This window comes from Nuphar pumila, chromosome 11 (genome assembly GCF_984573655.1).
Source record: "Nuphar pumila chromosome 11, dmNupPumi1.hap1.1, whole genome shotgun sequence".
In the NCBI taxonomy this organism is placed as follows: domain Eukaryota; kingdom Viridiplantae; phylum Streptophyta; class Magnoliopsida; order Nymphaeales; family Nymphaeaceae; genus Nuphar; species Nuphar pumila.
In genome coordinates, this window is record NC_143259.1 from 24,849,513 (window position 1) to 25,137,870 (window position 288,358).

At 39.2% G+C, this 288,358-nt stretch overlaps 1 protein-coding gene across 4 annotated transcripts; it reads right to left on the bottom strand.

Annotated features, from left to right (window-relative positions):
- Positions 1-5,325: 5,325 nt before the first annotated feature.
- Positions 5,326-200,884, bottom strand: LOC149822199 (Metallo-hydrolase/oxidoreductase superfamily protein). Of its 4 annotated transcripts, XM_089981041.1 has the most exons (10): positions 200,614-200,884; positions 197,164-197,299; positions 173,204-173,331; positions 95,522-95,669; positions 95,322-95,427; positions 95,084-95,142; positions 94,849-94,884; positions 43,888-43,997; positions 43,729-43,789; positions 5,326-5,793 (listed from the first exon to the last, which is right to left on the bottom strand). In XM_089981041.1, exons 1-9 carry the CDS (start codon positions 200,811-200,813, stop codon positions 43,732-43,734), a joined length of 981 nt encoding a protein of 326 aa, XP_089837167.1. In that variant the 5' UTR covers positions 200,814-200,884; the 3' UTR covers positions 5,326-5,793; positions 43,729-43,731. The 4 variants fall into 4 exon arrangements, with proteins under 4 accessions (XP_089837167.1, XP_089837168.1, XP_089837165.1 ...); XM_089981042.1 differs by lacking the exon at positions 94,849-94,884; XM_089981039.1 differs by lacking the exon at positions 43,729-43,789.
- Positions 200,885-288,358: the final 87,474 nt, after the last annotated feature.

Sequence of the window (288,358 nt, forward strand, 5' to 3'; positions counted from 1 at the left end):
CGAACCACCCTCAATTAGGTGGACCAAAGTGTGAATGGGTAACGTGAGCAGCTTCATCTTCATTATGGGTAGTTAGTAGTCATGATCTCGTTTCATGAGGTAGTTAGGCTCATAGCCTCCATACTTACCACAGGGTAGTATGACATGACAAGGTCTTGCCCAACTCAAATCACGTGCTCACAAGTGAGCACCTTGCCTGTGAAGGCGATAACCATGATCTTAAATGTGTAGTTGTTTATATATATAGTAAGACTTTCTCTCACGACATGGGGTTGCACCTCACCCAAGTTCTCATTAGAGCACTAATGCATTTCACAGTTAGTTTATACCACACATAAGTCAAATGATGTTTATCATGCCTTAATGCACCTTGTCATAGCATAACAGTTCAGACACAAATTAAATGTACTTCTTCCAAGTACTATGCATATCATTTTGTAAAGACACCATAGCCAATTCTTAGAGGCAATCATTTTATATAAAAATATGAACATCATGATCACAGGCTTTTATGCAACGTATGCTACTTATGCATGAACATGTCATATGCATTTTTCTTTTCGTACAACCTTACCATTTCATAAGAAATGTAGCACTACAACACAAGTGTTATCATATGAAACTCGGCCCATGCATAGACATTATGACTCAATGTATTGATGTCAAGTATAAGTATATTTGTTTTATGTCAAAGTGCAGCCATGAGCATAGATATACATGATTCCCACAAGTGATTGTCATATAATGAATTTCATAAGCATAGTTAGTGCAATGTCGCCTATCCCTTATCATAAAAAGTATTGATCACACATCTTTTCATACGCATAGACCTGAAGTTCTTTCAAGTTGTGTTGTCTCAAGTATATGTATAGACGTGTGTAAGCCTTTCCTATGTGCAACATCATCATGCATTAGTTGGAATCATATACATGTTTGACTTTTGAACCATGCACCATTGATTTAATCACCCAAACATGTATTCAATAAGAATTCCGCTTTTTGTATTGCATTGCTCTTTAAACACTTAATTTCAAAAGTGTGAGCATTTAGTGATGCTATTCTTATGTTTAAAAGACTCAAGCTTTCACAAAGTAATTTGCTGTGTAGAACAATTGATATTGATTTCTCAAAACCGTATTTATAAACCTTCCCCTTTGTTCTTTGCTTTCTTTTCTTTTTCTTTATTCTGATTTTTTAAAGAATGAGTGTTGGCTGCTGGTCTATTCAGTCAGCACTAGGTTGGTCTGGATCAGTCAACACCATGGTGTGAACCATGGTTGGACCAAACCACTCGGTCCAACTGGTTCAAGCCGGCTCGATACAGACTGCCCGAACTCGGTTCGGGTGGGTATGTGCCGACCAAAATGACTCAAGTCTGACCCTTGGCTGGTTCAGACCTGCATGGTCTATGGTGCAGACCTGGTCTGGACCATGTTGGGGTCTGGACTGGGACTGTCCAGCCTCATACATGTAATCCTTTAAGTGTTTGCAAAAATTGTCAATGTATTTAAAACCTAATTGTTGTTTTAATTTCAAAAGTAAAAAACTTTAAACAAGTTTGGAAATAGTATAATAAATATGCATTTCACTTTTTGAAACACTTCATTTCTAATTCAGGCAACTTGTTTTCATCAAAAGGGTTAGGAATTCAAATAGCTATTTTTCAAGAAATCATCTTCCACTTTGTCACACGAATTTTCAAAAACCATTTCCATTTAGTGAACTCTATCACATTCACACTGATTTTCAAGAAATCATTTCCCTTTTCGTGAGTTACTAGAATTTTCAAGAAATCCATTCCAATTCGTGAATCCTATCATATTCACATTGACCTTCAAGAAATCAATTCTCATTTAGTGGATTCTATCACATTCATATGGGTATTTGAGAAACCAATGTTAATTAGTGAATCCTATCTCATTCACACAAATTTTCAAGAAATCAAATTCTCATTTGTGAATCCTTTCATATTTACATGAGTTTTCAACAAATTATTTTCCCCTTTGTGAATTCTATCTCATTTACATGAATATTCAAGACAGCATTTCTTATTTGTGAATCTTATCATCTTCACACAAATTTTTCAAGAAAGTATTTCCCATTTGTGAATCTTATCTTCACACGAATTTTCAAGCAAGTATTTCCCATTTGTGAATCTTGTCACCTTCACATGAATTTTCAAGAGAGTATTTCCCATTTGTGAATCTTGTCACCTTCACATGAATTTTCAAGAGAGTATTTCCCATTTGTGAATCTTATCACCTTCACACAATTTTTCATGAATTCAAGTCCCAATTTTTACATTCATATGGATTTCCAAGAATTGCTTTTACTGAGAAACATAATGATTCCTTAAGTATGCTTAAAGAAAAATTAGAATTCGTGAGATGCTTAAAATTTTTCAAGAATGAAGATTTCGTAGAAACACAAATAATTTTTATGATTCATCATGGTTCTTGAAATGAGAAAACACCATTAGAATTGGTGCTCCTCCATTTCAACAATGAACCTTGCCAAAATTGTGTAGGGTTCAAGAAGTATATGAAGAAAAAGAGATAATCACCATAATATGTAACATGTAAATTTCTTCACCATATCTACATGTATTATGAAGCACATGTTTATATGGTTTGAGGAGAAAAAGAGGATGAGAGAGAAAAGAGTTTAAATAATTATCAACATGCATAAAACATAAATCCGCTTACCTTGACTTTGGTTGCAACTAGAATTGATCTACTTCACCTTGGACCTTCAACTCACTAATGGTGTAGAGTAGAGTTCCTTAGTAGCACCCTACACTAAACTAAAGTGAAAAGGATGAGCAAAATGCAAAAACTGTGGGACAGAAAGAAAACAAGAAAGAGAGAAGAGTTTGAAAACTCTTGGATGTCTCTTCTTCACAATTTGTGGGTGGTATTTATAGGCCTAAGATAATTATAACATTAAAGATGTGTGGCTTAGATTATTTAGAGTGAATAGATGGTTGAGATCTATCCAACTCAATTCTCACAATTTTTCTCCCATGTCCTTGACCTCTATATCACATGAAGACTTTTCCTAATATAAAAACCTACATCAAACTAAGGATTCTAGCTTTTTTCTTCTTTTGAAATACCAAGGATTTTCTTGAGATTTTTCTTTGGATTTAGTGGATCTTATTTAGATTACAAATCCCCATGTAATAATTAGCAAAAATCCCCCCCCCCCCTTGTTTGTCCTTTTGGTTTAGTTCTAATCCAACCATCTTAACTACCTAGTTACCCTTTCTCCTTATTTTATTATTTATTTGTTGATATTCCATTTAGCAACTTCAATTTATGATAATTCCCACATTAGTTCTTATTTTTCTTAAAATTTCATATTGAGTCTTTATTTTTTTGAAATTCCATGAGTCTTTATTTTTCTTAAATTTCTTATTAAATCTTTATTTTTCTGAAATTCCATTTTACTACTTTTTTCTACTTTGGATCTTCTAGTTTGATCTATTCCAATTAGGTCAAAACTCTACATAAATACTTTAATATATTTTTTCTTAAGTGAAATCATTGCTTAAGGCATAATTCAAAAAAAATAATCAGCTACTCTAAGATTAATTAAACCTTGTTTTTAATCAATTAAGGTTTATTTAACAAATAATTATTAGTTTTATTTTTTTGGTTAATTAACACAAAAATTATATATTCTAAAAACATAAACAACATTAATTAGCTAAGTTAAATATAGAAATCAATATTTTCATATTTTGATTTTTTACATTAAAATTCCAGAGAATTTGTGGGTCTTATCAAATCAGTTGGATTATGTTTTTTCGAACCAATATGTCAAGCTTTTCAAGGGTTGAAAAATCAACTAATAAGCTTGTATGAATCTTGGAATTAAAAAATGGTTTCTTGGGGAAAGAAACCCAAATTTTGCCAAAAGTTTTTCATGAAAGAAAGGAAAATATAATGAAAATTAGAAATTAGATGAAATTCAAGAAAGTTGTGAAGTTACCTGGGGTCCCCCTCCTCAAATGATGAAGGTTGTGTAGGTTGCTCTTCAAACTTGTGTGGCACCTTGAAGACGTGTTGATGATCCAAATGATTTCCATCATCAAAACCTTTACATCTGGGAATAGCATCACCTAAACAAAGGATTAGATGTAACTCTAAAGAACAAGCAGCTCATTCTATCTTTTCTTGTTGGATCCCTACAAGAGTACTACAATCCTAGGTCTTGAAGATGGTGCTAAGAGATTGGAAGTACAATTACGAAAAACAAATCCCATGTTATTGACCTGATCATCATTGCTTGGCTGAGCATTTCCATCATCAAAACCTTTACATCGGGGAGTTGCATCACCTCTACAAAGGATTACAAGCAACTCTAAAGAACAAGCAGCTCATTCTGTCTTTTCTTGTTGGACCCCTACAGGAGTACTGCAATTATAGGTCGTGAAGATCGTGCTAAGAGATTGGAAGTACAATTACGAAAAACAAAGCTTTAGTACTAAGCTAAGAAAGATGCAGACCTTTAGCACTACTTGATAACCGTTCTGAAGGAAGCATAGATGGCCACACTTCCTCTAAGCTCAAGTGAAGTTCGGTTGCAATTGACTTAAAGAAGCATTTCCATTACATTCCATAGGATCACGAGTAGCTTAGGCTTTTCATCGAACACTTGCTGCACATCTTTAATTCTTCTAGTTTTTGTGTAAAAATCCAATAAATGATTTTTATTTAACAAATTAGACGAGTCATAGTTGTCATATAGAACATTCTCCACTAGTGCCACTATACTTTTTGCCAAAGGCCTTTCCACAAACACGATCTGGATCTGGATGAGCTTCTAGGAGTTTGGAGCTTTAGTGCTCAGATTTGAAGTTGATTCAGAAGTTTCAAATCTACAGAAATATAAACATACCTTGCAGTTTAAAGGACAACGAGAGAGAGAGGGTCGTTACCCCTTTTTCCGCCTGCTCTCTCTCTCTCTCTCTCTCTCTCTCTCTCTGCTAGGGTTTCGGAAGGAAAAGAAATCGGGAGGGAGGGGGTTTGAGGTTCGGGACTGATGGGTATATTAAGAGCCCATTGGAATGCAATTCCTTAGAATTGCATTCCCTTCTTTAAATAAAGAATCTAATTCTTGAGATTTGAGGGGAATGGGAATCCCATTCCACCTCTATGTTTTGAATCCGAACAGAATGTGGAATCCTGAGGAATTGGATTCCTATTCCTCAGGATTCCACGAATCCAAACATGGACTAAAGATACACTACCCATCCAGATATCTCAATTAACTCTAATTTAAATTGCCAAAAGCTTATGAGAGGAAGAAAACAAGTCTACATTTTACAAACAACTTTTTAAATTATTTAAAATAAACATCAAACATTATGTGATTTTAGTACTTGAGGTCATTGTTCATGATCCACAATAACTTCAGATTTCCAAGGAAAAACAGCATGAATTACTATGACGATTAACAGTAATAAGCTTACTCATACCAAGGCACCACAAATCATATAAAGAGATGAATATTGTACAACAATTGATGAATGACACAATATGTGCCAATATAGATTTTCTGAGATTTAAAGGACCTAATCACAAGAAAAAATTATTACTTTTCAGCAGCATTGGCTACTTTTATCAGTAACACTGTCCTGGGATCACTCAGATGCTGATAATTCCACAATCTAGACCAACTCCCTGGCTAGTCAAATTTTCGGATGAATGAAATGTTGTTGGAAGTACTGGATATATTCGCATTCTTTGTCCTCTTCTATTCCATAAGTTCTCCCAACACACCTCAAGCCTGTGCAAAAGTTAAATTCGGTCAGTTTTGCATAAGCATACAGAATCAAATAACAATAGTGCTCAACACTGATCATAGTGACCTAAAAAAGTGCACCCCCTCATACAGTTCTTGCTAAGGTTGCAAAACTGAGAAGTGAAAACGAAAAGCAAGGCACTTTAAAATTGATAATAAGTTAGAAAAAAAAATGGATTTAGAAGCAAAAAAAAAAATTAAGAAGAAGCAAAATGAGAATCAAAAGGGAAGCAAAAAGAGAATTGAATGGAAAACGACAAAAGAACCAAAGCAAACACAAAATATAAACAGATATGGAAGTAAAAATGAAATCAAATGAGAAACAAATATATATTATGTTTTCTTAACTAATTGGAATACATGATCCACATTATTTTTGTGATATAAAATTTAGAAAGTTAAAATCTAAAAGCTAAAACATAGTCACAAAAGGGTTATGAAAGTAAAAATGAAACCAAATGCAAAACAAATATATATTATGTTTTTCTAACTAATTTAAACACATGCTCCACATTATTCTTGTGATAAAAAATTTTAAAAGTTATAAACTTAAAAAAGTGAAAACCATACTTATAAATCTGTTTTTTATGAAAATATCAACAAGGGAAAATCCCACAATAGTTTGAAAAAATGAGCTTTTTTCAAGAAAAACTAAAGTAAATATTAGTAAAGATCAATATACAAAATATATGATATACAACAACAACAACAACTACGCCTTCATCCCAAAGAAAAACAAAATATATGATATATGAAATAAAAAATAAAAATATGAATGATAAAAAAATTCTATAAAAATGATTTTGAAACTTTGCATTTTGGGGTACAATATCATCCATTGAAAATATCACAATAAGAATGTGATCTACATAACATGAGTATGATTGGAATGCCCAAGTAGCTGTATTAACAAGGGTTGACATGTATACGGGTATGGGTCAGGTCAGATCCATCAAGATCTAACACCTAACTCATTTTTCTTAGTCTTTTTTCTCAAGTCAATCTTTCTCAGTTTCTTATAAATTGTGTTTTTTATGATATAAAATTATATAATATAACATTTTCACTTATTTATTATTTCAATTTTATATATATAGTCATACACGCATTCATAGAAGTTCCTGAGTGGTACTCTTCGTACCTGTACCTGCACCCGCACCCATAGCTGTGGCATAGAATGCAATGTTTTCTAATGGTGATGTCTTTGTCTGGTTAAAACTTAAAACTAAATTAATAGATATGGCTATATTTCTATACAACATCAGCTTTTGACTTTTAAATAAGGAAAAAAGAGCCATTTGATGTTATGTTTCATTTTTCTATTGATGAGTGCATTTTCAATGCTAAAATAATTAGTAATAATAAATTAATAATAATACTAAGTACACCTGTAAAAACCAGTTAAAAAAAATTTTAAGAGATCGGACCCGGGTCGGGTCCAGACCCGACCCGGATCCAACCCGTGCCCAGCCCCTCGAAAACTCCTTTTTCAGAGGGGCTGGCAGCCCACGGCACGAGGCTTCTCCGGCGACACAGGGGGCGGGCCCTGTGTGCGCCCCCTCCCTATTAAAAGGCAAGAGGGGAGAGGGAAAGGCCTACGAGCCTCTCCCGACCCCCGACTCTCTCTCTCATCTCTCGTCTCTCTCCCCTCTGTCTCTGCTCTCTCTTTCTCCCCCTCGTTCCCTCACTCCCCTTCAAGGCATCCACTCGCCGGCGAGCCCCTCCCCGGCGACCTCCTTTCTCCTCGGCAGCCCAGGTAAACCCCCCCCCCCCCTCTCTTGTTCCGTTGGTTCGCCGGAAGGCCGGCAGGTGGCCGACAGCCCATGCCGAGCCTTCCTCCTCCTCTTTTTCGACAGGCAAGGGGCTCCGCCCCCTTGCCTTCCTCTTTTTTTCGACAGGCAAGGGGGCTCCGCCCCCCTTGCCCTCATCTTCTTAGCAGGCAGGGGGTGGAGCCCCCTATCCTTTTTAATTTTCTGGCAGGGGCCATGGCCCCTGCCCTTCCCTTCGTGTAGGGGCCGATGGCCCCTACCCTTTCCTTAAGAAAGGAAGCAGGGGCCTTCGGCCCCTGCCTCACCTCTTGGAAACCCAGCAGGGGCCGATGGCCCCAGCCCCTCCCCCTTGACCGACAGGGGCCTCTGGCCCTTGTCTCTCTTTCCTGTCGAGCAGAGGCTCCACAGGGGCCATTGGCCCCTACCACCTCTCCTGATAAGCCGCAGGGGGGCCCCTTTGGCCCCTGCACTCCCCCTCTTTTCCTTGAAACCCAGCAGGGGCCAATGGCCAACAGGGGCCTCTGGCCCCTGTCCCATTTTCTTGTCGAGCAAAACTCGACAAGGGCCATTTGGCCCCTGCACCCATCTCTTTTAACGGTATGGGTCATTGGACCCTACCCCGTTCTCTTTCGCAACTGTAAGGACCAATGACCCCTGCAGTGGATTGCGGAGAAACTAAGCTTTCTCCCTATCTATTCTTTTTATGCATGCTAAACTACGTATTTTTGCAGTTTACGCAACGGAGCCCGTTCGCGCCCCGCGAACTAAACCGACAATCACCTACGTTCGTAGACGACTCCATTCTCGCAATACCCCAAGGTAGGAGAAGTTGCACAAGGACTTAAATAATTAAATCAAGCTTAAATAATTAATAATCGAAAGGACTTAATGATATATTTATATACTTATACGTATATAAGTACACTTTTAAATCAAGGACGTGGTTTCGTAATCCTTGTCCTTTGCTTTCGCATTTCCTATTTCAGTTTGTCGTCGCGCTTTGCGCCCAGGCTTTTACTTTCGTATTTACTGCTTATTGTCTTTTAATTCAAGGACGCGGTTTCGCGGTCCTTGTCCTTTGCTTGCGCACTTCCTGTTTCTGTTGTCGTCGCGCTTTGCGCCCAGGCTTTTGCTTTCGTATTTACTACTTACTGTCTTTTAATTCAAGGACGCGGTTTCGCGATCCTTGTCCCTTGCTTTCGCAGTTCCTGTTTGCCATCGCGCTTCGCGCCCAGGCACTTCCTTTTTCGCATTATTGTCTTTTGTTTTTGCCTTGCCATAGACTCAGTGTAACGCCCCAAAATCGTGGACTTGAAACCTTTTATGAAAAAGGTTGAAAGCTTTGAAATCAATCATTTATCAGAGTTTAAAACAGAAGTTCAGCGGAAGATCAGGTTCAAAACAACAAGTCCCTAGACCTTGGGCACATTATAACCAAAAGCAGATTCCCCCTTACAAACCTATTTGCAGTTTAAATATATATTTTATTGAAATGAAAAGAAGAACCACATTTTGGTAATACAGTTTTAGAAATGCAGAGTTATAATCAAAAGAGATGCTTTCAAAGAAACCTTATACCGCATCTATCAAAAGTATCCCCAGGAGCGCAACGTCAGGAAAGGGCATTGCCTTGAGTGCATCACGTCATCATGCCATCGCAAGCTGTCTCAACCTGTTCACCACCTGTCCATGAAAATGGGTCAGTCACACAACAGACTAGTAGGGGTGCAAAGGACAAGAAAGAGCAGAAGCTGCAATAAGTAAGATAAACGTTAGCTCAAGCAGGAACAAGCAAGACTAGCAGATCTAACCAAATGTGCTGTGGAGTAAGCAAAGCTCTAGTAAAGCAGACAGCTACGTAAAAGAGCAGGAAGGATCAGAGTGCTTGAACAGACCACTATAGCAATCTCACAAATATAATAGGTGAAGAGTAACTAACTCTATCCACCAGCCAAGCAAAAGCAATTGCAAAAGACAGGTATTCATAACAACATTCGAAATAAATACAAGTACCATTATATGGTTCAGCCTATCGGCCAGCAGCTACATTAATCGTGAGGCACAAGCTATTGCATCACAAGCAATTTGTAAGCTACATAGGATAAGCAATCAACTAGTATGGAAAGCTAGTTATTACCAAGCACAGAACTGCGTAAGCAGTTTAACCAACAAGGGTAACGCCTCGACAGACGTACCTAGCTCAACGAGTAGCATACCTAACTACCGAGCTAACAAGCAAGCAAGCAATGCACGTCACAATATGCATATCTCAAGATCATGTGCATAAGTTATATCTTGTCTCATTACTGAGCAGGCCGTTGTGGGTACGCACAAGGCAAAACGTAGAAACAGCCGAGATCGATTCGGGGGTCCATTATGCTATGTATTTTATTATACCCCGAATGACTGACTGAGTCCGCTTCCTAAGGGGACGGTCTGTGACCAAGAGAGTAAATCCCCAAAGGCAAACAAAGGCCCAATGGATGCGCATCCGTACTTCTGCAGAAGTGGCCCGAAGGATTTCCCCTAACCTCCGATGACTGGGGAAGGTCGGATCTTTGCCCGAGATTGCCATATATGACTGTCAATCGGAGTTTTGTACCATCCATCCTCTCTCTTGATGAACCGTTCCGAATGAGCATGACGGAGGGTTACTTAACCGCCGTCTCATTCTCATGCTCTGGTCTTTCAACCCAATCGAGCATCTTGCCTGTGAAGGCGCATGATTATTATTTAGGTGAGTTATACGCGCCATTGCGCGTTCGAGACAAGCACACAATTCACATCTTACTCACAGCAGTACGCATCGTAACTATTCACATATACAAAAAAAGGGGGTCAATCCTCAGTGAGGGTAGAAACATCACTCTTGTGATCTCAAACACATGCCATTGCATGTTCGAGGCAGACATAGGCCTCTCATCCTACTCATCGTAGTACGCAACGTACCTGTTCAAAAGTACAACCACGATAAGAGGGGTATGGATCTCTCGCAGGAAATCCCAAAGCTTCTACTTTATAGAAACCCGCAGTGAACTCATTCCAGTTCCAACTGATCGTGCTCGGGTCCTTTAGACAATCGCGAGCAATCTGCCTATTAGGCGAAAGCAACATAACAGGATTAGCTTAATGTGTCAATACACGCTTAGAGGTTACTGTAGACCTCTCGTTCTGCTCTCGTAGCCCAAACATATCGTATGTGACTAAGGGTACAACTACAAGAGGAGGAACATGGATCCTTCGTAAGAGATCCAACAATACCTTCACAAAGGAAGGCACTACAATCTCGGTTGAACCAGAAAGGCCTAGAAACTAGGTCTTGTATCAGAGGTGAGGTAACGCCGATCTAGTGATGGCGCAAGTACCTTGCTAGGATTCCCGCCCCTACTCGTGCACAGGCTTCTAAACCAGGCTATCTGAGTCATATCGAATAGGTGAACTAAGGTTGTAACACACCTATCCCGAATGCATCGGTTTGGGAGATCTGACCGCTATCACTTTACAAGCTATACATTCCTGAAAATAGGATCGCACTTAAGACGATGTCTTTTGAGAACTGAAGTGCATAAGTGTGTGTCGTGGCTTGTAAGCCAAGTGAAACGATGTACACTATACATTCGAAGCTGCACGCAGGGAGTGTAAGCTGACAAGAGGCAAACTCATGCACATACTAATACAAAGGCAAAACGAGGGACAAGACTCGGTGGGCGAAGCCGCACCGCGAGGGTAGAACGCTAAAGCTCCATACGAGGTATGAGATCATACCTCGATCATCGTAACGCACAAGCAGGCAAACCCGTAAGCAACTCGTGAGGTAAGAGATCCTATACTGACCACACGAGTGTAAGGGACGACTCACGAGGCATGGGGTTGCACCTCGATAGATCAATAAACGCAAGTAGGAAAAGGAGCGTGCGACAAAGATAGGATACATGCACGAACAAGGCATATGCACGAAGCACAGCAACAAAGTAAAGACGAATACATACAAAAGGTAAGTGCAAGAGCAAGCACGACAGCACAGGAAAGTAAAATACGAAGAGTAAAGCAGAAGCAAAGTCATGGCGCATAAAGCGCGGGGCAACAAGTAAATACAAGAAGTAAAGTGCAAGAACGTAAAGGAGGACCAGGCATCCTGGAGAACAAGGCAAACATAAGCAAGTAAATGCCAAGGCGCAAAGCGCGGGGCAGCAGGAAAGTAAAGTGCGAAAGTAGGGAGGACAAGGATCGTGAAACCGCGTCCTTGAGTTAAAAGACATGGAATGTAAACACAGGAATGAAAAGCCTAGGCACATATAGCGCGGCGGCGACAAAAAGGAAAGTGCAAGAAAGTAAAGAGGACAAGGATCGCGAAACCGCGTCCTTGAAGGTAAAGACATACGTATATATATTATACGTATACATATATCATCATCTTTTAGTTATCTTTCTTATTTTAGCATTTATCAGTTCATTGTCCTTTCACGCAAGAATCCCCTACCTTAAGGGGTTGCAGGTCCTCGTACGCATGCAGCGTAGGCAAGCAAGAGCTCGAGCCACAGAGGGCGAGCTGGATCCACCGTTCAACCTGGAGATCTCAGAACATTAGCATATGCCGAAGGTAAACAAGAAGCAACAAGACAACCAGGCCTCTTGCCTGCAGGAGGCAGAGGCAGGAGCTCTGCATCCTGCAGACAAGGGTGCCAGAGGCAGGGGCCTCAGCCCTGCTTGGCAACAACAGCAGAGGCAGGGAGCAGGAGCTCCCTGTCTACTAGCACAAGGAAAAGCAGGGGAGGGAGCAGAAGCTCCCTGCCACACCTGCCACAACAAGGCAGGGGGGAAGCACCCCCTGTCAGAACACGAGACAGGGGCGCAGCCCCCTGCCGGCAGCAAGAACAAGGCAAGGGGGCAGAGCCCCTTGCCAGAGAACACGGAGATGCAGGGGGCAAGCCCTTGCTCGAAAACCAGAAAGCAGGGGGGGCTTCGCCCCCTGCTGGCACAACGCAGGAGGCAGGGGAGGCCCCGCCCCCTGCCGGCATAATGCAAGAGGCAGGGGGGGGACAGAACCCCCTGCCGAGGAGCAGCAGAAGAGCGGGGGCTCCGCCCACTGCAGGAGAAACAAACAGAAGGCAGGGGGCCCCTGCCCCCCCTGCCGGCAACAAAAGACAGGGGGCAAAGCCCCCTGCCGAGAGGCACCAAAAGAGCAGGGGGACTCAGTCCCCCTACCGACCCACTGCAAAAAGGCAGGGGGGTAACCCCCTGCCGACAAGAGGCAACAGGGGGCTCAGCCCCCCCCCCCCCCCCGTCGACCAAGAGCAAAAGGCAGGGGGGGTAACCCCCTGCCAAAACAAGAAGCGACAGGGGGCTCAGCCCCCCTGTCGTCCAACAGCTAAAAGAAAAGGGTGGCAGGAGGCGGAACCCCCTGCCAAGAAGAGCCAACGACAGGGGCTCAGCCCCCTGTCGACCAAGAACAAAGGGATGCAGTGGGGGGTTTAGCCCCCCCTGCCAACAAGTGGTGATGACTGGGGGCTCAGCCCCCCTGTCGATCCACCCTGCACACAGACGAAAAGAAGCAACGAAGAGGGGAGGGTTTTATACCTCAGAAGACCGTAGCAACGGGACCGCCTGAGGAGAGTCGTGACTGTCGGGGCTGGAAGGTCGACAGCACAGGCTCTAAGGAGAACGAGGAAGGCGGTGGCGATGAACGGTGGCGGCTGCAGCACCCCGAACGGAAGCAGAGGCTGACGGCACGCTCGGGGTCCCTGGCGCAGCCTGTGACGAAGGGGGTGTAGAGAGGGGCGGCCGATGGCAAGGAACCCTCGCTCGAAGGGTGAGAGGCGAAGAGGAGACAGCAAGGGGAAGAGGGGTGGTCGGCAAGGCTCGAAGGTCGCCGGCGATTCGTCGGTGCTCGAGGTCGCTGGGGATGCAAGCGGCGAAAAGCTCCGACGACGGGGGCTCCCACGCAGTCGACTGGGTCACGGGTGGCCACCGAGGAAACCAAGGTCGCAGGCGGCGGCGTCGAGGACCGGGAGTCGTCGACGCCCAGGGATCGCCGATCGTCAGGGAGGCCGGCCGGACGGAATCACTCGCCGGCGTCTCCGATCGCCGGCGGCAGCGTGAGGGGCGGGAGATCGGAGCAGAGGAGAGAGAGAAGGGGCGAGGGTTTTACCCCTCGCCCGAGACACCTGCGTCTTTTTAAAAGACGCAGGTTCTCGAGAGTTTGAGAACCCGGGTCCGGGTTGATCTCGGGTCCGGCCCGGATCCGGCCCCGACACAGGGGTCAGACCCTGACTCGTGTCCGACACGTGTCGGGCACGTGTCTGACACGAGTCGGACGCGATTTTTTTTTTTTTTTTTACGGGCTTTACATCCTACCTCCCTTGAAAGAATTTCGCCCTCGAAATTTTATAGGAAGGTGATCTGCCTAGATCGCAGCCAAAGGGAACTACGTAGATTAGGATGCACGCACGCACACGAACCCCCAGACACATAAGCTTCTGAAGGGATCAGGACAACACATAATGCGTCCCAAAGAGAGGTTCGAAGTCAACCATCTTGGTCGAACCAAACGTATGTGTGAATTCATTATAAATTTGTCTTCGCAAGAGTTCATAAAGAGTCATAAATAGAAAGGGATTTTAGCAGAAGGCTATAAGAATGCTTATTCGCTATCTTTAAGGGTGAAGAGACACGACGAGTCATCAAAGAAAACGAGTCTAGTAAAAGACCAAAAGGAAAGGTTAAACATTAACTTCTACTAGACGCGATAAGGGATGAAGAGACAAAACGAGACATTGCTCTAGCTTGTGTTCCTTGAACGGGGTCTCTAAATCATCATCAAGACGTCGTGTGTCACACTCGCAAACTCTAACAAATTTTGCGTCATGAAAACCACGATCTATACTCTCTCAAGGCCTAATGCGGCCAACTGCCACCTATCAAGACTCACCTAAGGCGACATACATTCTCATAAAAGCTCACCCTTCCAATAGAAGGTCGAAAACATGATATAGACCTAAAAATCAATACAAATCTAATTCTCACATCTGAGTTGGGCATATAATCATGCTAAAACAGAAAGCCAAATCTACAGATTCACAACTGGCTATACTCATCAATATCAGAAAATCAATACAACTCACCATAGCCTTTCATGGCAATCAAAGTCACACAAGTTCCTCGTCGGGCCTCCTGATCTGGGAAACGTACAACCTCACACGGGATTACCGCTCTAGATGGTATACCTGGTCTTGGACAGTGTATATCCTCACAGAGATTCTACCACTCTAGCCGGGTTACCAGATCTTGGTCATACGAACCCTCACAGAAAACCCTTGGGAACCCAAACCTCAACAAATGCCATAATCAAAGAAAATCACTACGATACCCGCATCAACACAAATGACCGCTCACTGGGTCGATAGCCACTAATAATCAACAAGATCCACGCCGAATCACCTGGTCTGGAAAAATGTACGACCTCACAAGGAATTACCGTCCTAGATGGTATACTTGGTCTTGGACCATACACTTCCTCACAGTTCACCGTCTTCGCGGCTACCCGGTCTTGGATAGTGCACGTCCTCACAGAATTCTACCACTCTAGTGGGTCACCTGATCTTGGTCATACACCCCCTTGCAGATAATCCATTGGAGATCAGATCCTCAACAGGCGCCATACACAGTGATACATGCACCAAAACAATCGACTGATCAAAATAATTGACCGCACACAGGGTCAGAAGCCACCAAGATGGGCATAAGCATAAATACCAGCAATATGCATCGTATCACTTCTTATGGCAGAACAAATCACAAAATCACACATTCTTCCAACAATTCTTATCTCGAAGCACACCGCATTCAACCACTTCAACGTGAAACACACGCACATATCTGCAAGACATCCCTAGTCCAATACCCATGATATTCATAAATCATGCTATACAAGGATGATATAATCACACAATCCATTATAATGCGAAACCCTGCAACACAGTTAGGTAGGCGTGATGTATCATCAAACTACTAATCATTTGTAGTCGTGAGGTGTCATATATCTAAGGGATCTAAACTAATGATTTGTAGGCGTACAAGTCAACCACCTAAAAGTTAATCAGTTGTAGGCGTGACACGTCATTCACCTAATAAGCATCACAATCATTAAGATCACAACGACACCAAAGTCACACGAAATTTCATCGATAAGCTTTTACTTAACAAAAATGCGCAACAACACACACAAAAAGCCTTAAACTAAGACTAACAAAAGTGTCTACTCGACGTTTTCTATGTGTTCTGTTGCTACTACTGAGAAGGTTGGGGCGTATTGCTCACTCGCCGAAGGTCATCCACCTTCTTTATGCGACAATCACGGATAAAGTGGCCCACTCTGCCACAATAAAAACAGCCACCAGAGGCTCGAGGACATGCCTGTCCACGGTGAACACGATCGCATCTCAGACACTTTGGGTTTAACGGTCGCTGAGGCTCATTTCCTTCACTTAGTTTCTGTCTTTTAGCAGGTCGACGCTTGTTGTCAGCAGTATCTTCGGCAGACTTTCAGTCGGGACGTTTGCTTAAAGTGGCAAACTTCAGCAGAATGACCCACCTTCCCGCAAAAATAACAACTATCGAGGTCCCCAAAAGCACCTAGGACCGAACAAAACATGAGGGCTGACACCTCGCTCTAGATTGGTGCTCGTGCATACCAGCCTATCAACCTTATGATCCAGGTTCTGGACCATCGCTTTGAGTTGCTCAACTGCTCCGGTTAATGCGTCTATAGATTTGATTAGTCTATTGAACAACATCTAAGCAAAAACATATTCTTTAATTAAAATAACTACAAAATAAGTTAAGAGAAAATAATACTCACAGTGCGATGCAGATGGCGGATGATCAAGGATTACCACTTTCCCAGTTGCTCTGATACCAAAAGTTGTAACGCCCCAAAATCGTGGACTTGAAACCTTTTATGAAAAAGGTTAAAAGCTTTGAAATCAATCATTTATCAGAGTTTAAAACAGAAGTTCAGCGGAAGATCAGGTTCAAAACAACAAGTCCCTAGACCTTGGGCACATTATAACCAAAAGCAGATTCCCCCTTACAAACCTATTTGCAGTTTAAATATATATTTTATTGAAATGAAAAGAAGAACCACATTTTGGTAATACAGTTTTAGAAATGCAGAGTTATAATCAAAAGAGATGCTTTCAAAGAAACCTTATACCGCATCTATCAAAAGTATCCCCAGGAGCGCAACGTCAGGAAAGGGCATTGCCTTGAGTGCATCACGTCATCATGCCATCGCAAGCTGTCTCAACCTGTTCACCACCTGTCCATGAAAATGGGTCAGTCACACAACAGACTAGTAGGGGTGCAAAGGACAAGAAAGAGCAGAAGCTGCAATAAGTAAGATAAACGTTACCTCAAGCAGGAACAAGCAAGACTAGCAGATCTAACCAAATGTGCTGTGGAGTAAGCAAAGCTCTAGTAAAGCAGACAGCTACGTAAAAGAGCAGGAAGGATCAGAGTGCTTGAACAAACCACTATAGCAATCTCACAAATATAATAGGTGAAGAGTAACTAACTCTATCCACCAGCCAAGCAAAAGCAATTGCAAAAGACAGGTATTCATAACAACATTCGAAATAAATACAAGTACCATTATATGGTTCAGCCTATCGGCCAGCAGCTACATTAATCGTGAGGCACAAGCTATTGCATCACAAGCAATTTGTAAGCTACACAGGATAAGCAATCAACTAGTATGAAAAGCTAGTTATTACCAAGCACAGAACTGCGTAAGCAGTTTAACCAACAAGGGTAACGCCTCGACAGGCGTACCTAGCTCAACGAGTAGCATACCTAACTACCGAGCTAACAAGCAAGCAAGCAATGCACGTCACAATATGCATATCTCAAGATCATGTGCATAAGTTATATCTTGTCTCATTACTGAGCAGGCTGTTGTGGGTACGCACAAGGCAAAACGTAGAAACAGCCGAGATCGATTCGGGGGTCCATTATGCTATGTATTTTATTATACCCCGAATGACTGACTGAGTCCGCTTCCTAAGAGGACGGTCTGTGACCAAGAGAGTAAATCCCCAAAGGCAAACAAAGGCCCAATGGATGCGCATCCGTACTTCTGCAGAAGTGGCCCGAAGGATTTCCCCTAACCTCCGATGACTGGGGAAGGTCGGATCTTTGCCCGAGATTGCCATATATGACTGTCAATCGGAGTTTTGTACCATCCATCCTCTCTCTTGATGAACCGTTCCGAATGAGCACGACGGAGGGTTACTTAACCGCCGTCTCATTCTCATGCTCTGGTCTTTCAACCCAATCGAGCATCTTGCCTGTGAAGGCGCATGATTATTATTTAGGTGAGTTATACGCGTCATTGCGCGTTCGAGACAAGCACACAATTCACATCTTACTCACAGCAGTACGCATCGTAACTATTCACATATACAAAAAAAGGGGGTCAATCCTCAGTGAGGGTAGAAACATCACTCTTGTGATCTCAAACACATGCCATTGCATGTTCGAGGCAGACATAGGCCTCTCATCCTACTCATCGTAGTACGCAACGTACCTGTTCAAAAGTACAACCACGATAAGAGGGGTATGGATCTCTCGCAGGAAATCCCAAAGCTTCTACTTTATAGAAACCCGCAGTGAACTCATTCCAGTTCCAACTGATCGTGCTCGGGTCCTTTAGACAATCGCGAGCAATCTGCCTATTAGGCGAAAGCAACATAACAGGATTAGCTTAATGTGTCAATACACGCTTAGAGGTTACTGTAGACCTCTCGTTCTGCTCTCGTAGCCCAAACATATCGTATGTGACTAAGGGTACAACTACAAGAGGAGGAACATGGATCCTTCGTAAGAGATCCAACAATACCTTCACAAAGGAAGGCACTACAATCTCGGTTGAACCAGAAAGGCCTAGAAACTAGGTCTTGTATCAGAGGTGAGGTAACGCCGATCTAGTGATGGCGCAAGTACCTTGCTAGGATTCCCGCCCCTACTCGTGCACAGGCTTCTAAACCAGGCTATCTGAGTCATATCGAATAGGTGAACTAAGGTTGTAACACACCTATCCCGAATGCATCGGTTTGGGAGATCTGGCCGATATCACTTTACAAGCTATACATTCCTGAAAATAGGATCGCACTTAAGACAATGTCTTTTGAGAACTGAAGTGCATAAGTGCGTGTCGTGGCTTGTAAGCCAAGTGAAACGATGTACACTATACATTCGAAGCTGCACGCAGGGAGTGTAAGCTGACAAGAGGCAAACTCATGCACATACTAATACAAAGGCAAAACGAGGGACAAGACTCGGTGGGCGAAGCCGCACCGCGAGGGTAGAACGCTAAAGCTCCATACGACGTATGAGATCATACCTCGATCATCGTAACGCACAAGCAGGCAAACCCGTAAGCAACTCGTGAGGTAAGAGATCCTATACTGACCACGCGAGTGTAAGGGACGACTCACGAGGCATGGGGTTGCACCTCGATAGATCAATAAACGCAAGTAGGAAAAGGAGCGTGCGACAAAGATAGGATACATGCACGAACAAGGCACATGCACGAAGCGCAGCAACAAAGTAAAGACGAATACATACAAAAGGTAAGTGCAAGAGCAAGCACGACAGCACAGGAAAGTAAAATACGAAGAGTAAAGCAGAAGCAAAGCCATAGCGCATAAAGCGCGGGGCAACAAGTAAATACAAGAAGTAAAGTGCAAGAACGTAAAGGAGGACCAGGCATCCTGGAGAACAAGGCAAACATAAGCAAGTAAATGCCAAGGCGCAAAGTGCGGGGCAGCAGGAAAGTAAAATGCGAAAGTAGGGAGGACAAGGATCGCGAAACCGCGTCCTTGAGTTAAAAGACATGGAATGTAAAGACAAGAATGAAAAGCCTAGGCACATATAGCGCGGCGGCGACAGAAAGGAAAGTGCAAGAAAGTAAAGAGGACAAGGATCGCGAAACCGCGTCCTTGAAGGTAAAGACATACGTATATATATTATACGTATACATATATCATCCTCTTTTAGTTATCTTTCTTATTTTAGCATTTATCAGTTCATTGTCCTTTCACGCAAGAATCCCCTACCTTAAGGGGTTGCGGGTCCTCGTACGCATGCAGCGTAGGCAAGCAAGAGCTCGAGCCACAGAGGGCGAGCTGGATCCACCGTTCAACCTGGAGATCTCAGAACATTAGCATATGCCGAAGGTAAACAAGAAGCAAAAAGACAACCAGGCCTCTTGCCTGCAGGAGGCAGAGGCAGGAGCTCTGCATCCTGCAGACAAGGGTGCCAGAGGCAGGGGCCTCAGCCCTGCTTGGCAACAACAGCAGAGGCAGGGAGCAGGAGCTCCCTGTCTACTAGCACAAGGAAAAGCAGGGGAGGGAGCAGAAGCTCCCTGCCACACCAAGGCAGGGGGGAAGCACCCCCTGTCAGAACACGAGACAGGGGCGCAGCCCCCTGCCGGCAGCAAGAACAAGGCAAGGGGGCAGAGCCCCTTGCCAGAGAACACGGAGATGCAGGGGGCAAGCCCTTGCTCGAAAACCAGAAAGCAGGGGGGGCTTCGCCCCCTGCTGGCACAACGCAGGAGCAGGGGAGGCCCCGCCCCCTGTCGGCATAATGCAAGAGGCAGGGGGGGGGGGACAGAACCCCCTGCCGAGGAGCAGCAGAAGAGCAGGGGGGCTCCGCCCCCTGTAGGGGAAACAAACAAAAGGCAGGGGGCCCCTGCCCCCCCTGCCGGCAATAAAAGAAAGGGGGCAAAGCCCCCTGCCGAGAGGCACCAAAAGAGCAGGGGGAATCAGTCCCCCTACCGACCCAGTGCAAAAAGGCAGGGGGGTAACCCCCTGCCGACAAGAGGCGACAGGGGGCTCAGCCCCCCCCCCGTCGACCAAGAGAAAAAGGCAGGCGGGGGTAACCCCCTGCCAAAACAAGAAGCGACAGGGGGCTCAGCCCCCCTGTCGTCCAACAGCAAAAAGAAAAGGGTGGCAGGAGTCGGAACCCCCTGCCAAGAAGAGCCAACGACAGGGGCTCAACCCCCTGTCGACCAAGAACAAAGGGAGGCAGTGGGGGGTTTAGCCCCCCCTGCCAACAAGTGGTGATGACAGGGGGCTCAGCCCCCCTGTCGATCCACCCTGCACACAGACGAAAAGAAGCAACGAAGAGGGGAGGGTTTTATACCTCAGAAGACCGTAGCAACGGGACAGCCTGAGGAGAGTCGTGACTGTCGGGGCTGGAAGGTCGACAGCACAGGCTCCAAGGAGAACGAGGAAGGCGGTGGCGATGAACGGTGGCGGCTGCAGCACCCCGAACGGAAGCAGAGGCTGACGGCACGCTCGGGGTCCCTGGCGCAGCCTCTGACGAAGGGGGAGTAGAGAGGGGTGGCCGATGGCAAGGAACCCTCGCTCGAAGGGTGAGAGGCGAAGAGGAGACAGCAAGGGGAAGAGGGGTGGTCGGCAAGGCTCGAAGGTCGCCGGCGATTCGTCGGTGCTCGAGGTCGCTGGGGATGCAAGCGGCGAAAAGCTCCGACGACGGGGGCTCCCGCGCAGTCGACTGGGTCACGGGTGGCCACCGAGGAAACCAAGGTCGCAGGCGGCGGCGTCGAGGACCGGGAGTCGTCGACGCCCAGGGATCGTCGATCGTCAGGGAGGCCGGCCGGACGGAATCACTCGCCGGCGTCTCCGATCGCCGGCGGCAGCGTGAGGGGCGGGAGATCGGAGCAGAGGAGAGAGAGAAGGGGCGAGGGTTTTACCCCTCGCCCGAGACACCTGCGTCTTTTTAAAAGACGCAGGTTCTCGAGAGTTCGAGAACCCGGGTCCGGGTTGATCTCGGGTCCGGCCCGGATCCGGCCCCGACACAAGGGTCAGACCCTGACTCGTGCCGGGCACGTGTCTGACACGAGTCGGACGCGATTTTTTTTTTTTTTTTTTCACGGGCTTTACACTCAGTGTATTCGGGAGGAATACCTATTCCTCTTTCTACCCGATATGTTTTGGGAAAACCCTTGATCTGGGGCAAGATCAAGTTGTTGGGTGATAGGTTCATTTGTGAAACCCATTTACCAAAACCAGTGTCGTGACTTACATAGCACCCAGACACTGCGTCATCGGATGTCAGATTCGAGAAAATCACATGTCATATGTTGGCAAGTTGTGTGTCGTTTCGAAAGATTTGAAATGTTAAAATAGCTTTTAAAAACATTATATCTTTACGAAACACATTCCCGAGGCTCCTATTAAGGACCTGTATACCATTTCCTCGTAAGTGTACTTCTTGAACATGCGAGACATGTTAGTACTACGACGATTGGATGAAAGAGTCTTATGACCTCGATTGATGCTTAGTGCACATTGTTGAAAACACATATAAAAAAAAATGGGATCGCCTTCATAGGCAAAATGCTCGTTTCGGTCTAATGGACCAGAGCATGAAGAATGAGGCAACGGCTAAGAAACCCCGTCGCGCTCAATTCAACTTGGCTTCGTCAAGAGAGAGGACGAAGGGTACCAACTCCGATGGACAGACCATTTATGGCTTTTTAAAAGGGCAAAAGACCCATTTTTCCCCAGTCATCGGAGGTTAGGGGGAGGGATAGGGGCTACATAAGTTAGCCTAACACTTCTGCAGAAGTTGGATGCATCCCTATCAGGCCTTGGGGACTTACTCTCTCGACCATCGGTCGTCTCCATAGGAATAGGATTCAGTCAGACAACCGAGGTATATTAAAATACTTAACATAATGAACACTCGGCTTGGACTCGACTGTTTCGACTCACGTGCCATGTATGTACCCGCATGGCCGGTTATCAAGTAATAATTAAATTGAGCATGCACACCCTTTTCAGTTTGTTGTACTTAGCTTATTCCTCCAGTCTATCTGCTTAGTTTGCTCGTTACTACCTGCTGCATAAATTATCTATGCCTAATTTAGTTCTTTCTGTCTTTGTACTCTCCTGCTAGTTTTTCGCAAAACTAACCCATTTCATGGGTACAGGTGACGATTAGGTGCATCAGGCGATGGCACGACTGCGAGATGATTTAAGGATCCATTGTTTCTGCTCGTAGTTCTTCTCCTGAACATTTTGGTTTTTGATACGGTTTTCCCTTGAGGAAACCCAAATTTTGTACAAACTTGATACTCTCTTTAAATAGAAGAAATGGTTTTCTAAGTATTATTACAGATCGTCCATGATAAATCTTTTTTTTCTCGCTAACGTGCCCAAGGTTGTCAAACCTGTCCTTTTTCTTTTAAAAGAAATCGTTTCCGTTGATTTTAGAAATAAACTCTGTAAAGAAAAGGAATTTTCCAACTATTTCAAGGAATTTATAAGGTTCAAAATTTTGGGGCGTTACAACTTGGTATCGGAGCAGATCGAAACAGTGATTCTTGGTCATCGAGCATCCGCATCGCACTGTAAGTAAATTAATTTCTCTTTTTTATACTATTAAACTAGAGTATACCTTACATGAGTATTTGGGGTTTTTCTTGTTCAAAGAAAATGAACCCTCCGAATGATGAGAGATTGGAACGTAGAAGAGGCGCAAGAAGAACGCGCTGTCGTTCTGTAAGGGGCAGAAGTTCTGTGGTAGGAAGACTTGAGTGTTCGACTACCGGTTCAGATCATTGGACCAACAGGCCGCCCCCTCCCACTTTTGCGGATTCATGGGGCATTACGCTTCCAGATGCCTACCAAGCACCGCTAGCCGCGACATGGGCAGCAGTGCACTTTCGGGAAGGAAGTCGTATACCGAACCATGTCCTAGTTAATCGACACACTTCTCTGGAATCCTCTGAAGCAGAATCCCCCTGGCAAGCCCAGATAGGGTGCGAATTCTGTGGTGAAGGACATACGATAGATAATTGTCAACTCAGGGAAGCATACGATAGAAGGGCGACTGCAGCACAAGATCTGGAGGACACAACATCCTCAGTCCAGGGTACTTATGACACACCATCGTGTGATGGACAAATATTACCCCTAGAGAGTGCTCAGGACATCGCTCCACCCACTCATATGCCTTCCCCCAACTCACCAATATACACACCAACCCCAGACTCACCGCAGTACATATCAGATACCCCGGTAAACACTCCGGCTTCACCGCTGTACATATCGGATTCTCCGGTATACACTCCAGCTTCACCGCAATACATACCGAATTCTCCGGTGTACACTCCAGCTTCACCGCCCTATGCACCGGATGCCTCGCCACATTACTCCCCCACTACTCCTCTTCACGGGCAAGGAGTTCCGAATGAGGATTTGCATCCTTTTCCCCCTCTGCGCGGGTTAAGGCGCACAGGTATCGCAAGAGAGTACTTGAGGAAATACTCTCAACATCCTTAAAGGATATAAAACTCGTTGGTTTTTGTACCCGTGGACAGCTTTTTGCTTTTGACTTTTTGTAAGTGCCCTCTTATACCAGCACTGCTGGGCTTTTATAATCTCTATTACTCGGAAATACGATAAACTTTTTGATATTATTCTTTTCCTTCAAGTATTGACTTATGTATCATCTGGGTATTTTAAGGATGGTTCGAGGGTCGAACGAGGGTTCGTCTGACGAATGGTCAGATCAACGGGGATTCATCATGGATTCCTTGAGCGCATTGGCTAGCGCCATGCGAAATCAAGCGCACAACCAAGTACCTACCCCAGAACCAAGCCACTCTGCGGCAGTATCATATGAAAAGTTCTTAAAGCTCGATCCTCCAACCTTCACAGGCAAGCCCGACCCCGATGCAGCTGAAAACTGGATTTTGGAAGTAGAGCGAGTTTTCCAAGTTTTGACAGTCCCAGAAGACAAGAAGACTATTTTCAGTACCTTCAGACTTTTGGGTGCCGCCCGCCATTGGTGGGACACGACTCGAAACATCCAGTTCTCAACAGATTCGCTTATTCCTTGGGAGTCCTTCAAAAAGGCTTTCTTAGAGAACTATTTTCCTCCTCATGCTAGGGAGAGGAAAAAGGTGGAGTTCTTGGAACTTTGCCAAGGCACGTCAAGTCTGGTGGACTACATCTCCAGGTTCCAGGAGTTGGAGCGTCATTGCCCCAACTTATTCGTAGATGATCGGGAGCGGGCAGGGAAATTCATCCGCAGATTAAAGGAAGGACTCCGACCAAGGGTCCTAAACAGCATGCCATCAACTCTCTCCGCAGCTGTTGCTGCAGCCACTCTCCTGACCGAGGATTGGGAACGCTCCAAGAGCACCCAAAGCAAGAAGCCACCCGTTGTGGGTAACGATCAAAAGAGATATCCCTCTGGCGGTCAAACCAAGCGACCGCCCTCTTTCGTAAACAAAGAAGGTGGAAGAAAGCCATATCCTCCTTCCAAACGTCAGCGTCCTCAGGGCAACCCTCCCGCCCGGCAGCAGGCGGGCGATGTATGCCGCAAATGCGGACGACCTCACCCCGGGCAAGCATGCCCTCTTCTTATAGGCGGATGCCTGTACTGTAGCAAGATGGGCCACTTTGCACGCGAGTGCCGCAAGAAGGCGGCTGACGACCTCAGACGGAATAGTGGAGCACCTCTGCTCCCCCGACCACCGCCGCAACCGCAACAACAGCAACATTCTTACCAGGCGCAACAACCACAGTCCAGCGGCCAGAAGAAAGCACCGGGACGCGTTTACACTGCCACGGTCGAACAGTTGACCAAGGGCGAGCTTGTGCAAGGTACCCTCTTGATTGCTAACCAAGCAACTTTCGTACTCTTTGATTGCGGTGTCACTCATTCTTTTATTTCTGTAAAATTTGTTGAACTCTTGCACGTACCTGTAAGTTCGTTAGATAATGCTCTCAACGTCTATAACCCGATTGGGAAGAGCACTATTTGTGCGACCTACGTGCTAGCTTTGGACGTAGTCTTGGCAGATCGACATTATCCGGCCTGCACTATCCTTCTAGATATGACCGAATTTGACGTCATCCTAGGCATGGATTGGCTGCACAAGTACCATGCCAAAATCTTTTGCCATGAAAGCAAGATTGTGTTATCTCCACCAGGGATGCCTAAGGTGGAATTCAAGTTCGTGAAGGCAGTCCGTGCAAGCAAGATGATTTCTTCACTAAAGGCACAACATTACCTGAGAAGGGGATGCACTGCCTTTTTAGTCAGTGTCGTCCAGTCTGAGCCGACGCTAGTTTCGATTAGAGATCTGGAGGTGGTTCGGGATTTTCCAGACGTCTTCCCAGAGGAGCTGCCAGGACTTCCCCCACCACGAGAGGTTGAATTCAACATCGAGTTGCTACCGGGTACTGCGTCAATTTCTAAAGCTCCATACCGTATGGCGCCAGCCGAGCTCGAGGAACTCAAGAAGCAGCTACAGGAGTTGATGGATCTAGGATTCATTCGCCCCAGTGTCTCGCCTTGGGGAGCTCCTGTTTTATTCGTTAAAAAGAATGACGGATCATTGCGGTTGTGCATCGACTATCGAATGCTCAACCAGGCCACAATAAAGAATAAATATCCGTTACCGCGTATCGAAGATCTGTTCGATCAACTGCGGAATGCCAAGATTTTCTCAAAGATCGACCTTAGGTCAGGATACCATCAACTCAGAATTAAGGGAGATGATATCTCCAAGACGGCTTTTCGAACCAGGTATGGGCATTTCGAGTTTACTGTCATGCCTTTCGGACTCACCAACGCTCCTGCAGCCTTCATGGACCTCATGAACCGTGTGTTTAAACCCTTTTTAGACACCTTCGTCATCGTGTTCATTGATGACATCCTGGTGTACTCGGAGACCTGGGATGAACATCGCAAACACCTGATCATCATTTTGGAAACCTTGCAGAAGGAGCGTTTGTTCGCTAAATTCTCTAAAAGCGAGTTTTGGCTCAAGGAGGTTATGTTTTTGGGACATGTTATATCCGAGAAAGGCGTATCTGTAGATCCTGCCAAGGTGGAGGCCGTACTAAATTGGCAACAACCGAGGAATGTTCGTGACATCAGAAGTTTCCTTGGATTAGCTGGATATTATCGAAGATTTATCCAAGACTTTTCCAAAATCTCTCTGCCTATGACAAAGCTGCTAAAGGAGGCTAAGTTCGTGTGGGACGATTCGTGCGAAAACAGTTTTCAGTTGCTGAAGGAACGACTTACTACCGCTCCTATCTTGGCCTTGCCTTCAGGACAAGGCGGCTTCGTGATTTATACTGACGCTTCCGGGACAGGCTTGAGTTGCGTCCTAATGCAGAATGGTAATACGCATCGCGTCAACTTAAGATTCATGAGAAGAATTATCCGACTCACGATTTGGAATTAGCGGCTGTGGTGTTCGCATTAAAGATTTGGCGACACTCCTTGTACGGGGAACAATTCGAGGCTTTTACGGATCATAAGAGCCTCAAGTACTTGTTTTCACAGAAAGAGCTTAATATGAGGCAACGACGGTGGCTAGAATTTCTCAAGGATTACGATTTCACCCTTTCCTACCATCCAGGAAAGGCAAACGTGGTAGCTGATGCTCTCAGCCGTAAGGCTTCTAGCATTTCCGTCAACCTATTATACGTAGGTTGGAAGTTGATTGAGGATTTGGTTTCATGGAAACCGTTTGCAGTCTCATCAAATTCTATCAGTCTTTCTAATCAGATAGCTCAACCTGAGCTATTAGCCAAGATCCTTGCTGGGCAAAAGACTGATGCGCAGTACGAGAAGCTGAAGGCTCGTACACAGCAGACCGATACTCCTTTCCGACTTAAGGACGATGGAAGCATTTGGCTCAAAAATCGTCTTTGGGTCCCAAATGATCCCGTTTTGAGAGACGAAATTCTCGAAGAGGCCCATAAATCCAAATATACGATTCACCTGGGAGGCACGAAGATGTTCAAAGACTTGCAGCGCAGATATTGGTGGAGCGGAATGAAGTGAGACGTGGCCGAATACATCCCTAAGTGTTTGACTTGCCAGCAGATTAAGATCGAGCATCAACGACCTGGCGGAGTGATGCAACAAATGGATATCCCACAATGGAAGTGGAAAGACATCACTATGGACTTTATCGTCGGTTTGCCAAGGACACGAAGAAAGAACGATGCGATTTGGGTGATCGTTGACAGACTCACCAAGGCTCATTTCCTTCCTATCCGTATTAGTCAGTCCTTAGACAGTTTGGTGGATCTCTACATTCGTGAGATTGTGAGGTTGCACGGTGTTCCAGTATCTATCATCTCCGATCGTGATCCGAGGTTTACCTCGAGGTTTTGGGGACAACTTCAAATCGCGTTGGGTACGAATTTAAAGTTCAGTACCGCTTTTCACCCTCAGACTGACGGACAGTCTGAACGCACAATTCAGACTTTGGAGGACATGCTGTGTGCGTGCATGATGGACTGGAAGGGAGAATGGTATTCTCATACCAGTCTGGCCGAATTCGCGTACAATAACAGTTATCATGCTAGCATCGGGATGGCCCCTTACGAGGCCTTGTATGGAAAGTCTTGTCGTTCGCCTCTCTACTGGGACGAGGTTGGCGAGCGAAGGATGGAATCTCCTGTAGTGCTACAACACTACACTCAGCAGGTGCAGATGATACGAGAGCGACTCCGTACTGTACAGAGTCGGCAAAAAAGTTACGCGAATCGTCGTCGTCGAGAGCTCACCTTCTCGATAGGAGATATGGTTTTTGTTAAGGTATCTCCCACGAAGAGCGTTTTTCGTTTTGGAAAAAAAGGAAAGTTAAGCCCTAGATTTGTCGGACCGTTCGAGATCCTGGAACGGATTGGTGAAGCAGCTTATCGTGTGGCTTTACCGCCTCAGTACGCTCAGATCCATAATGTTTTTCACGTATCCATGCTTCGAAAATACGTTCACGACCCATCACACATCATCCATTATGATGATGTAGACATTCAGAAGGATTTGTCTTTCGAGGAAAGACCAGTCGAGATCGTTGATCGTCGAGAGCAACTGCTTAGATCTAAGACGATATCTCTTGTAAAAGTGTGTTGGAAGCTCCATGGAATAGAGAAATGTACTTGGGAGCCTGACTCTGCTATTAGGGAGAAATACCCTGACTTGTACTTTGATCGTTAAGTTCAATTTAATTTCGAGGACGAAATTATTTTAAGAAGGATTGGATGTCAAAACCAGTTAAAAAAAAAAAATTTAAAGAGAACGGACCTGGGTCGAGTCCAGACCCGACCCGAATCCAACCCGTGCCCAGCCCCTCGAAAACTCCTTTTTCAGAGGGGCTGGCAGCCCACGGCAAGGGGCTTCTCCGGCGACACAGGGGGCGGGCCCTGTGTGCGCCCCCTCCCTATTAAAAGGCAAGAGGGGAGAGGGGAGGGCCTATGAGCCTCCCCCGACACCCGACTCTCTCTCTCATCTCTCGTCTCTCTCCCTATGTCTCTGCTCTCTCTTTCTCCCCCTCATTCCCTCACTCCCCTTCACGGCATCCACTCGTCGGCGAGCCCCTCCCCGGCGACCTCCTTGCTCCTCGGCAGCCCAGGTAATCACCCCGCCCCCCTCTCTTCTTCTGTTGGTTCGCCGGAAGGCCGGCAGCCCCTGCCGAGCCTTCCTCCTCTTTTTCGGCAGGCAAGGGGCTTCGCCCCCTTGCCTTCATCTTTCTCGACAGGCAAAGGGCTCCGCCCCCTTACCTTCCTCTTTTTTTCGACAGGCAAGGGGGCTCCGCCCCCCTTGCCCTCATCTTCTTAGCAGGCAGGGGGCGGAGCCCCCAGCCCTTTTTAATTTTCTGGCAGGGGCCATGGCCCCTGCCCTTCCCTTCGTGTAGGGGCCGATGGCCCCTACCCTTTCCTTAAGAAAGGAAGCAGGGGCCTTCGGCCCCTGCCTCACCTCTTGGAAACCCAGCAGGGGCCGATGGCCCCAGCCCCTCCCTTGACCGACAGGGGCCTCTGGCCCCTGTCTCTCTTTCCTATCGAGCAGAGGCTCGACAGGGGCCATTGGCCCCTGCCACCTCTCCTAATAAGCCGCAGGGGGGCCCCTTTGGCCCCCACACTCCCCCTCTTTTCCTTGAAACCCAGCAGGGGCCAATGGCCCCTGCCCCTCTTTAGACCGACAGGAGCCTCTGGCCCCTGTCCCATTTTCTTGTCGAGCAAAACTCGACAAGGGCCATTTGGCCCCTGCACCCATCTCTTTTAACGGTATGGGTCATTGGACCCTACCCCGTTCTCTTTCGCAACTATAGGGACCAATGACCCCTGCAGTGGATTGCGGAGAAACTAAGCTTTCTCCCTATCTATTCTTTTTATGCATGCTAAACTACGTATTTTTGCAGTTTACGCAACGGAGCCCGTTCGCGCCCCGCGAACTAAACCGACAATCACCTACGTTCGTAGACGACTCCATTCTCGCAATACCCCAAGGTAGGAGAAGTTGCACAAGGACTTAAATAATTAAATCAAGCTTAAATAATTAATAATCGAAAGGACTTAATGATATATTTATATACTTATACGTATATAAGTACACTTTTAAATCAAGGACGTGGTTTCGTAATCCTTGTCCTTTGCTTTCGCATTTCCTATTTCAGTTTGTCGTCGCGCTTTGCGCCCAGGCTTTTACTTTCGTATTTACTGCTTATTGTCTTTTAATTCAAGGACGCGGTTTCGCGGTCCTTGTCCTTTGCTTGCGCACTTCCTGTTTTTGTTGCCGTCGCGCTTTGCGCCCAGGCTTTTGCTTTCGTATTTACTACTTACTGTCTTTTAATTCAAGGAATCGGTTTCGCGATCCTTGTCCCTTGCTTTCGCAGATCTTGTTTGTCGTCGCGCTTCGCGCCCAGGCACTTCCTTTTTCGCATTATTGTCTTTTGTTTTTGCCTTGCCATAGACTCAGTGTATTCGGGAGGAATACCTATTCCTCTTTCTACCCGATATGTTTTGGGAAAACCCTTGATCTGGGGCAAGATCAAGTTGTTGGGTGATAGGTTCATTTGTGAAACCCATTTACCAAAACCAGTGTCGTGACTTACATAGCACCCAGACACTGCGTCATCGGATGTCAGATTCGAGAAAATCACATGTCATATGTTGGCAAGTTGTGTGTCGTTTCGAAAGATTTGAAATGTTAAAATAGCTTTTAAAAACATTATATCTTTACGAAACACACTCCCGAGGCTCCTATTAAGGACCTGTATCCCCTTTCCTCGTAAGTGTACTTCTTGAACATGCGAGACATGTTAGTACTACGACGATTGGATGAGAGAGTCTTATGACTTCGATTGATGCTTAGTGCACATTGTTGAAAACACATAAAAAAAATGGGATCGCCTTCATAGGCAAGATGCTCGTTTCAGTCTAATGGACCAGAGCATGAAGAATGAGGCAACGGCTAAGAAACCCCGTCGCGCTCAATTCAACTTGGCTTCGTCAAGAGAGAGGACGAAGGGTACCAACTCCGATGGACAGACCATTTATGGCTTTTTAAAAGGGCAAAAGACCCGTTTTTCCCCAGTCATCGGAGGTTAGGGGGAGGGATAGGGGCTACATAAGTTAGCCTAACACTTCTGCAGAAGTTGGATGCATCCCTATCAGGCCTTGGGGACTTACTCTCTCGACCATCGGTCGTCTCCATAGGAATAGGATTCAGTCAGACAACCGAGGTATATTAAAATACTTAACATAATGAACACTCGGCTTGGATTCGACTGTTTCGACTCACGTGCCATGTATGTACCCGCATGGCCGGTTATCAAGTAATAACTAAATTGAGCATGCACACCCTTTTCAGTTTGTTGTACTTGCTTATTCCTCCAGTCCATCTGCTTAGTTTGCTCGTTACTACCTGTTGCATAAATTATCTATGCCTAATTTAATTCTTTCTGTCTTTGTACTCTCCTGCTAGTTTTTCGCAAAACTAACCCATTTCATGGATACAGGTGACGATTAGGTGCATCAGGCGATGGCGCGACTGCGAGATGATTTAAGGATCCATTGTTTCTGCTCGTAGTTCTTCTCCTGGACATTTTGGTTTTTGATACGGTTTTCCCTTGAGGAAACCCAAATTTTGTACAAACTTGATACTCTCTTTAAATAGAAGAAATGGTTTCCTAAGTATTATTGCAGATCGTCCATGGTAAATCTTTGTTTTCTCGCTAACGTGCTCAAGGTTGTCAAACCTGTCCTTTTTCTTTTAAAAGAAATCGTTTCCGTTGATTTTAGAAATAAACTCTGTAAAGAAAAGAAATTTTCCAACTATTTCAAGGAATTTATAAGGTTCGAAATTTTGGGGCGTTACAAGACCATTAGCATTAACGAAGTGGGTAGAGTTGGATGTCCAAATCAGAGAAACGGAAAAAACATAAAACCACAAATAGATTTTATTATAATAATGTAAAAAGGAAACTAAAAACAAAAATGTTCATTATTCAATATCATGATTTTTTGGTGTAGAAATTAAGATGTCAAAATTTAGAGATCATGGCTACTAACTTGGGGAAAGTGCAAAAGAAGTGCATGGAAAGCACACAAGAGTACAAAGAAGTGAAAAAAAACACAAAAATAAGCATGATAAGATGCATATGAGAAGCACAAAAGAAACGACATTCCCATCACATTTGGAAAGTAATAGTTTTGAGCTTTTGAAGCAAACTTCTGAGAAAGCATGCTTCCTATCTATACAAGGCACTCCAGTAATTCTGGTCCTTGAATGAATAACACCAACCTAAGTGATAAAGTATGAACTCTATATTAACCTAAAAATACCAATTTTCTTAGTCGAGCTGAAAACATGTGTTTGACCACTAAGCATGTAATGAAAAAAATGTGATACCTGATCTACTCAAGTTTCATGCTATCTTTAACCAAGAGGCCATGATTCCCACTAGACCCAGCCTCAAAAAACAAAAGAAAAAAGAAAAGGCACATCATTCTATGCTTTCACTTGCAAAGAAGACTTGAATTCTGTTCTGCGAAGAGGCCCATGGATAGTGGCGGGAAGAACTCTACTTATGGAGCAGTGGGATGGTGCCAGTATACCTAAGTTCCATGGCCTCCACACAATGCCTGTGTGGGTGTGTTTTTGGTCTTCCACCAGCAGTATGGTGTAATGATGTCTTTTATCTGATCGTTGAAGCATTTAATGGAAAACTTGTTGCAACTGATGAACGAACCTCTTCCCAGGTGAGGTTTCACTATGAATGCATATCGATTGAAGTGCAGGTTAATTTAGATATGCCTTATTCGATCCCAATCATGTTGGGTAAATCTTTTAGTGGTGACCTGAGATTTGAGTATCAGTCATCAAATAGAATCTGTGGCATTTGCAATGCTAGAACGCATGGATCTGATCAGTGCCTATAAAACGTCCATCTATGCCTTTTAATTCGAATAGCAGCATGGTGAAGGTTGGCAAGAGGTTAAGAAGAAGACATCCCGAAGGTTGTTAATAATGAGAATATCAACAAATTTGTTGTTCTAAATCAACTTGAGGATATTGTAGATGATGAAACGAAATCAATGCATTCTCAGCATGATGATGAATCTATCAATGTTAACCATGAAGATGTGACAAATGATGATGGTGTTATTCAATCAGATTCGGTTGAACGCGATATTCCTGCTGAGGCGGTTGTTACCCAGCCTGTTATGGCTCCTGTCACCTTAATCACGGCCGAAGATGTTGTAGGAGATCTTCCGGGCAATGACTGTGCTGGGAATTTACAGCAGCATAATGTTTCTGCAGAGGAGATTATTGTCCAGCCTGCAATCATGGTACCTAAAATCTTGAGCTCGGCTAGAGATGTGGTTGTTGAGGTTTTTCATGACAGTGATAATGATGGGTTGTTAGTTGTTATAGCTGAATCGAGTGGCTGAGTTGGTGCCTCAAGTGATTGATGGTTCAAGTGTCCTACAGACTCAGCCTACTGGTTCTGGTGCTTTTGAGCCTCAAGGGGTGAAAGGCAGTGTGGCTGGCTCTGTTGTTGGTCTCCAGGAGTCGGAGGGCAAGAGGAAACCAGGTAGACCTAAAAAGAACTCTCAGGATCAGGTCAGTAGTCTTGGAAGGGCTCACAACCTGTTCTAAAGTGACAACTAGGGAGTCTAATGATAAAGCGGGCCAAGGTAACTCATCCAATTTGCAATGAGAATGTTGTCTTGGAATATTAGAGGTTTTGCGAAAAAATTAACACATGCAGAGTTACTGATGTTATGTTTATCATTGAACCTATGATATCTTCAAATAGATTTCAGCCTTTGAGACATAAAAACAAGGATTTTTTGTTTGTGTTCTCAGCCCCTCTGAAAAAATGAGTTTGTCACCTCTCTCGCAGTCATGTTCTCATTTGCATAATTTCATATTTGTTGCTGGTCTTTTCGAAATTGATGATCCTCTTCATAAATTTACTTTGACCAATAACAAAAAAGGTTCTGATAATGTCCAATGCAAGCTTGAAAGGTGCTTTGTCAACTATCAATGGTTTCACAACATCGGAATGGGTAGTTATCTTAAAATCTTACCGAGAACCTATGTCACATGGGTGCGGGTGCGGGGGTGCGGCACTTTCAAAAACCTTGGGTGCGGCAGGGCAAAAAATGTAAAAAAAAAAAAGTATATATATATATATATAATTTTAAAGTTTTAACAGTTAACATTGTCATAATATCATTCATCATGCATGCAATATATCAACCTAACTATCAAATAAGTAAAGCAGAAAAGAACTAAATTACATACCAAAGTATATCCTGATGAAGTAATGGATCTTAATAATTTTCTTCTTCATCATCAAATGCATCATTAGAAGGAATATTAGGCTCAACTAAATGTTAAAATGTATCATTCAAGAATTGTAATATTATATATATTTTATATATATAAAGGATAATACATATTCATATATGGTATATATGCATATGTATTATCCTAATTATATATATAAAATATATATTTATCTATTTATAGGCATAGGGGTAATTTAGACATTTCACAGTTTTTACGCATATTCCATTTGGAATATGTTTGTAATTTTATTTTTTATTTTTCCCTTTTTTGTGGTTTGCGCCACCTAGGGAGGCTCCCCAAAGAGTCGTTGGGGAGCCCCCAACGGTCACAAATGTGACCGCTGGGGGCTCCCAACGACTCCTTTGGGAGCCCCCTAGGTGGCTCCTCTCTTGTGTTATAAATAGAGGTCTCCCCCTTTGTATTTTTCATCGCTTGGAGGAGCTTATGCTCCATTGTATAGGGTTTTTACCCTCTTTCTTCAATAATATTCAACTTATGACTTTATGTCATATTTACCCCTTTTATGGGTTTATGTATTAGCACATGATGTGCTTGTGTTGTTCCCTTGAGTGGGTATATTCGCACTTAATGTGCATGTGTATGGGTTCATTATCGAACCTAAAGTATTCAAAGTCACTTTCTAACATGGTATCAGAGCGTGGTCACGATGGGGTTGTCCTTTGATGCAACGGAAAGTGTGTTGATCAAAGAAATGGTGAAGTATTCATTGTCCTTCTCTTTTTTCTTAAGTTTTTGGTATGTATCTCTTTTCTTAACATATTATGCATTATGAAATTGTTTTTTGCATATGAAGTGTTTATAATAGTTGAATCACCTCTTTTCATATTTCGCATGTTCAAATTTTTTTAAAAATATCTCCTTTTAAATTTAGTAAACTTGTTTTGCTATTCAAATATATAAATTCTTGTTTATATGTTTATCGATTACTCATCACATATAAATAGTAATTTATGTTCTTTCTTAAAATTGTCTTCAATTATGTGGGATTTATGATGATTACATAAGTATTTCATAAATTAACTTTTAAAGATTATATATGATCTCTTGATTAATGATCTTTGTTTAAAAAATCTTTTCTCTCATATAAAGTCTAATTGGTTTTGAGTTTTTCCCTTGTTTATGGATTTTAGTGCATTTTTTTGAAAAATCTTGATATAATTCTTGTATAAGAATCTTTCACATCTAAATCTTTGTTATGAATCCTAAGTAGTTCTTGTCAATGATGTTTCAATGGTTTTGGTTTGGTTAAAGGATTTTGAAAAATTATTTGTGATAAATACGTTGTATGAACCATTGTGTTCATTAGGAAAGATCTTTTAAAATCTTCTCACACTATATAGAATGCATAGTGTATCTATTGCATCCTTTGGTATAAAAGACTTCATTAATTTTTGAGTTTTCTTCTAATGATACAACTTTATAAACATGTTTGTTTGTATTTTTCATATAAAGTTTCAAAACCTCTTAATTGTATCTCTAAGGATGCCTACATTGGCCATAATATGGTCTTCTTTGTCTTAAATTGCATTTATCAAGCATATAATTACATAATTAAAGCTTGAGAGTCTCAAGCATTTGCTTCCATTTTATGAAATACACGCATTATCGCATGTTTATTATTTATATGCTTTTTTTTTGTATTTTGTTCAAGTGTTGTGTGAGTGCTTTCGTGCACTTCTTCTATAAAGTATTTATGCTTGTATGTGTATTGTCTCTTCGTAGACATTTTCACATGATACTCTATTTTCAATAAAGAGATGTTTCTATTGCCTCCTTTAGGGCTTGTGTTTATTTTTTATGAACTTGTAAGATTGTTTCTTTTATCATTATGAATGCTTCCGCAATATCTTGGTACATGTTGTCCTAAATTTACACATTTAAGATTATTGCCATTTTACATCTTGGTATACATATAATTGCAAATTATAAAGGCTTGATTTGTTTCTTGGATGATTCCAATTCCTTTCTCACACATGACATAGCTTAAGTATTTCATGTTGTGTTTATTGAGTCTTTTGATAATGATCATGATGTTGCTTAATATTTCATAAATTGTGTTAGTTGCATAATAAGCCTTTTTGTATAAATGACTTCTTTTGAAGATTAAGCATAATTCGGATTTATGCAAAATTGTTGTTATAAAGCATATTATTGTGATTGATTATATTGGACCTTTGATTCAATTTTTAATCAGTCCTCTTTTCTTTGAAAAATGATTCCTAAAGTGTTTATTGCCTTTTTGTGGCATTTATATTTGCCCATCATATGTTATTTAATGCATCATTTGTTTGGCCTTATTATTGTTTTATTAGAGATGTTTGTTGAGGTGAGTTATGGGCACCTCGTGTTATATCATTCTAGATTGTTCACTTGCCATATTATAGATGGTAATTGAGGTGAGTTATGGGCACTTTAGGACTCTAGAATGATTTGGTATATGATCTCTAATTATGAGTGTGTCACTCATTGTTATGTCTTTTTAGTTTGTCCACTTACCATATTATAGATGGTGGTTGAGGTGAGTTATGGGCACCTTGGGACTCTAGAATGATTTGGTATATGAGTGTGTCACTTGTTTAATGTTAGCCATTGATCTTATGGATGCTCTTATTTATATATAAATGTGATGGATATATGATGTTTAAAACCTTAAATGTTTTAAGGTATATTAAAATCAAGGTTTTGGGGTTATTGCCCAACCTTTTATTGTTTATGAATCATATGAGTGCATTTGCACATTTATGTTTTGTGATTTTGTGCACAAGTGTTCTTGGTGTGTGTATATTCACACATTTTATTTCAAAATGATATTGTTATGGGTATTCTTTTTTGAAGAATATTGTTTCAAGGTTTTATTTATATGTTTGTCATTACAAGTTTTATTTCCTCAAAAGTCTTCTCCTTTTATGCCCCTTATCTAAGTATCATCATATGAAGACAAGAATTTTATTACACCTTCGTGTGTTGGTAGCCCTTTGTTGGCTTTTGCTCTCTTGGTCTAGTAGCTGAACACACTTGTCTTGAGTGTTATTTTATGTAGACAAGGCACGTTGATTCACACCATGGTGTGTGATTTTAGTCCATGTTGGCGTTTGTGTCCTTGTTCTAGTTGTTGAGATGTATGCTCATGGTTGGCTTATTTCACTCATTTCAAGTGTCATCTTATGTAGACAAGAGATGTATTGTGTTTTAGCCCATGGTTGGCTTGTTACTCTTGTTCTAGTAGCTGAACATACTTGGTTTTGAGTGTAGTTTTACGTAGACAAGAGATGCTTTTGGTCCATGTTGGCGTGTATTATCTTGTTCTTGTTGTAGATGCACTCATTTCAAGTATTATTATATGTAGACAAGAGGTTCTTTTGCACACCTTTGTGTGTGTCTTTGGCCTTTAATGGCATTATATTTATATTTTTGATCTAGTAGCTTATACACTTGATTTATGGGTTTTGGAGGACTAATGAGGTAGTTGTTTGTAATGGATGAACTAAGTGCTTATGGTTTTTTGGCCACTTTTGTATGCAAAATGTGTTTTTTGTCAATTGAGTGAGATTTTCCTAAATGGATAAGATTTTCTATTCAAATAACACTCTTCGTTTTGCCTCGTAAATGGATTTAAAACCTTGTGAACTCTTGTGTTTATTTTGTCTAAAGTATGCTTGGAGACTTCGTTTCTCTTGTTTGGCACTTCATTACATGTTTGAAGCATGATTCATTAATGATTCTTTTAAGTATTAATTCATTTCATGATAATATATGCATATGCTCTTTATGGCCTTTTAAGGCCCTCTTTCATTAAAGCATATGTAGCTTATGCCTCTTCGTAGGCTTATTGTGGTGTCCCTTAGTGGACCATTTTGTTATTTCCCATTATGGGGTTGTGATTGTCCATTGATGGACCTTATAAATGCATAATGCATTTGTGCATTCTTGCAATTCATTTCCGCATAATTTGCTTCCGCTCACTCTTTAACATGATGTATGATTTTGAAACTTTGGTTTTCTAAATTTACTTTTCATGCTAAAATAAGTATACTATCATGTGCTTCAAATTTCTATGCATAAGTTATATTTTTGCACAATTGTTTTGCGGATGTGTCATCCGATATGGTTTCAATTAAGCTTGTTAGAAATGTTCCAATTGAATAAAGTGCAAAGATATGTTTTACTTGTTTCTTTGTTGTTGTTCCTCAGGATCTTGAAGATAAGAGGAAAAGAAGTACCTTGGATAGATCATGGAAGGTGCTCATCGTTAAAGACGTTGGAGGAAGACATTTACAATGGCATTCGTACTGAAGGCTCTTGAAGCCTTGAGATTCTTCCTCTTGCTTTCTTCAATCTTTTTGTTCCCCCACGCAAAGCTTGAGAGGGGGTGTTAAAATGTATCATTCAACAATTGTAATATTATATATATTTTATATATATAAAGGATAATACATATTCATATATGGTATATATGCATATGTATTATCCTAATTATATATATAAAATATATATTTATCTATTTATAGGCATAGGGGTAGTTTAGACATTTCACAGTTTTTACACATATTCCATTTGGAATATGTTTGTAATTTTATTTTTAATTTTCTTTTTTATTTTTCCCTTTTTTGTGGTTTGCGCCACCTAGGGAGGCTCCCCAAAGAGTCGTTGGGGAGCCCCCAACGGTCACAAATGTGACCGTTGGGGGCTCCCAACGACTCCTTTGGGAGCCCCCTAGGTGGCTCCTCTCTTGTGTTATAAATAGGGGTCTCCCCCTTTGTATTTTTCATCGCTTGGAGGAGCTTATGCTCCATTGTATAGGGTTTTTACCCTCTTTCTTCAATAATATTCAACTTATGACTTTATGTCATATTTACCCCTTTTATAGGTTTATGTATTAGCACATGATGTGCTTGTGTTGTTCCCTTGAGTGGGTATATTCGCACTTAATGTGCATGTGTATGGGTTCATTATCGAACCTAAAGTATTCAAAGTCACTTTCTAACACTAAATCCATGTTTGTTATGTTGAAATCATGCTCTCCCTCGAAGTCACACTCTTTTGGGTTTACATCCCAAAATTTGGATGTTCCTTGTCTGCGTTACAAACCCAATTTGAAAATGTTAAATACAATACAAGTATATTTAAATGAAAAACTAAGAAATAATCAAATAACTAAGAGAGCAAATTAGTATATGTATTCATCATTGGTTCGCGAAAGTAATCCAAGATTTGAAAGAAAATATACTAAATCCTCTGCACGCTTGCTGGTGAGTTTGTTTCTCTTCATGTTGTGGATTTGAAAATATGTGCTCCAATTTCTTTCACAACAAGATGAACTAGTAGGCTGCGATAGCAATCTTAATGCAAGACGTTGGAGAAAAGGTGTTTCTGATCCAAATGTTGACCACCATGTGATAGAATCTATATTATCCTCTTCTCTTACGAATAACGTCGGTCCATATAATCTCGAAGACGAAAATTTTCCAAACTCTTGTGTGACTTGATGTAGAAGATATGCTTTTGAAAAAAGTTTTGTCATACACATATTTCTATGTCTTGATAGCTCTAGGTCTAAATTTGGAGGGACACAACCAATACCATCAGCCCGCCACTTATTTGCATAATATTTTGGATTAAGACAATGTGCCATGCAATGCAAAGGAGTGTTGCTCTTATCCCATCTTCTGACTAAAATTGAATGAATATGATTAAAAAATTCTGAATCATCTAATGCAGGATTTTTTTCTTCATGCTTGAAAACTATAGCTTGTATTTTTTCAATCATATTATCCCACAATTCATAAACTCTGTGAAGCACGGGCTCATCCTTATCAACTTCTCTTAACATTTCCCAAATAGGTTGCGTAAATTGAAGGAAGTATATCACTCTATCCCAAAACTCATCATCAAGAATGAATGAATTTTTTTATTTCTTGAGCCTTGATATCATCTGCGTGTTTCAGCGACCTTCAACAATTTTAGGTCAGAATGCCTATTAAATATAGCATTAGCATGATGGTGGTTAACAACAAAATTCCTAATGCTTTTGACATTTCTTTCTAAATCTTCAATTCATGAACATAAAACATATGCTTGTGAATTTTCTTCTTCTTTGGGGTTGCAGATGCTCTTTAGGGCTAGATTTAAGTTGTGTGCTACATAGGGAGTCCAAAAAATATGAGGGTACTCACTCTACAAACTCAACGTTGCACTTTTACAAACTAGAGCATTGTCTGTAATGATTTGTACCACTTTCTGATCACCCACTTCTTTTATGACTTCTATAAACAACCCCTTCAAATACTCTGCATTTTTATATTCCCGAGATGCATCAACTGCTTTCAAGAATATTGGGCCACTAAGCGAACAAGCAATGAAATTGATCAGTGGACGCCTTTGAATATTTGTTCATCCATCAGACACAATAGAAACTTCATTTTGCTCTCATGAATATTTTTTAATCTCCAGCAACCTCTCCATATTTGCACTCTCTTCAGCTAGAAGTGTGGTTCATATTTTTTCTGAACTTGGAGGCACATAATCACTCAAATTACAATTTGCCAAGGATGTTACTAAATCCTTCCAATAAGGATTTCTAACCACATTAAATGGGAGTGAACTAGAATAAAAATACCTCCCAACTTTTCTATCCAATTCTTCTCTTTCATATGTATTGAATGTTGCTTGTATCGTTCCTCTACCTCCTACATTGACTTTTCTTTTTTTTCAACATCTTCTTGGTGGCTTGCAAATGCACACTAACTGCACAAGAATCGGCCATTGTCTCTCTTCTCATATTCTTCTTGTATTGTCTTCACATTGCCTCATCAACTTTTCTGCATCCTGAAATGCCATGTCCTGATATCTTCAACAAATGAGTCTTCACTCTTGTGTAAGACCCAACAAAATCTCTTTCGCAGAGCTTGCACCAAAATCTCTTGTTTCCACCATCTCCTTCTCCAGTTTTTGCAAGTTTATCTACATGTACCCATAGTGGCCCCACATCATCAATTTCACTATAACTATCAGCAAAACTAGTAGCAGAACTCACATGTTAGGATGAGGATGACGCAAGTCATTTTCCTTTATCCGTCATTTTTATCCTGAAAACACAAAAAAAAAATACATTCAAAATTTCAAATCAATTATACAAACATTATCTTGATATGAAAATATATAATATATATATATAATAAAATCAAGAGCAAGGAGGGGGGATCTGCCCCTCCCCTGCCAAAAATAGGGAGGGACTCAGCCCCTCCCCTGAAATAAGAGGGAGCAAGGATGGGGGCTCGACCCCCTCCCCTGCCGAAAACAGAGGGAGCAGGGGGGCGCAGCCCCTCCCCTGTCGACCCAACAAGAGAGCGAGAAGGGGGGCTCGGCCCCTCCCTTGCCGAAAACAGAGGGAGCAGTGGGGGCTCAGCCCCTCCCCTGCCGACCCAACAAGAGAGCGAGAGCGGGGAGGGGCCCAGCCCCTCCCCTGCCGAAAACAGAGGGAGCAAGGGGGGCTCAACCCCTCCCCTGCCGACCCAACAAGAGAGCGAGAGGGGGGGGGCTTGGCCCCTCCCCTGCCGACCCAACAAGAGAGCAAGAAGGGAAGGGGGGCTCGACCCCTCCCCTACCGAAATCAGAGGGAGCAAGGGGGGCTCGGCCCCTCCCCTGCCGACCCAACAAGAGAGCGAGAGGTAGCAGGGGGGGCTCAGCCCCTCCTCTGTCGACCCAACAAGAGAGCGAGAGGGAGCAGGGGGGCTCGGCCCCTCCATTGCCGACACAAGAAGAGAGCGAGAGGGAGCCAGAGGGTACGTACCTGCGACGAGGGAGAGGAGCCTTGGAGGTGGCATCGAGAGGAGAGAGCTCGAGATGAGCTGCGCGGGAGAGGAAAGGAGAGATTAGGGCAAAAAAAAAATGCCCTAATCCTCCTTTTCATCGGGTTTTTTTTTAAGTCTGAAACGTGGACGAAAATTCGTGTTGACCCCACCCGGTGCCGCACCTACACGTGCACTCGAGTCGCGTCGCGTTGCATCGATGCAGGTGCGGCACCTGCTTTGCCGAGTCCCTGTGACTTAGCCGAGAACTGATGCGGATCATAGTATTCTTATTTTTTATGTTGATAGTCTTGTGCAGGGTAAGAAGAAATCACCTTTTAAATTTTATTCCATGTGGCTGACAGACACACCTGTCCCCATGTCGACATACGTCGACACTTGGACATGCCATTTTACCCTCTGTACATACAAGTTTGTATTCAATTTATAATAATTTATAATTATATTTTCAGTTTATAACTTTATATTTTTAGTATATAATATATATTTTAGATATAGCACATAGATTTAAATTATATTCAATTTATTCTCAATTTATTTTGTATTTATGTGATATTTAATATATATATAATGTATATATATATGTATAGCCATGTCCCTGTATCCACATTTTTTAGAATTGTCATGTCGTACCCTCCATACCCGTACTCAGGTGACATAGCTGACGGATAAAGAGTGTTTTAGAATTATTGTTGAATGTTGAAATTCTTATCAATCTGGTTGCCCTATGATTCATGTATTAAATAAGTTGGATGAGGTCAGGATGAAACCTATCCAGTGGAACAGGTTCAGCTTTGGGAAGGTTGAGGACAGGGTTGATCACATTCAGGAGCAACTTCAGTCCCTTTAAGATCATTTAGATTCTTCGCAAACCTCTCATGATGACATTAACAGAGAGATTGAGCTTAAACAACAGCTTGAATTAGTGCTCACGCAAGAGGAAATGTATTGGCGGCAGAAGTCTAGAATTCATTGGATGAAGGAAGGGGACCGTAATACATAGTTTTTTATGGTGTCAGTCAAATGTAGGAGGCAATTTAATTCTATCAATAAGCTGTTGGTCAATGGTAATATAGTTACTGAATCACAGAGAATTGAAGATGAATGCTTGAGATATTTTCAGAACTTATTATCCGAGGAGAAAATCAGGCAGGTCTTTTGGTCCAGATGGCTTCCTAGGAATTTTTTTCCAGAAATTCTGGAGTATTGTTGGCCCAAATGTGTGTTTGGCTGTTAGAGACTTCTTTGTGAATGAGATTGAGCACGGATCACAAGTGCCTATTGCATCCAATAATAGAAGATGGTGTGATGTTGTGTGAGGTTATGCCTTATTGTTATTGTGAAATGCATATTCTTTATAATGGAAAGACAAACCACCGGATTGGCTACCCCGGTTGGGTGATGATTGTAAATTTTGTTCTTTATTAATAGATTCAAGAGCATACACTCCAGCATTTCCAGTAAAAAAAAGTGGCATTTTGTCCATGGAAAAGTAATGAAAACATAGTTTCATACTGATCGGTGATCCTTGGTTATTAATGTATAGGCATAGAAAAAAGTAGTCCTCGTCATTTCGAAAGGCATGCAAAACAGAATATTGAATGACACAAATCACTTACTTGTTATAGGTCAATGGGTATCCTTAGGCCATCGTGAGCAAGCTGCACCCAGATTCCTTCCCTATAGATTGAAGATTATTTTAAAAATAGTGCATATATATATATATATATATATGAACAGACACTTCTTTTAGATGGGGAAAACAATAGTTCGTTTACCTTCTTGACCATTCTGCAAGTCTTTTATTGTCCTCCTCATGATCAAATTCATGAGTCATCCCAATCAACAAAGCCCTCTTTGGACAGATCCTTTTTACTGCATCAAGAGTCTGAGAAGGAAATTATACTGACCTCATTTAAATCTTTCAAACAATAACTAGCAAGCAGCACACCACACAAAAGCAAAGATAGTACAAGGAAAAAGTTGGAAAAGTTTAGTGGCAATTTATCACATGAAATTGTAAAGCAGTTGCTACACAAAATGATAAAAGGAAACAATGTAACGTGCTCAAAATAGCAAAAGCAAAACTGTATTTCTGCACACAGCTATAGCGTCCATGACTATCCATAGACGTTCCACAAGCTTATGCCCTTGATGAACTAAATGATGACATGGTTGGTGACAAATAATACATGAAAACCACCATTTCATTCTTAAATGTTTAAGTGTTATATATATATGTATATATATATATATATATCCTGTACAGGTGATCTTCAACGTCAAAACCTAAAAACCAGCTTTTGGATCAAATTTATTTTACGTAGGTAGGATTCTATAACCTAGAAATTTTCTTTTTCTTTAAGTAGGTAGGATTTTGTAACCTAGAAAAATTCAGAATCTCCAGCACTATTGATTTTTAGATTCCTATCAAATCCCATCTACATTTCAAAAAAATTGAATACAAAAGTTAGTTCCTAAGTTTTTAACCATGGAAATCACATCCATATGGTCAGAATTGCTGAAAAAAACTTCTAGATATGATTTTTTATGGTTATAAAAAATGACCTAACCATTTAGTGGGAGGGCCATCTCTCTCTCTCTCTCTCTCTCTCTCTCTCTCTCTCTCTCTCTCTCTCTCTCTCTCTCTCTCTCTCTCCACAAGCTGAGCATGGATTCAAGATAGACCTTTCTTTTGTTAAGATACATTTTTCAAAGAATCTAAAAATCAAGGGTATTTCTTGCATAAAAAACTTTGCAATGAAAAAATTGGGCCTTTTCAAGCATGTCTTTTAGTAAATAAATGCTGATGAACACATTTATATCCTCAGACTTTTGGAAATGGCCCATACTGGGCTATGTCACACAGATACTCCATTTTGACTCCCATTCCATATTCCCTTATTTATTAGTAATAATGAAAAAATCATAAAAAATGATTGTATCTCCATATATGCAGCAGTATGCATGTGATAGATTATGGGCCAAACTCAAATTGGGTAGGACAAACCAGTTACTATATATATACACCACACCATCCAAATGTGCTAGAAAATCATAGGTGTTGGTTGTGTCAACCCAATCAAACATCATACATGGATGCAATTGTAATGAAATAGCGACAAATACAAAAACAATGCCACAAAGGGATTTACAAGATCACGATCACAAAAGTGCATAAGTACAAACCCATGCCACTAAGGGCTTACAAGATCACAATCACAATGTGCACAAGCACAAGTCCACTATAGGACAAAGCAATAGCCAACAAGGGGCAACAACACAAGCACTAAGTGCATATAAAACATTAAGGAATTAAATAGAAAACCACAAAATATAAAAAATATTCATCTTTATTGAGTATAAATGCTTAAGAAAAGCATTGGTTAGAAGAGAGGGGTTCAACCCTTATTTATACACAAAGGGAGAGCATGACACTCTATTAGGGAGCTCTCAATAGAGTCGTTAGAAGCTACCAACAGACACAAATGTGATCGTTGGGGAGCCCCCAAGGACTCTATAGTCTTTTGGCCATAGGGCACATGCTCTTTACAAAAAAGACTTCAAATGAAAAGATAAAGAATAAATAAGAGAAAAATTGTTCCTAATGAACAGTACTGTTACACAAGTAAAATGACAAAAATATCCCTACACGGTATTTACCTATTTTATATATATATATATATATATATATATATATATATATATATATATATGTACAATATGGAACAAATATGTATGTATGACAATACTTAAGTATATATATACATGTACAACTTAACACTCCCCCTCAACTCAGAAAGTTTGAAAATACAACAAAGATTCAATGAGAAGCACATCTTCAAGTGTCTTCAATGGATAGAAATACAACAAAGATTCAATGGGAAGGATCCACGTCAAGTGTCTTCGACGGAAATCTCCATCTTTATAACATATTAGAGAGTTTTGCAAATACTAGTCTTTAAATGTCTTTTGTTGGTAATCATCCTCAATTGCCTTCATCAGCTATGTTCATCTTTATAATGCATCAAAGATAATTCTTTCTCAATACATCGAATCTTTAAGAACCTGTAGAGAAAACAAAATAAAGGTTCCAACTACAAAAAAGAAGGTATTATAACCAAATAGTTATGAAGTTTCAAAACAAATATATATATATATATATATATATATATATTGAACAAGAATAACACTCAAGGCAAAAAATTTAAGCAAAGTAGTGATAATTTTTAGAAATATTAGATAACCATTAAGAAAGATAGGAGGAGCATACCTCAAAAGAGAAATTTTTTTATGAAATCAAATTTAAACAATCATAAACTCAAAATAAACATATTTTTCAAGAAAACATAAATATTTATCATAATGGAACTTAATCACTAAAAAACATATCAAATATCAAGAAGAGATAAACAATGATGTATTAATAATATTCTAAATTTTTAGAAAAAATCTTCAATTAAAATAAATCATCAATTTATACTAAAAACAACATACATATAAAGTATAACACAAAAAAAGAACCCTCAAGAAAAGAGGAGTTAACTAAATTTATGCATGCAACAATGTAAAGAATATAATCAATATGAAACACACATATATATCCAACATGCAATTAAAGCATATTTAATGCACATAACATGACAATAAAAATAACTATTTTTATCAATAAAATGTACATAAAATGCATGATTTTATGTAAAGAATCAAATAGCCTTCAATTACGAATAAAAGTGTCCACCAATATCAAGTGGACAACATACAAGTGTTTTCGTAAGGAACACACTCTCAACACCCACAAAGAGGTAAACGTAAGAAGGCTCACAATATAAAAAACAAGATTTTTATTAAACATCACAAGTATGCAAAATCCATGATTTTTTTATCAATAAACATTTTTCCATATAAGGAAACACAAGTAGAAAACGTTTTGAAATTTCATGGAGAGATTCTAAAAATCTCACATAACAAAGGGAATGATACTTGCAAATTTCAACAATAGTTTGAGCACTACAAGTGGTCACCTCACTAGACCTCCAAACCTCAAAATTCACGTGTATCAACGACTAGAACAAGAATATAACCAATGAGTATACATAATTCACCACATTTAAAACATCTTTTGTTTACATATAATGACACTCAACACAAGTGTATCAACGAGTAGAACAAGAGCATAATCACAATGCCAACGATGGGCTAAAATCACACACGAAGGTGTGAATAAACATTTCTTGTCTACATATAATGACACTCAAAAATCAAGTGTATCAGCGACTAGATCAAGAGTATAATCATAATGTCACTAATGTGCATAAGACACACAAAAGTGTGAATAAACATTTCTTTTCTACATAAAATGACACTTAAATAAGAGACATAATAGGAGGAAACACAAAAGGTAAAAAAGCTTGTAATCAAAACAAATTAATGTCATCAATTTGTACAATCTTTCGAAATACCATGGTTTCAAAAATAGATAGTTATCACAGATAAACATGATTATGAAACAAATGAGTGATACAACACACTCATAAAACAAGAGATCAAGCAATTGTCAGTTAGAGCCAAACTATAAGTTGACAATCTAAACTGACATAAACGAGGTACACACAACTCACCCCACAAAAAAAACTTTGGTTTAACAATAACAAGGCTATGAAAAATGATGTATCATATAAAATTTTGTGATGGACACAAAAAAGGTCATAAGAAGGCAATAAATACTCACGGATCCAAATAAGTGAGTTCAAATATAAGAACCGATTTGAAAAAATAAAGTTTCAAATCAAATCCAACAACAGTAGATGGAAAACTTAGACTGAATATAGTGCAATAATATGCACAACAAGATGTCAATTGATGCAATCATATGCAATGCAATCATAAGCATCATTAATATAAGCAAGCTATATAGAGAGATAGTTCAATCTAGATTACAAGTCTACTATGAGACAATCAATGCCATATAACATTAAAGAGGACCAAAACATATATAGAGATTCTCAAAAAACCATATAGAAAACCAAGTGCATACACAAGTACAACTAATCATGGATACTCACAAAGAGATTAAAAGAACTCTTGTATATGCAATAAACTAAATAACTTAAAGCCATATATCTTATACAAAAGACATGCATAAGAACAAATTTTAAGCACATATGCAAGTGATAAATTTAAGGTACTAAGGGCACAATATAAAAATTTATATTTTATAAATAACAAGTATGCAATGAATCAAGAGTTTTTAATCAAGAACATACATTTCCATCAAAGATCTAAGTGGACAAACACGTCCATCAATAATGGACAAGTACTAAAGTGAACCATAAGGAAATCACTTATAACACCCACAAAGAGAAAACACAAAGAATTTTATCATGATTCTCAACCTAATATTTTATTAAAAACTAAGTGTGGAACATTAACATAATATTTAAATCCCTTGCAGAACATGTAAGATAATGTTCATTAAAGAGCCATGAGACTAAGAAAATAACATAATCATAAGGACTATAAAAAAGACAAACAAGAGAAACACCCAATATCATAACGATTGTCCTACAAAAAGACCACAAAAGGCATTTATTAAAGTGAATGGCTTCCCATCGTACGATATATATATATATAGAGAGAGAGAGAGGCTAATCCATTCGCTAGGACCCAAGCAAAATATCATAGTTGTGGATGCTCTCTGCATAATCTAAACCAGTAAATTTGTTCATCATAGTTTACATAGTACAAATCATGCATTAGATTACACATTTTTCATACTCAAATGTGCTTTTTAGAGAGAAACGCATTAATGTCTTATACTGCATTTGCCACGGGCTTATTTTTTCCAATAAGCCAGTGCGGTGCGACGATCCTTCCTTATCGCCGCAAGCCTATCTATCGCTCTATCACGGGCATAGAATGCTTCACAAACCCGCGACGTGCCAAGCTGCCTAACGGCCAAAGGCCGCGTACTAACACGTTTCTAATGTGCTGAATCATTTTTATTGGCCCTACGCACCACCATGTGCGCAGCTGCTTAGCGGAAGCTGATCAAGCGCATTTCCAAATGTGCATTCCATGTAGTCCATGCCGCTTAGTGCATAGCCGTCCCATACCAGCTATCACTTTTAAAAGAGGCACAAACTTTGCCTTAGCCTTGCGTGTCATGTAGCGTATTGCGGCGCCATGCGCACAACATAGCAACACTCGCCACTGAAGAAACAAGACCTTGCAACCCCCAGTCCGAAGACCAGTTGATGATTGAACACCTATGTCACATGGGTGCGGGTGCGGGTGTGGGTGTGGGTGCGGGTGCGGGTGCAGGGATTCGGCACTTTCAAAAAACCTGGGTGCGGGGGTGTGTCAAGGGCAAAAATGTAAATATATATATAAGGGGGTCGGGGGTTCCCCCGGCACGGGTCGGGGTTCAATTTTTTTTGCTGGTGTGTTTGTTTGAAGACTTGTTACCCACGTTCTGCTTATTGTGTACTTTAGCTCAACGGGACAAAATTGATGAACTGAAAGGATTGGCAATCTGACCGACCCAGCATGCTGCGTTTTGCTGACTGTCATGATTCAATCATGTCTGAAACTCCCTGGTCTTCACGAAAAAAAATATAAGCGAAAGGTTTGACGTGGTTTGTTGGAGAGAGAGTCTTCACGAGGCCTACGGCGCCACTGCCACGCCACTGCCTAGGGTTCTTCAAATTTCATTTTATATACAGTTGCACACAGATGACAGCTAAAAGAAATTTATTGGATTTGACATGTGGAAAAGAGAGGTCTACACAAGGCTACGGCTAGAGCACCCATCTCGTCAGGAGAAAAGTGAATACTAATAGCCACCAAGGCTCTACCACCACCATTATCATTTATTATGGAAAGAGAAAATCCTTGACGAAAAAGGATCTCGTTGGTTGAAGCATAATGACTTCAAAAGGCTCTTGAATTTTGGTTTCAATTTTTGAGAAAGATGGATCATCATTTCCAAGTTAAGAGTATGTTTTCCAACGCTGTGAATTAATTGTTTGGAGGCAGGAACAGCATGGGATGCCAACAAAGCTCGGCAGATGTTGTGGACACAAGTGCCCCTTTATAAAACAAGAACAGCAGCAACAAGCAGTTGTCCAGAATTTTTTTTTTAATTCTGCAGCCCATTTCGTAGGGCAAATTTTTTTTTTAAAAAAAAAAATCCAAACAAAAATGGACCGAAATGACCCTGGGTGCGGTCAACGCACCTAGGATCGGGTTGACCGCACCCGGTGCCGCACCCGCACCCCCGTCGAGTCGCGTCGACGCGGGTGCAACACCCTGCTAGTCGAATCCCTGTGACATAGTTGAACACCATAGCGAAGAGCACCACCCAGACTCATTCGCCGGCATCTAGGGATTCACTCGCCTAGCCCCGAGTCACCATACTCGGTTGGAATCACCTAAGGTGATTCCTGGAGGAATTAGCCCTAACCCACACGCACCTCCGTGCGTCCAACCGCTACGCGTGGGAAACATCTTGCAAGCCGAGAGGTCCTTAACAAAATCTCCAAAGGCAACATCCTCTGATCTGCTGGCACTGCTTAACCGAACAACGCTCCACGCCTATGCCGCCATACAACGATGCATTAACGATGATACTGATGTCTATCGCATGCCATGCTACCACCGCATGTCATCGATCAAGCGAACACATATCGTGCGTTCCCACACTCGATGCATTTTTCACTCAGTAGAGTTCTGCACTACACATGCCCCATTCTGAAATATCAGCTCGGGACATTCTCCTCCACCCAAAACCATTGTCGTCATCGACAATGTTGGTGCAGGTAAGAACACAGTCTTCACTGATATGCCAATTTACCTTTGTACTTATCTTTGATTTACTCTTTTTCTTCAGCCCACTCAACTTGTTCTGGTTTACATCCACCATCATCGCAACCTTTAACACGCCAAGTCACATGCCTTTAACGCATCTTCGATCACTTAGACAGTGGTCTTCTGCTTTATCAACAACGAGCATTCTCTGCTCGTGAGACCCCAGTGCAGTCTCAAACACAAATGGGTCATCCTCGCCCGCACGACAAACTTGTTGTCTTGATGTTCATGGTTGGAGTACCTTCCAACCCCAGCAAGGGCAAGTCCAAGCCCTTTGTGGTCCTCACAGAGAAAGACGACCACCAATGCATGTCGTAGGGATATCTACTCCCTTAAGCACCAACTTGCGGTTTTCCACTAGTCCAAACTAGTTCTCAAGTGGGGGACGCTTGATTACGTATCACTCCAATGCGGTCCTTCAAAGTGTCTTCCTAGGCACTCGTTCTCACAAGGGCACTTTGCCCCAATGCTGCACTTCCCTCCCGAAGTCAGCACGTTGTACTCTCTCTCTCAGAGTCAGGAAAACGTTCCCGCAGGAACCAACGAGCCACAAACAACAACTTTTTTTACATGCGCAATCCGTTGAAAATCTGCCAACTCAGGGAACCAAAACAATGAGCCTTCTGCTCAACGTGGGCACTCCGCTAACGGACAATCTTGGGAGTGTCTAGAAGTATAATTGAGTCTCCCATACCCAAAAGTGCAAATTCATCCAGCTGAATCCAACGTGCATTCTCTGCATGCACAAGGCAAACGTCACGCTCCACCTGTGAGCATAACGCACATCTAGTAGAAATCTTTGGCTTATCTACGTTCCCTTAGCCAACTGAACAACTTTTTCCATAAAAAAGACATGCACTTTTAGAAGTGGTGGTTGACTGCCGCTAAAGCGTTTTCTAAAGTCCTCCATGCACACACGTTGTCAATCGCATGTTCAATGGATGATGCATGAGGTTATTTGGATAGTACTGTATCGTACGATATGCATCGTTACTATGAAGAAAATTGATACGATACGCACTTGTATCGCAATGCGAGTGTGTATCGTATCTACATCGTATGTATCATATGATACAGGGTAGGCGCACTTAAAAAAGGTATGAATCATAATTTTTCAGTTTTAGGTTTTAAAGACTTCGTGAGGGTCGACTCCCTCATTTGTTTAGAAGCAATTAGAGAGGCATCCACGCACCCTAGGACTCGTTAGAGCGATTTGGGGGCCGATTCATGCATAAGAGAAAGGGCTTTTGGATTTGTTCAAGTAATAGTGCATTTCCACCATTTTTTCCCTCAAAGAAGTGGGTTAGAGAAAGGACTTATTGAGCTTTTTTGGGGGAAGATGGCATCAAATGATCCGGCATGGCAATGGGGCACTCGAATAATGAGCGAAAACCAATTGAAAATTGAGTGCAACTATTGCCATACTTTTACTTCGGGTGGTATCTCTCAGTTGAAGCATCATTTAGCTTAGACACATCTAAAAGTTGTGGTCTACATATCAAGGACTTTGTTGGATGTCGTGAAATGGCAATGCCAACAATTACTTACTAGTTTGAGAGAAAAAGCCAAAAAAAAAAAATGAGTGAGGCAGAAATGGGGTATTGCAGCCTTGGGAGGACAAAGATAAACTCCCTACTTCTAATCCTACAGCCCCTAGCATAGCATTAGAAGTAGAAAATTTTGTAGCGAAGGAAAAAGGTGTGGCTAGTGCTAGTAGTAGTGTTGCGGGCACAAAAAAAAAAGATAAGAAAGAGGAGGAGGAGGGAGTTCTTCGAGAGGAGGGAGTTCTTCGAGAGGAGGTAGATATAGAGGCTCTATTAGGAGCTTTTTTCCTCCTAGGACTGCCCCTAGGGCACAGCTTGACATTCATTGTAACGCCCCCAAAATCTCAGACTTGTAACTTTTTACAAAAATCTTGAAAGCTTTGTAATCATTCCTTTTTCAGAGTTTAAAATAGCAGTTTAGCGAAAAATGGTGTTTGAAATAACAAGTCAACGGACCTTGGGCACATTATATGTAACGCCCCAAAATTTCGAACCTTATAATTTCCTTGAAGTAGTTGGAAAATTCTTTTTCTTTACAGAGTTTATTTCTAAAATCAGCGGAAACGATTTCTTTTAAAAGAAAGAGGACAGGTTTGACAACCTTGGGCACGTTAGCGAGAAAAAAAAGATTTACCATGGACGATCTGCAATAATACTTAGGAAACCATTTCTTATATTTAAAGAGAGTATCAAGTTTGTACAAAATTTGGGTTTCCTCAAGGGAAAACCGTATCAAAAACCAAAATGTCCAGGAGAAGAACTACGAGCAGAAACAGTGGATCCTTAAATCATCTCGCAGTCGCGCCATCGCCTGATGCACCTAATCATCACCTGTACCCATGAAATGGGTTAGTTTTGCGAAAAACTAGCAGGAGAGTACAAAGACAGAAAGAACTAAATTAGGCATAGATAATTTATGCAGCAGGTAATAACGAGCAAACTAAGCAGATAGACTGGAGGAATAAGCTAAGTACAACAAACTGAAATGGGTGTGCATGCTCAATTTAGTTATTACTTGATAACCGACCATGCGGGTACATACATGGCACGTGAGTCGAAATAGTCGAGTCCAAGCCGAGTGTTCATTATGTTAAGTATTTTAATATACCTCGGTTGTCTGACTGAATCCTATTCCTATGGAGACGACCGATGGTCGAGAGAGTAAGTCCCCAAGGCCTGATAGGGATGCATCCAACTTCTGCAGAAGTGTTAGGCTAACTTATGTAGCCCCTATCCCTCCCCCTAACCTCCGATGACTGGGGAAAAATGGGTCTTTTGCCCTTTTAAAAAGTCATAAATGGTCTGTCCATCGGAGTTGGTACCCTTCGTCCTCTCTCTTGACGAAGCCAAGTTCAATTGAGCGCGACGGGGTTTCTTAGCCGTTGCCTCATTCTTCATGCTCTGGTCCATTAGACCGAAACGAGCATCTGGCCTATGAAGGCGATCCCATTTTTTTTTATATGTGTTTTCAACAATGTGCACTAAGCATCAATCGAGGTCATAAGACTCTCTCATCCAATCGTCGTAGTACTAACATGTCTCGCATGTTCAAGAAGTACACTTACGAGGAAAGGGTATACAGGTCCTTAATAGGAGCCTCAGGAGTGTGTTTCGTAAAGATATAATGTTTTTAAAAGCTATTTTAACATTTCAAATCTTTCGAAACGACACACAACTTGCCAACATATGACATGTGATTTTCTCGAATCTGACATCCGATGACGCAGTGTCTGGGTGCTATGTAAGTCACGACACTGGTTTTGGTAAATGGGTTTCACAAATGAACCTATCACCCAACAACTTGATCTTGCCCCAGATCAAGGGTTTTCCCAAAACATATCGGGTAGAAAGAGGAATAGGTATTCCTCCCGAATACACTGAGTCTATGGCAAGGCAAAAACAAAAGACAATAATGTGAAAAGGAAGTGTCTGGGCGCGAAGCGCGACGGCAAACAGGAACTGCGAAAGCAAGGGACAAGGATCGCGAAACCGCGTCCTTGAATTAAAAGACAGTAAGTAGTAAATACGAAAGCAAAAGCCTGGGTGCAAAGCGCGACGGCAACAGAAACTGGAAATGCGTAAGCAAAGGACAAGGACCGCGAAACCACGTCCTTGAATTAGAAGACAGTAAGCAGTAAATACGAAAATAAAAGCCTGGGCGCAAAGCGCGACGGCAAACTGGAATGGGCAATGCGAAAACAAAGGACAAGGATCGCGAAACCGCGTCCTTGATTTTAAAAGTGTACTTATATACGTATATGTATATAAATATATCATTAATTCCTTTCGATCATCAATTATTTAAGCTTGATTTAATTATTTAAGTCCTTGTGCAATTTCTCCTACCTTGGGGTATTGCGAGGAAGTCATCTACAAACGTAGGTGATTGTCGGTTTAGTTCGCGGGGCGCGAACGGGCTCTGTTGCGTAAACTGCAAAAATATGTGATTTTTAGAAGGCATAAACGAGCAAAGGTAGAGAGAGTCGGGAGGCCGGGGGAAAAGAGAGTAGAGGGGAGAGAGACGAGAGATGAGAGAGAGAGTCGGGGGTCGGGGGAGGCTCGTAGGCCCTCCCCTCTCCCCTCTCGTCTTTTAATAGGGAGGGGGCGCACACAGGGCCCGCCCCCTATGTCGCCGGAGAAGCCCCCTGCCGTGGGCTGCCAGTCCCCTCGAAAAGGGTTTTCGAGGGGCTGGCACGGGTTGGATCCGGGTCGGGTCTGGACCCGACCCGGGTCCGATCTTAATTTTTTTTTTTTTTTATAACTAGTTTTTATATTATAGGCAAACATTCCTTTACACAACGAGTTTATAACTCCATACATTCATTGAAACCAAATAGATTCAAAACGAAGTTTTAAAGTTTATACGAAAAGTAGAATTTCAAAGAAACCCTTATTCTAAATTACAAAAGATGTCCTCAGGAGCGAAACATCAAGGAAAGAGTCCCATCTTGATATCATCACGTCATCGTGTCATCACTTGTCGTACTAACGTAATCATCACCTATACCCATAAAATAGGTTAGATTGATAAAAAATTCGTAGGTACATAGATATAACAATTCATAACAAGACTAACATATATGTTGTTTCTTTCGTGATGTGCAAGTCAAAGTAAGTAAAATAAACATGATAATCTTGTTTCTGTAACGCCCCGAAATTTAACCCAAATTTTTAGGGATTTTTTTTTTTCAAGCGGAAACAACTAATAATTCTCGGGTTAAGCATTTCAGAACGATACAGGAAGGTAAAAGCAAACCACACCATTTATTTCCACTTCAATAATAATAAAATCCAACATCAGAGTTTTCACATTGAGTCTCAAAACAAAAATCTCAATCTGAAAGTAAGCAGAACCGCCAGGGAACAAATAGATCAAGTCTCGGTCAGCGCCTCATCCCGCATCGCTCATAGAACTACTCTTCTCCTGAAAATAATAGAAATTATAGGAATTAGACTACCACGTCTAAGTAGGAAAATTGTAATTATTCTTGCAAGTAGATCATGTGTCAAGTGTGATGTGGGTGTCGTGTTTGAATTACAGTCTAAACATAACCACATAAGGATTTCGATGCAATAGCAATCATAGACATATATCTGAATAGAAAGGTAGATTATGTAACAATTATACTTAAGCACAAGAAGCATTTTATGCAACTACAACAATTAAGTAAGGTATTAAGCAATTAAAGCAGAACTTACACTAACATGAACAACATCCATAATATGAATTCAATTAACTAATAAATACACAATTTAGGATGTCGTTTCATCATAAGCACCGAATATAAAACATGATGGAAGAGTAAGCAATTGTCTCTTTAATGACTCCCATACAGTGATACCTAACTGTTCTAGTTAGTGTTTATCTTTTCTTATCCCGCGGGTACACACGGGCCAAGGCAACCATCACAGAAGAGAATGTCCGGGGGTATATTATTCAGGGTTGTTTTATTAACCCGAACATTCTAACTGTGACTGAAATCCCAAGGGAGCGGCCAGTGACCGAGAGAAACTCTCAAAGGCCAAAACCAAACCAGGATGCATCCCTAACTTCTGCAGGAGAAACAAAGAACTACCACCTAGGACAAATTGGTAGTCTAGGTCCCCCAACTCCGAGGACTGGGGACCGAGTCACTTTAGCTCGAAACCAAAAATTATGTCCCCGGAGTTTTGTACCACTTACCCTCTCCAAGGTAAACCTGAATCTGAGTGAGTAAAACTTTTCATTTAGTTAACCGTTCAGGGTGTAGGGGCATTTTTTTTTTCAACCCCAATATTATCACTGTAGTAGATTCTCAACCTTAGTCATTTTACCCCAGTGTATGAATTAACCCCATCATTTTCCATATTGTTTTCATAAACTCACTCAGAGTGCTCCGGTGCCTTTAAACCGTTCAAGCACAGAAATTAATATTTAATTTTTCTTACCAGTATAATTAAATCAAATCACGTACATACATTAGGTACCTAACCCGTATCGCCCATTGAGCAAGGTTTTCCAAACAACCCCCCTCCTACTAGAAAGGGATAACCATGACTTACTTAATCATTTACCTATTTAGGTTATCACTAGATTATTTCCTTTCTATCCACAATGCTCCAAGGAAAGATGTAACGCCCCAAAATTTCGACTTGTGATTTCGAAAACCTCATCGAAAAACCTTTCAAAGATTTAAAGTTTAATATTTAAAAAACAACAGCGGAAGACATTTTAGAAAGGGACACAAGTCAACAATCCTGGGTACGTTAGCTGAAAAACCATCATTCACATGTACAACATCTTAAAGGAATTTAAGAAATAAAGCAATCGATTAAAATCTGCAGTTTATTACAAAATGGGTCTTTTATTCCAAAGTTCAATAAATCTAAGAAAAACTCCAAAAAGTCCCAGAGCCAATCCGCCAGCAGAAAGGAAATGAATCTTGATCCACGTTGCACCACGCCATCGGCCGCCAGTGAAGTCCTACTCCTCACCTGCCCATGAAATGGGTCAGTTTCATAACAAACTAGTAGGCGCACGAACAGATAAGTAGAATGAAAATAAAACAGGACATTCATAAGATAAGCAATTATGATATTTAAGCAGTTAAAACAATTGTAGTCTATTCTAACAAATGTAATAAGTGCAAAGAGAAGCAGTGTGAGTCTCAGTCATCTATATCTATTCATGAATATATTATTTAAGTTCTGATATTAACTGGCCTGTGGGTACGCACAGACGCGAAACGTAGAAACAGCCGAGACCAATCCGGGGGTTTATTATGTCAGGTGTTTTCATTAACCCGGATGGCTGACTGAGTCCGCTCCTAAGGGGACGGTCAGTGACCAAGAGAGTAAATCCCCAAAGGCATTCGTGGCCCAAGGATGCATCCAACTTCTGCAGAAGTGCCTGGGAATTACCACCTAGGATAATTTATGGTAATCCCAATTCCCCTAACTCCGATGACTGGGGAAAACTGAGTCTTTTGCTCGTGGGGTGGTTGTTAACAACCTGTTCATCGGAGTCTTTGTACCATCCATCCTCTCCCTTGATGAACCGTGAAGATCAGATGGGTACGACGGGGGTTTCTTAACCGCCGCCCCATCCTATATGCTCTGGTCCATTAGACCCACTCGAGCATCTTGCCTGTGAAGGCGAAATAGTCACCATTTTATGTGATCTCAGCATTTTGCTAATTGCACTCATCGAGGTTGCCACAACCTCATCATCCCACCATCGTAACCCACATGGGACGTACTTGTCCAAAAGTACGATCGTACCTTCCTAGAGGTACAATTACGATGAGAGGCAACATAATGATTTATGATTCTTTTGACATGTTTTGCTTTTCTGAGCAATTGGCCTGTGGAGGCCGATATTACCATATCAAAAATCAGCAAAGTATAGATTTCACCCTTCAATTTCTCTCCATGATCTTACATAAAATTCATACCGTACCTGCCTTAAGGTTTGGTTATAATGGCAATTGCAGTGGTTTTGAGTCTCTTCACAAAATCTATCTTAAGTATGCAGTTTCAAAGGAACAAGCATGCATAATAGACAATTATGAGTTAAGTAATTGTACACGTAAACAGGCATGCCAAGTAAACTACTTGATTTTTTTCTAGAATGAGTCTACCCAAAGAATTTACATTATGCAATTTCAAAAGAATCACACAGAGTAAAACATGGATCAACACATACTTCTTCAGATACGCAAATATGCAAAAATAATTATTCTATCTCAGAAGTCTTATTTTATTTAGTTCATATACACTATTCGTGCGACTTTCCCCTACCTCGGGATGTCTTGCAGCTGTGTGCGCCTACGCGTGTAGATGATACGAGGCTCGGGCCGCGGAGCCAGAGCGAGGGTCCGATGCGAGGTCTGCAACAGTGCTATGTTAATAATAATGCGGAGCAAAAGAAGGACAATCCTGTCTATAGGAAAAAGAGAGGCAACAGAGGTGTGCCCCTGCTGGCCGAAAACAGACAAGCGGTGGGGGAACAAGCCCCAGCCTAAACATAGCGCAGTGGCAGGGGGTCACCCCTGCCGACGGCCACCAAGTGGCAGGGGCTGAGCCCCTGCCAACGGCACACAGTGGCAGGGGCTGAGCCCCTGCCGACAGCAAAGGATGGCAGGGGGCCAGCCCCTGCCGGAAGCATAAGGATGGCAGGGGGCCAGCCCCCTGCCGAAAGCACAGGTCGGCAGGGGCCAACCCCTGCCGCCAGCACGAAGTGGCAGGGGCTGAGCCCCCTGCCGACAACACAGGTCGGCAAGGGCCAACCCCTGCCGCCAGCACGAAGTGGCAGGGGCTGAGCCCCCTGCCGACAACACAGGTCGGCAAGGGCCAGCCCTGCCGACAGCACCAGACGGCAGGGGGCCCAGCCCCTGCCGAAGGCACAGGTCGGCAAGGGCCAACCCCTGCCGACAGCACGAAGTGGCAGGGGCTGAGCCCCTGCCGACAATACAGGTCGGCAAGGGCCACCCCTGCCGACAGCACCAGACGGCAGGGGGCCCAGCCCCTGCCGAAGGCACAGGTCGGCAAGGGCCAACCCCTGCAGCCAGCACGAAGTGGCAGGGGCAGAGCCCCTTGCCGACAACACAGGTCGGCAAGGGCCAGCCCCTGCCGAAGGCACAGGTCGGCAGGGGCCAACCCCTGCCGACAGCACGAAGTGGCAGGGGCTGAGCCCCTGCCGACAATACAGGTCGGCAAGGGCCACCCCTGCCGACAGCACCAGACGGCAGGGGGCCCAGCCCCTGCCGAAGGCACAGGTCGGCAGGGGCCAACCCCTGCCGACAGCACGCAGTGGCAGCAAAAAGGTGTGCCGCAGGGGCCACTGGTCCCCTGCCGGCACTCCGGCGATTCGCAGAGGGAGACGGGGACGACAGGGGCCGCGTAGGCCACCTGTCGGGGCCATGGCGACACAGAGAGGCGGTGGGAGGCCGCGGCAGTGGCTGTGAGCCACCTGCCGGCCTCCCGGCGAGGTGACAGGGAGGGGGGTCGCAGGGGCCTCAGGTCCCCTGCCGGCACCCCGGCGATCCCCAGCGAGAGAAGGGGACGACAGGGGCTGCGCAAGCCACCTATCGAGGCCCCGATGGTACAGGGAGGCAGTGGGAGGCCTGCGGCAGCGGCTGTGAGCCTGCCGGCCTCCCGGCGAGGTGACAAGGAGGGGGGTGAGGAAGAAAAGAGGGAGGAGAAGAGAAGAACGGCGTACCTGGGGGGGGGGGGGGGGGGTGTTCCCGGCGTCGGCGGCAGGCGCAGCAGGGAAGGAGACCGGCGAGGGGGGGAAAGCTCGAGAGGGCTGCGAGAGGGGGGCGAGACTCCCCTCGCCCTCCAACCTCTCTCTTAAAGGCGAAGGGGGGCACCGGAAGGGGAAACCCCTGGTGGGTTTCCCAAATCTTCCCGCAAGAGAAGGGGGAGAAGGGGGGTGGGTAGCGGCGCCCGAATGCTCGGGTTTTTCTTAAAACCCTAACATAAAAAGGGGCCCGGGTCGGGTCCGGACCCGACCCGGCCCGGGTCCAAACAGATTTTTTTTTTTTTTATGGGATTTTACATCCTACCCCTCTTAAAAGAATTTCGTCCGCGAAATATCTATTACCTTGAAGAATCAAAATACAGGTCAGGATATTTTTCCCTGATATCGTTCTCAGGTTCCCAAGTACATTCGTCAATCCCATGATGTTGCCACCGAACCTTTACAAATGATATGGTCTTTGATCTAAGCACTTGGTCACGACGGTCGATGATCTCCACTGGTCTTTCTTCGAAAGTCAAGTCCCCTCTAATGTCCACATCATCATAATGAATGATATGCGATGGATCGTGAACATACTTCCTCAACATGGATACGTGAAAAACATTATGGATCTGAGCATACTGCGGAGGTAACGCCACGCGATAAGCTGCTTCTCCAATTCGCTCCAGGATTTCGAACGGTCCGACGTATCTAGGACTGAGCTTTCCCTTCTTCCCGAACCGAAATACGCTCTTCGTCGGAGATACCTTAACAAAAACCATCTCACCAATATCGAAGGTAAGCTCTCGTCGGCGTCTATCTGCATAGCTCTTCTGCCGACTCTGAGCGGTACGGAGTCGTTCCCGAATCATCTGCACTTGTTGAGTATAGTGCTGCAAGACTATAGGTGCCTCCAATTTTCGCTCGCCAACCTCGTCCCAGTAAACAGGTGATCGACATGGCCTCCCATACAAAGCTTCGTATGGGGCCATCCCGATGCTCGCATGATAGCTGTTGTTATACGCGAACTCCGCCAAACTGATGTGGGAATCCCACTCTCCCTTCCAGTCCATCATACAGGCTCGAAGCATGTCTTCCAAGGTTTGAATCGTACGCTCCGACTGCCCGTCCGTCTGAGGGTGAAATGCAGTACTAAACTTTAACTTTGTGCCCAACGCCAACTGATGTTGTCCCCAAAACCTTGAAGTGAATCTAGGATCACGATCGGAGATAATCGAGACTGGAACACCGTGCAATCTCACAATCTCTCTAACATAGAGATCAGCAAGACTATCTAACGATTGGTTGAGACGGATAGGTAGAAAGTGAGCCGTCTTGGTGAGTCTATCTACGATCACCCAAATCGCGTCATGCTTCCTCCGCGTCCTCGGAAGACCCACTATAAAGTCCATGGTAACATCTTCCCACTTCCAAAGAGGGATCTCTATCTGCTGCATGACCCCACCGGGTCTCTGGTGCTCGATCTTGATTTGCTGACACGTTAAACACTTCGAGACATACTCAGCCACGTCTCGCTTCATACCGTTCCACCAATAACTGCGTTGCAGGTCCTTGAACATCTTCGTGCTACCCGGGTGAATTGTGTACCTAGACTTGTGGGCTTCCGCAAGAACTTCATCTCGAAGAACCGGGTCATCAGGAACCCAAAGGCGCTCCCTCAACCATATACTTCCATCCTCCTTCAGACGAAAAGGTGTATCTGCCAATATCGCTTGAGCCTTCAACTTTTCGTAGCGTGCATCCGTTTTCTGTCCATTGGTGATCCTCGCAAGCAGCTCAGGTTGAGCAACAAGGTGAGATAAGCCGATTAAACCTTGAGTGACCGCGAAAGGTTCCCATGAGGCTAGGTCTTCGACCAACCTCCATCCAGCAAATAAAGCATTAATCGAAACTTCCGGTGCTTTGCGGCTGAGAGCGTCAGCCACAACGTTCGCCTTTCCTGGGTGGTAGGAGAGGGTGAAGTCGTAATCCTTGAGGAATTCAAGCCAACGTCGTTGTCTCATATTCAATTCCTTCTGTGAAAATAGGTACTTAAGGCTCTTATGATCGGTGAATGCTTCAAACTGCTCCCCATACAAGTAATGTCGCCATATCTTTAGTGCGAACACCACCGCAGCTAACTCTAAATCATGAGTTGGGTAGTTCTTCTCGTAAATTTTAAGTTGTCGAGAAGCGTAAGCGATCACCTTCCCATTCTGCATCAGCACGGCCCCTAGGCCTGACCCAGAGGCATCGGTATAAATCACGAACCCGCCCTTACCAGAAGGTAAGGTCAAAATAGGAGCACTGGTAAGTCGCTCCTTCAACAACTGGAAACTTGCCTCGCACTTCTCGTCCCATAAGAATTTAGCCTCTTTCTTCAGTAACTTTGTCAGGGGTAACGCAATTTTAGAAAAATCCTGAATGAATCTTCTGTAGTAACCCGCTAGTCCAAGGAAACTTCTGATATCACGCGCGTTCTTTGGTTGCTGCCAACCAAGTACAGCCTCCACCTTTGCAGGGTCCACGGACACTGCTTCTTTAGAAATAACGTGTCCCAGAAACATGACTTCCTCGAGCCAGAATTCACATTTAGAGAACTTGGCATACAACTGTTCCTTTCGCAAGGTTTCTAACACAACGGTTAGGTGCTCTCGATGTTGCTCTCGACTTTCTGAGTACACCAAGATGTCGTCGATGAACACGATCACGAACGTGTCCAAAAATGGCTTGAACACCCTATTCATCAAGTCCATGAAAGCTGTGGGGGCATTGGTCAGTCCGAACGGCATGACTGTGAACTCGTAATGTCCGTATCTCGTCCGAAAGGCCGTCTTAGGAATATCCTCATTCCTAATTCTGAGCTGATGATATCCGGACCTAAGATCGATTTTCGAGAAAACCTTGGCCTTCTGCAACTGATCGAACAAGTCTTCGATACGCGGCAATGGGTACTTGTTTTTTATTGTGGCCTGGTTGAGCATTCGATAGTCGATACACAACCGCAAGGTCCCGTCCTTCTTCTTCACGAAGAGCACAGGAGCTCCCCAAGGAGAAACGCTGGGGCGAATGAATCCCTGATCCAACAACTCCTGCAACTGCTTCTTCAGCTCCTCAAGCTCAGCTGGCGCCATCCTGTAGGGTGCTTTGGAGATTGGTGTCGTACCTGGTAGCAATTCAATATTGAATTCTACCTCACGAGACGGTGGAAGTCCCGACAGCTCTTTAGGAAAAACGTCGGGGTAATCGCGAACAACATCTAGCTCACTGATGGGAATGGGCATTGGATCTGACTGGATAACACTAACCAAAAAGGCAGTGCATCCCTTCCGCAAAAAGTTCTGCGCCTTAAGCGCCGAGATCCTCCGGCTTTCTCGAACAGGTCTGGGAATTTTGAATTCTACTCTCGAAGAGCCTGGAGGTGATAAAACGATCTTGCCATCACGGCAAAAGATCTTGGCATGATACTTGTGCAACCAATCCATGCCTAGGATGACGTCAAATTCAGTCATCTCCAGCAGGATAGCACAAGCAGGCAAGTGCCGCTCTGCCACAACTACGTCCAATTCAGGTATGAAAGTGGTGCAAACCGTGTTCTTCCCAACGGGGTTATACACGTCTAATGCATTAACAAGCGTTTTTACCGTTATATGCAATTGTTTTACGAATTTTACTGAAACAAACGAATGTGTGGCACCACAATCAAAGAGTGCAAAAGCTGCTTGATCAGCAACAAGAACGGTACCTTGAACGAGATCCCCTTTGGTCAATTGATCGACCGTGGCTGCATAAACTCGACCCGGCTCTCTGCCACTGCTTGGTTGTGCTCGCTGTTGTTGCTGAAGAGGTGGTCGAGGAGGCTGAGATACGTTGCCGGTTCGCTTGAGGTCATCTGCTGCTTTCTTCCGGCAGTCGCGTATGAAATGGCCCATCTTGCCACAGTATAGGCATCCGCCAGTGTCCCGCGGACAAGATTGTCCCACATGAGGCCTCTTGCACCTGGGGCAGTTATCACTCGACGGTTGCCTGGGTGGTGGAGGGCCCTGTTGTCGCTGGCGTTTTGCTGGAGGAAACTGTTTCTTCCCTGCTTCAGTCTTCTCTGGGAAAGGTGGTCGTTGCCTGGGCCGCCGGAAAATGTCTTCTTCTGCTCACCACCTGACGCGGTTGACTTCTTGGCTTGCACACTTTTTGAACGCTCCCAATCCTCGTTCAGTAGGGTGGCTGCTGCTACTGCCGCAGAAAAAGTCGCGGGCATGCTGGTGAGAACCCTATGCCTGAGTCCTTCCTTCAGTCCGCGAATAAACTTCCCGGCACGCTCATGATCATCCTCGAATAGGTGAGGACAATAGCGCTCCAACCGTTGAAATTTGGCGATATAATCGTTCAAACTTAAGCTGCCCTGGCACAGCTCCAGAAATTTCACCTTCTTCTTTTCCCTCGCATGAGGAGGGAAATAGTTTCCGAGGAAAACCCTTCGGAAGGCCTCCCACGGAATCACCTCAGCACCCGGAAACTGCACCTCCCGCGTAGTGTCCCACCATTCTCGAGCGTCGTCCTTCAAACAAAAGGACCCGAACATCGTCTTCTTATCATTAGGAACGGACAACACTTGGAACACCCGTTCCACCTCTTTAACCCAACTCTCCGCCAAGTCAGGATCAACCTTGCCCGAGAAAGTAGGAGGGTCTAGCTTCAGAAATTTCTCATATGTGGCGGTTGGTGCATTCCCAGCAAGGGAACCCGGATCCTGATGGGGACGACCCTGGTTACGAATCGCCTCAGCTAAGGAGTTGAGGGTATCCATCATGAATCCCCTCTGTTCACGCAACTCATCGGCCATGCTGTGGCTTGAGTTTCCCGCCATCCTTAAAAGCAACCAAGATAAAAATCAAAAATACTGAAGACGTACCAGTAGGCATAAGTATAGAAACAAAGGCAATAACATAAATCTTTATTCCGAGAGTCAAATATTTAGAATCCAGCTGTGCTGGTACATAAGCAAAAGTTATATTCCGCAGTTATAAATGAGTTCACAGACTCCAACAAAACTGGGTGCGTGCTACCTCCCCTTAGGGACGACTAGAGTACTTCCTAAAATATTCCCTTCTATTGCCTGTGCGCCTGAATCTGCGCTTAGGGGTGAAGGGAAGTGGCTCATCGTAGGAGGGCTCCTGCCCGTAAAGGGGCGTCGCCGGAGTATATTCCGGTGAGCCAAGGCTATAATCTGAAGAATCCGTCGCAGGTGTATATGTGGGTGATACACCGCCCACTGGGTCTGCCGGAGGTGGCGGTTGCTCCCCGGCAGTCGAAATTGCGATCTTGTCGTCATGCTCAGCCTTGTGGAAGCAAGCATCCATGGTGTGGCCTGTTTCTCCGCAGAAACCACACTCCTCTGCTAACTCAGGGAGAACAAAATCTCCCGATGACTCCTGTGGTGTCTGATGGTGCACCCGAAAGTGTGAAGGCACGAAACCACCTTCTCGAGCATGCACTTCAGCCCATGTTGTTGCCAAGGGTATCTGGTAGGCGATCGGTAGTGAGAAGCCTTGCTCATCCGTAAAAATGGGTAGAGGAGGGCGGTTAGCCCAGTAACCAGCCCCGAACATCTCACATCCGCCCCTCCCCCTTACGGAACGACCACGTACACTACGCGTGCTCCTACCGCGAATATCATTAAAACCAGTAACTGGATCCATATATCCAACGGTACTACGAATAAGACAAGAATATCATTTAGTCTAAACATGCTATGAAATATCAAAGGTTTACTTACAGCGCGATGGGATGCTCAATAGTCAAGATTCACTTCTTTCTGATCTGGCTTTGATACCAAGTTGTAACGCCCCAAAATTTCGACTTGTGATTTCGAAAACCTCATCGAAAAACCTTTCAAAGATTTAAAGTTTAATATTTAAAAAACAACAGCGGAAGACATTTTAGAAAGGGACACAAGTCAACAATCCTGGGTACGTTAGCTGAAAAACCATCATTCACATGTACAACATCTTAAAGGAATTTAAGAAATAAAGCAATCGATTAAAATCTGCAGTTTATTACAAAATGGGTCTTTTATTCCAAAGTTCAATAAATCTAAGAAAAACTCCAAAAAGTCCCAGAGCCAATCCGCCAGCAGAAAGGAAATGAATCTTGATCCACGTTGCACCACGCCATCGGCCGCCAGTGAAGTCCTACTCCTCACCTGCCCATGAAATGGGTCAGTTTCATAACAAACTAGTAGGCGCACGAACAGATAAGTAGAATGAAAATAAAACAGGACATTCATAAGATAAGCAATTATGATATTTAAGCAGTTAAAACAATTGTAGTCTATTCTAACAAATGTAATAAGTGCAAAGAGAAGCAGTGTGAGTCTCAGTCATCTATATCTATTCATGAATATATTATTTAAGTTCTGATATTAACTGGCCTGTGGGTACGCACAGACGCGAAACGTAGAAACAGCCGAGACCAATCCGGGGGTTTATTATGTCAGGTGTTTTCATTAACCCGGATGGCTGACTGAGTCCGCTCCTAAGGGGACGGTCAGTGACCAAGAGAGTAAATCCCCAAAGGCATTCGTGGCCCAAGGATGCATCCAACTTCTGCAGAAGTGCCTGGGAATTACCACCTAGGATAATTTATGGTAATCCCAATTCCCCTAACTCCGATGACTGGTGAAAACCGAGTCTTTTGCTCGTGGGGTGGTTGTTAACAACCTGTTCATCGGAGTCTTTGTACCATCCATCCTCTCCCTTGATGAACCGTGAAGATCAGATGGGTACGACGGGGGTTTCTTAACCGCCGCCCCATCCTATATGCTCTGGTCCATTAGACCCACTCGAGCATCTTGCCTGTGAAGGCGAAATAGTCACCATTTTATGTGATCTCAGCATTTTGCTAATTGCACTCATCGAGGTTGCCACAACCTCATCATCCCACCATCGTAACCCACATGGGACGTACTTGTCCAAAAGTACGATCGTACCTTCCTAGAGGTACAATTACGATGAGAGGCAACATAATGGTTTATGATTCTTTTGACATGTTTTGCTTTTCTGAGCAATTGGCCTGTGGAGGCCGATATTACCATATCAAAAATCAGCAAAGTATAGATTTCACCCTTCAATTTCTCTCCATGATCTTACATAAAATTCATACCGTACCTGCCTTAAGGTTTGGTTATAATGGCAATTGCAGTGGTTTTGAGTCTCTTCACAAAATCTATCTTAAGTATGCAGTTTCAAAGGAACAAGCATGCATAATAGACAATTATGAGTTAAGTAATTGTACACGTAAACAGGCATGCCAAGTAAACTACTTGATTTTTTTCTAGAATGAGTCTACCCAAAGAATTTACATTATGCAATTTCAAAAGAATCACACAGAGTAAAACATGGATCAACACATACTTCTTCAGATACGCAAATATGCAAAAATAATTATTCTATCTCAGAAGTCTTATTTTATTTAGTTCATATACACTATTCGTGCGACTTTCCCCTACCTCGGGATGTCTTGCAGCTGCGTGCGCCTACGCGTGTAGATGATACGAGGCTCGGGCCGCGGAGCCAGAGCGAGGGTCCGATGCGAGGTCTGCAACAGTGCTATGTTAATAATAATGCGGAGCAAAAGAAGGACAATCCTGTCTATAGGAAAAAGAGAGGCAACAGAGGTGTGCCCCTGCTGGCCGAAAACAGACAAGCGGTGGGGGAACAAGCCCTAGCCTAAACATAGCGCAGTGGCAGGGGGTCACCCCTGCCGACGGCCACCAAGTGGCAGGGGCTGAGCCCCTGCCAACGGCACACAGTGGCAGGGGCTGAGCCCCTGCCGACAGCAAAGGATGGCAGGGGGCCAGCCCCTGCCGGAAGCATAAGGATGGCAGGGGGCCAGCCCCCTGCCGAAAGCACAGGTCGGCAGGGGCCAACCCCTGCCGCCAGCACGAAGTGGCAGGGGCTGAGCCCCCTGCCGACAACACAGGTCGGCAAGGGCCAACCCCTGCCGCCAGCACGAAGTGGCAGGGGCTGAGCCCCCTGCCGACAACACAGGTCGGCAAGGGCCAGCCCTGCCGACAGCACCAGACGACAGGGGGCCCAGCCCCTGCCGAAGGCACAGGTCGGCAAGGGCCAACCCCTGCCGACAGCACGAAGTGGCAGGGGCTGAGCCCCTGCCGACAATACAGGTCGGCAAGGGCCACCCCTGCCGACAGCACCAAACGGCAGGGGGCCCAGCCCCTGCCGAAGGCACAGGTCGGCAAGGGCCAACCCCTGTCGCCAGCACGAAGTGGCAGGGGCTGAGCCCCCTGCCGACAACACAGGTCGGCAAGGGCCAGCCCTGCCGACAGCACCAGACGGCAGGGGGCCCAGCCCCTGCCGACAGCACGAAGTGGCAGGGGCTGAGCCCCTGCCGACAATACAGGTCGGCAAGGGCCACCCCTGCCGACAGCACCAGACGGCAGGGGGCCCAGCCCCTGCCGAAGGCACAGGTTGGCAGGGGCCAACCCCTGCCGACAGCACGCAGTGGCAGCAAAAAGGTGTGCCGCAGGGGCCACCGGTCCCCTGCCGGCACTCCGGCGATTCGCAGAGGGAGACGGGGACGACAGGGGCCGCGTAGGCCACCTGTCGGGGCCATGGCGACACAGAGAGGCGGTGGGAGGCCGCGGCAGTGGCTGTGAGCCACCTGCCGGCCTCCCGGCGAGGTGACAGGGAGGGGGGTCGCAGGGGCCTCAGGTCCCCTGCCGGCACCCCGGCGATCCCCAGCGAGAGAAGGGGACGACAGGGGCTGCGCAAGCCACCTATCGGGGCCCCGATGGTACAGGGAGGCAGTGGGAGGCCTGCGGCAGCGGCTGTGAGCATGCCGGCCTCCCGGCGAGGTGACAAGGAGGGGGGTGAGGAAGAAAAGAGGGAGGAGAAGAGAAGAACGGCGTACCTGGGGGGGGGGGGGGGTTCCCGGCGTCGGCGGCAGGCGCAGCAGGGAAGGAGACCGGCGAGGGGGGGAAAGCTCGAGAGGGCTGCGAGAGGGGGGCGAGACTCCCCTCGCCCTCCAACCTCTCTCTTAAAGGCGAAGGGGGGCACCGGAAGGGGAAACCCCTGGTGGGTTTCCCAAATCTTCCCGCAAGAGAAGGGGGAGAAGGGGGGTGGGTAGCGGCGCCCGAATGCTCGGGTTTTTCTTAAAACCCTAACATAAAAAGGGGCCCGGGTCGGGTCCGGACCCGACCCGGCCCGGGTCCAAACAGATTTTTTTTTTTTATGGGATTTTACAAAAGAAATTCACATACTCGGAGTACGGGCAATATACAATATCAATACCTAACATTTCTTTGGTATGTCTTACTCATTTCCTACAGGAAGAGATCAAGGAATTATCTTAAGAATTCACACTATCATTGGTGTACTGCTGCTACTCTAAGGTAGAAGTTGGAATGTAAGAGAACTTGCAGTTTTATGTGGAATCTAATAACAAAGACTGTAAAACCCATTCAACTTATTTCAGTAATACAAACACAAGAAAGTTCGTGCACAAAAGAAGTGACAACTAGATATCATTCAGCTAGCATACTGAAATTCTAAAATCCAACATACCAAAGCATAACCTTTTTATGTGTATCACCATATAGGTCAAAAGAAAAAAAAATAAAACTGTAAGCCCATTCTACCTATCTCAGTTACACATCCCAGGAAATTTCAATGTACTAGATCACCCAATTATTACAATGTATATTTTTTTTTTTTGAATAATTAAGTATAGTATAGCATGCTGAGTTACGCAATAGACCAATAACTCTAACTAGATACTGTTCAGCCATATTAATTTAAGTATCATTTAACATTACAGTTCACTAACACATAACATGTACAATAATTATTAGTTTAGCAAATTACTGTACTAAGTATAGCGCAGCATGGGAAGTTACGCAAGAAACCACTAGATCCAACTAGACACCGTTCAGCCATATTCCTTTAAGTATTATTTAACATTTCTGCTCATTAAATACAATATGTTGTATTATGCTGAACAACAAAAAAAAAAAAAAACTAACAACCAACAGCTAAACATTCCTCCATGGTGTGATTCAGATAACTCGGCTGGACCCAACAACAAAAGCAGCTATCGGTTAGGTTCTTCCACAAGTTAAATTAGAAAAAAATCAATAACTCCTACACATATCTGTACACACAGTAGTAAGATATTAATGCTACCCGTAAAGGAAAGTATTAATAGAAAGCATGCGGTATTCATTATTCAAGTATCCAAAATGATTTCAGCTATGATTTAATGCAATATCAGCCCTAAAATTGAAACAGTCATACACATTTTAGACTTGCACGAATTGCAAAAGACCCATCAGACTCTTAGTTAGAGTTTTCAATACCAAGGTCAAGAAAACCTGATTCAAACTAGGGTTTTCGATTAAAAAGTAGATAAATTTTTTTTTTCCATCTAATTTCGGTCGAAGTAGCAAATCCGAGAATGAAGGGTAAATTTTTAAGCAGCACACCCAATCGGTTCAAAACAAAACAGGCTCCCCCAATCTCCGATCTTATTAACTGTCTGGCAACAAAACCCCCTTTATTTTAAATCAGTTGATTTGGGTTTTAGACAACCCACACCCCACTAACCCATGATTAACCTGAAAAAAATTACAGACCCTACCATTTTCCGGCGAAGTTGTTGCGGCAGCTACGAGAGAGGAGGTCGGTTGCGTCTCCTAACACGGCTTCAACAGCAGGCCGAGCTCGGGGGAGGGGAATCCGAGGGTTAGAGAGAGAAGAGAGAGAGAATGAGACCGCGAGAGAGGGAGAAGAAAGGGTTCGGGTCCCCCTTTGTAGATGGGTGACCTTCCAAAAAGGAAGGAAGCCCGGCGGCTTCGGCTTCTTCCCCCCCCCCTTCCCATTTCCAAAATGTTAGGGTTCAAAAGAACCCTAACCAGCGACTTATCGGGGGGGTTTCCCCCCTTTATTTTTATCGGGCAGCCCCTGTATCCTTTTTACAGGGTGTGGGCCGGGTCCGGGTCCGAACCGCGACCCGCGACGCTGGACCCGGTAGCGATTTGGATCCGGGAAGAAAAAAAAAATGTGGATCTGTGTCGTGTGAACAATAGTGGATCCATGGGTTGGATCCACTTGGGTCCAACGTTGGATTCGACCAGTTTATTTGCTATTATACCCATATTTTTTTTCTTTTTGGATTCGGGTAGCGGATCCTAGGCCCAAATCATGCTAAAAAAAAATATGTATATACACAAATTTTCTAGGTAATTGTATAAAATTTGCGATTATTACAGTTTCGATATTAAATTGTCTTAAGGGTAACTAGCTGAGTCTATTCCTAAGGGGACGGCCAGTGACCGAGAGAGAATTCCCCAGAGGCATTTATGGCAAGGGATGCATCCAACTTCTGCAAAAGTCTATAAGAACTACCACCTAAGATAATTTTTGGTAGCCTCGTCCCCTAACTTCGATGATCGCGGACACCAAGTCAATTGCTACTCGAGGAGTGTAGTTGTTAACAACCTGTCCATCGGAGTTTTTGTACCATTCCATCATCTATCTTGACGGAACCAAGAGACCAATGGGTATGTTAGGTTCTATTTTAACTGATGACCCATTCTACATGCTCTGGTCTTTGAAACCAAATCGAGCATCTTACCTGTGAAAGCGATTATCACCATTTATATGATTTTCTTTTCATCATTATGCATTTGCACGCCATGAGGTTACCATAAATCTCTCATCTAATCATCGTAGTACTAACATGTCGCGCATGTCTGATAGTAACGCTACGAGGAAAGGGGCAGTGGTTTCTCAGAAAGAAACCCCAACTTTGTTTAGAAAATCTCAATGTCCTGTGCTCTAGGTCGAGGATATCTGAATCATTTTTGGATATCAAAACAAAAGACCGTACCTACCTCTTACGACTACGCAAGGTTGAGGGTAAGACTTGGTTGTGAATAAGCAACCGCCAGATATTCGTTTTTGCTTTTTGAAACAATGAATATTACAAGCATTGGAATCTCACATGAATTTTTTTTTTTCTTTAAAGACTTGCAGAGCATGCGCAAATCTACATCTTTAAAAGCAAGCGCAATGCAAGGTAGGCAGGACTACGCAAAATTGCATACCTTGTAATATTATATATAATACATATATATCAAAGCATAAGCTTGTGCGCATTACAATGCGGCGGCATAATAAATATATATATATATATATATATATATATATATATATATATATATATATATCAAAACATAATCATGTACACATTACAGCGTGACGGCAATGTAAATGACATAAAGCAAGACTCGATGTGTGAAACCACACATCGAGCTAAATAAACTGCATAAACGATGCACAATGTATGCAACCGTACAACGGCTAAATAAATTGCATAAGCAGTGCATGATATATGAAACCGAACATCAGCTAAGTAAATTGCATAAGTACATCGGCTAAGTAAATTGCATAAGCAATACACGATGTATGAAACCATACATCAGCTAAGTAAATTGCATAAACAATGCACGATGTACGAAACCATGCATCGGCTAAATAAATTGCGTAAGCAGTAGCCTGTGTATGTAACAGCGTTGCGGCAAAGTAAATGACATAAATTTAAATGGACAAGAATACGCAAAACTATGTCCTTAAGTTAAAAGCATATGTATATATATATATATGTGTATACGTATACATATATGTTAGAAGGGTTTTGTCATTGTCCTTTTATGCAACTTTTTTCTACCTCAAAGATGACCAGATTCGCTAACGATTCCAAGCATAGGTTATCAAGGGCTCGTGCCTTGGTGCGTGTGCCGCGTCCATTGTACCGATGGAGTGCGCTTAGGGATGGCAGTGGAGCCGGGCTGGGGATAAGGTCTCCACCCCCGACCCACCTCAAGATTAGAACCTCCATCCCCGGCGGGAATGGATTTTAACCTCCACCCCCGCCTTCATCCTCGTTTCATGTCCTCCATCTCCGGTTCAAACAGGGATGAGGCAGGGCGGGGCAGGGATGAGGCGGGGATCGTGGTGGGGACGGGGCGGGGCGGGGAAAAGGGTACGTCCATCCCCGAACGGGGATGGATTTTAACCTTCGTCCCTGCCTCCATCCCCGTTTCGTACCCTTCATCCCCAATCCAAAACGGGGCGAGACCAGAGTTACCGGAAGCGCCTAGGCAAAAGGGGAAGAGCGCTTCCCCGAAGCGCGCTTCGGAAGCGCGAAACGTCGCGCTTCCGAAGCGTGAGGGGAAGCGTCCCCTTTTCTTGGGAAGCGCGCTTCCCTTTTATGGGAAGCTCGTCCCCCTTTTATGGGAAACGCGCTTCCCATAAATAGGAAGCGCGCTTCCCCCACGCTTCCCCCTCGCTTCCCCATTTTTTTCATTTTTTTCGCTTCCCCCTCGCTTCCGGTTCGCTTCCTAGGTCGTTTCCGAGACGGTTCGGAATTTTCTTCTAAGTGGTCCCACGCTTCCCCGCTTCCTAAATTTTTTAAAGTGCCTCGCTTCCCGCTCCCGCTTCCCGTATCGCTTCCCGCTCCCGCTTCCTCGACTGGTAACTCTAGGCGAGACAGGGCGGGGGCCCGCTTTCCCCCGGTCCACTGCCATCCCTAACTGCGCTGAAAGGTATATTATCGTGTTGTGAAGTAAATGATGAAACCTTTTTAAATTTATTGAAGTAAGCAATGCTTGTGTTGCAGGGGTCAAACCCGAACCTAGTTCGAGCTGACTGGGCTTAGGCCAAGGGTGAACCGAACTGGTTTCGGTGCTAGCCGGGCTCAGCTCGAGTGCGTCCAACCATTAAAAGACGGGGACCGAGCTGGGCTCGGTAATGATCGAGCTCAACTCGGTCGGGCCTTCCCAGCATGGTTGGGCCATTGTCGAGCCAGGCTAAGTTCCTGGGCAAGCGAGGAAACAAAGGGGAGGGCAAGAGGGGCGTCGCCCCTGCCAACTTACGGAGGAAAAAGGGAGGGCAGGAGGGCATCGCCCCTGGCTGCTAACAGACGAAAAGAGGGAGACAGAAGGGGTGTCGCCCCTGCCTGCTATCAGAGGAAAGAGAGAGGCAAGAGAGGTGTCACCCCTGCCTGCTAACAAAAGGAAAAAAAAGGGAGGCAAGAGGGGCGTCACCCTTGCCTGCTATCAAAGGAAAGAGGGGTTGTACTGCTATGAATCCTCAACATTTAGTCAAGCAAGCGAATGTCGTGGTTAGAAGATAGTTTTGCATTCCTTTCAATGCGGCAAATCCATTTCATTTTAAGGTTGTGGTAAATGCCATAACCAGTATTGGGCATGGATACAAGATGCATTCATATCATGCTTTGAGAGGAAAAAATTTATATGCTAATTTGAATTAAGTGAAGGCTTATTGTGATGAAATGAGGCATTCATGGAGAGAAATTGATTGTAGCATCATGACAGATGGGTGGACAGACAGAAAGTCTAGGACTTTGATAAATTTTCTTGTCTATTCTCCCAAAAGAACCATGTTTTTAAAATCAATTGATTTGTCTTATACGCCCAAGACAGCAGATGTATTGTTGAAGGTTTTTAACCAGGTCGTGAAAGAGGTTCAACCCAGAGTTACCAAAAGCTTCATAGATAGGTGGGAAGCCTGCTTCCCAAAAACTTGTTTTGAAAGCGCAATACTCCTCGCTTGCAAAACTTGATGAGAATCTCGATTCTCCCACACTTCTCCTATGCTTTCCACACGCTTCATCTCTTCTTATATGTTCTCACTTTACCTTTCATGTTTTTTATGTGTTTCCTCTCACGCTTCTCGCTCACTTTCATGTGCTTTCTCTAAATTGGTAGGCATCATTTTTTGATTTTGTTAAAAATCTAATTCTTATACTAAAAAGTCATGAAATTTAAGAATAGTCACTTTTATTTTAGTTTTTATTTGTGTTTTATTTCAATTTTCATTCAATTCTTATATTTCTTTTATTTTTATTCATCACTTCCTGCTTCCTATACATTTTATAATACATCGCTTCTCGCTTCTACTTCCCGTATCGTTTCCCGCTTCCACTTTGAAGTCTGGCAACCTTGTTTCAGCCTCAAAAGATTGCACAGTTCATCACTGATAATGCAGCGAATTATAAGGCAGTAGGTAAAGAACTGGCAGAAAATTATACTGCCAAGAAATTACAAAAATTATTTATAATCATGCATGGGTTTTGAGCATAATGAGAAAGTATATTAATGGTAATGAGTTGATTCGTAGCGCAGTTACTAGATTTTCTACGAAATTTTTGATAGTGCAAAGTTTTATAAATAATATTACACCATTTTTTTTTTGTATACCTGCATTTCCCTTTACAACATTTTTGGAATGCCTATATTTCACAATTTCAACCATCGTGCATTTGGGCTTCTGTGTATTCCCTGTTTCATTATCACTTCCTCATCAGCAGCTCCTGATTCATATAACCTCTTGTTTTACTTTGTTTGCAATTTCTTTCAAGTTCATTGCATTTGTCCCTTTCGTCATGTTCATCTGCGTGTATTCTTGTAAGTCGCAATAGATTCACATCCTACTTTGCTTCTCACCATATACCTCACTCCCTCATTTCAGAGTTTTGAGGTCGTCAGCGTCTTATCTAGACTTATTCTTGCTCTAGTTTCCCCCCTCACAAAAAAAAAAAAACCTAGAAGTGAATTTTGGAATTCATGTGTCAAGTTGTTGAGAATAAGTATACCTTTGGTGAAGGCACTTCGATTGGTTGACAGCAAAGATAGACTAGCTATGGGTTATCTTTATAAGGCCATGGATAAAGCAAAAGAGGTCATTAGAGATAATATAAATGGAAAGAAAAAATTGTATTTGCCTATATGAAACATCATTGACCATAGGTGGACTTGGCAACTTTATCAACCTCTTCATGCTGCAACATATTATTTAAATCTTGTATTTAGATATTCCCTTACATTTAAGATAGACAGGAAAGTCAACATGGGTCTCTTGGATTGCATTGAAAGGTTGAACCCTGATTATGGCATTCAAGATCATGCATTGTATGATATAGGGAGACTTGCAGCAGTGTGAAACCATAGCATGATGCACCCAGGTAATTTATTTATCTATTTCAATTTTAATTTCATATTGTTATTTAGTTATGATGTTTTGTATGATTTGTATTAGGCTATCAGTTATTATCTTAATGATTTCTCATTTTCTTGTTTTTTTCAAACATGTGGTAAACTAGGTTTGGAAGTGATGTTACAAACCTAAGAGCTTTTGTTATTCGCATCCTAAGTCAAACATGTAGTGCAAGTGGATGTGAAAATGGAGTGTCTTTGAGAAGATTCATACAAAATGAAGAAACTGATTAGAGCATAAAAGGCTCAATGACCTCGTGTACGTTCGTTGCAACCTACGATTGAGGCAAAGGTAATTTTAAATTTATAAAGTTTATTTGTCATATTCATGTGTTATTTAATATTTTTTTATACATACAAAACTCAACTAACTTTAAATTTTCATGTTATCTTTTTAGGCAAATACAACAATATGACGTGGAGGGAACTCCGAACGTAGATGGCGAAGACCCCACGAATATTAGAGATGATTTGAATGTAGAAGAAAGAGAAGAAGAGCAAGAAGATGAAGAACAAGAAGATAATGATGATGATTGATGGTATACTTCTTAAAAACTTGGTTATGTAATTTATAACTGTTAAGTATTCATAAACTTGGTTTTTTTCTTTTTGATGAATCTTATGGCAGGTTATTAATTGAAAATATTACTATTTTGCATTATTCTTCTAAGATTTGATGATTGATGATATGTTATTTAGCCCGTAGAGATAAATGCTTCACATGTGATTTTATAGTTGCATTTCATCATTGTTTTGTGTGTAATGATTTTTTGAATTTTTTTATGATTTTTTTATTATTATTTTTTTCAAAATTTATGATTTTGTACGATACTATACATATCTTATTTTGGGCAAGACCGATACAGGTTACGATACATACAACCTTGGATGCATGGGTATCTATATATATACATAGAGAGAGAGGAATGAAAACCTACCCAAAGGGCGTTTTATTGGATTTTTGGTGTTGTTTCAATATTCTGACCATACATATGTGATCTATATGCTTGTTTTTTATAGGAATCAATTCTTGGAGCATTTGATTTCGAAGCATGGACAGGTTTTTATAAGTTTCAAAAATCAACGGCATACAATTTTCAAAAATTTTCAAAGCTCCAAATACCATTTTTTCTATCCAAAATTCATGATCCAAGTGTCGATTTCTAGTAAATCAATCATGTTGAACACATCTGTACAGTCCAAATTTTGAAAAAAACACCAAAAATTTTCCATTGGGTAGGTTTGGTACCATTTTCAGTGGGGAGGTTTTCATTCCTCCATTATATATATATATATATATATATATATATATATATATATATATATATATATATATATATATATATATATATATATCGGATGGTGTTCCCTAAGTTTTTGTAACGCCCCAAAATTTCAAACTTGCGAACCTTTCAAAAAACAGGCAAGAGACTAGAGAAAATCTCTTTCCTCCAGAGTTTGTTTATAAAATCAGCGGAAGACTATTCTTTTGTTAATTCATAAGGCAAGCTGACAACTTTGGGCACGTTAGCTAAAAGAACCAAAACTCACAAAATTCGGATATCCCAAAGAAAATTTGTTACAAACCCAAAACGTCCAGGACGCGAGCTAAGAGCGGGAAGAAGAAGTCCTGAAGTCATCTTGTAATCGCGCCATCGCCCATGGTGTACCTAATCATCACCTGTACACATAGAATGGGTTAGTTTCCCGAAAAACTACTAGGTGCACAAGAGAGACTACAGGAAACCGAATTAAGTACATTTAATTCAGCAGGTTATACAGTTTAAAGCAGATATGCAGTTAAACAGGTAAGCAGTACAAACGGGTAAGTAGTGCAACAAGGTAAGCAATGCAAACGGGTAAGTAGTGCAAGTGGTAAGCAGTGCAAGCAGGTAAGCAGTGTAAGCGATAAGCAGTGCAAGCGATAAACAGTGCAAGCGGTAAGCAGTGCAAAGCAAGTAAGCAGCGCAACTGTCAAAACGTAGCAAGACGATTCATTTGATCGTAAGCTGTGAACTACCACGCAACAAGCTTGTTCTTGTTTCTAGAACGGGGTCTCCGCATTTAATCATTATCAGGTCATCGTTTGTCGCTCTCACTACTTCTAACAAACGCTTTGTCCTGAACAACCTTAATTTATTCTCATCTCTCAAAGCCTTACGCAACCAACTGTCATCTGTTATGACTCACTAAGGCGTCATACTTTCTCAAAAAAAGCCCACCCTTCTATAGAAGGTCCAAAACATGATCTAAAATCAAATAAATATCTGATTCTCACATCTGAGTCATGCATGAAAACATGCTAAAACAGAAAGCCGAAATTTTGGAACTATTTCAAGGGGTTTATAAAGTTCAAAATTTTGGGGTGTTACAGTAACACATATGCAAAAGCAAAAGCCTGGGCGCAAAGCGCGACGGCAAAGTAAAGACTGTAAGTAGGGGTGCTACGCAAAACCTTTGCGCAATGCGTGACGGCAAAGTAAAGACTGTACACAGGAGTGCAATGCAAAACCTTTGCACAATGCGCGATGGCAAAGTAAAGACTGTGCGCAGTAGTGCAACGCAAAACCTGTAACGCCCCAAAATCGTGGACTTGAAACCTTTTATGAAAAAGGTTGAAAGCTTTGAAATCAATCATTTATCAGAGTTTGAAACAGAAGTTCAGCGGAAAATCATGTTTAAAATAACAAGTCCCTAGACCTTGGGTGCATTACAACGCAAACTCCCCTTTTACAAACCGATTTGCAATTTCAAACATATATTTTATTGAAATGAAAAGAAGAACGAAGTTTTGGTGACAGTTTTAGTAATCTAGAGTTTTAATCAAAAAAGATGCTTTCAAAGAAACTTTACATCACATTTACCAAAAGTGTCCTCAAGAGCGCAACGTCAGGAAAGGGGTCTCGCCTTGAATGCATCACGTCATCGTGCCATCGCAAGCTGTATAACATGTTCACCACCTGCCCATGAAATGGGTCAGTCCCACAACAGACTAGTGGGGGTGCAAAAAACAAGAAAAAACAAAGGTTGCAATAAGCAAAATAATCGCTAGATCAAGCGGGAAAAGCAAGACTAGCAGATCTAACAAAAGTACTGTGGTGTAAGCCAAACTCTAGTAAAGCAAAACAGCTAAATATAGAATCAGTAAGGATCATAGTGTTAAACAAACAACTATAGCAATCCAACTGACTCTATAGGTAAAGAGTAACTCACTACATCCAACAGTCAAACAAGCAACTGAATAAGACAAGCCTTCATAGCAATGCGTACACTACATCGGCAAGTGATTATATTAATCGTAAAGTATAAGCCATTGCATCATAAGCAATTCATAAGCTACTCATGATAAGAAATCATACGGTAGCAGTTATATCACAATACGTAAGCAGCTTATAAGACAAGCAGCTATATCAGTCCTAGTTGCCACCAGTTTGTAGGTTACGAGTTGTATGCAATCACATCAGTCATAAGAGATGCAAGCCAACGGATAAACATTTAACTAGTATGAGAAGATAGTTATCACTTGAGCAAAGAACTGTGTAAGCAATTTAACCAGCTTAGTGTAACGCCTCGACAGGCGTGCATAGCTCAACGAATAGCATATGGCCAAGAGAGTAAGTAAACAATCAAGTCACATCACAGCACGCATATCTCATAATCATGTGTGAATTATATCTTGTCTCATTATGAGCAGGCCGTTGTGGGTACGCACAAGGCAAAAACGTAGAAACAGCCGCGATCGATTCGGGGGTCCATTATGCTATGTATTTTATTATACCCCGAATGACTGACTGAGTCCGCTCCTAAGGGGACAACCAGTGACCAAGAGAGTAAATCCCCAAAGGCAAACAAAGGCCGATGGATGCATCCAAACTTCTGCAGAAGTGGCCTAAAGTATTTTCCCTAACCTCCGATGACTGGGGAAGCCAGACCTTTGCCCGTGACAGCCATTAATGGTCTGTCCATCAGAGTTTTGTACCATCCATCCTCTCTCTTGATGAACCGTCCCGAACAGGCATGACGGGGGGTTTCTTAACCGCCGTCCCATTCTACATGCTCTGGTCTTTCAACTCAATCGAGCATCATGCCTTATTATCATTTATGTGAATTACACGCGCCACTACGCGTTCGAGGCAACCACACACCTCTCATCCTACTCACCGCAGTACGCAACGTACATATTCAAAAGTACAACCACGATGAGAGGGGTAAGGATCTCTTGCAGGAAATCTCCCAACACATCTACTTTATAGAAGTGCACAGTAAACTTATTCAAGCTCCAACTTATCGTGCTCGGGTCCTTTAGACAATCGCAAGCATTTTTCCTATTGGGCGAATATCAACATAACAGTATTTAGCTTAAAGTGTCAATACACGTTTAGAGGTTACTATAGACCTCTCGTCCTGCTCTTCGTAGTCCAAACATACCGTACGTGACTAAGAGTACAACTACAAGAGGAGGAGCATGGATTCCTCATAAGAAATCCAATAACAATACCTTCACGAAGAAAGGAAGGCGCCAACTATCTGGGTTTGACCAAAAAGCCTAGAGACTACGTCTCGTATCAGAGGTGATGTAATGCCAATCTAGCGGTGGCGCAAATACCTTAATAGGATTCTCGCCCTACTCGTGCACAGGCTCCAAAACAGGGTTATCCGAGTTGTATCGGATAGGCGAACTGAGGTTATAACACACCTTTCCCAAATACATCGGTTTGGGAGATTCAGCCGCTATCTCTGCTTTACAAAGCTATACATCTTTGAAAATAGGTTTGCACCTAAGACCATCATTTTTGGAGAACCGAAGTGCATAAGTGTGTGTTGTGGCTTTTAAGACAAGTGAAACGATATACACTATACACTCGAAACTGCACTCAAGGAGTGCAAACTGACAAGGGAAAAACCCGTGCACACACTAATACAATGGCAAATCAAAAGGCAAGACTCGATGTGCGAAGCTGCACCTCGAGCGCAAAACGCACAAGCCACACACGAGGTATGGAATCATACCTCGACCATCGAAACACACAAGCAGACAACTACGTAAGAAACTCACGAGGTATGAGATCCTATACTGACTAAGCAAGTGTAAAGGACAACTCACGAGGCATGGGGTTGTACCTCGATTAAACGATAAGCGTAAGCAAGTAAAGGAGCAAACGACAGAGATAAGAATACATGCACGAAGTGCAACAGCAAAGTAAGGGTGAACAACACATACAAAAAGTAAGTGCGACAGCCAGCATCACAGCAATAGCAAAGTAAAGTACGAAGAGTAAAGCAAGTAGTAAGGCCATGGCGCATAAAGCGCGGGGCAACAAAGGTAAATGCAGGTAGTAAAGTGCGAGAACGTAAAGGAGGACCAGGATTGCATCTTGGAGTGAAAAGACAGATGTATACAAATAATGGCCATGGCGCAAAGAGCGGGGCAACAAGAAAGTAAAGTACGAAAAAGTAGAGAGGACAAAGATCGCGAAACTGCGTCCTTGAGTTAAAAGACATGAATTAAAAGCCTAGGCACATATAGCGCGGCGGCAACAGAAAGGAAAGTGCAAGAAAAATAAAGAGAACAAGGATCGTGAAACCGCGTCCTTGAATGTAAAGACATACGTATATATATTATACGTATACATATATCATCCTCTTTTAGTTATCTTTCCTTATTTTAGCATTTATCCGTTCATTGTCCTTTTACGTAAGAATCCCCTACCTTGAAGGGTTGTGGGTCATCGTACGCCAGCGAAATAGGTAAGCACGAGCTCGAGCCACAAGGGTGAGCTGGATCCACCGTTCAACCTGTGATGCTTAGAACATTAGTATATGTCGTAATATAAACGAGAAGCGGGTCCAGTAAGACCTGCAGTGGTACCGGACCCCAAACACGAGAGTAGGTGAGCCCCCGGCAGAAGAGGGACAGAGGCAGCAAGGCCTCCTGCCTGCTCTGCCTCCTGCAGACAAGGGTGCCAGAGTCAAGGGCCTTAGCCCTGCTTGGCAATAGCAGCAGAGGTAGGGAGCAGGAGCTCCCTGTCTGCCAGAACAGAGAAAGGCAGGGGAGGGAGCAGAGGCTCCCCGCCACACCTGCCATAACAAGACAGGGGGGAACACCCCCTGTCAGAACACAAATTATGACAGGGGGCGCAGCCCCCTGTTGGGAAGGAGACGGGCAGGGGCTCTGACCTTGCCAGCAGAAAGATCAAGGCAGGGGGCAAAGCCCCTTGTCGGAGAACACTAGAGAGCAGGGGGGACTTCGCCCCCCCACCGGGAAACACAAAAGCAGGGGGAGCCTCGCCCCCTGCCAAAAAACACGAGAGGGATAGGGGGAGAGGAACCCCCTGTCGACAAGACAAATGGCAGGGGGACGGAGGCCCCTACCGACACAGCAAGAAGGGCAAGGGGAAGCAAAGCCCCCTGCCGACAAAGCTAATGGCAGGGGGACGGAGCCCCCTGCCGGCACAACAAGAAGGGCAGGGGGAAGCGGAGCCCCCTGTCGACCAAGCAAGGACAGGGGGAACAGAGCCCCCTGCGCTGGCAAGAGGCGACGACATGGGGCTCAACCCCCCTGTCGATCGACTCCAAAAGGAAGGCAGGGGGTTTAACCCCCTGCCGGCAAGAGGCTACGACAGGGGGCTCAGCCCCCCTGTCGACCGACTCCAAAAGGAAGGCAGGGGGGTTTAACCCCCTGCCGGCAAGAGGTGACGACAGGGGGCTCAGCCCCCCTGTCGACCGACTCCAAAAGGAAGGCAGGGGGGTTAACCCCCTGCCGACAAGAGGCGACGACAGGGGGCTCAGCCCCCCTGTCGGTCAACCCCTCACAAAGGAGAAAAAGAAGGGAGAAGGGGGTTTTACCTCAAGAGACCACAGCGATGGGGGAGTCCACGGACCACCCACGAGATGGCGACGAAACCTCGCTCAATGGGTGAAAAAGGACCGAGGATAAAATGGCCTCGGGGTTGCTCCGATGCTGGGAGGAGAAGAAGGTGGCTGATGATGGGTCGCTGACACCAGCTCGGAGGGTGAGATGGCCGGCGACGGGTCAGGAAAGGCGTCGGGGACAGGGGGTCGCCGACGCTCAGAGATCGTCGATCGCAGCAGAGAAGAAGAAGAAAGTGGTGGCCGGCAAGGAGTCGTCGGCGATAAAGGTCATCAAGGCTCGGAGGTCGTCAGCCGATGGAGGTTCCTAGAGAGCGTGGGTGATGGTCGCCGACAGTCGAAGGTCGCCGACAGCTACGATCATTGACGTCTGCAGCACCCAGGACGAAGGCGGTGGCCGGCGGCGAGTCGCCGGCGTCGATGGCCGCTGGGGGGGGGGGGGGACGGAGACGGCAGAGGTAGAGAGGAGAGAGAGTGGTGAAGGGGTTTCACCCCTCGCCCGACTGAGCCTGCATCTTTTTAAAGATGCAGTCGCTCGAAAGTTCGAGAAATCGAGGTCGGGTCAGGCTCAGGTCCGGTTCGGACCCAGACCCGGGCCCAACACAGCAGACCAAACCTTGACACGTGCAGGGCACGTGTATGACACGATTTTTTTTAACGGGCTTTACACCTTTGCTCAATGCGCGACGGCAAAGTAAAGACTGTACGCAGGAGTGCAACGCAAAACCTTTGCGCAATGCGCGACGGCAAAGTAAAGACTGTGCGCAGGATTGCAACGCAAAACCTTTGCGTAATGCACGACGGCAAAGTAAAGACTGTACGCAGAAGTGTAACGCAAAATCTTTGCACAATGCGTGACAGCAAAGTAAAGACTGCGTGCAGAAGTGCAACGAAAAACCTTTGTGCAATGTGCAACAGCAAAGTAAAGACTGACAGAATGTAAAGGACAAGGATCGCGAAACCGCGTCCTTGAGTTAAATGCGTACTCGTATATATATATATATATATATATATATATATATATATAATTGTCCCTTTTTAGTTAATTGAACTTAATTCAATTGTCCAAGTCTTCTGTGCAATCTTCCCCTACCTTGGAGAGTTGCAAGCTTGCTGGCGTCTGCGGGTGTAAGCGATGGACGACTCAGGTCGCGGAGCGCAAGCAGGATCCGTCGTACGAGTTGCAAAAGTGACAATCTTAGCAAGCTAACACCAAAAATAGAAGGTCAGGGGCATTGTCGTCGTCCTGACGTAAGAGAAGCAGAGGCAGGGGCATCGTGCCCTTGCGCACCTGCTATAAGCGCAAGAAGCAGGGGCAGGGGCTGCGAGTCTCTACTGTCAACTTGAAACAGGGAGGCAGGGGGTTGCACCCCTGCCTGAAGAAGACAACGAGGGAGGCTTTGCCCTGCCTGCCAAGATAGCAAAGAGGTGAGGCCCTTCCCTGCAAGCCACTAAGGGGGAGGCAAGGGGCTTCGCCCCTGCCTGCCGAATATGCAAAGAGGGCTAGGGGGCTCGGTCCTCTGCCATCTCTGCAAAAGGGCAGCGACGACGACCCTATTCTGTCCTGCAAAATGAAACAAAGACAGGGGACGAGCCCCTGTTTGACAAGCAGAAACAGAACACAGGGAGGGCTCGACCCTCCCCTACCCAGCAAGCATAGGGCGATGGGAAGGGACCCAGTCCTCCCACCGTGCCCACCGATCGAAGAAAAGACACAAACAGCGCCCTGCCTGACGTGAAAGAACAACGACAGGGGGCTCAGCTCCCCTATCGATCGAACCAAAGAGGGAGACAGAGGGAAGTCCCCCTACCGACAAGAGGCGACGATAGGGGCCTCCCCTCCCCCCCCCTATCGGTCGACTGAACTCGAAGAAGAAGAAGACGAGGATGCAAGGAGGGGCTCAACCACCTCCCCTGCCGCAATTGTAAGCAGGGAGAGGCTCGACCCCTTGCCTGCCTTAACAAGGAGCAGGAAGGGGCTCGCCCCCTCCTACGTACTACGAAGGAAGGGAGGGTCGAACCCTCCCCTGCGAAGATCGAAGGCAGGGAGGGCTCGAGCCCCTCCCTGCAATAAACAGAGGCAAGGACGGTCGAACCCTCCCCTACGCATCGAGACAGAGAGGGGGTTCGACCCTCCCTGGTAAAAGAAAAGGCAGGCAGGGGACCCAAAACCCCTGCCGAAACCTTTCTTACAGGCGACAGGGGTTTTACCCCTGCCGACCTGTCGGCAAAGTGGCAGGGGCTTAAGCCCCTGCCGAACGGCTATCCCTTGCTGTAACAGACCGACAGGCAGGGGCTTTGGCCCCTGTCGGTCGACGAAAGGAAGAAGAAAAAGGGAAGAGGAGGCGGCAGAGGGGGTACGCACCTGGGAAGATTGCGGCGTCGAGGGAGTCCACGAACGGCCGATGGCGAGGCACTGATGGCTAGACGATCGTCGACGACGATGATCGGGGGTTCACGATGGTCGTCGATGGTTTCAATCATCGGTGGCTGAAAAAGGGGGAAAAGTCGTCAGCGAAGCTCCGGCCTGTCGATGATCGGACGGGAGGTCGCAGGTGGCAGTGGCCTGACAGGATTTTCCGGCAAATCACAAAAGACGAGAGAGAGAGTCGGGGGGAAAGAGCGGAGAGATGGGAGTCGGGGGAGGCTGAGAGGGAAAGAGAGGGGGAGTATCGGGGAGAGAGAACGAGAGAGGAAGAATGTAACGACCCCAATCCAGACCCTTTTAAAATGCAGAATTTTTTTTTTTTCTAAAGAGTTGCGGAAACCTTCCCAGAGATCTGGGGTACTCACAGTTTCACTTTCCATTGTATAGCCCATCCACCACAAACGAAGTTGCAATTATCATCCATATCAACCAACTAAAACTCTTTTATTAATGAGTAATAAAATTTCAAAGACAAGGTTTTCTTCAACTGAAAGTAAAGTAACAATTGCAGAATTTAAAAGAACTGAATGACAAAAGAACAAGCCAATCTATCCTCTACTGAAGCTGTCAAGCCCAAGTGTAACTCATTCATCCCCAGACGCATATCCAACTTCACTGTTCACCATTTCCTGTGAAAAACCAACAAAGTAGGGTGTCAGAACCGAAATTCTGAGCACAGCTACTTCTAAAAAAACCAGGTGAGAGAAAGAACATGGATAAGATTTCATGCAGTGATTTGAGTGAGTGCAGATATAAAATTTGCAACATTTCAATATCCATGACTACCAATAATTGCATTTACTCACCAGTCAAGAACAGTAAACAGTGTTATATATCAATAACTAAATGACCAAACCTTTCAGCATGATTTCACAAAGTAAGTCATATGCTACCAACAAAGGATGTCATGATATCAAGAATGATCCAAACATGCATGATCTAATGCATAACAGAAAAATGCATGATTATGTGCAATGTATGATTTCTTCTGTTATCTTTCATTTAAGTTCCATCTTTCCATATGCATGTCCTATTAAATGCACACAACTTTAAGTTCCTCTTTTTAATTACCGTGGCCCGCGGATACACCAAACGGGTACAAACCCCGAGGTCAAGTAGGTTCCCAGGGTAGCTTAACACACAATTTGTATTTTATTACTGGGTTTCAACTTAGCCCTCGACCGATATCAGGAAACAGCACCATCCATCGGAACATTAGACCTCCACATCTAATGTCGAGGACACAAGGGACACCCCACGCCCACAAGTGCCACTTCCTTGGTACCATAAACTCACAGCTGTGACTAACACACCACTCCCGGGTAAAGTGGCGGGTTCTCCCTAAAACTGTGGCCAGGAGAAGAACCTCAATATCGGGTTCAGGGGCAACAACGCACACTGAGTTTTTGTATCCTCACAGTCTCCCCAAGACCGGATATCCAAGATTCTCATACTCCAGATGAGATATCCCAGAATGTATATTACACTGTTCTTATTCTTTATTTTTATTTAAAGTTCATTCTTTAAGTTTGCAACACTATATGCACAAGTAAAGTGAAAACCCCGCATCCTCCCTTGCAGGGACCCATTCGGGACTCCAGTCCGTGTAAACACAAAGAACAGTGTAGTAAAGTGCCAAACCATCTTATGTGGTTTAAGTGATGCTAAAAAAAAAACATATATAAAAGAAAACCAAACTCACGGCTCTCCAGGCCGGTGATGGTCCAATTTGGCCATCGGTGCATCACGTAATAAAACCAAATTAGTGATAAATTTACAACACCAGACCAAAATGCCAAAAGCATATATATTCATGCCAATATAACCCCAAACATATGCACGTCATAATTTATTCATATGCATTTTCAATGTGTGGGTTACCTACGTCACATAGGGGTCTTAACCAATCCATAGTTTCTTTAAGTGTGTGAGTGTACATGTACCTTTTCACATATAAATCAAGTATACATGTAACTAAATGTGACCCCAAATACAAGCAACATCCTAGTATAGTCATCAAATATTTCTCATGTTACTAATTCTACAACACAACACTGATGCCCAGTTCATTCACCCCATTCTTGGTTCTATTTCAGTATAATATGCAGGATTCAGTTAACATGATTGAGCAGTGAACATATCCACCCAAACGGGTAGTGACGTATTACAGAAAACGAACTCTACAGCCCTACTAGAGCCTGCTAATCTCGAATCCCACATGTGCATGAGATAAGTCTTCACATGTTCAGCAACCAAGTACAAGAATATCAGAATAATCAAAAGAATACAGTACAAGCTACCATAAATGTACGTTACATTGGAAATACAATTTATGTAACATGTTTAGAAATATCGACAATAAACGGTTGCAGTTGAAACAGGTTACAATTGAATAATAAAGCTTTATATTCGGCCAAACTAAATACTTAAAAATTCTGAACATCTTCTGTAATAACCTTAATTTTTAGGTTTTTATTTAAATATATTATGATATATATTTCTTAACAGTGAGATTTGGTCCCGGGATCCAAGTCGCAGATCCGGGGTCCATAAAGGGGTCTTTATATATGTATTTATCTCATAAAACATATATGTAATTACATAAGTGCAAAAAATTTCAATTTGGCGAATTATTTAAGAGATAACTACGTATATAATGTATGTATGGGCGTGGGATCCACATTTCGGATCTGATACCCAGATAGGATCCATTTGGATATAGGTAAAATACCCCATATATTCGTATACCTGATTAAAAATATATAAAAATATATATTATATGAGAATTTTTAGGGGATCCACGATTGGATCCATTTGGATCCAATCCATGGATCCATACCGAGTGAAAGGCAAGGGTTCGGTCGGGTTTGGATCCCGAGCCGCAGGTCGCAGACCCGGGTCGAACCCGACCCGGATCCATAACCCGATAGGGTTTTTTAAAACCCTACATCGGGATGCTCTTGTTTTAAAGGGAGGAAGGAGCAAGAATCGTGCCTAGGGCACGATTCCTGCTATTTCCAGAAAGGAAGGGGGGGGGGGGGGGCTCGGCTGGCGTAACTGAACCCCGCGCCTCTCGGAAGAGGGGGGTTTCGGCAATATAAAGGGAGGTGGAAGAGGGGGTCTCACCCTCTTCCCTCATCTTTCTCGTTTCTCCCTTCCCTCGTCTCTCTCTCTCGTGGGGGCGTGCATCGGAGTGGTGGAGGTCGCCGGCGAGATTTGGCCACCCACAACCACCGAGGGCCGCGGCAATAAATAGCCACACTCCCTGTCACGGTAGCAGGGAAGGGGCGACTCCAGCTAGCTCGTTGTTTCCGCCACGGCAGCCTTCGATTTGCCGGAAAGACCGTCGGAGAAATCTTCAACAAGGTACGGGTTCCCCTCTTGCTTCGGATGAGAATTTGATCATAAGTTTGATTTTCATGTGGTGTTTTTGAGAGGAATTCCTGGGAAAAAGGGTAACTCTAAGTGTTTACCCTGAGATACGTAAAAGGGGTGTGGTAGATCTTGATTTTTTTCTTGTATGTACAGTTTTCCAATCTATCTCTGGTGTTTGTGCTTCTTTTTACTGTTTGTTGCATTTCAGACTTGAAGCCAAGAATCTGCCCAAACCCAGACTCGTGTTTGGTTTGTAGTGTTCAGCATTGCTTACTTGTTAGCATTTTATTTCTGTTTTTTTTTTATGTTCGTTGCTCCCGTTCAGTTTTCAGGGTCGAGCATGGTGGTGGCCGGGACTCATCCGAGTGCATCAGTTGGGCATTTTTCGGCCTTAGCCCCAGCCGATTACATGTCGGCTGGATAACGATTTTGGGCCTGGTGTGGCTTCATTTTTGGACTGGGGTCACATATCCTCAAAAGAAGAGAAAAACAGAAGTTAGATGTCTATACATAACATTTTCGTGTGCTGGCAGCTTATTGAAAGAAAATTTTTATGACATATTATGTATATATATGTACATGTTATTACAGGCTCGTTGCATAATCATAAAAATATATATATTGTTAAATCAATATTTTTATATTGGGTCTTGTGTTGTTGAATCTGTTTTAACTTTTAAAAGAAAAAAAAAACAAATGAAACTAGTTAACAGGTCCAGCAGCTCTGAAAAATTAGCTTATGTTGGTTGATTACGAATTGATATGTCACACGGTCTGGTGTATGTTGGTATTTGTGTTTGGGTGAGACCGCCACAGTCTCGAATCATGGTAAAAAGAAAAAGTAAAACTGTGTGTGGTGCTCTTGTTAAGAAATTGTTGTTCTGCTGTGATAAAATTTTTGTTGGAGGTATAAACAGAACCTCACGAAATCCAGATTTGATGGCCTGTACAGTTGCTGCTGATATGGTGGACAGCATGTTAAAAGATTTACGTGGTTAAATTTGTGAACGAACTCAGACCTATTTACATGCGCAGATTTCCTTTTTAGTATATATAAGTATAAAAGACCTTGAATTCTTTGGAGTTAGCATGTTGGACATGGATTTAAAATTGACCCCTTATGTAGTTTCTGTATCTATACAGATTTAAAGTTCTCTTACTAAATCTGTTTATGGTACATGTCCAGCTGAGCACAAGAGTCGGTGTGAACCGAGCTCTTGTTGGGTATGTCGAAACCAAGGGTACGACTGAAATTCAAAGGAGAGATGGGTTTGGATTTCGGGTTGATCTGTGGAGGGGGCTCCTGAATGAGTCTACTGCCCTGTCCTCAATCCTGTACATTAGGATAGGTAGATCACAATCAGGATATATATATTTATATATATTCAAGATTTCAATTAATATCTTATGAAGCTTTTGGTTATCTGATTTTCTCTATTGATCTGATTATTCATAAGTTACCTATGTTTTGATACATGAAATGATTGAGTTTATGTTTAATATACAAATTTAGTTACGTGTTAATTATGTTGTTAATTTGGTTTCAATATATTGGCCGGGTCATTGCTTCTCAAATAAGACTACATTATATCTGTGTTAGTTCAGCTTTGCATGGTTATATTATTTTTACTCATGTGTAAGTGGTCATTTGCTTCATGATTGTTAAATTTCTTGATAGCAAAATTGATTAATGTCTATGCCAGTAATTATGTAAATGTTGTTTTGCTTTTCATCATACTAGTTGTGAAACCTGGAATGTGAGCATGACTTGGTTATGGATAATTCTCCTTGGGTAAGAATACTGGAGTTATGCACTCCCACATTCAAAGAAGTTACTTTGATTTATATCTGTATGAGAGGTGTGTGACACACACATAGAGGAAATGCATCTGTTTAATAAACGACATGCATATAGTCGAGTATGATTGTATGAGTGTATATGCTTTTGGCATTATTGGCATAGTGTTATGGGTAAACACTACTTGGCTTTATTATGTGATGCATCGATGGCCTAAATGGACCATCATCGGCCTGGAGAGTCGTGGGTTTGGTTTTCTTTTACTTATGTTTTAAATGCATCACTTAAACCACATAAGATGGTTTGGGCACATTATTATACTGTTCTAGTGGTTTATACGGGCTAGAGTCCCGAATGGGTCCCTGCAAGGGCGGATGCGGGGTTTTCACTTTACTTTTGCATATGTGTGGCAAACTTAAAGAAATGGACTTAATGAATAAGAACAGTGTAATATACATTCTGGGATATCTCATCTGGAGTATGAGAATCTTAGATATCCGGTCTTGGGGAGACTGTGAGGATACAAAAACTCTGTGTGCGTTGTTGCCCCTGAACCCGATATTGAGGTTCTTCTCCTGGCCACGGTTTTAGGGAGAGCCCGCCACTTTACCCGGGAGTGGTGTGTTAATCACAGCTGTGAGTTTGTTTTGGTATACCAAGAAGGTGGCGCCAATGGATGCTGTTTTCCCTGGTGTCCCCGACTTTGGATGCTGTTTTCCAAAGTTCCGATGGATGGTGTTGTTTCCTGATATCGGTCGAGGGCTAAGTTTGGAACCCGGTAATAAAATATAAATTGTGTATGAAGCTACCCCGAGAACCCTACTTGACCTCGGGGTTTGTACCCGTTTGGTGTATCCGCGGGCCACTGTAATTAAAAAGAGGAACTTAAGGATGTGTGCATTTAATAGGACATGCATATGGAAAAAGGAAAACTTAAATGGAAGATAATAAATTGTTCATGCATTGTACATAAACCATGCATATTCTTGCTCTGCATTAGTTCATGCATGTTTACCTGTTCACTTAGTTGTTTATGTTGATCATTGTATGATGTTGATCTATTTTATATTTAATTGCCTTATTGATTAAGTTGTAATCAATGTTGCATATTTCGTGTTCCCTCTTGTTAAATGTTTAATTATGCATGAATGGTTAATTGACTTAGTAATTGATTTTAATCGTATTCCTCAAAATATTACATGGATCTTATTTATGCTCTTTTCCTTATTTGATTCATTAGGGAAACCTGTACGCAGAATTCTTCGGATTTCTGACCCTCTTATTTTATTGGTTTTTCCCAGGCACAGGGGAGCAGTGAAGTCGACTAGCTTCTGAGGGATATGAGGGTCACAATTGTTTCAGACGGCTTCACTTACGGACATAGTGGCTCTATTGTTATTTTCTTTTAGTTCTCCTGATTTGCCTGCAATTTGATATTTCACTTTTGACATGGAACATATTACTCTTTTGATTCATTAATAAAAGAGTTCAGTGGATTGGTTATGATTGATAAATGTAAGTTGCTTTGTGGTGTGTGGTTATCCAACTGAAATTGGAACTGTAGGGACCCCAGGTCTCTGGGAAGTTTTCCGCGACTCTTAGAAAAGTTTGAAAAAAAAAATATCCCGCATTTTTCAAAGGTAGGAGTTGGGGTCGTTACATCTTCAATGTATAGTATGTATGGTTTCATATCATGTTAGGACAACAAAACAACAACCAAACAATGTACATCATTATGAATGATCTATCTTATGCTGCCATTACATATAACTGTTTGTAATCATAAGGGAGAAATCAACCTACACAACATGAATGGGTTAATAATCACGAAATCAAACTCCAAAATTAACTCATGAATGACACTTGGATCTATAATAATTCAAACTCGTTGAAGCAAACATGTACATGTTTATCATCCTAACGGAGCAATTGGTTTATACATTCTGAAAGGGGTTAGTGAGCATGCATTAAACCTCCCAAAAATTAATTCATAAAGACACTTGATTTTACAACAATTCAACTTGTTGAGGCCACTTCTCTTTTACAATATTTTACGCAGATTCAGTTCATGTGCATTTCCATGTGGAAAACAACACCTTAACAAATCTTTGATCATGCTTGGAGTTCAGTAAATCAGATGAATATCCATAGAAAATAGGCAGACATATCGAATAATATTATGGCATAGCAGAAAATGCACAGCATACATATATTTTTTTTTCTTGAAACATACGAGTTACAGGCCAGCACCCAGCCGACTGGGTCGGCTGGGCTGGGCCTGCTATGGCCCGGCCCACAAGATGTAAACACCCAGCCGACGGGGTCGGCTGGGGCCCTGCTAACACAGCACCCAGCCGACTGGGTCGGCTGGGCCTGACGCCTCCTACCAATGCACTAGAGGCCTGCAATATGAAACAACACATATATTTTTTTTTTTCATAAGCCTATACGATTACTGTTTTCCTATTTCAAGATTTAGGGCATATTAAGAAAACCCCCAAATCAATTGATTTGGGTATTTAGGGTTTATCAAGAAAACCCCCAAATCATCGTATGGAATCGAACCCCTGTTCGATTCCTCACCCAGGTTCGAAGAAGAACCGTACCTTAATGAAGATTTCCGGCGATCGGAGGCTATTGTGGCTGCAAGAGAAGGGTCGGCTGGGGGCCAAAGCTCCACTGACGCGGCGGCCGTGACCGAGGTAGATTGCTGTGATTGTTGATGGCCGAAATTTTTGCCGGCGACCTCCCTGCTTCCGGCGCACGCACACGGACCAAGAGAGAGAGAGAGGCGAGTGAAGAGAGTCCCCTCTCCACTCCCTCTTATCGGGCAAGACCCCTCCCCCCTTCACGCCGAGATGGGGGGGGTCGGTTACGCCCTGCGTAACTCCCCCTCCCCCCCCCCTTTCCTTTTTCCTGCTAGGTATTATCGGGCAACCCTTATCGGGTTGCCCTTTTCATTAAAAAGGCTGCCATGGGGTGGGGCTCGGGTCCGAACCCGAGACCCGTAACCCGGCCCCCAACTGCATGGATCCACAAGTTGGATCCGAATGGATCCAACTATGGATCCTCGGATAAGTTTTAAAAAATAAAATTTTATTTAATTTTAATTTCCCATTATACGTAAAATTTTACCCCCATCAAAATGGATCCGCAAGTTGGATCCAAGTGGATCCAACTGTGGATCCTCGAATTCGCTTAATATATATACATATATGTATGTATATTTCTATTTTATTATCAATATTAATATTATTTTAATATAACTCCATTATTTAAGCATAAATACCCCTCTATGGGTCTTGGATCCGAAACTGGATCTAGGCCCAATTTGCAAAATTTGAATTATTTTATAATAAAAATTTCGGGTTTTACAAAGAAGGGGGTGGGGGTTCTCTTTGAAACCCCTGCCTTGCTGTCTTCAAAAGACACGGGAGGCAGTGACTCTATTGGGTCTGGGTCGGGTCTGGGTCCGGATCCGACCCGAATCCAAGCTTATAATTTTTTTTTACCGATTATTACAGTTTTGGTGTGCCCCAAGGTCAAGAACACCTCCATGCATCTAACCCTTATGTGTTAAGCATAGTTTGTTTGCTAAGAGAATCATACCCTGAATTGCATCTTTTTAGAAATAAAATCATGATATTTAAGTTGTGAACTTTTGGCACATTGTCAGTAGTTGATTTTTCAAGCCTTTGAAAATCCTTCTTACACATCGGAATGATATGATCCAAAACATTCTTTTTATTAAACAATCCATTTAAATCGCATTTGTAGAGTTTTTTAACCATCTGGTCATTCGATTGGACAATTTAGGGCCAGGGCACACTAGGACACAAAAACTTGGGGCACACCATCCTTTGTTGCTCTCCGAATGTGTGTGTGTGTGTGTGTGTGTATATATATATATATATACACATATATATAAAATCAGTATTTTCAAAATATCACCAGAAAATCAACTATCGCATATTATCATGATATTTTCCCAATATATTCACACACACACACACACACACACAGAATAAAAGGCAGAATATTCGTACCTGAGAGAAGCAGAGATGAGTATTGTGTGATCCATTCTAGAGAGGGTGAAGAGCAAGGATCAGCAAGAAAAAACAGAACGAATGCAAAAGAATATGTTATTGAAGAAGTTTATATCACTATGATGGAGATATGCATTCATGATTGCTAAAGATTCATACATTGTAAGATAGACAAGAGCTTGAGTCTATTAACATGATGAATACACATTGCAGCATAGCAAAGGTAGAAATCAACCTTGTACAGAGTGTCCAAGATGAGAAGATCCAATTGTCCCAGTCCAGACTTTGAAATAACTGCAAAGCCCATATGTTATTTATAAATGTGTAACAACAAGAAAAGAACTTCAATCCATGCCTTCATGTTAGTTGCAATCACAAAACACTCCCTATGATGCAAAAAAGAATTGTCAGTTCACTAAGTCCATAAAAGTTTGGCTACCACAGACATGTAAGAAGATACGTGCTTGGCATACCATATTCTGTGCTCTCAGGAAATCGTGAAACATCAGAAATGTAAGCAACCCTGGATCTTTTCCCAAACAGAAAACCCAAGCAAACATAATCTTCTCCATGCATTACCTACATGCAGAAAAAAAATAAAAAAAGAACAAACAGAATCAGGAAAGGACTTATGATATAGCAAATTATAGGGTTAGAAAATTGTGGAAGTAACCGGCAAGGGAATGAACTGAAGGCCTGATGATACAAATGGTTTTTCATAGTGGCTTTCAATTATCCGCCAGTCCATCTGAGACACCCGCCTTACTTCTTGGCCTTCTTTCAGTCTTTTTTTAACCAAGTAGGGGAATTTTGTAGCAACACTGTTCCAAAGCATATAAAACAACAAAATGAATGATGACGAAGATGCTGAAACATGGTCCTCAGTTAATGGATATTACACTAGAACCATAACAAGGTTATAGCTTGAAGTTCTATTGACATGAGTTTGTTATCCCACCAGAAAACAACCATTACTCAATGTTTAGAAGAATAGCAGCCCTAAAAACTCATTTAAGTGCCCTGCATTTAGTACACAAAAAGTGCTAGGTGACCTCCATTTACATGTTTACCTCAGTCAAGAGTCACATTTAGATCATTTTGTCCTTTTTATGTTGATTGTGTATGTTTTGTGTTCTAGGTGTTGACTAATGGAAATGTTTTCTCAATGTTGCAGTTTGTATTAGTGATGAGTGAAACTCTCTCTCTCTCTCTCTCTCTCTCTCTCTCTCTCTCTCTCTCTCTCTCTCTCTCTCTCTCTCTCTCTCTCTCTCTCTCTATACACTTTTTTTCCATCAACCTTTGACCAGGGTTACCGGAAGCGCCTAGCTAAAAGGGGAAGCGCACTTCGGAAGCGCGAAACGTCGCGCTTCCAAAGCGTGGGGGGAAGCGTCCCCCTTTTTTGGGAAGCACGCTTCCCTTTAATGGGGGACGTGCTTCCCTTTAATGGGAAGCGCGCTTCCCATCACGCTTCCCCCACGCTTCCCCTATTTTTTCAATTTTTTTGTATTTTTTGTTTTTTATTTTTATTTTTTTCGCTTCCTAGGTCGCTTCCGAGACGCTTCCGAGACGCTTCCCGAATCGGTCCTAAGTGGTCCCACGCTTCCCCGCTTCCTAAAATTTTGAAAGTGCCTCGCTTCCCGCTCCCGCTTCCTCAACTGGCAACCATGCCTTTGACCATGATATAGATTCAATGTGGGTGCAAAGCAATTATAGCTTCTAGGATAGATTCAAGAGAACGGATGCAGATGGAGCCAAGCATTTAATGAAAGCTTGAGCTTAGCTCTTGAATGCATGGTGGTAAAATGATCCTATACACAAATGGGCAAAGCCCAAGTCCATTAGGCTTGTTTGCTTAAACAAGCCAAGCCCAAGCACTAAGCATGAACTCATTAAGGCTAATTTAAGCTTGGCCATTAATATGTTATTATACAATTATTGTAACGACACCAACTCATCCTCGTTGAAAAGTGATTTTTTTTTTAAACAATTAGGGAAACCATACCCAGAGATCCGGGGCCTTACAGACATAACACAATCCAAACCACAAGGGATCTTATATTAACCATCAACCAACTAAAATAACTAGAGTTTGAGAACATTATTCAAATGAATATCAATAAAAATAGTCACTGTTAAAATTTAATCTAAATATATATACATACATACACATATATTATATATATATATATATATATATATATATATATATATATTATGTATAATTTTTGTAATACCTGTTAGGGGTAAATCTGTCTTTCTACATTTTACGCATATTCCACTTGGAATATGATTGTACTTTTTTTTATACTTTTTCCTTTCTTTTTTGTTTTTTTCTTTTTTCTCTTTTTTCTAGCCTTGGGTGTAATATCACGTATTTTCATACTTATAAAATTTGAGATTTTTAAAAATTTGGCTAAGTATAGAAGAAAAATCGGTAGATTCTCGATTTTAAGCCGATGCTTTAGAGTCTGAGCTTGGCCCAGGTCTCATTGTCAAGGCCTAAACGAGCCACTTAAAACATAAGAAAAAGTTTTATTTTTTACCTTTAAATTCAAGCAAAATTCGGGTTATTTTCGAGCGAATTTCAGAAGCGAAATTCGAGTTATATATCGTTGGATGCGTCTCAAAATTCTGAGTGTAACGATATTTTAGTTTTCTTGATTCGGCCTACGGTTGGCCCAAAATCGCATTTTTCGAAAAAGGAGCAGTTTGTCGGTTCAGATCCGGATCTGATGGATTTGGACTCTATCCAACACCCATATTAATCTGGATTTGATCCATTCCAAGACCCATTTGGATTTTTTTAGATGAATTTGGATCTGGATCAAGATCTAAATTCATGCCCAACGATTTTTCCAACTTTAAATTCATTAGAAACCTTTAAACTGGAGTTAATTAATGTTAAGAAGACTCCCAAGTTAATTTGGCAACTTTTGGAAGCTTCTGAAAATTTATTTATTATTTAATTTTAAATAATTAATTAATTAATTTAATTTCAAAAATTTATTTTGATATTTGTTTAGGACTCTTAGTAGAGCCCTTAAACACACCTAGAAGCATCTAGAAGGTTTGAGAGACTTAGAATCCATTTAAAATAAAACTTTGAAAAGTCAACTTGAATTTTAAAAATTTTGAAACTCTAAAGAGAGAAGAGAACCGATATGGGGTTGGACTCTCTTCTCCAGTCCATCTAGAAGGGGCTGGAAAAGGAGGGGGCGTCCCCCCCCCCCCCTAGAGCTCTATAAATAGGTCAAAAAAAAAAGAGAAGGGAAAAAAGAGAGAGAGAAAAGGAGAGCAAAAGAGAGGAAGAAGAAGAAGAAGGGAGCTTCTTCTCCGATCATCCGTCGTTTCCACCATTATTTCCTTGTTTCTTTTCAATCTTTGAGTAAGGTACGGGTCTTTCTCTTGTTTCGAATAAGAAAAAAAATATGGATTTGTATTACATGCAATATTTTAGTGAAAACCATGGGAAAAGAGTAAATCTGGATAGTTACTCTAACATGGGTTTTATGTTTCTCTTCTTCGGGGTTTGTTTTGGAAAAAACGATATATATTAATGTATATATTCATATATGTATCTTATTTTGCACCATGGATTCCTAAATCGGTGGCGGATTTTCCATACTTGAAACATATGCAAATTTGGCCCACATTTAGCATAGTTAAAATCTTGGAAAGAATCTGGATTTATTTTACACATAGTTAAAATTTTCTGTATATATTTTGTTCTCATGATAAACCAGAGTTTCTGCTCATGATAAAAGTGGTATATTAAGTGTTTGTTCCATGGTAAATTTATTTTTCCATGAATCACCTAAGGTAAAGGTCATGTATGTTTATGCGAAGTTTTGAGACACATACCTATTGTTATGTAAGTCTGTGAATGCATGCTTATATGTTTGGAATCATGTTGGCCGAATGAAAAATAGGTATATTCATGCATGTGTGGTCATAATTGTGCATACGCATTCCTACTCGTAAATGAGTATGTGTATTTCTTGCACAGTTGCAGCATTCTTTTCGTTGATATTTCAGGTTTCGAGAGGCTCAGTAGGGGCTGACCTGGTGTAATGAAATATGCGAAAATGAAAACAATGTCCTACAATGGACATTCACATATAAAAAGCAAAAGAACAAGTCCAAAAAGGACATACACAAAAGCCAACAATGGCTTGCAAACATAAATTCTTATAAATGCAAGAAAGGGCTTGAAAAAGCCAATGCTTTACAAAGGAGGATACCCCACTTATTTATAGGCAAGAAGGAATGTGAGAGAGGGAAAAAAGTAAGAGAGAGAGACCACATTGGAAGGCCCAACAAGGTGTCGTTGGGGGCCCAACGACTCTTAGTTGGGACCCCCAATGTGAATGCATTAAATGCATTTTTAGAAAAAAGAAAATAAAAAAAAATAAAAAAATATGAGAAAAGAAAAACAAAAATGAAAAAAGACTACAATGTTCCTATTGGACAGAATTACAGGAATACCCTTATCGAGTATGATTGAATATATATATATATATATATATTGATTACATGTATTTTAACACCCTCCCTCAAGCTTTACAGGGATATAACCGAAAGCTTGTTGAGAAGGAACATAAAACGAGGAGCAGCAAGGGCTTTAGTGAAGAAGTCTGCCAACTGGTACTCGGATGTAACGTAAGGCAGTGTTATGGTTCTGCTTAGGTATTAATCACGAACGTAATGACAGTCCATCTCGTTGTGTTTAGTACGCTCATGGAAGGTGTGATTGCTTGTGATATAGATGTTAAAATGTATCTCTCTTTATGTAAATATTTACATATATATATAAAGAGAGATACATATACATATATACATCATGTATATATGTATATGTATCTATCTTTATATATATATATATATATATATATATATGTAAATATATATGTTTCTTTTTTTCTTGTAAAACCCGCAAGGGTATTTTAGTCATTTCTCTTTTGTGCATATTCATAATTATGAATATGTTGTAATTCTTTTTGTACTTTTTACTTTTCTTCTTTTTCTTTTTTTCTTTTCATTTTTTGTCTTTTTGTTTGTTGACTCAAAGTCAACTTGGAGGGCTCAACACTAGCTGTTGAGCCTCTCCAACGGTTAGAATTCTAACCGTTGGAGGGGCTCCAACAGCTAGTGGAGCCCCTCCAAGGCTCCTTTTCCTCTTATAAATAGGGGAGTTCTCCCTTTGTAAAATGCACTTCTTGGAGCTTTTGTTCTCCATTCTTCTCAATAAAATTCTTTATATTTTGTATGCCTTTGTGCATTTGAGTTTCTTTATTGTACCTTCGTGTACATTTGTTCTAAGTGTTCTTGTGCATTTGTGCACATTGGTGGTGGTGTGCTTATCGCACACTTTATCTCATTTTTGAGATATTTTCACATGGTATCAGAGCTAGGCTTAAAGGAAAAGAAGATCGTGCTTTTTTCTCTCTTCGTTGGAGTACCTCGTAAAGCGTGCCATTAAGTTGTGGTGGTTGGAGTGAAGACTCGGCTCTTCATTCTATATTTTAGAAGCTTCCTACATCAAGAAGGGACTCATTTCGCATTGTGGTACGCATTTATTTCTCTTTGTATCCTCTCTAATGGGCGAAAAGGATTCTCACTTCTCTCTTGGCTTCAAATTGAATGGAACGAATTATCATGTATGGGCCGGGAATATGGAGGCCCATATAAAAGGAAAGGGTCTTTGGGGATATGTTCAAGGAACTATTCCCGACCCCGAACCAAAAATTACTACCCTTGAGAGAGGGGAGATCAAGGTTCTTGAGGGAGAAGAAAGAGAAAAGGCTTTTGAAGATTACAATAAGAAGCATGAAGAGTGGGAAATGAAAAAATACAAAATACTCTCATGGTTCTTCTCTTCGGTTGAGACCAAAATTAATGCCAACATTCTAAAGTTCAAAAAGGCATATCAAGTATGGGAATATCTTGAAAGAATGTATACTTCAAGAGATTTGTCCCATAAATACTATCTCCAAAAGAAGGCTTTAACCCTTCAACAAGGAGAAATGTCCGTAAGAGAGTATTTCGCCGAGTTATCCACTATTTGGGATGAGCTTGCCCTCCAAGAACCTAAATGGAGTGGTGAGGCTATTGAATTGAGGGCCAAACAATTAGAAGATGATCATTTCTTTAACTTTTTAAATGGGCTTAGACCCGAGTTTGAACAAACTAGATCCTCTCTCTTATCTTCTTTCTCTTCCTCTCCTTTGGAAGATGTGCTTACCAAATTAAGTGGAGAAGAAACTAGATTGGGAATGAATAAAACCAATCTAAGTGTGTTGGCCGTTCCCTCTAAAGATGAGGATGAGGGTGCTTATGCCGTCTCAAGACCGGGGAACAATGTTAAAACCTATAAACCCCCTCATTTTAACAAAAATCAAGGAGGAAGAGAAAATGGTGGGCATTATGGAAGAAGAGATTATAGTAAGATCATATGCCATTTTTGCAAAGAACCGGGTTACATTAAACCGGTATGCCCTAAATAGAAGAAGATGGTGGCTATGTCTACTACTTTCCAATCATTCGAGGAAGGTCCTTCTACTTCCAATCATGCTACTTTGTCTCTCAATCAAATCATGGAAGCTCTTCAACCACTCCTCAAGGGATCCGTTTCCGGAGCCGCCATGACCACCTTCTCTCCTCCCAGTAAGACTCTTTGGCTCTTAGACTCGGGTGCATCCTTTCATATGACTCCAAATGTTTTTTCACTTTCTAAATACTCAAAAAATTTGTCACCCTCTTTTGTCTCCACCGCGGATGGGGCTTCTCTTGAAATAAAAGGAATTGGTGATTTTGAAAGACAAGGTTTTTTTATTCCAAAAGTTAGATTTATACCAAAACTAAATTTAAATTTGCTTTCCGTCTCTCAACTATCGGATCATGAGTGTGATATCAAATTCTCATCAAATAAATGTTGGATATAGGATCGCCGGTTCGGGAAGTTGATTGGGGAAGGCTCTAGGAAGGGAGATCTTTATCTCATGGAATTTCTTCAAATTCCAAAAACCTCTTTTTGTAATGTTGCCCAACATAAGAATATAAATGTTTGGCATAAACGCCTTGGGCATCCAAATATTGTCAAGCTTTCGTATTTACATTTTGCTAAAACCTTATGTAAAGACAATTTCAATTGTAATGATTGTATTCTTGGTAAAATGAGAAGCTTACCTTTTGGACAAAGAACTATGTTTTCAACTAAGCCTTTCGAAATTGTGCATTCGGATGTTTGGGAACCGGCACCCGTTGTGTCTAAAGGAGGTTTTTCGTATTATGTTATTTATGTGGATGATTTTTCAAGGTATAGTTGGATATACTTCCTCAAACATAAACATGAGGTTTTCTCTACTTTTAAGGTTTTTCACATGTTAATACAAAATCAATTCAATAGTAAATTACAAATTCTTAGAACCGATTCCGGGGGAGAATATCTCTCAAATGATTTCAAAAGTTATATTGAAAATAATGAGATTGTTCATCAAAGGTCTTGTCCCAAAACTCCCCAACAAAATGGGTTGGCCGAACGAAAACATAGACACAATTGAACTACAAGAACTTTGCTAATTTCTCAAAAATTCCAAAAAGATTTTGGGCCGAAGCGGCTCTTGCATCGGTTTATCTCATCAACCGACTTCCATTCAAAAACTTGAATCAAATATCTTCATATGAAATCTTGTATAAAAAGGAACCCGATTACAATAGGTTAAGAATTTTTTGTTGTAAATGTTTTGTTCTCACCGATAAGAATGATAAATTATCTCCCAAAGCTATTCCTTGTGCGTTTTTAGGATATTCGGAAACCCAAAAAGGTTTTAGGTGTTATGATATTACGAATGATAAACTATATGTTTCAAGAAATGTAACCTTTTTAGAAAACATAAGTGGTTTTGAAGAACACAAAACTCATGACGATAATGCCGATTATTCTTTTTTGTTTGAACTATTATCTAGAAATGAAGATTTTTTTAGCGATGATGAATTAAATGAGAATGAGGATATAAGTGAAAGTATTCCTCAAACCATTCATGATGAAGAAGAAATGATAAATGAACCAATTACCTATACTCATAGAGATAAAAGCACTTTTAGAAGTGCAATAGAGAAATATAGTGACCTTAGTGAATCTTCCAACAACTCTCGAAGAACTGAAAGATCTAGGAAAAATCCTTTTAGATTTATATCCTATGAGTCTTTTTCTCCAAAGCATAGGGCATGTCTTAGTGCCATTCACTCATATCAAGAACCTAGAAATTTTAAAGAAGCTAAGGAAATGATAGAATGGAGGGATGCCATGGACAAAGAACTTAGAGCCCTCAACAAAGCCAAAACGTGGGTTTTTCAATGTCTTCCAGACGGAAAGAAAACAATAGGATGTAGATGGGTTTTTAAAGTCAAAACCAAGAGTGATGGCACTCTCGAAAGATATAAAGCCCGTCTTGTCGCAAAAGGATATAGTCAAGAATACGGCATCGATTACGAAGAAACCTTTGCTCCTGTTGCACGAATGGTTACTGTAAGGTGTTTGATCACCATTGCATTTATTAAAAAATGGAATATTTACCAAATGGATGTTAAAAATGCATTTCTAAATGGGGACCTTAATGAAGAAGTCTACATGGATGCTCCTCCTGGTATGAACGTACCAAAGGGGAAAGTCCTTCGTTTGCAAAAAGCGCTTTATGGTTTAAAACAAGCCCCTAAGGCTTGGTATGATCGATTCAATGATGTGATGGTTCAAAATGGTTTTTCCTCATGCTACACTGACACTGCTCTGTTCATGACACTGCTCTGTTCATCAAAAAGTCTGATGCAGGAATTATGATTTTACTGTTGTATGTTGATGATATGTTGATAACAGGTAGTGACATAAAGGGCATCAGAAACATTAAAACCACCTTAAAAGAAAGGTTTGAAATGTCAGACCTGGGGTATCTGACTTACTTTCTTGGTATCGAGGTTGTCTACTCTCATAAAAGCTATTTTTTGTCTCAAACTAAACTTGCCTGTGAGATTCTTGACAGATCAGGTATTACTGATGATAAAATCTGTGAGACCCCTGAAATTATGGGATCAAAAATTAAGATCGATGATGGGAAACTTTTGGAGGATCCTACCCCCTATCGGCAACTTGTGGGATCTCTAATGTATCTTAGCATCACAAGGCCGGACATCTCTCATGTCGTGCATACTGCAAGCCAATTTCAGCATGCTCCTACATCCGTTCATATGAGTGCCGTTCTCCGAGTTGTCAGATACTTAAAGGGAACTTTAAACAAGGGAGTTTTCCTTTCCTCATCTTCTGAGTTGAATTTAATTGCATATACTGACTCTGATTGGGGAGGTAACCCAAATAATCGTCACTCCACTACAGGCTTTTGCATTTTTTTAGGTGAATCCCCGATCTCATGGAGATGTAAGAAACAACAGAAGGTGTCTCTATTATCCACCGAAGCAGAATATCGAGTCATGGCGTCTACAACTATGGAGATTGTCTAGATTCATCAGTTGCTGCAAGACATGGGGATTCTAATTCAAAAACCCACAAAGTTGTGTTGTGATAATAAGAGTGCAATCTATATTGCTAAGAATCACACGTTTCATGAGCGGACAAAGCATATTGAGATGGACTGCCATTATGTCCGAGAGGCATATCTACAAAAAGTCATCGATCTTCCTTAAGTAACTTCAGAATATCAGTTGGCAGATTTCTTCACCAAGGCGCTTTGCTCTCCAAGATTCCACTTTCTCCTTAGCAAACTTTCGGTCATTGTGCCCTAAGTTTGAGAGAGGGTGTTAAAATGTATCTTTCTTTATGTAAATATTTACATATATATATAAAGAGAGATACATATACATATATACATTATGTATATATGTATATGTATCTATCTTTATATATATATGTAAATATATATGTTTCTTTTTTTCTTATAAAACTCGCAAGGGTATTTTAGTCATTTCTCTTTTGCGCATATTCATAATTATGAATATGTTGTAATTCTTTTTGTATTTTTTACTTTTCTTCTTTTTCTTTTTTTCTTTTCAGTTTTTGTCTTTTTGTTTGTTGACTCAAAGTCAACTTGGAGGGCTCAACACTAGCTGTTGAGCCTCTCCAACGGTTAGAATTCTAACCGTTGGAGGGGCTCCAACAGCTAGTGGAGCCCCTCCAAGGCTCCTTTTCCTCTTATAAATAGGGGAGTTCCCCCTTTGTAAAATGCACTTCTTGGAGCTTTTGTTCTCCATTCTTCTCAATAAAATTCTTTATATTTTGTATGCCTTTGTGCATTTGAGTTTCTTTATTGTACCTTTGTGTACATTTGTTCTAGGTGTTCTTGTGCATTTGTGCACATTGGTGGTGTTGTGCTTATCGCACACTTTATCTCATTTTTGAGATATTTTCACAATAGATTGCGCTTTTGTTGTCACAACACATCTTCGAAGGAGTAGAGATGACTATGCCCATATCACTGAGAAGACTTCTAAGCCACACAAGTTCCATGGTTGTAGTGGTCATTGCACGATACTCCGCTTCTGTTGAGGACAATGATACTTTGTGTTGTTTCTTGCATCTCTAAGAAATCATAGAGTCACCTAAAAAAACACAAAAACCGATAGTTGAGACTCTATCATTGGGATTTCCTCCCCAATCAGCATCAGTATAAGAAATTAAATCAAGTGATGACAAAGAGGAAAGAAAAACTCCCTTAGTTATGGTGTTTTTGATGTATCTAACTATCCTTAAGACTGCACTCATGTGCACAGTTGTAGGTGCATGTTGAAACTGATTGACTGAGTGAACTGCATGAGCTATGTCTAGCCGAGTGATGGATAAGTAGGTCAGAGACCCAACAAGTTGGCGGTAGGGAGTAGGATCCTCGAGAGAATGTACCCTCGGAGAGAGTACGCTACTTCAATTCCTAAAAAATATTTTAAGAAACCAAGGTCAGACATGTCAAAATTTTCTTTTAAAACTTTCTTAATATCATTGATTCCTTGCTCATCACTTCCAGTGACGATCATATCATCAACATAAAGTAGTAGAATAACTACTGAAGACCCTGGACTTTTCACAAACAAGGCAGTGTCAGTATAGCATGAGCGAAAATTCAAACTTGTCATTACATTGCTAAATCTATCATGTCAAGCCTTTGGAGCTTGCTTTAACCCATATAATGCCTTTTTAAGTTGGAAAATTTTATTTTCACCAATACATACTCCTGGTGGAGGATCCATATAAACCTCTTCATTTAATTCACCATTTAGGAATGCATTCTTAACATCTAATTGATAAATAGGCCATTTTTTAACTGACGCAACCGCAATAAGAGTCCTAATACTAGTCATCCTAGCTACGGGAGCGAACGTAATATCCGAAAATTTCTAAGTTCTTTTTCTATAATATTGTGAAATTCTTGAATTTCGTGCCAATATAAAATCCTAATTTCTTTAAAAATGAATGTTTGAGTATATTTGTAAGGCTTAAGGGGTTTAATTAGGTTAAAATGAAGTAAATATAAACCCTACACGTTTTGGATATTAGAGAAAATCTTAAGTGATTACCATAGGAAAATGTTTCTCTTAAAAAGAAAAATTTGATTTTTCTTTTAAGGAAATCTATTTAAATGAAGTAAATTAACAAAAGTAGATTGTAAAAATATACATATTAATATGCTTAATAAGTTGGAATTAGCTTATATTCAATTCCTTTACATTTTCACATGATTTGTGGTCATATAGAACAAAAACAATTTTAATTGGAATTTAACAATTAGTTAATTATGATTTAATATAATAGATTTTCCCATAAATTAAACATATTTTATAGTTCAGTAGGAGTCCATAGGTGGACCGTCCCATCCTATGTGGCATCCTACTTCAAGCTTTAAATTAAAAAAAATTGTGAAATTCAAGCTTATTTAAAGCTTGAATAGTCAAAGTGGAGATCAAGGGCTCCAAATGACTTTCCTTATATTGATCATGGGCTGGAATTAATTCCAGCCCATTACCTAACTCAAGAGGGGTTATAGAATCCTCTCATAGCTCACGCCCCCCTCATTTTGGGCTGAAAAATTTTAGAGCTTTTTCTCTCTCCCCCAAAAACCCTCTTCTCTTTCCCCTCTCTTTCCCTTTCCTTTTCCCTTTTTTTTTAGGGTTCTTTGATTCTTTAGTTCAAGATCCAGACTTCAAGGGGTGTGGGCAGGTGATCTAAGGTCCCCACTTTGCTGGAAGAAGGAGCTGATCGGTAGGATCGAGCAAAAAGATCCATCTAACCATCAAAAAACGTTTTCTTTAACAAAAGGTAGGGTTTCTATGCTTTTCTTGCAAGAACGGAGTTCTTGGCATGGATTTCAATACTTCATGAGTTTAGATCATGATCAAACCCTCCTAACCGTGGGTTTGACTCATATCTAATAATCCATGGCAAAAACACGTTTTTCCCTAAAGAAAACCCTTTTTGAAATTGGGTTTTTCATAAAAATCGGTTTCCCCGAAAATAGATTTGTGAAAATAGTTAGTATTTGATTTATGCCATGATTTTTATGCAAATGTTGGTTTGGGTTGATAGAATATGTTATTGTAGACATACTGAAAAAAATGTTAGGGCTTTCTATGGTCGAAATTTAGGGATATTGTGATTTTAGCAAAAATTAGGTTTCTCATAAAAGAATATGGTAAATTCATCAAAAAAGTAAATTTCGTAGGTTGATTCATGCAAGATTTTATATTTTCTGATAGATTGTTATTTGTTTAACCATCTGTGAATTTTGTGGATTTTTCTGAATTTTATTTCATGTGTTTTGCTTAATTTCTTTTGATTATTTTGAGATTCGGGTGACTCGGTTTGGCTCACCCGAATGTAAATCTCGGAAATTCAAGGTCTCCGGCTTGACCTCCGTTCAATAAAACGGTTGTTTCTCCCTCGTCCAGAGGAGTTTTGACGAACAGATTGTTGCGTTGGAAAGCTAACTCAATTTCACATCTACTGTAAAAATTTGGGCTCTGTTCATAGACCGAGCACGTCCCTGTGACAGTCGGAACAAAAACTGATAGGTCTGTAGTAAAACATTCATAACTCCCTCATACGAAGGAGTTTTTACAAACGGTTTGTAGCTATGGACAACTAACAAAATTTTCTATATACTGTAGAAATTTCAGCTCTGTTCATCGATCCAAAAATTTTCTGTGAGTTCTGTACCAGTTGTGCAGAGTTAAGAAATTGGTAAAATTAGGGCAAATTCATAGACCAAGGCTCAAAAGATGCATAATTTATATGTCTTTATGCAATTTCTTCATTTAATTAGCATGCATTATGTGAATGATTATGCAGGTCTAATTTTACGATAAATTTATATGATTATGGCATGAACTGTTAATAAAAGTTTACACGGTTAAAATCAAGGATCTAAGGATCCAATGAATGCAAGTCATGTTTTAATTTTCTGAAAATGTGTGGGTTATATGTATGCGTACTTATCATGATGATATGACTGTTACTTCGATGTGGATGTTCATATACATATTATTTTTATTGAATTTGCTATGTACATGTGCTATGTGGTGTGTAAAAACAAGTAAGATATTCATACCTCGCATGTGCTCAAGTTCGGATTACAAGTCGTATTAAGTGAATCTTTGCACTGCTTTATAAAAATGCATCCACAATCATAAAGTAGTTTAAGTTAATGCTGCATGAAAAGTAAGACTGTAATCAAGTAATCATGTGACATTAAAACTCAAGGTACTTGCTGGGAGAGTAGCAAGTGATACACAACTTCGTGGGGCAAGTCTGTTACGGGCACGGAAGGTTGCTCCTCCCCACCCACGATTTTATAGAGAAAACCTCTGCATTAGACTGCAGCGTAGAGGTTCAAGTACTCATAAGAAAAAAACTGATGCATCGGGTTGAAAGGTGTAACGCCCCAAAAATCCAGGACTTGTAACTTTTAGAATAGTTTAGAAAGCTTTGAAATCATACAATAATCAGAGTTTAAATAGTACTTCAGCGGAAAATGATATTTTTAAAACCACAAGTCAATGGACCTTGAGCGCATTACAGCGTAAACTTTTCTTTGCCAAATTCTGCACAACTATTGAAATCAAATGGTTTTGAAATGCAATTTCAATGATAGAGAATTTGTTTGTTGAAACCGAGAAGAAGTTTACTAAAACAGCTTTAGTAACTCAAGGTTTAATAAAAAGAGAAATTTTGGAATACCCTTTATACCAAATTTACCAACATGTCCTCAGGAGCGAAACGTCAGGGAAAGAGCTTTATCTTGATCTCATCACGCCATCGTGTCATCGCAGACTATATTACCTATCCAAAACCTGCCCATAAAATGGGTCAGTTTCACTAAAAACTGGTAGGTGCACAGGCGGGACAATATAGAACATAGTTAAGCAGAATAATTTAATATGTCAAGTAGACAGGCAATTAAATAGCAATTTAATTTCAACAGATTCATGGAGCAACTATCATGAGCAAAATGTTAAAACTATTACAAGCATTTCACTGGCACAAGTAGGCTAATTATTATAAGCAAAGCACTGCATAAGCAATTTAACTAGCAAAATACGATGCTACATCAACCACACACACAATTCCATAAGTATTGAAACATGTTACATGCTATAGCTTTCATACGTGCATAACTCAACAAATTGTGTGATCGGATTTAAATTATGTTTCGATATTAACTGGCCAAGTGGGTACGCACAAGGCACGACTCTAGAAACAGCCTAGACTGATCCGGGGGTTTATTATGCTATGTATTTTATGATAACCCGGATAGCTGACTGAGTCCGCACCTAAGGGGACGGTCGGTGACCAAGAGAGAAATCCCCAAAGCAGCATAAACAATGGATGCATCCCAAACATGGAGAGCTACTACCTAGGATAATTATGGTAGTCCCCTTCCCCTAACTCCGATGACTGGGGAAGCCGAGTCTTTTGCTCGTAACTGCCATTAATGGCTTGTCCATCGAAGTTTTTATACCTTTCCGTCCTCTCTCCTGACAGGAGTCAGCGGTTCGAATGAGTACATCAGGGGTAGTTAACTGAAGACCCATTCTACATACTCTGGCCTTTCGACCAATTCGAGTATCTTGCCGGTGAAGGCAGAAACATCACTTATTTAGGTGATCACAACATTTTGTTATTTGAACTCATCGAGGTTGCCACAACCTACTCATCCAATCATCGCAACGTAAGAAGACGTACTTGTCAAAAAGTACGATCGTACTTGTCAAAAGTACGACTACGATGAAAGGGAAATGGTTCCACAAAAGAAACCCCAATAGATATTATCTACAAAAGAATCAATACAACACAGTTTGGCAAGATAAGTCTTGAATTCACTTCAACAATATCTTGCATATCTCATGACGCAAGGTCGTCTCGGATCTCTCGTCCGATCAACAAAATACTTAACATGTTGTGCATGTCTAAAAGTACGTTATACTGAACAAGGGAGGTGTGTGGGCTTCTCAAAAGGAATACCCAACACACAACTTCATAACAATCCAAAGAATATAGGAGTACTCATTTGGCATGATTCATCCTTAAAAGCCATAATGCCACATTAAGTCATTCACACAAGGCACATCACTATCAATCTTGCATCCAAAATTTATCTTAGTATCGACATGCGACACTAGATTGATAAATAAAGAATGAGTCCTTCAACAGAACCTCACTCATCCATAGGCTCATGCCCCTGATCGGGGTTATTCGAATTGGGTCGCAACTCGAATCGGGGTTATAAAATATTTCTCCCAAGTGTGTAGACCTAGGAGGGCCTATATGTGACTTCGAAATCCGACAGGACTTAAAACTTAACTTTACAAAAGTTGTGTATTTTGAAGAGCCCTGGGTTTGCAGAAGGAAATCCTCTTTAAAAGAACTATAGCGCACAAGTGCAACTTCTAGTGCTTTGAAAACAAGTGATAACAGGATAGGCATAAGACTACATTTATGTAAGTACATATTTACCATGAGTGTGAGCATATGCAGGTTATAACATGACGACAAGCAACTCTCGACTTGCGATGCCGCACATCGAGCGAAAAGCACATAAGTAACCCACGAGGTACCAAAACCATAACTTGACCACTTAGATAGGCAAACACATAAGGTCATAAGTAATACATGAGACACAAAGTTGTACCTCACTCAAAAGAAACGTGCAGGCAAAAATATATGCAAGCAAACAAGGGCATAGGTATTGCACGAAGTACGAAACCACACCTCAAACTCATAAGCAACTATGCAAAATAATGATCGAAGAATTAAATTTGTACCTCAACCCATGAGCATACAAACAAGAAAATACGCAATGCAGAAGCAATATAACTCTAAGCATGTCTAGCATGGGCATCTTAATTATTTCAACTTAAATAGGTTCATTTATTGCCCTTTGTGCGACTTTACCCTACCTCAGAATGTTATGCAACCGCGTACGCCTATGCGTGAGGATAATACGAGAGTCGGGCCGCGGAACACGAACGGGACCTGTTGCAAAAATTTGCAAGAGTGTGAAATATTCAATTATGCTAATATAATTAATGGTGAGACGGGGGCAAGGGTAGGATTAGGTGGCAAGGGTAGGATTAGGTGGCAGGGAGTGATCCCCCGACTGTCGACGACAACGGAGCGACAGGGAATGAGCCACTGTCAAAAACAGCGAGGCGGCAGGGGGCGAGCCCCCCGCAGACAGCACTGAAGCGGCAGGGGTCGCACCCCTGCCGACAGCACTGAAGCGGCAGGGGTTGCACCCCTGTCGACGACAGCGAAACGGTAGGAGGCTAGCCCCTGCCGACAGCAGCGAAGCGGCGGGGGGCTAGCCCCTGCCAACAGCACTGAAGCGGCAGGGGTCGCGCCCCTGCCGACAGCACTGAAGCGGCAGGGGTCGCACCCCTGCCGACGGCAGCGAAGCGGCAGAGGGCTAGCCCCTGCCGACAGCACTGAAGCGGCAGGGGTCGCACCCCTGCCGACGGCAGCGAAGCGGCAGGGGGCTAGCCCCTGCCGACAGCACTGAAGCGGCAGAGGTCACACCCCTGCCGACGGTAGCGAAGCAGCAGGGGGCTAGCCCCTACCGATAGCACTAAAGCGGCAGGGGTCGCGCCCCTGCTGACAGCACTGAAACGGCAGCGGTCGCGCCCCTGCCGACGACAGCGAATCGGCAGGGGTCGAGCCCCTACCGACGACAGAAATCGACAGGGGCCGAGCCCCTGCCGTCCGGCGAAAGGACGATGGCAGGGGGACAAATCCCTGCCGAAGAGAGAGAGAGAGAGAGAGAGAGAGAGAGAGAGAGAGAGAGAGATCGGGGCGAGGGGGTGAAGAGGGAGGGCACGGCAGGGGCCATCGGCCTCTTGTCGTGCCTTCCGACGAGATAACAGAGAGAGGTGAAGGGAGGAGAAGAGGGAAAAGCATACCTTCGAGGTCGTCGGCGGTGGTCGCAGCGGCGGCGGCGATCGGACCAACAGAAGGAGGCGTCGGTAGGGTTGCCGGCGAGGTTGTCGCCTGCAGGGAACGAGAAGGGGGGCGGGGCATCGATCCTCCCCTCCCGTAACGCTCTTAAAGAGCTCGGGGAGGGGCGACAAAAGGAGAAACCCTGATGGGTTTCCCTTATCGGGTCGAAGGCGCGGTGAGGGGGGGTGCAGCGCACAGGAGAAAGGGTTTTCTCAAAACCCTTTCTCTTGTGTCGGGTTTTTTTAAAACCCCAACGACGATGGGCCCGGGTCGGGTCCGGACCCGACCCGGCCCCGGTCCGATAATTTTTTTTTTTTTAAATGCGGGTTTTACAAAAGGTGTTGGGAATCTCTCTTGTATTAACGTCCCTCACCCCGTCTTAGTGAATGGACCTAGCCAGGCTAAAGTCACCCCTATATATAAAACACGTCATGTGTTATGGTCCTGATATGAGAATGTCTGTCGGCGTCGTATCAGCAGGGCTAAGAAGTGATAACTTAAATGGTGTGTGCATTAATTTGGCATCGCATGCATCATCTAATTAAGAAAATATAATTAAAGATAAAAAAATATGCATGCATTGAAGGGCTTCTGCGTATGGTAAGTCATGTATATTATTTGTTCATGCATTTTGTATTTTGAATGTATGGATTAATGTTTTTCTGTTAAATGTGAAAATTCTAAACATGCATGATTAGTTGTATGATAGTTTAAGTTAAATTAAATGTTAAACCATGAAATCTCTATTGAAATCTTTGTCTTGTAATTCTGTTTTACAAGTTTAGCATATTTCACTCTACTGTGACATGTTTTGTCTGACCCTATATGGTTTAATATTTTTCAGGTGAAGAGTAGGTACTTACGTGCGAAGGCGGAAGGTTGCGATGGGGACTGAGTCTATCTTTCCTCTGCTTCATGGATTTTGAACTCTGATTTTATTTTAATTCAATTCAAGGACAAATGTGATTAATTTTGGATATTGTGGAACTTTGATTTTATTTCATGCATGGTTAATTAGTTGTTAAATTTTAAATTCCACAATTATATGTTTGCAAGCATTCATATGTAGTAGCATGCCAAGTTTTGTACCCAATGTGTTTTTCCGCTGTTAACTGCTAAAAGATTTAAATGTATTTCAAAAAAAAAAATCCACTATTTTTCGGGTTACAAAAATTGGGGTGTTACAGCGAAGGTTTCTTCATAGTCTATACTGTATTCTTGAGCGTATCCTTTTGCTACCAACTGGAGCTTTATAGCATTCTAATAACCCATCACTTTTAATCTTAATTTTGAAGACCCATCTACATCCAATAGATCTCTTTCCAGTGGGTAAAGAGGCTATTTCCCAAGTTTTTGCATTTTCAAGGGCACTAAGTTCTAAGTTCATGGCTTCAACCCACTGGGAATGTTTTTGGCTTCATTATAAGTTAAAGGTTCATGAAAAGAGTGTAACGCAATTAGACACACTCTATACGTTGGTGTTAGAGACTCATAGGAAACAAACCTATTAGGAGGATTGGAGATTCGGCTGGATCTCCTTAAAGAGGTTTCTTCTATGTTGGACCCTTGAGAGTATTTTTCTAACGCACTCACGAGAACTTGTTGACCACGCCTAACATAGGTTTGGATAGGTCTATAACTTTTATTTTCAATATTGTTAAGAGGAATATCCTCTAGATCATTCAATAAATCATTAGAGATTTTCTCTTCTTGAGGAGTCACATCTTCTTGTGAGAGAAGATCAAATAAGAAAGGTTATTCGCTTTCGTCAATATCTTTAGTTTTCTCAAAACCATTTTCATTTTCTAAAAAGGTTACATTTTTAGACACATATAGTTTGTTAATTTTAAGGTCGAAGCATCTAAAACCCTTTTGATTTTCATCATATCCTAAGAAAACACATTCAATAGCTTTAGGAGATAATTTATCTCTTTTATGTGTAAGAATAAAACATTTACACCCAAAAAATCTTAATCTATTGAAATCAGGTGTTCTTTCAAATCATTTTTTATATAGAGATGTATTTTGTAAGGATGAAGATATCATTCTATTTATCAAGTAAGTTGAAGTTAAAGCGGCTTCGGCCCAAAAATTCTTTAGAATTTCTTTGGAAATAAGAAGTGTCCTAGTGGTTTCCAAAATGTGTCTATGCTTTCTTTCGGCTAGACCATTTTGTTGGAGAGTCCAAGGACATGATCTTTGATGACAAATTTCATTTGTTTTCAATTTGTAAAAGTCAAAAAAAAAAATGGATCCGGGCCGGATCCGGACCCGGATCCGACCCGGGTAAGTAGGTCGGCTGCGTGCTTTTAAAAGCATGCAGCGACGAAGGGGGGAGGCTCTCGAAACCTCCTTTCCCCCCTCTCGTCTATCTTCCGCGACCGACTCCCTCTTTCCCCCTCGTTCCTCCCTGCGGCCACCGACGCCGGTGACTTCCCGCCGGCCACCGCCTTCATCCCGTGTGATGCAGAGAGCCGACAGCCTCAGATGCCGACGCTGCCGCCGCCGGCGACCACCAGGTATGCTCCTCTTTCGTTTCTCTTCTTCGTCTCCCCTATTTTCTCCCGCCTCCTCTTCTTCTTCTCCGGGAGAGATCGACTGACAGGGGGTAGATGCCCCTGCCGTCGCCTCTCATCGGCAGGGGGGTTACCCCTCTGCCTTTCTCAGGATCGGCCGACAGAGGGCTGAGCCCCCTGTCGTCGGCAGGGGGACTCCCCCCAGCCTCTCTCTCATTGGGTCGACTGACAGGGGGGCAGAGCCCCCCTGTCGTCGCCATTCGTCGTCGCCATTCGCAGGCAGGGGATCCGACGTGGATCTTGTGTTTTTGCTTACCATAAAAAGTTATGGTGAGCTGTGACGATCTCCTGAGATTGTTTGTGATAGCCAACTATGAATTCATAGTTTTGGCTTTCTGTTTTTGCATGATTACATGCAGGACTCAGATGTGAGAATCAGATCGTTAGCGATTTGAGTTAGTGATTATGTTTTGGACCTTCTACGGAAGGGTGAGCTTTTCTAAGAAAGTATGACGCCTTAGTGAGTCATAACAGTTGGCAGTTGGCCGCGTAAGGTTTTGAGAGATGAGAATAGATTAAGGTTGTTCAGGATAAAGCGTTTGTTAGAAGTAGTGAGTGACAAACGATGTCCTGATGGTGATTAGATGCAGAGACCTCGTTCTAAGAACGATAACAAGCTAGTTGCGTGGTGGTTCACAGCCTACGATCAAATGGATCGTATGCTGCGTTGGTCAGTTGCACTGCTTACTTGCTTTGAACTGCTTACTTGTTTTGAACTGCTTACTGTTTGCACTACTTACGCGCTTGCACCGCTGACTCGCTTGCACGCCTTACTCGCTTGCATTACTTATTCGCTTGTACTACTTACGCGTTTACACTATTCACATGCTTGTATTGCTTACCTGTTTAACTGCATATATGTTTTAAACTGCGTAGCCTACTGAATTAAATGTACTTAATTCAGTTTCATGTTAGTCTCTCTTGTGCACTTACTAGTTTTTCGCGAAACTAACCCATTCTATGGGTACAGGTGATGATTAGGTACACTACGGGCGATGGCGCGATTGCAAGATGGCTTCAAGACTTCTTCTTACTGCTCTTAGCTCACGTCCTGGACGCTTGGGTTTTGTATCGGATTTTCCTTGGGATATCTGAATCTTGCGAGTTTTGGTTCTTTTACCTAACGTGTCTGTTGAGAATAGGTGGTTTTTAGTTTAAGTTCTTTACATTAGAGGTTTTTTTTGAATTTTTGTTTTCATAAGGACTTAGTTGTAATTTTTCCTTTTAGCCTCTCTCTATTTAATATATAGAGAGAAGCCCTAATTCTAAAGTAACGAAATTAGTTTTCTGTGCAGCCGACTCTCTCTCTCTCTCTCTCTCCTCTCTCTCTCTCTACAGGTGGTTGCTTCCTTCTACATGGTATCAGAGCCCTCGATCTCGGGAGCGTGATCACGAGAGGACTGATCTTCACCAACGAAAAAAAAAAACCCCGACTGCGTGAAAATCAGGTTTGTTGTTCAACGATTGTGGAAGATCTGATAACAGATCTGGGATGTTACCCATATCTGTTGTCAGATCTACAGATGAAGCTTCCAGCTAGGATTTCTTGGAGCCATAACCTTTTTTTTATTTTGGAATCTGGAGTTTTTTTTTCGTGATCTCCTGTCGTGATTTCCTGGACATTGACGAGTTGTGTTCCTGTTGTTGAGTGCCTGCCGTGACTGCGGTGTTGTTTGTGTTGTTGGTTGTTCCTGCTATTTGGGTCACGCAGCAAGTTTATGTGCTGCTGCGTGCCAGCCGTGATTTTCATTTTTTTTTCTGTGTTGATTGAGTGCTTGCCGTGATTCTGAAATTTATTTCTTGTGCTTGTTGCGTGTGATCGAGATATGATTGATCTATTTAATTGTCCTCTGAAGACTTATTGGTTGTTATGCCTTATATATTTGGGGAACAACAGTTGTCATGATCATCTGTGTTGCAACTGAATATTATCGTGGTGTGTTTGGGTACAGCAATGGCCGTGACTCCCTGCTGTGTCGAGTTTTGTTTCGTGCTGTGTTAGTTCAAGCTATCCCTCTGTCGTGAAAGCAGCAGGAGTGATTCTCTGCTGGTTGTGGGCTGTTTTTTTTTTTTTGAAACAGCAGGGCTGATTCCTTACAGTGTTGGAAAATTCTACTTAAATACTTGTTCAAATGAGCAGTATAGCTGAAAATTCGAAATGTGATTCTAAAATGGAACATATTGGGGACTATAAAGCTTTTGCCAACCCATTCTCGTACGGCTCTTCCGTAAGGTTGAATGAAACCAACTATGCCAGGTGGTCCAGAACTTTTATGATGTCGGTATCTGGACATCGTCGAAAACATATTCTATTGGAAGACGAACCCTCTGAAAAATTGGGAAAATATGTTACTTGGGATGAAGATAATGACATAGTTATGTCATGGATCATGAATAGTGTCAAACCCCATATTGCAGATGGATTGATCTATTATAATACAGCCAAACTGATGTGGGACAATCTTCGTGATACATATTCACAAGAAACTAATGTGAGTCGTATCCTGCAAGTTGAACAGGAGATATATAATTTGCAGCAGGGAGATCAGACATTGGCCCAATACTATGCCTCTGTCAAAGCTGCGTTTCAAAGACTTAATGCTCACAGGCCTCTTTGCTGCTCGAAGCACAAGGATCATCAAGAACAAACCATGGTTGCTCGTTTTCTTACAGGTCTTTCTTCAGAATTTTTTGTTGCAAAAGTTCAAATGTTGACTGGATCAGATGTTCCCACTCTTGCTGATGCTTACAATCGTCTGAGTAGACTTGCGATCTCTCTACCACAATCTCAGCCTGTGACTCAGTCATTTGCTCTTGTTGTCTCATCTGGTTATGGGCGTGGAAATATTCAGAATATCAGAGGACGAGGACGTGGACGTAGTATGGGAGGCAAAGGAAAGCTTCAATGTACATTCTGTGGAAAATCTGGACATTTAGAAGATCGTTGTTGGGATAAGCATGGTCGGCCAACCTCTTCTTCATCAAAGTCATATACTCCTAAAGCAAATGTTACTACTATCGAGGCAACAAATGTACAAGAGAATATCTATGCAAGTGATCGTAGTATCACCCTAAGTCGTGCTGAATATGATGAGTTGATAGCTCTTCGTCCTTTGAGTTTCACTCCTCCTGTAGCTGGTGTTGCCTATTCAACCGGAAATCATCTTCATCCGACTGACAGTAAGTGGATTATTGACTCTGATGCATCCAGACATTTATGTGGAAATTCACTTGTTTTCTCAGATATAAAGAATATTAATGCTCATCGAGGAGTCTCATTAGCCGATGGGAGTTCCTCCCCGGTCGTTGATCAGGGAAATATTTCTATATCCTCCTCGTTACAGTTGAAAAATGTTCTTCATGCTCCAAACTTTCCTCAAAGTTTACTTTCTGTTAGTTGCCTTATAAGAGAGCAAAACTGTAGAGTAATATTTGATTCGATGGGTTGTCATTTTCAGGATTTGCTGACGGGGAAGAAGATTGGTGGAGGCTATGAAGAAAATGGAGTCTACTACCTACATTATCCAATGGGTCTTGTTCATGCTGCAGTGGAACACTCATTCAGTCATGTTCAGTGGCATCGTCGTCTTGGTCATCCTTCTTTGTCAAAGCATCGTTCGGTCTTTCCTCAAATTCCTTCCACCACATCATTTCAGTGTGAAGCATGTCAGTTGGGAAAGCATCATCGAAGTCCGTTCCCTTCGAGTCAGAGTCAGTCTAGTAATAAAGTTTTTGAACTTCTTCATGCAGATGTATGGAGATTTCTACTAGGACTCAGTGTCGTTATTATCTTGTTATTGTTGATGATTTCTCTAAGTTGTCATGGGTATTTTTAATAAAAGAACGATCTGAAGTTCCAAGTATTATAAAATCCCTAATTCTTGAAATAAAAACTCAGTTTGAATCTATTGTCAAGATTGTTCGCACTGATAATGCTCTCGAGTTTAAATCAAAAGGTATGTTACAATTTTACCAAGATCATGGCATCCAACCCCAAACTTCTTGTGCCTATTCATCTCAACAAAATGGGGTGGCTGAGAGAAAACATCGGCACTTGCTTGATGTTGCCAGGACCATTATGATTCAATTCAATGTTCCTGCGTTATACTGGGGTGATGCGATTACCACTGCTTGCTATCTGATCAACCGCATGACTTCGTCTTCTATGGGTGATCAAATTCCATTACATATCCTAAAACCTAATGCCCCACTTTTTTCTTTCTCACCAAAAATATTTGGATGTATTTGTTTTGTACACAAACTTGGCCCTGACCGTGATAAATTAGTCGCTTAAGCTACAAAATGCATATTTATAGGTTACCCAAAAAATCAAAAGGGCTATCGATGTTATGATCCTATTTCTCGTCGAGAGTATGTCACTGCGGATGTATCTTTCTTGGAATCCTCTCCATATTACTCTATTTCTGGTTCCCCGCTGCAGGTTGATCTAGCTGAGTCTTTTCCATTACCTATACTTCCTTTTCCTTTGGAATATGTGCCCTCCTTACCGAACCAAACTTCATCCTCTTCCAGATTTAATAATCCTCCATTGGTATATGTGCGTAGAGCTCCACCTTCGTAAGAGTCTTCATCTTCTTCTTCTCCTGAGGTAAGTTCTACTGACAATAGTGATCTTCAGGATGATGATAACAGGCCTATTGCTCTACGAAAGGGACACGACAATATACCTTATATCCCATATCTCAGTTTGTCTATGATGCCAGAATTGGAAATCAGATGAAGTCTTTTATTTCAGCCTTATCTGCTGAAACTATTCCTCTGAACTATCAACAGACAGAACTTGATAATCGTTGGAAGCTGGCTATGCAAGAAGAAATGAATGCTTTAGTATCTCAGCATACATGGGATCTAGTTGATTCCCCAGCAGATGCTGACATTGTTGGATGTAAATGGGTATATACAATAAAGTACAAATATGATGGTTCTATTGAAAGGTACAAGGCCAGATTAGTAGCGAAAGGATATACTCAAACATATGGTATTGACTTCTTTGAAAGTTTTTCTCCTGTTGCACGGATGGGTACCATCCGTCTTGTTCTCTTAGTTGCTATTCAACATGGTTGGAGCTTGTGCCAATTAGATGTGAAAAATGCATTTCTATATGGGGATCTATCTGAGACCGTTTACATGCAACAACCTCCAGGATTCGAGGTTGAGGGGGAGTGTCAGAAGGTGTGTAGATTGAGAAAGGCGATTTATGGCTTGAAACAAAGTCCTCGTGCATGGTTTCAAAAGTTGTTTGAAGTGATGTCAAGCTTTGGCTTTAATAGATCAGCAGCAGATCATACACTATTTATAAAGAAAACTAGCTCTGGCATAGTTGTTATGGTGGTATATGTGGATGACATCATTCTTACAGAAGATGATGTGAAAGCTATTGAAGCCACAAAGGCTTATCTTCAAAAACACTTTGTTACAAAAGACTTTGGTTCACTCAGGTATTTTTTGGGTATAGAACAGGGTTACCGGAAGCGTCTAGCTAAAAGGGAAAGCGCGCTTCCCCGAAGGGCGCTTCGGAAGCGCGAAACCTCGCGCTTCCGAAGCGTGGGGGGAAGTGTCCCCCTTTTTTGGGAAGCATGTTTCCCTTTAATGGGGGACGTGTTTCCCTTTAATGGGGGACGCGCTTCCCTTTAATGGGAAGCGCACTTCCCATCGCGCTTCCCCCTCGCTTCCACCACGCTTCCCCCTCGCTTCCCCCACGCTTCCTCTGTTTTTTTCAATTTTTTGTATTTTTTATTTTTATTTTTTTCGCTTCCCCCTCGCTTCCGAGACGCTTCCGAGGTCGCTTCCGAGACCCTTCCCGAATTGCTCCTAAGTGGTCCCACGCTTCCCCGCTTCCTAAAATTTTGAAAGTGCCTCGCTTCCCGCTCCCGCTTCCCGTATCGCTTCCCGCTCCCGCTTCCTCAACTGCCAACCATGGTATAGAAGTTGCTAGGAGCCGTGAAGGGATGGTTTTGTCTCAACAGAAGTATGTTCTTGACTTATTAAAGGAAACGGACATGCTGGGAGCTAAACCAGCAAATATTCCCATGGACCATAAAGTTCAGTTGTTTGAAGAAGGGTCAAAACCAGTTGATAGCAAAAGTTATCGTTTCCTAATAAGGAAGCTATTATATGTAACTGTGACCAGGCCAGATATTGCTTTAGCAGTAAGCAAAGTTAGCCACTTTATGGACAAACCAACTGAGGTACACTGGAATGCATCCATAATGATTCTTAGATATCTAAAATCTTCTCCTGGAAAGGGGTTATTGTACAGGAAAGGTGGAACTCTGGAGATAGTAGCCTATTTTGATGTTGACTATGCTGGATCTGTAATAGATAGAAAATCTACCACAGGATTCTGTGTTTTTGGGAGACAACTTGATTTCGTGGAGAAGTAAGAAACAAAATGTGGTTTCCAGGTCGAGTGCAGAATCAAAATATCGGGCTATGGCCCAAATAGCTGCTGAATTGATGTGGGTTCGCACTGTTCTTCATGATCTTTAGGTGAAGGTTTCCTCTCCAATGTCCATGATGTGCGATAACAAAGCGGCAACATATATAGCAAACAATACTGTCTTTCATGAGAGAACAAAGCAAGGTTTTAAAACCCGTGACTCGGAACTCGACTCGTTCTTTATTGACTCGTGACTCAGCGGGTCAACTCGGTGACTCGGACCGGGTTTTGTTAACTTTTGATTTTAAAAGAAAAACAATATATAATTTGTCTGAAACCATGTTTTTGAGTAAACATAGTCTCCAAATGTCTGTAAGAATATAAAAACAACTGCAAAGAGCTATAGAGGTTTGCTTGAATAATTGAATTTGATATCTATACAAACACTTTGACTAATTCATGACTTGAATTAGAGGATTTGGTCACCATGAGTTCAGTCTGCTACTACCTAAGGTTCCTAAAATGGCCAATCATATATGCTAGCTTGTTTTAAAAGTTTTAATTCCCTCTCTAACAAATCCATAAATGTAAAATAGGGATATATGTGCATATTGAAAGTTTACAGAATGCCCAATATCAACATAAATAAGCAATTTTCTCATGTATAAAACTATACAGGAAATATATTAATGGCACAACTATAAAAAGACTACTAATATTTGAATATGTACAATGCTTGTTCACATAACAAATGGATGATGAAACCTAAATGTGGCTTCCCATAGGCACAGTTGACCCTCCATATATAGTGAGAATCATTTCTTTAAAATATTTTGCTAGAATTAGTTGATAACACAGGGTGAACAGTAGTTCGAACAACATGGCAATTTTATTCTATGGATTTAAATGCTTTTTTATCTTTAAATGATTTTTATTTTCTTTTTTATACAAATTCTGGGGGTAACCCTTGTTAAAATATATGTACTTATATATTTCGAAACTGTAATTTGAAACTCAAAAAACAAATTTCAAACATCCCAAAACTCGCCCGAGTCAGGCCGAGTCAAGCCGAGTCAAGCCGAGTTAGGCTGAGTCAAGCCCGAGTTTTGGCAAACCGAGTTTGCCTTGCCGGGTTGACTCGCTGGAGGGCCGAGTGAGCCGAGTCAACGAGTTGACTCGGCGAGTTTTAAAACACTGGAACAAAGCACATTGAGGTTGATTGCCACTATGTAAGAGATATGATTCAAGCTGGTCATATCACTACCAAATACCTAAAGTCGGAAGACCAAGTTGCAGATATGTTTACAAAGCCTCTTGCTAGGCCAAATTTCTCAAAATGTTGTGACAAGCTGAGCATGATTGATATATATGCTCCAGCTTGAGGGGGAGTGTTGAGAATAGGTAGTTTTTAGTTTAAGTTCTTTTATATTAGAGTTTTTTTTTGAATTTTTGTTTTCATAAGGACTTAGTTGTAATTTTTACTTTTAGCCTCTCTCTATTTAATATAGAGAGAAGCCCTAATTCTAAAGTAACGAAATTAGTTTTTTGTGCAACCGACTCTCTCTCTCTCTCTCTCTCTCTCTCTCTCTCTACACAGGTGGCTGCTTCCTTCTACAGTGCCTAAAGTTGTCAGCTTGCCTTATGATTTATTAAAAGAAAAATCTTCTGCTGATTTCATAAACAAACTCTGAAGGAAAGAGATATTTCTAGTCTCTTGCCTGTTTTTCTGAAAAGGTTCGCAAGTTTGAAATTTGGGGCGTTACAACTTGGTATCAGAGCTAAGGGAAGTAAGGATTCTTGACCATTGAGCATCCGCATCGCGCTGTAAGTACACAATTTTTCTTATTTTATAGATGTTTTTAGCGTTGTTAAGTTAAATGGCTTGACATGTTATGCTTATGTACCAGCATTGCTGGGTTTTTTGTGAACTACTCATGTTACGAATGAATAGTACGGATGTTTTTGGCTTCTTTTTCGAGTTTCCTCAGATTTTGATCTTGGGTATTCCTTGTTTACTCCAAGGATGGCAAGGAACTCGAACAAAGATTCGGCTTACGAATGGTCAAATTTAGGTAAAAATTTCCTGACTTGTATTTTTACTAATGTAGGCCAAGGTAATTTCGCGGACGAAATTATTTTAAGGGGGGGCGGATGTAAAAGTCAAAAAAAAAATTGGATCCGAGCTGGATCTGGACCCGGATCCGACCCGGGTAAGTAGGTCGGCTCCGTGCTTTTAAAAGCACTCAACGACGAAGGGGGGGAGGCTCTTGAAACCTCCTTTTCCCCTCTCGTCTCTCGGTCTCTCTTCCCCGATCGACTCCCTCTTTCCCCCTCGTTCCTACCGCCGGCCACCGACGCCGGTGACTTGCCGCCGGCCACCGCCTTCATCCCGTGTGCTGCAGGGAGCCGACATCCTCCGATGCCGACGTTGCCGCCGCCGGCGACCACCAGGTACGCTCCTCTTTCGTTTTTCTTCTTCGTCTCCCCTATTTTCTCCCTCCTCTTCTTCTTCTCCGGGAGAGATCGACTGACAAGGGGTAGAGCCCCCTGTCGTCGCCTCTCATCGACAGGGGGTTGAGCCCTCTGTCGTCGGCAGGGGGACTCCCCCCAGCCTCTCTCTCTTTGGGTCGACTGACAGGGGGGCAGAGCCCGCTGCCGTCGCCATTCGCCGGCAGGGGGATCCGCCCCCTGTCACTTGCTGTTTCGGCAGAGGGCTCAGCCCCCTGTCACTTGCCGTGTCGACAGAGGGCTCCGCTCCCCCTGTCCCTCTTGCTTCGCCGACAGGGAGCAGAGCTCCCTGTGTCGGCCCATCTTTTCGGCAGGGGCTTTTGTCCCCTGCCTTTTTGTGGATTTTTCGGCAGGGGCGGAGCCCCTGCCTCTTCATGGTTCTTCCGGCAGAGGAGGGGCTCACCCCCCTCCTATATGTTCTCATGTCAATGCAGGGGAGGGGTCGAGCCCTCCTCCCTGCCTCCTGTTACGGCAGAGGAGGGGCTCGCCCCCCTCCTCCCTGTTCCCTCTGTTCGGCACGGGAGGGGCATGACCCCTCCCTGCTTCTGTTACGTCAGGGGAGGGGTCGAGCCCCTCATCCCTGCTCCTTGCTCCCTATCATGGCAAAGGAGGGGCTGAGCCCCCTCCCTGCTCTTTGTGTTGGCAGGGGAGGGGCTGAGCCCCCTCCCTGCTCGTTGTTTTGACGGGGGAGGGGGTGGAGCCCCTCCCTGCTCCTTGTTGCGGCAGGGGAGGGGGCCAAGCCCTCCCTGTGCCTCTTTTCTCGTTGAGCAGGGGCATCGCCCCTGCCTTCGCTGTTTTTCGGTAAGCCGGGGCAAGCCCCCTCGCCTCGCCTTTCCCTGGCATCAGGCGGGCCTCCGTTCGTTGTTGACAGGCACGGGCTTTGACCCTGCCTCTCTTCTGCTTTGTCAGGCAGGGGCGCAACCCTGCCTGCCCTCGCTTTATGAGGGCAGGGGTGCAACCCCCTGCCTCCTCGGATTCCGCTGACAGCAAGTCAGCAGGGGCTCGCAGCCCCTTCTTGTGCTTATAGCTGGTGCGCATGTGCACGATGCCCCTGCCTCTGCTTCCCTTACGTCAGGACGACGATAGTGCCCCTGACTTTCTATTTTGGTATTAGCTTGCTAAAATCGTTACTTATGCAGCTCGTACGATGGACCCTGCTCGCGCTCCGCGACCCGAGCCGCCAATCGCGTACATCCGCGAATGACAGCAAGCTTGCAACTCTCAAAGGTAGGGGAAGATTGCACAGAAGACTTGGACAATTGAATTGAGTTCAATTAACTAAAAAGGACAAATAAATAAATATATATGCATATATATCATATATATTTATACGAGTACGCATTTAACTCAAGGACGCGGTTTCGCGATCCTTGTCCTTCACTTTGCCGTTGCGCATCGTGCATAGGTTCTGCGTTGCACTCCTGCTTACAGTTTTTACTTACCGTTGCGCGTTGTGCGAGGGTTTGCGTTGCACTTCTGCTTACCGCCTTTACTTTGTCGTCGCGCTTTGCGCCTAGGCTCTTGCTTTTGCATATGTGTTGGTATTGCCTTGCTTTTGCATATGACGTGCAGGTTCTTGCTCTTTGTGTATGCCTTAAAGGCATCCTCGTGGAGGATGCAAGGGGCATTTGCCACTCTCCCTCTTGCGACAAGAGTTCAGTCGGGAGCGAGCGACACATCCTCGTCTAAGGAGAGGGATACCTCGCAAGGATCCTGGCTCTTCGTGTGCGCAGTCCTGCAGAGTCGACTTGAGATTTTAGAGAGCTGCGCAAAAGCATCAAAGACTACTCCAAATCGAAGCATTTGGAAGGATGTGACTGGTTGGTTTTGCTCGCCTTCTTGGCTTATCTCGGGTGATCCCGAATTGGGGGTTCGAGCGAACTTCTTAGCGAGTGTTCTGTTGAGAAACCCGTATCCCATCTATCGAGGCCGGTATCGAGTCATGCGAGACATGTAGATACCCCGATAGCGGATGTTATTCGAGATAATCACATGCATAATGTTGGCACAAGGTACTTCTTTTTCAAAAGATAAAGTAAAGTTGATAAACTTTACATCTTTGTGAAACACTCCTATTGAGGCTTCTATTGAGGAGTTATACCCCCTTCATCCTAGAGTACTTGTAATCGTGCAAGACATGTCTAGTACTGCGATGATCGGATGAGACGGTCGTGCGACATCGAACAACGTTAAATGCAAAATGTTGTAATCACATAAATGGCCTCACATTCTCCTTCACAAGCAAGATGCTCGAGTGGTTTAAAGACCACAACATAGAATGGATCGTTAGTTAAGCAACCCCTAACGTACCTATTCGCTTCTATGTGTCTGTCAAGGGAGAGGACAGAGCGGTACAAACTCCAATAGACAGGTTGCTAACAACCACCCTACGGGCAACGATCCGGCCTCCCCAGTCATTGGAGTTAGGGGAAAGGGGCTAAAATAGTTAGCTCAACACTTCTGCAGAAGTTGGATGCGTCCGTGGCATAGCCTCCTTTGGGAAATCCTCTCTCGGCTAAAGTCGTCCCTTCGAAGCGAAATCAACTAGCTATTCGGGTTATTGAAAATACATAGAATAACAGACACCCGAACGAGTCTCAGTTGGTTCTACGTTTTGCCTGAGCGTACCCGCAGGTTCGTAATTATCGAAACATAAGGTTTGTTCACAGTGGTCGTTGAGTCGTGAGATTCGCTTGCACTACTGCTTCGCTTGCACTACGGATTCGCTTGCACTACTGCTTCACTTGCACTACTAATTTGCTTGCTTGCTCGATAGTTCAAGATGCTACTCGTTGAGCTGTGCACGCCTGTCAAGGCGTTACTCTAGTTCGTTAAACTGCTTACGTAGTTCTTTGAGGAGTAATAAGGAGTTTCTCATACTAGTTAAATGCTTATAATAATAGCATTATACCCGTAGCTACATATTAACATGTGACTTGCTTTATCCCTTGGTCGAACTGTTTGGTGCTTATTGTAGCGTAACACTTGTTGGCTTGCATCTCTTATCATTGATGTGATTGCATACAGCTCGTAATCTACGAACTGGTGGCAACTAGGATTGATGTGGCTGCTTGTCTTATAAGTTGCTTACATATTGTGATATAACTGTTGTTGTATGATTGCTTATGAATGGCTTGTGATGTAATGGTTTATGCCTTACGATTAATTTAATTACTTGTTGATGGACTGAGCCATTTTATGGTAATTATGTGTTTTACGAGCATTGTTATGAGTGCTTGTCTTATTCAGTTGTTTTGTTTGGCTGACGGGTAGAGTTAGTTACCCTTCGCCCATAGAATCAACTGAATTGCCATATCTGCACGTTCTCATGTGTCGTTTACACATGCTTTGAGGGCCTATTTCAGGATTGCAATATTCCTTGTGGCAATAACTCAATGCGTAGGATTATATGCTTCTATGTGAAGTGATACGATGCATATTGTTCATATGCATGCTTGTGCCCATATTGTGGCTACTGACCCCGAGGCGGTCAATGGTTCAGAGCAGTCGATTAATGATGCATGTATCACTGAGTAGGGCGTCTGTCGAGGACCTGATCTCCAAAGGATTATCTGTGAGGAAGTGTATGGTCCAAGACCAGGTATACCATCTAGGGCGGAATTCCTTGTGAGGTTATACATTTCCCAAACCAGGTGATTCGGCGTTGATCTTGTTGTTCATATTAGTGGCTATCGACCCTGAGAACGATCATTTGTGTTTATGCGTGTATCGCAATGATTTTCATTCGATATGGCATTTGTTGGGGACCCGCTTCCTAAAGGTTTCGTTGTGGGGTATGTATGATCAAGATCAGGTGACCCGGCTAGAGCGGTAGAATCTCTGTGAGGATGTACACTGTCCACGAACGGGTAACCGCGAAGACAGTGAACTCATGTGAGGAAGTGTATGGTCGAAAATCAGGTATACCCTCTAGGCAGTAATTCCTTGTCAGGTCGTATATCTCTCGGACCGAACGATCCGACGTGGATCTTGTGTTTTTGCTTACCATAAAAAGTTATGGTGAGCTGTGACGATCTCCTGAGATTGTTTGTGATAGCCAACTATGAATTCATAGTTTTGGCTTTCTGTTTTTGCATGATTACATGCAGGACTCGGATGTGAGAATCAGATCGTTAGCGATTTGAGTTAGTGATTATGTTTTGGACCTTCTACGGAAGGGTGAGCTTTTCTAAGAAAGTATGACGCCTTAGTGAGTCATAACAGTTGGCAGTTGGCCGCGTAAGGTTTTGAGAGATGAGAATAGATTAAGGTTGTTCAGGATAAAGCGTTCGTTAGAAGTAGTGAGTGGCAAACGATGTCCTGATGGTGATTAGATGCAGAGACCTCGTTCTAAGAACGATAACAAGCTAGTTGCGTGGTGGTTCACAGCCTACGATCAAATGGATCGTATGCTGCGTTGGTCAGTTGCACTGCTTACTTGCTTTGAACTGCTTACTTGTTTTGAACTGCTTACTGTTTGCACTACTTACGCGCTTGCACCGCTGACTCGCTTGCACGCCTTACTCGCTTGCATTACTTATTCGCTTGCATTACTTATTCGCTTGTACTACTTACGCGTTTGCACTATTCACCTGCATGCATTGCTTACCTGTTTAACTGCATATCTGTTTTAAACTGCGTAGCCTACTGAATTAAATGTGCTTAATTTAGTTTCCTGTTAGTCTCACTTGTGCACCTACTAGTTTTTCGCGAAACTAACCCATTTTATCGGTACAGGTGATGATTAGGTACACTACGGGCGATGGCGCGCTTGCAAGATGGCTTCAAGACTTTTTCTTCGTGCTCTTAGCTCACGTCCTGGACGCTTGGGTTTTGTATCAGATTTTCCTTGGGATATCTGAATCTTGCGAGTTTTGGTTCTTTTAGCTAACGTGCCCAAAGTTGTAAGCTTCCTTATGATTTATTAAAAGAAAAATCTTCCGCTGATTTCATAAACAAACTCTAAAGGAAAGAGATATTTCTAGTCTCTTGCCTGTTTTTCTGAAAAGGTTCGCAAGTTTGAAATTTGGGGCGTTACACATTTGATAGATACTCTCCACCCGAATCGGATCTTAGAGTAGAGATATTACTTGAAAATTGATTTTTGACTATCATATGAAATTTCTTGAAGAAGTCAAAGACTTCGGATTTTAAATTGAGAAAATAGATCCACACATATCTAGTGTAGTCATCAATGAAAGTAACATAATAGGAGTATCCTCCTTTCCATATGACGGGAGAAGGTTCCCAAACGTCCGAATGGACTAACTCAAAAGGTCTTTTGGATACAAAAGTTCTATTATGAAAAGGAGTGGATTTCATTTTTCGAAAAATACAATTCTTGTAAACAAAATGTTTCTCATTACAAAATTTCTTTCCAAAAAAAAAGTACATTTTTTAGAAACTTGGATGTCCAAGTCTTTGGTGCCAAGTTTCAATATTTTTATCTTGGACATGATTATAAAAAGAGTTAGTGGGAAGTTTCAAGTTGCTCATGTAATAGAGATCTCCCCTCCTATGGCCTTGCCGAATCTGCTTCCGGAACCGGAGATCCTGTATAGAGCAATCCTTAGTTGAGAAGGAGATTTTACATCCATGATCACATATTTGAGAAACAGAAAGGAGATTTAAATTAAGTTGAGGTACCACTCTTACGTTTGGTACAAAGAAATCTTTGGAAAAATTTAAAGTTCCAAAACTTTTTACCTGTAAAGATGTACCATCGGCGGTTGAAACATAAGAGTTTTTAAAGTTATTACACAAATCGGAAAGCCCATTTTCAAGAGAGGTTATATGAAAAGAAGCTCCAAAATCAAGAATCCAAGAAGACATACCTGGAGGAGAATAAGCTATGGCGGCACCCGAAGTTGATGGCGATTTGAGTAGAATTTGAAGTGCTTCCGATAGTTGAGCAAGAGAGAAGGACTCCTTCCCTTTGATAGTTTCCTCCTTCTTTTGAGTAAATTCTTCAACGGAGGCAACCTTACTTTTTTGTGCTTCCTTTAGCTTAGGGCAATTAGGTCTTATATGACCCGGTTCTTGGCAATGATGGCAAATGGCTTTTCTATAGTTGTCATTATAGTTATTTTGCCTCCCAAAGTGTGGAGGCTTATAGGTTTTCACATGATTGTCGGATTTAGTGTGAACACCCCCAAATTTTTCAAAAAAAAATGCAAAAAAATGCTCTTTTTTCCCCTGACCCCATCCTCTGAATAAATTGGGTCAATTTCTGATCAAAATTTCATTTATTTCTCGGATTCACTGGAATCCAAATCCGTTTTCCATATCTGACCCAATTTCGGATCCAGATCTGATATCAAAATCCAATCCTGAGCCCTATTATCCAATTTTCAATTCAAAATTATAAAAATACAAAAATAGTTTTCTGAATGGCTCAGACAGTTCATCTGGTATCCATTTGGATCCACTGTTCTTTATTCCTCAATTCGAGATCCAAAACTCGAGTATTTTCTCAAAACTCCGAATCAAGATCCGTTTTCTGAAACTTTCTGAAGTTTTAGCCCTACATTTTGAAGAAAAACCTTCTTTTATGAAAAAATTCAAGTTTTAAAAATAAATATTCTACAAAAATGTGTCAAAAACAATCCCTTGTTTTCCCCCATAGTTTTAGAAAATTTCTTTCGAAACACAGAAAAGAAAGAAAACAGAAAAAAAGAGAAAATTCGAAAAAAAAAATGGCTTAAACCTCTTTTTGAAAGCATTTTTGTAGTTAAAACCCCTTTTGAGAAAAGCTTTTGCAAAGAGACCACCATTTTGAAAACTTTCAAAACTTAGGGGGACCTGATTTGTAAAATCCCTAACGGTCTCTCGTTATAAAAGAGACCGCAGGGGCGCTTCTGAGAGGATCCGTCTTCTACCCCTCCATCGATCGCACTCTCCATTCGATTCCCTTCCCCTCTTCCCATTGCCTCCGTTCTTCTCCCTCTCTCAGCTTTTCCTTTCTCCTCTTCTTACTTTCGATCGGCTGAAGAAGACGCCACAGCAGAGCCAAGCAAGCCACATTGTCTCTTCTGCTCGATTTGAAGAAATCGGATTAACTCCCTCCTTCAGAACTCCAGCAGAGTCACGGTAAGTGACCCTCTTCTTTCCCCTTTTTTTTTGTTTCTTTTGATTTTCTATAAAGATTTTCTTACTGCATTCCTTTGTTTTAATTTTGCTCTTCTTCATTTTCTTTGTCATCGTAAGGCATCAATGGTAGGATCGACCTGCATATAGCAGGATCGATCCACCTATTGCTACAGTGATGGAATATTTGATTCCAACATTTGTTTCTTTTTTCCATTTTCAGAGTTCCTTTTGATTTTCGCATGTTCTATATAAGTAACCTTTTAGTTCTGCCTCTGCATCGTTTACATTCTATTTTTTTGTTTAGCATCATTACCATCCATTAGCATCGATCTCTTTCTGGCATGGTTCATTTTTCTCCTTCCTTCTGCATATCGAAGCATTCAAGGTTGGACTCATTGCCTATGCATCGACCTGAGGCCCTGCAACGGGATTGAACCCAATTCAAACAGAAAATTCATTGCATATTGGCATCCTGCATTTGATTTTCTTTGCAATTCCATTTCTGATTCCCTTTTGATTTTCTTGCTTTGGCCCCATTAACGCACACCCTGTAACCCCGATTTGCATATAGCAATATCGGTTTACACTGTGCAATATCAATGGAACGATCATGTTCCTATATTTTTTATTTTTTTTATTTTTTTGAAATTAACATGTAGTTATCGGTTTGGTTTTTAATGCTATTTCTTCTCATTTTCTTAAGATTTATGTTTTGATCTGCATCAACACTTCATTTTAACTACCTTTGTTTCATCACCTCATCCAGCATCATAGAGCATTAGTTCTCCTGTTTTTGCATCATATTGTTTTCCTGCCTCATTGAAATTTCCCTGTAAGTATTTCGGTTCACTCTGGATTTCTGTTTACATGGCTTCTGCATCTTCATTTTTATATCATTCTTGTTTCCTTACATGCCTTTCATCTATTTTTCCAACATCGTATCATCGTCTAAGGTTGCCATTTATACCAATCTGCTTCATCACAATGCAGCATATCGTTTTGGCACTCCTTGATTTGCATTTCTGATTTTATTGTTGCATCCCATAGCATTTCTTGATTAGATTCATCATATGGCATCCTGCTCAGCATATCCTGATGGTCTCATTCATTCCTTTGTATATCTTAATTTGGCATAAGCATACCTTCATTTTGTTGCTTATCGATTCAGCATATTGCTCATTTTTTGGTTTTTCTCATCATTTGTTCTACAATTTCATCCTCAAATGTCATTTACACGCACACCCAGACACATATCAGAAGGCTATAGATGTGTTTGCTTCATCAGTGGCATTTCCTGAAAATATGCTATTGCTAATTAAAGAGATAGGAAAAATATGGTTCATAATGATGGTGAATTGAAATCGCAAGTTGGGTGTGTCATTCTGGAGACATTTCAGCAACCGTTGCAAAAGGTGTAGGCGTCATTTTGTCAACATTGGTAGTTCATTACGAATGCTTGAACAGGCGGTTTGTGCTGTGAAATATTCTTTTGGTGGGTGAGACTGGAACTGGGAAGATAACACTTGTGCAGGATCTTGCTACGCGATTGGGAACACCGTTGACTGTCCTGAATTTGAGCCAGCAATCTGATGCTGCCAATCTGTTAGGAAAACACAATGTTTACCCAACAGGTAAGGAAATATGCAAATGAAAAGAGGTGGAGTAAGTTCTTGAATGCATTTCAAAAAAAAAAAAAGAAGGGAGTTCTTGATACATTCAAGAAACTATTAGGTGAAGAGGAATCCGGGAGTTCCAGGGAGCGGAAAAGATTATTGAGAAAAGATATAGTTCAAAGTTGGATGCCTTTGTTTTTACGGCTCAGTTCAGCCATGAAGCAAACTACTGCTACTTCTTCCGCATCTTTTTCATTTGTTGAAGGTGCATTAATCGTGGCTTTGAAAAATGGCCACTGGTTTTGCTATATGAAGTTAATTTGGCACTACCTACATATTCTCTGCTACTCATTGTATTCACCTCCCACGCCATCATACTTTTCACAGCATTATTCATTGTTTGTGTATCCCCTTCCAGCACACCTACACTGTTGCACCATTTGCTGCAACTCCACCTGCACTCCATCGCTTATCACTCATTGTCACTCACCTTATACACATTATCCCCTGCAACACCCCACTTTCCACCACAGCATATATTTGCATTCTCACTTCCCTGTAGGATATATGTTAATAGCCTATTTTCATTTTATGTTCAACATATTGTCTATGCCTTTGGTACTTTGTGAACACCCCAAATTTTTCAAAATTTTGTAAAAAAAATCTTTTTACCCCTGACCCCATTTTCTGAGTAAATTGAGTCGTTTTCAATCTAAAATTCCAGTTATTTCTCGGGTTCACTGGAATCCAAATTCATTTTATATATCTGACTCAATTTCGGATCCGGATCCAATATCAAAATCCAAATCTGAGCCTCGTTATCCAATTTTTAAACCAAATTTACAAAAATACCAAAAACAATTTCTGAAAGGCTCAGACGGTCCATCCGGTATCCAGTTGGATCTGTGGTTCTGTATTTCTCGATTCGAGGTTAAAAACTCGAATATTTCCTCAAAACCCGGATCCAAACCCGCCTTTTTGAAGAAATTTCAAGAAAATCAAACCCGAATTCTCAAAAAACCCCTCTTTTGTAAATATTTCTCAAAAATACAAAAATAGTTTTTAAAATCCTTTATTTTAGAATTTTTATTTCAAAAACACAAAAAAATACAAAAAACATGAAGAAAAGAACAAAAAAATCAAAACACAAAGAAAAATACAGAGAAATAGTTTAGAAGCCCCTTTTTGCGAAGATTGTTTCGTATAAAGGCCTTTTGAAAGAGCTTTGAGAAGAGCCACTTCTTCGGAAATTTTACAAAATTTTGGACCCAATCTGCAAAAGGCCTAACGGCCTCTCATCGCGAATGAGAGACCGCAGGGGAGGAGGGCTTCATCTACCGACTATTTGCTTCTTCCCCTTTCTCACCCGTCGATCACCAACCGTTCCTCCTTCTCAACGCTTCTTCCCCCTCTATAAAAAAAAGGTCACAGGGGAAGGGGTCGGGCATCCGCGATTCACCCCTCCTCTCGACTCTTCCCTCACTGATCTTCTTCCCCCCTCCTTTGCTCCCTCTTTCACAATTCTTGCAAGCAAAAGGGAAACCAACGAGCTCCCCCTCTGTTATTCCATTGAAGGAGCATCGGCTCCCTCCTTCCGGACCTTTGCAAACTGCTCCGGTAAGTACCCCTTTTTTTTGTTTCTCTCATTTTCTTTAAGCTTTCTAGTTAGCCTCTTCCCTTATCGTTTTTTTCTTTCTTTCTTTTTCTCTATTAACGCACTATCGACTATGTTGAGTTGCCTGTGCAACATCAACCCCTCTGCTGTGCAATATTAACGGAATGTCTACATTCCGACAATTTTCTTCTTCATAGCTTATTTCCGAATTCTCTTGATATTTCTTTGTGCTTTATATCATCTATGATTCCTTTTTCTACGCTGGTATGGCTGGCTTCCTGTTTTCACAAGTTGTTCTGTTTCTGCAGTAAGTGTAAATAGCTATTTCGTGTTATTTTAGATTCGATAATTTTTTTTTCCATTTAGCTCCTGATCGGTTGTGAAGATAGATCCGAGCATTTATTCTAATCGGGCAAGTTTCCTATGCTCTGATTCGCTGCAAGGCATCACCCGATCTAGGTTGTTACTAAAAATCCTATTATGTCATTATGAAATTCCCATCGGCATTGCAGATGATCTTCATAATGAACCAGATGTCGTGCAATGTCTGGTGGGATGCTCTTTGCTTGCCGTATTGCGAAAACCACCCTCCTCTCCCATTTTTCTTTCGTTATTTTCTATTTTATTGCTGCTTTCCTGCTTGCCTCTAGAAGGTTCCTTATCGCATCTCCCTTACACTGTGCATCAATATTATGTAGCCTCTATCAGGCGTTCATTACATTGTGTCATCTTACCATTTTATCTGCTTGCAATATCCGTTGATTTCATTTCATTGCCCTGCCCAGCATTAACATTACTGCCAGTATCTTGTTAAACCGCAAATTTGGAGTTTAAGGTTTCATCTTCTGTAGTTGTGAATACACTAAGGCATCTGTAGAATCTATATGTTTTCATGTAACCCATTTAGAGCATCAATGATCATCATCTCCTTCTGAATCTGTCTCAAAACCCTTTGCGATATTCTCTTTTAGTCGTCCCAATCTGGTTGGTGTTATGTCACTCCATGTTGCCTTTGGTTCTTCGTTTTACAGTCGGTACCTCTCTGTATGCTTTACATTATTGCAAGCACTTTGCATTTTCTTGTCGCAGGATGGTTTTTGTGTTGGCATTTATAGATTTGTTTTATGTCTTTGTAAGCCTGCTATACATAACAGCTATATCCTGTCATTTCCTGCAGACTTGGTTTAGCATTCATGCCTTCACATTTGCAGTTACCCTTTATACAGGTATGCCTGCACGAGCTAGTGTGGTAGGAATAATAGTCACACAAACATTGCATTTTGGCTTAATCTCTACTTTCCAACTCAATACTCACAGTCCTTCGTTGCTCAGTGTTTAGCATGTTTATAAAGATAACACTGGTCTTAAGGGAATAACCCTCCATACACAGCCATAAGGTGTGTCTTCACAACCTCCATAACCTTGAGGCTTGGGTTATATTATGGAACCTTACCATGAAAAGAAATGGGCAGCAGGATCTGTTCAATGGGATGAATTTTATGTATGCTGCCTGTAAAACCCACGTAAAAAAAATATCGGACCCGAGCCGGGTCGGGTCAGGACCCGACCCGGGCCCGTTATCGGCAGGGTTTTAAAACCCGACACAGAGGGAGGATTTGTTTAAAAACAAATCCTCTCCCCTGTGCGTCGTACCTCACCCGCGCCACTCCACCCTCCTCGACATAAATTATTAACAAAATCACTCACATTTTGTTCGATCGAGTTGTTGGCTTCGAACCCTTTCTCGGGAATTTATTATGTGTTTTCCTGACTACTATAACAGCATACGTGTTTCGGATCACTCACACATATAGTGCATCCTCATTAACAACGATTAACTAAGAACCAGATTGTTGCAGATAATCTTTTAATGATATTTCGCGGACGAAATTCTTTTAAGAGGGGCAGGATATAAAACCCACGTAAAAAAAATTATCGGACCTGAGCTGGGTCGTGTCAGGACCCGCCCGGGCCCATTATCGGCAGGGTGTTAAAACCCGACACAGAGGGAGGATTTGTTTAAAAACAAATCCTCTCCCCTGTGCGCCGTACCTCACCCGCGCCACTCCACCCTCCTCGACAGGATAAGGAAACCCCTTGAGGGTTTCCCCGATTGTCGCCTCCCCCGAGTCTTTAAGAGAAGGGCAGGAGGGGAGGGGAGGCACACCTCCCTTCTCTTCTCCTCCTCCTCTCCTCCCGACGTTGTTGCCTCTCTCAAAGCGCCACCACCGACGACCTCGCAAGGGAGCCGACAGCGACGACGGCGCCCCCTTCCAGGTACGCCTTCTATCTCCTCAGCCTTCTCCTCCCCCGCCTTCTGATCCTCTTCACGCTCCCTCTGCATCTATCGGAGGCCCGACAGGTGGCCTACGGGGCCCCTGTCGTCTCCCCCTCTCTCTTGAAGTTGTCGGAGAGCCGGCAGGGGGGCAGTCACCCCTGCGGCACCCTCCTCTTTTTTTTTTCCTATCCTAGAGGGCTTGCCGAGACGCCGACAGACGGCATACCGCCTGTGTCGTGTAACGACCCCAACTCCTACTTTTGAAAAATGCAGAATTTTTTTTTTTTTCTAAGAGTTGCGGAAAACTTCCCAGAGACCTGGGGTCCCTACAGTTCCAATTTCAGTTGGATAACCACACACCACAAACGAAGTTGCAATTATCATCCATATCAACCAACTAAAACTCTTTTATTAATGAGTAATAAAATTTCAAAGACAAAGTTTTCTTCAACTGAAAGTAAAGTAACAATTGCAGAATTTAAAAGAACTGAAAGACAAAAGAAAGAGCCACAATATCCTCTACTGAAGCTGACAAGTCCAAGTATAACTCATCCATTCCCAGATGCATGTCCAACTTCACTGTTCACCATTTCCTGTGAAAAACCAACAAAGTAAGGTGTCAGAACCGAAATTCTGAGCACAGCTACTTCTAAAGAAACCAGATGAGAGAAAGAACATGGATAAGATTTCATGCAGTGATTTGAGTGAGTGCAGATATAAAATTTTCAACATCTAAATTTTCATAACTACCAATGATTTCATTTACTCACCAATCAATAACAGTAAACAGTGTCATATATCAACAACTAAATAACCAACCTTTCAGCATGATTTCACAAAGTAAAGTGTATGCTACCACCAAATGATGTCATGTTATCAAGAATGATTCAAACATACATGATCTAATGCATAACAGAAAAATGCATGATTATGTGCAATGCATGATTTCTTCTGTTATCTTTCATTTAAGTTCCATCTTTCCATATGCATGCCCTATTAGATGCACACATCTTTAAGTTCCTCTTTTTAATTACCGTGGCCCGCGGATACACCAAACGGGTACAAACCCCGAGATCAAGTAGGTTCCCAGGGTAGCTTAACACACAATTTGTATTTTATTACTGGGTTCCAACTTAGCCCTCGACCGATATCAGGAAACAACACCATCCATCGGAACATTAGACCTCCACATCTAATGTCGGGGACACAAGGGACACCCCACGCCCACAAGTGCCACTTCCTTGGTACCATAAACTCACAGCTGTGACTAACACACCACTCCCGGGTAAAGTGGCGGGTTCTCCCTAAAACCGTGGCCAGGAGAAGAACCTTAATATCGGGTTCAGGGGCAACAACGCACACGGAGTTTTTGTATCCTCACAGTCTCCCCAAGACCGGATAACTAAGATTCTCATACTCCAGATGAGATATCCCAGAATGTATATTACACTGTTCTTATTCATTATCTTTATTTAAAGTTCTTTCTTTAAGTTTGCCACACATATGCAAAAGTAAAGTGAAAACCCCGCATCCTCCCTTGCAGGGACCCATTCGGGACTCCAGCCCGTATAAACCACTAGAACAGTGTAGTAAAGTGCCAAACCATCTAATGTGGTTTCCGTGATGCAGTAAAAAAAAACATATATAAAAGCAAACCCAACCCATGGCTCTCCAGGCCGATGATGGTCCAATTTGGCCATCGATGCATTGTATGAAAAAACCATAACTTGCAATGTATGCAATTACACCAACATAATTCCAAATGCACATTCATTCATACCATTTTAACAATGTACATGAGCTTTCGCAGTCATAAGCATGTGTAACCATTCATGTGTAAGTGCTTTCATGAAATCACTTAACACACATGTATTCATTCATAGTTTCATGAGGATATTTATGTATGCCAATAGACTTCGATCCCATATATGCACATGCACTTTAAACCAAATCATTCATGCATGATAATTAAACATGTCCCATAATGTGGATACATAAAACCTTTCATTCATAGCATGAGTTATTAGCCACACACAAGCATATAAACCGGATTTAGAAATTTATATGTCAGGGCTGCACGCATTCACCTCATGTATGCACCTCCACCAAACAAACTTTGCAATCATATTAATAGTACAAGACATTCAAGGGAAGCTATATCAAATATTCATAAGTAGGGAAAAGTAAACGATCTGGTGTAACCTAATACAAAAATCCAATAGTCAATGTTATTTTAATCACGTGAAGTCACTTCCTACTGTTTCAAGAAAGTTAGAGCTGTGGAAGCAATTTATGATGGTGCAATAAAAATCAATATGGCAAAGGCAGGTCATACTGTTGCAATACAGCTAAACTATGTCAAATCAAAGGTTAACAGGGTACGCTAGTATGATAGGGTAGGAAAGTCAGAATTTCACCGAGTATACGATTTCTAGTAACTGTTCAACATACACTAAGGTATTCAATTGACATAAATTGTTCAGCACATACTAGTGTAGTCCAGTAACACTAACTTATATTCATTTTAACAACTATACTCCTAAAATCACTAAATTTTGAACCTAACACTACACATGATTAAGTTACAGGTGACCATTGAGAAATTGAGAGTTCACAAACCATTGAGAAATTGCATAAATTAGGAGTACAAGTTCAATTGTGCAGATTCCATGTTTTTCATATTAAACCTATATTTGGCGTATATGTACATTAGAGCTCTTTGTGCTATGAAACTCGAATGTGAAACCTGCACCAAGCAACAAGGGACTAGTGTCGTTCATACTGTCTTGCACCAGCCTGGGGCATGGCCAGGATTCCCCTTTTTTTTTTTTTGAAGAAATCAAGTTACAGGCCAGCTCCTAGCTGACTGGGTCAGCTGGGCCTGCTATGGCCCGGTTCACAAGGTGCACAGCACAAATTTTTTTTTCTTTAAAAATCATAGCTCGGTCATAGAATGAGTTTGGTCTTGTACTCGACTGAAAGAAACTTCTTGGATTCTTGAGTACTCCACAGAAACTGAATACATTCAATGTATTTTAACACCACAATTTCTCAGTTTATAATTAAGCTTAATCTATATTTACTGCTGCTAATAACTATGCTGCAGCACTGTAGGTTTTAACATGTATGCCAACTGCCAAAACAAATCTTAAGTAATTTATATTGATTCTACCAAGAACGATATCCATAAACAGAATTTACATGTATCATGCCTCAATTCCAAATCAAGAGTCTACTAAATACCCTAAAGTTTCAATTTACCATAACAGGTAGATTCTAAACTAACTGTCTTTAAATTTTTATATAAAAATGACAGTGAACATATCTACTGAACTTCAGCAGCATCACATAAGTAAGCAAAATAAATCTTTCTATAAGGGAAACAGCCTAACGTAGTCAATGTACTGAGCTAGTACAATTATTTCCAGAAACCTGTAATTTCATCTATTATTCTTCATCTCACAGAAAATAGATTACAAAAGTTATATTTCACCGCACAAGACTTTAACTTAATTACACCAATCTCACTAATATCATGTATAAAATGACAGAAAATCAACAATGCAGATCGATTATCATAAGGATGGTCAACCAAAACAAAAAGATAAACCTTCATTCCCCATCCAATCGCTCAGGGTGACCAAAACAGGGAAAGCCCCTGTTTCACGATTTCAAGGTATATGTCCCCATCAGAAATCCATAAGCTCTCTTAAAAAAATCCAAAGGCAAATACATTAACCGCGGTCTTAACCCCTTTAACATACATCAAAAACCCCCCCTTCTACCAGGAACACTAAAATCCCCCAAATCAGAAACCCTTAACCGAAAATATTAAACCCCCAACAAATCAACTAGGGTTCCGAAATAGGGTTGACCGAACCCCAAATCCTCAGAATAACTCCGGCATTACTAGACCCTCCCCTCAAATCACTACCCGAAATCGAACTCAGGTTCGATCCTTCACCCAAGATCGCTAGAAGTACCGTACCTTTCTCCGATGACTTTTCCAGCGATCAGAGACAGTCGTGGCGGGAGCACCGGGCTGGCTGGAGTCGCCCCCACTGCTGTCGTGACAGGGATGCTCGAGGAGGGCTGATGGCTGCTGGTTGCTCGTCGGCGACCTTCTTTCTTCCGGCGTGTGCGCACCGAGCGAGTGAGAGAGACGGGGAAAAATGGGGGACTGAGTGGAGAGAGAGAGGCGAGGGATGGGAAACCCTAACTCCCCATCCTCCCTTTTATTAGCCCCCCCTCAAGCCGTGATGGGGGGGAGGTCGGTTACGCCCTGCGTAAACCCCCTCCTGCCCCCCTTCCTTTTCTGTTACAACGTATCGGGCAACCCTTATCGGGTTGCCCTTTTCTCTTAAAAGGGCTATCATAGAGTGGGGCTCGGATCTGAACCCGGGACCCGCAACCCGGCCCCAAAACAATATGGATCCACAAGTGGATCCCAATGGATCCACTGTGGATCCTCGGATAAACTTTTAAAAACTTAAAAATTTTATTTATTTTAAATCTCACTTTAAACATAAAAATTTTAACCCCCAAAATATGGATCCGCAAGTTGGATCCAAGTGGATCCAACTGTGGATCCTCGAATTTGCTTAATATATATACATATATATAGGTATATTTCTAATTTATTACTAATTATTTTAGTATAACGCAAACATTTAAGCGTAATTACCCCTTTATGGGTCCTAGATCCGAAATATGGATTTAGGCCCAATTTGAATTAATTTGAAATATTTTCAAATAAGAAATCTCGGGTTTTACAGTCGTGCCCTCCTATTTTCCTCTATGCCTACCTGAAGGGTGGCAGGGGATCGACACCCCCCCCCCCTGTCGCACCTTCCCCCTTGTTTCACCACTGTTTCGTCAGGCATGGGCCGGACCCCCTGCCATTTTTTTCGTTTTGTCAGGCAGAGGCTGAGGCCCCTGCCAGTTTCTCTTTTGTCTGGCAGGGACTGAAGCCCCTGCCATTCATTGTTTTGCAGAGGCCGAGGCCCCTGTCGATCAGTATTGTCAGGCAGGGACCCAAGTCTCTGCCATTTGTTGTTTTCGTGAGGCAAGGGCCAAGGCCCCTGCCATTTATTTATTTTGTTAGACAGGGGCTGAGACCCCTGCCGTTTGATGTTTTGGAAGGCGGGGATTGAGGCCCCTGCCATCCGTTGTCCTGTCAGACAGGGGCCGAGGCCCCTGTCACTCGTTGTTTGGTCAGTCAGGGGTCGATACCCCTACCACTCTTTTGATTCCGCCAACAGGACAGGTCTTACCACTGCCCTTCTGTTCTTTTTGTCAACTACGTCATTATAACTCTCACACTCTTGCAGATTTACGCAATAGGTCTCGTTCGTGCTCCGCGGCCGGACCCTCGTATTATCCTCACGCATAGGCGTACGCAGCTACACAACATTCCGAGGTAGGGTAAAGTCGCACAAAGGGCAATAAATGAACCTATTTAAGTTGAAATAATTAAGATGCCCATGCTAGATATGCTTAGTTTATATTGTTTCTGCTTTGCATATTTTCTTTTCTGCATATTTATGAGTCGAGGTATGATTTTACTCTTTGAGTATTAATTTGCGTATTTGCTTATGTGGTTGAAGGTGGTTTCGTACTTTTTGCAATACTTATGCCCTTAATTGCTTGCATATATACTTGCATGTACGTTCCTATGGGTCGATGTACAATTTCATTCTTCGATCATTATTTTGCATAGTTGCTTATGAGTTGAGGTGTGATTTCGTACTTCGTGCAATACCTATGCTCTTGTTTGCTTGCATATATTTTTGCTTGCACGTTTCCTTTGAGTGAGGTACGACTTCGTGTCTCATGTATTACTTATGACCTTATGTGTTTGCCTATCTAAGTGGCCAATGTATGATTTTGGTACTTCATGTATTACTTATGTGCTTTTCCCTCGATGTGCGGCATCGCAAGTCGAGAGTTGCTTGTTGTAATGTTATAACCTGCATATGCTCATATTCATGGTAAATATGTACTTACATAAATGTAGTCTTATGCCTATCCTGACATCACTTGTTTTCAAAACACTAGAAGTTGTGCTTGTGCATTGCAGTTCTTTAAAAGCGAGTTTCCTTCTGCCAACCCAGTGCTCTTCAAATTGCACAGCTTTTGCAAAGTTAAGTTTTAAGTCTCGCAGGATTGCGAAGTCACATTTGGGCCCTCCCAAGTCCACACACTTGGGAGAAATGTTTTATAACCTTGATTCAAGTTGCGGCTCAATGTAATTAACCCTGATTGGGGGCAGGAGTCTGTGATCGAGTGAGGTTTTGTTGAAGGACCCATTCTTCATTTATTAAACTTAGTGTCACGTGTCGTGTGAATCATGTTGATATTAATATAAATTTTGGATGCAAGATTGATAGTGATGTGCCTTGGGTGAATTGTGGCTTTTAAGGATGAATCGTGCCAAATGAGCACTCCTATATTCTTTTGATCGTTATGAAGTTGTGTGTTGGGTGTTCCTTTTGAGAAGCCTATGCTGAGATCACCTAAATAAGTGATGATTTCCGCCTTCACCGGCAAGATACTCGAGTTGGGTCGAAAGACCAGAGTATGTAGAATGGGTCTTGATGTACTCGTTTGAACCGCTGACTCCTGTCAGGAAAGAGGACGGGAAGGTACAAAAACTTCGATGGACAAGTCATTAATGGCAGTTACGAGCAAAAGACTCGGCTTCCCAAGTCATCGGAGTTAGGGGAAAGGGACTACCATAATTATCCTAGGTGGTAGCTCTCCATGTTCGGGTTGCATCCATTGTTTATGCTGCTTTGGGGATTTCTCTCTTGGTCACTGACCGTCCCCTTAGGCGTGCACTCAGTCAGCTATCCGGGTTATCTTAAAATACGTAGCATAATAAACCCCCCTGGCCAGTTAATATCGAAACATAATTTAAATCCGATCACACAATTTGTTGAGTTATGCATGTATGAAAACTATAGCATGCAACGGGTTTCAATACTTATGGAATTGTGTGTGTGGTTGATGTAGCATCGTATTTTGCTAGTTAAATTGCTTATGCAGTGCTTTGCTTATAATAATTAGCCTACTTGTGCCAGTGAAATGCTTGTATTAGTTTTAGCATTTTGCTCATGATAGTTGCTCCATGAATCTGTTGAAATTAAATTGCTATATAATTGTCTGTCTACTTGACATATTAAATTATTTTACTTAACTATGTTCTATATCGTCCTGTATGTGCACCTACCAGTTTTTAGTGAAATTGGCCCATTTTATGGACAGGTGATGTATAGGTGATACACTCTGAGATGGCACGATGGCGCGATGAGATCAAGATAGAGCTTTTTCCCTGACGTTTCGCTCCTGAGGACATGTTGGTAAATTTGGTATAAAGTGTATTTCAAAATTTCTCTTTTTATTAAACCTTGAGTTAATAAAACTGTTTTAGTAAACTTCTTCTTGGTTTCAACAAACAAATTATAAATCATTGAAATTGCATTTTAAAACCATTTGATTTCAATAGTTGTGCGGAATTCGGCAAAGGAAAGTTTACGTTGTAATGCACTCAAGGTCCATTGACTTGTGGTTTTAAAAATATCATTTTTCCACTGAAGTACTATTTAGACTCTGATAATTGTATGATTTCAAAGCTTTCTAAACTATTCTAAAAGTTACAAGTCCTGGATATTTGGGGCGTTACACTGCCATCCCATTCATTGGTATAAACCAATGCATCGTTTGTTAAATTGTCATATCCATTGAAATGATTGGATTCTACAGAAAAAGGGATACTGGAATATATCCAGCAATGTCATATGCTTTTGCACAGGTTACTGCTGAAAGGTTATGTCTTAACTCGGTCTATGGGGTTATGATATATTCAAGGATAGGATTTGAAAGATCTCTGGCCAAATTTTTTTTGTATATATTCTTCACATATTTCATGTTCCTGTGCTTCACCTGCTAAGACATGACGGCAATGGCAATAACCCCCAATCATCAATCATATCTCATCCATTGCATCTCCTGCATTTTTTTTTCTTTTTTTTCTGTAATTGGGAGTGTCTTTTTTGGCTTTGTGGTTCCACGCCCGGCTGTCCCCGTGTGGTGGAGATAGTATCGTCGGGCATGTCCTGTTGTCTGGAGTTTGTATGGCCTTCTAAACATCCCAGTTTGGTACAATATCATACTTATAGCAGAAAGAATGAGCATTATTTAACATTAGACATTTTTCTCAGGGTCCACTTTGGTTCCAAGTGTAAATGTTTGGGTTTAGATGAAGTTATTGTTGTAAAGTTCTTATTGATATTTGCTGGGATTTTTGCTTTGGCAATCAAACTCTTCAACTCCCAATAGAGGAATACAGTATGATCCACATATGCAACGGTTCTATTTATAACCAATGGCACTGTTTTTCCCAGCCTGCAGTTTTGATTGAAGGGTTTGTTTCTTATCGGGAAAGGGTAAGAGGGATATATTCGTACCCAGCTGCACTGTACTGTTACAATTTCTTCCCCTACATTGTTACTGCTCCCAGTATATCACCTGTTGTGGTTGCTGCCCAACACATTCACACACTCACTGTGCTGGCAACACTACTTGCCCAGCACAATCCCTGCTTTCCTTCATTTAGCATCCCCCATTTGCTGCAAACATAGCAGCCTCAACTATATGGCATCGTGTCACAGTTCATGGCAAGCTCCCGCTCGCCTTCATATTGGGCACCAGTGTCAATTGCCCTTCATTATAACACACATCTTCTGGCATGTCACCTGTGAGCAGCACTCCCTGCACCGTCCTACACTGTACCAACTTCTTATATCATTCACCTATACCCTTGCACACCAGCACCTAATACCCATCTTTACTAGAGCTCACAGCCACCTTCATCACAAGTCATTTCAACCTTCTAGCTTCAGCCACCTATTATATATCATAATATTTAGTATCGTTTCCTGCAACTTGCCTTCAGCACCTTAATTGTCGTCTTCCACTTCATAGTTGCAACTCCACTTTTCCCAGCATGTATCATTTCACTTAACTACCTCACACTTATCACATACCTGCCACCACTTGCTACAATCCCCTTGCACATATTTTGCACACCTGCAAGAGTCGCCTTGCCCATGGGTAATGTCTCATCCCCCGTATACCCACAACTTAGTCAGATATCAGCATCTCACTTTATATAAACTTATACCCCATGAGGTATAGGCACATCATCTAGCATAGGCAGGTCATCTCCAATTAGGGCCAGTTGTAGGCATGTGCATCCTTTCAACATAAGTATAGTCCCATACATCTCAATTGTATTCCCATATCCACTTAGATGAGTGTATTCATACAAACAGTTTCTGTTCAATATGAGCATATAGATTTTGTCTCATATTTGCACCATTGCCTGTAATATATCAAGTTTTCTTTCTAGATTAGGACTTTGTCATTTTAATTTAAAATTTCAATTTTTGTAATAGCTAGATTATAATGAGAATTTTACAATTTCCTGCAATAGATTAGAATGTATGAGCATGGAAATATCATGAATTGTCTGCCTGTTTCATATCATTTTGTCTTTATTTTTCAAAAATTCACGAATGGGAACACAAATGGCATGTGCACCATTCTAACAAAAGGTGATTAAATCCTAAGTTGACGATTTGCATCAATGGCCATAGTCAAGGTATGAACAAAACTTAGGATTTTCATCTTTTATGGAATAACATTGGATCTATACTGGATCTCTTTTCAAAATCATCATATTTTTGTAAATATTTTCCTCATTTATCAGAGTTTAATTTAAAATTAACTCAAAATATATAACAATGGCCATAGTCAGGATATATTGAGAGTTCATTTCATTTTAAACTCTATAAAGACACCAAAATGTGTTTTATTCTTCACTTGAATTTAAATATGATTATTATATAATACATTTTATGATCATAGTTAGAAATGTATTATATCTTCAATCTTATTTCAATTCACTTAAAGAATGAAATATGTTTTTTAAATTCAATTTTCAAATTCTTTTTAAATTCATTAATCATTTAGGATAGAATTACATCATATTTTCAAAATTCTTTTCATATTATTTCAAAATCCAAGTGATTTTGAGATAATTCTTCAAATACCTTCTTCATTTCTCAAATCAATTCTTATTTATAAATTCAAACTCATCTTCTCAATTCTATCTCATTCAAAATTCAAATTTCAATTTCAAAGTCCAATTTGACTTTGAAATTTTGAAATTCACTTCTATATTCTAAATTCAATTTCCAATTCAAAATCCGATTTCAAAGTTCAATTCAACTTTGAAAAATTCAAATTCATTTCCATTTTCAAGATTCGATTTTAAATTCAATTTCATATCCCAGATCATATTTCAAAGTTCAATTTAAACTTTGGAATTTCTAGATTGATCTTTTGATTTCAAGATTCAGGTTTAAAATCATGTTTATCCTTTATTTTTTTTAAATCTCTAAAGTTCTATCTAAAGATTGAGTCTTGATTCTCAATTCAAAATCAAGGTTTTGAGATTGATTCTGAATCTCAAAATTCGATTTTCCCTATATTTAAAGACCACTTTTAAATTCAATCTGGATTTTTAGAATCTAGATCCATCTTCAAAGTCCCATTCGAATTTTCAAAGTCCAATTCCATATTGGATTCCGGATTTCAATTCTCCTTTCACCTTGGATTCAGATTTTCAAATCCAAATCCCATTTAGGATTCCAGATTTCGGATTCAATTCCATCTTGGATTCCAGACTTCGGATTCAACTCCATTTAAGATTTCAGATTTCGGATTCAAATCCATCTTGGATTCCAGACTTCGGATCCAATTCCATTTAGGATTCCAGATTTCGGATTAAATTCCATTTAGGATTCCAGACTTCGGATCTAATTCCATTTAGTATTCCAGATTTCAAATTCAAATCCATCTCGGATTCCAGACTTCGGATCCAATTCCATCTAGGATTTCAGATTTCAGATAAAATTTCATCTAGGATTCTAGATTTCAAATCCAGTTCCATTTCCAATTCCTATTTTCAAATCTATTTCTTAAATCCAAATTCAATTCCTTTTCCAGATTCTGAAATTAAGAATTCATTTTTCAAAATCGATCCATTGAAATTCAAAGTTCATTTTTTACTTTGAAACTCCATTTTTTTCAAAATTCTATCTCAAGTTCCAAAAGTCTCCTTTTCTTTTATTTCTTTAAATTCAAAAATCCAATTTCCAAACTCTGATTATTCCAAGACTTGGAATTTCAAGTCTCTTCTTCCGGATCTATTTCAAATTCTAAGTTAGATTCAAAATCTAACTTTTTCAAACCTTTTAATCATTTCTTCACTCCATTATCAAATTTATTCCATAATCATTTGGAAAATCCCAAAATTTATAAACTATTTTCTCAAAAGTATACATCTTTACATTTGCATTACACAAGCATGATTCTTTGTGCATTTAGACTTAGAATAAATTATTAGACAATATTTAGGCAAAGCAAAAAGGCAAAAATTCGATCCTTGGTTCGATTTGTTAAAACATATGTAATAATACCATAATACCCGATAGGGGTATTATGGTCATTTCACAAAGTACCCCATAGGGTACTTATTTTGTTTCTCTTATTTTACTGTTTTTTATTTTTCTTTTTATTTTTTAATATGTATTTTTTGGATACCGAAAATGGGCCCCACAATGGAGTCGTTGGGGCCCCCAACGGTCACATATGTGACCGTTGGGGGCTCCCAACGACTCTATTGGGAGCCCCTTTGGTCTCCTTTTCTTATAAATAGGGGGAACCCCCCATGTATGTGGTATTGCTCTTGAGAGCTCCTCTTCAATAATAGTGATATTATTTTTCATGTGTGTAGCCTTTTTATAAGGCCCTTTGTATATCCCTTAGTGGATTTCCTCTCTTGTGCTTGTTGCACTTGTCCGTGTGGGACATAGTGAATGCTTTAGCATTCTTGGCTTCTTCCGCTTATTTCATTACATGGTATCAGAGCCATACGATCTTCTAAAGGTAAAATCTTGTCTCTCTCTACTTCCTTTCTTTCTCACATCTTCATTGTGTAGCAATGGAAGTCAAGATCGATTTATCATTCAAACTCAATGGAAAAAATTACATGATGTGGGCATCCGCAATGGAGAATAATCTCAAAGGCAAGAAGCTTTGGGGTTATGTAATGGGAACCGTTCCGGAACCCCAACTTAAGCTCACAAAGATGGAAGGAGATCAAGAGAAAGCACTTGAAGACGATGCTCGTCTCAAGGCCATTGAAGATTATAATCATCAAATGGAAGATTGGGAGAGCAACCATGCAAAAATCCTAGCATGGTTTATGAATAATGTCGAACTCAAGGTATGTGCAAATATTGCAAAATTCCGTCGGGCAAATGAAGCTTGGTTTTTTATGAAGGGTATGTTTACCCAAAAGGATCTTGCAAGAGCTTATTTCTTGTAAGAAAAAGTAAGAACCACAAAACAAGGTGACATGAGCATACAAGATTACTATAGTGCTCTAAATCCTTTGTGGGATGAATTGGCTCTTTTAGAGCCTAAATGGGTATCTATGGAGGATGTGGTTTTAAGACAAAAACAAATGGAACAAGATAGATTGTTTCAATTTTTATTTGGGCTTCGTCCCGAATTTGAACAAGTGAGATCCTCACTTCTCCATAGATCCACGTTTCCTCCCTTAGAAGAGGCTATTGCCGAGATTACTCAAGAAGAGACTAGGCATAGCATGGGTAAAAGCATAGAGGAAGTTCTTGCCGTATCTAAACCCGGCAATCATGTTAAAACATACAAACCACCTCATTTTGGTAAGCAAGGGAGTGGTGGAAGAAAAATGATTATATGTCACCATTGTTATGAGCCGGGACATATTAAACCCGTTTGCCCAAAGCTAAATGGGGCATTCAAGCCAAAGGTGGCTTCCGTTGAAGAATCCACCACCAAAGAAGATGACGGCAAGAACGGGGATCTCAAAGATACTCTTGGACAAATCTCCTTGGCTCTTCAACAAATTCTAAAGGTCACTTCTTCCACCTCCAGTGTCGCCATTGCCTCATCATCACCTCCCGGTACGTACTCTTGGATTTTAGATTCCGGAGCCTCTTTTCACATGACTCCTCATGAAAATGCATTAACCAATGTGCACGCCAATTCAAAATTATCTTGTGTCTCTACGGCCGATGGAACTTTTCTCAAAATAAATGGTATTGGAACTCTTGATTCTAAAAATATTCAAAATTTTCTTGTTCCAAAAGTTAGAATAGTTCCTAAATTAAATCTTAGCCTCTTTTCCGTTTCTCAAATAGCCGACCATGGATGTGAAATATCTTTCTCATCCCAAGGGTGCTTTGTGCAGGATCTCCGGTCCGGGAAGCGGATTGGGCAAGGCCATAGGAAGGGAGACCTTTATTTTATGGATAACTTAACACTTCCAAATACCTCATTTTGTACTTATGTCCAAGACAAAAATATTGAAACTTGGCATAAAAGACTTGGACATCCAAGTTACTCTAAAATGTATCTTTTTCCTTTTGGAAACAAGTTTTGTAAAGAAAAAGATATCAATTACAAAGATTGCATTTTTGGAAAAATGAAGTCTACTCCTTTTCCTATTAGAACTTTTGTGACAACAAGACCTTTTGAATTGGTGCATTCCGATGTATGGGGGCCATCTCCGGTTTTATCCAAAGGTGGTTATTCGTATTATGTTACGTTTATTGATGATTATACTAGATACGTATGGATTTATTTTCTTAATGCTAAATCGGAAGTTTTTAACTTCTTCAAAGAATTTCATGCAAAAGTTCAAAATCAATTTCAAAGTCAAATATCCATTCTTAGATCCGATTCGGGTGGAGAGTACTTATCAAATGATTTTCAATCATATCTAAAACAACATGGCATTTGTCATCAAAAATCTTGCCCAAGGACTCCTCAACAAAACGGTCTAGCGGAGAGAAAACATAGACATATTTTAGAAACCACTAAATCCTTACTCATTTCTAAAAATATTCCTAAAAATTTTTGGGCCGAAGCCGTGTTGACCTCCACCTATTTAATCAATAGGATGCAATCTTCAAAATTGAATAATATCTCTCCTTATGAAAAACTTTTCAATATGACACCCGACTACAATCGTCTTCGTATTTTCGGGTGTAAATGCTTTGTTCTTTTGCATAAAAGAGATAAATTGTCACCTAAAGCAATAGAATGCGTATTTTTAGGATATGGTGAAAATCAAAAGGGCTATAGATGCTTTGACTATAAGAACAATAAATTATTTGTTTCCAAAGATGTGACGTTATTAGAAGATGAAAATGGATTTGAAATTTTGGAAAAACCAAATGAAATTGATCATATGTTTATCAATGATCTTTTAGAAGACTCAAATGATGATCTTTTGAGTCATCCGGAATCTTTAGAAAATACTCATGATAATGATGTATCACCAACTAATGGTGACAATCTCCAAGTATACACTCGGCGTGAGGAAGCACAACCTATTAGTGCTTTAGAAAAATTCTTGCGGCTTAATGAACCCCTAGAAGAAACCTCTCTTAGGCGTTCTTCTAGAGAATCCATTCCACCAAATAGGTTTGTCTCATATGAAACTCTCTCACCTAAATATAGAGCTTGTCTAATTGCCTTGCATTCTTACTATGAACCTTCCCACTATAATCAAGCAAAAAATATTCCTCATTGGGTTGAAGCAATGAAAGTTGAACTAGATGCTTTAAATAAGGCTAAAACTTGGGAAATAGTTCATCTTCCTCCAAATAAAAAAGCTATAGGATGTCGATGGGTCTACAAAGTCAAAACAAAAAGTGATGGTTCCCTAGAACGTTATAAAGCTAGATTAGTTGCTAAGGGATATTCACAAGAATATGGCATCGATTATGAGGAGACTTTTGCCCCCGTGGCTCGCATGACAAGTGTTAGAACTCTAATAGCAGTAGCATCATCTAAGAAATGGCCTATATTTCAATTAGATGTTAAAAATGTCTTTCTTAATGGTCAGTTGAATGAAGAAGTATATATGGACCCTCCGCCGGGAATTAATGTTAACCAAGGTCAAACTCTTCGGTTATTAAAAGCTTTATATGGTCTTAAACAAGCCCTTAAGGCTTGGTATGATAGATTTAGTGCTATCATGTTAAAATTGGGATTTCGTTCATGTTATACTGACACTGCTCTCTTTGTTAAACGTGCAGGTAATAGTATCATCATCCTTCTGCTTTATGTTGATGATATGATCATCACTGGCAATGATGAAAGTGGTATTCTTAATGTTAAAAATATGTTAAAACATAATTTTGATATGTCTGATCTGGGTTTTCTCAGGTACTTTCTTGGTATAGAAGTAGCATACTCTCCTCGAGGGTATATACTGTCACAGATGAAGCTTGCTGCAGACATATGTTCCAAATCTGGGATTTCAGATGACAAAAAGGTGGAGACTCCCGAGGTTATCAATGCTAAACTACGACTGGAGGATGGAGTTCTGCTGGATGATCCTACGCCCTACAGGCAACTCATAGGCTCCCTCACCTATCTGACTATCCCCAGGCCGGATATTGCTCATGATGTGCACTCTGCAAGCCAATTTCAGCATGCTCATACATCTGTGCATATGAGTGCTGTGCTCCGGATCATTCGATGCATTAAAAATACTTTGACTAAAGGGTTATTCCTATCCTCACTCTCTTCCTTAGATTTACTGGCTTATACTGATGCTGACTGGGGAGGAAACTCAAATGATCGAATCTCAACTACTGGCTTTTGTGTTTTCCTAGGAGATTCGCTAATTGCTTGGAGGTGCAAGAAACAGCAGAAAGTCTCATTGTCTTCTACTGAAGCAGAATACAGGGCTATGGCAACTACTACAATGGAGCTGGTGTGGCTTCGAAGTCTTCTTCAAGATATGGGAGTCGAAATTACCGGTGCTTCGAAGCTTTGTTGCGACAACAAAAGTGCCATCTACATTGCCAGCAACCACACTCTCCATGAAAGGACTAAACATATTGAAATGGACTGACATTATGTACGGGATGAATATCTTCGTGGGACAGTTACACTGCCATATGTCACTTCAGAATATCAACTTGCAGATTTCTTTACCAAAGCCCTGTCTGCTCCTCGCTTCTTGTTCCTTCTTGGCAAACTTTCGGTCATTCCCCCGTAAAGTTTGAGGGGGGGTGTTAAAACATATGTAATAATACCATAATACCCGATAGGGGTATTATGGTCATTTCACAAAGTACCCCATAGGGGTACTTATTTTGTTTCTCTTATTTTACTGTTTTTTATTTTTATTTTTATTTTTTAACATGTATTTTTTGGATACCGAAAAGGGGCCCCACAATGGAGTCGTTGGGGCCCCCAACGGTCACATATGTGACCGTTGGGGGCTCCCAACGACTCTATTGGGAGCCCCTTTGGTCTCCTTTTCTTATAAATAGGGGGAACCCCCCATGTATGTGGTATTGCTCTTGAGAGCTCCTCTTCAATAATAGTGATATTATTTTTCATGTGTGTAGCCTTTTTATAAGGCCCTTTGTATATCCCTTAGTGGATTTCCTCTCTTGTGCTTGTTGCACTTGTCCGTGTGGGACATAGTGAATGCTTTAGCATTCTTGGCTTCTTCCGCTTATTTCATTACACGATTACCCCTGGTAAAGGCGCCAGGAACGGTCGAACCTCGTACCGAAGAGTGAATCCTATCTCTCTATTTTCCCACAAATTTTCAAAATGGAGGCGAGTAATTTTAAAAACATTTTCAAAATTAAGGTCAAGTGAGACCTTTGCAAAAGATTTTCTCTCTTCTTTCTTTTCTTTTCTCTCTTCTTTTCTATCTTTTATTTCCCCTTCAAAAAGGGGAATAGAGGCTAGAGAGGCAAAGAGAAGGAAAAGAGGAAACAAAAAAAAATTGCAATGATCACATACTTCTCACTATATATCATCCGCAGGGTATGCATTTCAATGTAAGCATGTAGGTAATACATATTCGGGAATTATGTATTTAGATCTTATCTACCTATGAGCTCATTTGCGCAAATCTGTTGTAGAAGGCCATTCCATGATGAATTTCTTTATCAAAACTTGCCTTCAAAAACCTTTTTTTTTCTAAATTACTAGATTATAGTTAGAAGATCATCTCATTTCCCTGTTGTGGTTCCTTGCTACAACAACTCACATCTTATCATAGGAATTCACTCTTTTATTGCATACACATTATTTGACTCATTGCATAACCAACTTACAACTGATGATTTCCCTGAATATTACCCGTATATTATCTCTTGCATCTGCATTGTTTCTTGCATGTTTTCTAAAAGGTTCGCAAGTTTGAAATTTTGGAGCGTTACACCTACAGCATCGCCTTTCCCTCCTCTTTCCCTCTTCTTCTCACCTCCTTTCTTCGTCGTTCCTTCTCCATTCAAGCGTAGACCAGAGGGCACCTTAGTCGCGAGTCGTGCCGTTGCCTGAACCTGCAACATCGCCATACCATTTCGGCGATTCCCTTTCTTCCGAAACCCTCCACCGCTGACGCTGGAAGTCAGATAAGCCACTATACCTCATTCGTTTTGTTTTTCTTTCTTTCTTTTCCTTCTCATAATTTCAGAGATCGCTTTCTCGATGCTTTACTGGTAAGATTCTTAAAATTTTTATCAGAGTTGTGCTTTGGGAAATGGCGTCCCTCTTCCTTTCGCCTTTAGAATCATGGTGGGTGTTTGTAAACCCCATTTTTCGAGCAGATAGTGTCCTTAAGGCTGGCTGCCTTGTCGTAAAATTTCTGTATACTAGGGAGGAGGATCTCACTCATAGTGGTTGGTTTTCTTTTTTTTATATTTAGTCGTATTCTGATCTTTAAGGTCTTATGAAGATGGTTTATCCGGTTGGGGCACCCGAATCGTTGCGTATCCGCTGTGAGATTGTGAAGCATGGGCGTGCAGCCCAGTTTACCGTTTTTGTAACTGATTTCTCTTTTTTGTTGTTTATCCTGTCATGAAATTTTGACAGGCTCTGGATGACCCTATTAATAGTAGGTTGAGATACATATTTGCATCATAGACGTTTTCAGTTGCTTATTTTTCAGTCTATATGTTAGTCGATTCCTAATTTTATCAGTTCCTCGATTTGCTTGTCTGATTCCCAACATTGGGTTTGAATAACAGATGGGTTTGAATAACAAGAGAAACAATTAATTAGATTTTTAGGATAACTGCTTTCATATGCATAATCATATATTGTGAACATGTAGAGACTTTTAAGTTTGCATGATTATTGCATATGAATTTTGTTACATGTGAATGAAAAAGACATGTTTATACTTGGTCATATGATTTGACCTGTTGTTATAAGTCAAGGGCTTGGTTGATGCACGTGAGGTGCTTGTGTGTGTGAGGCACACGGGAAGGGTCAAGATAGGACCTGTTCTATTTTGATATTTGAATTGCAAAGTTCATAAATATTCTGATAAATAACATGTGAATATGTATTTGAAATAATGTTTGTCTTAGTCATAAGTTGAACATGAGCATATTTTCTTTTGAGCATAAAGAAAGTGAATAATGGTGTTGCATAATAAATTGCACGTTTACTTCACTTTGGAGTATGCTATAAACTGTTAGTTTCATTCATTTATACAAATGATTAGCATGTATATGAATGATTATGAAATTGAATACCATGAATTAAAATGATAATGATTTTGAGTCTCCATGCATGTAAGTGATGTAATTATGAATGTCATGAAATGAACGATGGTTTATGTGATTGAATATCATGTCTTATTATGATGTGGATTCCCTTGACTTTCATTTTCAAAATGATGGAAATTTCACTTGATTGCATCATTTCAACTTTAATTGCATTCTTCAAGTTTAGTTTTAGTTTCCTACGGGCATGAAGTTGATGCCCTACAATATTCACAGATAACCTCATAAAGGATTGAAGCGTAGCACGGGTTGCTGCGTGGCTGAAGGCTTCACTCTTACCTAGTACGATTACTGAAGGGATCAGGCAACAGTTTGAGTTGGTTAAAAACTTGTGTAAATTTTACTTTTTGTCTGAATCCTTGCATTTAAAGGAGTGTAATACTTTGGAATGAGAACATTTTTAAATTCTGTAATTTCATTCCTATTATGTTCTTGCATATGGTTTAGAACTTTAAATTTTTACGTAACCCCTCAATTATCTTAAATCTCGATACATTTTGTCTTCTGCATTTCTTTTTTCTCATGGGAGAAGCCCTTAGAGTAATGGTCTGAATCAAGTTGTGTCTATGGATGATTTCGTACTGGATCTGATACTGGGAGGTTAATATACACTCGCACTTGCGTTCAGGTGGGTCGTCTAGTATTTGGAACGGTTGGAATGTGGTCATAGATGAACATGTTGGCATATTACTTTTGAGAACCATGTAAATTTTTATATAAATAAAAAGTTTTAAATTTTTCTAAAAATTTGGGGTTTGGGAAAGTTTTAAAAGGTTAAATTTTTTAGGAACGTTATAATAACTTATTCATGCATGTGTACTGAAATCATGCATATTCTTGTTATGCATTAGATCGTGCATATTTACGTGTTCCCTTAATTGTGATATATTGGTGAATGCATGATGGTTGTTCCCTAATGCATGTTAAATGTTTGTATTGTTAAATTTGTGGTTCTTATTGTTTTTTAAATTGTCCCTCTTGCTTAATAATTGTGCTTTATTGCATAAATAGTTAATTGAGTTATGGATTTGTCATAATTGTATCCCTCTAAAATATTGCAAGAGTTTTATTTATATTCTTTTTACTTATTTGTTTCATTAGAGTGATTCGTACACAAAATTCTTTAAATTCTGACACCCCTACTTTTGTGTTTTTCGCGACCTCGGATACCTAGTGAGGCGACTTGCTTTGAAAGAAACTACGAGGGGATCACACGATGGCTTGGCAGATATCTTTGGACAGCATGGCTCTTCTTTTTGCTTTGTTTACAGTTTACTTGCTTATGTCTCAGAATTTATGCATTTTAATAAATAAAGTTTGAGCTTGGTTTTGATTATGGGTATAAGAACCCTTGTGGTGGTGATTGTATTTAAACTGTAAGGGCCCCGGGTTTTTTAGAATGTTTATGCACTTGTTTTAAAAAAAAAAATGTCACTTTTTCATAGGTACGAGTTGGGGTCGTTACATGCCCACATAAACGTTGGGCCCCTCCAACGGTCACAATTATGATCGTTGGAGGGGCTCCATCAAGGCCTCCATGATTGTATTATAAATAGGGGTCCTCCCCTTTGTATTTCTTCAAGCTTTGAGTTAAAGCGCTCTAACTTCTTTAATAAAGATTTACACTTTTTCATGCCATTGTGCATTTGGGTTCTCTTGAATGTGTTATGCCTTTGTGTAGATTTGTTCCAAGTGTTCTTACTGTGCCGTTATGCACGTGTTTTTCACTAAGAACTTGGTGTTCTTATGCACGTTGTCTCTTTGAAGACATTTTCACATGGTATCAGAGCTTGGTCTCTAAGAAGAAAAGCTTGTGTATCATGCCATCAAGGTGGTTGCCTCAAAAGTTGTGCCCACACTTTATTCTTGTGTTTTGGCGTGAAAAGCTCTTGCAATTCACATCTAGTGAAGACACACTACAACAAGTAAGCATAAAGAGGACCCGTTGTGGTAAGTGCTCCATTTATTTAAAGTATCTTTTGTCTCTCACAAAAAGCTTCTCAAATGGCCGAAAAAAACTCATTTTCTCTTGGCTTCAAGCTTAATGACTCAAATTATCATGTTTAGGCCAAAATATGGAAGGTCATATATTTTCTCTTGGGTAAGGAACTTTGGGGTTACATCCAAGGTACAATCTCGGAACCCGAGCAAAAAATTACTATAGTTGAAAAAGGAGAGATAACAGTCCTTAGTGGAGAGGAGAGAGCAAAAGCATTTGAAGAATACAATAAAAAGCATGAAGAATTGGAGATGAAAAACTACAAGATTTTCTCATAGATTTTTTCCTGGGTTGAGGCTAGAATTAATGCAAATATCTTGAAATTCAAGAAGGCGTATGAAGTATGAGAATATCTTGAGAGGATGTATACCTCAAGGGATTTGTCCCACAAATACTATCTTCAAAAAAGAGCTTTGACCTTTCAACAAGGCGAATTAACTATTAGAGAGTATTTCACCGAACTATCATCTATTTGGGATGAGCTTGCTATGCTTGAACCAAAATGGAGTGGAGAAGTCATTAAGCTTCGACACAAGCAATTAGAAGAAGATCGATTTTTTAATTTATTGAACGGGCTTAGACCCAAGTTCGAACAAATAAGATCTTTCCTTCTATCCTCTTTCACTTCTCCATCACTTGAAGATGTTCTTACCAAACTAAGTGGAGAAGAAACTCGCATGGGATTGAGCAAGACCAATCCAAGTGTTCTTGTGATGCCTTTAAACAAAGAAGAAAATGAAGGAACATATGCCGTTTTTAGACTGGAAAACAATTTGAAAACATACAAACCCCCTTATTTCAAAAATCAAGAAACAAGAGAAAATGGTGGCCAATATGGAAGAAGATATTATAACAAAATTATATGTCATTTTTGCAAAGAACCGAGACACATTATTAAACCGATGTATCCAAAATGGAAGAAGATGTTGGCTATGTCTACCACATTTCAACCACATATGGAATAAGAGCCATCTAATTCCACCAATGGAGCTCTATCTCTAAGCCAAATCGTAGAAGTTGTTCAACCACTCCTCAAAGGTGCAACTTCTGGGGCCGCCATGTCAACTTTCTTCCCTCCCAGTAAGACCTCTTAGCTTTTGGATTTGGACGTCTCATTTCATATGACTCTAAATATTTTCTCTTTTGAAATATTCAAAAAATGCATCTCCATCTTTTGTTTCAACCGCGGATGGCACTTCTCTTGAAATCAAAGGGATTTAAAATTTTGAAAATCAAGGTTTTTTTATTTCTAAAATTAAATTTATACCAAAATTAAATTTAAATTTGCTTTCGGTCTCTGAACTCTCGAACCATGGATATGATATAAAATTTTTATCTAACAAATGTTGAATACAGGATTGCCAGTCCGGGGAGTTGATTGGGGAAGGCTCTAGGAAGGGAGATCTATACTACGTGGATTTTCTTCAAATACCAAAGAACTATTTTTGTAATGTTGCCCAACATAAAGATATAAATGTTTGGCACAAAATACTTGGTTGAAAAAATTGGCTAATTTCATTTTGAGATTAGATGTGCATACATGCATAACATCCCAATTTAAAGATAAACCAAAACATGTAATTTTCATTCACAACATTATGTGTAACGCCCCGAAATTTTAACCCAGATTTTTGAGGATTTTTTTTTTTAGCGGAAACAACTAATAATTCTAGGGTTAAGCATTTCAAAACGATACAGGAAGGTAAAAGCAAACTACACCATTTATTTTTATTTCAATAATAATAGAATCCAACATCAGAGTTTTCACATTATGAGTCTCAAAACAAAGATTCCAATCTGAAAGAAAGTAGGACCGCCAGGGAACAAGTAGATCAAGTCTTGGTCAGCGCCTCATCCCGCGTCGCTCATAGAACCATCTTTCTTTTTCACAAAAAGAACTGGTGCTCTCCATGGTGACACGCTTGGTCTAATGAAGCCTTGCTCCATCAACTCCTGGAGTTGTTTCTTCAGCTCCTCCAACTCTACTGGGCCATACGATAAGGCACTTTCGAGATCGGTGTCGTCCCAGGCACCAACTCGATATGAAAATCCACCTCACGCTGTGGAGGTAGTCTAGACAACTCATCCGGAAACACCTCTGGGAATTCACGAACCACTTCAAGTTCTCCTAATGGTGTGACCTTCGACTCGCAGGAGAATACATTTACTAGGAATGCTCGGTACCCTTGCCGCATATACTTCTGAACCTTTAATACCGATACAATTCAGCCCTTCCCCGTAAGTCTGGAGAGCCGAAACTCAACCTTTGGCAATCCTGGTCGGGATAAAACCACTTTCCCTTGGTGACAAAGAACATTGGCATAATGTTCATATAACCAATTCATCCCCAATATGACATCATATTCAGTCATATCGAGCAAGATTAGATCAGCAGGTAAGTTCTGCCCTTCAAGTACAATTATTACATCAGGGATTAGTTTACACATATCGAATTATATCTTATCGGATTATACACGTCTAATGCATGTTTCAGGGATTCAGTATGTGCTTTCAGTAGTTTTGCAAACTCTATAGATATGAACGAATGTGTAGCACCACAGTCAAATAGAACGAGTGCAGCATAGCCATTGACAAATACTGTACCTTGTACCAGATTTCCTTTCTCCAACTCATCCACAGTGGTGGCATATACGCGTCCAGGCACCCTCTTCTGTGCATTTTGCTGCGGTGCTTGCTGCTGCTGAGATGGTTGTTGCTGCTGCCCTCCTCCGGCATTCCGTTTATGCATATCCGCCATCTTCTTGTGGGACTGACGGGCATAATGACCCATCTTTCCACAGTAGAGACATGCACCGGTGTTTCTGGGGCAAGGTTGTCCGTAGTGGAACCGGTTGCACTTCTGGCACACCCGATTTTGTCCTTGTTGCTGCGGAGGATGATTACCACCATTGTACCTCTGCTTCTTGTGAGGTGGCTGGTACTTCTTGCCACTGTGGTGCTGCTGCGGACCGGCTCTCTGCTTCCCCAGTGTGTCCTTTTGACCCTTCCTTGATCGCTCCCATTCTTCGTTCAGCGTAGTAGCCACTTCAATGGCTTGTGCGAGGGTGGACGGCAGATTAATCATCACTCTTGGTCGTAATCCGTCCTTGAGTCCGCGGACATACCTAGTTGCTCTGACTTTATCATTCGCGAACAAATTTGGGCAATAACGCTCCAAGGTCCGAAATTTGGTAGTGTATTCTACCAAATTCATATTTCCTTGAGTAAGCTCCAAGAACTCCTGATGCTTCTGATCACGAGCGTACTGGGGGAAATATGTCTCTAAAAATGTCCGTTTGAAATCTTCCCATGGAATAGTATCCATCCCGGCAAAGTGGATGGTTCAGGTTGTGTCCCACCACTTTTGAGCATCTTCCGTCAAGTGATAGGTACCAAAGTTCGTTTGTTTATCCTCGAGAACAGGCAAAACCCGAAATGTTCGCTCTGTTTCCGCGATCCAGTTCTCGGCTACCTCTAGGTCAGCCTTTCCTGAAAAAGTTGGCGGATTTAATTTCAGGAATTTCTCATATGTGATCGTGTTGGTATTTTGACTCCTGCTTATGGCTGCAGCTAGCTCTGTCTGGTTGCGCGTTTGAGTGTCCATTGCCTGAGCCAGATTACCTAGAGTTTCCATCACGAAACCCCTTTGCTCCTGCCATTCATTGGTTGTGCTCGAACTAGCTTGGGATCGGCGATACATCTATTAATCATTGCAATACACACAATTTTACTATCTTTGAATTGTAGTGTTCCAAAAATCATTACCTATATATATTTATACTTATACAGGAGAAACAATGTAATTATCATGACTAATAAAGTAAAAAAAATAAAAATTATACTCACTGAGCGATTACAGGATGTGGCATGACCGTGATCTTTGATTTATTGTTCCTAGGCTCTGATACCATAACTGTAACGCCCCGAAATTTTAACCCAGACTTTTGAGGATTTTCTTTTAGCGGAAACAACTAATAATTTCAAGGTTAAGCATTTTAGAACGATACAGGAAGGTAAAAGCAAACCACACCATTTATTTTTATTTCAATAATAATAGAATCCAACGTCAGAGTTTTCACATTATGAGTCTCAAAACAAAGATTCCAAACTGAAAGAAAGTAGGACCGCCAGGGAACAAGTAGATCAAGTCTTGGTCAGCGCCTCATCCCGAGTCGCTCATTCCATTCGAGATTGGATGTGCATGTGCATACATGCATAACATCCCAATTTAAAGATAAACCAAAACATGTAATTTTCATTGACAACATTATGAACTGTCAATGATGAAATATATTGGTCCCCTTATTTTCTTTGACAAGAAAAAATAAGTTTACAAATAATAAAACAGAGGCAAAACAAAATATAGTGATAAGGTTACCAATAACTTCAAGGTGGCAAGTGCTATTTAGGAGAAACACATGAAAAGGAACTATACCAACTAAGGATTGTTGTATTAGAACATGGAAATATTGGCAAGAATATCATGTGTTGAGGGAATCAATAGTTGGACACACCAGCAGCAAAACTGTAACGCCCCAAAATCGTGGACTTGAAACCTTTTATGAGAAAGGTTGAAAGCTTTGAAATTAATCATTTATCAGAGTTTAAAACAAAAGTTCAGCGGAAGATCAGGTTCCAAACAGCAAGTCCCTAGACCTTGGGCGCTTTACAACACAAAAGCAAACGCCCCTTATAAACCGATTTGCAACTCAAATATATATTTTATTGAAATGAAAAGAAGAATTACGTTTTGGTAATACAGTTTTAGAAATCCAGAGTTCTAATCAAAAGAGATGCTTTCAAAGAAACTTTAGACCACATCTATCAAAAGGGTCCTCAGGAGCGCAATGTCAGGAAAGGGCATTGCCTTGAATGCATCACATCATTGTGCCATCGCAAGCTGTCTCAACTTATTCACCACCTGCCCATGAAATGGGTCAGTCTCACAACAGACTAGTAGGGGTGCAAAAGACAAGGAGGAACAAAAGCTGCAATAAGCAAGATAATCATTAGATCAAGCAGGAAAAGCAAGACTAGCAGATCTAAAAAAGGTATTGTGAAGTAAGCAAAGCTTTAATAAGGCCAATAGCTACATACAAGAGCAGGGAGGATCATAGTGCTAAACAAGCAACTATAGCGACCTCACAGATGCTATAGGTGAAGAGTAACTAACTTTATTCACCAGGCAAGCAAAGCAATTGAATAAGACGAACATTCATAATGATGCTCGCAAAACATACATGTACCATTGGATGGTTCAGTTATCGACAAGTAGCTACATTAATTGTAAGGCACAAGCTATTGCATCACAAGCAATTCATATCACAATATGCAACAACTAGCATGAGAAGCTAGTCATTACTTAGCAGAACTACGCAAGCAGTTTAACCAACAAGGGTAACGCCTCGACAGGCGTAAATAGCTCGACGAGTAGCATACCGAACTACCGAGCTAACAAGCAAGCAAGCAATGCACGTCACAACACGCATATCTCATGATCATGTGTATAAGTTATATCTTGTCTCATTATGAGCAGGTTGTTGTAGGTACGCACAAGGCAAGACGTAGAAACAGCCGAGATCGATTCAGGGGTTTATTATACTATGTATTTTATTATACCCTGAATGACTGACTGAGTCTGCTTCCTAAGGGGACGGCCAGTGACCAAGAGAGCAAATCCCCAAAGGCAAACAAAGGCCCAAATGGATGTGCATCTGAACTTCTACATAAGTGGCCTAAAGGATTTCCTCTAACCTCCGATGACTGGAGAAGGTCGGATCTTTGCCCGAAATTGCCATTAATGACTGTCCATCGGAGTTTTGTACCATTCATCCTCTCTCTTGATGAATCAGTTCGAATGAGCACGACGGAGGGTTTTCTTAACCGTCGTCTCATTCTACATGCTTTGGTCTTTCAACCCAATCGAGCATCTTGCCTGTGAAGGCGCATGACCATTATTATTTAGGTAAATTATACGCGTCATTGCGCGTTCGAGGCAACCACACACTTCTCATCCTACTCACCGCAGTACGCAACGTACCTATTCAAATGTACAACCACGATGAAAATGGTCAATCCGTAGTGAGGGTAGAAACATCACTTTTGTGATCTCAAACACATGTCATTGCATGTTCGAGGCAGACATAGACCTCTCATCCTGCTAATCGTAGTACGCAACGTACCTATTCAAAAGTACAACCATGATGAGAGGGGAATGGATCTCTCGCAGGAAATCGCAATACTTCTGCTTTACAGAAGTCTACAGTGAACTCATTCAAGTTCTCACTTATCGTGCTCGGGTCCTTTAGACAATCACAAGCATTCTGCCTATTAGGCGAATATCAACATAACAGGATTAGCTTAATGTGTCAATACACGCTGAGAGGTTACTACAGACCTTTCGTCCTGCTCTTCGTAGTCCAAACATAACGTACGTGACTAAAGGTATAACTACAAGAGGAGGAACATGGATCCCTCGTAAGAGATCCAACAATACTTCCACGAAGGAAGGAAGTGTTAGAAAGTGGCTTTGAATACATTAGGTTCAATAATGAACCCATACACATGCACATGAAGTACGAATAAACCCATTAAAGGGAACAACACAAGCACATAATGTGCTAACACATAAACCCACACAAGGGGCAAAAATATGACATAAAGTCATAAGTTGAATATTATTGAAGAAGAGGAAGACAAGGGTAAAAACCCCTTTACAATGGAGCAAGAGTTCCTCCAAATCTCAAAGAATACAAAGGGGCAAGTCCCTATTTATAAGCATAAAAGGGACCACCTTGGGGGCTCCCAAGGGAGACGTTGGAGAGCCCCCAACGTCTCTATTGGGAGGCCCCCAATGTGGTACAAAATACGAAATTTAAGAAAAAAAAAACAGAAAATTAAGGGAAAAATTACAATGCATGTTCCAATTGGAATATGCGTAAAATGTCAAATTACAAGAATACCCTTGAGGGTATTTTAGGAAGATAAAATATATATATTTCTATATATATATATAAATAGAGATACGTATACATATATATATGTATACGTATCTTTATATATATATATAAATATATATATGTACATTTAAGAATTATATTTAAAAATATATGTGTACGAGTACACATATTTTAACACCCTCCCTCAATCTTTGCGGGGAAACGAAAAGATTGAAAAAAGGAGAAGACTCCAAGAGGCTTCGGCAAGGATGCAATTGAAACTTGAAAATGCCTTCCTCCAATTGTCTTCTAAAGGGAACACATTTCCCGAACCATCCAGGGTACTTGTCTTTGTCTTATCTCCAAGATCCTGTGAAATAACAACAAAGAACAAGTAAAAAATATCTTTGCATTTTACTGAAATGGAACATTCAAAAATTTATGCATAATAGGATAATTACTCTAGAAAAGAAAATTTAGAAAACCAAGGTTTCAAAATCATATATCATGTTAAATAGTGAGCGAAAACGAATTGCAAAAATGCATAATGCATTCACAAGGTCCAACATTGGACAAACACAACCCCATAATGGGGAATAACAAAATGGTCCATTAAGGGACATCACAATAAGCCTACGAAGAGACATAAGCTACATATGTTTTATTGAATGAGGGCCCAAAAGGCCATAATGAGCATATGCATATACTATCAAAATGAATTAACGCTTAAGAAATCATCAATGAACATGCTCCAAACATACTTAAGTCAAAATAAACACAAGAGTCTAAAAAGTTTTAAATGAACATGGATACTAATGTCCAAAGGCATGTCGAATAAGTATATTTAACATGCATAGATCAACAATAGAGTTTTTCACATCTTTAGGAAGAAGATCTATGTCAAACAAATGTCATAAATATGAAGCATGATTTGACTAAATATGTTAAAGCATCCACCCAAGATTCAAAAAAGAATATCATTTGAGACAAAAGACTTATTTTGCATATAAAATACAAAAGTCGTCGAAGAACTGTAAGCACTTAATATATAGATTAAATGCTAAAATATCAATTTTAAAAACATATCATAGATATGATTCACTTGTATCAAAAAACACAATAAATTTTGTAATTTTCAAAAATAGTTTATCCACTACAAGCAACTACCTCATTAGTCCTCTAAAACCCATAAATCAAGTGTATAAGCTACTAGATCAAGAATATAAATATAATGCCATTAAAGGCCAAATAACACACACTAAGGTGTGTAAAAATACCTCTTGTCTACATATAATAATACTTGAAATGAGTACATCAACGACAAGAACAAGAGAATACATGCCAACATGGACAAAAAGCATCTCTTGTCTACGTAAAAATACACTCAAGATCAAGTATGTTTAGCTACTAGAATAAGAGTATTAAGCCAACCATGGGCTAAAAACAGAATACATCTCTTGTCTACATAAAATGACACTTGAATTGAGTGAAAGAAGCCAACCATGGGCATATAACTCAGCGACTAGAACAATGACACAAATGCCAACATGGACTAAATATCACACACCATGGTGTGAATCAACGTGCATTGTCTACATATGATAACACTCAAGACAAGTGTGTTTAGCTACTAGAACAAGAGAATACAAAGCCAACAAAGGGCTATCAACACACAAAGGTGTAATAAAATTCTTGTCTACATATGATGACACTTAGATAAGAGTTATAAAAGGAGAAGACTTTTGAGGTAATGAAACTTTGTAATGACAAACATATATATAAAACCTTGAATCAATAGAACAATATTCTTCAAAAAGAATACCCATAACAACAATATTTTGGAATAAATGTGTGAATATACACACACCAAGAACACTTGTGCACAAAAGCACAAGATACAAATGTGCAAATGCACTCATAAGATTCATAAACAATAAAAGGTTGGGCAATAATCCCAATAACCTTGATATTAATATACCTTAAAACATTTTAAGGTTTCAAACATCATATATCCATCACATTTATATATAAATAAGAGCATCCATAAGATCAATGGCCAACATCAAACTAGTGACACACTCATATACCAAATCATTCTAGAGTCCCAAGGTGCCCATAACTCACCTCAACCACCATCTATAATATGGTAAGTGGACAATCTAAAATGACATAACAACAAGTGACACACTCATAATTAGAGATCATATACCAAATCATTCTAGAGTCCCAAGGTGCCCATAACTCACCTCAAATATCTCTAATATAACAATAGGGCCATAAAAGAATTGATGCATCATATAACTTGTGATGGATAAGATAAGTACCATAAAAAAAACTTTTTCAAATGACATAAAGAAATCATCTTGGGATAATCAAGAGAAGAAAATCAAGCTTTTAACAAAGAAATCACAAGAACCGTAATGATTCGCAAGGAGAGCTTTAACACAATACCCAAGAAAAGATATTCAAAAATACTTGAAAATTTATAGAATTGAGATTAAATCCCATACAACAAGTTTTAATATTCTTTGATTGAGATATGCGGAAACGTACAAAGTGCCATAAGCACTTACAATGTTTTATAATGATTCAACAAAAGAATCAATATCTAAATTCATTACACTTTCACCAAAAGAAATGTGCACAAAAGCTCCATAATATAAAAATGTCTACGAAGAGACAATACGTATATGAGTACAAATACTTTAAAAAAAGATGTGCACGAAGGCACTCTCACAACACTTAAACAAAGAATACGCAAAAAGCGTAATAATATCAAACATGCATGTATTTCATAAAAGATGCAAATGCTTGAGACTCTCAAGCTTCAATTATGCAATTTTATGCTTGATAAATGCAATTTAAAAGAAGACCATATTATGGCCAATGTAGGCATACAATCAAGAGGTTTTGAAATCTTATGTGAAAAATACAAACCAACAAGTTTGTAAAGTTGCATCAATAAATTTAATGAAATCTTTTATACCAAAAAGATGTAATAGATACACTATGCATTCTATATTAGTGTGAGAAATTCTTTTAAAAGATCTTTTACAACGGTTCGAACAACCTATTTATCACAAACAATTTTTCAAAAAACCTTTAAATAAACCAAAATCATTGAAACATCTTTAGGAGTTCTCATAAATAGCTATCATTAACGAGAACTACTTAGGATTCATAACAAGGATTTAGATGTGAGAGATTCTTATACAAGAATTATATCAAGATTTTTTCCAAAAAATGCACTAAAATCCATAAACAAGAGAGGAACTCAAAACAAATTAGACTTTATATGAGATTAAAGAGTTTTTAAACAAAGATCATTAATCTAGCAAGAAATCGTATTTAAAAAGTTAACTTATAGGTTAATCACGAAATTCTTATGAAAAATCATAAATCTCACATAATTGAAAAACAATTTTGCAAAACATAAATTACTATTATATGTGATGAGAAATCGATAACTATATAACCAAGAATTATATATTTGAACAATAAACAAATTTACCAAATTTAAAAGTAGATATTTTAAAATATACGAACACGCGAAATGTGAAAGAAAATGATTCAACTATCAAAAACACTAAATGTGCAAGAAAAATAGTTTCATAATGCATAATATGTTAAGAAAAGAGATACATACCGAAAACTTCTAAAAAAAGAGAGGAACAACGAATACTTCACCATTTCTTGAGCACCACGCTTTCCGTTGCGCCAAGAGACAACCCCATCGTAACCGGACTCTGATACCATGTTAGAAAGTGGCTTTGAATACATTAGGTTCAATAATGAACCCATACACATGCACATGAAGTACGAATAAACCCATTAAAGGGAACAACACAAGCACATAATGTGCTAACACATAAACCCACACAAGGGGCAAAAATATGACATAAAGTCATAAGTTGAATATTATTGAAGAAGAGGAAGACAAGGGTAAAAACCCCTTACAATGGAGCAAGAGCTCCTCCAAATCTCAAAGAATACAAAGGGGCAAGCCCCTGTTTATAAGCATAAAAGGGACCACCTTGGGGGCTCCCAAGGGAGACGTTAGAGAGCCCCCAACGGTCACATTTGTGACCGTTGGGGGCTCCCAACGTCTCTATTGGGAGGCCCCCAATGTGGTACAAAATACAAAATTTAAGAAAATAAAAAACAAAAAATTAAGGGAAAAATTACAATGCATATTCCAATTGGAATATGCATAAAATGTCAAATTACAAGAATACCCTTGAGGGTATTTTAGGAAGATGAAATATATATATGTACATTTAAGAATTATATTTCAAAATATATGTGTACGAGTACACATATTTTAACAGGAAGGCGCTACAATCTTGGTTGAACCAGACAGCCTAGAAACTAGGTCTCGCATCAGAGGCGAGGTAACGCCGATCTAGCGATGGCGCAAGTACCTCGCTAGGATCCCCGCCCTACTCATGCACAGGCTCCTAAATAAGGTTATCTGAGTTATATCGGACAGGCGAACTGAGGTTGTAACACACCTCTCCCAAATACATCGATTTAGGAGATTCGGCCGCTATCTTTGCTTTACCAGCTATACATTCTTGAAAATAGGTTTGCACTTAAGACCATCATCTTTGGAGAGCCGAAGTATGTAAGTGTGTGTCGTGACCTTTAAGACAAGTGAAACGATATACATTATACACTCGAAGCTGCACTCAGGAAGTGCAAGCTGACAAGGGGCAAACCCGTGCACATACTAATACAATGGCAAATCGAGGAGCAAGACTTGATGGGCGAAGCTGCACCGCGAGGGTAGAACGCTAGAGCTGCGCACTAAGTATGAGATCATACCTCGATCATCGTAATGCACAAGCGGACAACTGCGTAAGCAACTCGTGAGGTATGAGATCCTATACTGACTACGCAAGTGTAAAGGACGACTCACGAGGCATAGGGTTGCACCTCGATTAAACGATAAGCGTAAGCAAGTAAAGAAGCATGCGACAGAGATAGAATACATGCACGAAGGGCAACAGCCAGGTAAGGACAAACACATGCAAAAGGTAAGCGCAAAAGCAAGTACGATAGCACAGGAAAGTAAAGGGTAAAACAAGTAGCAAAGTCAGGGCGCATAAACCGCGGGGCAACAAGTACATGCAAGAAAGTAAAGTGCAAGAACGTAAAGGAGGACCAGGATTGCATCCTAGAGAACAAGGCAAACATAAGCAAGTAAATGCCAGGGCGCAAAGCGCGGGGCAGCAGAAAAGTAAAATGCGAGAAAGTAAAGAGGACAAGGATCGTGAAACCGCGTCCTTGAGTTAAAAGACATGGAATGTAAAGACAGGAATGAAAAGCCTAGGCATATATAGCGCGGCGGCGACAGAAAAGAAAGTGCGAGAAAGTAAAGAGGACAAGGATCGCGAAACCGCGTCCTTCAAGGTAAAGACATACGTATATATATTATACGTATACATATATCATCCTCTTTTAGTTATCTTTTCTTATGTTAGCATTTATTCGTTCATTGTCCTTTCACGCAAGAATCCCCTACCTTAAGGGGTTGTGGGTCCTCGTACGCACGCAGCGTAGACAAACAAGAGCTCGAGCCACAAAGGGCGAACCGGATCCACCGTTCAACCTGGAGAGCTTAGAACATTAGTATATGTCATAATATAAACGAGAAGCAACAAATACAGCAAGGCGCCTTGCCTGCAGGAGGCAGATGCAGGAACTCTGCATCCTGCAGACAAGGGTGCCAGAGGCAGGGGCCTCAGCCCTGCCTGGCAGCAACAGCAGAGGCAAGGAGCAGAAGCTCCCTGTCTGCCAGCACAAAGAAAAGCAGAGGAGGGAGCAGAGGCTCCCCGCCACACCTGCCGCAACAAGGCAGGGGGGGAAACACCCCCTGTCATAACAGGATCACAAACAGAGGCACCGCCCTGCTAGGAACGCAAATAGGCAGGGGCTCTGCCCCTGCCAGCAGCAAGAACAAAGCAAGGGGGCAAAGCCCCTTGCCGGAGAACAATGAAACGCAGGGGGCAAGGCCCTGCTCGAAAACAAGAAAGCAGGGGGGCTCCGCCCCCTGTCGGGACAACAACAGAAGGGGGGGTGACAGGGCTCGATCGGTCCCTGCCGACACACCCCGAAAGCCCAAGGTGGTGGCAGGGACTCGGTCCCTGCCGACCCACCAGAAAACAAGGTGGCAAGGAGGGGACAGCGAGGAGGGGTGCTCGGCAGCCCCCTCCTGGGGGACCCAGAGCCACCGCGATGGTGGCTCTGGTCCACCACCACCAAACAAGAAAAAGGGTGGGGGTAGGGGGCAGAGCCCCCCTGACAGGCGACTACAACAGGCAGGGGGGGAACCCCTGCCGAAAAACAACCAAGCGACAGGGGGGGATGGAGCCCCCTATCGACAAGAGGCGACGACAGGGGGCTCAGCCCCCCCTGTCGACCGATCCTACACAAAGGAGAAGGAGAGGGGAGGGTTTTATACCTCAGGAGACCACGGCCACGGGGGAGTCGTCAGGCTGGAAAGAACGAGAGACTGTCGATCAAAAGGTCGAGGTCAACAGCGTCATCCTCCAACGAAGGGGAGCCGAGAAGAGGGAGTGACAGGGCCTCACACCGACGAAGGGGACATCGACGAAGTCGCCGATGGCTGAAAGGATGTCGATGACTTCGATTGCCGGCAGCAGCAAAGGTGGAGGGCCGTCAGTAGCTCCGACATCGGGAACAGGGGTTGCCGCAAGTGAAGATCGCTGACACAACTGTTGGCAGCCTCGATCGTCGATGGCGGCAGAAGGGGAGACAGTGGTGGTCGGCAGCTTCGATCACCGACACTCGCTCAGAGGGTGTGAGGCGATGAGGAGAGAAGGGAAACCGGAGCTTAGAGGCCGTCGACGGCTGAGGTTGCGGGCTGTCGAAGGTCGTCGTCGATGTCTGCCGCAATCGGGATGAAGGCGGTGGCCGACAGCGAGTCACCGATGTCAGATCGAAGGGCGAGATGGCCGACCGCTGTCGTCGATGCCTGCAGCAACCGATACAAGGGTGGTGGCCGGCGACGAGTCGCCGACGTCGGTGGCCGCAGGGAGGAACGGAGACGGGAGAGGAGAGAGTGGCGAGGGGGTTTTACCCCTCGCCCGACTGAGCCTGCATTTTTTTAAAGATGCAGTCGCTCGAAGGTTCGAGAAACCAGAGTAGGGTTAGGCTCGGGTCCGATTCGGACCCGGATCCGGGCCCGACACAGCGGTCCAGACCCCGACACGTGTCTGACACGAGTCGGACGCGATTTTTTTTTTTCACGGGCGTTACAAAAACAGCCAATCAAGCACATGGACCTGATAATCAATCCCAAGCGATTAAAGAAATACAAGCCCAGTCTAAAATAACCTGGATGGTGAAAACAAAGTATTTGGAATTTTGAAATATACCTAAAATGCTATCAACATTTTAGATTTGCTTCTGAAGTTAAAAAGACAACAAGATTTTCTCACAAGATCGCATCAGAAAAATTCAAATTCTCATGGGATTTGCAATTGTTATGTCAATGTTGGTACTACTTGGATAAAACATCCAACACCTACCCAGATTTTGAGGCCATGTTCATAAAAAAGTAAATAGATTTAACTGGTTATGATCATATCAAATTTGTAATATCTGATTTCTTTCAAACTATTTGATTTATCCTATACATTGGCTTATTTAATTTATAATCTTCTGTTTGCAATTTCATTTGTGACATCTAGACAATTATCTGTATACAATGCCTCCTTTGTGTCTCCACACAAGAATACATTCACTAGTCATGACCACCAAGCTATGTTTTGAATCATTACCAAAATGTTGTGCATATATTTTTGCCACTAATCAACCTTTAAACCCCTCTACATTTGTCTATAGGATAGCATCACGACCCAAATAGAATAAGAAAATTGGATCTAGATATCCCTGTTAGATAAATGGGTATGTTGATCCATATGAGTGTAAGCAGGAATTGGGGTTAGGATAAAAGATAATCCAGTCTTTTGCAAAAAAGGTCAACAGAGGCAATTCGGGAGATATGCAGGGCAGAAAAGGCACATTTCCTGGGTTTCATAGGTAAAATGGGAAGGAAAAGAAGATGGCACCCTTTCAAGGGCAAAATGAGAAGGAAAAGAAGATGGCGCCAATGGAGGGGCAAAATGGGAAGGAGCAGGAGAGGAAATCTCCCCTGGATAGGGACGTCCAGCTTGGATCCCCCCAGTTGTGCTTTCCTTTCTATTTAAGGTCTTTTAAGTTGTTATTGTTTAGGAGAACGCTCTTGGACTCCCAAGATAATCCACCCCTCAATGGTATATACATGATCCTGAAGGTATTTATCACATTTTTTATACAAATTCACCCTTGCTATCACTTTGGAAGCACATGATTTTACTAGAATCACAAAGAAATCCAAGTAAACCTATGATAATCATCAAGAAAACAGCCTCTAAAAAAAGAAACCAAGGGCCCCAAACAACAGAATGCAGGATCTGATGGGAACATAAGCTTTAATTGTTTATTCAATAAGGACACTGATACTGTTATGGATTGACAATTGTAACACAAAGGACTTGATGCATCGTTGAAAGACAGAGAATGCCCAGACACTTAAATTTTCAAAAAAGAAATAGTATAATCCACCAAGCTATGATGCTATGGATAAACTGATGCTTTTTCCAATGATATAATTGCATAAACCAATAAAATAGAAGCTAACAGGTAGACTTTGGTTGTGATTAAGACAAGACCCTGAGAATTTCTTTTATTATGTAGAAATTTCTGCCATTCCGCTTCAACATTCATCCTTCCTCAGAAAACTCTCACATCCATAGATGCGGGAACAAAAATGATGCAAGAATTTAATTGGATAACAAAGACAAATTAATTTTGCTTTTGAAACAAGAGGAAGTAGGCAAAACAAACAGTTTGGGATGACTAGAAACATATGCAAGACTATCACACACCCACTGTCACTATGTTGAGATTGCATCAATTTTATATTTGCAAGAAACAGAAATAAAGGTCTGTGCTGATTTGTTACCATACTATTACAATTCAACTACAGCTTTAGCTTGCCTAGTCATCAAGATGATGGAATATGTTAACTAGTACATCTCTTAAAGCTGATGAAAATACCTCTCCATCGCAAACTGAGTGAGATAAACAGGGGTAGGTTCAATATCATTGATAGGACTGAATGGCTGCACTGCCCGTATATCATCCAAGCCAAGAATTGCATCAGCATGCTCATGAGTGAGAATTATCTGCTTTCATATAAAATGCGTTAATATGACAAACATATGTTGGCCTTTGAAGAGAAAAATGAATCAGAATTTCACTGAAAGACACGTCAAAAGCAACTATACAGTAATATATGATTTTTCTCCACAAACATGACACCAAATTTTTGGATTTTGAAAAGGTAATACACAAACAACTGTATGATCTGACCTACAAGCTGATATTTGTCACACAGCAATCACAATTATGGCACATTTCCTTTGCCGATGCACATGAGTAATGGTGTTCCCCAACATTGAAGAAGAGATATTGGGTTTGTTAAATTATATGGAAAAAAAAACATATTGCCAGTGTCATTGGAAACACTAGCCGTGAGGAGGAAAATAGAACCTAATTTATGGAAGTGTTCATAAAGTCATAAACCTTAAGAGCGATGATGAGACAAGAAACTTTATCATGATCAAAAAGTTAAGAACTAAAAATGTTATAACCGTCATGAAGCAATCACCAAGAAGTGCAGGTCCACCAGCACCAAAGTTATGAACATGAGCACAAGAGTGCACAAATGAGCCACTAAGGGCACAAACACAACGGCCACTAAGAGAACAAATACAAGAACCACTAAGGCCCCATTTGGAAACTAGCAGTCTAAGGTTGTTGGGGAAGGAGCTATGGAATCCACAAATTCTGTTGATTTGGCACTTCCCATCTACCTGTTTGGGAGCAAAAGTCCTCTCCTTTATGCACAGATCAGCCCCCAAATCGCTCTCACGAGTCATAGGGTGTGTGGATACCTCTCTAATGGCTTTTACACAAATGAGGGAGTCGTCCCTCAAGAGGTTTTTAAAACCCAAAACTAGAAAAAAATACAATTTGGCCCATTTTTAAGTGTGTTGACTACGTATCGTTGTAAACACCCCAAATTTTCCTCATTCATCCTCATACACCCCTTTTCAGCAAGATGTCAATCCCCTTAAGAGTCTAGCCCTAGGTCGATCCGAGTTTAGGTGTCATTTCACCCCCATTTTGTTAGTAAAATTCTTATTTTACCCCTAAGTCACCTTAGATCCCTGTCAGTCAGAGTCAATCAAGCTTATTTTGAGCTCAAAACAGTTAGAATGTCAGTCATTTCTAGCTCACAATGAGCAAATCATGTTCATTAATGACTATTTCGGCTAAAATTGATCCATTTCCTTAGAAATGAACTCATTTCTAGCATGAATTTCAATCAATTGTTTCTGAGTTAGTTATTCTCAGTGAGTCTTGTTCTCCTGAGTCTAACTTGAGCTCACCAGGAGTTCAAGTATTTCAGTCTCAATTCAAATCCATTTTCCATAGTGTCGGAGTTCATTTTAGCCCATTTCAACTCATTTTAGCTGAAATTGGGCTAACCCTTGTCAGTTGAGCTAGTGTTTGAGCTCCAAAATTAGTTCATCTCAGTATTTATGATCTTCATTTTAGCTCAAACCAATGCATTTATGTGGTCCATTTCACTCTGGTGTGCATTTCTGACCATTTCACTGAGAATTGTACCATTTCTCTATCATCCAGCCTAAGATTTTGGTTGAGTCTCTATCCTGGCGTTGTCGTTATCCCTCTTTAGGACTTGATAACACGAGTTTTCAAGATTCTTCCCTTCTTTTTAATCTGAGCGCCTGGGCTCTCAGATTCGCACACTTCCATGTGTTCCTCACTGTCTCGCCATAGACAGTTCATTTTTTTGTTTTCGGTTCGAAGTCGAATCAACGTTTATATTTTTCAGCAAAAGGTCATCAAAAAACTATTTAGTCTCAGTAATGAGATGCCTAAGATCAATCCCTTTTCAAAGCTTTAGAGAACCCCATTTTTTGCCTTTTGCAAACCCCTCTCAGATTTATTGTACGAAATCCGAAGGTTCCATCATGGTTTCTTCATTCGAGGATTCTGTTATCCATGCCCGTTCAGGTTAAGGGTTACACCTGAGCCTCACTTTGTGAGGTATTTTATCAATGCCCGTTCAGGTTAAAGGTTACACCTAAGCCTCACTTCGTGAGGTATTTTATCCATGCCCGTTCAGGTTAAGGGTTACACCTGAGCCTTTTTCGTGAAGTATTTTTGTCTCCCCATTCAGGTAAGGGTCAAGCTTGAGCATCATTTCGATGAGGTGAATCTTCTTCTCCATTTTCTTCATTCCATATCTACCACCACCTTCACTAGAGCATAATTCTTTCATATCAAGTCAGATTCTTCGAACCGGGGCATTTTTATAGCCCAAATTTGGTGTGTTTTTCTTTGCCACTAAGCTCGGCTTTCAACCGGCTTAGTAGCAAAGAGGGGCATCTCTAAACACCCCAAATTTTCCTCATTCATCATCATATACCCCTTTTCAGCAAATGTGAATCCTCTTAGGAGTCTAGCCCTAGGTCGATCCGAGTTTAGGTGTCATTTCACCCTTATTTTGTTAGTAAAATTCTCATTTTACCCCTAGGTGACCTTAGATCTCTATCAGTCAAAGTCAACCAAGCTCATTTTGATCTCAAAACAGTTAGAATGTCAGTCATTTCTAGCTCACCTAAGCTCACGATGAGCAAATCATGTTGATTCCTGACCATTTCGGCTAAAATTGATCAATTTCCTGATAAATGAGATGATTTCTAGCATGAGTCAATTGTTTCCAAGTCAATTATTCCTGGTCGGACATGTTCCCCTGAGTCTAACTTGAGTTCACCAGGAGTTCAAGTATTCCAGTCTTAGTTCAAATCCATTTTCCATAGTGTCGGAGTCCATTTCAGCTGAAATTGGGCCAACCTTTGTCAGTTGAGCTAGTGTTTGAGCTCCAGAATTAGTTCATCTTAGTATTTATGATCTTCATTTTAGCTCAAACTCAGTGCATTTATGTGGTCCATTTCACTCCAGTGTGCATTTCTCTGAGAATTGTACCATTTCTCGATCATCTAGCCTAGGATTTTGGTTGAGTCGGTGTTATTTTAGTTCCTCTGAGTTCATAAACCTTAGGATTCAATGTAAACCAGTCGAGACCAGTTCAAACTTCATTTTCAGTGTCACTTTATGCCCTGCGGGGGCAAAATCATTTCTCTGAGCATGTTGTCCGAAACTTCATTTTTATCATTCCCCCAGCTGGTACAACCACTAATCGGAACTCGGATCAGTTCCCTTCCTTAAAATTTTAGTTACATCTGAGACTCAATTCACATTTGGATCGGATCCAATATCGGGTCTGATGTTCAATCCTCAATTTTCAACCTCGAACAGGAATGTTCAATCCTCTGTCTCTGCCAGGGGTTCGGGACTTCAAATCCCTCGCTCAGGGTTTATATTTTGTAATCATTTCATGTCATTTCATATCATTTCATATCATTTTATCGCATTGCATGTCATCCTCGAGATCCAGCACTCTGGTTTTTCAAAATCTCCAATCCAGATTTAAGGTTTAAAACCTTACTTCGAAATTAATTTTAAAAACATGGGTTCTAAATCGACATTTGTCATTTGGCCAACCCCCAGAGCTTTATATTCCTTCATTTCAAAGTATTTTCATTAGAAAAATTATATGGATTTGTTTTAAACTTGATTTTTAAGTCAATTTCTAATTTTTACAAATTTCTTCAAGTGAGGCCCACCCTGCAGGGGTGCAAACCCTAATTTTTTCCTCTTTATTTGAAATTATCTCATTTTCATGTCTTATATATTTCAAAAATATAAAAATATTAGTGAGTCTAGGTGTCCTTTTGAAGTTTTTCGAAAAAAATCGTTTTTAACCCCTTTATTTTTAAGTTTTTAAAATCATTTTCTGAAAAATCAAATGGGGCCCATAGTAGGTGGCGCCACATTTGAAGGTGTTTAGGTTTAGTTAGTGTTATACCTAAATTAGAAGTTTGAAAGAGTCAAAATTGATTTTAAAACTCTACCTTTATTTTGGTATTTTAAAACTTTGATTTTAACTTTTAATTAAGGTTTTAAAAACCAAATGTCGGCCCAGATTAGGTGGTGCCACATTTGAGATTTTTTTAGAGTTCAATTAGGTTTAATTAGGGTTAGTAGTTAGTGTTTTGGTTAGGTTAGAAATCCTTATAAAATCCCCCCCCCCCTCATTTGATTTATCTTAATTAATTAATAGACTTCTGATTAAATCGGAACCGTAACGCCCCAAATTTCAAACTTGCGAACCTTTTTAGAAAAACAGGCAAGAGACTAGAAATATCTCTTTCCTTCAGAGTTTGTTTATGAAATCAGCGGAAGATTTTTCTTTTGATAAATCATAAGGCAATCTGACAACTTTGAGCACGTTAGCTAAAAGAACCAAAACTCACAAGATTTGGATATCTCAAGGACTCTGATACAAACCCATAGCGCCCAGGACGCGAGCTAAGAGCAGGAAGAAGAAGTCTTGAAGTCATCTTGCAATCGCGCAATCGCCCGTAGAGTACCTAATCATCACCTGTACCCATAGTATGGGTAAGTTTTGCGAAAAACTAGTAGGTGCACAAGAGAGACTACAAGAAACTGAATTAAGGACATTTAATTCAGTATGTTACGCAGTTTAAAGCAGATATGCAGTTAAACAGGTAAGCAATGCAAGCAGGTGAATAGTGCAAACGCGTAAGTAGTACAAGCGAATAAGTAGTGCGAGCGAGTAAGTAGTGCAAACAGTAAGCAGTTCAAAGCAAGTAAGCAGTGCAACTGACAAACGCAACATACGATTCAATTGATCGTAGGTTGTGAACCACTACGCAACTAGCTTGTTCTCGTTCCTAGAACGAGGTCTCTGCATCTAATCACTATCAGGACATCGTTTGTCGCTCACTACTTCTAACAAACGCTTTGTCCTGAACAACCTTAATCTATTCTCATCTCTCAAAGTCTTACGCCACCAACTGTCACCGGTTATGACTCACTAAGGCGTCATACTTTCTCAGAAAGCCCACCCTTCCATAGGAGGTCCAAAACATGATCATTATCTCAAATCGCTAACGATCTGATTCACACCTGAGTCATGCATGAAATCATGCTAAAACAGAAAGCCAAAACTATGAATTTATAGTTGGCTATCATAAACAATCTCAAAAGATCATCATAGCTCACCATAACTTTTTATGGTAAGCAAAAACACAAGATCCACGTCGGATCATTCGGTCCGAGAGATATACGACCTGACAAGGAATTACCGCCCTAGCCTGACAAGGAATTACCGCCCTAGAAGGTATACCTGGTCTTGGACCATACACTTCCTCATAGGAGTTCACCGTCTTTGTGGCTACCCGTTCGTGGACAGTGTACGTCCTCACAGATAATCCCCCACTCTAGCCGGGTCATCTGATCTTGATTATACATACCCCCACAGCAAAACCTTTGGGAAGTCGGTCCCCAACAAATGTCATATCCAATGAAAGTCATTGCGATACACGCATCAACACAAATGACCGCTCTCAGGGTCGATAGCCACTAATATAAACAACAAGATCAGCGCCGGATCACATGGTCTGGGAAATGTATAACCTCACAAGGAATTCCGCCCTAGATGGTATACCTAGTCTTGGACCATACACTTCCTCACAGGAGTTCACCGTCTTTGCGGCTACCCGTTCGTGGACTGTGTATATCCTCACAGAGAATCTACCCCTCTAGTCGGGTACCTGGTCTTGATTATACACGCCCTCGCAGATAATCCTTTGAAGATCTGGTTCTCAACAGACACCCTACTTGGTGATACATGCATCCATACAATCGACTGCTCCGAACAGTTGACCACTCTTGGGGTCAGTAGCCACAATATGGGCACAAGCATGTATATCAGCATATGCATCGTATCACTTCACATAGAAGCATATAATCCTACACATCGTATTATTGCCACAAGGAATATTGCAATTCTCAAATAGGCCCTCAAAGCATGCGTAAACGACACATGAGAATGCGCAGATATGGCAATCCAGTGGATTCTATGGGCGAAGAGTAACTAACTCTACCCATCAGCCAAACAAAACAACTGAATAAGACAAGCACTCATAGCAATGCTCGTAAAACATATAAGTACCATAAAATGGCTCAGTCCATCAACAAGTAATTAAATTAATCGTAAGGCATAAACCATTGCATCACAAGCCATTCATAAGCAATCATACGGCAGCAGTTATATCACAATATGTAAGCAGCTTATAAGACAAGCGGCCACATCAATCCTAGTTGCCACCAGTTCGTAGATTACGAGTTGTATGCAATCACATCAATCATAAGAGATGCAAGCCAACAAGTGCTACGCTACAATAAGCACCAAACAGTTCGACCAAGGGATAAAGCAAGTCACATGCTAATATGTAGCAACTGACATAATGTTATTATTATAAGCATTTAACTAGTATGAGAAGCTCCTTATTACTGCGTAAGCAGTTTAACCAACTAGAGTAACGCCTTGACAGGCGTGCACAGCTCAACGAGTAGCATACTGAACTACCGAGCAAGCAAGCAATCGACCAGTGTGAACAGACTTTATGTTTCGATAATTACTGGCATGCAGGTACACGTAGGCAAAACGTAGAGACAACTGAGACTAGTTCGGGCGTCTGTTATTCTATGTATTTTCAATAACCCGAATAGCTAGTTGAGTTCACTCCAAAGGGACGGTTTTAGCCAAGAGAGGATTCCCCAAAGAAGGCAGTGCCACGAATGCATCCAACTTCTGCAGAAGTGTTGAGCTAACTATTGTAGCCCCTTTCCCCTAACTCCAATGATCGGGGAGGCCGGATCGTTGCCCGTAGGGTGGTTGTTAACAACCTGTCCATTGAAGTTTGTACCGCTCTGTCCTCTCCCTTGACAGACACATAGAAGTGAATAGGTACGTTAGGGGTTGCTTGACTAACGACCCATCCTATGTTGTGGTCTTTAAACCATTCGAGCATCTTGCCTGTGAAGGCGAATGTGAGGCTATTTATGTGATTACAACATTTTGCATTTAGCGTTGTTCGAGATCGCACGACCGTCTCATCCGATCATCGCAGTACTAGACGTGTCGTGCACGACTACAAGTACTCTAGGATGAAGGGAGTATATCTCCTCAATAGAAGCCTCAACAGGAGTGTTTAACAAAGATGTAAAGTTTATCAACTTTACTTTATCTTTTGAAAGAGCAGTACCTTGTGCCAACATTATGCATGTGATTATCTCGAATCACATCCGCTATCGGGGTATCTACATATCTCGCATGACTCGATATCGGCCTCGATAGACGGGATACGGGTTTGTCAACAGAACACCCGCTAAGAAGTTCGCTCGAACCCCCAATTCGGGATCACCCGAGATATGCCAAAAAGGTGAGCAGAACCAGCCAATCACATCCTTCCAAATGCTTCGATTTGGAGCAGTCTTTGATGCTTTTGCGCAGCTCCCTAAAATCTCAAGTCGACTCTGCAGGACTGCACACACGAAGAGCCAGGATCCTTATGAGGTATCCCTCTCCTTAGACGAGGATGTGTCACTCGCTCCCGACTGAACTCTTGTCGCAAGAGGGAGAGTGGTAAATGCCCCTTGCATCCTCCACGAGGATGCCTTTAAGGCATACGCAAAGAGCAAGAACATGCACGTCATCAGCAATAGCAAGGCAATACCAACACATATGCAAAGCAAGAGCCTAGGCGCAAAGCGCGACGGCAAGGTAAAGGCGGTAAGCAGAAGTGCAACGCAAGGCCTCGGCACAACGCGTAACAGCAAGTAAAAACTGTAAGCAGGAGTGCAACACAGAACCTTTGCGCGATGCGCGACGACAAAGTAAAGGTTGCAAGCAGGAGTGCAACGCAGAACCTTTGCGCGATGCGCGACCGCAAAGTAAAGGTTGTAAACAGGAGTGCAACGCAAAACCTTTGCGTGATGCACGACGGCAAAGTAAAGGACCGTAAACAGGAGTGCAAAGCAAAACCTTTGCGCGATGCGCAATGGCAAAGTAAAGGACAAGGATCGAAAACCGCATCCTTGAGTTAAATGCGTACTCGTATATATATATATATATATATATATATATATATATATATATATATATATATATATATATATATATATATATATATATATATATATATATATATATATAATGGCCCATTGTTAGTTAATTGAACTTAATTCAATTGTCCAAGTCTTCTGTGCAATCTTCCCCTACCTTTGAGAGTTGCAAGCTTGCTGTCGTCCACGGATGTACGCGATTAGCGGCTCGGATCGCGGAGCACGAGCGGGATCCGTCGTACGAGCTGTAAAAGTAACGATCTTAGCAAGCTAATAGCAAAATAGAAAGTCAGGGGCTCTATCGTCGTCCTGACATAAGGGAAGCAGAGGCAGGGGCATCGTGCACATGCGCACCTGCTATAAGCGCAAGAAGCAGGGGCAGAGGCTGCGAGCCCCTGCTGACTTGCTGTCAACGGACTCCGAGGAGGCAAGGGGTTGCACCCCTGCCCTCATAAAGCGAGGGCAAGCAGGGTTGCACCCCTGCCTGACAAAGCAGAAGAGAGGCAGGGTCAAGCCCCTGCCTGTCAACAATGAACGGAGGCCCGCGTGATGCCAAGGAAAAGCGAGGCGAGGGGGCTTGCCCCGGCCTGCCGAAAAACAATGAAGGCAGTGGTGAAGCCCCTGCCTAACGAGAAAAGAGGCACAGGGAGGGCTCGGCCCCCTCCCCTGCCGCAACAAGGAACAGGGAGGGGCTCGACCCCCTACCCTATCAAAACAAAGAGCAGGGAGGGGGCTCAGCCCCTCCCCTGCCATAAGGGGATGCAGGGAGCAGGGAGGAGGGGCTCGACCCCTCCCCTGCCGTGATAGAGGGAACAGAGAGGAGGGGGGGCGAGCCCCTCCTCTGCCGTAAGAGGAGGCAGGGAGGAGGGTGTTAAAATGTATCTCCTAAATTCGTTGATGTAAATATAAATATATATACTTATATACATAGAGATACATATAAATATATATATGTATATGTATCTCTATTTATATAAATATGTATATTTATATATTTTTCTTTTTTATTACCCGATAAGGGTATAATTGTAATTTCACCTCTTGCGCATATTCCATTTGGAATATGTTGTATTTTTTTTCTTTTTATTTTTTGTATCTTTTTTATTTCTTTTATTCTTTTTCCTTTTTCCAAAAAGGTGCATTGGGGGTCCCCCAATAGAGTCGTTGGGGGGGCCCCAACGGTCACAAATGTGACCGTTGGGGGCTCCCCAACGACTCCTTTGGGAGCCCCCTTGCACCTCCTCCTTGTATAAATAGGGGTGTTCCCCTCTTGTTTTCCCTAAGCTTGAGAGTCTCAAGCATTTGGTTCTTTCTATAAAATACATGCCATTGTGCATGTTTATTATTTTTACGCTTTTGCGTACTTTGTTCAAGTGTTGTGAGAGTGCCTTCGTGCACATCTTTTCTATATTATTTGTGCTCATATGCGTATTGTTTTTTCATAGACAATTTTACATGGTATCAGAGCAAGGTTGATTATTGAAGATCGTGGGATTCTCTATTTTCGAGTGCCTCGAAAAACGTGCCTTCCGATCTTTAAAGTTTGAAGTGGTGGATCTTTCTTCTTAAATATTTTAGAAGAATCTTGTGCAAAGTTGGTGTTGAAAATATTGTGTTGGTACGCTTTTTACTCTTCCTCTTTACTCTCTAATGGGCGAAAAAGAGTCCCATTTTGCTCTTGGTTTCAAATTAAATGGGTCCAACTATCATGTTTAGGCCGAAAATATGGAGGCTCATATAAAAGGGAATGGCCTATGGGGATATGTACTTGGCACAATTCCGGAACCGGAACCCAAGATTACTGTGGTAAATGAAAGCGAAATCAAGATTCTTGAGGGAGAAGAAAGAACCAAAGCCCTTGAAGAATACTCCAAGAAGCACGATAAATGGAAAATGAAGAATTTCAAGATTCTTTCATGGTTTTTCTCATCCGTGGAAACCAAGATTAATGCCAACATTATTAAATTCAAAATGGCATCGGAAGCTTGGCATTATCTTGAAAAAATGTACACATCAAGGGATCTCTCTCATAAGTATTACCTTCAAAAGAAGGCTATCTCCCTTACTCAAGGTGATATGACGATTAGGGAATACTTTGTTGATCTTTCCTCTATTTGGGATGAGTTTGCAATGCTTGAACCAAAATGGAGTGGAGAGGCAATTGAGCTCCGTCACAAGCAACTTGAAGAAGATCGGTTCTTCAACTTTTTGAATGGGCTAAGGCCCGAATTTGAGCAAATAAGGCCATCTCTTCTCTCCTCATTTTCTCCCCCTTCTCTTGAAGATGTTCTCACCAAATTAAGTGGTGAAGAGACTCGTATGAATTTATGTAAACAAGGACCAAATGTTCTTGCGGTTCCTTGTAGTATTGAAGAAAATAGTGAGGTTAATGCCGTATCAAGACCCGGAAATAATGTAAGAACCTATCGTCCCCCTCACTTTAAATTTCAAAATCAAGGAGAAAATGGTGGACAAAGAGGGAAAAGGGACTATAGCAAAACTATTTGTCATTTTTATAAAGAATCGGGCATATCAAACCCGTTTGTCCCAAATGGAAGAAGCTCCTAGCCATGGCTACCACTGGTGTACCACAGAAAGAGGAGGCATCTTCAAGTGGGACCCTCTCTATAAATCAAATAGTGGAAGCTCTTCAACCTCTCCTCAAGGGATCTACCTCCGGTGCGGTCGTATCCACTTCTTCTTTTCCAGGTAAAATCTCTTGGCATTTGGACTCCGGTGCATCCTTTCATATGTCCCCAAACATTTTTTCACTCTCCGATTACTCAAAAAATGATTCCCCATCTTTTGTCTCCACTGCGGATGGAACCTCTCTTGAAATTAAATGAATAGGTAATTTTGAAACTCAAGAGTTTTTTATTCCAAAAATCAGATTTATACCTAAACTAAACTTAAATCTCCTCTCTGTTTCTCAACTCACGGACCATGGTTGCGATATTAAATTCTCTTGTGATAAATGTTTAATACAGGATCGTCAGTCCGGGAAATTGATTGGGGAAGGCTTTAGAAGAGGAGATTTATATTATATGGAATTTCTTCAAGTTCCAAAAGTTTTGTGTAATGTTGCCCGACATAAAGATATAAATGTATGGCACAAAAGGCTTGGTCATCCTAATATCACCAAGTTATCATATTTACATTTTGCAAAAGACCTATGTAAAAGCTCTTTTTCTTGTAATGACTGTATTCTTGGAAAAATGCGAAGTTTACCTTTTGAGCAAAGAACTATGTTCTCTTCTAAAACTTTCGAAATTGTCCATTCGGATGTTTGGGGACCTGCACCTGTTGTTTCAAAAAGAGGCTTTTCCTAGTACGTAATATTTGTGGATGATTTTTCCAGATATTCGTGGATATATTTTGTTAAGTTTAAACATGAAGTGTTTTCATGTTTTAAAAATTTTCATTCAATGATTAAGAACCAATTCAGCAGTAACATAAAGATTTTTAGAAGTGACTCTGAAGGAGAATATCTCTCCAATCAATTTAAGGTATATCTCGAGGATCACGGTATTGTTCACCAAAGGTCCTGTCCTAAAACGCCTCAACAGAATGGGTTGGCTGAAAGAAAACATAGACACATTATCGAGACCACTAGGACTCTCCTTATATCTCAAAATATTCCTAAAAGCAGCTCTTGCTTCTGTTTATTTGATAAATCGCTTACCATCTAGGTTATTAGGTAAAATATCTCCCTTAGAGGTATTACATAAGCTCGAACCTGATTATAATAGGTTAAGAGTCTTTGGATGTAAGTGTTTCATACTTACGGATAAGAATGACAAGCTTTCTCCCAAGGCTATTCCTTGTGCTTTTCTTGGTTATTCTGAAACCCAAAAAGGTTTTCGTTGTTACGACCTTCGAGATGATAAGTTATATGTCTCTAGAAATGTAACTTTTTTAGAAAATGAGAATGGTTTTGAAAAAAATGTTTCTCAACAAGAAAATTTTGATTACTCCTTATTCGACTTATTGTCTAGTAATGATGACATATCTAGTGATGATGATGTATCATTAAACCATGATGAGGAAAATGATGAAGATATTGGTGAACATAATTCACTCAATAATCCAGAAAGTAGAGTTCCAAGTGAGCCTATAACCTACTCTCGTAGAAACCAAGACACCTTTAGAAGTGCTATTGATCAATATAGTGAGCTTTCCACCCCTCTTGATCATAGAAGATCTGAAAGGAATAGAAGACCTCCAACTCGTTTTGTGTCTTTTGATTCTTTTTCACCCCGATATAGGGCTTGTTTAAGTGTCATTCACTCTTATTTTGAACCAAGAAATTTTGAAGAAGCTAAAAAATGTATAGAATGGCAAGAAGCCATGCAAAGTGAACTTGATGCTCTTAAAAGGGCAGAAACTTGGGATTTCCAAACTCTACCTATAGGAAAGAAAACTATAGGCTGTCGATGGGTCTTTAAAGTTAAAACTAAGAGCAACGGTTCTCTAGAAAGGTATAAAGCTCACTTAGTTGCTAAAGGGTATGGGCAAGAGTATGGAATTGATTACGAAGAAACCTTTGCCACTGTAGCTCGAATGGTTACGGTTAGGTGTCTTATTACTATTGCATCTATTAAAAATTGAAACATTTTTCAAATGGATGTTAAAAATGCCTTCTTAAATGGTGATCTCAACGAAGAAATATATATGGATGCCCCACCAGGCATGATAATTCCTAAAGATAAAGTTCTTCGTCTTCGAAAGGCTCTCTATTGTTTAAAGCAGGCTCCCAAAGCCTGGTATGATAGGTTTACCAGTGTAATGCTGGAAAATGGTTTTTTCTCATGTTATACTGACACTGCTTTGTTTACTAGAAAATCTAATGCAGGTATTGTAATTTTGTTGCTCTACGTTGATGATATGTTAATTATAGGAGATGATGTTCAAGGAGTCAAGGGTATTAAGTCTGTCTTCACTTCAAAATTTGAGATGTCAGACTTAGGTTTTCTGACATATTTTCTTGGAATTGAGGTTGCCTATTCGCAACGTGGTTATTTTCTATCTCAGTCTAAACTTGCCTGCGAGATTATTGACAGGTCAGGTATTTCTGATGACAAAGTATGTGAAACTCCTGAAGTTGTGGGAGCAAAAATGAAGATTGACGACGGTGTTCCTCTAACCGATCCTACTCCTTACAGGCAGTTGGTAGGTTCTTTAATGTATCTTAGCATTACTCGACCCGATTTGTCACATGCTATACACATCGCCAGTCAGTTTCAGCACACTCCTATAACCGTTCATATGAGTGTTGTGCTTCGCATCATCAGATACTCAAAGGGAACTGTGAATAAAGGAGTATTCCTATCTTCTTCTGAATTGAAATTGCTTGCTTATACTGACTCAGATTGGGGAGGTGACCCTAGTAACCGTCACTCCACCACTAGTTTCTGTGTTTTCTTAGGTGAGTCTTTGATCTCATGGCGATGTAAAAAGCAACAGAAGGTCTCTCTGTCATCCACTGAAGCCGAATATAGAGCCATGGCATCTACCACCATGGAAATTGTATGGATTCGACGCCTTTTGGAAGATATGGGAGTATTTATCAATGAACCAACAAAGTTGTGCTGTGACAACAAAAGTGCAATTTATATTGCCAAGAATCGCACTTTTCACGAGCGAACAAAGCATATAGAGATGGATTGCCATTATGTCAGAGAAGAATACTTGAAGAAGGTCATTGATCTACCATACGTAACGTCTGAGTATCAACTTGCCGACTTCTTCACCAAAGCTCTATGTTCGCCCAGGTTTCATTTCCTCCTTGGCAAACTTGCGGTCATCACACCGTAAGTTTGAGGGGGGTGTTAAAATGTATCTCCTAAATTCGTTAATGCAAATATAAATATATATACTTATATACATAGAGATACATATACATATAAATATATATATGTATATGTATCTCTATTTATATAAATATGTATATTTATATATTTTTCTTTTTTATTACCCGATAAGGGTATAATTGTAATTTCACCTCTTGCACATATTCCATTTGGAATATGTTTTATCTTTTTTCTTTTTCTTTTTTGTATCTTTTTTATTTCTTTTATTCTTTTTCCTTTTTCCAAAAAGGTGCATTGGGGGTCCCCCAATAAAGTCGTTGGGGGCTCCCCAACAACTCCTTTGGGAGCCCCCTTGCACCTCCTCCTTATTGTATAAATAGGGGTGTTCCCCTCTTGTTTTCCCTAAGCTTGAGAGTCTCAAGCATTTGGTTCTTTCTATAAAATACATGCCATTGTGCATGTTTATTATTTTTACGCTTTTGCGTACTTTGTTCAAGTGTTGTGAGAGTGCCTTCGTGCACATCTTTTCTATATTATTTGTGCTCATATGCGTATTGTCTTTTCATAGACAATTTTACAGAGGGCTCGGCCCCTCCCCTGCTGTGAGAACCACAAAGAGGCAGGGGCTCCTCCCCTGCCGAGGAATCCACAAAAGGCAGGGGGCATAAGCCCCTGCCGAAAAGGTGGGCCGACACAGGGAGCTTCGCTCCCTGCCAGCAAAACAAGAGGGACAGGGGGAGCGGAGCCCCCTGTCGACACAGCAAGTGACAGGGGGCGGAGCCCCCTATCGACGAATGGCGACGACAAGGGCTCTGCCCTCCTGTCAGTCGACCCAAAGAGAGAGAGACAGGGGGGAGTCCCCCTGTCGACGACAGGCGACGACAGGGGGCTCAGCCCCCCCCCCCTGTCGGCCAATCTTGAGAAAGGCAGGGGGTAACCCCCTGCCGATGAGAGGCGACGGCAGGGGGCTCTGCCCCCCTGTCGGTCGACCCCTCACCGAGAAGAAGAAGTGGAAGAGGAGGCGGAAGGAAGGGAAAAGAGGGGAGGTGGATGCGTACCTGGGGTCGCCGGAGCGGAAGGCAGTGGCGGTGGGTCGCCGGCACCTTCGTAGCAGAGAGAGGGAAGGAGATGGCCGGCAGCTGAGGTTGTCGGCTCCCTGCAGCACACGGAATGAAGGCGGTGGCCGGCGGCGAGTCACCGGCGTCGATGGCCGCAGGGAGGAACGAGGGGGAAAGAGGGAGAGAGACCGAGAGACGAGAGGGGGAAGGAGGTTTCGACAGCCTCCCCCCTTCGTCGTTGCGTGCTTTTAAAAGCGCGCAGCCGACTTATTTACCCGGGTCGGATTCGGATCCGGCCCGGATCCAAACAAATTTTTTTTTTGTCGGGTTATTACAGGAACTCTCTAATTAATAGAGTTTAAAAAATTATAAAATGAGATTAATAGGGGAGGTCTACCCATGTGTGTTCTCTCCCTCTCTCTCATCTCCTTCAAGCCCCTCGAGCTCCAGCAGCAGCCCCAAGCTGAGCATCTCTCCTTTTTTCATTATTTTTCTTTTTTTATTTATTGTTTTCTATGCTTTTCCATTGAAAACCTCCATTGTCTCCCCCTATGTGTGGGCTTTTTCTTCATTTTTTCGTTCAAGGAACCCTAAAAACGATTCAAGATGATGATCTACTGATCATCCATGAGGTTTTACATGTTTTTGATCCGTTGGAATAGTTCGCAAATCGTTTATTACGCTAAATGCCCGAAAAAGATCAAGATTCGACCTTTCTATAGGTTGAATCTCTCTTTTAATGGCTAAATTGAAATCTCAGCTATGCTTCCCTGTTTTTTTTATTTATTTCATCATATTCATGCTTATTTTAGTTCAAGCATCAAATCATGATTCATTGCATTATTTACACATTTTTTTGTGTTTTTAGCATGAATAATCAATTTGATTTTATTCTAGGGTTTTAGATTCGTTATTTACAAATCTTGTCGTTGGTTAATGTAATTATTTCACCAGTTTATGTGCGTTAATAAAATATGAATTTTTTATGGTGAAATCATGCATGTGCCTACGGTTTTCAATAAAAAAATCAGAACTTTTAGAGGTCTGTAACCCTGTGTTCAAAAATCAAAGTCGAAACCTGTTTTTTGAGCTAGGAAAACATTGTGAAAATCCAGGAGCATCTTCCCGAGGTCATATCTCCATCTCCGAAGATTAGGTCGACGATCCGTAAAAAGTAGCGTACTCATCATGATGTCTACTTCAATCTGTGCAATTTTTATAAATTTCTACGGTCAATTTCCATGTTTCTTTGACCCAACAACAACACCTGTACTTCTTGAACCGACAGACCCGATTCAGGGCTTGGGTCAACTTGTCGGAACAATTTCTCCCTAACCAAAGATCGTATTGACGATCCGTAAAAAGCCAATGATTCATCGTGATGTCTACTTTCTGTGGTATAATTTTTATAAATTTTCACCGTGGATTTCTATTTTCTTGAATTTCGCAATCAGAACCTGTATTTCTTGAGTGAAATTCTTGATTCGAAGAAGGGTTCAACTTGTCGGAACGATTTCTCCCTCACCAGAGATCGTTTTTCCGATCCGTAAAAAGGGTTCTTCTCGTTACAATTTCTAGTTTGCCTCTGTAAAATTTTATAAATTTTGATGCTGATTTGCTATATTTCCCTGAGCTCAAAACCGGGTCTGCCTGTTGTACATCGTTATGTATAGACCGAATCAGGTACGTATTGCCGGAGGCGTATCTCCTTAACCGAAGATCATATTCCAAATCTGTAAAAAGGGTTATCTGCATTAATCTGTCTAGTTTGTCTCTATCAAATTTTATAAATTTCTATGGTTGTTTAATATCCGATTTGGGTCTGACACTGTGATAGGTATGTGACCGCAGTGAAAATCGCATATTTTCATCTTTTTATTTAATTTTGATATCAAAATAATCCCAAAAATTATATTTTTCGATTGCATTTTAATTTTAGAAATATTAGAAGTGTTCATATCGATTTTTATGAATTTTGAAATTCATTTGATGCATTATTTAGTTATTTCATAAGAACATTATGCCTGTGGAGTCCTGATTCAACTGAAATACGGGCAAAAATTGATTTTTTTTCTAATATTTTGAATTTTTCATGAAAAGTTTTATATTTTTAGGGTTTGATCATGTTCATGATCATATTAGGGTGTACTCCACCCGATTTGCATCGTTTTGAATCCGTTTGATCCCCGGATTAAACAAAATTCAAAAATCTTTTCTGAAAAAAACTGTTTTTAACACTATTTTGCAATAAAGGTCAATTTTCAAGGGTATTTTGGTCATTTTTCTCTAAATTCTGAATTACAAAGTTGCTTATTTTGGTTATTTATTTAGTTCTGCATTATCCTTTATTATGTTTATTTCATGAAAGCATGGAAAAAGGCTTATGTCCCGATAAATCCATCGATTTCCAAATATTGTTAGATAAATCCCGAAAAGCCTACATTTTTGCTACTAATATGTTTGCTAATTTTGTAGGAAAACTCAAGAGTTTATTTTCTTCTCCTTTTTTCTTATTTTATTTCAATTATTGATGTAAATTGTGATATTAGAATAAGAGAATTTCCTTTTTTGCTTAGATTAGGGTTGCATTGCATATGGTTTATTTTCAATAATATTAATCGTGTGATTGAATGATGATTCATGCATATTCAAATTCAGAATGGTCTACACGAATGGCATGTGCACTCGCTTCTAAGGAGTTAATAAACTCGATTGAGTTCGTGTTTGTGGTCATAGTCAGAATAAAAACAATAGCCAGATTTATCTTCTTTTAAGTCACAAACGGCCTACACTCTTAGGCTATCTTCAGAAAGCATTGCATATTCTCAAAAGTTTTCTAAGTATTTTCCCTTTTTAGAATCAAATGAACTATATTCAATATATATTCGTGGTCATAATCAGGGATACGTGTCAAATATATTTCATCTAAATTCTATAAGGCACGAAAAACCCTTTTTATCAATGATTTTCCTTAAATTCTTCAGAAGATATTTTCTCAAATGGCATTCATGCATCATCTAGGTTTAGATTGCATCATGAATAGTTTTCATAGGGCTACACGCCCATCCTTTTGGTTAATTCAAGAGTCAAATCTCATAAAAATCGATTTTCTTAAAGTCACCTGGATTTTCTTCAAAGATCGATTTTCTCAAAACATCAGGATTTCTTCAGAAATCGATTTTCCTTTTCTTCAAAATATCTCTCAAATGTTGTTCACCATTTTCAAAGTGTCTCCTTTTTCCAAGTACTTTCAAATCTTCGAAGCATATATTATGTTTTCAATATGCATTTTTCCAAAGTTCATAGCACATGTCTGATTCTTTGTGCATCTAGGAATAGAACGTTGATTTAGACAGTTGAGTAAAGCAAAGTACATGATTGATCCTTGGTTCGATTATCCCTGGTTATGGCACCAGGAACAGTTGAACCTCGTACCGACATGCGAGTCCCATTCCTCGAAATTTTCCAGCATTTTAAAACGAAGGCGAGTTATTTTTAAAACTTTTTCAAAAGGTCAATTTGACTTGAAAAAGTAAAATTTTGCGATGATAACAATCGTATGATACGTACAACATTGGCCCAAAGCATGAGAAAAGAGAGAATGACTCGAAAGATAAATAGACTTCTATTTATTATCATTTCATCATGATTGATGAATCTAAGTACATTTGGATTTTTTTCTTTCATTTTGTCATTTAATGTAACACCAACTGACCCTCAAAAATAGTGGAATTTTTTTTTTAACATTTGCGAAAATCCTACCAAAGACCTGGATACATCACAGATTTAACATTACCAAACCACAAACCATTCCAGGCATTAAATCAATTTGAAGTAAGAAAATAAACTTCATTAATTAAATTAAAAAGTCAAAAAGTCTAAGAACATAAAATTGACTCTAGCAAAATCGTGGGCCATGGTCAGAACCCAAACACCAGTCACAAGTCTCGCATCCTCTAGTTAGTCAGGACATCACTGAGCTTCTGAGCCTGTAAAACAGTTTTAAGAAAATGGGTAAGAACTGAAGTACTCGTACGAATACATCTAAAAATTCAACAATAAAGAAAATATCATAAATTAATTCATGCATAAATTTTCAGAAAAAATCACAAGCAATAACTTACCACAAATATCTTAACATTCAAGCATTCATCCAAATATCATGCCAAATCAAATATGCAGAAATGCATGAACTATTGTTGAACAATAAAATATGCATGATTCAATGCACATACATGAATAACTTATTAAGTTATTTATCAGAGTTGTTTTTGCATGCATGTCACTATTTAAATGCACACAAATTTAATTTTCACTTTTTCTTAAACCCGCGGATACTCAAAATAGACACAATTTCCGAAGTTCAAGTTAGATTTCTGGTCATAGCTTAACACACTATTTGTATTTTATTTACTAGGTTTCACACTTGTTCCTCGACCGATATCAGGAATCAACACCATCAATGAGAACATTAAGAATCAACCCCTAATGTCTGAATATCAGTGAAATTAACATTCACTGATGTCACTTTCTTAGTATACCAATAACTACATCTGAGTCAACAACGACACCTACAAGCAAAGTAGCTGAAAGCTCCCTAAAATCGTGGCAAAAAATATGAACCGCCTATCGGGTTCTGGGACACAATCGCAAACATAGTTTTAGTATCCTTACGATCCCCCATGACCACCATCCAAGATTCCCACATATGGAAGGGACGTCGAGGAAAAGTTAAATTACACAGTTTGATCTCTTTTACCATTTAAATCAATTTCAAGTTCTTTATACATGAATTGTTTTGCAAATCAACATGAAAAAACCTTTTCGGGCTTTGACCCTCACAATTTAAGAGTGTAATTAAATTTGGAAAACCAATAATTTCAAAAAATTATTTTGCAATGCATAAAAAAATTTCATAACATTGGAGAAACACATGCTCCTGGCCTACATAGGCCCGCAGTGGTTCACACATAACACACAACACACAGTTTCACAATTTATGTTTACAATGCACATTCAAAACACAAAAAGAATGCACATTGAGCCAAGCTCATACACATGCAAATAGAAAGCTTGCAGACCACACTATTCATGATCAATTCTATGCATATGATCAACCAAACATGCATATGATCACACTCATGCAAACATCGAATTATTTTTAGATTCATCCGTATGATATGCAAATTACAAATTGATCGGTTTAGGATCAGATTTATGTACCAAATCAGAAAATACATTTTTCGATCACATTCATGTACATGACCAGCTGATTCCAAACAGGTATACAATCAGCTTCATGTACCATGAATCAGCTAAGCAAGAATAGATACAAAATCCCATGAATCAGCTAAATGGGAAGATACATGTTCTGATAAGATTCACGTGCATGATAAGATTTATGTACATGAATCGGCTACGCAGAAAATTGCAGGTGCCGATCAAATTCGTGTACATGATCAAATCCGTGTACTCAAACCGGCTATGCAGAAAATATATTGTGTTTGTCATATTCATGTACATGGATTGGTCAGACATGAATAAGATCGGCTAGTTTGATTCATGTACCTGAATCAGATTCATATACATGGATCGGCCAGTCATAAATAACATCATAGCAGTTGGTCTGATTCATGTACATGGGTCGCCCAATTATGAATTCACATCAGTTGCTGGCCAGATTCATGTACATGATCAGATTTCATGTACATGGATCAGCTAACATAAAATTCAACATAATGAGTTGTTGACCAGATTCATGTATATGATCCGGTTCATGTACATGGATCGGCCAACACAAATATTCAGTTGCATACACGATTCAAGCTCATAACTAATAAATAATCAGCAAGCTGAAAATTAAAGAAAACATATATATATATATATATATATATATATATATATATATATATATATATATCATGTTCATGAAATCGGCAACTAGGGCAAGACCTATGTCTAGGCTCACAAAATCAACCAACTAAAAATATGTCATTCAGATGCATGCACTTGAAATCAGCAAGACTGAATTACACATTTATTTTGATCAATAAAATCAACAATATGAACTACATATTTATTTTCAGATACATGAGCAACGAAATCGACAATCTGAACTACAGATGCATGCTTAATGAAATCGACAAGTCTAATATATATATATATATATACATTTAGGATGCAGGAGCATGAAAATCGACAAATCTGGAGTATATATACATACATATATTCAGATGCATGAGCAAGGAAACTCGACAAACCTGATATATATATATATATATATATATATATATATTCAGATGCATGAACGAAAAAGATTGACAAGCCTGAAATATATATACATATTTATATTCAGATTGCGTGAACAAAAAAAATCGATAAACCTAAAGTATATATATTCAGATTGCATGAACAAGAAAAATCGACAATCATGAAATATATATATATATATATATATATATTGCCGATACATATCTTTGCAATCAAATTCTCCTTTTCCCCTCTAAACTCATGCTCGAATGGATTTATACGAAGTCTTTTCCCATGCGAATTAAAAGAGAAACCAGTATCTTGAATTGAAGTTATGAAAAGTTAGAAAGACTTGATGGATGGCTTCTTCTTCTCTTTTCCTACTCTCACATGATTTTCCCTCTTCTTCTCAAACCCCACGAATTTCTCTTTTCTTTTTCTCTCTCTCTCTCTTTCTCTCTATCTCTCTCTTTCTTTCTCTCTCTATCTCTATCTCTCTCTAGAACACGAGTTCCAAAGGGAGAGAGGTCTAGCCCCCGTTTTATATTATCTTTAAGCCTTCTAGAGAGGGGGTGACGTCCCCTCTAGATGCTCTCTCTAAGTAGGTAGAGTTCTAGAACTCTACTCCCTTATCTCCTAGATTTTTTTTTTTTTTTTATTTTATGATTTTTAATATTTTATATTCTTAAGGAATATTCCAAGGGGAATGCCCCCTTTTAGAAATTTCTTATGGGGTATCATCCTTAGTCTATTTTAAAGTTTTTTTTTTACTTTAAATTCAAATTAGTTTTGAAATTGCCATGGATGGATTATGGATCCAAATTGGATCCACGGTCCAAATTCATATCCAAATCCATATTCAAATCCAAATGGTCCCAACCTGAATTGGATCCTAGTCAATATAGATCCTGAACTGGGTTCAGATCCATATTAACATAGATCAAATGGAGTGGATCTAGTCCGATTCAATCTAGAAAAGGCTCAAAAATAGAGGTCGGTCATTTTTTAAAAATGCAGTTTTTGGGCAAACCGTAATCCAATTTCGGGAAAACAGATCTTCTACGAGATCTACGTTGCGAGGCGGATCTAACAGTGGTCATACCTCAATTTTGCTTCCGAATTTCGCCTGAATTTAACCGGAATTTCGCTCGAATTTTGCTCGAATCTAAAGGTTAAAAACTAAAAATTTCTCAAATTATAATTAACTCAAACTGAGCCATGCCCAAACCTAGCAGATGTCACCTCTATTTAATTATTTTCCCACGATTTTTATCAATTAAATATAAATATAAAATTCAAAAATTATATTTTAGACTTTAAAAATCATGGAAAATTACAAGATATTACATTTAATGTGGCTCTTTAATAGTAATCGTTTTTTTTAGTTGTTATCTTGTTACAATATCATTTTGCGTGTTTTGGTAGTTCATGTGTATGTTCAATTGTTCATGATGCTTAAATTTGATTTCTTTTTTTTCTTCTATTGTATTCTATGATTTTCTCTAAAAAAATTTGGAGATTTTTTCTGCATACTTTTTTTTATTTTTTGTGATTTTTAAAAAAAAATTCATATCTTATGAATATAGTACAATACACCCATGTCGTTTGGCATTTCTAATCTGGGTTCCAATACATTTTTTATAGCATTTCTTTTAGATGAAAATAGATATCATTCTATATGTCCGGATGCATAAAAAAAACCTTTGTTCTTTGCATATTTATTTATCGGTCAAAAGTATCATATGGTAGCTAAATTATGTTGTTAGGCTTAGTTGAAGTTTCTTAGATTTGTAATATATGTGATAATGTATGCAAAAATTATTGCACGAACTCTTTATTATTTTAATGTATAGAAACCTTAATAATATGTTGCCTTTTGAAATTTTTGTTACTTTTTTTTATGTATATTTGCGTGTTATTCTCTTAACTAAGTAATGTAGAGATTTTTTAACAGAATGATAGAGTTCTTAATAATGATCTTTATTTGTTCAAAGTTTTCTTCTTATCCTCATCAATTTATCAGCATTTTATATGATTCATATGCCGCTTCCTAAATGATTCATCATACTGCTTCTTGTTTCATGTTTTCCTAATCCTCTAAAAATCTGAAATGACAATTTCCCAATTCCACTTCCTGTGCTGCTTCCCATTTTTCAATTCTCCCTCTAGCAACTATGCAGCAGAATCCGCACAAACACCGTCCAGACATTCATACCATAAATGCTAACTTCATAGTAGTTTTATATAATAAGCACTACAACTACAAGCTAATTGACCTCAAATTTAATTTTTGTGCAAAAATCATGCTTCCCATGTGAATGTCATTCAAGCACCATTCATCAAATGAAAAAAGCATGAATAAGAAGATTCAAGTACATGGTTTACACAATGACTCTTCCCATTCAGTTTCATATAATAATCATAAGCTATTCTTTACATGCAAGAAGTTTATAGAATCAGCCAAAACCAACTCATGACATGCATACAGAACATAATCATACTCATGCAAGATAAACTCACAGAATCCACCCGTGGAATCTTGTGGTGGATGAACCATCTCAATACTTGCTCCCTAAAAGTCTTTCGAATAAGAAGATTCAAGTACATGGTTTACACAATGACTCTTCCCATTCAGTTTCTTATAATAATCATAAGCTATTCTTTACATGCAAAAAGTTTATAGAATCAGCCAAAACCAACTCATGACATGCATACTGCACATAATCATACTCATGCAAGATAAACTCACAGAATCCACCCGTGGAATCTTGTGGTGGATGAACCATCTCAATACTTGCTCCCTAAACGTCTTCCCAACATCGATCAAAATGTAGCTGTGTTCTCCATTGCCATGAGAAAAAGCAATAAGAAGAGATGTATTACACCTGTCAAGCCAATGAGGTTGAAGATCAAAAATGTGCAACTGTCATTTACAGAGATGATGCATATGACTAAAATACAATTGCAATCTAAAATTTAAACAAACTCATACTATTATTGAGAAAGGTAGTTCTTGAGCTTTCTACAGATTAACTAAAACCTAAAAGCATCTTTCAAGGGCTGTACTGACCACTTCCAATATTATTCATCAATGAAAACTTAACGACCTTTTTCTCAAAAATTGTGCTCTGCTCTGTATTTTATCATGCTCCTGAATCATTGTAGTCTTCTTTGTATATGAAATGGATAAACTTTTGGGTTTATCATGTGTTGCTTATGAATTATTATGCTACAATTTAAAGACTTTTTGTATTGTGTGAACTTGTGTTTTGTGTTAATTGAATAACAAGATGAGTTACAGAACAAAGAGGTGAGAAATTGAATAAATGTACATGAAGTTCATGAAAAATGAGTAATATGGGAAATTGTGAGAAACCATAAACAGATATGTCACGACCTCAAAAATACAAGACATACAACAACAACTACGCCTTCATCCCAAAACAATTGGGGTCAGCGATATGAACCAAAAAAGAAATTCATTTTGGGTCTTCCACATGAATCCTTTTCCTCCAATCATTTCTATCCAACGCCATGTCCTCGGTGAGGTTCAAAGCATTCATATCCTTTCCTATCATCTCCATCCAAGTCTTCCTAGGCCTACCCCGACCTCTTTTAACTAATATATTTTCCCATTTCTCCAACCTTCTAACTGGAGCATCATTAGGCCTTCGCCGAATATGTCCAAACCATCGTAAACGATTCTCTCGCATCTTATTTTCAATGGGTGCAACACCTACCTTCTTACGTATCTCTTCGTTCCGAATCTTAGCTTTTATTGTATTTCCACACATCCATCTAAGCATCCGCATCTCAGCTACACTCATTTTTTGAATATGATGTCTCTTGGCAGCCCAACATTCCGTACCATATAGTAAAGCGGGTCTAATAGTCGTCCTATAAAACTTTCCCTTCAACCGCAATGGCATTCTACGATCGCACAGCACTCCAGTAGCACTTTTCCATTTCATCCACCCAACCTTTATCCTATGATTTACATCTCCATCAATTTCTCCATACTTTTGAATGATGGATCCCAAATATTTGAAATAATCATTCATCGGTATATCTTGCTCACCAAGCTTCACTACACTCCCATCACTACTCTGTTGCTTACTAAACCGACATTCCATATATTCAGTCTTACTCTTACTCAACTTAAAACCTCTAGCTTCCAATGTCTGTCTCCATAATTCTAACTTAGCATTAACCCCAGCTCTAGACTCATCAATCAAAACAATATCATTAGCAAACAACATACACCACGGTACATTTTCTTGAATTGATCTCGTAAGCTCATCCATCACAATCGCAAATAGGAAAGGGCTTAAAGCAGATCCTTGATGTAACCCAACCGTTATCGGAAAATTGTTTGTCACCCCTCCACAAGTGCGGACATTGGTTACTACTCCTTCATACATATCTTTAATTATACTAATGTACTTGAGAGAAACACCTTTCTTCATCATTGTCCACCAGAGAACGTCCCTAGGTACTCTATCGTATGCCTTCTCTAAATCAATAAAAACCATATGCAAATCTTTGTTCCTCTCTCTATATCTTTCAATAAGTTGTCTAAGAAGATGTATAGCTTCCATAGTTGATCTTCCAGGCATAAAACCAAATTGATTCTCCGATATCATGACAACCTTCCTCAACCTAGACTCAATCACCCTCTCCCAAAGTTTCATAGTATGACTCATGAGTTTTATACCATGATAGTTTGTGCAATCTTGTATATCACCCTTATTCTTATATAAAGGCACCAAAGTACTCTTCCTACAAGACATAATGAAATAAATTAATTCTTGAAATTGTGGCATACTAATTCACAAGCAAAAATAAATCAATAATGACTCATAAATCAAGTTTGGTTCAAAACATTATATATATATATAGGGTTAATCTAACTTTAACCTAGTTAGGTTTAACATTAGATAAATTCAACCTTATGGAAATTACTAAAATACACTAAAAATGGTATTTTTTTAAATGCAAGGTTACTTTTTGAGGTAAAAAAGGTAACTTTTATAGCTTCATAAAGTTACTTTTTTGGAAAAGGTATTTGACTTTTCAATTCTTATAAGTTCAAAAAAGTAACATTACATTTTCAAAAATGCCATTATTTTAAGGGTGTTTTAGTCATTTTCATAAAGTTGAATCCATCTAATGTTAAACCTAACTGGTTTAATAGTAGATTAATTCATATATATATATATATATAGAGAGAGAGAGAGAGAGTGGCTGCTGCTCAATCCATACTTTCTCAATCAAAAAATCAATCTTTTTAAGCGTCCATAGTGAGGGTGATGGATGCTAAGCATTTTTTTGCACAAAAAATGCTGAAAACCGCTCAAAAACCGCAAAAAAGGCCTTTAGCGGAGCTCAAAAATGCCACTAAAAACAATCTTAAAAATACTAGGTGTGTCCTTGGCTGACCTTTAGCGGCAGTTTTGAGCAGCGCTAAAGGTGCCAGCGGAGAAAAGACCTTTAGCAGTGCTTCAAAAGCACCAGTAAAGGCCTTTTTAGCACGTTTTTGTTCATTTTGGCATTTTTTACGCGCTGACTGTCCATCAGGAACCTGCGGTGGACTGTCAGCGCGATTGTGTTCTTCTTGAGCATGGATTGAGCAACTACCAATTTTTCTATATGTATACGGGGTTAAAGTTTGCTACAACAATTGTAAATACAATCCACTTAGCAAACCTTGGTTTTTTTATTTATTGTCTTGTCGCATCTAACATTGTAAGGGAACCTACTTCTAGATTGCTGGAATTTGACCTGTATACAGGTTTTTTCGGCAATTCAGAAATCGGCAGCTGTGGATGCATCTATTTTCTCCGCCTCAAAAAAATGTCTCTTCATCGAAAAAACATGATCCAAGGGATGATTCCTACTAAACCAACAGTGTTGAACAAATCTATGAAGTTAGATTGAGCCAAAAAAAATTGCTTCATGAGATTCCAACTAGATTGTAAGTAATCAATTGCAGCAAATATAAATCTATTTATTTATTTATATTCATATATATACATATGTATATATAAGTCAAGAACATGATGAATTATCGACCAACCACAGGAGTTCCTGATCAAGTTCATACAAAAGATAAACAAAGAGAAGAGAGAGGGAGAGAGAAAAAAAAAGAGGATGAAAAATCTGAATGTAGGGCGGAGAGATATCAGGGAAGTCGTCAGACCTGTAGTTGGGGTTCTTTTCGGGTGGTAAGGAGAGAGACTGCGTGCAGACCTCGCATGGCGGATCGGACGGTTGCAAGAGACACATCGCGTTCGGGACGGCACTCGAGCAGCCGGTTCCCAGGAATATTAGCGACGACTCGCCATTATCCGGCGGGAAGACGCCGAGGTTCCCGTTCTCCGTCGGAAGTATGGGATCCATCGGCTCTCTCTCTCTCTCGGAAACGAGGGAAGGCGAGGAAATGGGCGCCCCCGTCGTTTCAGTAGGAGCCTGACAACTTCGCTCGAGTAGCAGCTGAAAAGGGATCGTCAGGGGTTGGGTTGTCAGTTGTGACTTGGGGTGTCAACGGGTCCGGTATGATTCGGACCCGGGTAGAATCAGACCCAAGCCCGACTTGAGAAGATGGTACTGGGTCCGGACCATAAGAGGAACCATTTCGAGATTCTACAATGATTACATGAACCAGACCCGGATCATTCCTGGTAAAATAATATCTTTTATCATTTTTACACCGGATCTTAATTGAAACTCATGTCGTGCCCAGGTCAAATATTAAATTTCACAAATTATACCTGGATCCATATATTAATCGGGCCCTTTGGGTCTAGAATCTGATTGGGACGGCTTATTTATTACCAAACCTTGACCATAGGGCCCCATCTAACCTGTCTCATTGATGCTTGTGACTATTTGTTTTAAGAAAAACTATAATTACCATTTTATGAGTCACACTGTTAAGTCATTTGGGTCCCGTGGCTAAAGTATCCCGAATCCGCAACAACTGAAACATGTTTTGGCAAATCATATTGCAATCAAATATGTTCAGATTTATTATTCACATTCATTGCAAGTAAGATCATGATTATGCTCAGTTTATTATGAAAATAAATATCTTCAAGCTGTCATAAATGAATTTATCATTAACATCAATTATAATCTGCGTATGAGCTTATTTTTTCGAAACATTACATCCTTACAGTAAAACCATAACTTACCAATTATGATTTAACTCACCTTGATCTTAATCATAAATATGTACTTTAGATCTGATATAATTCAAAACTAAATTTATGAAAATATTGAAAAAAATATCAAAACATAATTAGAGTTACGAAACCTGACTTTCCTGATAAGAGCTCACATAAACCATTATCGAGCAAATCTATATGACTGTGATTAATGTATTAATTTTCAGTACCTCAAATTATATCATACATAATTAAAACATGAATGATAACAAATTGAATCAATGAGTTTATTACAACTAACCCATAACCAAAAGCATACAAACTGGTTTTTCAGTCAATGCCCCCACAATCCCAAATTGAAAGTCTCATGTTTTTTTAATTTTGTTTAGTTGTAGTCTTGCTTATACAAGGTAAATTCATATAATTTAATTTAGTTCATAATGTAAATGACTTAGAAAAAAATTAAACCACAACATCATATGAATATATAGAAATCAAATTCTAAGAAAGAGCCCAAAACCCTAAATCGATTTCTAAGAAATTAGGGTTTTGATTTTCTCAATACAAACCATTTAATTTTTATCCAATCAAGCACGGTTTTAGTTATTTAAGAAGCTACACATGATGTGCATAATCACACAATTGAAAATACAATTCTTTAGAATCAACCAAACGAGTTAATTTGCATACTAGTCAAACTTTTGCAATATTTTGCAACTACCACCTATAAAAATTCGAATTCAAATATTTTTTAGTGTTTTGGTTTATGTTCATGATTCAGTAAGATGTCTTAATACTGATAATATGCAGATCATGATAGAAAAATAGTAAAACAACAAAATCCATATACGTCACTGCCTAATCACAGGTAGAAGTCGTTAGGAAATTTGGATCCCTAATAAGCCGTTTTTACAAAATCTACCAAAATTTGTAAAAAACATATATAAACATCATATTTTTAATGTGGCTGCCTTTACTTGTCAAGAACACAACAAAAAAAATGATACTGAAAATCATGAGTATGAAAAAAATAAAAATTTATTTACTAAACCCTATTCTGATAGAGTTATAAACTAGATTTTGTAAATTGCAGTATTTTTCTCAAATTGAAGAATTTATGTAGATTTATTGAAAATGTTTTTGGCAAAACCCTTTTTATAGTCTTGTATTATATATTGGACTTCACCTTAATTTTTTATAATTTTTTCAGAGTGGTTTTGCTTAGCCTTCTATACCTTTTAAAAAAACTGGTTGAAATGGTTATGTAACGAGAGCCTAAAACTAGAACTCTGTTAAGATGAACATTTCTTCATCAAAACTAATTTAAATCGAGTAAAACAAGATGCTGAAATTAAGACCTAGATGTGTAGATTACTATAGTATTTTTATTTAAATTTGTCAAACTAATATTCTCAGAGTTACAAAATTATTTTCAAAATTGGTTGAAAAAATTTAGCAGTCATCTTAAATAAGAGTTTCTCAAAAAACGTTTTTGCTAGCCTTTGAAACTTCAGTATTTTGGATTCAACCAGATTTCAAAAGAGCTAACTTATGGATGTCACCAAAAAAAAATTGTTATGGTGGAATCTAACTTGATTCAACAATAAAACCATATTTAGATATGTTTTTCAAAAATGTTTTTATGAAAAATCCATGATTCGCGTTTTACAAATCCAAATATACAATATCTTAACAAAAGAAAATGTGTATGACTGATCTAATAATGCAAATACAAATCTGAGATAATATTTTATACACATATGCATGCTTGGTGTATGTATAAAGCATATACTACTTAAATCTTAACTAAATGAATCGATAGATCGTTAAACCAGAAGAAAATTAGGCGATCCGATATTTTCACCAACACCAACACCTAGAAATATGCAAATTTAATGGCTGCTCAAGCCACACACTCCAGACCTTCTAGGCGCGAATAGGAGAGGAGCAAGAAGAAGAAAAAGATGAAAAAGAAAGAAGAGAGAGAGAAAATATTACTTTTTTTCTAACACATGTGAATAAGAGGGGCATGTGGGAGGGGGTTTATACAGTCTCTCTCACTTGGCCCAAAGTTCTAACTTGGTTAGAACTATCCCCTCTAAAAATGTGTGGAAGGAGACGAGTCCTAGCCTAGTTCAAACTCTAATTGTCTAGAACTTCTTTTCTTTATTAGTTTATCAACTTCTTTAAAACTCTAGTTAGTTAGAACTCTACTTGTTTGACTTTTTCACATGCTAACCACTAACGAATATCTAACTTATCTAATTAATTCAAGAGGTGTGGGACGTCTCACCCTCTTTGTTTTAGTGATTAATAATTTAAATAAATTTTAGAAAAAATCTAATTTCCCAATTAAAGTCTTAATTAATTTTTTTAATTAAAATAAAATGATATTTAAACTGCATGAACTCTTGGATCCAAATGAGGGTCCACATAAGCCGTCCCATATGAGGGTCCAATCCATTGATATTGGATCCAATTAATATTTTAAATTAGATTAAATCTGAATATTATTTCAAATCCATATTGAATTCAAATGATAGGATTTAGATCCAAATCCAATATCCATAGTCTAAAATCATTTACTTTCTTGTTTAGTCCATATATTTTAAATTTTATAATTATTCTTGTACTGTTATTTATAACTCGAGACTGAATTTCATAATTAGTCGAAACCAAAAAAATCAAGAAAGTCAAGAATTTCAATAAAATGTATAATTTCTAAAAAATCAAGATTTTTCACTCAAGTCATAGACACAAAAAATTTATCATATATTCAATTTAATTGTCAAAGAAAAATCTTGGGTTTTACATCAACTTCAAAGATAGTCCACAATCCAAAATACTCTAGAATTAGTGAGACAACCTCCATGTTAGAGGCCAGGACAATTTAATTCTTGATGGACTTCTTATGGTAGATAACACATTACTAAAAGAAAAATATATGGGTATATTGTAGTTTGCTCATGGTATTAATCCTAGGGGTGAGATGTTTTTTGTAACATTTACAATTGTAGATAAGTAGTCAAAGGAGTTATTGGCATAGTTTTTTAAGCATTTGATGAGAAAATTCTCACGCTTTGATGTTGATAAATATAAAGATAAAGTGGATTTAACACTTGTCTTAGATAGACACTTAGGGCTTCAGTATATTGTCTCCCCACACATGGCCTAGATGTCATATTGGATTTTATATGAAGCACGTGACAAATAACTTTTCTAAGAAATTTGGTTCACCACTAAGTGAACTCAAGTGTAGCACATGCCAAGCTGCCACGAGACAATAATATAATTATTTTGTAGAAAATATTTGAGAGCAAGATGAAGTCACATACCTGTATTTGACTAAAGAAGTGGTCAAGAAACATTGGACTAACAATCACTTTCTAGCAAAAAGGTATGTGTGTTTAACCTATAATATAAAGGAGAGCTTCAATTTATGGATTCTCTCCATACATGACAAGCCCCTAGTGCCTCTTATTGAGAGGTTTCGTCTCACATTGATGGGACTTTATGAGAAAATTGGGATTTGAAAATGAAATTGAGAATGTGGAAACCTTGGAAAATCATGATTTTGAACTTAGGAAATACTTTGAAATCTCATTTGAAAATTTAGAGTTCTTGAGAAAATCAAATCCTCAGAAAGACTTGGAAATTTTTGAGAAAATCAATTTCTTTGAAATAGAATTAGAAAATGATTTTGAAAACGATGCAATTTGAATGAAATGAATGAATAAACATGAATTTGAAAGATATTTCCTTGAGGAATTGGGAAATCCTTTTGAGTTTTTGAGAAATGCAGTGCATTTTTTGAAATTAGCCCAAAAGTGTAGGCTGAATGTAGCTAATACGAAGATCACAAATCTTGGTTTTTTTCGTATTCTGACTATGACCATAAATACGAATCCCACCAAATTCGTGAATTCCCTAAGAGCTCGTGCATGTGTCAATCATAGTGATTTTGAAAAAATGTGCATATGCATCATACATCAGATATTGGAAATTATATAAATTTAAACTATATGCAATGCAGTCCTATTCTAAGCTGAAAAGTAACTCTTATTCTAATAACTCCGCCTGTGTAGTTATACACTGCCGGTCCCAAGCCCGGATAAAGGAGGAGGGTTGCGGTAGGCCTGTGACAGCCAGCATAAAAACTTTGTCATATCCTATGAAAATGAACCAATATGAGAATTTCGTTGGGGCGTTCCCTACTGAGCGACGCGCTGTACTCTCTAGGCCCGGAGGCAGTGATAAATGTGCAAGGGTTGCTAGGTCGTCGCCCAGAAGCGACGCGTCACACCGGCGCCCGGGTGTGGTGTCAAATAGGCAAGGGTTCCCTCACTTTGTTGGACGGGTGGGGGTAAAGAAGTTAGTCCAAGACCATAAAATTAGGTTAGCCACTTGGAACATAGGGTCTTTAACTGGTAAGTTGGTAGAGTTAGTAGATGTTATGTGTAGGAGAAAGATTGATATTTTATGTCTTCAAGAGACCAAATGGGTAGGTGAGAAAGCTAAAGTGATAGAACCTTGGGGATATAAGATTTGGTATACAGGAATAAATAGGAATAGGAATGGAGTAGGGATTGTTATGAGTCGTCAGTTTATAGATAATGTAGTTGAGGTCCGTAGGAAGGGTGATAGAATTTTACTTATTAAATTAGTATTAGGTACGGATATTATTAATATTATTAGTGTTTATGCACCTCAAGTAGGTTTAGATGATTTCATTAAGCATCAATTTTGGGAAGATTTAGATGGAGTAGTACAAGAGACATCTTATGGAGAAAAGCTTTTCATCGGCGGTGACCTTAATGGACATGTAGGCATTAGTAGGGATGGATTTGAGAATATCCATGGAGGCTATGGTATAGGAGAAAGAAATGAAAGTGGAGAAAGGATTTTAGATTTTTGTTTGTCCTATGATATGATCTTAGCAAACACTTGGTTTAGGAAGAGGGAGTCTCACCTAGTAACATTTAAAAGTGGGGTTAATACGAGTCAGATAGATTTTTTCCTACTTAGAAAGAGAGATAGGGGTTGTTGCATCGATTGTAAGGTTATACCAGGAGAAAGTGTAGCTACACAACATAGAGTCTTAATTTTAGATCTTAGAATTAGACAATGCCGCAAAAGGGATAGACATAGGATAGATCCTAGAATTAAGTGGTGGGCACTGAAAGGAGCTAAACAAGGAATGTTTGTAGAGCAGGTAGTTAAGGAAGTTGATTGGTGTCTCGAGGAGGATTCAGAATCAATGTGGAATAAGATAGCGGGTGGTATGAGAAAAGTAGCTAAGGAGGTATTGGGTGAGTCTAAAGGCGGTGCACCACTAGGTAAGGATACATCATGGTGGAACGAGGATGTCAAATTAGCTATTAAGGTTAAAAGAGAGTGTTATAGAAATCTAAGTAAGAGTCGTGATAGTGAGAATTTGGAGAAGTATATGATAGCAAAGAAGGAAGCTAAAAAAGTTGTTCGAAACGCGAGGGCTAAGGTATATAAGGAGGTTTATGACAAGTTGGATACCAAAGAAGGCGAGAAGGATATTTATAGGCTTGCAAAGATGAGAGATAGGAAATCGAAGGATTTGGGTATGGTTAGATGTATCAAAGATGAAACGCAAAGGGTTTTAGTCAAAGATGAGGAGATTAAGGAGAGATGGAAAGATTATTTTGATAAGCTATTTAATTATAGTCATGCTCAAGATCTTGGAGACTTCTCCATTCCTTTTCATGAGATAAATCGTGACTTCATGCGCAAGATTCAAAAGAAAGAAATTGCAGAGGCTTTGAAGAAAATGAAATCAAGAAGGGCAGTTGGCCCAGATGGTATACCTATCGAGGCTTGGAAATGCTTGGGAGAGAAAGGTTTAGAATGGTTGACAAATCTTTTTAACTTGATTTGGCGAACAAATAAGATGCCTAATGAGTGGAGGAAGAGTACTTTGGTGCCTTTATATAAGAATAAGGGTGATATACAAGATTGCACAAACTATCGTGGTATAAAACTCATGAGTCATACTATGAAACTTTGGGAGAGGGTGATTGAGTCTAGGTTGAGGAAGGTTGTCATGATATCGGAGAATCAATTTGGTTTTATGCCTGGAAGATCAACTATGGAAGCTATACATCTTCTTAGACAACTTATTGAAAGATATAGAGAGAGGAACAAAGATTTGCATATGGTTTTTATTGATTTAGAGAAGGCATACGATAGAGTACCTAGGGACGTTCTCTGGTGGACAATGATGAAGAAAGGTGTTTCTCTCAAGTACATTAGTATAATTAAAGATATGTATGAAGGAGTAGTAACCAATGTCCGCACTTGTGGAGGGGTGACAACCAATTTTCCGATAACGGTTGGGTTACATCAAGGATCTGCTTTAAGCCCTTTCCTATTTGCGATAGTGATGGATGAGCTTACGAGATCAATTCAAGAAAATGTACCGTGGTGTATGTTGTTTGCTGATGATATTGTTTTGATTGATGAGTCTAGAGCTGGGGTTAATGCTAAGTTAGAATTATGGAGACAGACATTGGAAGCTAGAGGTTTTAAGTTGAGTAAGAGTAAGACTGAATATATGGAATGTCGGTTTAGTAAGCAACGAAGTAGTGATGGGAGTGTAGTGAAGCTTGGTGAGCAAGATATACCGGTGAATGATTATTTCAAATATTTGGGATCCATCATTCAAAAGTATGGAGAAATTGATGGAGATGTAAATCATAGGATAAAGGTTGGGTGGATGAAATGGAAAAGTGCTACTGGAGTGCTGTGCGATCGTAGAATGCCATTGCGGTTGAAGGGAAAGTTTTATAGGACGACTATTAGACCCGCTTTACTATATGGTACAGAATGTTGGGCTGCCAAGAGACATCATATTCAAAAAATGAGTGTAGCTGAGATGCGGATGCTTAGATGGATGTGTGGAAATACAATAAAAGATAAGATTCGGAACGAAGAGATACGTAAGAAGGTAGGTGTTGCACCCATTGAAAATAAGATGCGAGAGAATCGTTTACGGTGGTTTGGACATATTCGGCGAAGGCCTAATGATGCTCCAGTTAGAAGGTTAGAGAAATGGGAAAATATATTAGTTAAAAGAGGTCGGGGTAGGCCTAGGAAGACTTGGATGGAGATGATAGGAAAGGATATGAATGCTTTGAACCTCACCAAGGACATGGCGTTGGATAGAAATGATTGGAGGAAAAGGATTCATGTGGAAGACCCAAAATGAATTTCTTTTTTGGTTCATATCGCTGACCCCAATTGTTTTGGGATGAAGGCGTAGTTGTTGTTGTTGTTGTTGTTTGTTGATATTACATTGAATTAAAATAAAAAAAATTAAAAGTCTTCTTACTGGATATTCCTGCAAAACTAGAAAACATGTTAGCATAAAAATGTAGGTTTTTCTGAATTTATCCGAAAATATTAGAAATTATCGAATATTATTCAGATATAAACCCAAATTTATACTCTTATTTATATAAACATGAGAAATAAGTAATAAAATTTGAAAATAAACTTGCAAATTCGAAATTAGGGTCAAAATGACCAAAATACCTCTGATGACTTTGAAATCAGGGTTTTCTGAAAGAAATTTTATAAAATTTGGAAATTTGGAAATTTGAAAATCAAATGAATTAAAATTAAACATAAGATGATGCAATATGATGATATGCATAAAAATTTGAAAAATTGAAGTTTGGAATTTCGAAATTGGGGTCAAAGTGACCAAAATGCCTCTGATAACAAGACTATGGCCTTGAAACCAGGGTTTTCTGAAATAAATTTTGCAAAAATGGGAAATTAAAATGCAAATGACATTAAAATTAACCCTAATATGACATGAAATGCTTATTTACATGATAAAAACCCTAAAGTGGCAAAAATATCACAAAATATCAATTTTGACTCGATTTTTGCCTTATTTTCGCCTCTGAATTTAAAAATAAACTAACACACAAAGCAAACAAACTTGGAATTGATCCAAATTTGTCATGGACACCTAGACTAACCCTACAAATATAATTAAGCTCGAAAATCTATTTTTTTGTTATTTTTTGAATATGGAAAATAACTAAAAATACTAAAAAATTAAGATTTTGCCTAAAATGATAATTCTAAATTAGATTTTGGGTACTAAATTTCTATAAAAATTTCCCAAATTCTATGGGGTGATATAGGACAGTTAGGCAAAGATTTTTGCCTTTTACAGATTCTGGTTTTGATCTATGGTCGGAGTTGGACAACTCCGGCAAGTCGAATCGCAATCCGGCGACTCTAGGACTTAGGGCAGACAGACAGGTTTCATAAACAATTATTGGGAAAATGGCAGACAGATGAGAAAATGTCTGAAATTCTGGAAAAATGTCCCTGACAAATAGAGAAAGATTTCTTATTTTTACAGTATTGGGATTCAGGTTACTGATTGGGAGAGAGCAGAGGATTATCAAAGACTTGGATCTCTGAAATTCTCAGCCATGGGAATATGTTCGATTGGAAAATTAATTCTAAGAAAAATACTTAAGCTATTCTAAAAATTTATAAATTTTGGGAAATGACAAAGGGAGGGGTTAGGAACAACTTCTATGTTGGAAGTTTTGGCATCCAGCCTATGGGTTGAACGAACACAGTGGGTTAGAGTCGGTCTAGACCCTGACAAGGAAAAAGTGAGATTTTCTCAAAGGTTTGGGAAAATTGATTTTTAGCAGGGATCAAAGCTATTTGAGAAAAGTTAGAAAAATACTGGAAAACAATAAATTCTAACAAAGACTCACTTTATTTTTTTTAGGGAAATTCGGATCGTCCATCTAGGAGATCCCAGATGTTTTTGTCTGCTAAAACAAAAATTGGAATTTCTGGAGGGTTCGAAACCCGATTTAGGGTTTTATCCATTTAATGAAGTTTTGAATATCAAATAGATCCAAAACTTTGGTAGGATGTCACAGATAAGATAATATAACTATCTTAAATTTTTTTGAATTTTATGAATAAAAAATTATGCATGAAATAATGATGGGGCTGAATGTCTAAAACCAAGACTTACAAACCAACAACTTGATTTCAACGAAACTAACTAAGTAAATAAAATACGTACAAACTGATAAAGCAAGACTAAAACAATGTATAAAACATGAAATCTATGCATTAAACAAAATATCAAGAAAATCTCAAGGAGGTCTGACTAATATTTTTTTATTTTTTTGCTATAAAGATGGAAGATCTGATTCATAGAGTAAATAGATCTCTTTCATCTATGTAGCATCAACATATAACATAGATGGATCCATTATTTTCTAACATTTGAACCCTTGAAGCAGACCTCCTATTACTGCAAATCCACACCTTGAATACACTTCACGTTGTCTTCATGAAGTAAGGCTTGAAGACTTCCTTCCCATGGGCGGCAAGGATGATCATCGCACGGTTTTGGCAAAGTTAATATAAAATGATGAAATAGAAGAGGACCTTTACCTTGGACTGGCTAAGGTGCTGGAGGTGGTAAAGGCTGGAGGTAAGATGGTGATTGAGACCTTGGAGGTTGAAGGTGATGGTGTTGGAAACGTTGGTTACCATGGAAGGTTGCAACGACTTGAAGGTGGCTGGAACTGATTGCTGGAACAAGGTTGAAGGCTGGAACAAGGTTGAAGGCTGGAACAAGGTTGAAGGTTGGAACCAAAGCTGTGGACGTCACCAAGGAGGTGGTTTATGCTTCAAAGTGGAGGATCTGCGTCCAGTTTGATGAAGGGGCTGTAGTGGTTGAAGTGGAGGTGTACTGGACGTCGCTTGGAGGGGCTGAAGTGATGGTGCAATGGTTGCTGCAAATGATGTTGAAGACTGCTTCAAGGTAGCCGTTGTGGTAGTGGTGGTCACCATCGTGGGATGTGACTGCTGGAGGTGATGCTGGATGCAGTTGGGCTGTTGTGTAAGGAGGTGAAGAGAAAGAGGGAGAGAATGAGAGAGATGGGAAGAGGTGAGAGAGATATGAGAGAGCTAAGGGGGCTGAGAGCGTGAGATCCTTTTTTTTCTTCTTTTTATTAAAACCCAACTTAGGTTTTGATGGAATAGGGCTAAGGTTTGAATAGGGTTAAAAAATAAGAGAGGGGCTGGTTTACGTGAATGGGCTTCCTTATGGTGGCTGGACAATAGGGAAGGGAAAGAAAAAATGAGGGAAAGAAAGAAGGAAAGAAAGGGAAGAAAGAAAGGAAAGAAGAAAGAAAAGGGAAAAAGGAAAGAAAGAAGAGAAGGAAGAGGAAGAAGAGAAGGGAGAGAGGGAGCTGGAATGATGTACGTGAATGGGAAAGGAGAAGGAAGGAAAGAAGAAAAGAAAAGAAGAAAGAAAAAGAAAAGGAAAGGAAGAAGAAGAAGAAAAGGAAGAAAGAAAGAAAAGAGGAAAGAAGGAAGGAAAGAAAAGAAAGAAGAAGAAGGAAAGGAGAGGAAGAAAAAAAAGGAAAGAAGAGGATGGGAGAGGGGGCTGGTCGACCCCTCTTGTGGGTCCCGCCTCTTAAAAGAAAAAGAAATAATAAAAAAAATAAAATAAAGCAAAAGAAATGTTTATTTTTTTCTAAAAAAAGAAAATACAAGTAGGAAAACCATTTCAGAGTGGGTTCACTTTCCAAATTTGAAATTCATTTTGAGAATCATAGGGGTAGAATGGTCTTTTTAGAAAATTTCTGGACGAAACGAGCTATTTTTGGCAGTTTTTGAAATGAGCTTAGAATTTGAAGTTCAATACCCTGTTGCGAAGCAAATCCAGTTTAGAATTTGAAAATTTGATTTTGAAAGAAATTCATATTGTTTTTTCTCGAGAAAATATTTCCAAATTTAGAATCTTGGGGGTAAAAATGTTAATTTTGGAGACCCAGGGTTTGAAATTGATTTATGAAAACTTTTAAAACTCAATCTGGATTGGAATTTATAAAACTGGAGTTCTGGACTTAAAAAATGAAATGAAATGTGATGAAATGTTATGAAATGCTGAGAAATGATACGAAATAATGAGAAATGACATGAAATGCCATGCAAAATGCTAACCTTGAATGAAGAAATTTGGATATTAGGCCCCGATTGACACTTGTATCAGTTCAAAAAGTGTTAAAATTGATAAAATTTGCAAAATAATTCAAGAAATGGTTTTTGGTCTCTACCGGACCAGAGTGACACTGAAAATTGGGGTTTGAGCTGGATTGAACTGAAATGAACTGGATTAAGCTGGGTTCTAGGGTTTCAGAACTTGAATGAACTGACAAGACACTAGCTCAAGTGGACTCTCTGACTAAATTTTCAAAAAAAGCTGCCATTTTTAGAGAAATGATACAGAATGGTAACTAGAGTGAAGTAAATTATGAACCAGAGTTGGGTTTGAGCTGGAACAAAGATTAGTAACACTGAGATTAACTAAAACTGAAGCTCAAACACTAGCTTAATTGACTGGACTCAGCTCAATTTCAACTAAAAGAGCTAAAATGGACTCCTGAACACTTGGTAGTGGATTTGAACTGAAACTAGAGCACTTGAACTCCTGATGAGCTCAAGCTAGACTCCGGTGAATAGGACTGACTGGGAATGACTGACTCAGAGACAATTGGCTTGGATTTGAGTGAGAAATAAGTTCATTTATGAAGAAATGATCCCATTTTGGCAAGAATTATCAAAAATGAAAATGGTATGTTCATCATGAGCTTAGGTGAGCTAGAAATGACTGACATTCTTAACTATTTTGAATTAACCAATGAGCTTGGTTGACTCCGAATGACTGGGGTCTGGGATGACCTATGGGTAAAATGGTAATTTTCCTAATGAAAGTGGGTAAAATGGTAATTTTTTGACACAAACTTGGGGTTTGACTTCTACATTGACCTACCAGGGTTGACACTGCACGAGGGGTGTGTTTGAGAATGGATAATGAAAATTTGAGGTGTTTACAAAGGGATAAATTCTGAGACCCCGACAGTCATCCAAGTCATCACGAGGGTGAAGATTGAAAATCTCCCATAGCGACCAACAAACACTTTTCAAAACACCAATCTTTTTCAAATTCGACCATCGAGTCAAGTTTTTTTATCAAAATCATTTTTGCCAATCTTGTCAAAATCAACCTTCGGGTTAAGCCTTTCTCCAAACCCAGTCCGCACTGATCTAGTTTTCCTTCAGGATTCGAGTTTCGACTCAAATTTCTTTTCCTTCCAAATTGATCTAGTTTTTCTTCAGAATTCGAGTTCTGACTCGAATTTCTTTTCCTTTCAAATTGATTTAGTTTTCCATCTGGATTTGAGTTCCGACTCAAATTTCTTTTCCTTCCAAATTTATCTAGTTTTCTTTCTGGATTCGAGTCCTGACTCGAATTTCTTTTTCTTAAAACCAAATTGGTCTAGTTTTTCCTTTAGGGTTCGAGTTTCGACTTGAATTTCCTTTCCTTCTGAATTTTTTAGTTTTTCCTTTAAGATTCGAGTTCCGACTCGAATTTCCTTTCCTTTAAATCCAAATTGGATAAGTTTTTCCCTTAGGATTTGAGTTCCGACTCAAATTTTCTTTCCTTTAAATCTGAATGGGTCTAGTTTTCTGTTATCATCGCAAAATTTTACTTTTGTAAATCAAACTGACCTTTGAAAAGTTTTTGAAAATAACTCGCCTCCGTTTTTTAAAATGCGAGAAAATTCCGTAGAATGGGACTCGCCTGTCGGTACGAGGTTCAACCGTTCCTGCCACCTTTAACAGGGGTAATTGAACCAAGGATCAATCTTATGCTCTACTCTATTCAACTTGTCTAAATCATATTCTAATTTCTAAATGCACATAGAATCAGGCATGTGCTATGAATTTTCAGAAAAATGCACATTTGAAAACATGATGTTTGCTTTGAATGATTGAAATATTTAGAAAATGTAAATCTTGGAAATAATATCACATGAGAAATCGTGAAATGGGATTTGAAATATACTTCTGAGAGAAATAAAAATCGATTTTGCTATAAGACTTAGGAGATTTTGAGAAAATGAACTTCTTTGAATTGAGATTGGAATTGGCAAATGCATGAAATGAATGAATATGGATTTAAGGAATTGAGAAATACTTTTTGTATTTTTGAGAAATGCAGTGCATTTTGAAGTTAGCCTAAGAGTGTAGGCTGAATGTGGCTAATGTGAAGATCATAAATCTAAGTATCATTCATATTCTGACTATGGCCATAAATACAAATTCCACCAAGTTTATAAACTTCATAGAAGCTAGTGCATGTGCCATTCGTGTAGACCATAGTGAATTCATAAAAATATGCATGAATCATCATCCATCACACATTAACATTATAAAAATAAACTATATGCAATGCTACCTAAGCTAAGCAGGAAATGTAAATTCTTATTCCAAAGTTTAATTACAAATTACATCACTATTGAAATTTAAATACATGAAAAATAAAGTCTTCAATGTACTTGCAAAACTAGAAAACTTGTTAATGAAAATATGTTGGCTTTTCTAGATTTATCCAGTAATATCCAGAAATTACTGGATTTTGCTAGATATAAGACTTTCCCTTGATTCCCTTAAATAAAAATGATAAAGTATGAAATAAAATTGAATAAATAAGGAAGATAAGATATGAAATTTCGAAATTGGGGTCCAAATGACCAAAATACCCCTAATAACAAGACTATGGCCTTGAAATTAGGGTTTTTAGAAAGATATTTTGATAAAATGCAAGTTTTGAAATTTGAATGTAATAAACTAAGCTAAATATGATGTGACATGCTTAAAAATATGAAAATTAGGGTTAGGGATTTCGAAATTTAGGTCAAATGACCAAATTGCCCCCGATAGCAAGACTATGGCCTTGAAATCAGGGTTTTCTGAAATAGATTTTGGTAAAAACTTAGGTTTTATGCACTAAATGAAATCAAATGAGCACAAAATTAAACCTAAAGCATACTAATATGATTATGAACATGATTAAACCCTAAAAATATATGTTTATGCACGAAAATCCAACAATATCACAAATTTTGTGATTTTTGCAGTGTTTTTGGATCTTTTAGGAACCCGGTTTTGCAATTTGCTTAATTCAGCCATCAAATGGATTCTAAAATCCATAAAAATTGGTACCTGCACTTGTTATAACCCTAATGTCGAATTGGAATCATAAAAATAATTTTTTGACATTAAATTAATCCAAAAATTGCATTAAACTCTAAAAATATGCTATTTTTGACCTAATTCACCAACCAGTCTCAGTCCAAGACCTGAACCAGGGGTCAAATCTCCATGGAAATTTATGAAATTTTACAGAGACTAACTAGGAAAAAAAACAAAGATTTCCCAATTTACATATTGGAAAAAGCATCTCCGGTTAGGGAGAAACCCTTCCGTCAATCTGGGCTAAAATATATCACTTTTAATAGGGATTAAAACAGCTATTCCAGATTGAAAATACAAACATAAATATCAAGCCTAAACAAAAATCTCTGAAATTTTAGTGGTGAACAGTAGACAAAAAAATAACAATACTCACTTTTTACAGATCTAAAATCGGATTTGTGGTTTGGGATTTATGACTAACACAAGTCTGATTAGGGTTTTGGTAAACCCTAACGAGTTTTAAATTTAAAAACAAATTCTCTAAAAAGGGAAAAATACTAAACAGTGATCAAAAAATCCGAAAATTTCACAGAATACAGATCTACTCAATGTGAATCCATATCACTTTACAGATCTAAAATTAGATATAAGATGAGAGAAATATCATCACAGCAAGTTACCTTCTTGATTTTAACCACGATTTTAAAGCTTTAAAAACCCGATTTGATGTCTGATTTTTTTGACAGGGTTCCCGAGATCCAAAACCTCTGATTTTTCTACAGTAACTCAATAACTCATGCATGCATTACATATAGAAAAATCAGAAATAAACAATCAGTGCTTCAATCTGAAATAACATCATCTTTACTGTTCTAAACCTAGAACACAAAAAAATTTAAGAAACTTGAAAAACCATGCATTAACTAATGTAAATAAATAAAATAAACCATAAACAGTAAAAAAAACTTATTTCTATGCTATAGAACGTAAAACAAACATGAATAAACCATGAAAATAATTTAAAAACAGGGAATCAATGGCTGAAATTTGATATCACCTTTAAAACATAGATTTAACCCATTAAAAAGGGTAAATCATATATTTTATTGGTTAATAATGCAAAGAATCATGTTAAAATCAATTCTAATGGATTAAAATCTCTGTAAATTATCCAAAACAGGGTTAGATCACCTTCTTGGATTGTTCTTGCTGGTTCTTGAGGTGAAACCATGGTTGATCTTCCATAAGGAGGGGTGTCCAAGCCTAAATCTAGGTTTAAAGCATTAAAAAGCATTAAATAAAATAAGAAAAGTGAAGAAGTTCATACCTTGGAGTTGCAGCAATGGAAGAAGGGCTGGAGAGGAGAGAGAAGCTCCAAGAATCCAATAGGAGAGAGATGGAAAAATCGACACCCTATGGCCTTCTATTTATAAAAAAATTTTAGGTTAAAAATCAAATGTTTTAAAAAAATTGGACTCTTCTAAGGGGGGCAATTTTTGGGTGGAAAGACCTAACTACCCCTAGACTAAATTATCTAAACTAATGCCTAATTAACCCCTAGACTTTCCTAAAAAATCCCCAAATGTAATGCCACTTGGCATTTTCTACATTTGGCTTTTTAAAACACCTTTAAAAACCTTTAAAAAACTAGTTTTAAAAACTAACTTTCAAAATGAGTTTTTTCAAAATGGTTTTGACTCTTCTAAACCTCTAACACTAACCAAGACATCAACTAACCCTAGTCTAGCCCTGACTTACTCGAATATGGCGCCACCCCGAGTGGGCCCTACTTGAGTTTTTCAAAAAGCGATTTTAAAACTTGAAATTGAAGGAGTTTTCAAAAGATTTTCAAAAGTAAACTTAAAATTAGGATTTTTGAAATGGCATAAGGTCCTAACTGAGTTAGAATTCCTCTGGATATGGTGCCAACTGAGTGGGCCCACATCGAATTTTGAACATTTTTGAAATAAACACTGAAAATGGCTTTGAAAAGGGGTTAAAATCAGTATTTGAAATTCAAGATCTTTGAAAATAGGGTCTCAAGCGAACTGGAACTCCGGGTTAGAGTCCTGAACTCTTAGGACTATGAGATTTTAGATTTTAAAAGCCAAATGAAAGAATTTTCAAAAGATTTTATCAAGAAATGATGAAATAAGTCAGAAAACACAGTCAGGGTTAGACTCCCAACTCGACCGAACTCTAAAATAGAGTCCTACACTAACTGGACTATGTGAAATGACCTAAATTTCGAAAACAAACAAAAAAGATTGAAAATGGAAGTAAAACAGACTTAAAAACCAGACTTCTGACCGGATTAGGACTTTGAGACAGAGTCCTGATCGGACTGAAACTTTCAAAAATTTGAGAAATTTGATGAATAGAGGCATTCAGAAGCGACACCATCTAAATGGGTCTCATCTGTGAATTGAAATCGATTAAAGTTTGAATTTGAAAGGGATCCAGATTGTTTTCTGAGAAAATATTTCGAAATACAAAGTCCTGGGGTTGGAAAATGACAGAGTATTGAATAAAAACCCAGGTTTTGAAATTGATTTTGAAATAAAGCTTTAAAATTCAAATCTCGATTGAATGTTTTGAAATAGGAGTGCTGGATCTCGAAAATGAGATGCAATGTCATACAATGCTATGCAGAATGCGTGCAATGACATGCAATGATCTGTGATGACTTATGAAATGGACAAACACTGGATGAAGGTAAAAATTTGGTGTGTTTACAGATGCCCCTCTTTGCTGCTAAGCTGGTTGAAAGCCGAGCTTAGTGGCAAAGAAAACATACCAAATTTGGACTATAAAAATGCCCCAGTTAGATGAATCTGACTGGGTATGAAAGAGTTAGTTCAAAGGATGATGATAGATATGAAATGAAGAATAAGGAGAAAATTTTATTTCGAAAAAAAAAGGTGAGATTGAGGTTTTGCCCTTAACCTGGATGGGACAGGAAATACCTCGTATGGAACGAAGCTCAGGCTTAACCCTTAACCTGAAAGGGGACGATAAATGAAATACCTCATCAAAATGAGGCTCAGGTTTAACCCCTTGACCTGAAAGGGGATGATACCTCGTGGAAAAACGAGGCTCAGGCTTAACCCTTAACCTGAAAGGGGACGATATACGGAATCCTCAAATGAAGAAACCATGATGGGACCTTCGAATTCTGCACAATAAATCCGAGAGGGGTTTGCAAAAGGAAGAAAGGGGGTTCCCTAAAGCTTGAAAAGGGATTGATCTTGGACGTCTCATTGCTAAGACTGAATGACTTTTAAGACAGATGACCTTTTGCGGAAAATTCAGGTTTAACCCTTAACCTGAACAGGAACTGTCTATGGTGGGACAGTGGGGAGCACAGGGAAGTGTGCGAATCTGAGAGCCCAGGCACTCAGATCAAAACAAGAAGGGAAGGATCTTGGACAACTCCCATCATCCGATCCTAAAAGGGATAACAACAACGCCTGGATACATCAAAATAAACATCAAGTTCTCACTTCATGTCGGGATAACTTGAAAAGATTGCCAATAAGATAAAAATTGTAGTTAATTCAAGAATGATAAGCACATATATATATGAAAATTATTCCCTCTTTTCTACCTGAAGTATTACCTCCGACTGGGCTTAACTCCGTAGAATCAAGATTCGAATTCAAATTACTTGCAATTGACTTTCCTTCAAGGAGGCTATCAATTTCATTGATATGGATGGAAAAGAATGTATTCTTGATATTGCGAGAGCTATTAGCGAAAGGATATTGATAAAAGAATTTCACAAAATTAAAGAAGATTCTTGATAGATTCGGCAGTCTGATATCCTGGGATTCTTTTCTCATGATGATCTTTCTGCACTCTTTTTTTTTTGACAGAATTGGAGCTCTCTTGGATTTTTCGGGAATTACATCATTCTTCATTTTGGAGATGTCCTGGCTTTTCTCTCTTTATTTTTTTTTTGGAAGGGTACGTCACAAACTCCTTCATCTCAGAGATGTTCCGATCCTTCTTCTCTCTCAGGGATTATATTGACGGTTATTAACTCTTTGGTTAGGAATCTCTTGATGATAACAGAAATTAAATACCTTTTAGGGATTGTCGGGAGGTCCATCACACTCGCCTTCATCTCGACGGTGATCTGGACTTTCCCTGGAAGGATCCGTCACAAACTCCGTCATCTTGGAGATGATCCAAATCTTCTTTGGCCCCGGGGGCCGACTCGTCTAATTCGCCTTCATCTTGACGACAGTTGAGAGATCCCTTTTGCAGATATTTAATTGCAGCTTAGGTGATTGAGGGGACATGGAGATTGAGTGGATTTTTCTGTATCACCCAGGATATTTCGACTGCTTATTTTCCAAGAATGATCTTTAAAAATATGCCATTGACTGTGATCAATATCAATCACTTCTGGCTTTGCAACAACATTGAATTTTCTTTGCTGGCCATATCGCAGATTTATCTTTCATCCTTTTGGTTGGCCAATAGAAAGATTTTGAATTTTGAATCCTTTTTTCGCAAAAGCTTTGTCACTTCGGAAGTGATACTGAAGGTATTCTGAGGTATAATTTTATGCGATAAAGATTTTGAAATCAACAACTATTTTTTATGGCAAATTGGCAAAATATTCTTGGAATCCTTGGTGAAGGAAATCATTTGAGATCTATATGACACATCCGTGGCTAGATTCTCCTCTCCTTTCCCCAAAGGAGAGACTCAGGCTTGACCCTTACCTGAACGGGTAACAAAAGATACTCCTCTCTTCCCTGAAGAGGAGGTGTTTGCAAAACAAACTTTCGAAGAGAAATAGAGTTTTCGTCAAAACTCCCTATTTCTAGGCTTCTCTTATGGAAAGGGGGCCGCTAACAGAGATTGAAAGGATATCATAGAGGAACGAGTCCATCACACTCTCCCTGGAAAAAGGGTCCTTGACGACGGGGGTGGCCTAACAAAAGACATTTAGGGTTACAAGGAGGACGAGCTTCCGTCGAATCTCTCCCTAGAAAAAGGATTCCTTGTGTGACAATAAGGATTATTTTGCAAACTGTTCGTGAATCACGAGTCCCTTCAAACTCTCCCTAGAAAAAGGGGTTCAACGAACGAACAATAAAGACATGCGAAAAGAAACGAGCTCCCTCGAACTCTCCCTGGAAAAAGGGTCCCTCGCAAGAGAGATACTTGGCGATTGATTTTGATAGCTTTTGATAACTCAAAGAACTGCTTGATAACACGAATGACTAGAGGTCTTGACAAAATCGGCAACCCGAATGTCAGATTAACAGAATGGAATGACCCAAGGGTCTGATACAGATTGTTTGGTTCGCAGGTCTGAGGATTGAGCCTGAATCTCAATGTGAGAGTTATGTTGTGACCAGTATGAAGACCGAACTTTGACAAAGTACCAATACGAGCACTGTATTTTAAAAGATTACCAGTACGAGCACTGGATTTTTAAAAGATTACCAGTACGAGCACTGTATTTTTAAAGGATACCAGTACGAGCATTGGACTTTAAAAGGCTACCAGTACGAGCACTGGATGTTAAAAAGTTATCAGTACGAGCACTGAATTTTAAAAGACTACCATTATGAGCACTGTATTTTAAAAGATTACCAGTACGAGCACTGGATTTTTAAAGGATACCAGTACGAGCACTGGACTTTAAAAGGTTACCAGTACGAGCACTGGTTTTTAAAAGGTTATCAGTATGAGCACTGAATTTTAAAAGATTACCAGTACGAGCACTGGATTTTCAAAAGATTACCAGTACGAGCACTGTTTTTTAAAAGATTACCAGTACGAGCACTGAGTTTTCAAAAGATTACCAGTACGAGCACTGGTTTTTAAAAGATTACCAGTACGAGCACTGGGTTTTGAAGGGTCATCAATTGGCGATGACTTGGACAACTTGCCGGGGTCTCAGGATTTATCCCTTATCCTGAATGAGAAATCCAATGCAAATTGATGCAGATGAATGCGTGCAAATGCAAATGGATGCAACTGAGTGCACATGCGTGCAAAATGAGAGATTTATTAGATCCTGCCTGCACACAAATTGTTTTGGATAAAAGGCAACTTTACCAAGAATGCCCCAGTATATTCTGGGGAAGAGGGGTATTTTGACCAAAGAATAATTGATCATTTATTGAGGAGAATTTTTGAAGAATACAAAAGATAGAATAGAGATTTTCTAGGTATAGAATTTCTTGAGATGTCGAGCATTAATGGGGTCGGATAGTTCTACCCCGTCTGCATTAATCAGACGATATGAATTACGGGGCAACGCTTCTTTCACCACGTAGGGACCTTCCCAGTTTGGTGACCATTTGCCACGTGGACGATGCTTGAGATGAGCCGTTGATCTAAGGACCAAGTCATTAACTTGAAATCTCCTTTCGATGACTGACTTGGCATATTGCCTTGCTATCCTCTGACGATAAGACTGAGCGTGTTCTGCTGCTTTGAGTCTTTTTTCATCGAGTAAATCTAACTGTACCAATCTCTGTTGCTGATACTGATCGAGTGGTAGCTCTAAAAGAGATGCGAACTTAAGGGCGGGTTTCTGAACATGAAGAGGTAACACCACCTCAGTCCCATAAACAAGTTCTGAAGGAGTCGCATTGGTTGGGGTTCGAATGGTAGTTCGATATGCCCAAAGTGCATCATGAATTTTCTCGTGCCAATCACGACCTGTCTCAACGGTTCTTTCCAAGATGCGGATCAAACTTTTGTTGGTTGCTTCTGCCTGACCATTTCCTTGTGGATAATAAGGAGCTGAAAAATGATGATGAATTCTGAATTTTGAACAAAAGATCTTCATTCTCTCATTCTTGAAATGAGTATCATTATCTGACACGATGTCGTGCGGTATACCGAAACGACAAAGAATGTTCTTATGAATGAAAGAGACTACATGTCGACCCTCCATCGTACGCAGAGTGACGACTTCAACCCATTTGGTGAAATACTCTGTTGCGGCAAGGAAATATTTATGACCATTAGAAGCTGAAGGAGAGATGGGTCCTACGACGTCGAAGGCCCACATAGAAATTGGCCATGGAGACACGACTGATTGCAAGTACGTGGCTGGCGCATGAATGAAAGGTGCGTGTATCTGACACTGAACGCACTTCTTCACAAAACGATAGCAGTCTTGCTGCATGGTTCTCCAATAGTATCCTGCCCGAATGATTTGTTTAACAAGGGTTTGGTAGCCGACATGACCACCGCAAATACCTTCATGCGCTTCTCGTATGATTTCTTTAGCTTCTTCTTCGTCTAAGCACCTGGAATACTCAGAACTGAACCCACGACGATAAAGAACATTGGCAAGGATAAAATAGCGGGCGAACATATGCTGAATTGCTTTTTGCTCCTTCTTTGATAGTTCTGGTGGAAGCTCACCAGTTTCAATAAAGTTTTTGATACTTGATACCAAGGCTTCTTTTTCTGTTCCGCCTGGTTGACTTGCATTACCGGAACGAAGGCAGGTTGGTCAAGTCTACCGATTTCAAAGGAGCGACAAGATTCTCCATTTCTGAAAGACATAATGGAGCCCAGGCTGGCCAAACCATCAGCTATTTGATTAAACTCTCTTTTGATATGGAAAAGCTGAAATTCATCGAAATTGTTGATAAGGGATAAAACGATCTTTTGGTAAGGGAGCAGCTTCTGATCTTTTACCTGCCATTCAGCTTTGACTTGGCTGACGACGAGCAATGAATCGCCGAAAGCATGTACCCTCTGAACATTGAAGTCTTGCAAAATTCTCATACCTTGTATTAAAGCTTCATACTCGACCATATTATGGGTACACTGAAAATCCAGTTTCAGAGAAAAGGGGATCATCTCTTTCTCTGGTGTGATAAGCAAGATTCCGACTCCTATGCCGACCATGTTCTATGATCCGTCGAAAAACAGATTCCAAACTGGGGATTGTTGAACATTACAGATCCGCTCATCGGAAAAGCTATCCTCGATTCTAACATCTTCTGCTAAAGGAAAATCTGCCAATTGGTCTGCAATTGCTTGACCTTTGATAGATTGCTGAGAAACATACCCCAGATCATACTGCATTAACATGACTTGCCACTTAGCAATCCGTCCACTAAGAAAAGGTTGTTCGAGAATATACTTGAGAGGATTAAGTTTTGAGAGAATCTTGACTTCTGATGCTAACAAGTAATGTCTCAGCTTCTGACACATCCATACCAGTGTTAGGCATGTCTTCTTTATTTGAGAATATTTCTTCTCGTAGTCAATGAAAGTCTTGCTTACATAGTAAATGACATGTTCAACCAAACTGCCTTCTTCATATTGTGCCAAGAATCCGCCACAAGCGGCTTGGTTAACTGAAACGTATAGCAAGAGAGGCTTTCCCAATTCTGGTGGCTTTAGAACGGGCGGATTAAGAAGATATTTCTTGATACGCTCAAACGATTGCTGACACTCTGGTCCCCATTCAAATTTCACTCCTTTTCTGAGTAGATGATTGAAAGGTTCACATCTCATGGCAAGGTTGGATATGAATCTCCGAATTGATTGCATACGTCCCTGAAGACTACGCAATTCCTTAAGAGTAGTTGGAGGTGGCATGTCAATGATGGCCTTTGCTTTAGCGGGATCCATTTCTATCCCCTTTTTGCTGACCAAGAAGCCTAGCAATTTGCCTGATTCAACTCCGAAGACACACTTCTGAGGGTTGAGTCTTAGCTTATAAAGAATAAGCCGCTTGAAGACTTGACTTAAGGCATCGATATGGTCTCCTTCCTCCTTGGATTTGACCAAGATGTCATCAACGTATGCATCCATGGTCTTGTGCATCTGATCATGGAAAATGGCGGCCATTGCACGCTGATAGGTTGCCCCAGCATTTTTAAGCCCAAACGGCATGACCGTATAACATAAAGTGCCCCATGGCGTAGTGAAGGATGTTTTGGATTGGTCACGAGTGGCTAACTTGATCTGATTATATCTGGAGTATCCGTCCATGAAGGAAAACATGGCATGCCCAGCCGTGCTATCAACTAGGAGGTCAATATTTGGGAGGGGATAGTCATCCTTCGGAGTAGCTTTATTGAGATCGCGAAAGTCGATACAAATTCGCACTTTGCCATTTTTCTTGGGAACTGCAACGATATTCGCCAACCAGTCCAGATAATCTATTGCTCGAATGAATCCTGCTTTAAGCAAGTCCTCAAGTCCTTCCTTGACCTGTTGCTCGATTCGAGGATCCATTTTCCTTAACTTCTGTTTAATAGGTTTCGCATCAGGCTTCAGAATGAGTCGATGTTCCACCAATTTAGGATCTAAACCGGGCATATCTTCATAAGTCCATGCGAATACTTCTTGGTGCTGCTTGAGAAAGTCAATGAGCCTTTCCTTCTCATCTGTACTTAGGCTGGTGCTGATCTTGAGAATTTTCGGACTATCTTCTGAACCAATATTGATGTCCTCAGTCGGATCCTGGACTAGGGTCGATGGTTCATCTTGTTTTTGAATCCCTGCAAATTCTGGCAACTCTGGAAGCGACGAATCGAATTCTGCCATTTCTTCTGACTGCTTTGTGACCTTACTGTCCCCTGTTCTTGCGCGGACCCGATATATCTTTGCCGGTTTCGATAGGATTGAAGGATTAATGACTAACCTTTTTATCGGTTGAGAAGACATTCTGAAATTTTGAAAAGGAATAGCTTTTAGAGAAAGCTCCTTTACTATGACATAAATTGCATGGGAATAAAAATAAGAACAAATGAATTTTGAAGACAAATTACAGAGGAATAAGAGAAAGATGACATCCAGATAGACGAGAAACTTGATAACTTTATTGAAGACTTGAAATGAAATAAGGACATTTAAAATGAACTGAAATGGGACATTGTCCCTACAAACTGCAAAAAATCAAATAAATGAAATAGAAAAGACAGATGGTAGAAAATTTTTAATGGATCCCTTTAATGAAGACAATATTTTTGTGGGATCTTTTGCCCGTGAATCCTAGTCCTGCCCTGCGCGGATGCTGATCAGGGATCACTGGCTCTAGCCGGCCATCTCCGTTCTTGCCCAATCCTTTGAAAGGCTGATAACCATGCTTCAGTAACAGGTCAAATCCTTTCTTGGTCCTAACAAACTGCGAGAAAAGAGGATAGTCCTTGAAAGTACTGTAATCGAGACGACCCCCAATCTTAAAGAAATGTGGTCCTTGCCATTGGACCATCGCTGCTGTGTGATTTGTCTCTGATGTTGCTCCTAACTTTAGCATTTCAAGGCTTTCACTGAGAACAATTTCTTCACTTTCCCTAATGCTAGGGATATCAGCAGTATAAGTTGGCCTAGGGATCATAGGCTGAGGTAGCCTCTCTTCAGGATCTTCCCCCAAAACAGTAGTTATCATGCCACCTTTAGACCACTTGATGCACTGATGCAGAGTGGAAGGCACGGCGTTGGCATTATGAATCCATGTTCTTCCCAGTAGAAGATTATACGTTGGTGGCACGTTGACGACATGGAAAAGCACTGTATGAACAAAGTAGTTGATAAATATTTCCAAGAAGATCTTTCCCTTTGTTGTCTGTCCATGATTATCAAACCCATAAATGGTGATCGGATCCGGTGTATACTCTTCTTCTTTTATACCCAGAGCCTTGGCAGTCATTTCAGGACAAATGTTGAGGCTACTGCCTCCATCTACAAGCACGTGGGGTATAGTCATTCCCCGGGTTCACAGCACAATGTACAAGGCATTGTTATGAAATGCGTGAGGTTTTGGCAGATCCTCATCTGAGAAGGTTATGGGAGCATTGGTCATGGCCTGATTAACGATCTGAGCCATGTCTTCAGGTGTGGTGTCTGGCTTGACCTTGATTTTTCGCAGTAAATCATCAAGGACTTGCTGATGCTTAGGAGAGGCACGTGCCAACTCAAGGATAGGGATATTAGAGAGGGCAGTGATTGGTCTTTGCACCGTGTCGACCTTTTCTTCTGGTTTTCTCCCTTTTTCCGAAGTAGATTTGACAAGGTTCTTGGGTAACCATGGCATTCTTTTGGCTACCTCTGGAGATATTCTAGCGGGTTCTCTCGAAACTTTCAGCTTACTGAATGCTGAAACGAGGTTCATCTTTTGAGAACTGGACTGGGCCTTATGCAATACTAATACCTGATGCTGCACATTGATATCACTGCTAGGGCATGGTCGGATATGATCTTGTGGCTGAAAGGGATGATCAGATATCATTGCTGTTGATTGCTGCAAGAAAGGCTGTTTTAGAATCTCCATTTTCTCATCTTCAGCCCCTTCTACTAACAGATTTTTGTCAATATAATCTTGTATGATGTTTTTGAGAACGAAACAGTTCTTGGTATCATGTCCCACAGTTCGGTGGAACTTGCAGAATCTGTCCTTCATTTTTCCCATAACTACTGGCGGGTCAGCTACCCTTGGAAGCTTAATCATATCACTGCCGAGCATATATTCTAATACTGTCTCGAGGGACTGGTCTAGAGGAGTAAACTTGGGGTTATAACTCCATCCTTCCCGCTTCGGCTTTTCTTGTGGTCTTGATCTTTGTTCGAGGGTTTGCTGTGGCTGCTTATCATATTGAATAATCGACTTGCCTTTCTGATCACTTTTGTTGGGATTTGACCCTCCTGAAGCATAACTATGATTTTTTTCATTTTCTTTGTTTCGATTCTTGCTGTTACTGGCAGAGTAGGTAAAATGGGCTTTTTTCTTTGATTCTTGTTGACTGTTATTCTTTGTAAACATAAAACCTTCATAAGACCCGTTCTCCATACTCAACTCGAGCCATTCGGCTCGTTCTGTTAGTTCTATGAAGCTCTTTGATGGAGATGTAGAAATTAGTCCCCTCAGGGGTTGCGAGAAGTTGCTCAGGATCAAAGATAGTGCGTGTCTTTCTGCTATTGGCTCGCACATCTTATTGCAAGCGAATCTCCATCTATGAATGAAATCCCTGGCCTTCTCGTTTTCCTTCTGCCTTAGACTGCAGAGATGACTGAGAGTCGGGAGTGCTTCAGCATTGAATAGAAAGCGCTTAATAAATAAATTGACCACTTTGTCAAATTCTTTCAGTTCCATCGGATTAATGTGCTCTGAGTACCACTTTGCTGCGACACCTTCCAAACTGCGAGGGAAGCAGAGAAATAAGGCACGATTGTTCCTCTTGAACCTGAAACATTCTGCGAAGAATAGTGCGAGATGTGCTTTTGGGTCACCCGAACCATCAAACTTGATAAATTTCTTAGGGAGATTATCAAGATCATCATCCCCATCCAGTCCATCATAGAAGTCTTCACTTGTAAAGACTCTTTTACCCTTGTCACGCGCTTGAAGATCTTTAACCATATTCACCACATCTTTCAGTTGTGACTGCGTAGGGTCGTCAACAGACTGATTCTTGGATTTGTAGGCCGATCCCTGCCCCTGAGTCGACCTTTTGAATTCTTGCTTATTTTCATACTCTTTGTCAGTATCATCTGCTGATTCTGACTCATCAGATATATCCTTGTGTTGGATATATTTCTTGGATAGTTTTAAAACTTTCTTGGCTGACCGGCCTTTTGCCCTCTGCTTGACCTTGATCTTTTCTGTACTAGCTTCAGCTTGTTCTGTCAACATTTTGGTCATCATCTCTTTGAACATAGCATATATCTGAGGATCAACATCATCCTCTGCTTGCTGACCTTGACTTCTGACTGATCGGGGTGAGTCCATTTCCTCTTCTGAAGTGACTGAGTACGCGACGCCTTCAACTGATGCGGCTTTCTTTTCAGACCTTGTCTGACCCATCGAGTATCACAAATGCTCTCCTGAATGTTACTGATGCTCTCTGCAAGGTAGAACTGATGATTAGGCTTCTGAAGGAAATTTGGTTTCGAGGAAAATATTTGTTGAGAATTTTGGTAGACAATTGAAATAAAATCCCATTACTAGGGATTGAGTCGTCGCTGGGATTACGATAATTGCGTTGCTATTCTTTGCAAGATAAACAACTGAAAATATGCCTTGTTACCTAGGCGAGGTCGTCAAACCAATGTAAAATAAAGGAATTTTTATTGAGAGGAAAAACATGATTTTATCAATAATACACTTGACAGAGGGGAGGGGGACAAACAATTTTCCACCACTCTGGATAATCAGAGGATACTCGAGGACCAGGAAAAATAGTAAGATTGACAAAGGAATCCCAGCCATGTCTGGCAGAATGGTATGCTCCGGACCACTGATCTGATGTGAGATCGAATTCTTGCAGAACCCCGGCTAGTGGACGAATCTCTACGCGCTTCTGCCTCTGAGAGAATTGCCTGACACACCGCTCTGGATGATAATATGCGCAGAAGAACGGGCCCAGTAGCCTGAATCGCTTGCCGTATGCATAAGTATATCTGGGAAGTGATTCCTGGCGATCAAAGAAGTCCCATACGACCTCTTCCTCCTGAAGGTTGTCGATCAAGAACCGGTATCGTGCAACTGGAAGGAGCTTCTCACCACTGTATCTGAAGGAACTGGCTCGGACTGGCACATGTCAGAGGAACCAAGACTGCAAGGCATAGGTGCATCCTTCGACTAGAATCGACTCTCCGTGTAACGCCCCGGGGTTTTAAAACCTTTGAAAATGCAGATTATTTTTTTTTTAAACAGCGGAAATAACTTTTGATTTTCGGTTTTCTAAACCTCAGGCACGTCACATTCCAATTAACAACAAAAACAACAATAATTTATATCAACATTATATACATAGTCTTTTCACAAGGTTAAAAAATGAAAACATTTAGGATTAAATTTAAAATAAATCCTAAATTAATCTCAGGATCTTGAGAATCTGGATTCTTCGATGCCACACTTGTCCAACATCCATTGTAAGATTTCCTATTCCATATCTGAACCTGAAATCCCCATAAAACAGGGTTAGACTTATGATAGCCAAGTAAGTCATTAATCAAAACCATACAATTCAAATATTAAGCATGATTTCAATAATTTACAAATCAAAATGCATTTATTCAAGAACAATTATGCAAAATAAGGCAATTAAAAACAATTTAAAATAATGCATAATCTCAGATCAAATTCTGTGAAAGAAAGAGGTCATTGTTTCGATATTAACGCCCTCCTGGTACGGTGGAGAGTACTCCGATCTCAAACTAAGTATTCCGGGGGTATATTATTCTATTGTGGATTACCCGGATACCTGAGTGAAACGGGCTCCCAAGTGAGCGGTCAACGATCGGAAAGATTCTCAGCAATGGCGAGCAAACAAGGAGAGTTGGATGCATCCACTGGCATGCGGCAGCCTTGAGACCCGATGTCTCGACCTCCTCAACCCGAGTGACAGGAGGTCCAGGGAATCTATCGCTCCCAACAATCATCATTTTCACAATGTCACTCCTGGTTGTACCACTACCCCTTCCAGGGTAGGCTAAACCTAGATGGGCTTGAAGGATTCTTTTATAGGACTTTTCATCTTTTCAAAAACTAGGCTCAATAGCCAAATCATTCCTTTCAAATAAACACGGTTCATATGTATCCAGCCCCTCCAGAATTTTGCTCTATCACAACGAGCATTCGCCTATGAAGGCGAGAATTAAGTTTGTATAGACATGACTCCCGCAACAATAAAATCTTTCGAAAATCAACATGCTATACAAATTTCTTTTATCAAAATCAAAGTTTTGATCATAGTATCCATCCAAATTTTATTCAAATCATAAGATTGAAAATCTTGTCATTCAAAACAAATATTTATTCATGCGGATATTAAAATATGCATTTGATCAAGAATCAAATTTAGATAATCATGCATGAATTAAAAACATGAATCAAAAGCATGTCTAATATAAAATTATAAGATTTTGATAGAATAACTTACTTGGATTTCGATAGGATAAAGCGCTCGTGCTTTGATTTAATCTGATAGAATTCATTATATTAGTTAATATTTTTATATCAAATTTTGAGTAGTATTTGCCCTATGATTTAAAGAAGTATCTTTTGAAGAAATTATTAAAAATCTAAAAATTTATTTGTAATTGACTTTAAAACTTTTATAAGAATTTTCACAGAGTTTCCTCTGTAATAACTCAAATGTTCGAAAAAGGGTTTGAACTTGAATTCGAGTTGTAAGAATTCGAACATGACTTTGCATCACAAATATTTTTATAAAGTTTTTTCAAAAAAAATGATTTAAATATTTAAAAGGATTTTTAAAATTTTTAACAAAATTTCCTTTATAAAAATCGATTTTTTTCTGAAATAGTTATAAAAATTTTGATATAACTTCTACTAAATAAACTGAAAATTTCTAAACTATCTAAAAAACTTTTGCCAAAATTCTTATTAAAATAATTAATCTTTAGAAATTATTTAAAAATTTGGTCAGAATTACTGCTATACTAATTCTACTTTTTTCAAAAATCTTTAAATCATTTTGACAGAACTCCTGCTATAAAAACTCAATTTTTCAAAAGTCTTTTATAAAATTTTGCCAGAACTACTGCTAAAGTAGTTCGGAATACTTAAAAATATTTAGAAAAATTTGAATAGAGCTTCCCCTATGTAAAGGCTGGGTTGGATTAAATTTTGGCAAAATTGCCAAAATTTAAATCCAAAAGAAATAGAGTTGGGGTTCAGAAAGAGAATAGGGAAGCTCAGAAAGTATAAATTCAAATTTAGAAGAGGGTTTCTAAATACTAACCTTGTTTAGTTGATTTGAGCAGCGCTTCCGCTATCCAAATCCGACCTTTCTGCTAAGTTTAGCAGAACTCCTGCAGGCAACGCTTCCGAGACTGTTTCTGATCTGACGAAGCTTCTTGCAGAAGAACGAACTTCGCTTAAGGGAAGAGGAAAAGGGATAGAATAGGTTTCTCAGAAAAAATCTGAGATTCTACGGAGTTTTTAAACTAAAATCTAGAGAGAGAAATTCAAAGGTAGAGAGAGAAAGTAGGAGAGAGAGAGATCTTAGAGAGAGAAGGAGTCTTGGACTTGGGTAGAGAGAGAGGGGGTGAGGGGTATTTATAGGAGAGAGAGGAGGTGTCGCCCCCCCTTATGGGTCCATTTTGGTGACATTTGTCACCTAATTTAATTAAAATATTAATTTATTTTGACACTTGTCATTTTTTTAATATTTTATTCATTTTTTTTACATGTGTCAGAGAGAGAAAAGGGATGGGTGTCACCTCCTCATTGTGAGGTGACACTTGTCAGCTCATGGTTTTGGAAAAACCATGGCTGCCCTTGGTTTTGGGCCAGTGGTTTTCCAAAACCATGGTCTCTTGAATATTTTAATATAAAATATTATATTTTATTTGATTGCTAATTTTTTTATACCTTTTATAACCTAATTCAAATCCCATCTTTCAGAACTGCCATAAGGGAATTTAAAATTACTTGAGTGTCCTTTTGTAGTTCAATAAATTACATAGCCTGCCATTGAGAATGGTAAATTACCATTTTCGTCCCTGACAATTTTATTAATTCCCTGAAAATATCCTAAAAGAAAGATTACTATTTTGACCTTATATAGTTGGGTATTTTACCGAAAAATGCCACTGAATTGGCAAATTACTAAGCTACCCTTTGACAATTTGATTAATAACTAGAATGTCCCTGAATTCTGATTTTCGAACAAGCCTCAACAAAATTTTGTCTGGATTTTAAATATATATTCAGATCTTTACTTTGAACAATACTAACCATAAAAATAAGGGTTTTAATACTATAATTCATATTCAGAATAAATAAAAATTAAAACTTGAATTTTCTTCAGAATTTATAAATCATTAAAATTTTTGGGTATTACATTCTACCCCTCTAAAAGAAAAATTTCGTCCTCGAAATTTATGTATAATTTAAACAAACAATTCTGGATACTTCTCTCTGATGCTGTTTTCAGGTTTCCAAGTACATTCTTCAATTCCGTGATGTTGCCATCTGACTTTAACCAGAGGAATAGTCTTTGTTCTCAAAATTTGATCTCTTCTATCCATAATTTCTATAGGCTTTTCCTCAACAGTCATGTCTTCTCGAATTGCTATATCTTGATGTTGGATAATATGAGATGGATCATAAACATATTTTCGCAGCATTGAAACATGAAATACATTATGAATCTGTGCATACTGAGGAGGCAATTCGATTCTATAAGCAGTTTCACCGATTCGTTCTAGAATCTTAAAAGGTCCTACAAATCTAGGACTTAACTTTCCCTTCTTTCCAAATCTGAACACACTTTTGGTTGGAGATACTTTGACGAAGACCATATCATCAACTTCAAAAGCGTGTTCTTTCCGTCTTTGATCAGCATATCCTTTTTGTCGGCTCTGGGCAGCGCGTAGTCTGTCTCGGATCAAATTTACTTGTTGAGTATAATGTTGTAGTATCATTGGTGACTCTAACTTTCGTTCACCAATTTCATTCCAATAGAGTGACGATCGACAAGGTCTTCCATATAAAGCTTCGTATGACACCATTCCAATACTGGTATGATAACTATTATTATAACCGAATTCAGCTAGCATAATATGAATATCCCAATCTTCTTTCCATTCTAGCATACAGGCGCGTAACATATCTTCCAGAGTTTGAATAGTACGCTCTGATTGCCCATCAGTTTGGGGATGAAATGCAGAACTGAACTTTAACTTTGTTCCCAAAGCCTGCTGAAGTTGGTTCCAGAATCGAGAAGTAAACCTGGGATCACGATCAGAGATAATTGAAAATGGTATTCCATGTAGTCTTACAATCTCTTGAATGTATAAATCTGCCAGACTTTCCAAAGATTGACTTATACGAATAGGTAGAAAGTGAGCTGATTTAGTTAATCGGTCAATAATAACCCAAATTGCATCATGCTGTTTTCGAGTTTTTGGTAAACCCACTATGAAATCCATAGTAATTTCTTCCCATTTCCATTGTGGAATTTCAATTTGTTGCATCATTCCACCTGGCTTCTGATGTTCTGCCTTAACTTGTTGGCAAATCAAACACTTTGAAACATAATTTGCCACATCTCTCTTCATACCAGTCCACCAGTACTTTCTTTGCAAATCTTTGAACATCTTTGTACTTCCTGGGTGGATAGTATACTTGCTTTTTTAATTCTGTGAGTTCTGCTGGAGCCATCCTATAAGGAGCTTTAGAAATTGGTGCAGTTCCTGGCATTAACTCAATACCGAATTCTATCTCTCTATGTGGAGGAAGTCCTGGTAATTCATCAGGAAAAACATCTGAAAATTCACGAACAATATCCAGACTTTCAAGAGAAATTTCTGCTGGTCTGGCAAGAGTAATGCTGACTAGAAAGGCCGTACATCCATTCCTCAAATATTTCTGGGCCTTTAAAGAAGAAATAACTCAATTTTTAGGAGTAGAATTGGATAATCTAAATTCTACCTTAGGAATACCTGGTTGAGAAAAGTAACTTTTCCTTCCTGACAAAATATTCTTGCATGATGTTGATGTAGCCAATCCATACCCAATATAATATCAAAATCTGACATGTCTAATAGAATTGGGTCAACAGGTAAATTCTGTCCTTCAATATATACTTCTAGATTTGGCAAGTATAACCCACAAAAAGATTTACATCCTACTGGGTTGACTATTTCCAGAGCACAGTTCAAAGACTTGATAGGCATATTAAGTAAAGTAGTAAACTTCTTGGAAATAAAAGAATGAGTTGAACTACAATCAAATAGAGTAAAAGCAGCATGTCCAGCTATAGATAAAGTACCTTGAATCAGGTCACCCTTAGGTAGTTGATCAATATTGGCGGCATAAACGCGACCTGGTACTTTTTTATTCTGCGGTCGTTGTTGTTGTTGTGGTTGTTGTTGTTGCTGTTGTTGTTGTTGTTGTTGGTACGGATACTGGGGTTGTTGTTGAGGGCGAGGTCTAATAAGGCCTCGAGCATGTTCATCCATTTCCTTTTTATAGCAGTCTTTAATGAAATGGCCAGACTTACCACAATATAAACAACCACCAGTTGTTCGGGGGCAGGGTTGTCCTGGATGGGATCGATAGCAATTCTGACATGATCTAGCTGGTAGTTGTGTAGCTGGTAATTGTGGTTGATTGACTTGAAACTGCTGTCGTGGCCTCTTTGCTGGAGGGATGAACCTTCTTCCTTCAAAATTTCTTTTAGGCCAACTCCTTTGGCCTCTGAATTGAGAAACCGTTCTGCCAGATTGATTCTTCTGTATTTCTTCCCAATCTTCTTGTATCAATGTAGCTATTTCCACCGCCTTGTCTAAAGTTTCTGGCCTACTAGTGAGGACTTTGGTTCGTAGAACTGGTTTCAATCCTCTAGTAAATTTCATTGCCCTCTCGTCTTCCGTATTATAGACATTTGGGCAATACTTCTCTAAATTTCTGAATTTAGTAATGTATTCAGATAAAGAGAGTCCTCCTTGTAGTAATTCAAGGAATTCCCTCATCTTACGACTTCTTTCATGCTTGGGGAAATATGCAGCATAGAAAACTTCAATAAATTGCTCCCAAGTAACAGATCCATTGCTAAATTTAATTTCTAAGGTGGATGCCCACCACCTTTCTGCATCTCCCTTTAATCTGTATGCTGCATAGTTCACCTTACGATCTTCAGGTACGGTCAGAACACGAAAAATCTTTTCTATTTCTCGGATCCAAACCTCTGCAGCTTCTGGATCCATCTTTCCTGAAAATGTAGGTGGATCTAATTTGAGAAACTTCTCATAAGATACTTCATTATGGTTTTGACAGGATTTTGAAGATGTAGCTGAGTCTTGCCTATTCTGATTCTGATCTCTTATAACAGCTGCCAAATTATTTAATGTTTCCATAATGAATTCTTGTTGTCCATTATGCTCCTTGGATTGCTTCTTTGATGCTTGACGAGGCATCCTTGATAAATAATGATCAGACTTAGATTAAAGTAGAAAGAACATTTATTCATATGAACATATATATACATCAAAACCCAAATTTACAAGAATTTACATATTTAACAAAAGTTAATAAAAGATATCCTATGGAAGCTTGAGGAATTTTCCCAAATAATTCCTCTTGTTCCTAATCCGCCCTGGTGGATGAGAAGGTCCTGCAACATTTGGATCTATATTATAAATTTTTTTATCTGGATTTCCTAAATATAAGCTAAGATCATCCGTAGGTTCTCTTGGGGTATATATAGGATCAGGGGGTTGGACTGAAAATACAAAGTTCAAAGGAGTTAAAGTGGGTGCAGAAGCAGGTACTATGGGTGAGTCAGATGAAATGACAATAGGTTCCATTGGAGGAGGAGGAGCAAGAATAACCACACGAGATTGTTGATCTGGTAGGTTTTCAGCGGCTTGGTGTCTTTTAATGCAACCCATCTTCACTTGGCATTCTTTTTCTATATGCCCAACTTCTCCACAAAATAAACATTCTTCCAATTCCAGTGGGCAAGGTTGTGATAAATGGGTCTGTAAACACCTATGACATTTTTCTAAGTTTTCTTTTTCTTTTGTGAGACTTCGAACTTGATTTTCTAAATTATCCACCACCCGTTTTTGTACTGTCTGTGATTCTTCTAGCTTTTGAACATCCTTGACAAGTTTTTTAATGATATTGACCAGATCTTGAGGAGTCATCTATAAGAAGAATAATGATTCAACAATAATAATAAAATAAAAATTTAAAGTACATACTTACAGTGTAATGTATGAACAAGGTGGATCTCGAACCAGATTTCCCAAAACTCTGCTCTGATACCAACTGTAACGCCCCGGGGTTTTAAAACCTTTGAAAATGCAGATTATTATTTTTTTTTAAACAGCGGAAATAACTTTTGATTTTCGGTTTTCTAAACCTCAGGCACGTCACATTCCAATTAACAACAAAAACAACAATAATTTATATCAACATTATATACATAGTCTTTTCACAAGGTTAAAAAATGAAAACATTTAGGATTAAATTTAAAATAAATCCTAAATTAATCTCAGGATCTTGAGAATCTGGATTCTTCGATGCCACACTTGTCTAACATCCATTGTAAGATTTCCTATTCCATATTTGAACCTGAAATCCCCATAAAACGGGGTTAGACTTATGATAGCCAAGTAAGTCATTAATCAAAACCATACAATTCAAATATTAAGCATGATTTCAATAATTTACAAATCAAAATGCATTTATTCAAGAACAATTATGCAAAATAAGGCAATTAAAAACAATTTAAAATAATGCATAATCTCAGATCAAATTCTGTGAAAGAAAGAGGTCATTGTTTCGATATTAACGCCCTCCTGGTACGGTGGAGAGTACTCCGATCTCAAACTAAGTATTCCGGGGGTATATTATTCTATTGTGGATTACCCGGATACCTGAGTGAAACGGGCTCCCAAGTGAGCGGTCAACGATCGGAAAGATTCTCAGCAATGGCGAGCAAACAAGGAGAGTTGGATGCATCCACTGGCATGCGGCAGCCTTGAGACCCGATGTCTCGACCTCCTCAACCCGAGTGACAGGAGGTCCAGGGAATCTATCGCTCCCAACAATCATCATCTTCACAATGTCACTCCTGGTTGTACCACTACCCCTTCCAGGGTAGGCTAAACCTAGATGGGCTTGAAGGATTCTTTTATAGGACTTTTCATCTTTTCAAAAACTAGGCTCAATAGCCAAATCATTCCTTTCAAATAAACACGGTTCATATGTATCCAGCCCCTCCAGAATTTTGCTCTATCACAACGAGCATTCGCCTATGAAGGCGAGAATTAAGTTTGTATAGACATGACTCCCGCAACAATAAAATCTTTCGAAAATCAACATGCTATACAAATTTCTTTTATCAAAATCAAAGTTTTGATCATAGTATCCATCCAAATTTTATTCAAATCATAAGATTGAAAATCTTGTCATTCAAAACAAATATTTATTCATGCGGATATTAAAATATGCATTTGATCAAGAATCAAATTTAAATAATCATGCATGAATTAAAAACATGAATCAAAAGCATGTCTAATATAAAATTATAAGATTTTGATAGAATAACTTACTTGGATTTCGATAGGATAAAGCGCTCGTGCTTTGATTTAATCTGATAGAATTCATTATATTAGTTAATATTTTTATATCAAATTTTGAGTAGTATTTGCCCTATGATTTAAAGAAGTATCTTTTGAAGAAATTATTAAAAATCTAAAAATTTATTTGTAATTGACTTTAAAACTTTTATAAGAATTTTCACAGAGTTTCCTCTGTAATAACTCAAATGTTCGAAAAAGGGTTTGAACTTGAATTCGAGTTGTAAGAATTCGAACATGACTTTGCATCACAAATATTTTTATAAAGTTTTTTCAAAAAAATTAATTTAAATATTTAAAAGGATTTTTAAAATTTTTAACAAAATTTCCTTTATAAAAATCGATTTTTTTCTGAAATAGTTATAAAAATTTTGATATAACTTCTACTAAATAAACTGAAAATTTCTAAACTATCTGAAAAACTTTTGCCAAAATTCTGATTAAAATAATTAATCTTTAGAAATTATTTAAAAATTTGGTCAGAATTACTGCTATACTAATTCTACTTTTTTCAAAAATCTTTAAATCATTTTGACAGAACTCCTGCTATAAAAACTCAATTTTTCAAAAGTCTTTTATAAAATTTTGCCAGAACTACTGCTAAAGTAGTTCGGAATACTTAAAAATATTTAGAAAAATTTGAATAGAGCTTCCCCTATGTAAAGGCTGGGTTGGATTAAATTTTGGCAAAATTGCCAAAATTTAAATCCAAAAGAAATAGAGTTGGGGTTCAGAAAGAGAATAGGGAAGCTCAGAAAGTATAAATTCAAATTTAGAAGAGGGTTTCTAAATACTAACCTTGTTTAGTTGATTTGAGCAGCGCTTCCGCTATCCAAATCCGACCTTTCTGCTAAGTTTAGCAGAACTCCTGCAGGCAACGCTTCCGAGGCTGTTTCTGATCTGACGAAGCTTCTTGCAGAAGAACGAACTTCGCTTAAGGGAAGAGGAAAAGGGATAGAATAGGTTTCTCAGAAAAAATCTGAGATTCTACGGAGTTTTTAAACTAAAATCTAGAGAGAGAAATTCAAAGGTAGAGAGAGAAAGTAGGAGAGAGAGATCTTAGAGAGAGAAGGAGTCTTGGACTTGGGTAGAGAGAGAGGGGGTGAGGGGTATTTATAGGAGAGAGAGGAGGTGTCGCCCCCCCTTATGGGTCCATTTTGGTGACATTTGTCACCTAATTTAATTAAAATATTAATTTATTTTGACACTTGTCATTTTTTTAATATTTTATTCATTTTTTTTACATGTGTCAGAGAGAGAAAAGGGATGGGTGTCACCTCCTCATTGTGAGGTGACACTTGTCAGCTCATGGTTTTGGAAAAACCATGGCTGCCCTTGGTTTTGGGCCAGTGGTTTTCCAAAACCATGGTCTCTTGAATATTTTAATATAAAATATTATATTTTATTTGATTGCTAATTTTTTATACCTTTTATAACCTAATTCAAATTCCATCTTTCAGAACTGCCATAAGGGAATTTAAAATTACTTGAGTGTCCTTCTGTAGTTCAATAAATTACATAGCCTGCCATTGAGAATGGTAAATTACCATTTTCGTCCCTGACAATTTTATTAATTCCCTGAAAATATCCTAAAAGAAAGATTGCTATTTTGACCTTATATAGTTGGGTATTTTACCGAAAAATGCCATTGAATTGGCAAAATACTAAGCTACCCTTTGACAATTTGATTAATGACTAGAATGTCCCTGAATTCTGATTTTCGAACAAGTCTCAACAAAATTTTGTCTGGATTTTAAATATATATTCAGATCTTTACTTTGAACAATACTAACCATAAAAATAAGGGTTTTAATACTATAATTCACATTCAAAATAAATAAAAATTAAAACTTGAATTTTCTTCAGAATTTATAAATCATTAAAAATTTTGGGTATTACATTCTACCCCCCTAAAAGAAAAATTTCGTCCTCGTAGGAGATGTGACCCTCAGAGAAGACTGAATCAAGTTGACTGGATGCCATCGGACTGGAAGACATGGAAATTGGAATAAGATTTGAGAAAAATACAGGAATTTTGAGAAAAATGCAGGCAGGATAAAAATAAAGCAGGAAATTCGAGATCCAGAAGACATGAAAGATGGGAAATCACCCGGAGTTTTGAAGAAAATGGAGGAATTTTATGAAAATCGTCCAGGGTTTAATGAAATATAAGGAAGTACTTTATAAAATGAAGTGTTTTGAAAATCGTCCAGGATTTAAAACATAGACAGTACATGGACATGGACTGGGGAATTTTGAAAAATCGTCCAGTATTTCTAGAAAATATGACTATAACATATTCAATCACATTCTGCACAAACAAGTATGCACATACAGCATTCCCTAAAAGCTGACTTTAGATGCACAAATTTTGAAATGGTTGTGGGACCTTAATCCTAACTCTAAGGTTCAGATCATCTGTGTCCAATCCAGTTATGCCTATATACTCAAGCCAAGGCTCGATGTACGTGGCATAAAATCAATTTCTCCGGTTCTAGGTTCAAGTTTTCCAACATCCTTGAGCACCTGCCGATATACGTTGGACTATGGCCCTTGGTACGTGGCAGGGGGGTTTTCACCCAAATAAGTGGCCCAGTTGTGAGGCTCTGTCCCGAACTATGGTTCTGGAAGAGAGCCCAGCAACGTGAAGACCGGGACAATATAGGTGGGGTGATTTTTGAAAAACATGAGCACATGCAATCAAACAGAAGGCTCTAAGTCCTAAAGAGATAGATTTTTGAAATATTTGAAGAAGCAAGCATTGTTTTCATACAATTCCTAAATTGAGGAGTGTTGTATTAGACCTAAGTCTATGTGAGCATGAATAATTCTCCTCAATATGGTCCTACCAAACCATACCTAGTCTATATGCATTCCATGTCAGCTGGGTTCAAGCCTAGGCTCCTAGGTTCACATGATATCATAAAGCAAAGCTGACATTCCATGGAAATCGATTTTGACAATTTGAACTAAGTAGAGCATTAGATTGATCAGGCAAAGACAGGTCCCATCTCGGTCGCCAAACCTGTTATCATCGCAAAATTTTACTTTTGCAAATCAAACTGACCTTTGAAAAGTTTTTGAAAATAACTCGCCTCCGTTTTTTAAAATGCGGGAAAATTCCGTAGAATGAGACTCGCCTGTCGGTATGAGGTTCAACCGTTCCTGCCACCTTTAACTGGGGTAATTGAACCAAGGATCAATCTTATGCTCTACTCTATTCAACTGTCTAAATCATATTCTAATTTCTAAATGCACATAGAATCAGGCATGTGCTATGAATTTTCAGAAAAATGCACATTTGAAAACATGATGTTTTCTTTGAATGATTGAAATATTTAGAAAATGTAAATCTTGGAAATAATATCACATGAGAAATCGTGAAATGGGATTTGAAATGTACTTCTGAGAGAAATAAAAATCGATTTTGCTATAAGACTTAGGAGATTTTGAGAAAATGAACTTCTTTGAATTGAGATTGGAATTGGCAAATGCATGAAATGAATGAATATGGATTTAAGGAATTGAGAAATACTTTTTGTATTTTTGAAAAATGCAGTGCATTTTGAAGTTAGCCTAAGAGTGTAGGCTGAATGTGGCTAATGTGAAGATCATAAATCTAAGTATCATTCATATTCTGACTATGGCCATAAATACAAATTCCACCAAGTTTATAAACTTCATAGAAGCTAGTGCATGTGCCATTCGTGTAGACCATAGTGAATTCATAAAAATATGCATGAATCATCATCCATCACACATTAACATTATAAAAATAAACTATATGCAATGCTACCTAAGCTAAGCAGGAAATGTAAATTCTTATTCCAAAGTTTAATTACAAATTACATTACTATTGAAATTTAAATACATGAAAAATAAAGTCTTCAATGTACCTGCAAAACTAGAAAACTTGGTTAATGAAAATATGTTGGCTTTTCTAGATTTATCCAGCAATATCAGGAAATTGTTGGATTTTGCTAGATATAAGCCTTTTCCATGATTCCCTTAAATCAAAATTGATAAAATATGAAATAAAATTGAATAAATAAGGAAGATAAGATATGAAATTTCGAAATTGGGGTCCAAATGACCAAAATACCCTTAATAACAAGACTATGGCCTTGAAATTAGGGTTTTTAGAAAGATATTTTGATAAAATGCAAGTTTTGAAATTTGAATGTAATAAACTAAGCTAAATATGATGTGACATGCTTAAAAATATGAAAATTAGGGTTAGGGATTTTGAAATTTAGGTCAAATGACCAAATTGCCCCCGATAGCAAGACTATGGCCTTGAAATCAGGGTTTTCTGAAATAGATTTTGGTAAAAACTTAGGTTTTATGCACTAAATGAAATCAAATGAGCACAAAATTAAACCTAAAGCATCCTAATATGATTATGAACATGATTAAACCCTAAAAATATATGTTTATGCACGAAAATCCAACAATATCACAAATTTTGTGATTTTTGCAGTGTTTTTGGATCTTTCAGGAACCTGGTTTTGCAATTTGCTTAATTCAGCCATCAAATGGATTCCAAAATCCATAAAAATTGGTACCTGCACTTGTTATAACCCTAATGTAGAATTGAAATCATAAAAATAATTTTTTGACATTAAATTAATCCGAAAATTGCATTAAACCCTAAAAATATGCTATTTTTGACCTAATTCACCAACCAGTCTCAGTCCAAGACCTGAACCAGGGTCAAATCTCCATGGAAATTTATGAAATTTTACAAAGACTAACTAGGAATAAAAACAGAGATTTCCCAATTTACAGATTGGAAAAATCATCTTCGGTTAGGGAGAAACCCTTCCGTCAATCTGGGCTAAAATATATCACTTTTAACAGGGATTAAAACAGCTATTCCAGATTGAAAATACAAACATAAATATCAAGCCTAAACAAAAATCTCTGAAATTTTAGTGGTGAACAGTAGACAGAAAAATAACAATACTCACTTTTTACAGATTTAAAATCGGATCTGTGGTTTGGGATTTATGACTAACACAAGTCTGATTTGGGTTTTGGTAAACCGTAACGAGTTTTAAATTTAAAAACAGATTCTCTAAAAAGGGAAAAATACTAAACAGTGATAAAAAAATCCGAAAATTTCACAGAAGACAGATCTACTCAATGTGAATCCATATCACTTTACAGATCTAAAATCGGATATAAGATGAGAGAAATATCATCACAGCAAGTTACCTTCTTGATTTTAACCACGATTTTAAAGCTTTAAAAACCCAATTTGATGTCTGATTTTGTTGACAGGGTTCCCGAGATCCAAAACCTCTGATTTTTCTACAGTAACTCAATAACTCATGCATGCAGCACATATAAAAAAATCAGAAATAAACAATGAGTTCTTCAATCCGAAATAACATCATCTTTACTGTTCTAAACCTAGAACACACAGAAATTTAAGAAACTTGAAAAACCATGCATTAACTAATGTAAATAAATAAAATATACCATAAACAGTAAAAAAAACTTATTTCTATGCTATAGAACGTAAAACAAACATGAATAAACCATGAAAATAAATTAAAAACAGGGAATCAATGGCTGTAATTTGATATCACCTTTAAAACATAGATTTAACCCATTAAAAAGGGTAAATCATATATTTTATTGGTTAATAATGCAAAGAATCATGTTAAAATCAATTCTAATGGATTAAAATCTCTGTAAATTATCCAAAACAGGGTTAGATCACCTTCTTGGATTGTTCTTGCTGGTTCTTGATGGTTCTTGAGGTGAAACCATGGTTGATCTTCCATAAGGAGGGGTGTCCAAGCCTAAATCTAGGTTTAAAGCATTAAAAAGCATTAAATAAAATAAGAAAAGTGAAGAAGTTCATACCTTGGAGTTTCAGCAATGGAGGAAGGGCTGAAGAGGAGGGAGAAGCTCCAATAATCCAATAGGAGAGAGATGGAAAAATCGACCCCCTATGGCCTTCTATTTATAAAAAAAATTTAGGTTAAAAATCAAATGTTTTAAAAAAATTGGACTCTTCTAAGGGGGGGCAATTTTTGGGTGGAAAGACCTAACTACCCCTAGCCTAAATTATCTAAACTAATGCTTAATTAACCCCTAGACTTTCCTAAAAAATCCCCAAATGTAATGCCACTTGGCATTTTCTACATTTGGCTTTTTAAAACACCTTTAAAAACCTTTAAAAACACTAGTTTTAAAAATTAACTTTCAAAATGAGTTTTTTCAAAATGGTTTTGACTCTTCTAAACCTCTAACACTAACCAAGACATCAACTAACCCTAGTCTAGCCCTGACTTACTCGAATATGGTGCCACCCCGAGTGGGCCCTACTTGAGTTTTTCAAAAAACGATTTTAAAACTTGAAATTGAAGGAGTTTTCAAAAGATTTTCAAAAGTAAACTTAAAATTAGGATTTTTGAAATGGCATAAGGTCCTAACTGAGTTAGAATTCCTCTGGATATGGTGCCAACTGAGTGGGCCCACATCGAATTTTGAACATTTTTGAAATAAACACTGAAAATGACTTTGAAAAGGGGTTAAAATCAGTATTTGAAATTCAAGATATTTGAAAATAGGGTCTCAAGCGAACTGGAACTCCGGGTTAGAGTCCTGAACTCTTAGGACTATGAGATTTTAGATTTTAAAAGCCAAATGAAAGAATTTTCAAAAGATTTTATCAAGAAATGATGAAATAAGTCAGAAAACACAGTCAGGGTTAGACTCCCAACTCGACCAAACTCTAAAATAGAGTCCTACACTAACTGGACTCTGTGAAATGACCTAAATTTTGAAAACAAATAAAAAAGATTGAAAATGGAAGTAAAACAGACTTAAAAACCAGACTTCTGACCGGATTAGGACTTTGAGACAGAGTCCTGATCGGACTGAAACTTTCAAAAATTTGAGAAATTTGATGAATAGAGGCATTCAGAAGCGACACCATCTAAATGGATCTCATATGTGAATTGAAATCGATTAAAGTTTGAATTTGAAAGGGATCCAGATTGTTTTCTGAGAAAATATTTCGAAATACAAAGTCCTGGGGTTGGAAAATGACAGAGTATTGAATAAAAACCCAGGTTTTGAAATTGATTTTGAAATAAAGCTTTAAAATTCAAATCTGGATTGAATGTTTTGAAATAGGAGTGCTGGATCTCGAAAATGAGATGCAATGTCATACAATGCTATGCAGAATGCGTGCAATGACATGCAATGATCTGTGATGACTTATGAAATGGACAAACACTGGATGAAGGTAAAAATTTGGTGTGTTTACATTTTCCTTCAAAGATTTGAGTTTCGACTCGAATTTTTTTTCTTCAAAACCAAACTTTCTAGTTTTCCTTTGAATACTCGAGTTCCAACTCGAATTTTCCAGTTTTCCTTACAGGATCTGAGTTTCGACTCGGTCGTTCTTTCAAAACCAACCTTTGAGTTGGACTTACCTTTAAAATCCAGCATTATGCTAGGACTTACCTTTAAAATTCCAATTTCGTATTGGATTTACCTTTAGAGTTCAGGTTCGTGTTGGACTTTCATCCAGAATCCCATTGATGTGTTAACTCGGATATCAAGCAATCTCTTTCACCAGGGATTCCAAGAACATTTTGTCAATTTATCATTAAATATTTGCTGATTTCAAAACCTTTATTACATAAAGAATTACCTCAAAATTACCTTCAGTGTTACTTCTAAAAGGACAAAGCTTTTACGAAAAAGGATTCAAAATTTAAAATCTTTCTATGAGCCAACCAAAAGGTTGATGAATAAATCATCGATATGGCCAGCAAAGAAAATTCAATTGTTGTCGCAAAGCCATAAGTGATTGATATTGATCGCAGTCAATGGCACATCTTTAAAGACCATTCTTGTGGAAAATAAGGCAGTGAAAATATCTTGGGTGATAAAGAAAAATCCACTCAATTTCCATATCTCCTCAATCATTTAAGCTGCAATTAAATATATGCAAAAGAGATCTCTCAATCATCGTCAAGTTGAAGACTGGTGGATGAGTTAGACCCCCGGGGCCAAAGAAGATTTGGATCATCTCCAAGATGAAGGAGTTTGTGACGGATCCTTTCAGGAAAAGTTCAGATCACCGCCAAGTCGAAGGCAAATGCGATGAGCCTCCCAACAAACCCTAAAAGATATTTAATTTCTGCTATCATCAAGAGATTTCCTACCAAAGAGACAATATTGTCAGTATAATTCCTGAGATAAAGAAGGATCAAGACATCTCCAAGTTGAAGGAGTTTGTGACGTACCCTTCCAAAAAAAAGAGAAGAGAGAAAAAAGTCAGGACATCTCCAAAATGAAGGATGATATAATAAACTCCCCCAAAACCCAAGAAAGCTCAATGTCATAAAAAGAATGCAAAAAGATCATCATGAGAAAAATCCAAGATATCAAATTGTTAAATTTGCCAAGAATCTTCTTTAATTTTGTGAAATTTTTTTATCAATGTCCTTTCACCAATCGCTTTCACAATATCAAGAATACTCTCCTTTATGTTCATATCAAGGAAATTGATAGCTTCCTTGAAGAAAGCCAATTGTAAGCAATTTGAATTTGAAATTAGATTCTACGGAGTTAACCCAATTGAAGGTAATACTTTGGGTAGAAAAGAGAAAATATGTTCATACCAATATACATCAGTTTCAAGTATTTTGAATCAACAAACAATTTTTAACATTTTGACAATATTTTCTTGTTGTCCCAACATGAAGTGAAGAGCTCGATGTCCATTTTGACACATTTTAGTATCACCTTTTGCCTCCTTGAGAGAGAAACTTTTGTCATATTTCGCATTGTTGAAAGATTAGCCTTCTCTTCGAAAGGATAGCCTTTGTCGTCTTTCGCATTGTTGAAAGATTAGCCTTCTCTCCGAAAGGATAGTTTTTGTCGTCTTTCACATTGTTGAAAGATTAGCCTTCTCTCCGAAAGGATAGCCTTGTTCATCTTTTGCGTTGTCGAAAGAATTCATCTTTCGCGTTGTCGAAAGAATCGCCTTTGTCATCTTTCGTGTTATCGAAAGAATTCGTCTTTCGCGTTGTCAAAAGAATCACCTTGCTCCTTTAGATTACCTTGCTCATCTTTCGCGTTGTCGAAAGAATCGCCCTGCTCCTTTGGATCGCCTTTGTCATCTTTCGCGTTGTCGAAAGAATTCATCTTTCGCATTGTCGAAAAAATCGCCTTGCTCCTTTAGATCGCCTTGCTCATCTTTCGCGTTGTCGAAAGAATCGCCTTGCTACTTTGGATCACCTTTGTCATCTTTCGCGTTGTCGAAAGAATTCATCTTTTGCGTTGTCGAAAGAATTGCCTTGCCTTTTTGGATCGTCTTTCGCATCGTCGAAAGAGTTGCCTTATTCTTATTCAAAAAAGTTGTTTTATTCTTCATCCAACTTACCATTTTCTATCTTTTCGATCTGGTTAAGGGTTTAAACCTGAGCCTCATTCTGATGAGGTATTTCATTTTCTGATCAGGTTAAGGGTTTAAACCTGAGCTTCATTCTGATGAGGTATTTTATTTCCCGATCAGGTTAAGGGTCAAAATTGAACCTCGTTTCTATACGAGGTAATTCTCTTCCCATCCAGGTTAAGGGTAAAACCTGAATCTCACTTCTTTAAAGTAGATCTTTCTTCATCATTCTCCATTTTATATCTATCATTTTTCGCCAAGGCTAATTTCTTCATAACCAGTAAGATCCTTCTAATTGGGGTATCTTTTTATGTAGCCCAAATTTGGTTTGTTTTTCTTTGCCACTAAGCTTGGCCCTATACCGGCTTAGTAGCAAAGAGGGACATCTGTAAACACCTCAAATTTTTACCCTCATCCACAAACATTTATATCCTACCACTACGACCCACTCACTATAGTCTTCAAGGGATTAGCTGGTCAAAATCTGAGTTAGGGCTGTTCACAACCCAAATTTTACAAAAAAAATCAACACGCCATCTTACAATCAAGATTCAATCCTTGTTTTAGCTCAATTTCAATTATCAGCCCTCATTCTCAAATGAGAACCTCCAAATTCTTTGTCTCTGCCAAGGATCCAGGATTTCAAGTCCCTCATATAAGGTTTACATTTCATGTATAATTGCATATCACTGCATGTATTTGACATGTCATTTCATTGCACTGCATAGCATTGCATGTCCTTTCATCTCATTATCGAGATCCATAACTCCTATTTTTAAAATATTAAATCCAGATTCGAGTTTTAAAACTTTTCTTTCGAAATCAATTTCAAAATTTGGGTTTTAAATCGACATTTTTGCCATTTGCCAACCCCCAGGATCTTATTTTTCAAAATGTTTTCCTCAGAAAATAATCTGGATTTGTTTAAAACTCAATTTTAATTGATTTCAATTCTCAGATAAGACCCATTTAGGTGGTGTCACTTCTGGATTCTTTCATTCATCAAAAAATCTCAAAAATTTTAGAGCCCTAGTTGAATCAGGACTCTATCTTTTTGAATCTTTTCAAACCTTCATTCTGATTTTAAACCAGTTGTGGTTATATCCTTGCATATTTTTGTCATTTTGGTCAAAATTTTAGAGTCCTAGTTGGATCAAGACTCTTTTTTTAGAGTCCTAGTCGGATCAGAACTCTACCTCTTACTACCCTTTTTACTTGTTTTTGAGAAAACCTATCAAAATCCTTTGTTTTGGTCAAAATTCTAGAGTCCCAGTCAAATTTGGACTATTTCTCAGAGTCCTAATTGAATCAGAACTCTATCCCGATTTCATTCGTTACTTCTGTTCTTCACTTGTTTTCAAAATCTTCTTATCTAATTTTTAAAATCTTTCATTTTAGCCAAAATTCTAGAGTTCTAACTAGATTAGGACTATTTCTCGGAGTCCTAATCGAATCAAGACTCTATCTTTCAGTGGTATTCTGCCTATCTTTAATCAAATCTTTCAGAATTTGTCAAAATGAGTCAAAAACTCAAAGTTTTAGTTGAACCAAGACTCTATTCGAAGAGTCCCAGTGGGATCAGGACTCTAACCCTGATTTCAATTTTGGAAAAATTTTTCCAAAATCTTTTTATTTATCTTTCCCAATTTTAAAATTGTCACATTTCTATCATAGAATTTCAAAATTCTGGGATTTTATCCCAGAGTCCTGATCAAATCAGGACTCTGGTTCCTCACTTCATTTTCACTGGTTTTTAAAAGTTCCTTTTAAAATCTCATCATTTATTTTCTAGAAAATAAAATTTTTTTCAAAATCCTAGTCGAATTAGGACTCTTTCTTAGAGTCCTAATCAGATCAGGACTCTGAACCGGACTTCAATTCTATCTTGTTTTTCAAAATCCTTTCATTTGTTTTCTCAAAAAATCCTAAATTTTGAAAGTCTTAGTCCAATTAGGACTCTATCCCCAGAGTCCGAGTGGGATCAGAACTCTGTTTGATTTCAATACTTGTTGCTATTTTCATTGTTTTCACTGTTCTTTCATCTGTTTTTCAGAAAATACCAAAAAAATCTAGAGTTTTAGTCCGATCAGGACTTTGTCCCAGAGTCCTAATCCAGTTAGGAGTCTATTATGAAGTTTGTTTTCACTTTAATTTTTATTCATTTCCATTTGTTTTTCAAAAATTAGGTCATTTTGCAGAGTCCAGTTAATTCAGGACTCTATTTCAAAGTTTCGGTTGAGTTAGGACTCTAACCCTGACCGTATTTTTTGACTTATTTTACCAATTTTAATGAAATCTTTCAAAAAACTTTTTTATTTGGCTTTCAAAATTCTAAAATCTTAGAGTCTTAATTGGTTCAGGACTCTGGTCCAGAGTTCCAATTTGCTTAGAACTCTATTTCCAAAACGTTTGCATTTCATCTATTGATTTTAACCCCTTTTTTAAAGCCATTTTTAGTCTTTATTTTAAAATTTTCAAAACCTTGATGTAGGGCCCACTTAGTTGGTGCCATATCTAGAGGAGTTCTGACCCAGTTAGAACTTTGTGCCATTTTAAAACTTTCAATTTCAAGTTTACTTTGAATACCTTTTGAGAAAACCTCTTATTTTCAAGTTTTAAAATCGCTTTTTGAAAAATCAAATGGGGCCCACTCGAGGTGACACCACATTTGATAAAGTCAGGGTTAGCTTAAGGTTAGACAATGTCCTAGTTAGGTTGGGAATCTAGAAGAGTCCAAATTTGATTTTAAAAGTCATATTTTTACTTTAGATTTTAACCTTGTTTTTTAAAGTTTTAAATTAAGGTTTTTGAAAAATGCCAAGTAGCACCACATTTGGGAAGTTTCCTAAAACATTTAGAAGTTTAATTAGGGTCCCTTTAGGGTTAGGAACCCACCAAAAATCGTCCTCCCCATTTAGCCTATCTTGATAAACTCCAAAAAAATTAAAACTCTCCAAATTAGCCCTAATTACATGGTTTTTCAAAAATCTATAAAAAGGGGTCTTTAGAAGGGTCAAAGAAGGCTCTTCTCTCCCAATTTTGTGGCCTCTTTCTCCTCTCCAGAACCTCCTCCTTCCTCCATTGCAGCTACAGCCCCCAAGATAATTTTTTATACTTTATTTTGTGCTTTTTTTATTAGTTTTTTTTATGATTTTTCAATAGATTTCACCATGGGAGCCTCTTGTTTCATGGATTTAACCATGAAATCCATACAATAACCTCAAAAATGACTCAAGAAGATGATCTAACTCAGTTTGAGGGTGATTTCCAGGATTCTAGTCCATTAGAATCGATGAGAGGTACGTCTTCTATATTCTTAACCGACGAAAGATGTGATTTACCCGTTAAATGGGCTAAATCTATCCTTTCAAAGGTAAAATCATTTTCCATCATAGATTCCCTGTATTTTTTTATTTTCTTGTTATATTAATGTTTATTTCATGTGTTCCAGCATTAAATTAATTTTTTTTTGCTGTTTAGGTATTTTTATTGTTTTTTTCATTGTTAAATCATGTTTTTTAGAGTTTTTTTAGATTTTCGTGTGTTTTGATTTTAGATCCATAGAAATCATGCTATTTTATATTTAAATATTTGTTAAAAAATTCTGATTTTTTTATATGCAGTCTATGAATGTGTCAATGAACTCCTGTAAAAAAATCAGAGGTTTTGAGATTTGGGAATCCTGTTAGAAAAATATAAAGTCGAATCGTGATTCTTGTTGGTTAAAATCGTTGTTCATATTCAAGTACAACTTGTAGTTGCATTATTTTTGTCATCTGAGATCAGATTCAAAATCCGTAAGTTGAAGTAGCTTTGTATTAGAGTCCATTATTTACTATAATTTTTTCATAATTTTATATCACTTTTTGATATTTTTACTTTGTCAGAAAGTTAGATCAACTTTTTGAAACTCGTTATGTCTTATTAAAACCCTAATTCAACTTGTGTTGATTGTATCTCCCTAACCAAAGATCAGATCAATGATTTGTGAAAAAAGAAGTGCATTATCTACATGTCCGTTATTTACTTCTGAAATCTAAGGAATTTTTGATGTGTTTTGCTATTTTTCATTGTATTTGCAACCAGAAGTGTCTCTTTTGATTGATTTTGTATTCGTTATATTCAAGTACACATTGCCAGAATGATATCGCCCTAACCGAAGATGATTTTTTCGATATGTAAACATAAAAATCTTTGTTTTTCTGTTTATTATGACTTTGTAAAATTTTATGAATTTCTATGGTGAATTGGGCCCTGATTTGGGTCTGACACAAAAATTGGTATGTGCCCGCGGGTAAAAATAGCATATTTTAGGGTTTTTATGCAATTTTTGTATCTAATTTATGTCAAAAATAGGTTTTCATGATTCCAGTTTAATTTTAGGGTTATAAGAAGTTCATATATAGATTTTTATTAATTTTGGAATTCATTTGATGCTTGGATAAGTTAAATTGCAAAACAAGGTACCCGTAGGATCCTGAAACACTGCCAAAATCATGATTTTCATGATATTTCTGATTTTTTGGGTATAAGTTCATATTTTTAGGATTTTTTCTTGTTTAGAATCATGCTAGGACATCTCTTGTTCAATTTAGCTGCTATTTGATCTTTTTAAACCCTAAATCCCAAGTTTTTACCAAAATATTTTCTAAAAACCCTGATTTCAAGGCCATAGTCTTGCTATTAGGGGTAATTTGGTCATTTGACCTCAATTTTGAAATCCCTAACTTTGATTTTCTTATTTTCAATCATATCATATCATATCATCTTGTGTTTGATTTATTCTTATTTGAATTTCAAAATTTGCATTTTATAAAATATCTTTTTGAAAACCCTGATTTCAAGGCTATAGTCTTGTTTTTAGGGGTATTTTTGTCATTTTCACAAAATTCTGAATTTCAAAGTTATTTATATTTATTATTTCTTCCATTTTATTTCATATTTCATTATGTTTATCTCAGGAAATCATGAAAAAAAGCTTATGTTTAGATAAATCCAGCAATTTCTAGATATTGTTGGATAAATCTAGAAAAGCCGACATGTCTTCACTAACAAGCTTTTCTAGTTTTGCAGGAATATTCAAGAAGAGTATTTTTCTTTATTTTCCTTTATTCAATTCAATGTAAATATCAAATATAATATTTGGAATAAGGTTTACATTTTCTGCTTAGAATAGGGAGCATTGCATATAGTTTAATTCTGCAAATTTCAATATCTGATGAATGTATAATTCATGCACATTCTTTACAAATCCAACATAATCTACACGAATGGCATGTGCACAAGCTCTTATAAAGTTGACAAACTCGGTGGAATTGGTATTCATGGCCATAGTCAGAATACAAATGAGACCCAAATTTGTAATCTTCGTATTAGCCACATTCAGCCTACACTCTTAGGCTAACTTCAAAATGCACTGCATTTCTAAAAAATACAAAAGAATTTTCTCAATTCTTCAAAACAATATCTTTAAAATCCATATTCATTCATTCAATTTGCAAATTCCAATTCAGAGAAATCAATTTTCTCAAAATTTTCTAAGTCTTACTCAGAAATTGATTTTCTTAAAACTCTGAGCTTTCAAGTGGCATTTCAAATATTCCTCAAGTTCAAATCATGATTTTCCAAGTCATAATATCTTCAATTTTAAAGTTTGAATTTAGAGAAATCAAGTTTTTCCAAAATCATTTGAAATTCCTCAAAAATCCATTTTCCCAAAGCACTTGCATTTCTTCAGAAATGTTCTCTCAACAAGGCTCACAATTTTCAAAGTGTTATCTTTTCCAAGAATTTTCCAAGTGTTTCAAATATTCAAAGCAAACATCATGTTTTCAATCTGTATTTTCAGAAAATTCATAACACATGCCTGATTTTTTGTGCATTTAGGAAATAGAACACGATTTAGACAAGTTGAGCAAAGTTAAGCACACTTTTGATCCTTGGTTCAATTACCCCTGGTAAAGGCGCCAGAAATGGTTGAACATCGTACCGACAAGCGAGTCCCATTCTACAGAATTTTCCTGTATTTTAAAAACGGAGGTAATTTATTTTCAAAATCTTTTTCAAATGTCAGTTTGACTTACAAAAGTAAAATTTTGCAATGATAATAATAGCCTTTGTCGTCTTTCGCGTTGTTGAAAGATTAACCTTCTCTCCGAAAGGATAGCCTTTGTCATCTTTCGCGTTGTTGAAAGATTAGCCTTCTCTCCGAAAGGATAGCCTTTGTCGTCTTTCGCGTTGTTGAAAGATTAGCCTTCTCTCCGAAGGGATAGCCTTTGTCATCTTTCACGTTGTTGAAAGATTAGCCTTCTCTCCGAAAGGATAGCCTTTGTCATCTTTCGCGTTGTTGAAAGATTAACCTTCTCTCCGAAAGGATAGCCTTTGTCGCCTTTCGCATTGTTAAAAGATTAGCCTTCTCTCCGAACGGATAGCCTTTGTCATCTTTTGCGTTGTCAAAAGAATTCATCTTTCGTGTTGTCGAAAGAATCGCCCTGCTCCTTTGGATCGCCTTTGTCATCTTTTACGTTGTCGAAAGAATTCATCTTTCACGTTGTCGAAAGAATCACCCTGATCCTTTGGATCGCCTTTGTCATCTTTTGCGTTGTCGAAAGAATCGCCCTGCTCCTTTGGATTGCCTTTGTCATCTTTTGGGTTGTCGAAAGAATTCATCTTTCACTTTGTCGAAAGAATCACCCTGCTCTTTTGGATCGCCTTTGCCATCTTTCGTGTTGTCGAAAGAATTCGTCTTTCGCGTTATCAAAAGAATCGCTCTGCTCCTTTAGATCGCCTTGTTTGTCTTTCGCGTTGTCGAAAGAGTTGCCTTATTCCTCTTCAAAAAGGTTGTCTTATTTGCCATCCAACTTACCATTTCCATTTCCCGATCAGGTTAAGGGATAAACCTGAGCCTCATTCTGATGAGGTATTTTATTCTTCCTGGTCAGGTTAAGAGTCAAGCCTAAGCCTTGTTTCTACACGAGGTATTTTCCGTCCCATCCAGGTTAAGGGCAAAACCTGAACTTCATCTTTATGAAGTAAATCTCTCTTCTTCATTCTCCATTTCATATCTATCATTTTTATCAGGGCTAATTTCTTCATACCCAGTCAGATCCTTCTAACTGAGACATTTTTTTTATATATAGCCCAAATTTGGTGTGTTTTTCTTTGTCACTAAGCTTGACTCTATACCGACTTAGTAGCAAAGAGGGGCATCTGTAAACATCCCAAATTTTCCTCATCCATTTTCAGACAACCCCCTTCTCGTGGATGCCAACCCTGATAGGTAAATATAGGAGTCCAACCTCGAGTCTGTCTTAGAAAATTACCAATTTACCCTTTTTACTAGGAAAATTACCATTTTACCCCTAGGTCATCCTAAGACCCCAGTCAGTCAAAGTCAACCAAGCTCATTCTCGAGTTCAAAACAGTTAGAATGTCAATCATTTCTAGGTCACCTGAGCTCACGATGAACATATCATTTTCATTTCGGACCATTCCTGCCAGAATGGGATCATTTCTTCAGAAATAAGCTCATTTCTCACTCAAATCCAAGCCAATTGTCTCTCAATCAGTCATTCTCAGTTAATCCTATTCCTTTGAGTCTAGCTTGAGATAACCAGAAATTCAAGTGCTCCAGTTTCAGTTCAAATCTATTTCCAAGTGTCTAGGAGCCTATTTTAGCCCATTTCAACTCTTTTAGCTGAAATTGAGTTGAGTCTAGTCAGTTAAGCTATGTTTGAGCCCCAATTTTAGTTTATTTTAGTATTACTGATCTTTGTTCTAGCTCAAATCCAGCTCGTGTTCGTAATTCACTTCACTCTAGTGACAATTTCTCATAATTTCTCTAAAAATGGTAGTATTTCTTGACAATTCAGTTTGGGAGTTTAGTTGAGTCAGTGTTTTGTCCGTCTAGTTGAGTTCTGATACCCTAGAACCCAATTTATTTCAGTTCAAACCAGTTCAAACCCCAATTTTCAGTATCACTCTGGCCCGACAGAGACAAAAACCATTTCTTGAACCATTTTGCCCAATTTTATCAATTTTATCATTTTCTAAACTGGTACAACTGTCAATCGATGTCCAATATCTAAATTTCTTCATTCAGGGTTAGCATTTCGCAGGGCATTTCATATCATTTCTCATCATTTTCCATCATTTCATAACATTTCATAACATTTCATAACATTTCATCATATTTTATTTCATTTTCGAGATCTAGAACTCCACTTTTGAAAATTCCAATCCAGATTTGAGTTTTAAAGTTTTCAAAAATCAATTTCAAACTCTGGGTTTCTAAAATTGACATTTTTACCCCCAGGATTCTAAATTTGGAAATATTTTCCCAAGAAAATAATCTGGATTCCTTTCAAATTTGATTTTTCAAATTCCAAACTGGATTTGCTTCGCAATGGGGTACAAAACTTCAAATTCTGAGCTTATTTAAAAAATGGCCAAAAATAGCTCAATTCAACCAAAAATTTTCTGAAAGAGCATTCTACCCCTCTGACTTTCAAAATAAATTTCAGAAATTGAAAAAAAGTGGGCCCACTCCGAGATGGCTTTGCCTTTTAATAAAAAAAAAACCTAGGTTATTCATTTTGATTTTTAATTAAGCATCCAACACTACATGGCTGACTCCTTGGATCTCTCTCTCTCTCTCCCTTCTGACGCCCAACTCTCTTTTGCCATAACTTTCAACTCCCTTGTAACAGTCCATCTTCAAGAAAAGGCAGCAGCCTTGCTCTAGCAGTAGATCCTCCAGCAACAGACTCCTCTTCCTTGCAGCCATCTTCACCTTCATTGCTCCTTCCTTCAACCCAGTTCCAGCTCCATTAGAACAACAACAAGCAAGTCGAGGTCTTCCATTAAGACATCAAATCTCCATCAATAGCTCCAGCTGACGCACCACTGTAGCTCCTCCCCAACCGACACCACAACAACATCAAGGTGCTCTACCATCCGACATTTGCTTCCAGCAACCTCCAACACCATCCTCTACTTTGCTTCAACCATCTCCACGTCTGAAACTTATTCCAGCAAGGTGCCAAGGTGAGTTCATTCTATTTTACTAAGTTTTTCATTAAATTTCACTAAGGTCGTATGATTAAAAGGGAACATGCAAGTCTTATTTTCATAAGAATGATGTGCAGCCAGATCTATGATGATGCAGGGGTTCTCTTTTGTGGTTTTGAATAGTAAGGAGTAAGAAAACCTACGTCCCATATGTGTGGGCTATGTGAATGAAGAGATCCATCCGTTCGATGGATTGGATCTCTCATTTCGAAAGCAACATTAAACAAAAGATCACACCACCCTGATCATTTTGATTTTATTCTTGGTTACATGTAGATTTCATTGAGTAGATGCATTACATTTAATTTATGTTATTGCTCAATAGGTATTTTACTTAATTTCATCTATGTTTACTTATTAGTTTATAGCTTTTAATCTAGGTGTAGAGTCCAGTTATGATTTCATGTAAGATCTTTTATTCAAAAATCCTGAAAAATCTATTTGTGAATGCCTCTGTTTGTCATTGATTTTCTGCCAAAATCTCGAATTAGTTTGGGTTATCCAACCCTATTAAATAAATCAAATATTAAAACGGGTTTTAAACCCTGTAAAAGCCTGGAATCCCCTTTTAGCATACTTGTGGACCCGAAATCTCCCCCATGGGAGATCTGAATCCTTCTCCAAAAAATATTGTAGATTCTTGGTAGAACCTAGTATTTTTCAGTATTTTGTTGGATTTTTCTAAATAGATTTAATCTTTGTCAAAAATCGGAAATTTCAGACCCCTGAGAGAATTTGGTTATACCCTTGTCAGGGTTTAGACCGACCTTAATCCTCTGTGGTACTTCAATCCATAGGTCCAATGCCAAAACCATCAACAATAGAGTTGTTTCTAATGACTCCTCTATCTTTTTCTAGAATTTCAGGATTTTTAGGGTTCAGATTCCTAGTTTTCCAAATTTTACAAATTCACTAGCTAAATCCCTAATAGTTAGATTTTATCAGAATTAGAGGTATGATAAACCTCTGTGTCCATCCAATTCGCAGGTTCATTGCAGAAACAATCTATCTTTCAATATTTTTAATGAAAACAAATGTGAAAGCCAGACACCAAATAATAAAAATTGGCTTGCACGAGTGGTGGAGTCTGGGTCGATCTCAGGGAACGAAAAATACTTATATTCAAACACACAAGCTAAACTACTCTTTATTGCCAAAATAAAAAGAATTAATTAAATAATTAACTAACTAAGGGAGTGTTGCCCTACACAAAGGGCTTAAACAAAAGAATAATAAATAGTTTTATTACAGACCCAATTAATAAAATAAACCCTAATCTAAGACTAAAAGAAAGGTCTTCCGTGCTTGAGTCCTTGTGTCCCTTTGTCCCTTTGTTCCCTTCTTTTGCTTTTCTTATTTGCATATTACTTTATGGTCCCTCTGAGGGTACTTTTGAGGGCCTGAGGGGACGTCATAGGATACTTTGAGGGCATGAAAAGGGCTTCACCGCACGTCCAACGCTTTTCTGCAAAACACAAAAACAAGAAACAAAACAGTATGAAGAAATCTAGACTAAATCTAAGCTTAAAAGAAAATCAACAAGACAAAGATTTAAACCAACTAAACGAGTGACAAACTCACTATGGGACAAAATAGCATAACAAACTAACAACCTATGAAACAACTTCAGAAACTAACTATGAATTAATGAATTTAAAACACACAAAGAGACATGAAACAAACTATTCATGTGTAGGTGTTTAACATAAACTAACCAACATGAATTAATCTAAGAGAAAACAAGAATTTAAGACTAACTACGATCTAATTAAACATGGTATAAGCTCTGCCAATTAACTACTACTACTTCAAAAGAGAAAACATAAACTAAAACTTACTCAATTAGGAATCTACTCAAGTCTTACCACTAAAGCACATTCTAAACAAACTTTCAAATACACAAATATAAAACCACTTAATTAGAACCAAATTAATCTAATCAACCCAACTTAAGAAAAATTCTAGCTACAACTGAATACATTCAATAATGGATAACCGATCTGTATGTTAAAAATAACACTATGCTAATTATGCAATAAATCAATAATCTATCACCTAACTACTGTAGCTCCAAAAAATGCAGATACTATATTAAATTATCTAAACGAAAATTCTGTCACAACCTAAACTATGAACTACCTAAGGGTAAATATCAAAGAAAGGACGTTAACCTAAACAACAACATGCTAATAATCAAAGTAAATAACTAAAGGTCAAACAAAGAAAATAAAAAATAGAAATCAATAAAGCATGTTAACCTAAACAAAAAAAGCGTTAATCAGCTAATCTCTATGTAAACTAAATTAACTTCAACAGCTAACCTATATAAAATACAGTAACTAACTAATATAAAAGAAACTAACGTTAATGGTATTAAACAAAAAGAAAGAAAACTTAATAACTTAATCTGAATACACAACTAATGCTAACTTATATAAAAAATTGCTATGATATTAAACAACAAAAGACATTGTATAGAAACTATAAAAACAAAACTAGAAACGTTGAACCTACCAGTTACAAAATGCTGAACCTAAATAACAAAAGAAAACTGCTGACTAAAAAAACAAAAGACACTGAGACTAAGAGACAAGATGCTGAAATAGAAAAATGCTAAAGCCTAATGAAAAAAAATGTTGATGGATAGATAAATAAACGCAGTAGCCAAAAAATCAAGAAAAAAAAATCAAACATAGTAAAAAAAATGATGTTAATTCCCTTCATAAAATAACGAATCTATTAATATATGCACTAGAAATGAGTGATGATGCATGAAATTTACATCAATCTAACGATTTATTCATACATATAGGCATCATTTATAGGCTAAAAACCAATACATAGATGCATTTGAGCATAAATAAGCTACGATTTGAATTTCACTCGAATCGGAGTTAAGTTGAGTGAGATATTGCATTTTTAGTGCATGGGCATGGATTTCAAGATAAATCAGATCGAGATCCGACCCATATAGCCTATTTTGGATCTTGGATCAGTTCATAAACATCACAATCTAATCCACACATGATCCAAATCCAATTCATAAACCCTTTTCAGAAAAGCCCCTTCAAAAGAGGCGCCTAGCAAATATTTTTAACTTAAACCTCTTTTCGAATTTGTAAAGACTTTAGAATAGGTTTAAATATTTTTTTGGAAAACCCTAGGATGTTTTTGCCATGGGATTTGTGCCCAGCCAGCGCTCCTCTTCCTCCTCCATCTTCTTCCTCTTCATTCCACTTCTATTGATTCTTTTCCTCCATTATTTCTTCTCCTTCGTTGTTTTATTCCTCCTCCATCTTCTTCCCTACCATAGTGTGAACCATTTAACGTGTGCTTTGTTGTATTTTTCAAGGTTGCAGACCAAGGGAAGCACCATTCTTAGCTGGTGTGCCGTCTACACCACTAGGAAAAGCTGACTTCTTCCTCTTTCGACCCTCTTCTCCACCCGAGCGCGACTCGGCTTCACTCCACCTTTCGGTGCACTTCAGTGGGTGTACTTCTTGCAGCAATACACAACCACGTTGATGTGAAGCGCAGCAACAACGAGCTTGATAACGAAGTTCCATGGCTTAAACCGCTCTCTACCTCACCCCCTCCCTCGTCGGATCGCCCTTGAGGTAGGTCTTTTCTTCCTCCTTTCATTTAGTATAGATCGAGTCCACCTAGTCAAGTTTATACCCAAATTGAGTTTTGTTATTCTTGTTTTTTTTTACAGTAGTTACAGTCTGCAAATCATCATTTATGTGTTTTAAGATTGAGTGTAGGTGTTCATTCATCACATTTTAGCATTTTTGAGTCAAAGGTACAAAATCGGCTAGACATAGTCTAGCCGATTTTGACGATTTTCAAACTGAAATGTTTTGAATTTTTTCTTTTATGTTTAAGTAGGTTTAGTTGTATTTTGTCAGTCGTAAGGTCTGATTATGATTCAGTTTCGTATAGATCTGACCACCATGCATTAGATTAGTATTGTAATTCAAGTTAGCCGAGTATATTAGATATGGATTAATTGGATTTAGTCATTAGATTAAGTGGATACTAATTTCACAGTCAGTATTACTGTAATATTAACTTGTGATTCTGTTTAGTAGTATTTTGATTGTAGGTAACATCAGATTTTAGGATTTATGTGGTTGTATCTTATTAGAGTTAATGTAGTGGTTCAATTAAGTTAGTGTGGTAATTTTGAGTTAGTTGGCTAGGTTTAACCTAATTACGTTAGTCATAGGTTAGTTGTAATTCAATAGGTGTTATTTTTAATTTTATTAACTGTAACTCTGATTTTTGTTAGCATATTAACCGTAGTTTAATTAGATTTTAGCCGTGTCAATTATACAGATTATTCCAAATAAGTAGCGTTAGTTAACATTTTATGTTAGGTAAGTTAGAAAAACCGAGTGGTGTAAAATTTCTTAGTTCTTGGTTAGATGGTATGTATTTCAATTGGGTTATTTCAAGTTAGAGGAGGTCACGTATTTTCAGTAATAGAGTCATTGAGTTAGTGTAGGATATTTTAGGTATTCTTGTTTTTGGTAATCATTGATTTTCATGCATGGTTTTCAAAATCGTGTCTTGTAATGTAAGGCAGTTTTTTTTTAAATCCTTTATTCAGCCCTTAGACACTAAGTATTCTAATTTAGTAGGTTAGCATATCCATTTTTATTGTAATTGATTATCTTAGTAAGAATTGACTTTTTGACATAGGGATTTCCAAACCGTGCATTGTGTGCTCTTAGGCAAGTATTGTGTGTCTTCTTTAAGTATTAGTTTAATTTCTATTTATGCTGTTAACTTAGGTTAGGCTAATTTGAATAAACTTATGATTATATCTTTGGTTGTATTTAGTGTATTAATTTAGCATAGGTATCTTCCCATGTATCTTTTTGGCAAGAATTGAATTTGAATGGTTTTTAGGAAAATTGGGTGTTGCTGCCAATTTGGTAAGTGGGTGGTGGTTTCTTAAAACCGTGCATTTCAGTTGGGTAAGTCTATTAAAGGTCCAGCCTAAGGGAGATCTTTTTTCTAGAAGGTAGGAAGGTGCATTAAATCTTTAAAACATTCATTCCACATTTTAAATGCACTTCACTTAAAGAGAATATCATTCTCTTACTTAAAAAAAAATCTTTACCAAAACCGTGTGGGTTCCTTAGAGCTGGCGATTTTGGTAGTGAAGACCTCCAACTTCCTTCTAAGACAAGTGTGTTATGGGACTCACCTCAATCCCACGTAAGCTATTCTTTATTGATATCTTCTTTTCAAATAGGTTAGGTCAATTAAGTGTAGTTGCTTGCATATTGGATTAACCGATTAGGAAAGGCTGACTTAAATGCTTTGGGTAGGGTATTAGCTTTGCATATAGTTTAGAATAGTCATGCATTTTTGTTAATAGTTCTATGCATTTTGTGAGTTGCTTAGATGCTATATAGGTCCCGTATAGGGGACGTCTCACCTTAGTTACAATTATCTTAAGTTAAACTTAATTAGTTAGATAAGTGTAGGTGCTTTATTTTCTTCTTTTTGTATTGGGTTCTCATTAGTTGATAGATTCTCACATTAGCATTTCTAACCTTAGGTTGCATCCATTTCAGAAAGCATGAATAGTAACTTATATTGCTCATATCATGTCATAATGTAGTTGTTGTTTAGGTAGGTCTTTCATGATAATTTAATTTTTTTAATTTTTTGTAGAGTTAATGTAATGTTTACTTTAGTTACTTCAATTTCTGTTATTTAGTAGTCTTAGGACTGCACATGACTGCTTTTGAAAGTGTATTAAGTAGTTAGTGCAACATTGGATTTTGACAAGTGAATAGTGCATTAAATTAAAAAACAAGATTTTTGCAACAACTTTCACTCATTATTTATGTGCAATTTTTCTGAGTTTTTCCAAACTTCTTGTTCTATTCTCTTCCTTTGTATGTTCACTGTAAGCAAACAAAAAATCAGCTCATTTTGAGTTGATTTGATTTGATTTTTAAGCATTTTGCAAAATTAGGTTTTTTTTGCGTTTTAAAATTTTGGGTCAAACGATTCCAGAATTTTTATCCAACTTGAAACACTTATATTCATAGCTTCCAGATGCATTTTTCATAAAATCTGACAGATTTTCGAATCTGTCCGGAACAAAACAAAAGAAAAATCAGTAAAATTGGACTTTGTTTGCCTATTTGAATTCACTATTTTTGAAAACCTGTCAAACTCCACTTTTGCATTATATTAAGGGCAAAATAGTCATTTTACTAGTTGTTTGATTTTCGGTAGTTATTCTTGTTTTTCTGTATTTTAGTTAGTATCTTTGCAGTAGTTAGCTTAGTTAGATTTAGAATAATTAGTTGGTTTAATTAGAAATTACATTTTAGTTATTTTTGACTTTTAATTATAATTTAGTTTCAATAATTTCTTGTAGAATTAGGTTTAGTGTAATTTTTAGAATTGTTTATCATAATTATACTCTAATTTTGTATCTTATTGTGTTTTAGGTTGATAAAGTGTACAACAGGTCAAAAAGGTGTATTCAAAATGAGAGCACAATTGCAGCTATGGTGGAAAGATAGAAATACCCCTGGCGATCTGGAGAAGACTTTAGAAACTTGTTTCTAACTATTTTTTTTAGTTTGTAAATTAATTAGAATTGTATTGTTTGACATAGTGTAATATTCCTAATATTAATAAATTGAAGTTTTTAGAATTAATTTGAATATTTCTCATTCCCTGAGGATTCGGCTCGTACTTGCCATATTCGTGAAAAGTCAGTTTTTATTATTTTTGGTTGACGATTTTCCAAATATTTTTATTGAAAATAATGTTTTAAAAATACCATTGCAAAAAGTTCAACCAAATTTTGGCGCCGTTGCCAAAGAACGATGATTATATTCTATTATTTCTAAAATTTTAGTTTATTAATAATTGTTTAGTTAATTATTTTTATTTGTTCTAGTTATTAGGATTAACATAGTTAGTAAATATAGGATTCACTTACTGTTTTCCTAGGATTCACAAAATTACATGCCACCAGGAGTGATTAGATAGGTGAGTCTTAGAGAACATAGTTGTGATTTTCTATATTTATTTCTTGATTTAGCGTAGTTTGTGTTATTTTTATTTCATGGAGTAGTTAAATAATTCTGACATAGTTTAAATTAGTTTAATGCTTTTACTTTGTGTTTGTGTGCTTTTTGTGATTTCATTTGGTATTTAGTTTAATTTAGATTAGATTTAGGTTCGTTCCATACATCTGGTCTTAGCACCAGTGTATGTAAGGGCGAAGAGCTTTAGGTACTCCATTGCATCCTTTTGTCGATGACTCAGAGAGAATTTTACATTCTCCTCAAAGTTCAAGAGCAATGGGTGACATGGATCCTCCAGCTCCAGCTCCGCTCCGCGCTCTGAGGAAGTACTTCACTCCCACAGACTACATTCAGACATCCTGCATTCGAAGACCCGATGTAGGAGCGTCTCATTATGAGATTAAGTCCAGTGTCATTAAGATGCTCCCATCCTTCTATGGCCTTAGTCATGAGGATCCCTATAGGCACCTTGACGAGTTCCTCAAAATCTGTTCTATAGTGAAGATACAGAATTTCAAGGACGATGCTTTGAGATTGACCCTTTTCCCATTCTCTTTGAAGAACAAGGCCAAGTAATGGCTGAAGTCCTTAGATTCCATAAAAATAGGGTCCTGGGATCAGATACAGCAGAAGTTCCTGAGGAAATACTTTCCCATAGGTGGGATGAACTAATTTAGGCGAGCCATCACTAGCTTCTCAGAGCTAGATGGTGAACAATTTCATAAGACCTGAGAAAGGATGAAAGATCTCCTCAGGAAATGTCCCCACCATCAGGTGCCGAGATGACAACTGGTGCAAAGTTTTTACGATGGATTATCTGTCAGGAATCGTCAGATGATCGACTCTTCTTGCGGGGGGACATTCATGTTGAAGAGCGAAGATGAGGCATGGAGATTATTTGATACTTTAGCAGAAAATTCATTGCATCATGCCTCTAGCTCTCGTTCTGAGAGACCCACACCCAACATTACCAAGAAAGGTGGTGTTTTCGAGATTGGTCTGACTACTGCGCTGCAAAGAAAAGTGGATATGCTTTCACATAAGCTGGATCAACTTCTCGCAGACCCATCTCCCATCCATCCGGTGTGTACTCTCTGTGCCAGTCCAGCACATTCTGTCACTGAGTGCCCTTCGGTGCTCAGTACCTTGAATTTGTTCACAAACAAGTTCAGGCTGCTCAAGGGTTCGCTAATCCCCTGAATGGCCCATTTTCTTCTACATATAATCCAAGTTGGCGAAACCATCTGAACTTTTCATAGAAAAACCAACAAGCCCTAGTCTCTGCCCCTCCATCCCACCAGGTTAGGCCTACCTCTATCACTCAGACTTTTCATAGGCTGAATTACCCCCAGCCCTCTCCTACTTTTCCCATGGTTACCCCTCAAGAGACAACTTCACAATTGTCTTTTGAGGAGAAGATTCTTCAAGAATTGCAGAAGGTGAAAATCTCCAATCACAATGCTAAGGAGAAGTGTAACCAAACGCTCAAATCCCATACGCAGTCCATAGCTAAGCTTGAAACGCAGATGGGTCAGTTAGCAAATGCTTTGACAAGGAGAACCGAGGGTAGTCGATCAAGCCAACCTGTGTTGAATCAAAAGGGCAAGAAACTGTAGGCTTTCGAGATATGAGCAGAGACAATATATCATATATATAGTAGGAATAAGATTTTATTTATGTTTGATTTTATTTTGACTTGGATTTCATTTTTGTCATGCAGGTATGCTTTATTATTTGATGCTTCAATGGATGAGTTGCAGTTACCAGACATAGGACACGACTTCAGAAGCAGACCATTGACCGGATCAGCAGAAAACTATGCATTCATATATGCAAAGTGGTAGTGTAAAGTCAAGTCAATCATCAACTCAAGAGGCCTTGAATATATCAGGTTGTATCTATCCTTTCTCCCTTATTTATTTATGGTTCTTTAGTGTGCATCTGCATTGCATGTTTACATTTTTATATGCCACTAAGGACAATGTCATTCAAGCATGAGGAGGTGGTTTAGATGCATATTAAAAAAAAAAAATTTATCTATTCAGGTAGCTTAAACTCATAGAATTGGGCTTTAAAGAAACAAGTTTGTAGCATGTACGAATGTTTTTGCATAATCTGACAACTTAGAAATTTTCTTTAAGCCCCATATGATTTTTTTTTCTGAACCAATCTAAAAAGAGCAGTTATTTATGAAAAATTTCAAAGAAAAGACAATATTGGAATGTGAGAATTATTTTGAATCACTACAGTATAAGTATTCACAATATGTTTGTGAAAAACTGAGCAATTGAAAGAAAAGAAAAGAAAAAAATATTTAGAGATATGAGCTTAAAAGAAAAGAGCTTACGTTTAGTTGTGGATGTTTTCGCGATTCCCAGTAGCTGAGCTTAAACACAAGTTGAAGTGTTTGAGTCTCATGACGAAAAGGATAACGAAGGAGATCATCTTCTTGTCTAGTCGATATATGTGGCCTATGTGGTTTGAGTAAGTAGAGTTTGAAGGGTGTTTTACACCTGGTGCTCTAAAGCCATTTGGTTTGGGAGCCACCGGCTCGAAGGCTCATTATATGGACTTGATAGAAAAGCCTAATAGATATATACATTGCACATGACAAGAGGAAGACTATATGTAAACTATTAAAATAAAAAGTCTAGTGACTCGAGCTATTAGGGCCGATGAATCTTTGTATTCGGTACCCTAAGGTCATCTGGCTTGAGAGTTATCGCCCTAAAGCTCGCTACATGGGTCACGAAACTGTATATTTGAAATAGTGCTCGACTGAAATTGAGAAAAATAGAAAATATGAAAAATTGAAAATCAAAAGAAAAAAATGAGCTTAATGAAAATTTTATTACTTAGAAGTAATTATGAAATACTATGCAGAAAATATACAAGTGAGGATAAATGAGAAATAACATGATAATACTTGACTTTCTGAGAAAATTCATAAATAATTATAATTTTAGAAAAGCGAAAGGAAAAAGTTTTTACTATGGAGGCATAAAAATTCTAAATTTGTTATGAGAGTGTAAACTACATGAAATATTTGCTTAAACTGATTTCTTAATTGCCTAATATTTTTCAAAAAGAATTTTTATTTTTTGCATGACATTAATGTTTGTGGGTAGCATCTCTGCAAACCCTCACGAGACCTTACTCGTCTATTGGGACAACCCAAGAGTTTAAAGTGTTGGTTGCATGTGCTAAAAGCAATCATGATTCTTATGAAAGTGAGTTAGGTTATTTAGGATTTGTATTTTATTTTATTTGCATATTTGTTTTCTAGTTTCATAGCATAGATAGTTTAATTTAGTTTGCTAGGGACTAGCAATCATTCAAGCATGAGGGTATTTGATGATACATGAAATGTACATCAATCTAAAAATTTATTCATACATACATGCATCATTTATAGACTAAGAACCCATATATAGATGCATTTGAGCATAAATAAGCTACGGTTCAAATTTCACTCGAATCAGAGTTAAATTGAGTGAGATATTGCATTTTTAGTGCATGGGCATGGATTTCAAGGTAAATCAGATCAAGATCCAACACATATAGCATATTTTGGATCTTGGATAACTTCATAAACATCACAATCCAACCCACACATGATCCAAATCTAATTCATAAACCCTTTTCAGAAAAGCCCCTTCAAAAGAGGCACCTAGCAAATATTTTTAACTTAAACCTCTTTTTGAATTTGTAAAAACTTTAGAATAGGTTTAAATATTTTTTTTGGAAAACCCAAGAATATTTTTGCCTTGGGATTTGTGCCCATCCAGAGATCCTCTTCCACCTCCATCTTCTTCCTCTTCATTCCACTTCTATTGATTCTTTTCCTCCATTATTTCTTCTCCTTCGTTGTTTTATTCCTCCTCCATCTTCTTCCCTACCATAGTGTGAACCATTTAACGTGTGCTTTGTTGTATTTTTCAAGGTTGCAGACCAAGGGAAGCACCATTCTTAGCTGGTGTGCCGTCTACACCACTAGGAAAAGCTGACTTCTTCCTCTTTCGACCCTCTTCTCCACCCGAGCGCGACTCGGCTTCACTCCACCTTTCGGTGCACTTCAGTGGGTGTACTTCTTGCAGCAATACACAACCACGTTGATGTGAAGCGCAGCAACAACGAGCTTGATAACGAAGTTCCATGGCTTAAACCGCTCTCTACCTCACCCCCTCCCTCGTCGGATCGCCCTTGAGGTAGGTCTTTTCTTCCTCCTTTCATTTAGTATAGATCGAGTCCACCTAGTCAAGTTTATACCCAAATTGAGTTTTGTTATTCTTGTTTTTTTTTACAGTAGTTACAGTCTGCAAATCATCATTTATGTGTTTTAAGATTGAGTGTAGGTGTTCATTCATCACATTTTAGCATTTTTGAGTCAAAGGTACAAAATCGGCTAGACATAGTCTAGCCGATTTTGACGATTTTCAAACTGAAATGTTTTGAATTTTTTCTTTTATGTTTAAGTAGGTTTAGTTGTATTTTGTCAGTCGTAAGGTCTGATTATGATTCAGTTTCGTATAGATCTGACCACCATGCATTAGATTAGTATTGTAATTCAAGTTAGCCGAGTATATTAGATATGGATTAATTGGATTTAGTCATTAGATTAAGTGGATACTAATTTCACAGTCAGTATTACTGTAATATTAACTTGTGATTCTGTTTAGCAGTATTTTGATTGTAGGTAACATCAGATTTTAGGATTTATGTGGCTGTATCTTATTAGAGTTAATATTGTTGTTCGGTTAAGTTAGTGTGGTAATTTTGAGCTAGTCGGCTAGGTTTAACCTAATTACGTTAGTCATAGGTTAGTTGTAATTCAATAGGTGTTATTCTTAATTTTATTAACTGTAACTCTGATTTTTGTTAGCATATTAACCGTAGTTTAATTAGATTTTAGTGGTGTCAATTATACAGATTATTCCAAATAAGTAGTGTTAGTTAACATTTTATGTTTGGTACGTTAGATAAACTGAGTGGTGTAAAATTTCTTAGTTCTTGGTTAGATGATATGTATTCCAATTGGGTTATTTCAAGTAAGAGGAGGTCACGTATTTTCAGTAATAGAGTCATTGAGTTAGTGTAGGATATTTTAGGAATTCTCGTTTTTGGTAATGATTGATTTTCATGCATGGTTTTCAAATTTGTGTCTTGCAGTTTTTTTTTTTAAATCCTTTATTCAGCCCTTAGACACTAAGTATTCTAATATAGTAGGTTAGCATATTCATTTTTATTGCAATTGATTATCTTAGTAAGAATTGACTTTTTGACATAGGGATTTCCAAACCGTGCATTGTGTGCTCTTAGGCAAGTATTGTGTGCCTTTTTTAAGTATTAGTTTAATTTCTATTTATGTTGTTATCTTAGGTTAGGCTAATTTGAATAAACTTAGGATTATATCTTTGGTTGCATTTAGTGTATTATTTTAGCATAGGTATCTTCACATGTATCTTTTTGGCAAGAATTGAATTTGAATGGTTTTTAGGAAAATCGGGTGCTGCTGCCAAATTGATAAGTGGGTGGTGGTTTCTTAAAATCGTGCATTTCAGTTGGGTAAGTCTATTAAAGGTCCAGCCTAAGGGAGATCTCCTTTCCAGAAGGTAGGAAGGTGCATTAAATCTTTAAAATATTCATTCCACATTTTAAATGCACTTCCCTTAAAGAGAATATCATTCTCTTACTTAAAAAAAAAATCTTTACCAAAACCATGTGGGTCCCTTAGAGCTGGCAATTTTGGTAGTGACGACCTCCAACTTCCTTCTAAGACAAGTGTGTTATGGGCCTCACCTCAATCCCACGTAAGCTATTCTTTATTGATATCTTCTTTTCAAATAGGTTAGGTCAATTAAGTGTAGTTGCTTGCATATTGGATTAACCCTTTAGGAAAGGCTGACTTAAATGCTTTGGGTAGCGTATTAGATTTGCATATAGTTTAGAATAGTCATGCATTTTTGTTAATAGTTCTATGCATTTTGTGAGTTGCTTTGATGCTATATAGGTCCCATATAAGGGACGTCTCACCTTAGTTGCAATTATCTTAAGTTAAACTTAATTAGTTAGATAAGTGTAGGTGTTTTATTTTCTTCTTTTTGTATTGGGTTCTCATTAGTTTATAGATTCTCACATTAGCATTTCTAACCTTAGGTTGCATCCATTTCAGAAAGCATGAATAGTAACTTATATTGCTCATATCATGTCATAATGTAGTTACTTGTTGTTTAGGTAGGTCTTTCATGATAATTTAAATTTTTTATTTTCTTGTAGCGTTAATGCAATGTTTAATTTAGTTACTTTAATTTCTGTTATTTAGTAGTCTTAGGACTGCAAGTGACTGCTTTTGAAAGTGTATTAAGTAGTTAGTGCAACATTGGATTCTGACAAGTGAATAGTGCGTTGAATTAAAAAACCAGATTTTTGCACCAACTTTCACTCATTATTTTATGTGCAATTTTTCTTTGTTTTTCCAAAATTCTTGTTTTATTCTTTTTCTCTATGTGTTCACTATCAGCAGACCAAAAATCAGCTCATTTCAAGTTGATTTGGTTTGATTTTTAAGCGTTTTGCAAAATTAGTTTTTTTGCGTTTTTAAATTTTGGGTCAAACGTTTCCAGAATTTTTATCCAACTTGAAACACTTATATCCGCAGCTTCCTAATGCGTTTTTCAAATTCGTAAAGTCTGACAGATTCTTGAATTTGTCAGGAACAAAACAAAAGAAAAATCAGTAAAATTGGACTTTGTTTGCTCCTTTGAATTCACTATTTTTGAAAACCTATCAGACTCCACTTTTGCATTATATTAAGGGCAAAATAGTCATTTTACTAGTTGTTTGATTTTCAGTAGTTCTTCTTGTTTTTCTGCATTTTAGTTAGTGTCTTTGAAATATTTAGCTTAGTTAGACTTAGAATAATTAGTTGGTTTAATTAAAAATTTTATTTTAGTTTTTTTTGACTTTTAATTATAATTTAGTTTCAATAATTTATTGTAGAATTAGGTTTAGTGTAAATTTTAGAGTTGTTTATCATAATTGTACTCTAATTTCGTATCTTATTGTGTTTTAGGTTGATAAAGTGTATAACATGTCAAAAAAGGTGTATTGAAAATGAGAGCACAATTGCAGCTATGGTGAAAAGATAGAAATACCCTTGGCGATCTGGAGAAGACTTTAGAAACCTGTTTCTAGCTAATTTTTGTTTTTAGTTTGTAATTTAATTAGAATTGTATTGTTTGACTTAGTGTAATATTCCTAATATTAACAAATTGAAGTTTTTAGAATTAATTTGAATATTTCCCATTCTCTGAGGATTCGACCCGTACTTGCCACATTCACAGAAAGACAGTTTTTATTATTTTTGGTGGACGATTTTCCAAATACTTTTATTGAAAATAATGTTTTAAAAATACCATTGCAAAAAGTTCAACCAACAAGAATCTAACATAAAACAATCTACTGAAAACCGTAATCGACTAATCTAAACTATTTTGTATATCTTTTTTTTTTTCTTTTTATATTTCGCAATGGCTGAAAACATATATGCTAAGCTAAATGCGATGAATAACAAAAATAAATCAGACTATTCTATATGCCATGAATATGTGAAAAAAATCAAAATGAGGCATGCGGTGCTATGATTTATACAATGCAAACTAGATCTACGGTAAAAAAGGGAGTGAAAGAAACGACCTGTCATGGATCATCTTTGATGGAAGGGTTGAGAAGAGAAGATGGTTGATCCAACTGCATCCACGCTGCCCCAACGAAGAGGAAGAAGTTGTCGATGACGAAAAAGTTCGAAGCTTGAAGAAAAAGGGGAAGAAGAAGGGGAGAACAAGGAGAGAAAGAAATCGGCAAAAGAGAGAGAGAGGAAGGGAGAGAGAGAAGAGAGGGCAAGAAAGGAGGGGGCGTGAACTCTAATCTGAAAAAACGTGTTTCAGCCCTTGAACATAACTATTTATATTAAAATATTACGTTAAACGCATTTTTCAAAAAGTGTCTGATTGTTTTTCAATAATTTCCCAAAAGGGTCTTTTGAAAAACGTGTTTTCTAAAATACGCATTCCTAAACTAATTAAAACTTTTACTTAAACCTTTTTAAACTAATTCAAACATTAATTAAAAATTCCTAAACTAAATAAAACATTGAAAACCGCAGGGCAAGTATTGAAAAACATGATTTTCTGATAAATTCAATTTCAATGCGGTTTATCAAAACTATTGATAAAAATGAGTTTTTAAAACAATTTTAACATGGATCATGCATAAAATAAGATGAATAAAATGCATTAATATATGCATGATCACTCCTTCATCCCAAGGTAGACCCTCTCTCTTCGCTTTTCTAATTCTTCTTTCTCTTTTAGTTCTTTTTTTTAATTTCTCTCAAAATCGTCCTCCCTTTCTTCTCTTCTTTCTTGCAATTTCTTTTCAATATCATGAAATAGCAATGTAGATCTATCTTAGTTTCATGTTAATTTCTATTTTTATGTTTTGAACCATTCAATTTACTATTTACTTTGTGCATTTTCATTCTAGCTATTTAGAATTGAGATTTGATCTTCAATAGATCAAATCTCATATTCAAAGGGCTAAATCAATTTCAATCTATGCCCTAATGCTTTTAATTTAATTTTAGATGCTTTTATTTTTATTTTTACATCATTTTCATCATCATCCATGGTTTGAAATGATGAATCTCATATTTGATCATTGGATCAATTATTTAATGAGATGCTATTCTACTCAATTATGTTTTCTCCTTTGCATGTCGATTTTATCTCTGTAAATTTTCAACAATTTATATAGAATTTTCATATCTGATTCTGATCGAAAATCATAACCCTGTCATTTAGCCTCATTAAGCATTACTTTCGAAATCTGTAAAATGAGTTTTCTTCTATTTTAAATCTAGTTCATCCACATAAAATTTTATAAATTTCTATAGTCATGTGTCCCTTCATCCATCATATTTTTCGAAACCGATTTTACAAAAGATATCTTCTTTGTTAAAATGAAGTGAAATTAGGAATTTTAACACTTTTAAATTCAATTCATGTATTTCATGAATTGAAAATATATTTTATCAACTTAGAATGCCTTAACTTCATTTTAAATAATTTTTAAGTTTATTTGCCTTTTATTTCAATCATTTTCAAGATATTTTCATGAAAACCTCAAATTCAAGGTTAAATTCATTCTAAATTCAAATGTTAAAGTGGATTTACCCTTTTCAAACCTAAATTTTGAAAGTTTGAAACTCCAAAACATCATTTTCAAATGTTTTGTAAAGTCATACGTCATTTGCTTTTATTTTGTTTAATTTTTCTTTATTTTATTTTAGAACATAAAAGGCTAACTTTGGATTTTTTTTAATTTTTCAATAATTGAAGAAAATCCATAAATGCCTACATTTTTAACACGTTTGCTCATTTTGTAGGATTTTCTCTTTCTTTCTTTTTTAATTATTGTAATTCATTCAAGGGTTGTAATAATTCCATTAATGAAAATTTTTATTTTATGCTTAGTTTAAAATGAATGAGCATATAGATTAATTCCATAATTGGTTTGTTGCATTTTCTTTTTCTTTATTTTTAATACACTATGGAAAACATGAATGGCACATGCACCATTTAATAAAGGATAAATAAAACTAAGTAAAGTTTTTATTTTTGGCCCTAGTCAGAATACGAATAATACATAGAGTTGTTATTCTTTATTAAATAAAAATTTGACCTATACTTTTAGGTCATTTTAGAAAATCATCTCTTTCATAACTAATTATCTTTTCTTTCTTTATTTGAATTAAAATAAAAATTAATTCAAAATGTATTTGTGGCCCTAGTCATGAATATATTAAAAATTAATCTTGTTTTAATTCTATAAAGGCATAAAATCTTTTCTTTCTTTTTCTTTATTAGAATTTTAAATAAATATTAATTTAAAGTGTATTTATGACCCCTAGTCATGAATATATGGAAATTAATCTTGTTTTAATTCTTTAAAGTATAAAATTCTCCCTAAAATTCAAATGATTTTTCAAAGAAATAGCATATTCATAATTTAAAGTTGGAATTGCATCATTTTCTTTTTTTAAAATTATTTCAAGTCATTTTCAAATTTTCAAGTGCTTTTCGAAATGATTTTTAAAGGCAAATTTTCAAAGTCATTTTCGATTTCCTTTATCAAATTCAAAGTTATTTTTCAATTTCATTTTCAATTTCTTTCAATTTCAAATCCTATTTCAAATATTTATTTTCAAATTCCAATTCTCAATTTTTATTTTCAATTCTAACTTTCCATTTTCAAATTTCAAATTTCAACTTTGAATTTCATTTCAATCTCAAGTATTAAATTCAATTTTTTATTCCAATTTTTGTATTTCATTTTCATTTCAAATCCAAATGTCAATTTTAAATTTTCTATTTTCAAATTTCAACTCTTAATTTCATTTCAATTCTCAATTTTTTGTTTCAAAGTAAGTTTCAAATTTTATTTTGAATTTCCAATTCTAAATTCTAATTTCATTTCCAAAATTTCAATTTTAATTTTAACATTTTCAAATTCAATTATATTTTCAATTTCAGATTTCAATTCTTCAATTTTAAAATTCAAAGTTCAATTTTAATTTTCAATTTCAATTCTAAATTTTGATTTTCGATTTCAATTTAAAATTCCCAATTTAATTTCAAAATTTGATTTGTAAGTTCAAATTCTCAATTCAAAAATCAACTTCAAATTCAATTTTCAATCAATTCAGATTTTAAATTTTGAAACTTGACTTTGAGTTCAATTTCAAAACCTTCAATTTTATTTTGTTATTTTCAATTCAAAATTAAACTTCGAATTCCATTTCAAAATTGAGTTCAATTTTCAAACTCAAATTCAATTCAACTTCAAGTTTTTAATTCAAAATCAAATCCAACTTTAAATTTTCAATTCAAACTCAATTTTAATTTTCCAATTCAAGTTCAAAATTCTTCCATTTTCTAAAAGATATTTTCAAAACCATTTCAAAATCACTTGGAAAAAACAGATCTCTGAAACTTTTTCAATGCATACATATTTTTAAGTTCAAAATCATAGCACAAGCATGATTCTCTGTGCATTTAGGACTTAGAATAATTTCTTAGACAAATTCAGGCAATGTAAAGGCATAAATTCGATCCTTGGTTCAATTACCTCTAGTAAAGGCGCCAGGAACGGTTGAACCTTATACCGACAAACGAGCCCCGTCTCCCCATTTTCTTATATTTTTCTAAAAATGGAGGCGAGTATTTTTTCAAAATCTTTTCAAAAAGGTCAAGTGGACCTTGCGAGACTTTCTCTTTCCCTAAAAAGAAAAGATTTTTTTTTGCAACGACCATAGTTTTGGAGACTGAGATGGGACTCATCTTCGTCTGGTCGAATTTTTGCCTTTGCCTTATTTAAATTTTGTCTAAGTCATTATTCCATAAATGTCAGCTTCATTTTTATGCAAAACTTAGGAGCCTAGACTCTGACCTAACTGACATGATGCATATAGGCTTAAGTATGGTTTGGTAGGACCAAATTGAGGAGATTCATTCTTGTTCACTTAGACTTAGGTCTAATACAACCCTCCTCAATCTAGGGATTGAATGCAAACCTTATATGCAAGTGTATGCTTCTTACAAATTTTCAAAATTCTATTTTTTTAGGACTTTGCATTAGAGACATTTGATTTCTTGCATATTGATCATATTTCTAAAAACATCTCCTACCTATATTGTCCCGGTCTTCATGTTGTTGGGCTTTCTTCATGAACCATAGTTTGGGAAAAGCCTCATAACTGGGCCACTTATTTGGGCTAATAACCCCCTGCCAAGTACTAAGGGCCCTAGTCCAAAGTATATTGGTAGGTGCTCAAGGATGTTAGAAAACCATTACCTTAGAACTGGAGATATTTCTATGCCACATACTTCAAGCTTCAGCTTGAGTATATCGGCATATCCTGATTAAATTCAGATGATCAAAATCTTAGACTTAGGATCAGGGCCCTACAACCATTTCAAACTTGTGCATTTAGAGTAAGCTTTTAGGAAGTGTTGTTTGAGCATCTTTGTTTGTAAGCTTTGATTCTGTGATGCTTGCGTACTTCTTGTATTTTCTTACCTTTTTCAGAATAAATTTTCTCAAACCCTAGGTATTTCTTTCAGAATTTCTCCTCTATTTTCAAAACCCAGGTGTATGTTTTCAATGACTTCACTTCTTCAAATCAGTTTTCTCAAAAACCTTGAAAATCTTTTCTAAAATCTCCTTCATTTTCCAAAACTCCAGGTATATACCTTTTTTTTTTCTCCCTTTCTGGATCTCAATTTTCCTCATTCCTACCTTCTATTTTCTTCAAAGTCCTGCATTTTATCATCCTGGTCCTTATTATTTTCTTCTTCAGTATTATTCAAATGGCGTCCAGTTCACTCGATACCATCTTTCCCAAAGACCATATCTCACACGAGATAAGGCGGGGATTTTCAGATCGTCGGGTCATTCACACTTGTCCCTTCTTTCCTTGTTGGTATTACTCTTGGTTCACCAACTTCTCGTGTATGTTTCCGGACCACTTGGATGACTGTGGATTAGAGCTAGCATCGACAGTTGGCAAGCAAACCATCAATGGAAATCTTATTCAAGCCTTGGCAGAATGATGGAATCATCGTACCTGCACATTCTGGTTTCCATGAAGAGAAATGACTTTGCTCATGGATGAGTTCAACGATGTTATGGGACTGCCGAAACCAGCTGGTTAGTCTCAAGATCCCGTAGAGTAGCAATTTCTGATTAATATCAAAGGATTAGATGTTCGTGATGCTTTAGCCAAAGTGACTGGACATAGATCTTGGTCACTCATTAAGGCAGATGGAAGTCAGTTTGTTAACTTGTTCAAGCTTTATCGCCAGTATGGGATGTACAAAGAAGTTAACACCCTATCAAGAGCAGCAAAAGAAAGAATTCATCGCGCCATGGTCCTATGTATAATAGGGTTACCTTTCTTTCAAGATGGCCAAAATTTTGTTGATATCCGAGTTATCCAACTCTTGCGAAGATGGGGGAGTCAACAGACCCGACGTCTCTTAATTTCCATGGCCGCCCTAGCTTTTCTTTACCATGGTCTGACTCGTTTTTCCTTGGGGGAAACTATCTTGGTAGAATGATGCATTTATGCCCTACAGTCATTGTTCCTGCGACATGTGCCATCCAAAGCCAGTTCATTCAGGTTCAATGGTAAAACACCACAGTTGACCCCCCAATATTGAGCTTTGATTGAAGGTTTACATCAAGATGAGATCATTTGAGACTTCTTCAACTGGTAGGAAGCACTTCCTCGTTACACTTATGCACGTAGTAAGCGCTACAGATTACTTGGTTCATTCTTCTGCGTTGATTACCAACCTGAAAGGTGCATCAGATAGTTCTCGCAGCGGAAAACTCATGTCAACACTTATTTTCCGATAGAGATTATGCCAAAATTTGATTTAGGGTCAGATCAGTGGTCCAGAGCATACCATGCAGCCAAATACACTTGGAATTCTTTTGTTACTCTTTCCAGATTTCTAGGACCCAATGTATCTTCTGATTATCAAGAATGGTGACAAACTGTCTTTCCACCCTCTCCTTGTCTTTGATTTATCATCAACGAAATTTCTTTTCTCATCTTTTTGATAATCTCTTAATGTCTTTTTCAAAAAATTAACGATTGCGTTTGGATAATAAGCCTGTCTGTTGTTTACTCCTTGGTGACAAATAGTCACAGTTCTTGTGATAACCTCATCCTTGGTAATAGGGTAGTCTTTCCAAATGTCAAATCAATCTTTGCACTTCTCCATTCTTTTTCAATGTCTTTATCATGGTTGATGACCTCGCCTAGGTAATAAGGCACATTTTTAGTTATTACAAAAATAATAACGCAATGGCCACAATTCTTGTGACGATCCAATCTCTGGTAATAAGATAATCTTTCTGAATTATCAACTAAATATGTAATTCTTTATCCTTAATCTTCTTCCATGGTCTAACCGTTCCTTTATTTTTGCAGAAAACATCGGCATTGTGACATGGTCCAGACAAGGACAGGAAAGAAAACCATTTCATTATGACAGTGGGGCAGAAGAAATGAATTCTCCCAGATCATCTAGGGGATATGGTCAAGAAGTGGAAGACGCTGTTGATCCAGTCATGTACCATCTATTTCAGAAAATGATGGCAAAGATGATGTTAGAACAAGCCAGAGCAGGTCTAAGGAAGGCGTCTTCCAAAAGCAGAACCAGAGGAAAGCCCATAAAGAAACATGTCAGAATTAGCAGGAAGAAAATTCAACAAGACAACGCTTCCAAAAAGATAGATTCAGCGGAAAAAGACTTAGAGGAAGAACAACCTGCGTTTTTTCAAAACCCTCTGCATCAGTCTAAGAAAATCACTGTGGAGCCTGAGTCAGTAAATAAACCCAAGTTCCGGATCCCAATAGAAGATCCAATCCAGCTGTAATTGAAAGAGATGACTTGCATGGTCAAAGATTTACAAGCTCAGGATAAGGGCAAGAAAATTTACACCAACGAGGATTTCTACGGTGGCCTCGAAGGGGATGACAGTCTGGAAGACCTTCCTTGTAAATTCATTAAGTTTGATGGAACTGGTAATCCAAAAGCCTATTTGGCCATATTTTTTGCAGAATGCAGTCAGTTCAAAAAAGACAACATGGCCTTATTCATATGTTTTCCGCGCAGTCTAGAAGGCACGACAACAAAATGGTATGCTGAACACATCAACCCTATCAAGCTGAAGGAATTCGCTAAGGTGGTTAACCTTTTTATTGAACAATTTTTGTTCAATACTGAAGCATTGCCGACCCTCAACCTTCTCTGCAACCTGAAACAAAAGGACAATGAGAAAGCCCAAGAATTTATTCGCAGGTGGAGGGGCACCTACAACAAGATGAGGACTCTAATTTTAGAGGAGCACGCGCTCCAGATCATTCTCAATAATTTCTCTCAACCTTTGAGGAGCCTTATCTCTACTTCTCCATCCAAGTCCTATATCGAATTAACAGAACCAACCGAGTGGCTTGAAATGGGAATGAAGAATGGAATTTACGATGGTATCACCCTTATGAAGAGCAACCAGGATTCAAAGAAGAAGGCACACTTCACCTTCTCTGTAGATACCACCAGAAACAACAATGGTAACAACAAAAAGGGCAACAAAAATAATCATAATGGCAGTTCAGAAAACCCGAATCATGGCAAAGGTAACTACACAGGCCAAAAGGACAAAAGTGTCAAGCAGAATGACAATCCTTCCCCCTTAAATGCCCAACAAGAATTGAAACCACAGGGAAGACCAAAGCATGACGGTTGGGGATACGACCGTAAATTTACTCCCTTAGAACAGCCTCTCGAACAAGTTCTAGAATACATGCTAGCTAAAGGGATGGTTAAACTTTCAAAGATGGCTGATCCCCTTATGATCATGGGAAAATTCAAAGATCAGTTTTGTAAGTTTCACAAGACAATGGGTCATGACACCAAACATTGCTTTGTCTTCAAAAATATTGTTCAAGACTGCATAGACAAAAACATCCTTGTAGAAGAAGAGGAAGAATACCAACAAGATGTCTTGTCCCAGCCATTCCCTACACATTCAGCGGCAGTCATTGCGGATCGTTTCTTCCAGCCGCAAGACTACATCCAGCCTTGCTTAATGGAAGACATTTTCATTCAGCACCGGGTCATGGTTTTACATAAGACCCAGCATACTGCAAGGAAGATGAATATTATCTCAGCATTGGGCAAAATGAATTCATCAGTTGAGCCTGCGAGAGCATCAGTTGAAGTTGTTGCAAGAATTTTAGGATTTTTGAAGAAATTCATCAAAGGAGTTAAGCAAAAGAAGGTGGAAATCTCCAAAGCCGCAGAGAAAAGCATCAATTTGATTTATAAACCAATTACTGCTATCTTCAATGTGTCCATCCTTAAGCTGATTCATGCTTCCTCAAAACATCAAGAGATCCTGGATGATTTACTAAGGAAGATCAAAGTAAAGCCGAACACAACTCCCGAGGATATGGCACAAATAGTAAACCAGGACATGACCAGTGCTCCTATCACTTTCTCGGATGAAGATCTGTCGAAACCTCATTTCTTTCACAATAATGCATTGTATATTATGGTGCAGACAAGGGGAATGACTGTCCCCATGTGCTTGTTGATGGAGGCAACAACCTCAATATTTGTCCAAAGATAATTGCAAAGGCACTCAGACTGAAAGAAGAGGAGTACTTGCTAGATCCAATCACCATCTACGATTTTGATAACCACGGACAAACAACAAAGGAGAAGATCTTCCTCAAAATTTTCATCAATTACTCGGTGCACAATTGTTATCATTGCAAAATTTTACTTTTGCAAGTCAAAGTGACCTTTGAAAAAGATTTTGAAAATAACTCGCTTTCGTTTTAAAATGCAGAATAATTATGAAGAATGAGACTCGCCTGTCGGTATGAGGTTCAACTGTTCCTGGCACCTTTACCAGGGGTAATTGAACCAAGGATCAATCATGTGCTTTGCTTTACTCAATTGTCCAAATCGTGTTCTATTTTCTAATTGCACAAAGAATCAAGCATGTGTTATGAATTTCAGAAAATGCAGATTTAAAAACATGATGTTTGCTTTAGAATAATTGGAAAATATTTGGAAGAAAAGACACCTTTGAAAATCGTGAATTGCATTTGAAAAACTTTTCTGAAGAAAAGGGAAGTTGATTTCTGAGAATACTCAAAATAACTTAGAGAAAGTTGATTTCTCTGAATTTGAACCTTGGAATTGGGAATGTAACTTGGAAAATCGATTTCGAGCTTTGAAAAGCATTTGGAAATCCTTTGAAACACCAAGGGTTTTTGAGAAAATCAATTTTAAGGAAAATCAGGGGAAATTTAAGGAAAATTGATTTTTCTGAGGTGATACTGAGAAATAAATCAAAAGAAGGGGCGTTTGGCCTTGTGAAACACTTTCATGATGCAATCTAAACCTGGATGAATGAATGCAATTTTGAAGAAAATATTTTCTGAAGAACTTTTGAGAAAATTATTTGAAAAATTAAGTTTATGTGCCTTATAGAACTTTAATGAAGTAAATTTGCCTCATATCCTTGACTATGGCCACAGAAATGGATTGAATATATTGCATTTGATTCTAAAAGGAGAAAATATTTATAAAAGATTGAAATATGCATTGGTTTTCGAAGATAGCCTAAAAGTGTAGGCTGATTGTGACTTAAAAGAAGATAAATATGGATTTTGTTCGTATTCTGACTATGGACGTAAATACGAACTCAATCAAGTTTACCAACTCCCTAGAAGCTGGTGCACGTGCCATTCGTGTAGACCATGGTGAATTTGAATATGCATGAATCATCATCTTTCACACATTGACATTATTATAAAATTAAACTATATGCATATGCAAACCCTAATCTAACCAGGAATTTAAACTCTTATTCCAAATTTATTTACAATTTACATCACTAATTGAATTTAAATAAAGTAAAATCAAATAAATATAGCCTTAAATATCCCTAGAAAACTAGAAAACTTGTTAGTGAAAATATGTTGGCTTTTCTGTATTTATCTAGTAATATCTAGAAATTACTGGATTTATCTTGATATAAGACTTTTTTCATGTTTCTATGAAATAAACATAATAAAATATGATGTAAAATTAAAGAAATAATAAAAATAAATAACTTTAAAATTTAGAATTTGGGGAAAATTGACAAAATACCCCTGAAAGTAAGACTATGGCCTTGAAATCAGGGTTTTAAGAAAATATTTTGGTAAAATTTTGTATTTAGGGCTTAAAAAGATGTAAATCGAAACCAAATTGAATATGAGGTATCCTAGCATAATTAAAAACATGAACAAACCCTAAAAACATAAACTTTTATGAAAAAAATCAGAAATATCACAAAAATCATGATTTTGCCAGTGTTTTGCTCGAATCGGGACTTCACGGGCACCTGTTTTTGCAATTTAATTAATTCAAGCCTCAAATGAATTTCAAAATTAATAAAAATTAACACATGCACTTTTTATAACCCTAAAATTAAACTGAAATAAAAAAAATCTATTTTTGACATTATCTCAATACAAAAATTGCACCAAACCCAAAAATATGCGATTTTGCCCACGGACACGTACCTATCATAGTGTCAGACTTTAATCAGGGATTAAATCACTATAGAAATTCATAAAAATTTACCAAGAGCTACTAGACATAAAAACAAAGATTTTTCTTTTTACAGATCAGAAAAATCATCTTCGGTTAGGGAGATATTGTTCTGGTAATATACGATCAATTATAACAAATATAAAATATATTAAAACAGGTACTTCTGATTTTAGGTATAAAGAAATATAGCAAATCTCATTCAAAATTTATGAACTTTTAGCAGACAATAGAATATACATAGATAAAGATTTTCCTTTTTACAGATTGTCAATCAAATCTCCGGTTAGGGAGATACGATCGACATAAGTTGACTTAGGGTTTAAACAAGATATAACGAGTTCTGAGAAACCGATTCTACCTTTTGACAGAGGAAAAATAGTAAACAGAAACAAAAAAATATGGAAACAATACAGTAAATACTAGACATCAATATGAAACTATTACAATTTACAGATCATAAATCAAATCTTAGATGACATAAATATCGCATTTGCAAGTTGTGCATGAATCTCAATAGCGATTTCACAGGTTGAAAAACAAGGTTTGGTTTTCTATTTTTTTGATAGAGTTTTAGAGCCCAAAATAATCTAATTTTTTTTGCAGAGAGTCACTAAAAAATCTGTAAATCAACACTAAAAAAATCAGTTTTTTTCAATGAAGATTTACCCATGAAATAATATTATTTTTGAGTGCCCGGGGGTGAAGCACATGGATATTCAATAAAACATCAAAAACCCTAATTTAAACCTGAAAATAATGAAAAAATATGCAAATAACATAATGAAATTATATTTAAAGCTTGAATGATCAAAATAAACATTAATACAGTGAAATAAAATAAAAACATCAGGGAAATCATGATTAGAACTTGATTTAGCCTTCAAAAGAGGGATTTAACCCATTTAACAGGTGAATCTCATCTTTTATTTAGCAAAAACATAAAAAATAATATTCTAAACTCTTCTAATCGCTTGAAAACATGAAATAATGCATGGAACAACATTAGATCATGTTCTGGATTTTATTTTAGGGTTCTTGAAGGTGGATCATGCTTGAAATCTATGAACAAGGGGCGATAATGGTGGATTTCAAGGTAAAAAGCATAAAAAATAAAAAAAAAACATGAAAAAATATAAAATCTCACCTTGGGTTGCTGCAACTTCAATGAAGAAAGGAGAGGATTCTGAGAGGAGAGAGAGTCCATGAAAATTGAGAGAGAAAAGAGAGAGAGGAAAAAGCCTCTTGAAGTTTCCCTTTTATAGGTTTTCAAAAAGTCACTTAATTAGGGATAATTAAGAGGTTTTGCCTTTTTTTCAGAACTCTTTCTAATAAATCCACTAAAGAGCAATGATTTTCCTAGAGGCTTCTAATCTAACCATAACTTTAATTATCTAACCCTAATTGACTCCAAATTAGACTCTAAAAAAAACCCTAAAAAAATTCAAATGTGGCACCACCTACTGTGGGCCCACATTTGATTTTAAAAGTTCTAGTTACAAGGTTTTAAAAAGTAAAAATAAAGGTTAGGTTTTTAAAATCAATATGGGCTTTTTCAAAACTCCTAAACTAACTTGAACTAACCTAAATATCCTCAAATGTGGCGCCACCCACTGTGGGCCCCATTTGGGTTTTCAAAAACTCTAATTTTTAAAACTTTAAAAACCTAAGTTAAAATCTAAAGTAAAAATAAAAGTTTCAAAATCAAATTTTGACTCACCTAGACTCCTAACCTAATTAGGACATTGACTAAACCTAGGCTAACCCTGAATCTTTCAAATGTGGTGCCACGCATGTAACGCCCCAAATATTTAACTTGAAAATTTTGGAATAATTTTTTTTTCTAAACAACAGCGGAAAAGCTTTATTAAATCCTTAGTCAAATTATTTGGGCGGGTTACAAGTAATAGCACAGACTCAAGGCATTTAAGTAAAATAAATTCTTGCATTGAAATAATACAAGTTATCATTTACAATTTGAAGATTTATTACAAGTCAGAAATCCTCAAGACATCTGAAGAAGATATGGTCACATAGCACTGTCCGCAGCGACGACCGCAATGGCTCGCCATACCGTTTCCTGAAAATATCAAATCAGAAGGAGTCAGACTACCATGTCTGAGTAAGAAGCATAATATCCATATGAGTGTGCACAATGTCATGTGTACAAGTATATGTGCAACATGTTTAGATAGAATTAATAACCATTTAACAATTAATAAATGTACAAGTCACTAAAGTCAAGTATCTCATGATATATTCCATTAATATCAAAGCACGATCCATCATATGTATAAACCATATTCATATAAGTAATAACAACTTTGAAACTAATGTAGATGTACACCTGACTTAACTAAAGCATTTCATGTAAAGTGTGCATAAAGCACAAACATCAATGTTCAACACATCATTCATAAGTTATCAAAATTTTCATGTAAAGGAAAACCAATTTGAATCATGCCCTGCAGGAGTCACAGTTTACTCCAACAATTTCAACATCAAGCAGTATGCAATTACTTGAAGATTTTTTTCTTAATGCACTGACTTTATGTTTCATCTTGTTAATTACCCTGTGGGTACACACATACATTCAACATCGTAGCAGATCGAGACCACATAAGGGTCTATTATTTTATAACTCGTGTGACTAGCGGTACGAATATCAAAAGGGGACGGTTCACGACTGAGAGAGTACTCCCCAATGGCTAGAACTAGAATTAGGATGCACCCTGTACTTCTGCAGAAGACTTGGATCTACCACCTAGGACGAATTGGTAGTCCTGGTCCTCTAACTCCGAGAATTGGGGACCGAGTGAGACACCCCGCTCTCACAAAACCAAAATGTCCCACGGAGTTTGTACCATCTACCCTTTCCAAGGTAGACCATGGGTCCAGTAACATACACCATCTTTTGGGTGTACCCAGAGCCCTGCGAAACTAGTAACATATACCCTTGTTAGGTATACCCAGTATCCCGGAAAGCCAGTAACATATATCGTCTTTTAGGTATACCCAGAATCCTCTTAATTATTTTATATGTGCATAAATTTTCATTCTTGTTTTGTTTGGATCCAGTAACATACACCGTCTTTCGGTGTACCTAGAACTTTGGGGAAAATTCAATAACATATACCCTCTTTCAGGTATACCTAGAATCCCAAATAGAAAACTGATAACATATACCATCTTTCAGGTATACCCAGAGTCTAGAATTTTCTTTTATGTCACCATGTATTAATTTTAATTATAGTTTTTGGTGCTAGGGCATACATATCGTACCCCACTGGTTGTGCCGCAACATGACATAACCTAACTTTAACAATCCATAAGTGCTCGTATGGCACTATCAACTTCCTGCGAAGTTGAAGCTCGATTTTAAGCTTTCATATGATCATGGCATGAAAATGTCTCTTATTATGCAATTTGTGTAAAACAAACATAGATCACCTCATACAAAACATGTCGTAACACTTACGTACAAAATCATAATCTATTTATATGCAAATTGATTAGCATCATGAATGCCCATATGACACCACAAGAGATGTGCGTGTTTAGTTTCCTCCTTGGACCATCATGCCCCTATATATATTTATTTTTTTATAACAAAATCATATATTTAACCATAGGGGAATCCTGCATTTAATCGGGGTTCCAACATTCCTATGTCCACCACACCCCAAACAATGTACAACAAGATTACATCATTAACCTCTCATTCATTTGGCTCATTTACCAATACGTACCATTTTCTTCATAAACAGATAATAAGGCGATTCGTCATACTATTTAATCAAGAACACTATGGTGACTTTGCCATGACTACTGTAGGTGGACCATGATGAGTTTTGACCAACTCGTGGCAAATATACAAATTTGAATTGCCAATGCAACACAAATGTATGTACAAAGTGAATTTCTTTTTTTTTTTCAGACATAACTACCGTAGGAGATTTAGATACACAGGTGTAGCACCATCACAAGTGGAATGGCAATTTATATTCATAACAGGTTTGGATTTGTCGATGTATGACACCTGTTAATGCGATGACTGCTTTATGCCTCCAATAGATTTGCATATGTTGGAGTATGACATTTACGAATGAAATTTACAAAATTCCAAGAGTAATTGAGTTGTATACGACAAGCGTAGCACCAACTTTGAGCTGCTGCAAGCAGTAGATGATTGTAGTACGGTAAACAAATAATGGTGCCTATATGCTGGAGATATTAGGAAATAACCTAGCAACGCCTCCAATTATGAACATGACCCATATATGTTAAGTGCAGGGTTTACGCTAACCGCACACTACACAATTGAGGTGCTACTCAAGAGGTAATTAAGGGCTATTTAACTCTGTTTCAAATCAATATTTAAAAATAGCAAATCAGAAATCGCATACCCTACCAAATCAAGTTACAAACGATATATTCATGTCATTAGAGCATTTCACCGAACAGTTGGTGAGCGCTCCCCAAGCAACGCACGAACATTGTGTGGGTTGTCTGGGTACAACTCCAAAAATTATGAAACAACAATATATATCTGATTGTATCACTCGAGAAATATTCAGATTCATGTATATCTGATGGTATCACTCGAGAAGCATTTCAGCTCTGGAAGGATAAACAAAAAAAAGATAGAATGTTGAGACTATAACTAAAACATTAAGAAGTGGTGGCCGAGGAGCTAGTGTCTAAGGTCAATAACAATTATGAAACATATTTTTATTTACAAATGCATCTTTAGGCTTTTTTTCCAAGTCTGTTGTTTACTACTAAGGTCTCTTATCAACTTTATATTAGTTAGTTCATCAAAAGCTTTAGATACACCCTATAGATTGTAGTATCAATTATGAAAAGCATTTGATTGTCAATTTATAGTCATGTAGAAAGTCCCATGTGTCCTTAATGCCTTCTTTAGGTAAGTAGAACACGGCCAATAACAATAACAAACTGAATTTTATTGACTGGTAAGATGTTCATTAATGCCCTGGAATCAGCTTAAAGAGCTAAACATAAGGTCAACCAAAAACTTAGTTTTTGGTAATTTTTTTTTTTTGCAGTTTATTCCTTGAGATTAAGGCAAGTTAGCTCTTATTTGTTTCTTTTCCTGTTTAGTTGGGTGCTTGCTACATCTGGACCCACACCTACCATTTGATGCGGTCAGCAGGTGAGGTTTGCCGTGTAACCCATTCACAAGAGCCCTACATGAAGCTCCCCAATACAGATTTGGACGCTGGAGAAGAAACACACCTTCTCAAGGAAAAATCAGGATTCCGATAGTGAACTGGAGTCATCTTTAGAGTATTATACTGATATTATAGCGTTGCCGCCATCCAAAGCTATTGAAATTAGTGCAAAAGAAGTGGTAATTTCATTTTGAACAACTTGATTTCTACCAAAATAACACTATCCAGCATTATCATGATCTCATAGAGAATAGCTTTGATGACCTTAGTTCATTATTCATTTATAGTTGATTGTATCTCAACATTCTACACTAGGCACAATAATGCACACACATAAATACACATCTTTAGCCATACTCATGTATTACACGCATCAATTTACTAACTTATATACCACTTTCCAATATACATATCTCTATATATATATTCAAGATAAAATTTATTTTCTTTTTCTTTTCTTTTTGCGAGTATTCAATACAAGGCTGATGCTACCTATTCCATTGTGTAGAGCGGATCGATGCACAGACCAAGACGGTGTCCAACATCACCCCATGTGTTTCATGCCATTCACCTACCCAAGATCGGTTTGATCTTGGATTCGTCATGTCTAACACCCGCATCTAAATATATATATTTTTCTACATATATTCAAACTGTAGGATTTAATATGGTTATTACATGTCACTAAGCATACACATAAGAATATGATACCCCTACCTCTCGATGAGTTAGAAACCCAAAAACTGGAATCGTCCGGTCAGATGGTGGATCGATTTTATGGCCACCATCATCAAAACTATTGCTGCTACACCTTGAGCAGTCCTCTCGTGAGAATGTGACCCCGAAGGTAAGGTATATGTCTTCTTCGTGAACTTTCGACAGCCTTGCAACACTTCGCTGGAATCAATGGAGTGCCCGACCAAGGTGGATCACGCGGCTGGCTGGACAGGGTAGGCGTGAGAGATGAAGAGTTTGAAAAAGATGTGTAGGGGCTGAAACTGGAAAGAGAGAGAAACAATGGTGGAAACAACCAGGTATGCCTCACGGCTGGGTTGAGAGAGAGAGAAAAAATGGTATCAATGGCTGGATGGAGAGAGAAGGAGCGTTTTTACCAAGAGGTTTAATTTTGTAAAACCCTCTCCCAAAACTTCCATTTTTTTTTTGAAACCGACCTCCCCCTTGAAGACCTTGTAATTACTCCTCCTAATTCCAAAAATCGTGAGGCCTTTCACCTTCCCATCCTTGAAACCCCCCTTCCCAAAAGAGGTGGTTGGATTCCCATTCTGGACCACCCGTTTTAACTCTCCAAAACATTTAATAAAGGAAAATATTAGCCCAATATATATATATATATGTATGGTAACTCACCTTGGTTGCCTCCTTAATTCCTCATTAATGATTTTTTTTTCCAAACGTTCATTCCCCCTCCCAAGTTCATTATTGAATAAATTTTTTTTTTTATTATTATTATATTGGGTTGGGGCTTTCCCCTTTGGGAAAAACGCCCAGTCCACTTCGTGTGCCACCCCATTCCACATTTAAAACCGTCTTAAATGGGAATGAGTAACATCCTCTCCAAATTCAAATTCCATAAATATAAAAATATATTTTATTTTTATAAAAATCACCCTCTTTGT

What these genes read in the sequence shown, in the direction of transcription:
- LOC149822199 (XM_089981039.1), bottom strand. Translation starts at nt 200,813, where the DNA reads ATGGATCCCATACTTCCGACGGAGAACGGGAACCTCGGCGTCTTCCCG. An exon ending in TCTTGGACACTCTGTACAAG is followed by an intron (nt 94,885 to 95,083) that starts GTTGATTTCTAC and finishes CACCCTCTCTAG; the next exon opens with AATGGATCACACAATACTCA. An exon ending in CTTGCAGAATGGTCAAGAAG is followed by an intron (nt 5,794 to 43,887) that starts GTAAACGAACTA and finishes ACTTTTGCACAG; the next exon opens with GCTTGAGGTGTGTTGGGAGA.